The 287,771-nt window shown below is 40.2% G+C and overlaps 12 protein-coding genes, 4 long non-coding RNA genes and 1 other non-coding gene across 34 annotated transcripts in view; 6 read left to right on the top strand and 11 right to left on the bottom strand.

Moving 5' to 3' along the window:
- The window catches only part of CYTH3 (cytohesin 3), a 49,484-nt gene extending 18,651 nt beyond the window's left edge, over positions 1-30,833 (bottom strand). Inside the window, exons 1-4 of one of the 3 annotated variants that reach the window (XM_061367716.1) lie at positions 30,652-30,833; positions 3,727-3,809; positions 3,103-3,167; positions 2,607-2,673 (exon numbers count right to left, since the gene is read on the bottom strand). In XM_061367716.1, the coding sequence (XP_061223700.1) occupies positions 2,607-2,673; positions 3,103-3,167; positions 3,727-3,809; positions 30,652-30,682 (246 nt within the window). In that variant the 5' untranslated portion in view covers positions 30,683-30,833. Of the gene's footprint in view, positions 1-2,606; positions 2,674-3,102; positions 3,168-3,726; positions 3,844-13,712; positions 13,846-30,651 lie in introns of those variants that run through there. The other 2 variants (XM_061367703.1, XM_061367711.1) reach the window with 2 other exon arrangements.
- Positions 30,834-31,110: 277 nt separating this feature from the next.
- LOC133220002 (uncharacterized) lies at positions 31,111-34,407 on the top strand. 2 transcript variants are annotated; one of them, XR_009727620.1, is made up of 4 exons: positions 31,111-31,455; positions 31,667-31,791; positions 33,815-33,897; positions 34,025-34,407. It is a non-coding gene; the product is annotated as an uncharacterized LOC133220002 (long non-coding RNA). The 2 variants fall into 2 exon arrangements; XR_009727618.1 differs by having other exon boundaries at positions 31,111-31,791.
- Positions 34,408-42,442: 8,035 nt separating this feature from the next.
- On the top strand, positions 42,443-44,764 carry LOC133219976 (uncharacterized). Its single transcript, XR_009727597.1, has 2 exons — positions 42,443-42,991; positions 43,462-44,764. It is a non-coding gene; the product is annotated as an uncharacterized LOC133219976 (long non-coding RNA).
- A 3,835-nt stretch (positions 44,765-48,599) lies between these two features.
- Positions 48,600-54,183, bottom strand: LOC133219972 (small integral membrane protein 10-like protein 2A). Its single transcript, XM_061367680.1, has 2 exons — positions 53,911-54,183; positions 48,600-52,469 (listed from the first exon to the last, which is right to left on the bottom strand). Exons 1-2 carry the CDS (start codon positions 54,094-54,096, stop codon positions 52,449-52,451), a joined length of 207 nt encoding a protein of 68 aa, XP_061223664.1. The 5' UTR covers positions 54,097-54,183; the 3' UTR covers positions 48,600-52,448.
- A 9,077-nt stretch (positions 54,184-63,260) lies between these two features.
- On the top strand, positions 63,261-80,373 carry RAC1 (Rac family small GTPase 1). 2 transcript variants are annotated; one of them, XM_061367659.1, is made up of 7 exons: positions 63,261-63,545; positions 72,297-72,368; positions 73,762-73,879; positions 76,172-76,228; positions 77,722-77,784; positions 78,455-78,614; positions 78,762-80,373. In XM_061367659.1, exons 1-7 carry the CDS (start codon positions 63,511-63,513, stop codon positions 78,890-78,892), a joined length of 636 nt encoding a protein of 211 aa, XP_061223643.1. In that variant the 5' UTR covers positions 63,261-63,510; the 3' UTR covers positions 78,893-80,373. The 2 variants fall into 2 exon arrangements, with proteins under 2 accessions (XP_061223643.1, XP_061223652.1); XM_061367668.1 differs by lacking the exon at positions 76,172-76,228 and having other exon boundaries at positions 63,269-63,545.
- On the bottom strand, positions 64,207-78,720 carry LOC133219978 (uncharacterized). The gene is made up of 2 exons (XR_009727608.1): positions 78,666-78,720; positions 64,207-64,721 (listed from the first exon to the last, which is right to left on the bottom strand). It is a non-coding gene; the product is annotated as an uncharacterized LOC133219978 (long non-coding RNA).
- A 1,177-nt stretch (positions 80,374-81,550) lies between the features above and the next one.
- On the bottom strand, positions 81,551-94,745 carry DAGLB (diacylglycerol lipase beta). Of its 2 annotated transcripts, XM_061367639.1 has the most exons (15): positions 94,607-94,745; positions 93,867-94,018; positions 91,613-91,787; positions 90,703-90,964; positions 89,429-89,554; positions 88,326-88,453; positions 87,261-87,387; positions 86,801-86,884; positions 86,284-86,361; positions 85,809-85,889; positions 85,586-85,713; positions 85,031-85,099; positions 84,862-84,934; positions 83,629-83,882; positions 81,556-82,172 (listed from the first exon to the last, which is right to left on the bottom strand). In XM_061367639.1, exons 1-15 carry the CDS (start codon positions 94,699-94,701, stop codon positions 81,980-81,982), a joined length of 2,025 nt encoding a protein of 674 aa, XP_061223623.1. In that variant the 5' UTR covers positions 94,702-94,745; the 3' UTR covers positions 81,556-81,979. The 2 variants fall into 2 exon arrangements, with proteins under 2 accessions (XP_061223633.1, XP_061223623.1); XM_061367649.1 differs by lacking the exon at positions 85,031-85,099 and having other exon boundaries at positions 81,551-82,172.
- Positions 94,746-95,801: 1,056 nt separating this feature from the next.
- KDELR2 (KDEL endoplasmic reticulum protein retention receptor 2) lies at positions 95,802-109,240 on the bottom strand. The gene is made up of 5 exons (XM_061367626.1): positions 109,018-109,240; positions 102,200-102,300; positions 99,137-99,295; positions 97,821-98,073; positions 95,802-97,042 (listed from the first exon to the last, which is right to left on the bottom strand). The coding sequence occupies exons 1-5, from the start codon at positions 109,106-109,108 to the stop codon at positions 97,008-97,010; spliced, it is 639 nt and encodes a 212-aa protein (XP_061223610.1). The 5' UTR covers positions 109,109-109,240; the 3' UTR covers positions 95,802-97,007.
- A 9,553-nt stretch (positions 109,241-118,793) lies between these two features.
- On the bottom strand, positions 118,794-157,105 carry OTOA (otoancorin). Its single transcript, XM_061367610.1, is given in 28 exon segments — positions 118,794-118,855; positions 118,858-119,083; positions 120,936-121,033; positions 122,031-122,167; positions 122,559-122,701; positions 124,125-124,280; positions 128,311-128,498; positions 132,078-132,207; positions 134,400-134,493; positions 136,258-136,448; positions 137,817-137,952; positions 139,735-139,808; positions 140,300-140,417; positions 140,786-140,841; positions 141,453-141,593; positions 141,905-142,072; positions 142,601-142,816; positions 143,202-143,325; positions 145,838-145,977; positions 146,428-146,534; positions 149,334-149,437; positions 149,656-149,891; positions 150,966-151,097; positions 152,534-152,621; positions 153,521-153,548; positions 153,642-153,672; positions 153,765-153,793; positions 154,083-157,105. Coding segments are annotated over 28 exon segments (3,432 nt in total). The 5' UTR covers positions 154,162-157,105.
- Positions 136,173-138,637, top strand: LOC133219941 (uncharacterized). Its single transcript, XR_009727578.1, has 3 exons — positions 136,173-136,198; positions 136,292-136,387; positions 138,286-138,637. It is a non-coding gene; the product is annotated as an uncharacterized LOC133219941 (long non-coding RNA).
- Positions 157,106-159,150: 2,045 nt separating the features above from the next.
- Positions 159,151-179,338, bottom strand: METTL9 (methyltransferase 9, His-X-His N1(pi)-histidine). 2 transcript variants are annotated; one of them, XM_061367599.1, is made up of 5 exons: positions 178,884-179,338; positions 174,383-174,573; positions 171,815-172,024; positions 170,497-170,681; positions 159,151-159,876 (listed from the first exon to the last, which is right to left on the bottom strand). In XM_061367599.1, the coding sequence occupies exons 1-5, from the start codon at positions 179,055-179,057 to the stop codon at positions 159,674-159,676; spliced, it is 963 nt and encodes a 320-aa protein (XP_061223583.1). In that variant the 5' UTR covers positions 179,058-179,338; the 3' UTR covers positions 159,151-159,673. The 2 variants fall into 2 exon arrangements, with proteins under 2 accessions (XP_061223583.1, XP_061223574.1); XM_061367590.1 differs by having other exon boundaries at positions 159,151-159,879; positions 178,884-179,335.
- On the top strand, positions 160,639-167,617 carry IGSF6 (immunoglobulin superfamily member 6). Of its 3 annotated transcripts, XM_061367563.1 has the most exons (6): positions 160,639-160,771; positions 162,324-162,674; positions 163,485-163,597; positions 164,733-164,789; positions 165,407-165,490; positions 166,628-167,616. In XM_061367563.1, exons 1-6 carry the CDS (start codon positions 160,684-160,686, stop codon positions 166,664-166,666), a joined length of 732 nt encoding a protein of 243 aa, XP_061223547.1. In that variant the 5' UTR covers positions 160,639-160,683; the 3' UTR covers positions 166,667-167,616. The 3 variants fall into 3 exon arrangements, with proteins under 3 accessions (XP_061223547.1, XP_061223550.1, XP_061223561.1); XM_061367566.1 differs by lacking the exon at positions 164,733-164,789 and having other exon boundaries at positions 166,628-167,617; XM_061367577.1 differs by lacking the exons at positions 164,733-164,789; positions 165,407-165,490 and having other exon boundaries at positions 166,628-167,617.
- Positions 179,339-183,792: 4,454 nt separating the features above from the next.
- Positions 183,793-200,803, bottom strand: LOC133219875 (transmembrane protein 180-like). 8 transcript variants are annotated; one of them, XM_061367475.1, is made up of 6 exons: positions 200,104-200,803; positions 198,606-199,340; positions 195,556-195,710; positions 194,193-194,276; positions 193,054-193,197; positions 183,793-185,599 (listed from the first exon to the last, which is right to left on the bottom strand). In XM_061367475.1, exons 1-6 carry the CDS (start codon positions 200,254-200,256, stop codon positions 185,470-185,472), a joined length of 1,401 nt encoding a protein of 466 aa, XP_061223459.1. In that variant the 5' UTR covers positions 200,257-200,803; the 3' UTR covers positions 183,793-185,469. The 8 variants fall into 8 exon arrangements, with proteins under 8 accessions (XP_061223459.1, XP_061223487.1, XP_061223465.1 ...); XM_061367481.1 differs by having other exon boundaries at positions 185,466-187,018; XM_061367493.1 differs by having other exon boundaries at positions 185,466-185,988.
- Positions 200,804-203,919: 3,116 nt separating this feature from the next.
- On the top strand, positions 203,920-218,710 carry CDR2 (cerebellar degeneration related protein 2). The gene is made up of 5 exons (XM_061367554.1): positions 203,920-204,298; positions 209,562-209,674; positions 213,820-213,968; positions 214,209-214,373; positions 215,594-218,710. Exons 1-5 carry the CDS (start codon positions 204,220-204,222, stop codon positions 216,459-216,461), a joined length of 1,374 nt encoding a protein of 457 aa, XP_061223538.1. The 5' UTR covers positions 203,920-204,219; the 3' UTR covers positions 216,462-218,710.
- A 717-nt stretch (positions 218,711-219,427) lies between these two features.
- POLR3E (RNA polymerase III subunit E) lies at positions 219,428-251,353 on the bottom strand. 2 transcript variants are annotated; one of them, XM_061367454.1, is made up of 21 exons: positions 251,239-251,351; positions 246,854-246,934; positions 245,705-245,755; positions 243,317-243,394; positions 241,737-241,852; positions 241,331-241,413; positions 240,497-240,604; positions 239,979-240,028; positions 238,575-238,694; positions 237,921-238,006; positions 236,861-236,905; positions 236,685-236,776; positions 235,788-235,908; positions 234,100-234,181; positions 231,675-231,734; positions 230,558-230,715; positions 230,214-230,278; positions 228,172-228,665; positions 223,388-223,465; positions 222,380-222,505; positions 219,428-220,285 (listed from the first exon to the last, which is right to left on the bottom strand). In XM_061367454.1, the coding sequence occupies exons 2-21, from the start codon at positions 246,887-246,889 to the stop codon at positions 220,229-220,231; spliced, it is 2,106 nt and encodes a 701-aa protein (XP_061223438.1). In that variant the 5' UTR covers positions 246,890-246,934; positions 251,239-251,351; the 3' UTR covers positions 219,428-220,228. The 2 variants fall into 2 exon arrangements, with proteins under 2 accessions (XP_061223438.1, XP_061223446.1); XM_061367462.1 differs by lacking the exon at positions 219,428-220,285 and having other exon boundaries at positions 223,388-223,479; positions 251,239-251,353.
- An 89-nt stretch (positions 251,354-251,442) lies between these two features.
- Positions 251,443-251,524, bottom strand: TRNAL-AAG (transfer RNA leucine (anticodon AAG)). The gene has a single exon. It is a non-coding gene; the product is annotated as a tRNA-Leu (tRNA).
- A 5,004-nt stretch (positions 251,525-256,528) lies between these two features.
- Positions 256,529-286,724, bottom strand: EEF2K (eukaryotic elongation factor 2 kinase). 2 transcript variants are annotated; one of them, XM_061367430.1, is made up of 18 exons: positions 286,662-286,724; positions 279,138-279,459; positions 275,075-275,175; positions 273,452-273,512; positions 272,577-272,614; positions 270,136-270,307; positions 268,164-268,313; positions 266,521-266,653; positions 265,529-265,656; positions 264,736-264,937; positions 264,391-264,458; positions 263,578-263,655; positions 262,716-262,778; positions 261,670-261,804; positions 260,288-260,476; positions 259,799-259,923; positions 258,378-258,556; positions 256,529-257,748 (listed from the first exon to the last, which is right to left on the bottom strand). In XM_061367430.1, exons 2-18 carry the CDS (start codon positions 279,378-279,380, stop codon positions 257,639-257,641), a joined length of 2,175 nt encoding a protein of 724 aa, XP_061223414.1. In that variant the 5' UTR covers positions 279,381-279,459; positions 286,662-286,724; the 3' UTR covers positions 256,529-257,638. The 2 variants fall into 2 exon arrangements, with proteins under 2 accessions (XP_061223414.1, XP_061223424.1); XM_061367440.1 differs by lacking the exons at positions 279,138-279,459; positions 286,662-286,724 and adding exons at positions 276,892-277,019; positions 277,059-277,630.
- Between the last annotated feature and the right edge of the window lie 1,047 nt (positions 286,725-287,771).

The raw sequence follows: 287,771 nt of genomic DNA, 5'->3' as shown, positions 1-287,771 counted from the left end.
TAGAGCATATTATTAATGCTTAGATTGACTAAAGTAGTTTTAAAAATGTTGTACAAGTTACTGGAATGGATATGACTAGAAGCATGAAAAATAAAAATTCTGTGCACAGAAGCACTTTAACATACTATCCTCCCCAAGAAATTAAAAAAAAAAACCAACAAAAAAATCAACATAATCTTCCATTTTCTGGATTTTATTTTTTTTTTAATTCTCAAGATGTTAAAGAACTAGAAGTCAAATAGACAGGGAAAGGAATCTGTCTGGGAGAACAACTCCAGCGTCTGGAATAAATGGTAAAATAGGCCAGCCAAACCCCCATCAACTCCTACGCTTTCGCCTTGATGCAGATTTTCTTTCTGTAGACAGACAGGAGACTGAAGACAGCTGCACTAGTTCGATCTCCCCACACAAAATTGATGGCTACAGAAATACTCAACATTCACCACAAATATTACATTGCTTTTTCAAAGGCAGATTTCAATTAAATCTGCTTTGAATTTTATAGGTTTTACAGTAACTTGATTGCAAATTTTGGAGTTATTTAAACCCTACTTTTGTCACAGGGATTCCAGTTTCTGGGCCCAACGCAGGAAGCACTGATTTCCAGTGCTGCGAATTTCAAGCACAGCTTTATGTCCTCTGTGCAGGGATTCCTGAAATGTTTTACAAACTTTACCATTACAGCCCTTCCTGCACTTGGCTAACCAAATTCAAACAGCAAGGTATGTGATATTACATCACATAACTGTATTAAGCACAGCAATGTCGACTGAGGGTCTTCTGGGTGTGGGGAAGAGGGAGAATTTCTCTACTTACACACCAGAACACGTAAAGGTCCTCAAATAAAAGTGGTAAAAGAAAATTGCCTCACTATGCTCCTGCTAATTGAAAACATTGGACCTCTGTTGTTTGGTTTTAAAGACAACTTGGAGGATTCAGTGCATGTATTATTACCCCAGTTCTTTCACATTCGTAACTCTGGAGACCATCTTCCCTTCCTTTATGAATGAAAAACACCCTTTTCACAATGACCCCAAGTTAATTCTCTCAATACTACAAGGACATACATTTTGGCTGCCTGTAATTTAAAGGAGCAGCTGCAAACAAGATGATCTAGCTTTACAGCAGCCAGCTACTGCAGGCCACCACTGATTCACAGACATTATTAAGTCGTAGACTTACTACTGTAAGTTTACTACATTTAGATTATGTTACAGTAGTAATGTGGCCACAGCATCTATTTATAGAAATAATTTCACCCAGCAAGCACAGTAACAAAAATAGTTTACACTGGAATGAAAGCATCTGACATCATCCTGTGACTTTGTCACAAACTTCTAGGACATGAAAGAGCTGGAGAACAACAGCAAACTATCAGTATATTTGGGGGTATTCTGCCCTCAACAGAATAGAAGTTAGACAGTCACCAAATGGAAAAGAAAAACACAAGACATGGTCAGTAGCTTGAAAAACAGTTTCATATCTCAAAGAACTTGAGTGTTTCTGGTAAATTGAAAACAGCCTGAAAAATAGCAGCCATCCCTGTACAGAACATTACAGAAAAGCCACCAAAATGTAAATGAATTCAATACAATTTGGAAGAAAGCATGTCAAGAACTAACACAGAAAAACAAATGCTAAACAATTTCCAAGACCTCAAAGAAGCCTCTTCACAAATTCAAAATGGAATCTTAACCACAAACAAAACAAAACAGTAAAACAAAACAAGGAAAATGTAAAATGAAAAGTAAAGACAAGGCTAAAGGTCAGGTATATCAAAGCACCTCTTTTAAATCTATCAGGAGAGGTCTGTAAGAGAATGTCCCTGAATTTTCCTGAAAATTAACAACTATTTATGAAAAGTAGGGGTACTCCAGAGAAATTAACTATTTCTTGGCTAAATGCACAGCAGACTTCTTCAAACTGGTAACCAAATTTCTACCTGCAGGTGTTTGTACAAGTCATATAGGTACGCCTATGTATTTATAGAAACAGATATTCATACATGCCTTTTCCACAAACAGAATTCAGATATGCAAATATAAAAGCCTGGATGAGAACAAATTAAAAAACCTGTGAAAGGTATTCTGGAAGAAAAAGAAAAAAAAAGAGGGCATAAAAAATAAAAAAAAAAAGTGTGGCCTCACCAATAGCCAAACGTCAAAATACCTTTAGAATGATATTTGACATATCAATATAGAACACCTCTATCAGGTGCTAGTAATCTTTCTGCAAGCCAGCTCAATCAATACTGGCATATTTGATTGTTGATAAATGGTCTCCATTTTCAAAAAAGGTTTACTTAAGTGAAAAAAAGCACACAACTGGCAAATGACTAGATGACTGCTTCTAATTTAACCCTCTGCTCAGTGTGTTACAGGATATACAAGTAAGGCCTATGAACTTACATTAGCAGAAACGTTTTCTCAAGAAAACTCTATTTATTATAGATCGTATTACAAGCAGGAACTTGATTCCCGAAAAATAAAAAAAACCCCAAACCCCAAAACCAAAACCACCAAAAAAACCCCACAAAACAAAACAAAACACCTCCACAAAACCACAACAAAACAAACAAAACCAAACCCAAACCAAACATTCTCTACCTTCTTAGGGTCCATGTTAAATTTCTTCCTTCCCATGGCTATTTGCTTATTTCTTTGAGCAGTTTTGCTACACATGGAGAAAAAGAAGAAACAATAAGCAGTTATCAGTTGCTCTTTTACAAAAAAAAAAAACAACTTTTGGGTGAGCTTATTTGAACTGTATTTTGGTTACCTTGTATTTTCTATTACAAACGGGAGACATTCACGTTTTATAAAGCAGAAAATTATGTTGCTATTTTCAATTCCTTCAAGTAATTGCAACTTGAGAGAACTGTATGATTATCAATCAGAAATATTTCATGTTCTATCCAACATATTCTCTATCCAAATGAATGGCACACCCAAACAGGATAAAGTCAGGCTTTAGAGACTTTATAGCAGACCGAATAAAGGTGATCCAATGTTTACTTAGTGTGACAAAGCTATTTTCTTTTGCAATTCCTGGAAGACCTGTTCCAAGGTTTTCCTGAATCATGTCCATGTTACCATTACTTACCTTTCTTCTACACTAGTCAGATTATCAATTTCTGTCATAACCTCAGCAATTTCAAATTTTAATCTCTGTCAAAAGAAGGAAGAACAATATGTTAATCTACATTAAGACACTCTTTGAAATCATCTATCTTACATTAATATGATCAATTAGGTTTTATTTTCTAATAATTGCCAGTCACCTGAAGAAAAGTGATGAATTTTGTGGCTTCCTTAGATATTTAGCTTAGAGATTTTACCACAACTGATTTGGCTGTTAAACATGGATCTGAACTCCCAGTGTGTGCTCATGGCTGAGCATTGAGAACAAATCAATTTCAGTGTAAGATTTCTTTATGCAGATTTTTCACTTACTTATACCCTGTATGCAAATCTGCTTTTTCTCAACTACAGTTCTTGACTACATAGATCAATTGTATACAGATGATACATACTACATTAAATACAAAAGTTATCTTTTTCAAAAGCACACAAATGATGCATAAATCCTATACATTGATAGAATTTAGCTTAAGCCATTTATATGCTTTTAAAACCATCATCTGGAATTCATACCTAGGTATGTAGTTTACTGTAACTTAACCTACTGAAGCAGCCCTATAGGGATCTTTACAGATAAATCAATTACCTCAATATCATCAATCAATTCTTTTTTCCTGCGACGAATATTTAAAAGCTCTTCTCTTTCTTCTATGGAGAGGTCATCAGGCACTGGAATAAAGCAAAATGTAGAGTCTTTTAGCATTTGCAAATATGAGAGATGATCCCACATGAAAACAGAACAAATGATTTCTGCACAGTCCTCATTTCCAAACCACCTCTGTTCTGGAAAGTTTTCGCCAAACTTGCAGTGCTACACAGGCATTCATCTCTCAGTACACTTCAGACTTAAAACTTCTTTGTTCTTTGCAGCAGGTTAAAACGTAAACAGGGGAAGTTTAGACTGGATATAAGGAAGAAATTCTTTACTGTAAGGGTGGTGAGGCATTGGAATGGGTTGCCCAGGGAAGTTGTGAATGCTCCATCCCTGGCAGTGTATAAGGCCAGGCTGGACAGAGCCTTGAGTGCCATGGCTTAGTGGGAGGTGTCCCTGCCAACGGCAGGGGGGTTGGAACTAGATGATCTTAAGTTCCTCTCCAACCCTAACTATTCCAAATATACGTCATCACAGAAGACTGAATAAACCCAATTAAGAAAAGTAAGTTTACATGAAACATCAGGGCATGTGGGTTTGGTGGTTTTTTTAAGCTGTGATCATTTTCAGGGTGGATGGAGGGGGAAAACCACACACAAACAAAAATAAAGAAAAAAACAACAACAAAAAACAACAAAAACTCAACAAAAAAAAACAAACAAAAAAACCCACCCAAACCAACCAACCAACCAAACAAAAAAAAACAAACACCTACACCAACAACCCTAATTTATTGGAATTCTACTTTATAAAATCCTAAGTAAGGTAACTGAACGAATGACTATGGACAGAATCTATCGTTAAAATGGCACAAAGGAAACTGTGGGAAAATTTGTCTCTACACCTTAATTGTTATATTCAAGTCTGATTCATTCCAATTATCTCTATAACAAACCAAAATTTATGTAAATTAAATGATTCAAAAGACATGATTAACTTTCATGGTCAAAAGCTAAAGAATAGCTAAAGCTCTATACAAGAGGTGTATCCTGGTGCTGACTTCAGACAACATCATAATTTTAGCAGTACCCCTTCATTTGCTGGCTTTGAAGGGCAGAGAAGCAGGTAAGTACAATACTACTAACATTCTTAACAGTAAATCCTTTCCACCCGTAGGATATACATATAAACACACAGAATCAATCATTTAATACAGTGCTTCTTAAACTTGTGGTTTTTGTTTAACATTGTTTAAGTCAGTCTGAAGTATTTAAGTCCATTTTAGGTCTCTCCTTGGATGCGCTAAAACAAATGTTATATAAATGCTGATGAAAATTTATTGCTACTGAAGGTGCAAACACATTTCTCTACACCCCTATGGCCATCACTCACTCTAGCATCAGCCCTTTATCCTGCAGGCTCTGCCTGACAACCAGCAAATGTGAAAAGTTATTTACACAAACCCTCTGCTTTTCTTGAGCCATTAGGCTTTCCCTAACAAGAAATTTCTTTGGACAGAGATTACGCCTGCTCACTTGTACAGCAGTAGATATTACCCGCAAATATTCACCTCCTTTGCGATGATCCTATAACAGCAGTTTTAACACTACCCACTTTTGGTGGAAATAGCTACTTAATTATAGATCAGCGTCTCCTTTTTTCCCTCAGTAAGATGGAATGACAAAAATAATTATTAAGATATTTAAGGAGCTCTGTCCCAGCAGCAACACACAACAAATACTGTCACTTGGGATGGCTAAAGCTGTTTCTGTCATACACATCACAGACTGTAGCAACAGGATCACTAGCAAAGGTTTGGCTTGATAGAAGATTTTTAAAGCCACATTTGAAACACAGTCTTTGTTCAAATGTTAATAATGAAATATATTGGTTATTTTCAATATCCAGTGGTTAAGCTCCTTTCCTTTCATGATTCAAATCATAACATAAAATCCAAATGGCAACATGCCTTGTTAGACATGAAGTAATTATGGCAAATGATCTCATTTAACTACTCCAGATACAAACATGATTAAATTACTTCCAGTTTAGGAAATAATAGTCTTCTGTTGAACAAATACCAGGTTTCAATATGTTTACATTCTTTTTCTCTTCATCTCATCAGAAATCCACCCAATCCACCCTTTCCTAAAAAGTTCTTTGATGCAAATACTGGTAAGATTCTTTTCACGTCAAACCTTATAAACACACATGCCTACATCACATCTTTGTCTACGTGTATACTTTAAGACTTTAAAACTCAGGAATTTTTTTTTACTACATGAACACTATGTACATACACAGACCACAAATACTCCAACTAATTAACTAAGGACTGACTAAAACAAAAAATTACTGCTGTTATCCAATGTTGATTATTAAAAAGGCAAACTGTGTATAATCAGTCACTCTCTTAGCTGGGAAGTATGCTGAAGTGTACTTAAAAGCATTTCTGAAGTCTTACTTCAGTAGATGAAATTAGATTAAAATTTTGCAGTCCTAGCATTAGTAAAAGCTTTTAATTTTTCAACTTTTTGCCACAGCAGATGTTCTGGTGACTTTCACCTTTGCTGGCAGCTGGAAATACTAATCAGAACCCAAACAGAAAATAATCTTTAAGGATTAAAGAGAATTAACAGGCGGTACTTGATTTTTCTTCAAGCTGAGGTATCAAATCTCTGGATTAGCTGCTATCACAAATCCTTGACACTCAGAACACGTTTGGAATATCTAGAACAAGTGAAATTGCTGTCACAATTCATGTTGATTTCATACAGTTTTCTATGCTCAGGCAGCCCACCAAAGAAAAGAAACCAAACACCTCAATCCTTTCCCTCCAGCACCCAAAGACTATCTGTTGTGGTTTTTTCCTTTGCTCTGATCACAGCCACAGCAGAGACACAACCCTCACAGTATAATTAATGATGCTGTTAGACAAGAAGGAAATAAACTAAATGGAGTCAGACTGCCTTTTGCATTAGGAAATAACATCAAGTATTTATCTGCCAGATGCAAGACAAGGAAAGTCTGCTGGAAAAGAAAGTTCTGCACTTGGAGAGCACTTAGAAGACAGTATTAAAGACAAAACTGCATAACAATGCAACATCTTTAAATAATGGTACTAATGCCTGGTATCCCTGATAAGAATAAAAGAACCAGGATGCAACTGAGTAGGGGTTACAATACTGTTCAGCTTCCAGAAACTACTGATATACTCAATATTTTACTTTCACTCACACTCCCAGCACAGAGAAGGGATGACTGACTTGACAGGATGATTCCTAAGTGCATCATGCTATCCTCACCATAAACTGGCATGTGTGCAAGACCCTGAAGATGTCTGCCTTATTCTCATCCCTCTATTGGTTGTGCTTCACCACTCCCTTCTTCAGTGCTGCTGTTCATGCTAGTGAGAAATCATCAGTGGAAAAATGAATTCACCAGGAAAAAAAATGGTTCTTAAACAGATTGTATGTGGCATTACAGCAACTTCAGAGACTGAACTTCTGAACTTCTCCAGGAGGCTACATGACTTTGTCTATTGTCCCTGTTTTGATTCTCTGCCTTAAACCAAAATTTAACAATATTTGTCTATTTCAATAAAGGTTTTTGAAATAGTAATATTGGAGGATGTGCCTACCTTAAGTGAAAGAAAGAGTGGCAGATACTCAACTGCAGCTAAAACCAAACAAATACAAAACAACCCCCACACTAACACAAAAGGGCACCCAACATTAATTAAATCTTTTCCTTACAACTAAGAAGTGAGGATCTACTCTTTCTCATGTCAACTGTTCTTTGCTTTTTATTGGTCCCTAATGAAAATCTATAAAATATAAAAAAAAAAAAAAACTACAGTCCACTTCTAAATAGATAAAACGTTTCCTCAGTGACAGGCTCAAATAGCAATCAGTTCTTCTGACTTGAGCATGAGATATCTTATGCAACCTGCAACACAGGGACCACAATGAGAGCCTGAGAATAATTTTCTTTAGAAAGCAAACCTGTAAAGCTGTGGTACCCAGGTGTTCTTAGAAAACGGAATAAGCACTTTTAATAGCTACAGTCTGAAAGAAAAATACTCATTTTATTGAATCAAAAAATTGAAAACCACAGTTAAGATGTTTTGTGTCAAAGCTGATATTAGAGTCATGGCAAGCAAATGGGAGATGGAAAATGGCCAATGAATAACAACAGCACATTAAAACATCTTTACAGTCCTAAGCAAATACAGCAGATACATGACAAGTGATGCCCTGCCCTGGCAGGGCACCTTCCATAAGCCACCTTTATGACCTCAGCAGCTTGAACACTTCTGCTTTTTCTAACCTTGTGTTCATGTAATCCCCCATGCAGAAGAGCTCATAGAACATGTATGTCGTGTTTGTGTTGCAAGACAAATTTTCTAGGTATCCTCTCTGAGTCATTTCAAGTTTTTTTGTCTTCCACCAATCTAAACACAAAGTAGACAGGATGGGAGAAGTTAACATGAACATTTAAATACTGAAAAAGAACAAGAGCAATTCAGTATAGTGAACAAACTGCAGCTGCAGTATGCTTTCATGCTATCTTCTAATCTTTAAATAAAGACAATGTTCTAATCTAACTCACTTGTGTGAAAACCGTTGAGTTTACAGGGAGTGTGTTTCCTTTCCCTAAAACTTCAGAGTTTTAGCTGCTACTAAATTGAAAGTCAATATACCTAATGATATTTTATTTAAGAGGAACAAAGTTGTTGAAAATACAAATTATATTCTTGGCCAAGCAGTGTTGCTACTCCTCCTCCTCCTCCCAACAGAAAAAAAAAACCCAAAGGAAAAAAAAATTAATACATACCAACTTGGCCTATCTCTCTTCAATTACTGTAACTGACCTAGACATAAATGAATTTCCTGTAAACTAATACTTTCCATGCAGGTTTGTTTACTCCAAATGAGTTAGAAAAAAAACCAACCAAAACCCAACTGTAGCTTGCCACAGAAATCAGTGTACTGCCCTGCAGTTGTGATGTCCCTTTAAACAATTAAACATGTTAAACAATTTTCCACTGCTGACAACCCAAGTACAGTATCCAAACAAGAGCATCAGCCCACAGCTCTGACATTTACAAAGATACAAGAAGCTTTTTTGAACAAGCAGGCACCAAAAAAAAAAAAAAAAAGTATTTTCCAGACTGAGAAAGAACTGCAACAGACCAACTTGCAAAGAAAGTCGCACAGGTTAGTAAAAATTAGGAACACACATAATAAGGGACAAAAATCTAATAATTTCCAAGTCCTTATCCCATATACATTAATCATTTTCAGCAGTGAAAATTAAATCCTTTCCACCTCTTTAATGGTATTACATGGACCAAAACCCCTGCCTTTTTTATTTTTTCTTACTTACTAGCCTTTGGATCAGTAGTCACCAGTCAGGGTGTAAAGAAAAGCCACTTCACTCCACCACTTCAGATGACTTCAGAATTCAGTCTCCCAGAAGGACACAGTAAAATAACCCACAGCCAGCAGAAAGCAGTCATCTACAATATCTAATGATAGACAAAATACTAATTCTGTAACTCCACTTATGAAGCAACACAACTCCCTAACTCCTATTGCTCAATTAACTTTCTGGTTTCATACAGATAAATATTTTCCTTCTTGAATGTCAGCCCCAAATAGATGGTCTTAAGTATTCCCATTCCAAGCAAAGATCAATTTGACTGAATTTAATTTTGCTGCATTTGAAATATCTTGCAAGTGTAAAGATATTTACACATTGCAAGGCTGAAAACTAACCAAACCTATCTTCACCCATACACAGAATGGGTAGACATGTTTCTTCTGGCCTGTAAAATAATACACATTCATCTCAGAACAAATCTGATTGTCTCAGGACGTTTTTCTCAAAGGATATTCTCAGGCTATTCCCTCTTCCTTTCCCCCTACACGCTCCCTTTTTTTTCAACTTAATTATAGGAACATTTTCCAGCTTTCAGATGAGATGTATAAACAAAGCTGTGACCACTTGTGGCTATTAAAAATTCCACAGAAGTTTTTGTAGGAGGACACCCTCTTGAACGGATTTATTTCACAGTGCAAAATCAAACTAGCTGCATTAAATCCAATCAGTAAAACTAGCTGCATACGATTGCTTCCTTCTTTTAACTACCTTTCTGCACTCATCTTTGCTACTTAGTCACTGCTGATCATGTTCTAACATAGAAGCAACCACACTTCCATTAAGAGGAGAAATAATCCTCTACACAGACAGCATCTTTTCACATACAGAAAAAGAGCAGTCAGTGGTATGAGGAATTTATGGCTGAGTCCATGGCTCACAGAGTTATTATCAGAGTTTTCAGTCACAAGGGACACTGTGGGCAGAAAACACATTAGTGCCCAAACCCAGAAGAGAACCTCAGACTCGCATCCATCGTTGTCATTGTTTAGCTGCTGGAAATCACACCATCACAAGACAGTCCTGCAAGTATTTTTCCACTCTAGGATAAGGACACACTTATAGCAATATATAACAGGCAAGTTATTGTTCAGATATTGTCCTTTCAGGCTTCTAATAATATGGCTGGGGAGGATCCCTAACAGTATTAATCCTATTACTACATGAAAATATGTTTTCAGGAATTTAGGGGAAACTGTTTCCCTGTGACATAACCCAGTAAATCTTTAGGGGTTTTTTTTTTTTTTTTTACTTCTACTATAAAGCAGGTTTAATGATATCAGTGATTCACACCCAGGTGTTCTTGAAAGAACAAACAAAAGCATAAAAAAATTGGAAATATGGAATACCTTTTTACTCTATTAAAAAAAAAAAAAAGAGACAGCAGGGTAACTGCATTGCCAAGTGTGAAATAATATCTTGTGGAAAAAAAAAACAGCATTTATTATAATCCACAAGAATTACTTCAAATAAGGCAAGATTGTTTCTGTCCTCGTCAGAAATAGTTATATATAATTTAATTAGTGCCAAGATGCCTAGTCAAGCAGAAAGTAGGCAGTTCCAAAATTGAATGAAATCAGGGTCCAGGTAACAACTGGTCTCGAGGAAAAAAAGAGAAAAAAAAAATATCCCATACACATTCTACCAAAACCCATTTAGTTTCAGCTGTCACACACAGAAGAGTGCTGCCTTGCCAGGCAAAGCTTGCCATTGCTCCAAATGTGTTTCTGTCTATAAAGTACAAACCACAGTAAACGCATTTCTTGAACTTGACGGACCAGGATTTTGCAGCAAACAACTGAGGCACACGTACCTTTACAAACTGCATGTAGATAACATGAGCAACAACAGCTGTGAAGCAGAAGAAGAGGGTATAAAGGCTTTTCACAGCTCTCGCATGAGCTGCTAACCCTTGCTGCTAGCTATTAGTTGCCCTTCTTAATGGCACTGAAGCACAGATAGGTACCTTACAACAACTTTCAAATCTTTACATCTTTACCTTGCTACATAGATTTGCCAATAGAAAGAGCTGGAGAGACACCCACCTTGATTTTTAGCTCCTAATTACACCATTGACACAGATACTTGCCATTTGAAAGCAGTGTGTGTTTAAGTTATTGAGTATTTCTTTTTTACTGTCCACGCTGTTATTTTTATGAACAAGCAGTACTGAAGACCACTATTACATTATATTTACCTCCTTTACATCTTATATTCAATAATTTATCTTATTTCATCATTCTGGTGTATTTCCATTAGGAAACTAAGTGTTTTGAAGCAACAAAGTAAAAGAACCACCTATAAGCACATAAAGGCACATCACTTGAGGAGAAAGAAGAAAAACCACATGCGGACCAGCTCTGAGCAAGATTCCACAGCTAGCAAGTTTGTACTGGTTCCTGTATGTTCCTGCATCACTTTGCTACTTGCTAGTCCTGGATATAGAATCCTGCCTGGATCCCTTTTTTTCTGGGTTTGTTTTTTCTCCATTTAGCAGGCCAAATGGTTTCACTGAAGGACCACAGAATCGCCCAAGCCAACACAACAGAATATCCTGGCAGCAGGAAGTACAGGGGACAGCAACTCCCTCGATGTCAGCCAGCACTAAAACCAGCTTAGCTCAGCCCCAAACCCCCACCCTTACAGGCTGTATTCTCTAAATCCTAAAAGTAGTTCAACCTGATATTAAAAATAGATATGTGCGGATTTCCCTTTAGAAGCATTTTTCTTTTGAAGTCACTCTGTTCTTTCTTCAAGATCAGAAGATGCTTCTAGGCCAACTTTTCTGTCTAAAATATGTAAATACAAATTACTGAATATGAAAAGAAAGCAGAGTTTAACTTAGCATTCTAAGTCTCCTACCCAAATACATTAATACTTTCATTAATAATATAAAGCGTTAAAATATGCATGCCCATGCATATTTAAGAAGTGTAGAAAAAAAAAATCATGGGAAGGAAACCAGGGTTCCCCTGCCCCCCCAGCATTACATATGAGATAAAAGGAACAGATCACCATGCCAAGTATGCACAGCATGGCTAAGTGACATATTAAGATATGACATATTTAATTGAAACCCTTCATTCATTACAGTGCAAAGGGCAGCAAAAGAGCAGTGGATTTTGCTTGCTTGCAGCGGGAAGGGAAAATTCTGAAAAATTAAAAAGTGCAGCTGCTTTCCAAGAGTAAGATCTTTTAAGCCAGCAGCATGTGCCTTTTAATTTGTATTATTTTCCTCCTCAATAAAAGTGCAGTGTATTACTACATAGATTTATACAAAGAATGGGATGGAAAGGGACTGGATGGATCCATGACTGGTTTCTACGACAGCACAGTTCAGTTCTTGATGGAGCCGAGCATACAGGCAATGCTTACAGCAATTAGAAACCACTTTAAAACTTTCTTAACCAACTGCAAAATTACAAACTTCAGGTAATCAAGCTTTAGCAGATTTCCATTAAGTCTTCCATAGACTCACATTAAGCTGTATAATATCAAGCCATTATCTAGTTGAAACCCAGATCTGAAAATTAGCAAAAATATCCACCTTTGTGAGTTATACAACATTCCCTTTTCATGTAAAATAGGAAATGGTTAACACTGGACTACCTCCAGTCCACCAACACCACTGAAGTTGCTCTCCTCTAACAGAACAAAAGTAGTCCTGTATGCACTCTAAAGCTGACCAGCATGGAAGAGCTATCAGCACACTGCTGGTGGAAAACAGGTCAAAAAAGTGAAACTCATATGGACAGAGAAGCTGAACTGCTTGAACTATTGTTACTACTGACCAGGATTTGGCTCTGTGTTCACTTCAGAGGGTTTGGGATGATTTCTAGCAACTTTGCTGAGTACGAGGCAACAATTAAACTACCGACAGGAGAGCAAATCCCCCTCCATTGACTCCTTTTCCTTGTCAACTAGGTCAGGACACTCACTCTCCCCACCAATCTGAGGGATATGTGTGGATGAAAAGGAAAGCAGTGATACTGTATCTCCTGCTGGCACACAACTCCCACTAGTCCTTATGAACAACTGGACTAACCACAGATGTCCTGCTGCCAATCTGGACTGCTTTCAGCTCCAGGATCCAAGCATCTGGACCAAGAATGGGACAACTCCTGAAAGCAGAGATCATTTCAACTCTCCGAAAAGGAAGAGGCAAACAAGAACATGCTGTTCCCCTCAGCTTTTGAAATGCTATGAGAAGAAAATAAAATCAAATTATAGCAATGTGTTTCAGCTTTGCCCTCACAAAATGGCTCAATTTCCCACAGTACCCCAGTTTCTGGGAAGAGGAAATGGTTGGCTGGCCAGCACCTACATTTTTTCCTAGGATAGACCCTGGAAAAAAATACTTGAAAAGCAAACACACCAGAGTAGTAGCAGACATTCCTGTCAGATCCATTTCAAGTAGCAGCATGGAAAATTTACAGGAATGTCACTGAGCAGCTGCAGGGGGGGGTCCCAGAGCTCAGCCCCTGCAACTGCCCGCCAGCAGTACCCTCAAAGATCCAGACACAGCTCATCAGACCTACCGTGTTCCCAGCATAACAGTTGGGGTTCAGACAGTCTTTCTGTTACAGTTTTCCAGTAACATCTACTCTTGGCAAGAAGGGAGCTGCTCGCTGTACTTTGCTCATTAGTGGAGTGCATTAGCCAGTTACGCAGGATTGCTGGCAGTTTCTAAAGCACACAAATCCAATTTTCAGAAAAAGCAAGGCAAAGTTCATCTTTTCCTTTCCATCACCCCTGCCTGACACAGCCCCGGAGTTATATTTCAGAAGCAGTATTTATTGCAGAAGCTTTCTATTTATTCGTTTTCCAAGATATGCACAATGAAAGCAGTGGAGCAACTGCTGGACTTGAAAGACTGCCTCCAAAAGGCAGGTACAGAGTGCCATACAGGACTGCTCACTCATCAAATAACTGCTCAAGTAGCAATTACTTTCCCCCTAAACCAGACAAATTCCAGGATGTACAACATTGTGCACAATGTGAGGCCTAATGTCACGTTAAGCTTTTAACAATCCTGCAGTCTCCTCCAAAAAAGTAACCCTGATACCTGCTATGGAAAACACTGAGCTGCAGTACATGGAGGGAAATGCACTATAGGTGGTACAGTATTTTCTTCTTGGCCATCTTAGGCTTGAATTGCTCCAGCTTCTTGCTATTACATCAACAGCCCCATTGGCCATGTGCCCTGTGGCCTACAATGGCACTAAGAGAAGTCAGGAATTTTTTCATAGATCTGTTAGTGAAGGAATCGTAAGACTTAGTATAAGATGGTAAAGCATTTTCAGATTACTCAGAAAAGAGTACAACTAACTGTTGTGAACTGTCAGGTTGCTATCACACCATGAAACAATTAGGTTGACAGGTCACTAATCCAGACATAAAAGCTTTTTATCTGGTCCACTGACAAGAAGTTTGCTGGATGGATCCACTTACTGTAACATCAAACCCCTGGTCTCCCGTTCTTTGCTTGGCAAAAGACCATCAGCAGTTCATACCAAATCTGGCTCACCGTACTTCCAAAATAGAGCACATTCAGCAAATGCTAGAATCCTTGTAAGTACAGACATAAGTTCATATTACAGACAGGTCTTTTCATACTCCAAGCAGATCTTCCGGCATTGTGATCAAAACCTCACTTAAATAAATACATTCTTCCTATTTAAATTTTCCCTAACAGTTTCAGCCAGGTCTGCTGCCTTTCTAAGCTGTTGTTTTCTGCCCGATACTGGCAAAATCACCGCATTCCTTCCAGAGGTCAGTGAAAAATAATCTGAACATTTTACTTTCAAATAATTTAATCATTTTAAGCTAAGTACTTAACAAGAAAAAAAAAAATACCCCAACAATTTCAAAGACCATAGCAGTTTAGTTTATTACTCTCGATGTCTCTGATTAAGAGCATATAAAATTCATAATTTTCCCTGAAAATGAATAGAGATTTAAAAACTTCAAGCAACTAACTGGCATTCAACCCTCAACCTCTTTTTAAATCCATCAGCTCCTGCTGCTCCTATTAATAAACATTCTTTCTCAGATTTCCACTTCATCCTGCCATGCTCAAATAGGAAACATTTTTGTTGACTGGAAAACAATTGAATGGGACCAAATGCTTTAGTTCTGCTATCCCACAACATGACACAGAAGGTAACAATAAAAGATACCACTTCCTAAATTAATAAAACCTACAGAAAGTAATTGGCTTTTACCCACAGATACCAGCTTCATAGTCAATGTGATTAAATGTAGCCTCTTCTAAGCATATTTCCAGAGAGGTAAGTCTCTTATTCAGAGTACTGCTCCACCTGGCATGAGCTTTAACTATACAAACTTTGTGTGAGGTTGAAAATATCTGACTCGTATTAACACACTTGCAATCAAATTTGCTTCAGGGCAACCAGAAACACCAAGTTGTAACTTCTGTTAAGCAGTCTGTAGCAACAGTGTCTGCAATTCTGACAACACAGCTCATGCAATAAGTAGTGAGAAAACATGCTAATGCAGTTTACAGTTTCTTCCATATTTCACAAACATGGACAACACAGCAATGAGTACATAATACCTGCACAATACCATTCACAAATAAACTCTTCATTGTTTTAAGTATTTCTGTCCACTAGGAAAAACAGTTGGTAATAAAAGTAATGACATTATTAAGCATAGATTTTTGTCACCAACAATCCTGACAGCATACATCTAAGACAGGCCAACCTACAGTCCACTTCAAGATTCTACACAAACTGTTTCTCCAAGGTTCCTCACTTACAGCACCTGTCCTACCATCTCTTCAATGTCTTAATAAATTTGACCTCAAAACTTTGCTGAAATATTTGAAATTCAATCAGAACACCCAAGTACCATACCAACTGAAGCTGCAAATGTTCAGCCAGTATCTCTACATGTCCAGAAAGTTCTGAAAGGTTGTATTTTGATCCTTTAAAGAAAAAAGGCCAACAATAATCACTGCTCTACAAGTTTTTAATCAGGTTGTTAGATGTCATTAGGTATGACAAATATTTTATCATGAAAGATTACAAAGGTTAAGACAAGTGAAAGCAACTAATTTTTATTTTTCCTGAATTCTTCCACAGTTGTACCTTAAACAAACAACAACAAAAAAAACCAACTCATAGAATGGTTTGGGTTGGAAGAGACCTTGAAGATCATTCAGTTTCAACCTCCTGCCACAGGCAGGGACACCTTCCACTAGACCAGGTTGCTCCACACCCCTTCCAAGCTGGCCTTGAACACTGCCAGGGAAGGGGCAACTACAGCTTCTCTGAAGAACCTGTGCCAAGGCCTCACCACCCTCAAAATGAATAATTTTTTCCTAATATCCAATCTAAATCTCCCCTTTGTCAGTTTAAAGTCATTCCCCTTTGTCCTAGCACTACCTGTCCTTGTAAAAAGTCCCTCTTCAGATTTCTTTTAGCCCCTTTAGGCACTGGAAGCTGCTCTAAGGTCTCCCCAGAGCCTTCTCTTCTTCAGGCTGAGGTCCAGCCTTCTCAGCCTGTCTTCACAGGAGAGGTGCTCCAGTCCTCTCAGCATCTTTCTGGCCTTATTACATCTTATCACACACCAAAGGACCTCAAAGTATAATTATTTCAAACTACCAGTGGAAGTCCACCCATCCTGCATTATTCCAGCTAAGAAGTTATGAACAGAAAATCTTACCATAAATTTTCCATTTTAAACAGAAAATGGCCAGACTGGTCACTGATGCAACCTAAAAAATATTTTCTACTGATTTAATGATGCTGTATATGCTTTCACTAAACACTACAACACGCAGCTCTGCATGGCACACATAATGTGCTCATACTAAATAGACTGACGTAGTTTCCATGAGAATTATTAGCAATGGAAAAACGACAACTTAGACAGACCCACAGAATATAATCACAACATTGTTCATTAATGCCTGCCACCACTGTTATCTCTATTCCAGAAAGTCTCAAGAGGAAGCTAGATATAGTAGCAGAAACTGATGGACTTTCAGCTGCAAGGGGGTGGGAGGGAAAGGAAGCAGACTGATTAGTTGAATAGATTTATTGTATGCCATATTCTGCGTTAAAACCCTGTATCTACTATAACATAAATTCTTTTGAGTCATTTGACTGTTCACAATTCAAATACAGGAAAACGCTATCAGGCTAACATGTGTTTGTTCAGCAGGAAACCCTTTCTTCAAAATGTAAAATGAAGTACTGAAAAGCCAAAACGTTGCTAGAATTGTCATACTGTTATTCCCCAAATATGAGGACCTTCTGATGTTCTCCCATCACATTAGAAAAACATATAAATCCACATGAGCTACAGAGAAAAATACAATGCAGTAACAGTTGAAATGCAGTGTTGTGTCTTTCAAAGATGAAAGACATTATCATACCACTTTCTTCAATTCAGGTGGCAGATTTTATTCTCAGGCCACAAATATTTTCTGACCTTATTTATAATACATCATGAATATAGACAAAACATCTCAAAGCAAATCTGTAAGCAAAGTTTCTTATTCTAGCTGCTGTATTTCAATGGTCTTTGACGTTGGCAGAGTCTACATACAACTAGTTTAGCAAAATGCACTGTAAGTTGACCTGCACTTCAAGAAAACAATTAAACCAGAAGAGATTCCTTTAGGCTCTTCACAATTCAAATAAAGATTGTGATCCTGAAAAACTTGGAGAAAATAATTTTGATTACCATTCTTGCAAATCAAGGATAAAATTAAGTAGCAGGGCTTATTTAATCACTGCAATGTTAAAAAAAAAAAAAAGAAAAAAAAAGAGAGAAAGCAAATTATTTGCCTTGTAATAATTTTAAATACAAAGAAGATAAACTACAAGAGTCTCTGGAAAACAATCTGACTGAAGTTCAAATATAGCCACCACATACATCACCCGATGCAGTAACAGAACAAAGTAAGTGTCATCATTTGCTTAAACAGAAAAAGGAATATATGCCAATTAAAAAAAAAAAAGCTGCAGATTTACAAAACACACTGAACAGTGTGAATTCAGTCACCATGCAAATAGTATCAACTGTTATTGTCACTCATCCATAGACTGCAGCAGTCCTGCCACCGAAACAAAATCCTCATTCTTACAATCGGTATCAGTGACCACGCTGAAGAGCTCCAAAATCAATTTTACACTGCTATGTGGACATCACAGATATTTTTGCATTGCAATAGATTTTTGTTGGAAGTGTTTCACCTTCAAAGCACAAGTGTTTTGTCCACATTTTACTTCCCCTTTGATGGCACAGAGCAGTTCCTACTAGCTCAGGAAGGAAAATAAACTGTTGTTGCTGTTATCTTCTAGCACTGTGGGGCAAAACGCCAGGCTGTCCAGCAGTCAACAGACCAACCACAGATCCTGCTCCTTTTTTATTCCCTCCCAATAAAAGAATTGCTATTGACAACCAATTAAGGCACATGGAAAGGAATGCACTAATACTATCCAGGATTATGGTCGAGACAGTAGTTAGACCGTAGTAGAATTCACTAGTAATGGAAATAACTCCTTGTATTTCAAGCTAGCTCTTCCAGTCAATTAGGACTTACAATTTGTATACTATTGTTAAGCTTATTAAATTAGACTAGCATAATTACAAACTGATTGAGCAACAACATCCAAAATTAAAGACTCAGTAATAGTACAAGAATTCTGAAATACAGGTAGCCACTTGGACTCCATCAGCATGTTAAGTTCAGAAGGAAAATTTGGAAAGGAAGAAGATACCTAAAGGACAGTGCATTTCTACACCAGCATCCCTAGTCACAAATAACTAGGAAACAAGATGACTGGCTACAATTATACAGAAACTTCAGAAATATGACCTTTCTAACAATGAGGAAAAACAACTGCTTTGAAAGAAAAAAGGATGCATTATTTTGATCATCATGAAGTATTCTCACCGTTCCATATACCTGCTATATTGCTCACTTATTTCATTTAATCTCAAACCAAGGCACTCTCTACAGAGTTGGAAGCACCAAATACACCAAACTCTCCAGGGAAATACTAGGCTTCTCCCTTCCTTACATACTCAAACTTTGCAAAACAAAAATGAGCAAAACACAGCATAAATCAAATTAGCTTGATATACTCACACTCTGGCATTACATAGTATAACATTACTTAAAAAGAGTAAAGAATTCTGTTTTAACTAAAACCTCATCCTGCAAACAAGAAACTGGTATCTTCTTCCATAAGTAACCTAAAAGAACAGCCACCTTCCCGCTCCAACCAGCTAACTTCATTTCTGTTTAAAAAATAAACCAAGAACTCTGAGATGACTTAAAGTCTACAGCAAAATCTGAAGGCATTTTAAGTATTTCAGGATGGGATTTATGGCAGAGTTCTGAAATGGATACTCCTAGTTCCTGTTGCTTTTACTGGAATATTTTTATAGAGAGTCACTTTTTTCCCACCCTACCCTTTTCCTTTACTGAATTTCCACACAATAACTCAGCTTCAACCATCACCGGACATCTGAACAACAATAAAAAAAGCTACAGCTGGATCCTGTATTACTCCCAGCTGCACAGGATCTTTGGCTGCCTTCAGAAAATAGGAGAGCCAATAGAAAAACAGTAGGATAACTTCTTTTAGCAGCTTACCTTTGAATAAATTGGTTTTCCATATGCTACTACAACAAGCTATTTTACTTCTTGATGCAAAGAGTAAGTTACTCTTACTATTTTTTACCCCTTTTCTAAAAAAAAAAAAAAATTGAAAAGAAAAAAAAAGAATCCTTCCTCAAAAACCTTTACTATAAAATGCCACAAAATAATCAGTTCCATATGGTCTTTCAAGTCTAACATACCACAGTGGTTGTATCTGCCAAGTCCACCCACTCACAGGCTCCATAAACTTGAGTATTATTTGTATTTAATTTGGATTACTAATTTCACCCAACCTTTCCCCTTTGTAACGCATTATGTTTTCAGGCCTACAACACAGGTAGAAGGTACAAAAGGGAAGTTTTCAGCAAGAGAACAGTAACAACTTACACTGTCTTTACCCTGAATATTAGAAGTCACATTGGAAGGACTTAAACTAGTCTTCTTTTAATGTTTGCTCTTTTAAAATATCACCTAATCTTCTAAAACATCCATGTGATACTGTGTCATTTATTGGTACAAGACCAAGACTAAACATTGCAGTCTTTCCAACTTACATCGTACAAAATGAGAATGAAGAGAGTTACACGTATTTTGATTTAAAACAACAACAAAAAATAATCATTGGGGGTTGGGAACCTTCCTCCCAGATATTTAAAACAAGAAAGTTACTATATTTAATGCACAAAAATCCACTTCCTATAGCCAAAAAATAATCAACTCCATATGCACCATTTATCTGTCCTTGCTAAAACATCTACAACAAACTGAAATGTCACAAGCTGCCTAGAAAGGCTGACCTCATGTAATACATAGGAGATAGTCTCAAAGCCCTGTCTGAGATTCCCAGATTACAGAATTAATCAGCAACACCTACACAAGGAACAAACTAGACACATACATGAAACCTTCTAGTATCTCCCTTCTGTGACTGCAAACATTTTCATTGACACAACAGCCATTTCTCTATACTTTGCTTCTAGCCTTGGGTACCAGTTCAACTTCCACTTAGGAAACAGCATTTATACAAACTGCAGTTCAGGAATAGCAGCACGACTGATAAGAGATGGTGGGAAAACAAGCACAGATATTCTCCTTGTCCCTAGATAAATGTTGGATGCTGCCTAAAAATGTTGCAAGTACATGATATGACAATTTTAATAAATGAAAGAGTGGTACACTAGGTCAAAACTGACTTGTGGAAGAGCAAGTTAGATAAAAATACAGCCATGTTGAAAAGTTACTTTTCAGACCATAAACGTATACTTCCATAACAGAGACGACCCATTTAGGCATTTATGTGACTGATACCACATGCAGAATGAGTTTTCTCCAATTAACATAGAATTACCATAGAATCATAGAATAGTTAGAGTTAGAAAGGACCTGAAGATCATCTAGTTCCAAACACCCTGCCATGGGCAGGGATGCCTCACACTGGACAATGTCACCCAAGGCTCTGTCCAACCTGCCATTGAACACTGCCAGGGATGGAGAATTTAACACTTCTTTTGGCAACTTGTTCCAGTGACTCATCAACCTCACAGTAAAGAAATTCTTCTTTATATCTATCTTCCTTATAGCTAACCTAACAATTTTAAATGCAAGTTTTAAAATGCAAGACTAAACCAAAGATTACTTCAACCTGATAAAGGCTCGTGAAGGTATGCTACTGAAATATTAAGTGTTTGTTTTGGGTGAATCCCAAGCAGAATCCTTTCAGTTAAAAAAAAATAAATAAAAAAATAAAAAAAAGACTTTTAAAAATTAGAACCAAAAGTAAGAAAATAGTAAAGGGAGAACAACAAAACAATATATAGATGCACATTCGCCTACCCCATGAAATAAAGTCCGTATATCTATTATAATGGCTCGTCAGCCTGCACAGTTTGTACACAGTAGCTCCTGTGAGGGGCAATCAGAAACAGGTGAGCACTTTATAGGTACAAGAAAGGGGTTAGGCTCATTTGGTCTTCGCAAGAAGGACTTGGAGCATTCCTATGAAGGACCAAGGCCCTGGCTTGTACACATTAGGAGTTTCATTGTCAGAGAACGCATTAACTTGAAAGTTCTCCCCAGCAGAGTTTCCCCTCAACAGCGCCACCATCTCTTCTTGCAGCCACTTTAACCTCAACTTTCTGGGAAAACTGCTCCACATCCTCTAGCTGGCCAGTTACGAGATACTGAAATAAAAAAATGCAGCAGCTTTACAAATTCAAAAACTGCACTTGCAAGTGGTCAAAGTTGTACTCTGACAGAGTACACAGCCTGGTGGGAAAATTCCTCCTTTGTGTATTAGAATGACTAGGCAGGAAGTTCATTAATCCAAACTTGCATGAGCAAGAAAAAAAAACCTATTTGGGAATCTGACTACTGAATGTTAAGAAATACTGCTTCAAGTAACCATAAATCTTTATAACGTCCAATGCAATTACAAATGTCCCTTTTGACAACTAGCCGTCTCTTGTATTAAGGCAAAAGGATCTGTTTATGTCCGAATTTAACCCTACAGACAACACTGTTCATGAACCAAACAAGGATCTTAAGGAACATGATTATCTACAGTACATGAAAGCAAAAATGTAACAGCAAATAAAGACTCTTGAATACTTCAAATTAAACAAGAAAACAACCTGGTATTTTGCAATATGAATCAGATAGTAAAAAATAAAAATAGATAAAACCCACACCACACATCTCCATGTGAGAAGTTATTAACAAGGCTGTTGTATAAAAACGCAGAGGTGACTCATTAAATGATTACATCTCACAGTTCCTCTCAGATAAAACAGTAAGCGGCAGTTCCCTTACTTGCAGATGCCAATTTTTTTAGCCTTTTTTTGTGCATGCATGTGTATGAGAATGAGAGCGAGTACAACAGAGACTGGACATATTTCTTTTCCTACCCATCCACTCCTCCTTCCAAAGTACGCCTAGGGTAGTACCCAATTTCAATATAATTTGACTGAGGAGTAGGTATTTCTACAAGCTGCGTGAGAATCTGTAGCTGGGCAGAAAAGCCACTAAAATTAATTCCCAGTTATTGTTCAACCCTCTTCATACCCTGAGTGGCAGATTTGCGGTTAATCATTCTCACACAGCTTTTTTGTTTTGTTAAGAAACTCAAGGCGTTTCATCTAAAAAAATCAACAACTTTCTCCTTTTGTATTAAGGACCCGCATCTGCAAAGAACAGCGGCAGTTCCTTAAAATCCAAGTGAGCCCTTGGATGGGATAGCAAAAGGCAGAGCTGAATTCAGATTTCACTTTCACAAATGAACTGATCTTTTATTCTTCTGAAGAATTTTCTTATGGAATTCAGAAGAATTATTGGAATTAATAGTCTTCCAGCAAAATCTATCATTGCTGGTACAATTTCCATTGGGTTGCTAAATAACAGTATCACCTTGCATATAACAACATAAGGTAACTATTTCTTTTTATTCTAAACAGAACATCTGAAAATGAGGCTAATTAGTAAAACCACACCAAGAAGCCCAACCTGCTGAAAAATTAGATAAAAAATCTTCAGTACTCCATATCCTAGATAAGATTCTGATTCAGATTTCACAAGGTTCTAGCACACATTTCCTGTTAACTCCTTAAGACTGAGTATGTCAAACACTTTTTTCCTATGAAATAGTAGATAATGTTTGTATTTGCCTTTTAACATGTCATCTCTATTGCTAAATCTATGCACTTTTATCATGCCCATGTATAAGCAGATATGAGAAGTTCAATGTAATTGTGGAGGCAGCTATGCATCACTTTCTTTTCCTTAAATAAGACTCAGTATTGCTAAATAATGGGTTTAAAGAACCTCAGAAAGTAATGAAATAAATGTGATACAGATGTTCACAAAAAGAAAAAGAGAACAAGAATGTTTTTACTTCATAGCAACCAAATAGGTCAAGCCATTTCCTTCTCCAGGCAAATCTCAGAGGACCACAAAATACATGGTTTTCTAGTGGATTTTGTGTCTATCCCACTAAGAGGAAACACTGCTGTCCAAAAAATTTGCAATACTAAGTTTTCCCATGAAATTGCTGGAATTAAAAGAAGGAAGTCATATGCAATTAAAAACAATTTGCTAGATGTTAAATTTATACAAATGGCATAATTAAATACGCATTATTATCTAAGTCACGTACCTTTCCTCTACAATATTTTGCTTCAAAAGAATGGACAGAGAAGGAGTAGAAATTTTTCCTTTCTGCCTTCTAATTCCATAAATTGACAGGTTTTTCTAATAAACCAGATGCCAAGTACTTATTTTTATCCTCTGTGAATGAACATGCCCAAACTTTTCACTAAGTGCAATTCTTCCGTACATGCTTAAGTACTCATGAACTATAAGGAGAAAAAATGAAGCAGACGTCATTAATTAGCACTTTACTTTAGAAAGGAGGGAAAAATTCATATAGATTCACTCAGTTGTCACAAAACACTATCCTGCATGCTGGTGATAGCGGAATAGACTCCACAACTTCGTTAAAGTTGTAAAGTAGGCATGCTTTATTCAGCTGAAGACGCACGGGGGATTGGTCCTCCAAAAGTCATGCGTGCCCCAGTGTTGTTTCCCTCTACATTTATAAGGTTGCACCATACGCCTATACATATCCATGTCCTAGAAGGTCCTTTGTGCCTGCGCAGTGCCCCCTCTGGTCATGGGTAGGGGTCTTCAAGATGAAGTAAATGAGTCTTCCTCTTCTTGAACTTTTCACCTTTTAGTCTTCACGTATGGCCTTCGGGTTTGGTCCCAGCCATCAACCATCTGCTTCTCCCCCTTAACAGTAGATTCAGGGGTCTGCTTTTCCCTATCAATAGGTGCTTATCAGTAGAATCAGGTGTCTGCTTTTCCTTGTCAATAGAACCAGGTGTCTGCTTTTCCTTATCAATAGCTAGTGCTTTTGTTCTGCTTAGTAGGCATGATAGGTACAGACAATACCTTTGCTTAAGCAATCGAATTCCTCCAACCCCCCTGTACAACCCCCCTGTACATTGGTCAACCCTCTGCATCACTGGCTAGTCCAATGCAGAAGCCTATAGAAAATGTCACGTCATCCCATAACCATATTTAGTCTGTATGTGTGTTCAAACAGGAAAATGAATATTGCATAGGAGAATGTTACTTATTTCATAAGTTTGAGATTGCGAAAGTGTTCCATTTACTGCCAGTTTTATTGTAACTTTCCTTGAGACTATTTTTTGAGAAATAATAAATTAGAACATTTCTCTTTACTTGTCAATAGCCACTTGGGATGTCAGCATCCACAGACATAAAAAAAAAACCAAAAAAACAACAAAACACAGGAAGTGGGTGGAAACAACATTAAGAGCTCTGGTTTGGACTCATTAAACTTAAGATGACAATTACGCAATCTTAAGATGTCAAACAAGCCAACATGTCAGCTGGGACAGATGGTACTGGATCCAGAGCACACAGTATATGCTGCGAGTCATCAGTTTAAGTATGAGAGTTCCATTTTTATTTGCAAAGTTGATTATCCAGAAACAAGATACAGAGAAGAAGAGAGCATAAAACCAAGCACAGGTTCCTGTAAATCTTCACAAAAAAAAAAAAAAGTTGGAAGCAGACAGATTATCTTCCAAATGAAAAAGAATTAACAAGATAGGAAAGGAACAAGGAGAGAACAGTCAAAGAAGCCAAAAAAGAGCAAGATTTCAAAAAGAAAAGTATAGTAAACAGTACTAGAGGCAGCTGGCAGGACAAAGAGGAAGAGAATGTACTGAGTACAAGGGGTCAGGACAAGTGTGGAAAGGACCCAAGATGAACCTGGAAAAGATACTCTTCAGACAGTGACTACAAGCAGCTCTTTCAATGACTTTCAACATGAAAAGAAAATGGAGTGGTAGTGGTAGTTCAAAAAGTAAATGGGGCCAAAGACAGGCTGTGAAAAGAAACAACCTAAAGCATGTTTGCACTTGGAGGGCAAAGAAGGGATAAAAGATAGAAGCAGGTAAGATGCAGCTACAGTATAAGCAAAACAGTTTAAAGCTTTTAAAAAGTTTCTGTTGTACTAGGAAGAGAGATTTAAAGGACAAAAAAAATGGCAAGCAGAAGAAACCAGAGGAAAGCCATAACGTGTTTCATTCGTCTTCCCTTCAAAAAGTGTTCAAAATCCTATAAAGAAAGGAGGGGAGGCAAAAAATATGATGAGACTGATAAATTTTATGTGAACTGCAGACTACCCTGAAAACAGCATGTTGCTTCATTATCTGCAGTCACTCAACTGGTAAAAGCTCTTACAACCTCAGTGATCTTAAAAGATTGCAATATCCACTTGGTAACAGTAGCACATGGGGAGTCTACTTTCACATGGCTATTACTATTATTCCTAGACATTATTCTGCAAAGTGCACTCTCTACCTGTGAGTAAATCCTACAGCTGTCTTTCTGTAACAGAGATGTTATGTTATAGCAGCAATGCTCCCCTAAACCCATGGCATACTTACATTGCTGAGCCCAAGTCACCAAATACCATTATATAAGAAAACATCAAGTTTGGCGACTGGCAACCTCTGGAAATTGTATCAGCAAAAATTTCATGTTTTCTTCCACGTCAAGCTAAAAATACTGAACATCAGGCAAAAAAAAACCCTTAATGTGTTAGTGTCATTAACAAGCCCATTTTCTGATTTCACCAGAACAACTAATATTCACAATATAATTATTAATATTTTATTATGGCATTTTTTTATTAACATGATAACAGATTAAATTGCTTGGGAACTAAAGGTTGAGATACTAGTGAGCTGACGGGTAATCTATACTAATACGAGATTAGTTTAGCATGAAGAAGTATTTATTTAGCAATAAGAAGCAGCATGAAGCTCTACTGTCTGATAGAAGTTATATTTATGGCATTTAATTTTTTGTGATCCTACTCTGTATCTGCTATTTTTCCTTCCTTAGAATCAATCTATGTGGCTAGTCTAACACTCAGGTGCATTTTTATATTCTTGGCATCTCCCTAGAGTGATATTTAGAACTACAAGCCCTCCACTGAATACTTCTTGGCACAACTTTTTAAAACTACCAGTACAAGTTACCCACTTTGATGAGCAGAGAGTGAAACATATTTAACATTCTTCTGTGTTAAAATACATTTCTTATTAGTTTCTTTTATTATAAACAAACTATGCAGATTTAGTCTTAAATGCAGAGCAAATGTCTGTAACCATAAGGAAGCCACATGCACTCTTCTATCTTTAACATCTACTTTTGAAAGATAACTGCAGTGTGAAAAGAACAGAAAAGATCAGGCTGCTCATATCTAAAAGTGAGATATTTTATTTTAAATCAATTTTTAAACTTTCTTTCCAGGGAAAACTCTGGGGGTGTGTTACATTTAACAGCTTTACCTATAAATGGATAAATGCTTTGTCCTGCAAAGGAGCAGAAATCATCTTGCTAATTCGGTTTGGCAGCAAATCTATTCTTCTGAGTCCTCTGCAAGACGATCTGGTCTCTCGGCCTAGTTCCTCATGAACGTCTGTCTATATAACAGAATCAGCGCTCTACCTGGCACCATCCCTGGCAAGTACAGCCAACTACTAACAGAGCTTGGCAATTGAACTGCTCTCTTCCCCAAAAAAAGCTTCAAAATTCAAAAATAAAGTACAGAGCTTGGGGCACAGTAGGGAAACCTCAATACCACAATTAGTACTGTAATTTGGCCTATTTGTCAAGTAGAAGCAGGATTTTAACTTTTTGGCATGTCTGTTTAGAACCCTTCATAGAGACAGCTTAAAACAAACATATATATGAAGCTGGTAAGCACTCAATCTTACAGTCTTTTCCAAGAGGGATGGCACAGAGTTGAATTTGGGAGACTACAAACCTACTGCATAACAAGACTCAAATTCAGAAAAACAAAGAGAAGTACTATCCTGTGCTTCCAGCACTGTTTTTTGATGCTATACAGAAGATCACTTACTGTTTAGCAGTACACAGCCAAAGCACCTGCTGCCAACAGCACTGTTCAAAATGAGGATCATAGTGCAGTGGTATCCCCACATAACAGTAAGCATGCAAGAAAAGCCTCAGTCAAATCACAAAAGATGTGGGTTTAAGCCAAGTGAGGAGAGGGAGGAAAAATTTCCTGGCTTAAGCAAACCACAGAGATATTTTAATCAGAACACAAAAGAAGGTTGAGACACACACCAACTGACTTGGATCATATCACATCAATAATCCATGCACAGAGCCTCTGCTGAAATCAATGGGAGGCTTGTACGTAAGTGGATTGTATAATATAAACACATGCCCCTATTTAGGGCTCCACATACAAAAGAGAAAGAGCTGCTAAGAACAATTCTCTTAATTAACATTTCTTTTCCATCAAGTGATTCTAAAATAATAAATCCTTTACACAGCTCTGTTTTCATTCACAGTTTTTATCACTGTGGTAGAACAACTGACCCCATTTGACAAACACAGGAACTGAAGCATAGGACACAAATTAAACTGAAGAGCAGTGGCAGCACACAAGTGAGCTGGGAATAGCAGTTTACCTTCTGAATCACAGTTTAATGTCCTAGATATTTAGATGCTTATCTAGTTCAAGTCTCTAATTAGGGTGATTTTCTGTGCAGTCCTCAAATAATTTTGCATACTTCCTAAAGTACTTGTGCACAGAGATATGCTTATCTCCAAGTTTCCCACTCAGTAACATCTGATTTGAGGATTGCAAATGTCCTGCAGAGGTTCAAAACACTGTACTGCCCTAGTCAGACTCCTAGCCCATGAGCCTCACTACTCAGCAGCAATAAGGGATTTTAAAATTGACTGTCAAATCCACATTTTCTACATGCTCCCTATTGTTAGAAAATAAATCAATAAAAAACAGAACAGCAAACTCTCAATTCAAAATACCAATTCATTAGCTGGAAATGACCTAACTAATGCTGATGTTCCAAATTGACAGTGGTCCAGAAGAAAAAGCCAGACTGGATCCCTACTCAAGAAAAAAAAAAGAATACTCAACAACACTACAATGTAAAACACCAAATACAATGACTGCAAAAAAATTTCCAGTCTTACTAGTCCATAGTTGTCTTACAATGAAGTCAAGTAGGGAGAAACATAAACTGTACTGTAATTTGACCCCACAGAAGCAACATGTGTATTAATGAGATATGAGGTTATAAATAATACTTACACACTGCGTAAAAATCCAGCTTCACCTATAGAACCAGCCTTCAGCTAAATATAAACCGTCTCCTCCCGAGGTCCTGGGTGTTCTCCCTCCCATGAAAATCCAACTTTGAAATGCTTAACACCTTATCAAAGATTGATTCAGCAATAAGTCCACCTTCTAGTTTACATCTCACATGTGATTAAGTTCTATATTACACAGGGTTAGTGCCAACAAGCATGTTCATCTCCCTTAACTACAGATGCAAGTCCATAATACTATGAAAATAACATATTTTGAGTTGAATGAGCTTTCTGCTCTTTACAATTACAGTATTTAACTGTTTTGAATAATAACTTTTCAGGACTGTCTTGTTTTGTCTTTTCAGATTTCTTTTAAGAGTTAAGTCTATCACTGACAAAATGAGCAGAAATGCTGCTGAGAAATGGCCACTCTTCCAGACAACTGCTTGAAGAATGATTTTTCTGATTCATCATAGCTTTTTTTTTTTCAAGTTGTCAAAACAAACACCACACCCACTTGATTTCCGAGTTCTGGGTAATTATATTTAGAATTAGCAAGCACCGTGCAACTATTAATCATACAAGGTTAAGCCCTTACTTTACCTATTCAGAAATCAGCCGGTGCATTCAAACGCAGTCTGTTTAGCATTTGTTTAAGATACGGCCTCATCACTTCACTGCACCACCGCCACAGTCACAGAGAATATAGGGCAGTCCACTCAAGTCAATCCCTCTGCCCCAAGGCAGGATCAGCTAACTCCTCAGCCACCACAGCCACCATTATCGCTGACGATACACAAGAACTGGTTATTTCGGGCAGCAGCTTTACACACGTACTCACAAAACACATTATAAATTAAAGGAGGGAAGGGTGTTGCACGTCTGTAGCGCCTTAACTGGGACGGGCTCAAGCCGGTCTCCGAAAGATAAAAACGAAGAATAGAAACTCCCCCAAGACGCGAGTCAGATTTTCTAAAAGTAGTATCTGGCAACATGAACGCCTCTGCAAACAGTTCACCTTGTTTAAACTGGATGAACCACTCCGTGATTATCACCGAGCCTCCATTAAGATGACACACACAAACAGAGCCTTAGCAGAGCTTAATTACTCTGTTCGCTGTTCGCACACTGCAAGACACACACTTTCTTTCTCGTCTTTTCCCCCCCTTCCCCTCTCCCAGCAGACGAGCAACTGCCCGCACGAGAACGGCGATGCCCCGGGGCTGTCACTGCGGCGGGGGCAAAGGGAACCCCTGCCCGGCCCGGTCACCCCCTTTGTACCCGAACCCCGCCGAGCCAGAGCAAAGCTGCCTCTCCCCCCCACCTCCGCCTGACCCTTCCCGGCAGCGGGGGCGCCCGCCGCGGGGCACAGAGCCCCCATTGTGCCCGCCGGCGACAGGGCCAGCCCCGCCACGACCCTCCCCCGCTCTTGGGAGCTGCTCGGTGCTCGCTGTTAAGTTCCTCAGCGCCGGGCAGGACAAGGACACAACAACGGCGGGCAGCTCCGTGCAGAGGGAAGGGCGCGGCGAGTGTCACGGCCTCGGGCAGGCGACCAGCGACCCCTCTTCTCAGGAGCGGGGCGCCTCGGTCGCCTTCCCCGCTCCCGCCTTGGCCAGGTGAGAGGCAGCGTCTCCCGGCACAACCCCTCCACTCACCGCAGCCACCTCCACCGCCCTCTTCGTCCATGTTGAGGCCGCAAGGAGCGCGCTCCGCAACGGCCGCGGCTGAGAGAGGCCCGGAGCTCGCGCCACTCGCTCAGGGCCCGCGCCTCAGCACTCGCCGCCTCGCAGGCGCCTCTCCTCCTCCTCCGCCACCGCCGCCGCGCTGCTCTGCGCCCTCCCTCTCCGCCCAGTCCTGCCTCAGCCCCAGCGGCACCCGCCGCCTCGGCCCAGCCGCCCGCCCCTCTCATGTGACCCGCGGAGGAGCGAGGGGGGGAAAGGCAGGCCCGGCCGGCCTGCACGGCCGCTTCCGCCGCTACAGGGTCGCTGGCCACCGCTGCGCTGCCTCCTCCCCTCAGGGGGCGGCAGCTCCCTGGCCGTGCCCTGCGGCGGAGCGGGACCCGGGGGCGGGGGTTGCCTCCCTTTCGCCTTCCTGCAGCTCGTTTTCGTTGCTCCCCCCCGGCAGGTTTCGCATGGTGCGGCCTGGCAGCTTTGGGGCGCCTGAGCCGACTTCCCCGTGGACTCTGGGGGCGGGCAGGGGGCGAGGGCAGCGGGAGGAGCCTGGCCTGCGGGGCAGCGGCTGGCTAGCAGCCTGAGGGCAATAGCGGGAGGGGCTGAGGAGACCAGTCGAGTCAGTTGGGTTTCGTGTTGGTTGGGGTTGTCTCTTGGGGTCTGCGGTGGCCAGAAAATGTCTGCAGAGCTGCTGGCTTTTTTAGAGGGGTCTAAAGGGGGCAAAGAGCAGAGGGTAACAGGAAGGCGAGGGTCGAGCTGGCTTGAAGCCGTGTCGTGAACTGGGATAAGGTGGGTCGAGTCTCTAATCTGAGGCGTATGATTTTTCTGCATGTTTTCTTACAGTTACTGCTTTCTCCTTGTTCTTGGGTCTGGTCTGGTAGTGGAGGGGTGCTGGATGCATCCGCTGCAACAGGGGTCATGAAGAGCCTTGTGTAGAGGCTACTTCCCCATGTGTGGCACAGGGGTTTGCATTGGTTTGTGTTACCTGTGTTGGTAACAGAAAGGATTTGTCTGCTTACTGCCCTAGGAGTCAAAGGATGTGAGATTTCTTAAGTTCTCAGTAAAGATCGTCAGTGAGATATCATGGGAGTCCGGATATCAGCAGCCTCCAAAGTCTGTGTGAAGGTAAGCAGAAGTGTGCTGGCACAGGCCACTCTTCCTTCCTTCCTTCCTTATTTCTTCGGCAGCACCCGTCTTTTTTTTTTTTTTAACCTTTGGTGTCAAAATCTTACTCAGAAAGGAAGCTGTGAGGGGAAAGGGTCAGCCAACAGGAAAATATCGGGTTTTTCATTTTGCTTTTGTGGGCTGGCATGGGGCAGAGCATGGTCTAGGAATCTGTGTCGGAAGCGCTCACCTCTTGACACTGCTGCTAATAGGTGGTTATTACAGCCCATTTTGCTGAGAGCTGAGGTTGCGCTCTGGCTGCTGCTCTGGTGATAAAGCGTTTTACCTCATCTAGAAACCATAAATATCACAAACTTTTGAAATACTCCTCTGTATTTCCTATGTTAAATATTGTTATAAGTTTAGTAAGTGTATAAAAATATTATTACATAAAACAGAAGCATTACCTAGGTAAGGGATTTATTTTGAAATACGTGTCTATAAAGTGCAATTATGGGATGTTTTTAAAATAAGTCTGAATGCAGATGAACTGACAGTGGACTCTGAATATTTTTGCACACTGAGAAAACTTACTTTACATTAAAGGGCAATCTGGTTCATGAGAAAAATTCTGATTTCATAATTGGTCACAGATTGTTTGCTTTCATTTCATATGTTGTTTTCCACCTTTATATAAAATATATTCTTTTCTTTTGTTGTTTTTGTCAGTATCTTTTTTTTTTTCCTTCTTTCCTATATTTCAGTATAACTTAATATACTTTTGTTGGACAGAAAATTCTAGTGCAAAATGAAAGATAGCCCGATCACTAAGTTTAGTAGAAGAGAAGGGTGAGCTGCTGGTAACAGTCCACCTCGCCCTAAGTCAGTTTAAAATTCCTGTTGACTTCATGGAAGCAGTAAGTGGTTATAAAATTCCCCAAATTAATAGCAAAGATTTTATGTAAACTTCGTGGTAAAATCAGACAATTCTAAACTTGTGAGATAAGCAAATGTTCCTTATTATAACTGCATACTAACTTGATGGCACAGTTAAAATTATCAATATTTTGCATTATTGAAAATGTAGCTGACTTTGTAACTTTGAAATGTATGTCATTAAATACTCTCTCAAGGAAAGTCTCTGCTTTACAGTCCCATTTTAGTAGGAGGATTTATTAATGATACATAGTACAAAAGAGTATTGACATTACAGTGTCTTCTCAAGGCTGTATGTCTCTGAAATGATGGCAGATGTCCCTTAAAGCTGGAAATCTTCATACATATTGTGTATATTATGAAGATACTTTTGCATGGGCCTGATCTGCAAGTGTTCTAATTAAAACTATTAATTCTGAGTACAAGGTGCTTACTGGTCAAAGCTGTTTAATCTTCAAGTGAGGTGTGCAATAGAAACTTTGAAGATCAAACCTGTTACCTTCTTGTCTCATTTTCCCGTATATAAAACAGGTCTCATGTCTGGCTATAAACCTAACTAGGTCAGGAATAGATTTTTTGAAAATGCACAACATCAACTAAAGAATTACAGTCATATTTCTACATCATAGCTATAGTAGTTCTACCATAGCAGAACTATATAGTTTTGGATAATTCACGAGTAACAATGGCATTGTCATTAAATACTGGGTAGCTCCTTACCAACAAAGATGACAGGCAGCAAGACAGGTTACAGTCTCAGCAAACTTTAGGATACACTCCAATAAACTGTTTCCTACTCGTGAATAATTCTCTTACATCTACTCTCTTTTCTGAAACTTTGATCGTTCTTCTGTTTTGAAATACATATGAATTTTATTTTTCTCTATATATGAATAAGGGTTTCAATCAGCAGTTTCCTAAAGATTGCTTGGTCTTGTTTTGTTTTTCTTTCTTGCAGTCCATTCTGTAGTCATAGATCTATATTTACTACAAGTATGCTTTGCCAGTTTTGTATCCACAAATCTAACCTTCTATATTGGAAGAACTTCATAGTTTGTCATTCGTGCAAATAATAGTCTAATAGCTGGTCTGTTTAAATTATGTCTAGGAGAAAACTGGGCTTTCTCCAAAACCTGCTGTTGGCAAGGTTGGTCCTTTAATGATAAATGTGGTTATTTGCTGAATTTTCAGGTAATACACTTTGTATTTTATTGCATTTTATTTTACTTTTCCCTTTCCCTCTCTTTGGATAGTTTAGTATCTGTTTTGGTTCAGCTTCCACTAAGCAGTAATTTATCATGTCATTTTTCATTTTCAGGGGTTAGGAGATTATCTGTTATGACATTTGTCCTTACACAGAGAGCCAGTGAAGACAATTGAATCCCTTACATCACATTATCACATTTGTATGGTCTGAAAGGCTCATTGGATATTAAGCTATTTCTATGGATTTTTTGAACCAGATTCCAAACAATACTGGCTGAAAATGAAAATTACTCTTTACCCTTCCTTTTTCTTCTTTTTTTTAATAATCAAAGAATTCAAGAGTAGGAAAGGTTACCAAGTCCTTTCCTCAGCAAGAGTGGACTCCCTTTTTTCTGGATTGCTCTTTATTTGTTAATGGAAATTTGGGGTGGGGGGGAGAATCATCTTCATTGTTCATCTTTAGTTTACTTGTAGAAATAAAAAAGCCTAGTCTTACTTTGTTAAGTTTCCTCTTTCAGAAATGTAAATGTTTCAGTGATGTAAAATTCCATTGTATGATGATAGATTTCATAAATCAAAAGGATGAGCTGTGATGTTCATTACATGACTAGTGATTGGAAAGTAGATACTAACATTGTATTCAAAGACCAGAAATACAATTCTGAATTTTTTATTAATCCAGAAGGAAGTAAAGTAACTGCCATTGTGCCATCAAACCAGATGTCAGTATCCAATACAGGGAGATGGAGTAATGCACCTTACTGTCAGAAGGAGGAAAGAATCTTTGACATCTTATTTGAGGAGGTAGTCATCCTCCATGCATATATTCCCATTTCATGCAGTCAAAACATCACTAATTTGGAAGTCTGTTTTATTGACACTTTTGTTAGATTTGGCAAGAAGTTATGCTTAAGGAGAACAGTTAATCTCAAATACATGAACATCTGTACAGTCTTAAGGATACATTCTTAAAGAATATAGATCTATCTTAAAGAATAGATGTATATCTCAAGGAATATAGATACATCTTAAAGAATACAGATGCGGTGCAATGTTTTGTAAGCTAGAATTTTGTGGTTTTCTTATTACGATTTTACTGCTTGCTCACTTAGATGCTCATGTTTGTAGAAAAATGGTGCAAGCATTACATTTCCTAAGACAGTATCTTCTTGTTAGCCAGAATCACTGTCATCGATACTAGGCCATTGTATTAGAGAATACTTCTGTTTATTTTTTAAGAAGCAATGCCTAATATTTTCCAGGCAGGAAGGTCTTAGTCCATCATTATGTCTTTTCTTCATCCCTATGTTTTAATTTTTAATTTATCAGTACTTGAAAGCCTGGTATTCTTAAGCCCCTAAGGCAAACTCTGACTTCCTCTGTCTGGCAGACGGGTTTTAGCCATGTATTGTTTATTAAAATGTTTATGCTGTCACACATACTCTATTTGTCTCAGCTGGAAAAATCCTGTTTGCTGGTTGTCTTAACGGTTTCAAAAGTATTTGCACTTTCCATTTAATCCAAGAAAAAATTATATGCAGGTATTTTATATTGTTGTCGGAGACATCAAAGCTGAAGCTTAGCAAGTCAAACACCTTTTATGAATGGTGCTTTTCGTATGCATAGGAAGCTCATTCCCTTAAAATAGTCAAACCCCCCCAAAGTTAAAGATGCCCCTCTTTTAAGAATTTTGCATGAGTTTTTCTCCAGATGAACTTCTAAATCATATCCTGAATTTTATTTGCAAGCTTATTTCAAATTCTAATTCCTGACTTATTTTGAGGTTGTTGGGGTTTTTAAGACTTCTAAATGAGCTCTATCTATTCCTAATATTAAATACTACTGGTTTTGGAAGTCAGTGCTTATTTCCATTGTGTAACACTGATAGGGCCACTAATAAGTCATTGAGTAATGAACAGCAGAATGCCCCACTGAGAAAAACCAAATGCATTAAAAATTGTGGAGGTCCACCAACTCTGTAATGCTTATGATCTGAAACATACTTTGCATTAGAACTTGTTTTACCTGTATTAATTATGCATACACAGTACTAGGCAAAACCAGGATTCTTTCTAGCATGAAAGCTGTGCCTAAAATAACAGAAAAGGAGGACTTGGATTCAAACAACATAAGCTGAAAAAGATCATGAGTGGAATTTTGCATGATGCTTGAGAGAGTTTTTCTATCTCAGGAAAATGATAGAACTTGATACAAAGTAATTCTCAAGGGAGGGTGCCCTGATTAACGCCAGATTCTGTTCCCACCCTGAGAAGTAGCCACAGTCTGTGAATTCACCTCTGTTGGCTAACTCCAGCTTGGCATGGTTATGTATTACCATTTACCATTATATGTATTACCATAATACATTTACCATTACCATTAAATGTATTACCACTTACCACTTCCCAGTCTCAGCAAGACCTGGGTATTTGAAATTCCTCATTCATCCTATACTGGGAACTGTAGCAGGGCTGCAAACCATAACACAAGTCCTGCTCTAGCTGCATGCATATATAGCAGAAGTTGAAGGATTATTGTAGAAGTGCTAATAGCAGGGGAGGCCTCTACAGTTCCCTCCTCCTCTCTGCCCAGAGAAGAACTCTTAAACAATTCCACAGCGTATGAGGGCTGGCATCCCATGGTACATGTGACAGCCAAGTGACAAGCTGGACGTGACATACAGTGTTAGAAGGGTTAGACCAGGTGCTCTTGTTGATTCACCAGTGAGCATCTGAAATGCAATTGCATATCTCCACATGAGCTGGCTCAGATCTTGCTGCTGGCTACTCAGCAGTGCACAAATCTGGGTTTAATAAATATGGAACCATAAAATTAGACAGGAGCAGGAACAGGTGACTAATGATTGTGACTTTCAATGCCCTCTCATCTATTCATGCGACCATTTGTGAAGCCATGCTGTAAATCAGATTACTCAGTCCAGCTTTTAAAAGTTCTGCCTAAACCGGTCATTTTTAACCAGAATTATTCCATTGATTAAGTTAAAGCTCTGGTACCACGAACAATTGCATTGGCACAATTACAGCATTGGTAGACTGGGACACGCAGATGGTGTGGAAAGAAGGAGGGCAAGCTGCTGGATAGTTATCTTGCCAGTGTGGGCAATATCCCTGTATAATTCTAACCACTGACTCACCATCAATTTCAATTTCTGACCCCTGATGCTCAGCCTTTCTCAAACTATGCCTATAGTCAAACTTACATGCTTGTTAATGTCTCATCTGTAGTGCTAAAACACCTAATGGTAATAAATTGATCATGATCAAATTCCTGTCAAGATTAGCCAGCTATGAGTTACAGTGTTTAGACAAAGCTTTATCCTAGCTTTATACCTGCAACATGAAGACAAATCTTACCAACTCTAATGTGAAATCATCAGGAGTAAACCTATATCCACTCCCTGTTTTGTGAGGGTTTGGGGTTTTAAGTAACTCTATAATGGTGGGTTGAGTTTGTACGAAGAATTTTGTGCCATGTTACCATCCAAGACCTAAATTTATTCTACCATGAAATACAGCAGTTGTATACTGGTGAGAATATGCCTTCAGCTTCTCTTGTAGGTTACTTTTGAATACATAGCTCCTGTTGAGTTCAGACGAAAAGGGGAGGCGATTCTTTGTTAAAAGACATTGTGTCACATTTTAAATTCTTATTGTCTCTAACAAAGAAAGGATCCTATTTATTTCAACTGCTGCAATTAGAAAGAAACATGAGGCAGAAAAACATCACTTAAATCCTTCCCCTTTTATGGCTACACATACTATTTTACTCCTTTCATATCCTCATGGATGTAAGTATAATCCCCTACATTTCTCTACCAAAACAAAAAGCTCTTGGTATTTTCTTGAGATAATTGAAATGTACTTTCAATTTAAAAAGCAGATCTTCACCTTAATTGTCTTTCTCCTGCTGTGTTTCCCCTTATAGTCTTAAAGACAGAAAAACTGTCTCTAAGCACGCGAATATGTTAAGCAAGAGAGAGGCAAAGTTAAAACTTGGCAAGCACTAAAACAAAGAAATTTTCCAAGGAAATGGAGGAGACAGGTCAAATTAATTCCTTATGTAACTCCATTTACCTCAGTGCAGTTACATGAAGGATTAACTTGGTACCTTATGCCTCTGTGGTCAGAAAAGGATTTCTGTGATCTTAATCAGCAAGTATAAAATAATCATTCTTAAGAAACAAAATTGTAATTTAAGTATGATAGAACTGTCCTTGCTATTTTTAGACCATTAATATAGTTGTAAAAGAACAATAGGTCTACAGAACAATGACAAAAATGTCTTCATAAAAAGATTAATACATAATGATTTGCAGCTTACATCCTTAGTAAGTTTTTTGTGGGAAAGAGGAATTCATAAGAGACTGCTAAAATGGGCAGTGACATCAGCGACAGCTTCTTTTTCTTGTAAGTTCCAAAAGCTTTTCTCCAGTTTGCTGAATCAACTTCAAGTTTTTTCCTCTGATCTCGTTCTCCTCCCTGACCACTCCTAATTCAGTGCACCTTTTCCTTAATTTTCTCTGGGTCCAGCTGCATATACAGGGATCTCTCTAGCTTCTCCCTGCTGAGTTTTCTAGGTTTTTTTTCTCAGGCAGAAATATTCAACCTCTTGAGACAAATAAAAGAGAGATGTTTGGATTCCACCGTAATTTCTTTTTAGATTTTAAATTTCAATATGCTTAAATTTAAGATGCTTTAAAATAACATTTTTTCACTGTGAGAACCCAGCCTCCATGTGTCAATCTGTAGTACTCAAATATAGCTGTATGCAGAGATAATTTCCATTTTGATGTTGTTACGAAACATCAACCCCTGCCTCCTCACCCCACTCCCAAATTCACAAAATGCTTTTATATCAATATGTTAAGATCTTTTAATACTGTAATATAAAAGCATCCATATAGTATATTATTTCAATGAAATTGAAGTAAGCAGTGTGACTTTTTTATCTTTGCCAACTTGCAACTATCAGTTTTAATACTGAGGAAAGGATCTGTGTATACATGCGTATAAAAGATGTGAAAATACAAAGGTATTTATTTAAAACAGACAAAACCAGGAAGATGATAGAATATCAGAAGGAAGTGACCTCCGATATAAAAACTTTTGCTTTGTATAGCAGAATTTATCACTGAAAGCTAAGGTTGGCAAATTGCCATGCTTGGGTAAAGCAAGAAATGTAATGTAAAATAAAAAAAAATGACTTAGTGTACAAAATACAATGGAAGCATTTGAAACACTAATGTCCTAGAAAGTAATTTAGTTAAATGTTTATGTGTATCTTTAAAAGCTTCATTATATTTTCAAATAGCAGAAATCTCAGTTGTACAGATGCATGCTGTCCTCTTCTGAATCAGGTGTGCTATTCAGCAGGCTGTAGGAAATTTCCAAATACCCATAATTAAGCAAAGATGGTGGAGATAATTTTGAAATCAAAACTATTAAAGCATATTTTATATAAAAATGATTCACATACTGCACAATTTTAATTCACAAAGCTACTCAAGTAAGTGTGGATTGCTCGGTATTTAAATAGAATTATCCATTTCCTTTGTTTGTGGGGAAAAATTGAAAGCCTTAGGAAACAGAGTACATTTACATCTGACAGACTTTTCACATAAAAGTTTTTGAAACCTGCTGTTGACTGAGAGCACTGAAAAAGCATGAGAATGTGGGATATTTAGTTCAGTTATTGTACCAGCTGAGAAAGAATGAATGAATTCTTACCTGTAAGGATTATTCCTCCTCTCTGGCCTGGTAAGACCTGCATTCTGGTATTCCTGCTAGAAGAAAAACCATTTCAGTAGAAGATGGATAATGAGCACAGCCAAATTCTCACGATTAACGAAATCATGCCCTTGCTCTTTATTCCCATCTGTAAAAGTTTTCCAGAACTCAGCGTGTATGGAAAACTCCAAACCTGAAAAACAAGATGGCTGATAACTACAATTAAACAAACAGATAATTTTTTCAACATCTTCATCACATTTGCAAGATAAGTAGACTGTTATCTGAGTACTATCTATATTCTTAAATAATGTCTCCTTCTCTCACAGTAAAAACCTTTTCCAACTTGTTGACAAGAGTGTTTGTCTCCTCCACAGATTAAATCATTATAGAATCATAGAACAGTTAAGGTTGGAAAAGACCTTAAGGTTATCTAGTTCTAGCTCCCCTGCCATGGGCAGGAACGCCTTCATGAAGTATTTATAGGCATTTCTTATATTTCAATTTTTTTGTGTCCTGTCTGCTTCTACAGAATTTCTAGATTTGCTCTTCATGAAGAACAGGATCCTGACAGTTCTTTTTCTAGCTGCTGCTTTTTCCTCAAACAGTCTGGACTTTCTGCATGATTGGTACAAAGCTCTCCTTTCTATAAACGTGGTATTTAGTTCTGTTTTAGTAAAGCTGAGATATACAGAGAGTTAAGAGAGAAATTCTTCATGTTCTTCAGCTAAAATAACGAGAGCCTGTCTTGAAACTTCTAGAAAGGAGAGAATATTGTCTTTATTAAATTATGAAACTGCAAGTAATGACAGATAAATACAGATAAAGCAGTCATCTTAGAAATCCTAACTGGTAATCAATTAAGATGTTATTCTAGAATGCTCATCTTAGGCAATGGGAACAAGTAAAGCGGTATGTTTATCACACTGGGATTTTGATTGATTCTATTAATTCTAGAATCATAGAACAGAAAAGAAAGGTATGCTTTTACCATGCTTAATGTAGCACTTGGGGATGTGTTTTCATTCTTTGCTACCAGACTTTTTATCATCTATGGAAAACACTTAAGCAGAAAGTTATTCTAAGCAAGCAAAGATATTCATGCATGTGTGTATATATATATGTACATATTTATATGTGGTTATATACAGGCAGTCAGAAAACTACAATTTCATATTTTATGCTAATGAAATGGTCTTTTATCTCTAGATCACAGGATTAGATGTATGCAAGGAGTATTCTTAGCTAAAGACTCTCTGAATGAAGGCTGCTATAAAGCTGGTGTGGATATACTGCATTGGTTTCAGTCAGCTTTGCACAGGGGCAAAACTGTCCTATCACATTCAGTAACTGGTTAAATAATGAGAAATCTTTTTTTATTTCCTTACAGAGCCCATTAGCAAAAAATTTAGATGCAGACTCCACCTCTGAGTTTGGAGTCTGCCTGATTAAAATAATTTCTCCTCCCTTTCTGATAACAACCCGCAATTGTTTAACACTCCTGTAGTACTTCTTTAATAAAGCCACTGATAATAACAGCAAATTTACCAAAAGGTTAATGTAAAATTTTCCCTGAATTACTGAATTTACTGTTACTTGGGGTGTCTTCTCTTATAAGTGGAAATTGCAAAGAGGCACCCTATTAGTTCCCTGGCAATGTGTATGTCAGTCACAACACCCTTTAGAAAAACGGGGAGAAATTGGCTGTGGATTCTTCTGTACAATAACAAGAAATTATTACAACATAACAATGTTTGTCAGATTAATTTGAAAGCAGAATGTGTTATGATTTAAACTGTGAAAATGAATTCTGAAAATACTTCTTTATGTCCTTTTCTTCTAAGAGCCTAATTTCTTGGAAGGACTTCCTAATCAGTGTAATCTGGTGTGACTTCATTAACTCATCATTTCAAGTAGATAGTCTAATATTTTTTTCTTGATCAGTAGTAGTAGATAAAAATACTAAACTTCTATTTCTTTAACTGCAGCACCAATGTCAAGCATGTGAAGTTAAACACAGTAATACAAAAGCCAGCATACTGCAGGTGAACAGTGTGTACTCCAGAAACTAAAAAAAAGGAAGCTTAAATCTCCAGGACAAACCAGTTACACTTACTTTGCAGAAAAATCTGTAACCACCTTCTTAACAATGACTTTGTGCAGTTCATTTGAAAATATCTAAGAATAAAAAGCAATACTGACTAAAGCTATGTAAAAATCCTCAGCAAAAGCTGTTATCAACTTAATCATTCAAAAAAAGTAACAAATTTATCCTTTTACAAGCTGCATTCCTGGGAGTTTTCTGTGGTTTAGAAGACCATCCAGTATGCTGTAACTTTGGACATTGTGTGGTTTATTTTTATAGTTCTCAGTTAGTAAATGCTGACTCTTTGTTTCAAAATAATACACTTAAGATTTTAAGATTGTTTTTTTGATGAGTACAATATTTGGAAATTATGCAATGAATTTCAAAGCACTTCAGGAACATGATATTGTCTCTGAATTGCTGCAAAGATTCACATTGACTCTACTATCAGTAGGCCTGGACTTTTAACTTGGCCTAAATTTAAGGATATTCCCATAAACACACGAGTCCAGACCTTGTAGTTTGGTTCATATGCAGATATCCTCATGCTTACAGAGCTCTGATTAAGTCAGCAAGGCTAGACATCAGCACTGATCTTGTGTGATTGGATTACTGGGTTGAAGCTGCAATTTGTCCTACTGAAACCACTTCGTTACTTACACAGTTAAATCCTACTGTCAGATTTCTTATTGATTACACTTTCTGAATAAAAAAAAAAAAGGAAACCCCAAAACCCCACAGAAACCTTGCTTGCTTTCTCCACCTTTTCAATGGACTAGTACACTGTCTGGTTCTGCCTTACCAAGTTTACGTAGGACTGGAAGGACAACAACTCTGGCGAAAAATAGTAAAAGTATTATTTTCCTTTTCTGTGAAACAGATGTAAAATACTTGTGATTCTTTATTTCCTGTGAGCCCATTTCCAGGCCTTATTTAATGCCACCACTTTGTGGGATCAGAGATATTTGACAGAGTTCCTATTATAAAGGAAAATCAGATCCTGTTTATGTTGCTTCTTGTCTCAAGCTGTAATTCACATCTTCTCATGTTTCTGGCAAAATGATTTATCAAAATTAAACCAGAATATGTTCAAAGCACTTTTCTTTTTTACTTGGTTGGTCGGTCTTTTTTATGTTGGGTTGAGAAGAGTCAGCTTGGGTATGTCACTGTCTATCACAGCTAGAATATCTGCTAGGAAGCAGAAGTGCAGTTCCCTCTGAGGCAGATCAACTGCTGGATTTAACATGTGAGTAACAAAAATCTACCAGGGGTATTTTCACTGATAAAAGCATTCTTTTATAGTAACTATAGTAACAATAGCAATAAAGAAAATGGAATCAAACCTTTGGACAGTGCTGTTTCAATAAGGGCCTTCAGAAAAAGCACTTTCTATGTGAGGAAAGAGAAACTGCTAAATAGTCCGTTCAGGAACAGCAACAATGCCTAATGGATACTTTATGAAAATATATTAGAATTAACTGTAAAGTAGCAAAGATTGAGGAACTGTCTGTAACAAAACATCCAGTGATGAAAATCTCAACAGCCTTCTAGGCTGCTGGTATTGGCAAGTAGTTCAGCTAAACAAAAGGAAATCAGAAGTTACAGTTACAAACTGAACCAGTGATTATGAACCAGTGAGAAAATGTGAGGAAGATCTCTGAAAATGATGTTTGACAGTGACAACAGAGACCAGACAGCTTTTATTTTGACCAACAGATTGTTGGGAAAACAAACTGTAGAGCAAAGTGAAGTACTTGAAACAGGCTCCACTCTGTACAGATGTTCTCACTCAGAAAGCAGCTAGAGGGACCGGAAGATAAACGAAGGCTGTCCAACTTTGAAAAAGGTCTGGATTTTCATTCTGTCTTAATAAGTAAATACAGTTTTTGTGGTAGTCCGATTTTCAGCCTGATAGAAAATTCAACAGCTACAGACATGACCTAAAATGACAGATAACTGAAAATGTACAAGCAAGACCTTAGAAAGGTGCTATACAATATCATAAAAATATTTTTTGTTTTAATCTTAAATGCTTTTATGTCAAAGGAGGGGAGCAAAGACCAGAAATTGGAAACGTTGTTAGTATTCTAACTCTGGAGCAGGTCATACATGCTTGCAGGCAGCGTGCAATACTTGGAATGCAAGGCTAAGATCTGAAAGGCAATTCAGGAACCCCTCCTGCAGAAAACATTTTTTATTATTGTTATAGAAAGCAAGACAGGATTACTGAGCTCAGAAGGGTTATTTGTGGATAACTTCCAGCTGAAGTGATAAAGGGCTCCAGCCACTAGCCAAAAAATAAAAAAGAGCATCAAAAACATTCTGCTTGTCATTGCTGCTGGCTTTTTGTTCAATGAGGTGAGCATTTGTCTTGTGTTGGTTTTGGTCCTCTGCCCTTGGCGATACTTTTAACAATGAATAATACTTGAAAGAATTCCAAAATGTGTGGGCTTTTTCTTTTTCCCTTTGAACTTTGAGCTTAAAGATAAATAAAGGAGTAATTTGGTATGTCTAGAAAATATTTGTGATAACAAATAGATGTAGTGGTCCCTAATGGTCAGGAAACTAACAACGTGCTTTTTACAAGCACACCACAGCCCTTGATAACAAGAACCCCACCTAATATTTTATTTTTTAATTGAAGGTGAAGCACTGTACCTACTTTTAAAAAATCATCTCCTTAGAAAATGTGAAATGTGATCATCTTCAGCAGAACCTTTGATATTTGTGTTTAGCTAGAGGATTTTTTTGTTTTTTTAACTTTTAAGCTGCTCTTTTATCTGCCAGAAAAGGCAAGATCTAAGAAACACACTGAAGAGGAGATGTTTGTGATGCTAAAAGGTTCCTCTGGCAGTCTCAGACTTGCATAGAGGAAATTTGGGCTCCTGTACAGATGAGCTGCTCTCATAGAATCCAGTAGTATGAGATAAACAGTCTACCACAAAGTCATAGGCCACCACCTTGAATCTGACTTCAAAGTACTTCAGATCCTAAGCAGAAGAAATTTGGATATGCACGTCATAGGCTGTCTATTCCTGACTTTACAGAAGTATACTGAGTTCCTTGAAGCTCCCCATGTACTGCAGGCATCATGTCCATTTATATAAATACACATAAAACGACTGATAAACCATCTGAAAGTGATGACAACATGAGTGATTAAGACTACATCACATCACTGTCAGAGTAGGGTGGCTGGAACATCATGGGCAGCCAAAGAGATTAGAAACCATTACTTCAGTATGTACCCTGCAAATTCCAGAAGCGATGAGGAATCTAAAGTGAGAATCTACAGCAGAGAGAGCACTGATAGCACTTTCTTAACTGTGAATGTCTAACCACATGCTGAAACTTCACAGACCTTACTGGATGATTACACTCTTTTTTCCTCCTGCCCTTCCCCCCCCCTTCTTTTTTTCCTTTCAAATGCTTGTTCTGAGGGAAAGATGCTCTCAGTATTCATCATTAGGAAATGTAGACATGTTCATTTTGTACTCAAGGTATCTATCAGTCTTCAGGATTGTCAATACCACTTCTTTTCAGAATAAATCCAGCACATACCAATAATATACTTCCTCAAAATATAACACAGCATCAAGGGATGCTGAGATCAAACACAAACTATAAGTTCATTATGTCTTTTGAGTCTAAAATCCAAAAGTCACCTGACAGCAATTTTCAGAAGAAAAATCTGAAAAGTGAGGGGTTTCAGTTTTGTTTTTAGTATAGTTTTTTTAATGCTCATCATTAAGCAGAGGATACATGTATATTCCATTCCTTTAATTTGAATATTTTATTCAGCAAAACCAAGGTCTGGCATATCTGTTAATACTAAGGTAGTTTTAAACCTGAAGAGAAACACCCAGGATGTTACCCTCACCTAAGAGAGTTGCAATTCTATGTATTTAGCATGGCTTGCTTTCCCCTTCTAAAGTGAAACTCTGTTACAAGATCAGAGATAGTTAGGAAATACCTTGGAATTAGATTGAATGTGTCTGGATTAAGGTGCGTAACTAAAAAACATGCAAGAAGAATGCCTATGAAGAATCCTGGGGGCTAACATGATTAAGCTAGCCTAGATGATGCATGTCCAAGGCCAAGCAAAAGACATTTAGCCCTTTTATTCTCACCCAGGTTTTAAATTTGGTTGGTATTCAGTAAACACACATCTCCCAAATTGCATCCCTGAAAAAGCCACTCACTGACATCATATTGTCAGAAACATGATCTTTTTAAGTAGAATCTAGAATTTATAAACTGAAAAAATTGAATGAGAAGCAGCAAAACTAGCTCTGTTGTTGACCACAGACAAAAGATCATTTTTAAAAATACTTTTATTTCTGTTTTTAAATAGCTTGATAAAACTCATCAATTGGTACTCAAGAGTTCAACTGTAAACAGTTACATTACCACTGTGTATAGATTTTGCACATTAATCTATTTGCAGCGACAATCCATAAGACAAGTCAAAGTCAGCATATTTATAAACTGAAATGCACTGTGCTAAGAAAAAACAATGCCTTTAACTGAAAATATATAAAAGACTGATGTTTGACTCCCTCCTGTGGTGTAAGCGAGCAGCATCACCATTAACAGCTTCTGGAAGCTTAGGTAGCTCTCTGTATTATTCAAAAGTCTGTATTCACCTCATTAGAACAGATTTCAAGTTTACTATGGAAACTCCTCTCACAAGTTAAAAAGTGTTACAGTAAATTTCTAAAATACATACAAAGTTGTAAACATCTTTCTCTGGAACAAACAAAAATGGTTTGTGCCAGCCTCCTCCCATCTCCCACACTGCGATAAAAAAAAAAAAAAAAAACAGGGCCAAAAACCAAGGCCATAGACTAAAATTGTTGTGCATGGGTAACATCATAGCTTACAGGAAGAATTAAGGGTCAGCATTTAAAATTAGTGTTAGTCACCAGCAGGTAGCAAAACCCATTTTCAGGGAAGTTCATGGAACACTCAAAGTGATGAATCAGGCACTAAGCATTAGATTTACCTACTTTTAAGAACAAAAGCTTAACTTACATCTAGGTATTTTTATATTGGATAATACGCAGATTTGACTACAGACAGAAACTTAACACCAATACTGTCACAAGTTTGGGGTTTAACCATTTTTTGCTATGGGGTTTATACAAATCTTCCACAAAGAAAGAAAAAGAAAGATTTGTGAAACAGACTATAATATTGAGATCACATAAATAAACTTCATCTTTTCAAGGCAGATATTCTTTCTGGATGTCCCTCTGGCCATTTTCTGATTTGTTAGCTTTTAAATTTAGTTCATTGTGAACAATGAAATAACCATCTGCTTGGTCTGGATCTTTTATCACCAGTTCCAGAAAGACTAAGATAATTGAGATTTTGGAATGCAATACAGGACTAATTTCAAAGTACACAACAGCAGGATTTACTTAGTGCAGGGTGGTAAAGGATAGCATTATTCTACAACTTCTGTATTATTCTTGTTTTCACAGTAGCAGCAGATTGATATCTATGTTCTAGTGTATTTGAGCTGATCATAAATATTAGTATTTTCAGATGCAGCAAGTTGTTTATCTGACATCGAATACTATTGAATGCAGCTTTTCCTTGAGGACTGGAGGCTTTGCAATTTGAGATGTCAAAAGTGGATTAATCACAAACATTTAAAAAAAAACCCAATAGTTTATTTTTATCAGTTATTGACTGTGCATCACAGAAACAAGTGGCATAACACATTTTATTCTATGCACTCTTAGAAAAATAAAGTTTCAAAATACTAAGAATGTTTGTGAATTTTTTAGAAAGATACACCAATAATTAAAAAACGAGGAGTATTGAAGCTAGTGTAACTTGTTTAAGCTTTGACCTCAATGTATTTGATAAGCCCCAAATTCTAGCTGCAGTTTTCAGCTGACAGAGGTACTACAAATTCAAATTAAATATTAGATTTTAATCAAAGAAGCAGTTTGGAAGGGAAAAAGCAGAAATGTCACATTGACCACCTATTGCTCGGCCCGATGTACCACTTTTCATACACCCTAATGACGGACTACAGGTACTTACATCTCTATGTGATTTCTGTCAATTTGTTATGCATAATTAATTACAGGGAAGTCTTTCTGCAATGGAATAGCGTAGCAATATATGCTTATGCTGAGAAATTATGGGGGAGGAAGAGAAGGAAAATACACATAAGAACAGACCATAAGACAAAATGAATAACTTGACAGTAAGATGGTATATTAGGAGAGTCCGATGTGCTTGCTTCTTCCAAAAATTCAGTGTGCATGCCTAAAATGAGGGGCAAGGGAGGAGCAAATGAGAAAGAAAGCAAACTTTGGCCAAGTTTAAGAAAGTGCAGTTTTTACAGTCCTTAAAAACCAAACAAAACAACAAAAATACCCCCCAAAAACCCAAACAACAAAAACCCAACACTGAAAAAGCAAAAGGCTAACAACTGTCTACAGATAAAACTGTCTCATACTGCATGACAATGCACACTATAATTTCTAAGATTGCACTAGCTAATATCACACCAAGTACACCACCATCTCTACTTCATTTTGCATTGTAATGTCAGAAAGTAAAAAAGCATTTGCATAAGCATTCCAACACCATACTCTGATAAAACACTTTTTATCTACATGCAGAGCTCTGTGTGCACACATTTAAAAGTATATTTTCTTTTTCAAAGCAGTACACCATATAGTAAGTTGTCACACAAGTGTACATTTATGGGAAACTACTAGGCAATTCTCTAAATACTGGATATTTTCTTACTTAATTTGTTTTCTAATGCCAGAAATAGAACACTGCTATGCAGTGCAGGAAAAATCTGGACACTGATACATATTTTAGAAAGTATGAGTTGTTTAGTAGAGCCCTAACATTTTGCTTAGAAATACCTCTTTCCAACACCAACAGTAGAGCAAGACAAGAGGGGAACTGGAAATACGAAGGCAACTCCCGGTTCAGTATAAAGGTCCTTTACCCCTCCTAAAAATGTTATTCTTCTGTACTGTAACAATCATCCAAGACAGTCTAACAGCACACTTCCTCAGAAAGCTTTCCACATCTCACTAATTGAAGCTATGACGGTCCATACAAACTGGTTCTTAACTGAGACACCTTCCATCTTTTGAGATGAGTTAATATTAAAACACTTTTAGGAAGAGAACAGTGGCCTAAACCATACAGCATTTGACTTATGTATAGTTTCAAAGGACTGCCATCCTGCTGGTTCACTATTCTCCCCCCAGACAGTAAAACCCATTTGAGTGCTGTCACCACCAGTCCAACAGCTCTATTAGTGCAAGAACAGTGCTTTCAATTTATGGCCTCCCAAAGCTTAAAGTGCAGTATATTATCTGAGATTTTAACCTACCAAACTATACTTGAATTTCAGACGGAATGTTCAAGTTAGAAAGTTACCTTTTAGGTTTTAAGCAATAAAATTCAAGGCAAAGTACATAAACTATCTTAAAATGGATTAAATCCACTCACCTAAGGCGTATTCTTTATAACTTATGTTTAATATACATACAATACATCCAAAAAAATATCAATCATTTTGCTTAGCTGTACTGTATCTGTATTAAAGTAGCCCTGTAGTAAGTGATTAAAGGCCACTCAAAGCAAATTTGGCTTAAAACAGAATTGTATTAGTTGGACTGTGATAACGCAATGGTTCAACGTTCCAAGATCCTCTCCTGCACAGCTTGTCATTGATAGAGACAACCCTTCACACCCTGCTGTACATGTGTTTAAGTTCTAATTTACATGTAGTTTTGTTCCAGCCGCCCCTTTAAAATCAGCACAAAGAATAGGGGTATTAAATGCTGGATTCATGCTTTCACACCTTTAGCTACTCCTCTTGCCTGTTAATCTGACAATATCACCACCAAGTTTATGTACAGTAGAGCACAGAATCTTCCAGGCCAAACCATTCAGCTGAACAAATAAGGTCTTCGGTAACAATTACAGGTACAGCCATGCTAGTCAGTTATTTATATAGCACAGCACTCAGTTGTGGATCCAGGACTGTGTTTATATGCAACTTAAAAAAAGCTGACTATATGGGAAAATGATATTTCTTTACCTGTATAGCTAGTTCTAGAGATCAGGATGCAATTGCACAATGTTTTCTTTATCAATCAACCCATAGTAAACAGGCTCCAACCCCTCACCACCTTCATTTCTCTACTGTCAGCTCTGCCAAGTGTTTTTTTGTTATCTGTTGTATGCAGACAACAGCTTAACACTGTAAGTCAAATAAGCCAGACTTTTGGACGAATGTCTTTGTTTCTGGGGTTTCAGATCCACATTGCTTCAGCAATCCTGATCTACAAACACTCATGTTAATAGCACTGCAAGGATGATAAGTTGCAGCAGTGGAGATAGGAGTGAATAGTATGAACGGCTTGACTAATAGGAAACTTGCTGTCAAAATAATTACTTACAATATGTAATCCATTATTATTTTGAGGTTTTTGGTAATTTTGCAACAGGTAATGATGAAGTTAAGTCTAGAAGTTAAACAATTAATAAGAGTATACACCAGGGAAAAAGTTACTTTTAAATTAAGATAAATGGCTTCTTATCTCTTCTAACATCCAGATGAAAAGCCAACTGATGGTGACAATTAAAACATAACATATCATTTAACATAAGAAGTAGCATACCTTACTTTCAGGACTCAAAAAATTCCAACATTTCTCTTCATAACACTCATAACCATCATCTCTTCTTCATCATCAAGGACTCAGTGTGCAAACACCACATTAGAAACCCTACTGGCTTTCCAGGTGAATTCAGTTCAAAATAAATGCAACATCACTTACTCTCTTTCCAAAAGGAAGGAAACAAGCTAGCTAGCAAAAAGGATACTTGGTGTGTGAATCACTGGCATGACTTTACCCTGCATTAAGTCCTTACTTTTAACTCAGGAGTGAAGAGTGAGCTGAAAATGCATCCTAACCATATCAAACCCTCCCTCTTTAGGTAAGCCCACCTACACCAACTCTTTTATTGAGAATTTTGGAAACAGAGTTCAAACTCTGACCTACTGCACAATGAACTTCTCCAACTACATGCTGGTGGAAGCCTATTCCCGCAATTCCTTTTCACAAGCTGCTCTATTGATTCCAACATTCTTTCTCCATTCTTTGCCAAACCCCGTTGTCGGAAGTTTGTCCCAAAGCCAAAGTCAACAGGCCCAGAAATTATTACTGTGCTTCAGTGATAACAATCACTTTTTCAAGGAAAGAAAACATTCTTTTAAAAAGTTGTTTATAGCATCTATTGTCACGCAATAAAACTCATGAGATAGTTTAAATTAGAGCAGTACCATCCTTGAAAAGGAACACTGATGAGAATTATACTGTGTTGGAGATCACCACACCCCCCCCCAACAGCTTTCCAGTTTAAAGTATTTTAAGGACTGGTACATTAGTTAGTGCTGGATTCAGAGAAGGAATTTAATTCTACCAGAAACAGTTTCAGTCAAAATGGTTGTAAATAGCAGCCAGAATACTCTGCTAATACAAACCCTAAAGAAAACAAAGGATCTGTGGTAAACAATCAGATTGGGTTCTAGTCTAGTGTTAATGGCAGACCTGCAGAAGTCACAAAGAGTTTTGAGATTAACAAGTTCTTTCCACTCAGATGCAGATATTCCTTACCAAAAAAAAAAAAGTCCCTATTTTTGCAACAGCCAGTTTTACTAGCAATTACACAATATAATTTTTACTTTAGATACTTCTCACTGAAACTCACTGTAACCTTGTCTCCGTTAGTTTTCTATTAATGTTAAAAATAGTAACTATTAAAATCTAGTACTTTTTTACCTTCACTACTGCATACCGGAGACCTGCTAGTGCAAAAGCTAGCACCCAAATTACTAGCTGTACGATGTGAATATTGTTAGTCACATATTGTATATTTGAAAGCATTTGCTTGTATCCAAGTATTTGCTCTGAAGATACAAGGTTTAAGTAACAAAGGAAAAAACACAGTTTCTCGTTGTTTAGAAGTCCCATAACATATTCATTCAGTGGGGCAAGTTGGATAGAACAGAGATCAGGAATTCCACCAAGACCGAACTCTTTAAGAAATCCAAGCTGCAATTCATTATCTTTGCTACTGCTTATTTCTAATTCCAGAAACTGCACATTTTTATTAGACTGCAAATTTCCCAGCCAGAAGTGTGCAAAACATACAAAGTTCTCTCCTGGACAGCATGACCCGAAGTCTCCAGCAAAACTACAGGCTTCCTCAAACCAGCCTGGTACTGAAATATTGTTACTATCGAGGCTGTCTTTCCCAGAAGAAAAAAACAGATGAAATGAATCCTTCCAAGGAGCAGCTGCACTTGAGTTCCTCCCTGCTGATTCACTCCGACCTAGAGGCATTTCCTTGCCAGTAGAAAGCAGAGGTATAGTGTTGAAGAGAGAACAATTCCTGGTGTTAAAATAAAGTAACAACTGTAAACTGCTACTGGGATTTTGAGAACTGTTCAACATGGAATGCACAAGTGTCAGGTGAAGCGCTGCCTTGTGATGACCTCGGCCATTGTAATGAACTCGTTTCTGGTGTAAGTCTTCTTTCTTCATAGTCCTAGAGAAGACGAGCACAGCTTTGCTGTCTCACGACAGGCTGAACTTGGAAGAGTGTGACTGTCTCTAGTTGCAAGCAGCACACAAAGTCACAAGTCAGTGGATCTCAATATGGACCTAAAGAGAAAGAATGCAGGAAGTTATTACACCAATATCCCAGTTTTTTTGGTGCCCAGTACGTGGAAAAATAATAATTAAAAAAAAATTAATATAAAGAAAATAGCAGCTACAAAGTAACAGTAGCTCAAACAGGAGTCTTCCTACATGCTGCTTGGGCACATCCAGAGGGCTGGGAAGCATACCCAAATACAAACTTTATTCTGTAGTTTCAGTTTTATCTGCTACAAACTCTCTTTTGGTGACAGGCATCCAAGTGAGTCAGCAAATGAGCAGCTGGAGAGATTCGCTCTGTAACAGTAGCACTTTACTCCACCAGCAGAAAGGCAGACTGTAACTGATTAGAGGGGTAACATTAAAGGCCAGTATTAAAACAATCTTTTTGCAAGCTGCAGTCAGACACACAACACTGGAACCAAACAAGACACCATGCACAGCTTCCCAAAAGAACTGGTCAGACTGGCTGTACCGGCACAGTCAGAGGGTATTAGCTCGATTGTAGACAAATGCCAAGCCAATGTCCTTACAGGAGAACTACTAGGTACCAGATAGCAAGCAAAGGCTTGTTCAGCCATCCAGGTTATTAAGCTACGTGTACAACTCAGCAGCCTGGCTCCATTTCAAGCTTCAGCACTGTAGGACGAGTCCCAGAAATAAAAATATGAGACGCCCCATTTTGACCTCTTCCCATTTCAACTTACCTTTTAAAAGGCACAAACTGCAACCAGACTTGTCTTTCAGCACTTGGCCACTGGCCACATGTCAAAGCTTTCATTACAGCTGCGTTTATGAGGAGAAATAAAGTGTCCAGTCTTTGGCTGGAACAGCTGTTTGCTGTGACAGCCCATAGTCTGGTTCTGTTGCCAGTTAAAAAGTAAAGCTTTTCATTTCATCATGAAACCAATGAAACTTTAAACCCTACAAAGAGCATGAGCTCCTAATGCCTTTAGGTCAAAGCTGGTTTAGGGAGTTCGATGTCTTGTAGGGAAAGGCTTTAAGGCAGGAGACACAAATTAAATCTGAACTGTCACTTCCAAGCAATTATATTATTATTTAAATCTACCTCTATTTCTTCCCTGCCACAATTGTTCTTGGCTTAAAAACAAACAAGCTGATGAAGGAAATTATTTTCTTTGCTCCTTACAGGGTGTCAGGGATGTGCCATCGAGGTGCACACTCACAGGTTACTGCCGGTCTGCAAGTTAACGCTGAGTTCGCAACACGAGCGAACTCGAATGCTGCCCGTTTGGTGCTGGCGCCCGGAGCAGGCAATGTAGTGGGACACTCGCACATACACCGCCCGCCCAGGTGAGGAGACACGTCCCACGGCACCTGGCCGTTAGCCCGGGGAAGCGACAGCGGCCGCCGGGGGGGGGCCGCTGCCGGAGGCGGCACCGCCAGTTGAGGCCCGGGATCGAGCCCTCCCGCAGCCCCCGCCCACCTGCAGCCGCACGTTGAGCATCATGGAGGCGACGATGTAGAGGTAGGGGAAGTTGATGCGGAGCTTCCAGGCCAGGTCGAAGAAGATGAGCAGGGTCCTGGTCAGCCCCTTGCAGAACACCCCGTAAGACCGGGCCGCGGCCGACTGGGAGAGCCTTGCAGCCAGGGCCGACAAAACCGCCGCCATATACCCCCTCCCGCGGCCGCGCCGCCCGGGCCCCGTGGCCCCCTGCCCGCGCGCGGCGCTAGCTGTCGCTAGTGGGGCGGAGCCCTGTGACGTCATGCCGTGCGTACCCGCCGCACCGGGGCAGACGCGCTGACGCCCCGCCCTCTGCGCATGCCCAGAGGGGAAGGGGGGGGGCAGCAGGCTGCGGTCTCTGGAGGGTGGGGAGCACCCTGGGGCGGGGCGGGGCGGGGCGCGGGAAGGGGCCGCTCCCATCAGGGCTCTCAGCGGCGCGGCGCGGCGCGGCCCCGGGTGGTTGTTCAGCTGTGGGGCCAGGGCCTGCAGTGTTGCAATCGCCCGTGGAAAGCCGTTGTGAGAGTCCTGAGCTCCGCTTCCAGTTGAGGTAGCACCTCAAAGCGGGAGGGGACGCCCGATGGCTTGACCCGGGTGTGTGCTATAACCTGAACAAGAAAACAATGGGCCATCGATACTAATAAGGATTTCTGGGTTTGGGAGGAGGTTTGTAATGTTTTTTACAAAGGCTAAAGTGAGTTTAAAATACACTGGTCAAGTACAGATTACATGTAGAGTTTCATCGCCCTCCCTCTTCCCCAAACTGTTCTATACAGTTTCCATTCAACCAACTTTTAATAAATAAAATAAAGCAGAAAAAGAAATACGTTGCTCTAAACTCTTTGTAAAATTCCATCTCACTGCCACAAAATCAAGCAGGGGCACAGAGAAAGAATAATTCCAGAACAAAACTGGGAACCTGCCCAGCTTTTTTCTGTGATCCTTTTGCCTATAATACATTAGTAGCATAATAGAGTGGAAAATCCTGGAAAACCCTGTGTGTGTCTGGAAACTGTAAATAGTTTAGTTAAGGAAACTACAGGCACTACCTTGTGTTCTTGGGAATGGGACTATTTTAAGGATAGAGGGTGTTTCCAGAACTTGCCCCTGCCTGGTGTCAGAAGGGGTAAAGCATGTTTTTACATGGCAGAACCAGCCAGTGAAGCTATCCCTGATAAAGTTTTTAACCCCACCAAGTCTCTGAACAGACTTGAAGGAACACATCTGGATCTCAGGCCTCCAGATAGCTCCTTAGCATGAAAATCTCTGATCTACTTCCTTCAGACTCAGTTCTCCAGATATTGCAGGTCATTGCTGCAAGGTCAAGTAGGGCTGACTGAATTTCAGGCTGTGGACTTAAATGTTCTCTTGTAGCTAAGATTGTCCTACTGATTCTTACAAAACAAAGCACCAACCATCTGTTCAGATTAAAAAGGTTTCAAAAAGAGAAGTATCTCCAGACCTGGTTTCTCAAGAACTTGTCCATCTTCCACAGGGTGTTCTAGAAGAAGCAAAACTCTTCAGACTCCTCTTCAGCCACAAGACTTCTGTCAGTTCTTCTAATCACAGATGAAAGATCCTCCCTGACAGCTGGATTGATCTGTCCATGATTTCCCATCTTCCATGTGCCTGGGTGTCTTAGGCGTACCTGTACTATTCCAAAGAGGACAGATAACACGTCCAAAGAGGACAGATAACATGACAAAGATAACATGTCAGAGGACATGTTATCTGCACTGTTTTCATTATGGAGAACTTGAAATAACAGCTCTCACTGTCCCCATGAGTTCATTCAAAAGTATCCTTTGGGTTAATGTTACAGCAAGTTACAGGGAAAAAAAAAAGGCAGCCAGAAGCTATTAATATTTTCCATAAACTCCTAATTGCGCAGTGTCCTAACATCTGTCACAGTTTCCCAAAAACAGCTATAGTGCTGCCAGTGGAAAAGGAAGGTACACCACAGTCGTTTTACCACTGTGTGGTGTCCCCATCCTCCCTTCTACATCAGCTCAGCACATCTGGTTTGTGAAGACAGTAGAGATCTTTTTCCTCCTCATCTTAAGTTTTTAATAACCCTGTTAGTACTGGACGCACAGGAACTGAGGTGTGTCCAGGCCCTACACTGGAATTCCAAGGTAATTCAAATTCCCTATTTGGAAATTCCCTATTTTGGAGCTCCCAAGGTAATTCAATATTCCCTATTCAAATTCCCAGATTCAGTTCCCTCCCTCTGTGAGTACTGAGACCATCTCCTCAACAGCTAAGCACAAATGCCATTTAGCTGCCTCAGGACATTTAGCAGCTTTCCATGATTAAATTGGAGTGCAATGTGATACGCAAAGGTTACATCAGGAAGCTGATTAACTTGTATCAGTAGATGTCTGCCAGAGGCTCATCAGTTCTGGCTCATGTTGCACATTGAAACAGATGTGACACAGTATCAATTTTAAAATCTTCATAACCATGAATTACTTTTTACACTTGAATAGGCAATATAATTAATAAATTAGGTCATAATAACGGGTTAGCTTTGGTATTGATTTGGATCTAATTATTTAATTAAACAGTGAGATTGATAAAACACTCTTTAGCTTTCCAACAAAGAAAGTAAAGGATAATGCAACTGAATACCAATTGAAAAGATACACCAGATTTTATCACATCCAGATCTGGGAATTAGCTAATTATTTTGACAATGCAAACCTCAAAAACATCCCACACTTCCTCCTTTGGTGGTAAATCAATTTACAATTTAGCCAGAAGTTGGAGAAGTTCAAAACTACTGACATGCCTTTTGTGCCTGATCGCTGCAGAGATCATTTTCCATCACTTTAATGCCATCATCCCATTTTTGCTTCCTAACCCTGACTTGTTTGTTGCATCAGACAAGCACATCCTCATCTTTTCAAGTGTTTTCATGTTTTATCTTATTTTACCTAAAATTTCTTCTCAGGCATTCAAATATTCCTCTACTCAAAGAAAAAAAATATTAATAAAAAATGAGTCAACATTGCTGAGTTGTTACATTTTAAAATGTCTTTGTAAGCTTTTTCAACACATATCCATTATATTTCAAAGTAGTTCCTTGGAGATTTATGCAGAGTCCTCTGTTCCCCTTCAGGGCTCTTACCATACTTCCAAAAGAATAAAAAATTGGGCCCTTGATGTGCCTACCACATAGACCACTATTATCTAATTTTGCTTCCCTGTCTGCTCTTCACTTGGGATAGATTTATTTTGGGAAGGGACCTCTCTTTGCTCTGGAGCGTGACACAGAACAATTCTTATACTTGCAATCAGGTCTCCAGGGCTCTCTGTAAGAACTAATGACAACACAGACAAACTATGAGCATTTTGTATTTAAATGAGACAGAGCTTGGGATTATTTATCCTTACACCTCTTTTTCTGGTGCCTTTTTATATTCATTGCTATGTTTGCAAAAAATGATTGATAAAATGAGATCGTAATAGTAACTTGAAAAAGGGGAAAAGCCAAATACTTTAAAAATAAAACATTTTGTTCCCTTCAGTTCCTATGATCTTCTGTACTTTTTTTGACTTGAAGATCAGTTTAAAAAAAGCCAGATGGTTCCTAACAAGCCCCTTCTTGTGAGGGGGTTTTTTAGGACTGCAAGGAAACTTGTCACTAGCTATAGCAGGCTGTCTGCTGATGCCACGCTTGCCTTCCCCAGCAGTGATCTGCCTTGGCATTCTGGAATCCCAGGCACCCTCCAGAGAATTTATTGTCCCTGTTAACAAAAGTGTTCAGTTTACTCTTGGTTTGGGATGATGTCAAGCTTAGAGCCTCCTCTCTCCAAAATCTTTCAGAAAATTAAGTATATGACATACTTTTGATTCTAACAACAAGGTTTCAGCAAGTTACAGGTAGATACGTGGAAGGCTATTGACAATATGAACAACTCTTGCATAAGCTATTGAACACAGGTTGCACTGAGAAGCGTTGGTACCATTACACAGGCCATATCAAAAAGACACAAGACCTCACTGGAACCAGTATTTTTTTGTCAGTTTAATAAAGGCAGGATCTAACATTAAATCAAAGTACCAAGCTGCCAAAAGTAAGCAGATATAACAGTCACCCAACTGCATCTCTTGGTAAAACAGAAATAGGTGATTGACCAATGTCACCACTAACCTAGACTGTTTTGCAAATAGGACATCTCTATATTTAAGAAATGGAGAATAAATCAAACATCTTGTTTTGGGAACTCTTTCACAGAAATAGCAGCTTATCAGTATACAGTCAGTTGGGGGGGAAGTAATCGGTGCTAAACTATTTTGTACTAATTTATGATATTTAGTCCTCTTACAAGTTATTCAGAATTTCTACAATAGATCCAGTGAGAAACTGATTCCAGAATATATCACTTTTTGACAATTGTCTTATTTCTGTAACAGATGGACCTTTCTTTGCCGAATGCTGTGCTACATGAGAAGCCACTGATTTATATGATTCTATAAATTTAATTTCTGGGTTTGATCTAACATGATTTTTGAAGCTGTCTGGTTATTGGCTTGCAGCATGACAGCAAGAAGTAGGCTCCACAACACTCTCTCTGTCCCCAGGAAAACTGACCACAAAAGACTTGGTTCTTTTAGGCCCCAGCTCTCTTAAAGTCCATAAGCATGTATGCAAGCCTGGAGCAAAAGAAACACTAAATCTTTCTAAGCAAACCAAGTGGCCAGGTCAAAGCTTGTAGCCTTCCATCTTTACTTATGTGAAAAATGATTGGACAGAGGAAGGCAGTAAAACTAGTGATGTTGAATAGGCTTATCTAATGGTCAAACCTTTCTCCTTTGTCTTAGTATTTGAAGGCTCAATTTCTTTGAAATGTTTGATATCAAGAGATGTGGAAGTTGAAAGGAACTTGCAGCTTACACATCTGTGTAAATCTGTGTACTTCAGCAATGCCTCACCTCAAGGCATGATGTGATCCTTACAATTATTAAAAGTCTTATTCCCATATTTCTGCTGAGGGAGTTACAGCAGTAAAAAACTGAAGTGACTCAGAGAAGTCTCAGGTCCTTGTTTATAAATATATAATGATGTCTCTATTCCAAAAATCTTACAGCCATATAGAGGGATTACTGTACATAGTCCCGCTGCCTTCAACAACGGCTCTCACTGTAGTAAGCACTGTCTGTTACTGCTTGCTAAACCTGAGGGTAGACATAAGTGAATGGAAAGCCTTATGCAGTTTTTATGACTGAAATTCTTGACAGAGATACTTCTCAGAAGCTACCTAAATAAAATACAGGACTTGTTTCTGTTGTATATGTATGCCTGCTGAACCACCCATGCTAATATCACATGAATGTGCTGCATTTATTTTACAATGATTTATTATTAGTGTAGAGATTTATGTACTAACATTTTATGTTTCTGCTCCTTTAATCTGTTCTCTCTGATGCAGCAATGCTGATATTTAGAAGTTGTGGTTCCCTTTTTATTGCTGCCTTTGGTTCCTCTAAAGCAGACAGGGCACTAAATTTGAACAGCACACATATCACATGGCAGTACAGGAGTATTTTTTCAACACTCAGGAAACTCATCATACCAGAAATGTCTGCCAGGAATATCCAGAAACTACAGACCGTTGCTTGTGTCTATAATATTTTCTAACATAAATTTTATGTCACAGTATCTCCCCAGCTTTAGTGAAGATACTCTGAATTTCCTCCACAGCAATTGTGTCACTTTCCTAATTAAAACTATGGGCTTTATCAGCTTGATAAAGACATGTAACTAAAGAATTGAAAGATCATTAAGGGAAAAACTTCAGAATCTCGGGCAACTGAGTGTTGGGTGTGAACCTTTGTGCCAGCTACTATCCAAACAGCTTGAATAAGTAATACTTATTTAAAAGTGGGAAGGCATAGGGGTCAGTGAGAGACAGGCCACAAAGGCAGGTAACACATGGATGGAACTAGAGGCCACAAAAGAGTTTTGGATGCCTAGTGTTGTGCATTAAGATTTCTTTCTACCGTCACTATATCCCTATTACTACATCATTAATCACCTGACTTTCACCACCAACTCAAATTAGGATAAGATCAAGCATTAAGTAAAATTTTAAAGGCAATTCTTTTACCTATTTTAAGATGAAAAGCATCTGGAAACCTTGTTTTTCTCCAGTAAAGAAATCTCTCTTCAGTTGTTCAGGGTCTTTTTGCTTCTGATTCTAATACAAATACCTGATGAGAGAAGAGTGCAATATGCTGAAAACCATAATTTGCCCTCCCACACTTTGTGATGCACCTTTGCTTCCTTTAAAATTGGCTCTTGCACTTCAGTCCAACCCCTAGTTTGAAGTGGCTGTCAATTATTTGCCCCTAAAAAAGACTTTTTTTCCCCCATGAAACAGACTTTTACTTTTGACCTAGATATTGTAGCATGGTGTTTCCTGAAGGCAACTGAACTGACTGGTGTCAGCAGGAAGTGTCATTTAGGAGTAGGAGAATACACCTATGAATCACTCTTTGGTGTTCTGTTTGTTTCAGTGACATGCTTCCCTGTATATACAGTGTGTATACGGGTCCTTCTCTACTTCTCTGTGGCTTCATTAATGAGCTAACATGTTAAAGAACACAGTAATAGTCTGGGATGAAAGATACTGTAACTGTGCAAATAATTATTGTCTCTGTAATGCTGATAGTCTGTGTCATGGTGAGCAGAAGTTTCCAGTATTGCATCAGCATGATTACCCTGCCACTCCCCATCCACAAAGAAGAATAATCCTCCTTCAGTGCCAGCACATACACAATACACAGACAGTATCCAAAACCATTTTAAATAATGATTTCCTCTTGATTTCTAAGAAAAAGACTGTTGACAACAATTGTAAGGGATGAGAGAAGATGAAGTATTAGATTGTGGAACAATATTAGGACTGATCTAAGCCTCAGCTTTATAATTCATGATCTTATCAGAATTCTGGAAAGATTATAATTGGTTATTGTTACTGCCATTCATTATTTTATTTTTACATACTCCACTGTATAGTGCATATTGTAACTATATACAACTCAGCATTGCAGTTATGTCTATCAAACTAATATTTTTCCTATTGTTTATTACAAACTTCTCACTCCTTTGCCCTATCTTTCATATTGTTCTCTAAGTTTCTTCTCTAATGTTTCAGTATGTTCTCTGTGTTGATCTCTCCCCTCATTCTCATTGAAAAAAAACGCAACCTGCAACGAGTGTTAAGCATTTGCAGCACCATATTAGCATTTAAAAACAAATACACTACATACTAGTGAAACAAAAAAGATGCAAAAATAAAGTAAAATGTAGCTGAAATATAGTGAAGTTTAATGACAGAATAATTAATACAGCATGTCTTCTAAGGAGCGTACACACAAGTAACAATTTGTCTTCCAGGGCAAATAAGGAAAGTTACCTTAAGAGAGATATCAACTAGGATTTCATATGGAAAATTTTGAACAGTTCCTTTGTATCACATATGAGGAAATAAATATTTACAAACGTGTGGGGAAAAAATGGCATTAAGCTGTTACCATCATCATCTATCCAAACTCTAATGTTGTTTTTAATGACTAACAATAAATATCTAGGTATTTTCTGATGTCGGTAATTTATACCCAGTTGGGTATAGGGTTGTAAATTTAAAGCATACTCAAAGCATACCCTGTGTTTTAACCAATTGATCCCAACAGAGTAGGATAGAGGAGCACTAAAAAGAACATATTAAGAGATATTGCTTGTCTCCTGACAGGATCATGAAAGCAATTTGTGCTAATGTTTTTTCTCTATTACAGCCTTCATCCTTGTCTTTGTACACTATTTTGTAATAATATTATAAATTTGTTAAACCTCTTTCTAATATAAAACCCTCTGATCATCCATCTGTTTTATACTGGATGAAAAAGAACCAGTGGAGGAATAAGCAGGTGGTGGGAAAATAAGAAGCAGTTTTACACTTCCCTTTAATCTTCCCATGTTCTGTGTCTCCCCAGGACCACAACATAAATTAAGACAGTCTTCACGTCTGCTCTATTTCTGTGCAGTATCTCAAAGGCCCAAAAAGCTGCTGTAGCAGCCAGGAACAGCATGAGCACTTTGATACTGCCCACCTCTCTTCCACAGCTCCTGGCTGCTCTGTAGAGAACAGTTGCCAGGTCACTGGCAGCAGCTGAGTCTTGGCTTTAAGGGTATTTAGCTTGAATGACAAGTCATTTCAGCTTCCATCTGTATGAGGTAACATGGACATAGAAGTGCTGCAAAAATAGCCTTTCACAGCGATAGTTATGATGTGTTCCTCACTTATGTAAAATTATCTTTGTGCAGCAGAAGAAAAATAGAAAACAGTAAATACCACGGAATGCTCTGTTCAGTGATGAGGTTGCTTTGTGTGGCACCAGAATAATTCAGAAATGTTCTGAAATTAATAGGAGATCAAATCTCTAGAAAACCACCCATGATGGTGCACTGCATTGATTTCACTGAATGCATTCAGTGAATTAAAGGACTGATTAGATCATTGGACCTGCTCTGCTTGACTTTTACTTATTAATGAAAATAACTGTTTTGCTTAAGGAAAAAGGAAACCTCTGTGTAGCCTGAGAGTCTCTGGGCTGCCCCAACTTACTGATCACAGTGCGTAAGACTGTGCTCTGAAGACTGGGAATTGATCTGGTCTCAAACTTGCCAACAGTTATCTGATGTCCTAACACACTAGGAGGAGGTAGGGTAGCATGTGGATCCCTCGATGAGGGAGATGTTCTGGCTCCACAGTGCTGGCATGATGAAGGGCACCGTCCCATAGCGGGTGGCTGGATGAGGAAAATGGCAGCAACCCACTGCAGCACTTCAGGAGCATTGTGGGTTGCCTCTGGTAACTTGAGTTTCATCCGCACAGTACATCTGCAGGGCAAACGTTAATTTCACGTTAACATGCTTCACAAGATGAAGAATGAGATTGCTGCATGGTGTCCTGACAGCGGACGGTTGCAAGGTTTGTGCAAGACTCTTGTCAGGAGCAAGACAGGATCCTTGTTTCTCAGCGCATGCCCTCGCATTTCAGCAGGGCTCTCAATGATTAAACAAAAACCAAGGGATCACCCTTGGGGCTTCCCTGGTCTGAGACCAAGGCAGCCAGGGGAAAGGCACCTCACTCCCTTGACCGGGCGGGTACCACAAGCACGGCAGCTGCTTCTGCTCGGCGGTGAGCGGGGCCGAGCGCAGCCGAACGCGCCCGAAGCCCTCCGGCGTGACGGAGAAACCCGAGCGCTGCCGAAGCGGCCCGAAGCGCGCTCGGCGCCGTGCGCTGACTGACCGAAGAGGCCCGAAGCGGCAGCGCCGAAGCGGCCCTCGTGAGGGCGGGACCGCGGGGCCGAGCGCAGCCCGGCCGGATGTGAGTGAGTGGAGCGGCCGCTTCCTGTTCCCCGCAACCCGCCCTCTCCGCCTTGGGTGGTGGCCGCTGCTCGTCCCCGCTCCCAGGCACAGGGCGGAGGCGGCCGCGACCTGGTGCGGAGACCGCCGCCGGCTCGCTTCTTGTGCGGCCTTCCCCGTTCAGCAGTAGGACCCGCGGCGCAGGCCCGATGCAGGCCATTAAGTGTGTGGTGGTGGGCGACGGGTAAGTCTGAGGCGATCCCTCGGCCGGGCCCTCGCGGCGAGGAGCTCTCCCAGCTCCGCGGGGAAAGGGGAGAGTGTCCGCCCGTGGGGCGGGGAGCGCCGCGGGCTGCATGGGCCCCGCCGCAAGTTGTGGGCGCCCCCGCTGCGCGGCCCTTGCGCGGCCCCACCACCCTGAGGGGTGCGGGGCTCCACGGGGCTGGGGGTGTCCGCGCCGAGGCGGGGTGCGGTGGGTGTGGGGTGGCGGCCGCGGCTTCCTGCTGGTGGCGGGGGAGGGGAGGGAAGCGTGGGGCAAGGCGGTGACTGCTGCGAGCAAATGGTGGCTGCCTTCCGCGGGAGCGAGAACCGAGGCTGCCGCGGGGGTGTCCATGAGCGGGGGGTGGCTCCGGTGCTGGCTTCCTCCTCGAGCCCCGGATTGTGGCTGGGTTGCAGATTAATTCATGTTCGTGCTGACAGAAGTGGCTTTCGCCGGCCGTGATGCGGGAGGGGTGCACTAAGGGGTGCGCCCGTTCCCCATCTCACCCAGGAACTGCCCCTTGCGTCTGGTGATCTTCATATCACTAGAAATACCGAAGTAATCAAAGGGTATTAAAAAAAGATACCATGCCTTTAATGATATGAGAAATTTAATACTGATCTGAAATATATTTTGTGAAAGTAGAAAACTTATTCCTGCTTATAGCTTGACTTTTGATATCTGATTCTTGCAGTAAAACCAAGTGAAATGTGCCAGACTCTAAGCAGATCATAAATACTTGTGAGCAGCGACTGTTGTTCTGCAGGCGTGCATCTAGTTCTGTAAAGTTCCTACCTAAAGAAGACTGATAAATCATGTAGAATACAAGTAATTCGCAGTATACTTGTCTGTAAAGAACTTCTACAGCTTTTGAATATGGTGTTACTTGTAAGTGAAACCACTTGATGCTTTTTAGAATCAAGTTAACTCTTAACTTTAACTGTTGGATTTCAGTGTGAGGATTACTGGAATTGTGGGGAGTCTGTGTGTTTGCTACTTTTGAATAGTCTCCATGATGCTGTTCCCATCAACTTGGAGGGATTTGTTCTCTTACTGGGTGTCAGAGCTCAGGGGAACATCATAGGCCAGCTGGAAAACAAAACTTCTCTTATGCACAGGGTTTTTTCTTCCCTTAGGAGAAACAAAAATCCCAGTTCCAGTTTCCTTCGGAGAAACAAACAAACAAACAAAAAAGTGTAGGCTGAGCATAATTGGTATCACAGAAAACTTCTGTAGATGGTGAAGTGTAGCTAAATGATCTTGCCCCACTGTCTGTAATTTCATGTTGTGGGCTCATCTTCAGTTTATTTGCCTGGATTTTTTTCTTGTTGCTATACTTTTTAAGTTGTAGAAACCCTGAAAAGGTGGCTAAGTATGGTTGAGAGATAAATTTACTCTGTGTGACAAATTTGTTTTGACTTGCTGTGTAAGATTTTGAGCAATATGGACATGAAAGTGGTATCCTGACAAATGAAGACTGTTCACAGTAATACAGTTCTTTGATGCTAGGTGGGACAACCGTGGACTGTTCATTTGGTTATATTGATTTTGAACCCAACACATTGGCTTTTCTATTGTATATTTTTTAATTCAGCTTATCTATGTTGTCCATGACAATGCTGTAAATAAATGCAGTGCAACATGTTTGGGTGGGGAAAAAAGTTCAGTCTACTTACTTTACTGGATTTGAGAACTCAGCAGAGAAAAACTGTATAATATTCAGTAATTCATTCAACAATACAGTTCTTTTGGTCATTTCCTTTGTAAACCATCCCACTTTGTAATGTGTTTATTGTTCTTTGTCTTGGAAGTGAAAGTGGTGTAATTCTACCTGAGTTCTGTACATGTGTGAACAAGATACAGTAGTTTGTTTTCCTTCTTCCTTAGTTAGAAACAAGTATTTCTTTGGGTTTCATTCAAGTAATATTGCTCATTTTTGGTAGCTTTGTATCATTCTCCATTCAGTTTTTTTAATATATGTATTTTTTAAATATTTAACTATTTGTGCTTCCCTGTGTTGCTGCTGCTTCAAAACCTCAAGCATTACACGTATTCTAGGAAATGTGTAATGTTTGCCTTAGATAAGGCTAAGGCTTTATGTTTCTGTGAAACAATGTGAGTTAAAGATTTGCTTATGTGATATGAAACTTAGGTATTGTTTTATGTAGCCTCCCCAAAGGTCTGCTGGGAGCAAAGTAAACAAACCTGTAGAAGTACCTGTGTGATTCTAAGTTAGTAAGCGAGTGGGCTGATTCTCATAAGTAACTCATGTTTGTTCTTAGACCTTTGTCTAGTACCTGTTTAGACAACTAATTTAACTAGCAAAACCTGGCATATATGCTAGTTGTGCTATCAAATTTGCCCTTGTTTTTTTCCCTCTGTGAGGCTTGTTTGATGGAAAATAAATGGCAACTGTTGCTTCTTGATGAGACAGAGCAGTAGGAATGTGCAGGACAGATGAAGAGCTCTCCACTTAAATAACTGCAGGAGTTGCTGTTGATTGATACTTGAGAAAAGCATTGGTGTAAGTTATTTTTAGCAGCTTTTGTTTTCACTCTATAAAGGCAGCTGTTAAGTGGTATGAAATCTCCACTGATGTCATGTAGGGGAAGTTAGGGGAAGTTCTGTGTTTTGGAGGAGTGATTACTAGATGCTACAGGATTTGTCATATTTCATGCTCTTTTGTAGGCATTTTTTAACTGTAGAAATACTGTAAGAACAAGAGCAGTCCCTGCTTGGAATTCTGCTTAATTGGAGGCTTTATTCGCTAGAGCAATGCAGTGTTTGTATAAGATGCGGAATACTTGAGGTCCCTCCCATGCAGTATGTAGCATCGTGGTGACCTAAAATTTAGTATCTTGTGTTAATGACCTTTTAAAGTTTAAAAAATATAGTAGTGTTGCAGGTACTGACCAGCATATTTGGGAGAGGGTGTGTCACAGCGAGTAAAACGGCTTATCTGGCAGAGCCGGATGTAACTAAACCTGCTCTAGTAAAAATATGGAACCTTGTATCTCAGGATGGTCCTAGAGAAACTTCAGCTACTGTTTTAATGTTTTGAGTGAAAACCTGTACTGCTGTGCATCATGTCTGCTAGGGAGGTAGTTCATGTGGATCAAAGAAAGAAATGATGTAATCAAAGTTTTTTATGAAGGCTGCCACCTGTTTGCAGATACCAGCATTTCTGGAATTAAACCACAAGTACTTCAGCTGGCCTCCATTACCATGGCTGCAAATGAGAACTAAATTCTCACAATTAGTTTTTAGTTGCAGGAAAGCTCTCAACCATCTGTGCAACTCTGATGCCTTTAGAGTGAAAGAAATGCTGGTGCAGGTCCTCCAATGGCATTTTCAGTGCGTCACATACCATGGCTCCAAGTGGCTCTAACACAGCGGGGAAACTTCATAAAGCTTGTTAGTGTCAGTAAGGCCAGGAAAGAGATGACATGTTTTGTTTTCAGGAATTAATACATGTGTGGTTATATAAATACATTGATTCCTGGATGGGACCCAGAAGCAATAAGGGGCTCGGTGCTGCCTTTTGTAAGTCTTTCACTTATTGTTAAGTCGTTAAAATGCCGGATTTCTGTAAGCCATATTTTTAATTACAGTCAAATGTTACTGGTTTCATTTATGTAATAGTGGGTGGACAGAGCTATGATTAAGTAATTGTTAGAAATCTTGTTATGACTAATCTTGGTTTGGTGTTATTTTTGCTTCTTAGTCTCAGCCTTTATGTACGAGGATTTATATTTTGCCAAACAGTTTGATTTCTGTATTAAAGCAACTCTCTCCAAAGAGAAGTCTCAAAAGTTGATAAAGTACGTAGAGGAGGTACTTTATAAATAAAGGTAGGCAGTACTGTTTATTTTTAAGACTGGTGACCATAATGATATGATTTGTAGGGCAGGGAGCCAAAAGGCAAGGAAAGCAGGAAACCTGGATGGAGCAAGTCTGAAACAGGGTTGTAGAACGTGTTTTTTCTTGTTTAAATGACTCTGGCTGATTAGTGCTGCAGAAACACACTGCAGCCACTTCTAAGCTTGGAATGAAATCTCTTGCCACCTCCTTCCTGTGCTGTTTTGATTAGCCAGAGCAGACTCACCAGTTTCAATGCAAGATGAGCAAAGGAGCCAGGGTGCGGAGAAGATTATCCACTGCTGAAAATGTAGAGTTTGACATTTATTTGTTGTAAGCTGAAATTATCTGTAATGAACCTACTGGAAAATAAAGCATCAGACAAAACAGATTCTAGAAGCATGAGAGCACTTAGCCTTTCACCTCCAGAGATTTCCCAAAGTAGCCAGCTTTTGCTCCTCTTAGTATTTTGAAGGGTTTCATGTTTGTCCTTTGTAAGCTGGAGCAGCAGATCCTGCTTTATAGCGTTGTGAGTGCAATTCAGTAATATATTCAAACTGATCTAACTGATAGCTCAGGGAGCTTTCCTGAAGTTCTTGTCCTGGCTTGTCACAGAGTCAGTGAATGCCAGTGCAAGAGATAAGATGGGATCCCTTCTGACAGCTGTTAAATGAGCTGCATTGTCATACTGCTACCTGATGCTTTCCCACAGAAGTTTTTGAAGGGTAAATACCTTTTCTACTTCTGAGCACAAGTACATCTGTGGAGTAATAGGGGAAGTTGGAGACCACCCCCCAGATCTTCAGTTATGTTACAGTATTAAAGAAACTTTAGGGTAAAATGTAGCTGCTAATTCTGGGGTGGAACGTGGTAAACGGGCACCAAATCTACCCTACGACAGTTCCCCAGGCACGCCTGTGACCTTAGCTTATGCCAAGATAGAATCATAGAATAGAATCATAGAATAGTTAGGGTTGGAAAGGACCTTAAGATCATCTACTTCCAACCCCCCTGCCATGGGCAGGGACACCTCACACTAAACCATGCCACAGAAGGCCTTGTCCAACCTGGCCTTGAACACTGCCAGGGATGGAGCATTCACAACTTCCCTGGGCAACCCATTCCAGTGCCTCACCACCCTAATAGTAAAGAATTTTTTCCTTATAACCAATCTAAACTTCCCATGTTTAAGTTTTAACCCATTACCCCTTGTCCTATCACTACAGTCCCTAATGAAGAGTCCCTCCCCAGCATCCCTATAGGCCCCCTTCAGATACTGGAAGGCTGCTATGAGGTCTCCACGGAGCCTGCTCTTTTCCAGGCTGAACAGCCCCAACTTTCTCAGCCTGTCTTCATACAGGAGGTGCTCCAGTCCCCTGATCATCCTCGTGGTCCTCCCCTGGACTTGTTCCAACAGTTCCATGTCCTTTTTATGCTGAGGACACCAGAACGGCACACAATACTCCAAGTGAGATCTCACAAGAGCAGAGTATAGGGGCAGGAGCACCTCCTTCGACCTGGTCGAAGTGAGTGAACTCACCATGGCGTGGGGATGTGAAGAGACCATGTACTGATAAACTGACTAACAGGAATTGTAAAGTGAGAGTGTCACACCAAAATACGTATGACTAGAGCCACTCAAGCTCCATAGATACATACTCAGGCACCACAGGTGTTTAGTTAAAGCTCCATAGGCATATATTTAAACTCAAAATCATATTTTGTTAAAATTCCATAGTTATTTAGTAATGAAATTGAAATTTCTATTACTGTGAAAGAGCCTGAAGAGATACAAGGGCCTCTTAAAGTGTCAGGAGACCTGAGAAATGGCAGTGATTTATGATGAGAACTGATAGCTATGGTAGGCAGACTGAGAAAAGCCAGACTGAGGGAAAACAGAATTGCGGAAAATAAGACTGAGGAAAAATGAGACTGAGAAACTTGTAATCAAGAAGGACTATTCTTGAGATCTGCTGTATTCTGACAACACCTGGGCAATTGTCAAAATATGTTATTCATGAGTGAGAAAAACATTATTGGGTATCCTGTGGTGAACTATCTTCATTGTAATATTATCTTAGTACTAAAAATCACACCCACAGGTCAAAAGACCCCTGCCTGGGTTAGGAGACCCTGCATAAACATGTGTAGTTAAGCATTTAGTTATGTGATCCTTTATACAAGTTAGTTGATCAGTTGGTAAAAGATGGGAGTGTTACGGGAAGTTATTATTCCAACTAGATCCTATAAATCTGTGAAATTGGAGGGGGGGAATGAGAGGGAAGACTCCATCATCACTGGTGGGATCATTGACAGGCTGAACCCTTCTTTTCTCCCCCATAGGGTCACCTGTTGGTTGGTCTATACTCATTTCATGATCAATTTTTAGCTGGCTTTATATATTATTTTCACAGTTGTTCTCACAGTATTTTATATTGTCACTCGTAATCTTCAAACCTTAGAGCTATCGCAGAATTATATAATAAAAAAATCTTAGTTAAGATCTATTTTGTGTTTCTTGAGACTTAAATTGACTTACAGTTGGCTTAAAAACTTAGAAAATGTTAACTTGGTGGGTGAACCTGCTGCTGCATACCCTGAATAGGACAGTTGAATCCCCCTCCGACACAGTGTGCTGTCCTGTGGAGTGCCTCCAGAGGGCTCTGATGGGCTGATGGGGCTTAAGGGTCTCTTTCCTGTGGCAGTAACAGACCTGTCACAGGTGAAGGGGTGAAGTCTTCTCCCTTATGGGGAGGAGCGTGTGTGTGTGTGTGTGTGTGTGTGTGTGTGTGTGTGTGTGTGTGTGTGTAAACGGCTTACTGGGGTAAAGACCCCCTTAAAGTGACACCATCTCAAGCCTGTTATTACAGGAAAATGTTCAGAGGTTGTACGTACCAAGGACAGAATTAAATGCCCCCTTTTTGTTATTGTTATTGTTACAGCTTGGTAAAAGAGAATGCATGTTGAAAGGACAAAACAGTAATCTGTGCAAGGAGCTGGCATCTTCCTTCCATAGACGCAGGACTGAAAAGTAGCATGGAAACTGCAGGGTATGATCAGAGAGTTGCAGCAGATGGGATGTTGTGCTGGCTGTCAGCTCAGGAGCATAAAATGAAAACTAAAAAATAGACAGGTAGGATAAAATCCTAGATAATTTTGCACATTGAAGCAACTCTCATAGCTCAGGCATTTAAGGTAATATTGTCAGGTGATGCTAATAACTTCTTGGGCTAATGCAGTATGGAACTGCATAAAGTTCAGTGGAGAGACTTGTTACAGATTGAGCTACAACATAAGCAGTAATACACTTACAGTTGTGACAAAGCTCAGATTTCCTTAACCTGCCTTAAACTGTGAGTCACTGGCTATGGCTGGCTGGCTGATAATGCTGAGTGTTACATCCTTTTAAATAAAATTTTGATATTTGAAGGGGCAGTCCCCATGCTTCCAAAGCAGGAGGAGAAATAGAAATGCAGTGATTTAAGTGGAAGATACACAGTAAAATTCAGATATGACTGCCTTGGAGCATTTGCAGCTGGAGAGCCAGCAAGCCCTTGACAAAAAGTTTGTGAGTTTTTGTTTTGTTTTGTTTTGTTTTTTCTTCTGCAGAAGCTAAAGGATAATAGGATAATTTTAGCAATAGCATTTGGTATTTGGTTCTTGGGTTGGGTTTGTTTGGGTGTTCTTTTTGTTTGGTGTTTTTTATGTTAACTGTAGCTCTAGACTAAAACTTTAATGAGTTCCTTCAGGTTGTGAAATACACAGTTCAGGAGGCTCATGAGTCAAGCGTAATACTAATGGCAAGATTGTATGTGCAAGTACAGTCAGGTTTCAGAGTTAACTGGCTTTGAGCAAATCGTTGTAGTGATAAACCATCTGCAAGACAAGGCAGTTTTCCTTGCATGGGAGCTTGAAGGGAGTGCTGGGAAGGATGCAAGTCTGGCTGGGCATTAGCGCTTTTGAGGGGCTAGATGCACACGCATGTCTGGAATCTCTCATTCTGTTGAAGGATTGTGCCTTCGAAGTGAGAAGGCAGCATGGGAGCCAGTCTGCAGCATCAGAAGCACTCTTTGCAGTCTATTTTAAAAAAAAGAAATACGGTTCAATTTCAAGTTTTCCAATCCTTTAATTGAAACTGTAACAAAAACCCAATGGTGTCATTAATTTAATGTTTGACTCTAGATAAGATGTGGGGAGGAGGGTGGAGAGGGAAGGAGCTGGCTGCCAGGGTTTTGAAAGAAACCTTGAACAGAACCTTGCCCTACCCCCCATTTGAGGCTGTTCAGAATTAGAGCAGTGGGGAAAGGTTCAGTATTCCAAGTTTTCCAATATTGGAATGTATCTATAAATCAGTTTATGAAATGTTTGAATAGTTGATGAATAGATGTGGGGAGTCATTCAGGTACTCAGAAGTAATAATGTGTTGAGGAACTCTACTTTTCAAGCTTTTTCAGACTTAATGTGAAAGCATACCATTTCCTGGGAAAAATAGTGGGTTTGGAATTGTGTAAAGGATATCTGGAAATACTTCTCAGGTTTGTTTTCAATGTCAGGGGTTTGGAGTAAGGTGGTCTTGATGCATATTCACTCATGTGTGTAGCAGATGTTAGTAGTCTTAATATTTGTAGGATTTTTTTGCCTAAAGATTGAAAAAAAAGATGGTAATTTACCATTTCACAAAGTGGGTTTTATATGAGGTGTGTTTTCACTACTGGTAATCTTAAGGCTACAGTTTGACTGTTCTCCTGTACAAAAGTGACTACTGACACTCAGTTGTTCCTTAGCTGACTGGATGTAATTAGTCTTTTTCCTTAAAAGGAATATTATTTCTCATTATTCAAGATGAACTTGTTTTACATGTGAACTTTCTCTTTTTTACAGTGCTGTAGGTAAAACATGCCTACTCATCAGTTACACAACCAATGCATTTCCTGGAGAATATATACCCACTGTGTAAGTACTAACAAAACCCTAAGAACTCATTTATGTCACATTCTCTGTGCTTACTGCCAGCCCAGATTCCTTATTTGAATTGTTTGAATTGGCTGCAAACACCCCTCAGTTTCATCTTAAATGTTTAACTGAGTATCTAGGTGTGTGCTGTAAGGAGCAGCACTTTGAGCTTTTACTGCTCAGCACAGTCATACCAGGGCTGCTTCATGTCCTGTCAGTTTTGTCTCCATCTGCCCTCTAGCCCTAGTTTATTAGGGACTAACATTTTATCAGATGCTGTTCTCTTTTAAACTAACATGTTATTTCTGTCTTTAGTGTCATCCATAATAAGTAGTCCCAAGACTGTGCAACTTGTAAAATGTATCATAGCCAGAAGTAGTTGGTTTACATGACTAATTTTTTTCCGTTTGTTCCTTCTACTTTCTGTGCTTCTGCCAGTCCTGTGCTGAGCCAGCCACAGCTCTAGAGTTCCACAGGCAAGATTGTGGGGTCTCATTTATTTTGGTGCTTCCCCTTTTCTTGCAAGTAATTAGTCAGTAGCAGTATTAGTGTAGTTCTGTTTTCGAGGGCCTGTGTGGAGGAGGTGTTTTATACACGAGCAGCTTCTTCGACCTTTTCAGATGTCTCTCTGTTTTATCTGGCTATATTGTTCTCTCTGAGTATGGATTCGTTTTTCAGACAACAGAATACATTCTAATGAGATTTACAGATGATGTTTTTACCCTTCCAAGGAGGTTTTGTCTTGATTATTCCCATTTCCTTCTTTTTTTCTTTTTTTTTTTTTTGTCAGATTCAGATTTTTTCATTACAGTATGCTTGTGTTCCCAGTGAGCTTAGTTTAGCCTCAACAAGTCATTAAGACCTTTGTACTCACAGTGGCAATGAGATAAAAATGGTGCCTCTACTGGCCCCTGGTTATTAACTTTGATATTTCATTGGAGGGGGTTTTGGTTAGCAGCACTACCAAGTGTTTTGTTGTGCTTTTTCTTTTCTTACCTACTGTTGTTAGAAAGGATTCCTTGGTTGTTGCAAATCTATCTTTTACAAAATGAGACAGATTAACTTGCTGTCTGTTCCACGAAGACTGGAAGGTACGTGCTGAGTATACCATCTGCTTTCCTGCGCTTACTGAGATTAACACTTCCTTTGGAAGAGCAATGAAAATGATGACTTCTGCTCGGACTCGACCAAGTCTGTTCTGCACATCTTTTTCTTCCATTACTCAGTACCAGGCTCAGTATTTAAAGAATAACTTTACTGTTTCTGGGGAGCAGAAGGATGCAATAAAAACGTTCCCTTTCCTAGTGCTCTCAATTAGGACTCTGTAGGGAAAAAGTGCATGGTGCCCTGTGTAATGCAAGCAAATGCAGCTAACTGTTCCTTTATTTTTCAGTTTTGACAACTACTCTGCTAATGTAATGGTCGATGGAAAACCAGTGAATCTAGGTTTGTGGGATACAGCTGGTCAAGAGGACTATGACAGGCTACGTCCACTCTCCTATCCGCAAACAGTAAGAACTACAGTGTGAAACTAGAAACAATCTATACAGCTTTGTCTAACCTAAAGGTTTTCTCTTTTTGAACATTAGGGAAAAGTTACCACTTCTGGAGATGTATTTTTTAGTAACAGTGACTTGCTGCAAGCTATCTTCAATCTTTGTACAGTTGTACAAATGTTAACATTTGCATGCTTGTGTATTTGCGTGCACCAATACTTGTCGGCTTTTGCATAGTTGCAGCCTCAGACTCAGCTAGAATGCTTGATTTAAACCAGGAAAAAAACAAAAAAAACCCCAAACCAAGCCCCAGAAAAAAAATGAAAACCCCTCAGTGAATAGTCTCATCAGTTAGTCCATTGATTTTAAGGTTAGCATGCCTGCCAAAAGCAGGGTTTGTTTTTGTTTTTAGGCACATGTTTGGCTGCAACCTGACACTGTCACTGCTAAGCACTTGGTATTGTTAGTCTGTGAAGATGTTCTAAATGTGAGAGGCAGAATGAATGAAGATATTACTGGGATTGACAGCGACTGCATCGGAGCTTTCAAATGTACTGAAGACCATGGCTATTTTATTACTTACTGTAGCTTGTGCTATAACATCAATACAAATGTGCTTCTGTCTTCCATGCTTGCAACTGGTTAAGTCCTGTCTGCATGCTGCATCATTCCGTGTATAAGGAAAATGCTGAAGTAATCTTCTCTTTGCTTTTCAGTGCAACTCCAGCTACAGTTAATGTGTGCAGAACCTGGTTTTCCTAGTCTCTTTAGAGCAGTTACTTTTATATGGTGGAGCTGTGCTGTAAGAAAGGTGGTAATTTTCAGGGGGTTTGGCATTGATTATTGTTGTTGCTGTCAAATATATATTCAATGCTAATAGTGTAAAAAAGCAGAATTGCTCCAGTTACTCTACAGAATAACTGAGTAACTGCTCTCTTGAATAATGTGACTCTGATTTAAGAAACTGGTGCTTTTTTGGTTTGGGATTTTTTTTTAATTTTTTTTTAAGGAAACTGTCTTAATTCACAATTTTCTTTAACTCACTGATCACTAACTCTCACAATTAGGCTTTCCCCTCCATTACAATACCCAGGATAGATGTGAACTTGCCAGTTGTAGGCAGTGCTAGTAGAAATGCCAGAAGTATCTGCCTTTCCTAGGAAGTGAGACAATGGAAAGCTGTTTTTCTCTAATACCTAGATCTTTACAGGATATCTAAAATACGTCTCAGCATAGAGAAAGTTATGATGAAAAATCAGAAAGTAGTGTGAGAAAGCAGAGCTGTTTCTGCTGTATGACAGAGACGGAATGCTTGTGCCTGTCTTCAGCCTCCTAAAATAACGGTGATACACTGATACACTGCAGAAGAATTCCATGTCAATCTAAGCATACTTTTGGGGAGAAAAAAAAATAAATCTCTGCAAGCATGGGTAACTGTTAAGTAAAGGTCTGAAGTACTTCCAGTTATTTGGATTGTTTCTTACAGTAGAAAATGAAACAGGGTGGTAAGTCTTGGAACTCCTTATGAAGCAGCCTTCAGATGTTTGCCTTGTGCAATATGCAAGAATCATCATCACTTAAAGGACAGAACCTCCAAAATACTAACAAAAAGTACAGGGAAGCAGAGCAGTAGAGCTGATGAAGCCTGACTTTTTTTAAGATCTGTGTTCAGCCTCCTTCTTCCTTCAGTGTGCTACTTAAAACCCACCCCTCACATTTTGGTGGCCCTCTATTTCCCTGTATCTGCACCTGAGCTATGTTCTGGGTGAGGTGAAAGCAGGTTTTGCTGGGGACTTGGCCAGTGTGCGTATCTCCATTAGCCTCCTGTCAGTTCAGCAGCTGTCGACTTCACAGTAAGGACTTTGCTGTAGTGGAGATGTTAATTTGGGTCTTTTTCCTTTATTATTATTTTGTTTCCTCCCTTAAAATATTCAGGAGTTTAATACCTTCTCCTGATTGTATTTGAAATCTACCGCTATTTCAAAATATTTGGGCAAGGAAGTTGGAACAGAAAAGGTGGCTTCCTTGGGAGACCAAACCTAAAAGCAAATTAAGTTAGGAGGATGCCTTTTGTGAGAGGTTTCCTCTTGCGAGTGTCCTCTCGCAATGAAGACAGACATTTACAGGTTTGTGGGGAAGTCTGGTGGCCTGTTCTGAATGGAGGCAGTTGGTTGTGCTGAATCACAGGGCAGTGTCTCCCTTGGGAAGAAAAGCCGTTTTGTGAGTATTTGTGAGGACAAATTGCTGACTGAGAACATTTCCCCTTAAATCCATTTTAGGAGTAACTTTATCTCCTACTGTTATTAGGTTGGAGGAACCAATGGTAAGAATCTATCTTCCAGTCTGACAGATCAACCTATTGCCGTATGTAAAACTTTAAATAAACTTCAGTTCCAAGTTCTGTCATCTTGTCTTGCTTATGATAGTGATAAATTGGCCCCTATTTTTTAAACAACTACTTTTCTTGGAACTATTGCATTGCTGCAACTGAGAAATCCATTACCAAATCTCTCTATATGAGTTGCTAAGACAAAACCTTTACTTGGAAATAAATAGCTTTTCTTCCTGCTTAAGATTGATAGTGTGCAAGACACAAGAAATCATGACTACACTGAAGCTAGTAAAAGAGAGTCTGCATAATGTGCAGAACTTTAGTCACCACAAACCTGCAGATTGGAACACAGAAGTAGTGGCCATAGTATCACGTTATTTGATGTTGTTTCTTTCTTCTTCTGGGATGCTGCTACGGAAACTTGTTGGGGTGATGCATGAACAACCGGGTTGCAAGTGCTTAGCAGTGCAGATGTCAGCTGCTGACCTAACAAAATGCCTTGAAATGCAGCACAATCAACTAACATTCTGAAATGCCTGATTCTGTAACACATTTGATGCCGGGATAAGTGTGGATGCAGAGGTAGGTTGGGGAAAGTTGGGTTTGTTTGAGAGATGCTGATTGAGTTTGGGATCATTCAGCAAGATTACAGTCTTCAGCTTAGAGAAAATGAATTTTGTGGTTATTCTGAATGCTTCCAGACAACAGTGTATATGAAGCTCATTGATTTTTGAAGGGGGTTGGTATAAATGTGCTCTAAAATGTTTTTACCAGGTCTTACGATCTTTCTTTTGCCTTCAGTTGAAAAGTGAGATGTGCAAGATCCCTAACTTCTGAACCCACTTCTGAAGTTTTCAATGCTCTTAATCCTAATCTTGTTATAGAGAAATTCTGAGATCTTTTTATATTGGCAGACAGTAGAAGTGACAGTTGTGCAAGACTCTTCTGATTTGGACACAGAAATAACAATTGTAAAAGTTACTGTATGACTCTGTTATTCCATACAGTATACTTTGCCCTTGCAATCAAAGACTTTAGAGTAGTGTATTAATAGTATATTAATATTTAAAAAGGGGCTGTCAAGGGTTAGCTCACTTAGAGGCCTGCAGAGAGTATCCAACCCCAAGTTAGAATGCAGTCTTTACTCTTCCTGTGTTTGTGTGGTTTTGGTTTTTTTTTTATGAATGTCAGTGAAGGAGTAGGGACATTTAGGGGGGAAAAGAAGCTTGCAGTGCAATGCTCCTAGAGTTGTAGTTGCTGGCTCCTGCAATAGCTGATTGTAAACTTGACTACAGTGTATTTGTTGTTGGTTTTCCCCCTCTTTGTGTCTGCTTGTAGCTGCCTGGGAGTGGATTTCCCACTGGGACAGCTGCCTCCAACTGTTACGTGCAAGTGTACTATTGACCTTGCTTTTTGCAAGTCTGGTGCAGCTGACAGGGTGGTACAGGTGTGGCTCTACTGGCCTTTTCATGAACTTTTACAATAGTTGCTCTGATGTGCTAACTTCTATCAACTTGTTTTGTAGGATGTCTTCTTAATCTGCTTTTCCCTTGTGAGTCCTGCTTCCTTTGAAAATGTCCGTGCTAAGGTGAGTAGAAGCTGGTGTTTTATTTAAGTGTTCAGCATACTGCTCACTTTGCAGCAGTGGCTGGAAAATAGGAAGTGATTTTTTTTTGGCAGGCAAAGTTTGTGAACTACAGTCTGAAGTCAGAAATTGCATTTGCCCAAGTCAGCCATGGTAGTTCAGGGCATATGAAATGCTATAAATTTTTCTCTGATACAGTGATAGAATAATAGTAGTTTAAGAGTGCTCAGTTGATGAGGTGCTGAGATCACAAACAGGAACTTCCCTTTTAATGCAATTTACAGAAAAATACTAAAAACCAAATGCATATAATGAGGGTGATAACCACTTGTGTGCTGCTGCTGTTGCAGTCTGTTCATGTCTGTGGACAACTCAGCTGTATGGCATTGGGGAAATCTCACAAAGGACAGGTTGTCTCTATGGGTGAGGGAAGTGCAGATCAGGGCTCTCTTGGTGTGTGGAGAAAATTCAGCCGTTGGTAGGGTGAGCTTTTAAAGTATATGGAAATACCCACTGGCTTCATTAGAAGTGTTTTGCAATTGTCTGCTCTTTTCTGATACTGCTGTGATGAGGTGTCACATTCCCCCTTTCCTCTTTGACTCTGGAAAGCGTCATGAAGGGCTGAAAGCCCTTGGGGGAATCTGCCCCTCCAACCCACGCTGTTTCTTTGCAGTGGTATCCTGAGGTGCGGCACCATTGTCCCAACACTCCCATCATTTTAGTGGGCACCAAACTTGATCTCCGGGATGATAAGGACACTATTGAAAAACTGAAGGAGAAGAAGCTGACTCCCATCACCTACCCACAGGGCCTTGCAATGGCAAAAGAGATCGGTAGGATGGCAGTGGGGTTGTTGTTGAGCTGTTGGTTTATGTTAGATGTACCTAAAAAATAAGTGCCTGGCTTTTGTTGCAGTTAGCTTGCAGCAGTGCTGCTCTGACTGGGAAAGCTGCTTTGTAACAGCCTTTCTGCTTCCACAGGTGCAGTGAAATACCTCGAATGCTCAGCACTTACGCAGCGAGGCCTCAAGACAGTGTTTGATGAAGCCATCCGAGCAGTTCTGTGCCCCCCTCCTGTAAAGAAGAGGAAGAGAAAATGTCTGCTGCTGTAAACATTACCCTCCCCCACCCCACTCCAAACCCTGTGCTTTGCTCAGAACAATGGAGCATTCACACTCAATGCCAAGTTTTTCTGTTACAAATTAGTTCTTTTCCACAAATTCTTGAACCAATCAACAATTTCACAGTTTCCTTTTGTTTCAAGAATGACAGTTACCTTCTAAAAGCAAACTCCTGAAAAGACAAACATATGTAAAGCCTTATTTTTAAAATCCTATTCTTGCTCAATTAAGTGTTGCCAAACTATCTGCTGAACTAAGTTGCGTTGTTGTGCTACGAACACTAAGCACTAAACTGTTTTTTAAAGATTCTTGAAGATGACTCTAATTTCTGGTAGGAAACGCAAAAACACTTTCTAGTTTTTCACAGTAAGTAGCAGTACCGGGTCATTAGTGAAACACTGCACTCGAATGTGGCTATTACTAAATGGTTCCTCAACCCACAGTCATTGCGCAGCGTCATAGATCAGCCCCAAGTTGCTGGCAATGACTGACACCCGTGAGTCACAGTGTAAAATGCTTTATTGTGGGTAAGGGCTTGGTTGCAATCTAGTTCTTGCTGCTGTGATCTAAAGAATAAATAACTATTCGTACTGAAGTGTATCTAGTCCTTTTGACAGCTTTGTGTTGTGATGGATAAAGGAAATAGTGGGTTGGATCAAATGATAGTGCCAGACAGTATTTCGATGCCGTACAGCTGACTTACACTACACTGCCAGGATAGTTGAAACTGAACTGACTCTTAGTGCAGGTTAACAGCGGGGCCTGCTGTCCCAGAGGTGCAGCAGTGGAAGAGAGGTTGGTGTTCACAGGTAAATTCCGTTGAATTTCAAGTAGGGCATTTGTTTAGGTACAACTCTGAACCAGTCATTCCCACAACTGTTGTGTAGTAAATGCTTTTCTTGTAGGATCTCTTCTTACTGAGCAATATAACTTGTATTTTAAAACCTTTCTGATGATACACATTTGCTTCTTTTTTTTTCTTTGTAGAGTAGAATGTTGAAGCATATCCTCCTTATTTTCCTGTTATTTCTGACCCAGTAAGTTATATGCTTTCTGAGGAGCTTTTACTCTGTTAACTAGGTGTAAAAATCATGTGAAGCAGCTTTACACATTTTAGTAATTTTTGTATTTTAAACCTCTATAAACTACGAACTTTCTCACCTATCCCTCTTTGCAAGCTCTCCCCACCACTGTAATGTTACTAATGCAGACAAGTGTTCTTTATGTCACTACATGTACGTGTGCAGCATAGGCTGAGTAATGGTAACCTGGGTCTGTGAGGTTCTGTAAACTAGTGCTCATGTTCTGTACATTCTAAGCAGGCAGGAATATGATGTTGAACTACACCCTTTCAACCACTAAAGCAAAATTTACAAGTAAAAGTTGCAAAATTGTGAAGTTTTTACATTGATCTTTTGCTAATGCAATTAGCAGTATGTTTTGCATGTATGACTTAATAAATCCTTGAATCACATGTGTGGTAATGTTTTGGGTTTCTCAGCAAGTGTTCTCGTTCTTACACCACCCTGTTTCAGGGTTGTTTCTCTGCTGGCACCAGCAGGCTGGTGCAGTGCTCCACACTGGTGGTGTGAGGGGTGCCCTGATGTGAAGAACCACACTTAAATACAGCACTCGGCATCATTTCTTTGGAGGCCGTGCATTATCAGTCGAGGTGTTAGTGATGCCTGTATCTGCTTGCTCAGTGTTTTAAAGCTGCTGCCACCCAGCGGAAAAAACACCCATTTGACCATGTTGCATACAAAGAAGAGTGCTTTTCCTCTAAAACTGTGACTTGCTTTCAACAGTTGGTAAAATGATGGCTCCGTTTGTGCTTAAAAGCCTCGCATTTTACCCTTTTAAAGTTACAGCTGTGCTGTTGCATGTCAGGGCAGGAGCCTGCTGTGCTCCTGCTCACTCCAGGGGCACTGGGGGTGACTGCAGTACCCTGCTTGAGGAGGAATCATGTGCTTGGCCTTCACTGGTGGTGGTGCCTTACCTTGTTACACAGCCTCTAGCTTTCTGGACAGCTCTAACCTAGTAACTCGCATCTCACACCAGCATACCTGAATGTAATAACACATGTTTTTAGAGTGCATTTTATTTAGTCTCCGTATCAAGTATCACAGCAAGAACAGCCACAGTTTTCTCAAACACATTATATTAATTTTTTTCTTTTAAATAAGAACTGCTGAGCCTTAAAAAAGGGTTAAAATGGTTGCACGCTTAGAAACAAGGAATCCACTTAAAATTAGTATAACTGGTTATATATTTTTGGCAGAATTGGGATTAGTGCTCTCAGTAGTCAGAGCTAGTGACTAAGATGAATAAAGGGTTTTTTAAATCTTCTCATTCTCTAGGGGTTTAAAATCAATAAAAGTAGTTACGTGGCTCAACAAATACAAACAACAGAAAAAAGAATATTGCACACATATGTCCAAAGCAGCATTTAACCACTACACCCCCTGCCCCTGGGTGCTACCACAATCAGTAAGGAAAATAGTGCAATCAATGAGAACCACCCAGTGGGGCTGCCTGTCCCACCACAACCTGTGCACCCAGACCTGCCCACTTACCCCCTGCCAGTCGCTGCACTGGGGCAGCTGCTCGTGTCCTGTGGGGCTGCTGTCACTGAGCTCCCTCCATACTGTACCTCCAGGCTCTGCACAGGCTGGTCCTGGGCAGTGGCAGGATGTGACTGAAGCAGAACTGGATTTTTTACCATTTTTAGGGTCTGGCAGGGCTCTGCGCTCACCCACAGGCTGAGCTTGCCTGCACACACGCTTGCTCTGGTGGCGTACTCAGCTGGCACCTTGGCTCTTGTGCTCCAGCATCCACAGGCTCAGCTGGGACATGTCAGACCATCATGGTTTGTAAAAGCTCAACCTTCAGCGCAAGTGCAGACTGCTTTAACCAGCCTCCTGCCATGCAAGGTTGCTGCACAGCCAAGGGCATGAAGACCCTTGTTTATTTTATGCAATGTGAGAGAAAAGTTCTGAAATCCACACGGGTATGAAAGTGGAATGGTCCCTGAATACCTGAAGCCTGCAGTGAAAAGCCCCTCACCTTGGTGAGCTATGGCTACACCACATTGGTGTTACATTCTTGTGCCTGACAAGAAATACATGATCTGTGTTCCTGAGACAAACTGTTCAGTGCTTTGAGCACAACATCTGGCATGTGGTCTGTTATCATCTTGGGACTTATTAAAATGCTGCTGAAGACTGCTTCGTTTGACCATCTCGCCGTGTATTTAATATCTGAAGAGCACCACCTAAAACAAAACACACCACAAATAAAACAGCTCACCCTGCTGGATCTGGTGCTGGTGCCAGGCCTGGAACTGACAACCTCAAGGCTTCTGCCCTTGCCTGGGGAGGAACCAGAATCTTTTCCCAAAGAGCCACCATTCAGCCCTCCAGCATGCAGCTGGAAATGCTGCCCTTACCTGTCCTGAAGGCAGAACACCACCAAATTACAGTGTTTTAAACAGGGAAAGAACTGAGGAGATCATCCCACCCGCAGAAACACAGGCTACAGCCTAAGCAAAGGGTGTGAGTGGTTAAGCACTGCACAGCCACATAATTAATGCCAAATGTGGGGAGTAAGTCACAGATGCATCAGTAGGAGACTGAACACTGGATTTAATGCATCACATATGATGTGTTTAGGATTTTATTTTACAGAACAATACATGATAGGGCTCTTGTGTGCTAGTCCAATTGAGAAAAAAACATGACCAACTGCTGTGCTGTGGAATAAATAAAGGATAGGAAATGAACTCAAAGTAAATCAGAAGAGCAGCCATGGAGGAAACCTGCCAGGTCACAGGTGTTAGGGTATAGAACTTGTAAAACCAGTACTAAAATTGTTCAACAGCAAAGATATGAAACAACATAAATAAAATCCTAATCTACTGAAAGGGAGGAAGAAAAGGTGGGTTTCTTCTCCAGCCCTTTTCTCTTTTTTCCCTTTGGTAGGATGGTTTTGTGCAACTGAACAGATGCTCTTATTTCTGTTTCAGAGTGAAACAGGAGAGGATATAGAGTGCAGTCTAGCTTGTGGGCTGGTTCAGACTGCTTTGTCTAAAAAAAACCTAACATCAACAAATCTCGAATAAACCTGCTAAACTTACCACTGCCCCAATATCACAATCCTCACCCTCCCAGCAGTTTCAGCTTTCTTGCTTTGTCCCATTTTCCTGCATCCACAAAAAAGCAGACAAGAACAGGAAAGCAGAGGCTGCATGGGCAACACTGGTTACTGTGGGGCTGGACTGCTCCTACCTGGCAGGGCCAGTATTATGGGCAGTATTTCGCCGCCTCCTCATCACCAGTATTCCAGTGACTACTCAGCAACAAGGTATTTTGTGATCACTTCATTATTACTAGGACATAAGACTGCAAGATCTGCAGCCTGGAACAGGAACTGCAGCATGCTAAAGCTGAGCTGAACAGTCTGTTTAAAATCACCACCTGAGCATGTGCAATATACGGGCAAAGAAAAGCACATGGGCCCAAAGAGGAACAGTTTCCAGGGCTTGAAGTGAAATTGAAAGCAGCAGGGAGGCACAGAATGAAAACTGAAAGGATGGCTAATGACTGATAACCAAAGATGGGTACTGGAGATGCAGATGAGACGCAGAGCTGGAAACATGTACTTTGAAAGTGAGAAGCAGCTTTAAGTAGATTTCAGGCAAACAGGACAGTGGTATTTGTTACTCTACTTACCTCCTAGAGCTGGATTCTTCTACAATATGGATAATCTTGCCAGGAAGATACAGACGAGGATACTGTGGTGGTGAATTGACGTGTGGTTCATCCTCAAGGGTGTTGTATGAAGGTGACCGATGAACCATTAAGCTCTCCTCAGCTAGAAGTGGCTGGGTGAGGGCATCTTGGTTTCTACCATCCAGTTCAGTTGGGAAGTTATCCGGGTCTCCTCCAAAGACTTCATACCAACACCCACGCAGCAAGATCTGGTACTGAATTCAGACAGAAACAGTCAAATTGAGGTTTGGCAACTCTTTAACTAACTTAACTCCAGTTAGGCGCTTGCATGTACGTCACCTGAAACTACAGTCAGATTAAAAATGACTGCATGCACATGCTCCCCTAACTTTCCAACTGATAAAACCTTCTTACTGGATTTTCCCCACAGTAGTATCTACTTCAGCAATAGCTAACCCGAGCCACCAGTAACACGACCGAAAACATGACATTCTTCATTGAATTACTCAGTATGGATTCAGCTCTGCAGATGTAAGTTTTCTTGTACCTACAACTTCTAACTGTCCGTTATCTTACTCTGTATTTACATCACCCAGGTCCGTTACATGACTCCTCATCGTGGGATTATATGGACATCCCCTGGGTACAGCAGGTTTAGCTTTAGATGTTCAGAAGTGGCAGTTTTGAATCTTTAAGCCACTCCTCTATATCTCGACTATCACCTGCCTCACACAACAATGGTTCAGCACCTTCAAGACTCTGTTTCTTACTAACAGCAAAAAGAAGAGGTAAGCAATTAATACTGTGACAGAGATATTTGCTTTCCAAATGAATTTTCTGAAGGTAAAATTTAGGTAAACCCACTACTGATACTAAATGGTTATTACAGTAAATAATCTTACTTATTTTGAATCATTTTAGCTGGTTTGTTTTTTTCTCCCCATTTTCATTTTTTTAGGTTTCCTTATCAACAGAACTAGCGAACGGGTAATTTTGGGCCTTGGAAGTTGTGCACAGATATCTTCCAGGTCTTGCTGAATCTTAATCTCCGACAAGACAGCTTTATAGGATAACAGACTAAGACGAATGTCACTGAATTAAGAAACAAACACTTCTGTTCCAAACCCTCATCATTAAGATAAAAAATACACACACCAACTGTCACTTCATTAAAGGTGGGGCTGAACCGAGGTAGCAATTCCCCTGACTTCAATCAGAACTACATTTAGTTACCTTGGGTCTGTTGCAGTTTGCCACAATTCTCACTATTCGCCTCTTTAAATCCTCCATGTTGGGCATACTTAACCTGTTTAAACACAGAGAACAAGATAAAGACAAGCCTGCCATCCTCTTAAATCTAACACATGCCTGAAAGGGCAATTTAAAAGCATTTCCATCTCACCTTGCCACAAGATCCTTTCCAACAATGACTGAAACAATGAAGCACTTTGTGTAATCTGCAAGTGATTTGCTTTAACAAAAAAGAGACACATTTTAGATACACTAAAGGTATGCACAGTTCAGTTTTATGATGATAAATTATAATTCAATAAAAAACACAATATGAAGCAACAGCAGCGGCATCTGCAGCCAGTTCTTCAGTACGCTTTCAGATCTACCCACTACAGATGACAGAGTAACTTCAGTGCTGATTATAATGGTATGTGTAGATGTTACAGGTGAAGGTAGATGAGTCAGGTGATCATTTTATTTCCCAAACTTTTAATTTAAACTCTAATGATACTACCTGATAGTACACAAAATTCACTAGATACATTTCACTCTGCAATACTCCCCCAAGAACTCAACTGTAACTCAGGATGGAGCAAATCCAGTTCTACTGGAGGCTATACAAATAAATTCTGAACAGAGAGAGTTATCATCTAATGGATTTGTCAACTACCTTGAAAACATTTTTACATCTGAGACACAGAACCAAGTCATGTAAGTCTCTTACCTTAACAGTCCTCCTGGGGGAGAAAAGGCATAACACCTTAATGTTGGGAAAGAGTTCCTGAGCATGATCGCCAGTATAGAAGCTGTTCCACCACCCAAACTGTGACCAACTATCACAAGTTTATATTCCTATAGACAGAGAGAGAAGACTGAAGTACAGACAGACACAGAAAAAGCTACGTGTAATTTTTGTGTCAAACCAAATTATTTAGAAGATAACTTACCGGAGCAATTGTGAAAGCCTGGTTTAAAATTCCATCATTTATTAGCTTCTGATAGATGTAGTTTGCAGCTTGAGTTATTCCCTACAAGACAGCATTCAAAGTTAGACAGATATATCTAATCTGAAGTGTTGAGACATATATATTTCAAATACAACACCATCACAGAGCAACTTTCCTTTTGCAAAGCTGATCTGCTCTTTCTCATGCTCCTGACAAAGGTCTAGTTACAACCATGATCTTATATGTAATGGCTAAAAAAGTTTTTAGAACATTTAATAAGGACATGGAGTCTGACAAGAGGATCACAAGTTCTACCTTGCAGTTCCAGGGCAGTATGTGATGCCACAACCAAGTCACTGAAATGATTTTGCAATTCAGCTCACAAGATTATTCCTGTGTTTAACTAAAGGATCCCAGGTGCTCACAGATTCCTTACTGCTGAGATGATCTATCCATAGCCACAGACTGCACACACCTTATGCACAAAGCCATTCTCTAGAACATCCTCCAGTGTCAAGTCTTCACAATCTGCTGACAGATCAGTGAGAATGTCCTGCAAACAAGACAGCTTTCATCAGACCTCACTGCAGGGCTTCATGGCTCATGCTCTGCTTGCCAGCACTGTCACAGGGACATCAACAGCCTGACTTACATATGTGTAAGCAACAGAACACAGTCCACCATAAAGCACCACCCAAGCAAATACAGCCACCACAGTCCTAATTTCAGCAATTATTTCCAAGCTGCAAATACAAGCATTACAAATGCACCTCTGCTTACAGAGGAATTACCACCACCCACCCTTCACACTCTCTTCCAGTGGCACAGGAACATTACCCATCCAAGGACAGGAGGGCTTACAATTTAAGCCTGGAAGACTCACACCTGTGAGTGAGTTATTCTTAAATGTGCCAGTGTAAGACAATTTCCTTGTGTTACTGGGAGTTCACCTATTTCTATAAAGCTGATTATTTCTACCACGTGGATGATACCTCAAAAGACAAGGTTCCTCTCACTGCAACCACAATAGCTTCTTTTTTGTGATCCAAAGCAACAAAAAATGGAATCTCATAGATCTGGAGAGGAATAAATGTAATAATTAAAGACACAAAGTTTTTGTAAGAGTAAGCATTTGTTCTCACCTTCTGAAAGCTCTCTTTCTGAGCTCTCCATTGTGTTATGGAAAGAAGCTGAATTACTTTCTTATTGTGTTACCTTAAGTGCCTTTTTTGCAATACTGACACTGATTTATGTCAATGATTTTGTGGCTGCTCCTTTAGATTAGTAAAACAAACAAACCCAAAACCAGAACCAAAATTTTCAGGGCCTGTTTTCATTTGGCTTTGATTCTCACACCTTATAAATGCTAAAGGCAAACTAGAACCTTCACCCATTGCTTTCCCTGAATTAATCACTAAGTGTTTTTGCTGAATGCCTGTGCAGACTGTTTACCTTGTTATGAAAACTGATATGAATGAAGTCTCTGTACTGCAGTCCTGTTATTCTTAGGATGGATCCAAAGTGAAAGTTATGACGATCACTGCCAGTTATATCAGAATCTGTTGTTCTATTTCTGCAACTAACAAACACACGGAAGAGAAAAACTTTCATGCTCCAATTTTTTATGCTTCCTTTCAAGGAATCAAACTTAGTTACTTTTGCAAAAAGATTTCTGCCAGGAATCAAAAGCTCTTTTTGGTTTGGTTTTGCAGTAATACCATTAGCCTGATACAAGATGTTACATCTGCCAACCAACCTGGTTTTGCCTGAGCAGCATGCCACACATTTTAAGTTCAAGGACTGGCAAACACACCACTGCTACAAGACTATCAGCAGAGCAAACAACGTAATAAGAAAAGAATTCTTAAGACTACAGGCCAATGACAGAAAATACAAACAACCAAAAAGGAAATTCAAAACAAGTTCTGTACATCAGGCTTATCTCTTGTATCCATCTTACTATGTGGTGATTTTTTTCAAAATCATTTATAATTTAGGATGTTGTATTTCTATTTCACATTTCTAATTAACAGAATCATGGTTACAGTCACAGTTGTCAGTGGTCACTTAAATATACAGTAATCCTACACAGCACTACACATACTTCAATATGACTATAACCTTTTTTTTGAGTAAAGGAGGCAAGGGGAATAAAATGGAGGCTGGAGGACATGCGACTCCTGCTAATGCCTTCAAGACAGGGAGAACTGTTGATACACTTTTATTTCTATACATACATGTATGTCCAAAAAAGCAGCTCTAAAAAGCTGCATTTTAAAACATGTTTGGTTTAATTCCGATTAAAAAAATAAGCTAACCTTTTTCTGAGGGTGGAAAGATGCTTGAATTTTGTTTCTATGGAATCTGTGAAAGATAACTCTACCAGTCAAGCTCATGTACTCCCAAGAGCAATATGATTTAATGCCACAAAAATACTGCTATTGAAACTATTTTATTTCTGCTAATGCTAGCTAAATAAAAGGAGACTACGTGTTTTAAGTTCTTGATCAAACCTACCAGTCACCATTGAGCTTACAGAGTGCAGTAAATGGGTTGGTGTATACGTAGTAGGGCCAGCCATAAGCAGCTGCAGCAAACAGCATATAGTGAGCAGCATTCTCCAGTTCAGCATCCAAATCATCTGCCTGAAAGGACACAGGGAAAGAAAAGGAAAGAGAGAGAGAAAGAAAGGTGTGTCAGGCAGCCCCAGAATAAAACTGGAACACAGACTAATGGAAATGAAGCCCAGTGAAATACACACTATCCAAATGGAAAACCTCGAGGTCAAAGAGGAACTAAAAATAGCCACTCATATTCCAGGAAAAAGTCTGTGTTTGTTTACATGGCTATAGAGCTCAGGAATCTTGAAATGCTCCCATTAAATCTGTTTCTTCCAGTACTTACACACTGATAAGCTCAATACTGAAAACGATATTCACTCCAAGTGTTACTTAAGGATGTCAAAAGATCAACCAAAGAGTCTGTGGCAGATCTCTTTGGCAAAGACTTTTACAGCATGATCCCATCATGCTGGCTGGATTCAAAGGGAAGTTGGCAGTAATGCACTGCTTTAAGTAGAATTATATACTTCTATGAAACACAGGCCAAAAGAGGGTAAAATAACTTACAAAGGCATTTTACTGTAGAAGACTAGCAAAAATCAATTAGCAAACTGCAACCCATCATCTGCAAACATTTTGAAGATGCTTTCGTTCCTTACTTTGTCTTGTTATTTGCAGCAAGCATAATTTAAACAGACCATAATACTAAAAGACTAGCTTTTCAGTTCTATGCAAATAGTACTAAATATGAAATTTTCTCTGTTCCCTTTCTCTCTTGGCTCTTCAACAATGATCACATGTCCTAAACAGTTCTTTTTTGCTGTTATTTCCCCATTAGTTATGCAAAAGCAGACAAGTATTTTGCTTGCATACTCATCAAGATGTTTTCACTGCATTTATTAATAATTTAAATTGTGAATTTTTACAGTAGTGTTTAATTTTCTTAAAAAAAAAAACAAACCCAAAACATAAAAACCCTTGCACCAAGAACTGCGTTTCAATTTGACCTGGCACCATCTCCTAGAGTAATTACCAGAGGCTGCAAAAACCCTATCTTACCACAAGAGATGATGGAGAATGACACAGGACTTCTTCAGGCTCTTTTGGGCAACTTTCCATTTTATCCTGCTCTTGGTGGAGCAGAGTCAAACCAGCTGCTATGTCACTTGGCACCAGATCAGTGTCCTGTACAAAGAAATGAAAGAGCGCTTAAAACCATCCCATACCTCAGCATGGCAAAACCACCTCACAGGAAAATGCACATGGAATTGTATTTCTTCAGTTTATAAATGAATACAATTTACTCAGAGACAACGTCCACTGAAAACACAAGTCAGAGCAGCATCCAATCTCCCACCCCTTCTGTACATACTGGATATTTTATTCAGTAAGACTGAGTACTTCTACTCATGATTTTCATTACTTAACAAAATACCAAATAAAAGGTATTTTTTTCAGCTGAGGACATGCTCAGCCATATAGCAAGTGTTACTGATCACTGTTCTACATCACTGTGTAGAACACTGTGTAGAACTGATCACCCTGTGTGAAAAGTCCTCTACACTGAGAACAACTGAGAAGGATTTTACACAGGAGAAGGCTGAAGGGGTTTATCTTGAACTATCTGGGGCAGACATCTCTCAACAGTACTCACACCCTTTACCCTCTAAGCCACTGAGTAGGCTATTGCTATAATCCACATGCCCAAGTACTGCTTAATAAATAAGAACTACTAGTCTTGAAATCATGGACAGATTTCAAAGTCAGCACTGAACTACGACTGCCCAAGCAGTAAATGACATGAATGTGAGCTGAATCAACATGATGCAGACTCCAATTTGGCAGATGCTGTTGCAAAAGGCAGCTTCCTGCATGTGCACACTGTAGTCTGGCACGTGCTCAAAGTGGCTTAGAATGGGAAGACTGCCAAAACATACTGCGGGGCTCATTCTTTAACGGTCAGAAAGTAGTCAGATTATTTGTCATAAATACGACTCATTACTCATAATCAATAGGAAAAATGCCTGGATCTTCACAAATTGAGGAAAATAAACTCACACCCTTGTTCTCCTGACTAGATAGATACCTAAGAAGAAAGAATACTCTTTTCCCACAGCCCTTCATGCTTGCAAAGGGAGAGAACCTTTGTTAAAGGGAGGGGAAAATCGGTGTTGGATACACTGCATGAGAATCACCTTTAATTTTGAAACTGACATATTCAAAACCTGATTTGAAGGCACAGGGACCTCTGGCAGACCAAAAGCACATGTGTGTTGCAAGGTCTGCAAATTCAGTTAGTCAAAAGAGAACGTAAATAAAGCTTTCCATCTTACCGAAAAGTAGGTACGGAAGAGCTCTGCGATACTTGTAAAAGCCACTCGATGGTCATCATCTTGCACAATGCAGCAGCACAGTAACCTGATTCTTTTTTCCCAGACCCTGGTGGCAGTGTTCTTCACATTGTACAGCAACTGTCCTGACTGACTGCTCTCCAGGTTCCGACTGACACTACTGGTGAGGTAAAATGTCTTCTTCCCCCCAAGCGGATCAAAGACGATTACAACTCCAATGATTGTAAAGATGATGATAACCCAGCTGCAAAACAGAAGAAAGTGGGATAAAAAGGCTGTGAAACCAGATACTGACAAGAAAACACAACTGTAGTTCTTGACAGACAGAAAACTAATTTGGGTATGAAATATTGTATGAACACCATCTGCTACTGTCTTAAGGGTGCATGCTTTGTTATCAGGCTTTCGATCCACCAGGCACATGAACAAGGCTGTCAGTTTATTTCACACAGGGCACCAAACTCAAAACCACAGCCCTGTGCTTTGGAAATAGCAACTCAGAGGTGTGAAGGCTCCATTTTTCACTACCAGTGAAGTGATCTAGCTACTACCCTCTTCACATTTATCCAGTTTTCTACATTCCCATCTATCCCTCTTGCTCTTTCTGATCTTCACCTCCTTTCCTTTACCCTTGAGAGAGCTCATGCTCTCTCAAGGCAAGTAGCTAAAGCTGGTTTAGGGAAGGGTACCAACTCATTCTAGCTGTCCAGATTTAAAAATTCTTCTCCTTTTACAATGAAAACTCTTCTATGAGAAACCACAATAATTTACAAGATATCAAAGTCTCCCACTGCTGGAAAAGCCTTTGATAAACATGTACAAAACCCACATTAGCAGTATTTTCCATTACATATACCCTATCAAGCTTGGATCTGGGGGAAGGAACCTTTACCTTGCAATAACTGTCCCCATGATGACATTTATCACAGTCTTCTCACACTGCACACTGCTGTCTGACACCCATACAGCTCCTACAACAGCCCAGATGAATTCAGGAAAATAGAGAAGTAGGCGAGTATAAAGTAGCTTGGGAAGTGATTTTCTTGGGCCTGGATTAGAAATTGTTCCTGAAATCACAGGGAAAATTTAAAACAAAACCTACTTATGACCACATCTTAAGTACACAAAATCCTACCTGAATATCTGAGCTTTCCAGAAAGTAAGAAATTTAACTGAAAATACAAAGTATTTTCATAGTCAATGCAAAGTTATTACTGAAGCTGAGAAAAGAAAAACAACGTGTTTATCTATGTGGTTCTTTCGATCTCCTCTACTACTGCCTAAAACTTACTCTCTAGGCAGAACCAGTTCTGCAGCAAATGTGAGGCAGCAGTGCTGTGCCCAGCATACACCAAAGTGGCATGCTTGGAGTGCTTGCTCATGTACAGTTCCTTTTGACTTCTGGTGTCTGCTTTTATTACTATTCTATTTAGCTTTCAGGCGCCTGAGTATTTCACTTTCAGATGCTGTTTTGCTGGGCCACAATATACTTCTGTCAGGTCACTAAATAAGAAATTAATTTACATTTTTATTTAGCAGAATGAAAGTAGGACCATTACCAGCAGAAATACTTTTTAGACTGTTTTCTGTATCAGCAGCTTACTAATAACCTCTTCATTGTAATCTCTTAGGCAATAAGAAAAGGAGTAATTTTTGGACAGCTCAACTCCTTAAGCCACTTTGTTGATCACAGGGTAAAGAGATGGTGGGTATGTGTGCTCATGTGTAGGTAGGATAATTTGTAAAGGCTTAAGTCAGAGCAGAACAAAAGCAACCAATTGTAAAGATGTGGTTCACATCCAGTGACAAAGCTGTTTAAAAATCCCTTGATCCAGTGGTAACTTATTCCCATTCCCAGATTGTTGCCTGTAACGCAGCAGCATGGTTGCTTACAGAGACACAATCAGACAGAACTGTCATTCCTGAAAACAACTTCTTTCTTTTCCCAGCACCACAAACCAGTGTATGAGTTCTCCAGTCAGGTTCACCACTTCCATCACTAATGCCCACATCAGTGCAATACAAGGGGTCATGCAAGAACCACTGCTCCCAAACCTCCACATTATAACCAGACCAAGACATCTCACCATTAGTTTTCTTGGAAATTCAGCCTCAGAATTCTTCCATGTCTTAGTTCTAATGGCCTTGTAGCTGTACATATATAGAAAATGAGGCTCTTTTCTCACTGCTGTTTACAGTTACTTCTCCCACCTCCTCAACTCTGATATAAATATAAGTATCATAGCTTGGCTAATTCTCCTCTCCCTCCTCTGGAAACTGTAGGAAAACCAGTGGTTAGATTCAAGACCAGGATTATCATCCACATCTCTGTTCTGTCATGGTTTCTCTTCATGCTTCTTCCTACTTAAATAATTTAAATACTTTTATTTCCAGTGTGTTGTGAGAACCAATATATTAGAAATTGTGGGGTTTTGTCTGTTACTGCAGAAACCACACACGTATTTTGAATTAATCTCACATTACTTTGATAATGAGCTGCCTCACCAGGAAAAAAAAGCTCCCTTCCATTTTTTAGCTCAAAATGAACCATTTCTACAAATGACTAAAGTTGCACTGCGTTCCTTACTCTTCACTTACTTGAAGTGAATGTTTAGACATTCACTTCAAGCTGTAAGTTGTATTCTATTTAACAGTACTTACTGAGTTACTTGTACTGTGACATTCACACAGATTCCTTTCCTATGTGTGTTTTCCCCCAGGCTTCACTGCAGCTACTGATCTTTAACAAGTCATGACAATATCTGCCTATGCAAGGCAAAGCTAACATGACATTTTGGATGAGAAAATTATTTAGGATAATTTCCCCTGAATTCCTGTTGGAGAGGCTGAACGGTGTTCTGTCTGAGGTCATGTATTAATGGTGAATGCAAAGGAAGGTTTCAAGGTGCTTTGATGGCAGTGAATGTATCACCATTAACTGCACTAACCTGTTGTGTCCACTTACGTTAGATTCCTGACTAACAGAAGCAAAACTATTACAGCAAATACACTGATACTGACAGTTTCTCAAGTTTGACTACCATTAAAGCACTTGAATTTCATTTTTAATGTCAACCACAGATTAAAAAAGCTTATGTGCTACAATCCTACTAGATTAATATAAACTATTATTATTAACTATTTACCTTGCATACTGACATATACGAGAGCAGATAACGCACATATTATAGCAGCCAGGAGAACGAGGAGGACTAGCAAGTAGCTGTGCAGCAATCCTCCCCCGGGACAGTTAAATCGCCCCTTGTGAACCGCATAAAGAGCAAGAATTCCAATCCACCTACAGGAAACGGAGATAACAGAGTTATAGTTGGAACACTGCACAGCGATCACCTGATAAAGTCTTCCTCTTGATGACAGCATCCCACAGATTAACAGAAAGACAGCTGTTATATTAGGAATCTGTCGGGATGAAAGGCCTAAAGGGATGATGCTCAGTAGCAATCACAACTGAGCAGAAGTCTCTGCAGACCGAGAAACAGACTCTCTGTGGTGTGCTACTCACCGCAGCAGGTGCCAGAGAACCTGGGCTGATCTGGACAAAGGAAAGAGTCGCCGTATTAACTCTGGCAGGACGAAACCACGTTCACACCAGTCACGGCTTAAACACAACCCAGCAGTTTCGGTTCCGCGCACAGCACACACGCGGTAACGCCACGCTGGGCCGTTACGTCAGCCCAGGGGCTCTACCCCCAGCCGCCGCGTCCTCCGCGCCGACCCACGCCGCAGGTGACAGAGACAAAGCTGCAGCTGAGGGCCCAGCGCCGCCACCACCGGGCCTCAGGCGGAGGAGCCTGCAGCAGGGAAGCAGCCACCGAGGCTGCCCCGGCCCCGCGGGCGGAGGTAGCGGCCGCGCGTTCCGCCTTACCACAGCAGCCTGACGAAGAGCTCGAAGGCCCCCGGGAGGACGAAGTCGTCGCTGCCGATGGCCCAGCGCCTGCCGAACACCACCAGCCCCGGCATCCCGCCGCCGCGTCAGGGGCACCCGAGCACCTGAACCGGCCCCTCGCCCGCGGCCCGCAATGCCCGGTCCCCCCGCAGGCCACACCGCCCCCTCGGGGCAAGCGCGACTTCACGAGCGAGCGACGTCATGACGCACCACGCGGCGCCCCACGTTGACCGGCGGACGTATCCCACCTCAAACTCGATTGGGCCAGGCCTCGCATGCGCTCTGGGAGGACCCGCCTTTCCCACCGCCAGCCCCGCCCCCGGCGCATGTGCAGAGCGCCAGGAGGGCCCGGCCGAGCCCGGCGCTGCGGAGCCAAGAGGTGGAAGGGGCGGGAGCAGGAGTGTTAGGCGGTGAGGGATTAACCCCGTGCCGAGCTCCGACACACCCGCAGGCTGCACCTCCACCACTGCGGGGCGCAAGCACCACAGCCCCTGCAGGGGGGAGGCCACGGAGCTGGACGGCCTTAGAGGCCCTGCTGCCTTCTCCCTCAAGCTCCTTCCTCACAGTGGTGAGCACGTACGCAGCGGTGAGGACAGCACAGCCGAATTGAAGTACAAAGACAACAGTGTGGAAGAAAATAACCTACCGTGATCCTGAAGGGTTCTCTCACACTAACAGGCACTTATCTTGTATAGCCCTCTGGCTACAGCTCAGATCAGGCTCTTGTATTTCATCACAGGGACAGACCTTGGTTTCAAGCAACTCCAGACAGCAATGAGACATAGGTATCTCCAAGCTACAAAGGAACTGCAGCACACATTGGCACACACACTCTACAAATAAAAACCACTATTCAAATGTGGGGTTAGGATAACCATCACTAATTACAGGGATAATTATGGTAAACAAGTTACAGAAGATAAATGATTGAAAAATAAAACCAACCACAAAAAATATCCACTTCACTTGCACCAGGCTGAAGCTTAAGCTATTTCAAAACAGTGACCATCACTTCATCCCAACACAATGCCCCTCACAGCCTTAAAGAATTTGTATTTCAGTATAGCAAACAATGACATTAAGCAGCTCATCCTTGCTGCAACTTCTCATCTTAGTCCAATAGGAAACTTTAATTCACAGATATATGTACATAAAAAAAAAGGACTCCAAAATATTTTCACCATTTCATAAAGTGTTTATTGAGGATGGTAACACAGGATAAATCATGCAACAGCTCAGTAAAAAAAGGGAATCATTTAAAGGATAAAGAATGGAAACTGGTGCTGCTGATTTTGAGAAGTTTATAAAAAAAATTATTAATTGTCCAAAAGTGACATGAAAAACCACATGAAGCTGAACATGGAAGTTGCTTATAAAGCACTCATTAAAAAGAAAATGTAGATACTGTTTAAAATGATCACCTACAGATTACTGTAATCAGCAACTTACACGTCTCCCATTTGTATAGCTGTAATGGTGTAGCCGGGCTGCACGTCTCAGATATTTAACCTTCTGTTCCTGAACAAACAGCACAGTCACACACATTTGCCAGTAAGCAACACAACCCCATCTCTTATCCTTCATGACCTGTGCTGCCGAGTGCATTCATTATTGGGATTGCCTTCCCAAAGATCATGGCGAAACAGGAACGGGTCCATACCTGTGGTCTCCAGAGATTTCCTTACTGCCCTCTTGCCATCAGCCTGTTTCAGGAGGGGAACAACTAGAAAATTTGGACTGCTCCCCTTCTGGCACCAACATTTATTTTAAATAAGGAACCCCATGTCAGCAGATGGCACAAAGACTGGGCACCAGCACATCACATCAACATCGGTGGTTTCAGATTTAGAGTTGACATATATTCACCTTTTGGAAAAAAATAAATATAGTGGAATGAAAACTGAATCAAAGGGAAAGAACAAACAACTACCATCCATCAAGGATGCACACCCCTGTGCAATGGAGACAAAAAAAAATAAACCCCCAGTCATTTCAAAGAAATTCTTGAAAATTAAAAAAGAAAAAAAAAAAAAAGAAAAAAAAAGTTTGCACTTGTTCCTGGTCATAAACTATCTCACAAAAATCTCACTTTTGGAACTATTCCAATTGAAACCATACACTGAATTTATTAATACAGTATAAGTTTCTTTATGTAAAAAATCTTTATACATAGTAATAAAAAAGATAAAGGCAAGATGCATCAAACAGAAATCTGCTGGTTGTTTTTCCTCCGTTCTTACAGAGCCGCTGATGACTACCTGCACTAGAAAGAGCTGTGTTTCTGACTTTCTGTCTCAAGCATCTTCGCCTTTGCTTGTGATAAGGATTGTTCTGTCCAAGCATCCAAAAGGACAGATGCTGGTGATGTTGTTTTTGGCACTTACGCTGGCAAACTGAGCTTCTTTCCCTTGAGTACTGTAAGGAAAAGTAGGAAAGGAAAGAGTTAGCAAACCAAAGATGTGATCTAGGAGAAGCACACAATATGAAAGCTTCAAAGGGAGCAAAACCTGTCACACAGAGTCACTTCATTACAAATTGGGTACACTGCAGACAGTCCTCCCAAGCTTACCTCTCCCTCTTCAATACCTACTGGCAAAATATTCTAATCCTGCCCTCTTGTGGCACCCTGAATTGCCATTCTGCATCCCCAGAGCACATAATAGCCTATGACCCTGGTTTCTTAAGAGTTAACTGAAGTAACACAGTCCCATACAGTTTTGCAGTTGTATGACGGGAGTTGGAATGCAAATAAGGGCAGGATACTTAACACATCTAGCAGAAATGACTGCTTCTACACCTAAAGAGAAACATCCAAGCCCTTTCAAGCTCTTTAAGGTATTTAAAACCCCAAGCAAGGATTCTGTAAGTGTGGAAATCTGCACAAAATGGGAAATGTCCCTGGAGAAGGATGAGGATTATGCTTATTGATGGAACGTAACAGCAACATGCATTTAGCCATACTTAAACTTGTCAATTAAGGTCATCAGACCATTTGTACATTTATATTCTATCCATATTCACATACAGCCCTTGGAAATGCTCCACACTAGCAGAAAGTGTAGTTATGAAGGAGATTTCAGCAGTAATTTTCACACAGAATTACCATCCTAGTAATGTCAATAGATCAGATCTCTAGAAACATGTTAACTGCTACATTCCGCAACCTGAAGCTAGACGTTACTGCACTACTTACCTTTTGTAACATACAAATAGAAGAAGTCACAGTAAAGAACGGTCTGGACCACACCAGCAACAACAGCTATGAGGTCAAAAAATCCCTCAAAATAGTAGCGCCAAATCCAGTTGACTAAGTACAAGGCACGGTACAGACCCAAGAAGAAAAGATAGTGAGTAGTGATGGTCTCTGCTTCTCCAGTTTTGCTGATCATAAAAAGTTGAGGGAGAATAGCAACCGATTCAAGATAGATGGAGAAGGTCCACAGTATCTGAAAAGAAAACAAAACCAAGCCACAGGTATATTCAACTGTCTCACTGATAACAGAAGCACAGAAGATACTTGACTTGGCTCTTCACCCTCTTAACAGTATTACAAACAGGTACAGTATTCTTGCAAACTCTCCTTCCTGGTACAAGAAAAACTAAGTGAAAGCTTCATAATCAACCTTGGTATGGTACTAGGGAACAGCTCTCTTGGCAGGCAACACTCTCCAAACCAGCTGTCTAGCACGCTGGCAGGTATCGGTTTACTCAGGAGGAAACCTATGTGCATCCATCAGTTCAGGATTCACAGTACCATCAAATATAGCTTGCAGAGCTGGTGCTGTGAAATGCCACAGGGAAGATAATGAAGTTCTGCCCCCACCCCCACCATGTTCTTCTAACTTTTTTAATCTACTGGTTTAAAGAACAAGTTAATACAGAACAAAATTTAAAATAATGCCTCCAAGTGTTGCAATTAAAATGCCTTTAGTTCCCAGTAAAATCACTTAAATCTAATATATATAAAAATGCAGCTCAGTCCACTTAAAATAAGCATCTGAAGTTATTCTCTATTCTGTGGGGAAAATTACCTGTTTGAACTCTAGAATTACATTTTTGATGTAATTTTTCTGACAGGAAAACACATAACTGCATTTCAAATACACACAATTCTAATACTCCAGATTATTTCAATTCTACAAAATTTAAGTGTAATACTTCCTTTTGTTTTCACCAAATGGCATCAACTATCCATAAACTGCAGCCTTGGGAGTTTCTTTACCAAACAACAAAAGAAGGATACTTTTGTATTAATATAACCATCAGTGCACTAGGAAAAAGACAGTTTTCTGTTTAATGAAATGATCAGTGTTGGTAATAATGCTAGTCACCTGAAGTGCCTTAAATCTTCATGGAAACCCACACTGTAAAGATGCATTAAGGTAACAGGAGTAGCCTGAACCTACTTCATGTAGGCATCTTTTAAGCATTCCTCAATCAGCCTAAAAATGTTAATGTTCTAAATTCTTCAGAGAAAACTCTATAACCTCCCACCCACAATCAACTTACCTCCAGAGGAGAGAAGTCATGATTGACAAGAAATGAGAGTCCACCAACAGGAACTATCAGAAACTCCACTCTGAATGTGTCATGATTTCCATCATAGGTGGCCTTAAACTTCATGTAGATCAGATACACAGTGGCATACGAGCAAGCAATGTAGATAAGCTAAAGAGCAAGGAAAGAAAAAACAAAATCCACAGAGGTTCTAGGATTAGATCAAATAAAGCCATTCCCAGGCACTAAGAGGACTAAACACTGTCTTCTTTGGTTTGTTGTACTGCTTGTTTACATGCTTTTGCAGTTCCAGGCTATGTGGTGATATTTAACTTTTCTCAGCAGAGTAATAATTCAAAACCAATGATTCTGGGTTCTCCTGATGTTGTTGCTTTAAAATCATCAGCCTGCCTCTGGCTGAAGTGACTGTCCAAAGCTTCTTTAAAGACCCTTTCCTGAGTAGACAGAACTAAGGAACTGACTGGAGAAGGAATACCTATTACTGCAGGGGAAGCACTGCCCAAACCTTTATGTTAAAAATATGCATGTGCATACATGCAATAATGAAAAAAGGGGTATTTTGACCCCTTTCTTTTGACTCCCATTCAAAAAGCTGGGGAGTGGTGTGGCTCCTGTGTGGTAAACAAAAACCCATTCAGCAAGCCACATTTAGATTCAGACATTTAATATATCACAAATTAGCTGATTTGATCTAGACCTTTTAACATCTCTAAAATCTGAAGAGGGGCAAATGGACACTGTTCTCCATCAAACAGCAGGTCACAAAACCTGCAAAACTAACAGACTGCTAGAAGCATCAAACCAGAATTCAGTTTCTGTTTCAGCTGTTGTCTGATGTTATTTTTAACTGTTATGGTACAGCAGACTTCATAGTTATCCTTCATGGAACAGCCAAATAGCCTTATTTTACAGATGAGAAAATACGATTAGAGAAAATACATGGCTTTCTGAAGGTCAAGGTGTCATCATCAGGACAGAGCTCATCCTGGAGACAATATAGTACAGTAGACCAGACAAACAGTTTAGTTCCTGCCTGTTTCATCACAAAGATCAAATGCTCCAAACCATTCATTACATTAAATATAGGTTCTTTACAAGTGAAAAATAAAAGAATAAAACCTCCTCAGTTTGTAGATGCTACTGATCACTTAAAGCACTGCTCACAGATATAGAATGCTACATTAAGAAACTCAGAATCCAATGACTCTTTACTATGCTAGTACCCTGGCTGACTGAAGATAAAGGACCATAGAACAGGAAATCAGATACAGGGAACCCCTACTATAGATGTAAACTAATCATAATTCATATGGGCAGAGACGACACTAATAAAGCTTGAATGAACCCCAACTTTTTACTGAAGAGAGCTCTTCCTAAGAATTACAGCATGGTTTGGGACTCTCAAAAAGTTATCACTTGTAAAGATACTGTAACAAAAGAATGGTAGGAAAAGAAGTGCAGAGTGCACCAGCAAAAATGTATCAATTCAGATACAGGTACCTTGAAAAAGAAACTGTAACATACGGACCACTACAAATCACAAAACTTAGCCTGCAGGCCGTTAAAAAGGCCAGTGCTAACCAGGGTATTTCTGTATATATTCCTGGAACACATCACAGCCAAACAAATACAGCAAGTTGGCACCTGTAGTTCAATATTTCTCTAAAAAACCTGAATAAAATCCTACAGAAACTAACAAATTTTCTTGCTGCAAATTACAGCATTTTCCTCAAATTAGAAAGTACATCTAGCTGTTCTCTGGGTAAACCTGTTTGTGTGGTAGTTCCTGTTTTCTACAACTCTGCAATGTTATATATTCCTAAATATATGTGAATAGAACAAGAAGCTGCATTGGCTTTGTTCTGGCGCTACAATAACAGTCTAAAAACTAACAGTCTCTCTAAACAGAGATCTTTGAAACTGTAATAGAGGCTTCCATTTTGCCAGTTAATGCTGGATTTGAACAGAGGACCACTCTTTCATTACTGGAAAGACTCAGTTTAGCATGAAGTTGAGTACCACAAGTATAAGTTCCCATACTCATTCCTTTTCTGGATGGGAAGGCTGCAGAAAAAAGACATGGTCATGACCCTGAATCACAACCAGTAAATAAACTGCAAAAACTCCAGGCTGTTCCTTTGGTGCACCCAACCCATTTTCAACATTCTCAGATTACTGGGGAAATACGTTTGTGGTTTAAGATAATTAATCCACAGTTCTTCATCTAAACTGTTAATATTAAAACTTAAGCATACATATTTAACTTGTTAGAAGACAACAGCATGTTTAAGATCTAAAAGTTTATTATACAGCATTATTTCCCTGACTCTTCAGTACATTTTGCATTACTGAGTATCTAGTCTTTGCTCTTTGCAAAGTATGCTATGCTCTGAATTAAACTGGAGGAACACCAGAAAAATCCAAGAGTAAGGGAACCAGATTAAAGAGGTGTCTGCTTTGGTACCACAAATGCACCAGTCTGTACTGGTGCAACTAATACACTACACCCTCCCAGTCAACGGCTTTATTTTCTTGTACTCAGCATCAGAAATTGCAGGAATAAATAAAACCAACTCTGGGCTCACTAACATTCAGTGGGCAAGTGAACAGGGTATAATCTGATGGAAGCTACATTCCTAAAAGTGTGCTCCTGACAACTCTTGATCAGCCTCTGACCAGACACTAGCTGCAATTCTGGCAATGCATCTGCAATACCGATTCACCTTGTAGCGGATAAAAAGAGATTTATTTAATCTCTAACATCTCAATTGAGAAACTGAATTTATTTGAACCCTTTTTCCAAAAGTTTTTATGTTCAATAACAGAAATGGCATTTGTTCAAAATGTCACAGTCCCTATACAGTCTTTTAAAATTGCACGTAGCGGACAGAAAAAGTAGAGGTTTTACTTTGTCTTCCCCATTCTTTATCCCAAGCCCATCTAGAACTTGCTCTGTAATAACTACGCAGTGGGCTATCTAAAGTCTGTTATTTGTGAAATTATGCAATTTGCATGCAACATTACTAGCTTTTCTAACTCTTCAGTATACTCTACCTTCATAGATGTGTTATACAATGAAATGAATGAAGTGAAGAGGTCCAGATAACGGGTAGTGAAGACCAGTGCAAACAGAAGCTGGCTTTTCCCAGAAATACCTAAAGTGATAAAGGAAATAATTAATTATTCAAAAAGTGATGATGTGCTTCAAAACCCTTGATGCCCAGGATGAGAAAGGCTATATCCTTATTTCTAAACGCATTGATTACAAAACTAGGATAAAATCCAGGCTTCCAAGCTGTAGAAATGGAACTGTTAAGTTCTTATCTCTTGGCAGTGTGAATGTAAGTTACCTTATACTGAAAGAGGTGCTAGCACTACACAAGGTTTAGAATTTACAGTAGATAGCTTGCAGGTAATATTTCTGGAGATTACATTACCTATTCTGCATTATCACTGGGCACTATGCAGCAAGGCTGCATTAGCTTGCAATTCTCAAGAGTGCTGTCACACACCTCAGTACATTCCCCAGATGCTGAATAGCTGGAAATGTGCAAGAGCAACACATACTAAAGATGCAGTGATAATCAGAAAGTATGCTAGCGCCAATTACTTGATTTTAAAGAAATAAATCTATTTTAATACGTAAGGCAAGTCAATTCAGAAGCTTAGCTGACCACACAGTGGGGAAAAAAATACTATCAGTCAAACCCAGATGTTACCATGTACTATTACAAAACAAAAAATGAATAGTGAGCTAAAATGACAGACATCTCCAAAGCAACTTTCGGTTTTAAGCAGAGGCCCACAAGTCAAAACATCTGTTTGTACTTAACTTCAGCCATTACAGCAGTTAGAAGCATAAAAGCTTTGCACAGTCACAAAAAGCAGCTGAAAACCCAGGCGAATCGATCCATAACACTGATGTGGTGGTGCCTCACAGCAGGGGGACAAACAACCTAGCTTGTGCCTCTATCTTGTTACTCCAATTATTCTCGGTTTCAGTCATCCAGGTTGAAAATATTTGAATCTGTTCAGCTAGGCATGCAGATATTGTTCAAAAAACAAGAGGGGGAAATATTTCGTGAGAGAGGGTTATGATGCAAGGCTGAAAATCCTTGTCCCTTTATACAGGTATTTTTGAGAGTGGCTTTTATTAACAGTGCCATAAAACAATTAGCAAAAAGGCTCTCTGCCATGGTTGTTGAACTCCTTTTTCACCCCAACTTAAGAAACACTGAATAAGCTGCCCAGAGGAAGGGACTTCATGTTTATACATAAAGTACAGGAATGGCTGAAGCAAAAACAACTTTTTAATTGAGGTTTTGTCTCCAATTTTCATATGTGAATGGTCTGCACAGTAAGCCTGATGTACTACCTCCAAACCACGCAACTGCCCATAAGCAACTGAAGTACAGGAAACAGCAAATGCCTCAGAACCTATAGTTATAGCCTAAAATTGTCAAACAGAAGTTGTAAGTATTAAATAAAACCAACAACAAAACACCCACAAACCACTTCCCAACGTTTAGGAAAAATAAAAATTAAAAAACAAAGACATTTCTAGAACCAGAACTACCAGCAAAGACAGCTGAAGCAGCACTCCCCACTGCATCCCAGCTGTGCTTGCTGACATTACAGCTCCTGACAGTGCCCTGCTCTCACACCAATAAAACCTCTCAGCAAGTAACCAACAGTCCTAAGGCCAAAACCTACAGGACAAAGAAATCCACCGGACAGATTACAGTACAGCATCACGCATCAGCATATAGTTAAATTATATGTTAAATTACATCTATTATAAGTAAAAATCATATAGTTAAAATATATGTTATATACTTTAGCATGCTATTTTCTTTGAGTAAATAGCAGAAAAAATATAAGATACATTAATTATTGATTATGGCTATAAATATGGATCTGGATGTACTCTCAATACACACAGCATACCCGACAAATTCCTCTAAGCCACTGCCAGCCTTGCCTCTCCGCCAACCCAAAAGTTGTGGATTTTATTACAGTTTTCAGTATTTTCAGTGAACTTTCAAATGTTCCTGAAACACATTCTCAAGCCAAGTTTCAAATAATTTTCAAGTTAAGAAGGCTAGACTAGGAGAGGTTCAAATTTTAAACTAAAGACCTACGGAGAGACAGGCAAACTGGGAGAAAGCAACATGTGTACCACTAGCAAAAAAACAGGGGGAGGGAACAGGTAAACACTCTGCTTTATGATTTATGGAACTTTAAGCATTACATTAGCATACACGTCACAGTGATGACTTTGGCTCATGGCTTGCAACTGCATTATACAGAGACCACACTGATGTTATTCTCATCCTTCTCCCTTTCCTTTTACTCCCACAAACATAGTCCTTGAGCTAAACAAACACATTTTTATTTCTTCTTCTCAAGCTCTGAGCTTACATGTTGAAAAGCCAAACCTCTCAGTTCTCACACATGGGAAAAACTCCTTCAACTTCTGCACCTTGGCTTGGCTAAAAGCAACAGCCTGAAACTTGAATTCAAAAGCTCAGCTGGTTTCCCCAGCGAGGGAGGACAGCAGAGCTGAAATTGTGCTACTTTCTCATCAACTTCGTTTTGCTATTGTGAGCTAGGGAAAGAGCAACAGGCAGCAGCAGAGGCATTCAGTCAGCCTGGCTCACAGCCAGTACTGTGCACACTACTTACTAACTATGAACTGCATATCATAGTATGTGCATATCACAACCATAAAATCCAGAAACAAAAGTTTTCCTAAGGAAAGCCAGTCCATACTTTGTCATGGAAACATGGGACTTTTTGAATAATTTAACTTAAAAAAAAAAAAAAAAAAGTAGCTTTGTTCAATATGCAGTCCACATCAGCCACAGAACCACAACTTCTTTGGTTTTAATAAAATACTAACATCAAAAATCCTGTAATTTCAGTTAAGCCCCAAACCTTTTTTTTGTGTGTGTTTTCTAAACACAAATTTGTCAATTAGAAAGGCAAAATTTTCCTTCAAAGAGACAGAAGATTCCAAACCTACCTATAGCAGCATTTTTGGAGAAAATACAGACAAATTGGCAGCAGCCTATTCAAGGTACTATATAAAGTCTTCAACACAGCCTATGATCTGGCCTATCACAAACAAAACTATGAGACAGCTATACTACTAGGCAAAAGCATTACATATTTACTATATATGCTATTGTCTGAGTATTCAGCACCCAATTTGACAGCCTTGCAACTTGCAGCTCACATTTAACACTTGCTTTAACATTTGACAACTGACTGAGAAAAGCAAATCAATTTTCAGGCTGTAATTCACACTGCAAACAATCTAATTTCACTTGGAATGGATCAGAAAATACAGTCTGAACATGACGATGTGTGAAAGCACAAGATTCTTCAAGTCTCATGAATTTCCTAATTAGGACATGAAGTCAATAATGGAGTTACCTGCTACATTCTCCACGGCTCCTAGTAATTACTTCTGAGCTGTTATTTGGAGTGGCAAACATTTTTCCAAATTCTAAATTTGGAAACAGAAATAAGCAGTCATACAAAAAAATTGTTTCCCTGCCAGCTCTGAAATCACAACTTGATTTGCTTTCCCCTTGTTCTTTTTTTAACATATCGACCAAATTAGGGAAAAAAATAGTTAAGTTTGTCAAACACTGAAAACACAGACTGCTTCATATCGCAGATTTTTCTGGCCTCACCTATTTTCCTTGCTTAGAGGAGTCACTTCTTAGGAAAGAAAATGGGGGCTGGTGTCTTCAGAAAACAGCAGGTTGCAGCAGAGGTACAAAGGGTCTCCCTCTCATTTCCAGCTGCTTTTACAGGCCTCTGAGCTCCTCTTGGAACAAAGGCCTCAAACACAGATGCAACCAGACGAGAGGAGTCAGCACCATGTGGTTTGCCAGCTCTTCATGGATCACAGCCTGCAGTTTAGCAATCTGTTGGAAGCCTTTATTTATGCTCTAAGCTTCCACTGCTTCAGAAGTGCACAGTTAAAGTAGAAGCTGGTTTGTCCATGTTTCCTTAATCCCCAGAAACCATGAGGTATAAATTTATTTAATTTATAAACTGTTCCAATATCCATGCAATGTAAAGGGATCACAGAAAGCCCTCTAATAGGAGGCATTTGGCAGCTGCTCAACATTAACTGGTAACTATTTAGGGCTTATTGTTGCATAAAATCTATTTTATGAAAATATGTATTTACAAAATCTTTATTGGTAGAAACCACAAGTGATAAAAACCACAAGGAACAGGACAGAGCCCTAAAACTCAAATCCCATTCTCCTTTGAGGTGTTCTTCTTCTAGACAAACTTGTTAGGTCTCTTAGGAATAACATGGATCCGGATTTACTCTTAAAGACTCCGGCACACACCAAAAAACCAATCCCAGACAAACACACTCCTGCCTCTTTTTTTTTTTTTTTTTTTCCAGGAAAATGAATGAATGAGACGTTTTCTACTGAAAGAGCCCATGCACGTATGTTTGTATTCATGGGTTCTGGCTAATTTGGCAAAGGGAGTTCAGGTTGCTATGTAATAGAGGCCCATTTACTTTGATGTGCTGAAAAAAGCAGTCCGAAGAAAATGACTGGTCCAAATCTACTTTCTTATTAAAAAATCTCTAGTAACAGAGACCCTCAATCACAGCTGACTTAAGGAAAACATCAGATCACTTTTAAAACAGAAAGATGGGACTATGTTACACTGTATGATACTGTGTAAATAAGCCCCTGTCCAAAGGTCACTTAATCTCATGGCCACTAAAGAATCTCTTAGCTAAAGCCCTATTTGAAATTCAGCCTTTTACTAGAATTTCTCATTTCCCTTCCTTAGGCAGCAAGAGATACTTAGTTTTTAGATCACTAACTCTGTTGATTGTAATTTTGACTATGTATCTCAAGTAAAGTGGAGGGCAAAATTCCACAGAAGAGTTGAGGAAGGCCAGGTCCAAGCAGCTCCACCAGAACTTGAGCCTGCAAAGTTCATTAAGAAGGAGCTCTCGCACTCCATAACCTCAGAAACAGCAGCTCTGCACTACCACTGCAAAGCTGGAGCTCTTTTGCAACGTTAACAAAAATTTTTACTTTGTATTAAAGCTAAAGCTATTCATTTACTATTTTTTCTTTTGCACTATCAAGTGATTAACAGAAAGTGACCTGACATGAAAATATACAGCACCTGTACTTCCTCTTACCTGTAGTGCAAATCTCTTTCACTTCCCCATTCTCAGTTCTCTCAGGTTGCAGCTTATACTAATTCTTCACGCTTTTAAGATTTTACAGATACATCTGTTCAGCAGTGTTAATTCGGTATTTGAACAGCATTTCACACCAATACATGGCAAATCGATTTCAAGAATAATGACTCTTACTAATGAAGGAGAAGCTCATTTCTTCAAAGCCAAGCTCACAGTCACACCCCAGTCCACTGCAAAAACGGCATTTTCAGGGTCAGTGGCCTGATTCACTTATCACACAGAGCACCGAAATATCCATTTTTAAATACAGTAACTCACAGTTTTCTGATAGAAAACCACCTATGCTGCAGTCAGAACTGCCTGCAATTCCCTCCAACCACCACACCGTACATACACTAGAAGCGAAAACCACATCACACGGACCTGGAGCAAGCAGGTACAGAAGCCAGGAGAAAGAACAGGAGTTCCTCACCTGGGCGGACTGGCGGAGGAGCCGCGGGAGGGGAGCTTCCTCCCGGCAACCGGCCCGGAGGGCGGCCGGGACCCAGCTCCCTCCCCGCCACACCTCTGCCGCTGCTGCCACGTCAGACCAGGCCGGGATCTCGACTGAGAGCCTGCTCCTTCCAGCCTGGAGCCTCTCTCCTACAGCCCCCCGCTGCAGCCGGTGATACGTGCCAGGAAACACCCCAGAAGCCTTAAACAACCGCATGAATCCCAGTTTAACTCTCACCGCAGCGAGAGCTGGAAACAAAAGGGAAGAAGAGGGCGCGTTAGCAGCGAACGCAAACCAGTGCACGAAGGGGAGAGGACGAGGAAAACTTCAGGATCTGCAAACTGCAAGTCAGCTGCTCCCAACGCTGCACCAAAACCAGCCTTCACGCACCGGAGCGGCGCTTAAAGCTGCCGAGCAAGCAAGCAGACGGAAGGCGAGAAAATCAGCTCCGTCTCCCTTCGCTATAGCTGCCGGCGCGGGGAGCGGAGGCAGGCGAGGCAGGCAGGGAGGCAGGCGGGCTGCCCGCCCCGCGGGGGATGCATTCCTCTTCCCTCCCCCCAACCTGCCTCCCCATTCATTCGCTCGCCGCCGGGTAGTTACATAAGGAAGAAGCGACCCTCCCGGGCACAGCCGAGATGGCGGTGCCCAGGGTTTAAAGTACAAATAACAGCAACCGCTAAACCTGTAACAGCATCACAGCCCCACCAGTGCACCCCCACACCGGAGGGGAGAATGCGGCTCTCCCTCCCTCCCCCCGGCGGCCCACCAGCTTTCCTCACCCGTGGCTCGAACGGGGGACGGGTTAGGACGGAGGGCGGTCAGAACGAGAGCTGAAGCCCCCTCTGCCCTGCGAAAATCCTTTTATCACATACCCGGAACCAATTCTACCCTACGGCCTGGGAACCGTCAGGAGGGAAACGCTCCCACCCCCCAGCCCTCCTCTCCCCGTTTTACCACAGCCGCTTAGCCAGACAAGTAGGACAGGCGGGACCCAGCCCCCCACCGCCCCCCAGCCCCTCCGGTGCCGTCCCTAAAGGGCGGCAGAGGCGATCGGAGCACACACACACACCCCCTCCGCCCCGGCGAGGCGGCGACGATCGCACCCAGCCCCCAGCGAGGCTCCCTTCAGGCACCGCGGCCCGGAGCTGCCCGGCCCGCCCCGCGGCCTGCCACACTCACCCGCGCAGGAGCGGCTTTTCCATATCTTGAGCAGCAGGATGATGATGGCCGCCAGGTGGGACAGATCCCCGGTGAGGCGGAAGATGTTCATGGTGGCGGCAGAGGCGGCAGCGCAGCCCGGAGCCGGGGAGCGAAGATGGCGTGCTCAGCGGGCACCGAGCGACGTGGCCCGGGGACGTGGCCAGACAGCCGCCGCGCCCGGTGCACCCTGGGAAACGGGAGGGGCGGCCCCGGCGGCGGAGGGGCGGGGTCGCTCCTCACCGCGGTGCGGAGGGGTAGGGCTCGAAGCTGGCGCTGTCCCGCCCGACCGGGACACGGACACACAGAGAGCCGCTGACTTCCCGCAGACCCCTTCCCGGGGCTGCGAGGTAGCAGCCCGGCCCCGCTGGGCCCGGTGTCTGCGCGGCTTGTTTCCCTGTCGGTCTCGAGTCCTTGGTGCAGGTCATAGAATCATAGAGTCAGGTAGGCTGGAAAAGACGGTTAGGATCATCAAGTCCAACTGTTCCCCAGCACTGCCAAGTTCACTCCTAAACCATGTCACTAAGGGCCTTATCTACACGATTTGTGAACTCTTCCAGGGACAGTGACTCCACCAGTGCCCTGGCAGCCTGTTCCAATGCCTAATCATCCTTTTAGTGAAGAAATTGTTCTTAATATCCAGTCTCAACCTGCCCTGGTGCAGCTTTGAGGCTGTTTCCTCTTATCCCATTGCTTGTTACTTGGGAGAAAAGTGACAACGACCCCCACCTCACTACAACCTCCTTTCAGGTAGCTGCAGAGAGCTATAAGGTGGTCCCTTAGCCTTTTCGAGACTGAACACCAGTTCCCTCAGTCATTCCACATCAGACTTGTGCCCCAGACCCTCCACCAGCTTCACTGCCCTTTTCTGGACCCACTCCAGTATCGCATCTCATCTCATGAGTCCTGCATGGAGCAGGGAGTGGGCCTCGGCCTTTTTTTTTACCTCCAACTCTTTTAGAAGTCCGTTTAGGTAAATGAACTGGAGCTGCTTTGTTAACTGGCAGTGAGCAGAGTGCATCCCTGTGGCTGGGAGCAGCTCCTGCTCCAGCGGCAGCTCCTGGCTCTGGCAGAGACCTGTCAGTGAATGGGAAGAAAGGGCTGCATAACCCAGCTGAGCAGCCGGTATTTAACAGTTGTTGTCATGTTTGGTGACAACGAGCTATTGACTTGATTCGTGGTTAGTAGCCCCCGAGAGTACGCACATCTTCCATGGGATAACATAGCCATTATTCCTTGAAGCGGTAAGGCTTTGGAAGTTACAGTGACGCCTGTTTGAAGCCCTCAATCTCTATACCTGAAGAGCATCACTCTCATCGTTGTCCAGCATGCAGCTCAAAGAGGTTATCTGCTCTTGAGCAGCATTCCAGTAACTCCCAGTGTTCTCTTAGGAAAAAAAAAAAAAACCACCAAACAACAAAACAAAACAAACCCAAAACAAACGATCAAACCAGCAACAAAGCAAGCTGGGAATAGCCCTCAGGAACAGGATTTCCAGTGACTGTGGAAAGCAGGTAAGAGGTGATCCCAGCTGAACAGTGGGGCTTTGCTTTTTTATAGTGTTTCAGAAAGGGTAAGTTGTTTCTTAAAAATGTCTTGGTTTACATCATTTCATGCCCTGTTTGAGGAAATAGTGTAAGGAATTTACTGTTAGAGAACAATGAGTACAGAATCATGTACAGAGAATTTCCCACAGCAGAAAGTTATGTATTGTTTGAAGATTTATGAAAAGGATCCTAACTGCAATTTGTCATTTTCTTGTCTAAAATGTAGCATAAACACTGACATCTTTAAAGGGCTCCCTGAAAGAAAAGTGATTAGTACCCTCTGCTTGAGTTTATTTTTTTTAGTAAGTACTCACAGTGTGACAAAAGCAAACTTACTTATTTTCAGAGATTAGGAATCAAAGCCTGTCCTCTTAAATCACTGTGTTTGTAAACTGTACGTGTAAGTACAGCAATACAACTCCTTCACATAGTATCTCTTATCTTACACTTACAATGCCTTAAGATGCTACATGTCACATTCAGAAAGTTTAATAAATTTGCACTCTAATTACTACTTACTTTAAACAGATATTAAATAACTTTCACCATCAGCTAATGTGTGATGTAGTTACCAGTAAAGCTACCTATTTGAGGATGCATGTTAGGAATCCAAATTCAGTGCTTGGAGAATTTGTACTGAAGATGATAGTGTTTGACAGAACTCCCCAGGTCCATGGTACAGACTGCAACAGTGGAGAGGAAGTGCAAATATGTAGTACAACCTCTGTAGCTGCACTACTGTGGCACTTCCATTGCTATATCCAAGTGTAACAGAAAGGTCTGAAACCACAGTTTATGTCTTAAGAGTACTGGCTGAACTAGCCAGAGTAGCTGTTTGACACAGGCTTGATTGAAATATGTACATTTACTATGTTAGATGTAAACACTTCTAAAAGGATGAATGCTGAAATAAAAGTAGCTAATAAAAACACTGACAGATGCATATCTGGAATCTGTTTTAATAGATACATTAAAGGCAGAGAGCTGACATCCTTTCTCTCTCACCTCCTCTCTCAGTTCATGCAGGATTTATTCAAACTTGTGATCTAAGTTGTTTTCTGACATCTGATTACATATTGAAACATGGCAGGTCCCAGTTACAGATGACCTAGGGCTTGCAGATCAAACCAGCACATGATTTTAACTATAGCCATGACTATTCTTTGCTAAATCAATATAGTTCTTGTCTATACAACAGTTACAAATTATCAGGGAAAGGAGTATCAGAAAATATTATCCTGCTGTATTTCTGACAGTATTTTACATTATTTTTGTATTTCTCCTCTGAATTTACTCCTGGTCTCTCTTCTTTTCTCCATGTTCTCCGAAGAGACCACAGATACTAAGTGAGATGCCGTTAAAAATTTAAAACATTTTAATTAATACCAGCTAAAACATTAGATGGTAAATGTTAGACTGTTGCTAGCAAAGCAAGAAATCCAGCAATCATAATTCCTTCTTTTAATACTCCAATGTATAGTCACTTGGATTGTAAGCTTTGAACATGCCTTGTTCTCCTGCGTCATAAGGGCAAGAAAATCCTCTTATTAATCTGGATTGGAAAAGCAGACTGATGCTGAAAAGAAAGGGGCAGGAAGAGGCAGATGGACATTGGCTGCTTGCTACTCATTGCATGAAAAAAGTAATACATTTCTGGACTATATATTTGTGGGTACAATTAAAGAACCAGATGTGAATTTTGCTAAAATATCCTACGGTAAAAAAATGCTACAGGTCCTGATCCCAAACAAGGTCAGGTGGGCTGTACACATTAGTCTCTTAATTTCTGTGTTTAGGGACTGAGGAGGTAGGTGTGAAAATGAAGTCCAATAATGAATCAGATACTTTACTAAAATATGAAGTTCTGGATACCTGGATGGTATACAGATTTAGTCTGTTCTCTGCAAAGCTTGTCATTTATCTACACTTCTAAAAGCATGCTCTATAACAATGCACAAAATACTGTTTCTCAGGAGCAGTTTCAGATGTTCTGGAATACTGATAAAAGAAATCTAACTTACATTGGAGTTTGTGTTCATTTTTCATAGACCAGCCTTTTCTATCCAGTTTTCCTCCTGCCTTACTGGAAAGGGAAGTCAGATTCCTCATCTGAACAGTGGTGAAGTAAGCAGTGCACAAAGCTTTCCCACATCACATGACAAGGAAAGAATATTTCACTAACCAGGACTATAAGGGAGTAAAATAAGGTTCTTAGCCCTCCTTAGGCCCATGCCTACAGATCTTGCTTAAAAAAACCAAAACAGCAAATAAACAACAAACCCACACACTTACCAAAAACATTTTCACTGAGATAAACAGATCACATTGCTTGAAGTTGTGTATCAGCTGAGAACACCACCCTTCTTGGATGGGGGGAGAGAAGAAGAGATTATTTGAAGTTTTCTTTCTACTTCTGTCCAAGGAAGACGGTCTCTCACAAGGGAACAAGGTACCACAGTTTAATGAGGTCTCACTCCTCAACTTATATGCTGTAATTGTCTGTCTGCACACTCAGAAGCAGTGTGTGGTTTCTATAACCACAACATAGGAAGAGCCAGAACACCAGCAAGTGCACTACAGCCAATGCTACGGGATTACCTGCTCATGTGACAAATTCCAGTTGACTATTCAATTCCTTACTCATTTTTGAATGTCATCACGGTTAGTCAGACCTCTCCCAGTTTCCCAGGTGCATTTCTCCCACTATCCCTGGCAGGCGTGTCTCACCTCTGCTTCCCCATGGGGGACCTGTAATGGGAATGGGACTGTAACAAGGTCCTAGTCTATACGACAGGGCTGCCATCTGTGTTATGGGAAAATAAATCAGGTGGTGGTGATCCTAAGATAGGCGCAGCAGTCAAGTGATAAGCTAAATCTGCTATAATGCAGTACATAATTGCCTCTGGCATATTTGAGCAGTTTATGCAGAGGCATAAGGGGCTTCTTAAATTGAAAAAGGATGTCTTTTTTTTTTTTTAAAGCAGTATCTTTAGAGCCTGACACTGATAAGAGTTGGTTAGCTCTGATGTGACAGATTGAGATCACTGGGAGTCAAACATTTCATGTATTGTACAAAACCCGACAACAGCCATAATGCCAGCTTTAACAAGGACAGTTTTCAGATACTGTGGATGGGCAGTTTTTTTCTTATCTTCAGGGATTTAAAGATACCACAGACGCAGCATTTCCTCAGTACCAGGTGGCAGGGGTGTTTTCTGTGTTGGTGATCTACAGCTAGTAGCCCCTTTCCCTTTTTGAAACACAATTCTCTATATAAAGGTGTCAGGCATTGAAATAATAAGCCAACAAAATATTCTTTCCCATCTGTTAACCCTTAAAGAATCCTACATTCAATGAAATTAATTAAATGAAATACCTCCTCCTACATACTGTTGGACAAGACCACCTTCCACATGATTACCACACTCAGAAGAGCTGGACTACACCAGAGTTATGTCAGACAATCGACAGCCAGATGTATATCCTGCAGTACATACGGCAGTGCCTAGCAACCATCAGGGTAGTCACAAGTGGAGAGAAGAGCTGCAATTCTCACAATACCCAGAGAAGAAAATGGTTGCCATGCTATATATTGAACAGCAGATTTATGCATTAATCTGATTTTTTTTGCCATTCTCAAATATAAATGTTAGAACTAAAAAGATACTGGAAAAATCAAGCTTGGTTTAGACAAATGTTACCCACATTGACATAATAAAGAACAACATATTTTTAAGGATCAAAGAAATCTTTACACAACAGTTCTCTGTAATATATTCTTCCCCAAAATCTTTTTAGCATGAAGAAGGACTGTGAGACATTTTTCCCATTAATGCATTCCAGTAAAAGTGATCACATTCATTTTGTATGTACTACACATATGCACAGATCTGTATGACTAGTGGTATCCTGTGGCATGGATGCCTGCATTAACTGTGCTTTGTTTCACAAGAGTGAAAAGTAAAGTTTCCATTTCAGTTTTCTCTTAGCTACTGGAAGTGAACAGATAGCAGATTACATATATGGGTTACATACCATGTACACTAGCACTCTCCATCTCTTTCTCTCCTTTCCATCTATTCTTCCCAGAAATTCAGTTTCAACAGTTTTGAGGGAGGTATCTCATGAATCACAGTTTTTGTAGAATGGATTTTTCCATCAGTGACCTTTACAAGAGCTACATTGGCAAAAGTGTAATTGCTTTTCTACAATACTCACCATCCAAGATGCTCACACCGTCTAACAAACCAAACAGGATTTGTAATCTCACCATGAAATAAGTACATTAAGTGGGTGCTGAACGTTTACCCTACCTACAGCACTCTTGTAAGAAACAGACACATATTTGGCCAAATGTAAATGCAATGCCAAAATTATTAACATAATAATTAATTTAATAAAATAAATAATCAAGGAGTTCAACTATTTAAAAGTACTTGTGCTTGAAAGAAATCACAGCACAGATGGCACCAAACAAAGAGTTCACTCCTGCTCCAATTAAAAGCTAAACTCTGACTCACATAATTGCTGACGGAATCACTCCCAGGTACATTGACAGAAGAAGTTAATTTTCAGCTCATACAGATTTTTTAAGTGCTTGGTATAGCTAAGTCATGTATCCGACTTAAACAGCTCAACTGGAAATGCTGATTGTATCCTTGACTGAAAATATTCTCCTGCATCTTCATGGAAGGGCACAAAGAATTCAGAATTCAAGTCACACAATTTCTAGAAATCAAACAACTTCTTGGTACTTTCACATCCAAATGAGACAGAACTTTTTTATATGAAAAAAACAGCTAAATCTTTATAACAGATTTGTTCCACTGAAGCAGTTTTTTGTTTTAGTAGTCATTTTATTCTCTGGGATTAATGTAACTTTTTTTCTCTTCTTTTAAAATAAATGCTGCAATCTACTGTTTATATGCAGTAAAGGAAACAGTGGGAAGAACTGGAATCTTATTGTTAGCATTAGATAAAAAGGTTCAAGGCAGTTTGCAGGAATATTAGTTCTTTGCTCATAAAATGCCAAACTAGAGCACATAGTACTACCTGTAACATCATGTCACACTTGCCAGGGTTAGTTATAGGCACAGGCAGTTCCTAGAGCAGCAGGTTGCTGAAGAGGGAGAGGGATCAGGAGGGTGTGAAATACGGCCACGCTCTCACTGCCTACTTTGCCAATAACAACACCCTGAAAATTAGGCTGCCTCCTGCTGCTGCAGGAATTAGAGTATATGGGACTGTGGTGGGAGCTGTTACTCCCCAACAGCAGCAACAGCTAAGTTCACCCTCTCCCTAGCAGTGGCAAGCCTCTTCCCTCTGCCTCTCCCTCTCAGCCCCACTCCTACTGCTTTCCCACCTGTAGTAAAATTTCAATTCTTTCAGTGCTGAGAGCTAGAAGTAATGTTTGCCATAAAGAGATACAAATAAGTATTTGAAAGGCGTTTACTAGAGCACAGCCCTAAATGAAAGAGCTAAACTTTTAAGTTTATGCATTGCCTTTCTTAGTCTAGAAAAATATGGAGACTTTTGCAATGGCAAAATGGAGAACTGTACCATGCTTTCTTGGTATTACATCAAGTTGAACAACATCAGAAAGTATGTTCACATGCAGGGGGGGTTTAATGTTTTCTCTACTGTTTAAAATACTGAGGTGTTGCATGAGAAACATTAGACACATAAGCCATATGTTGATAAAACACATAAGAATATTTGTGGTTTATGATAAATTAGATAGTATAGAACTTGTGGAAAGCACTGGATTGACAGTCCTAGTAGTATGTAGACCCAGTGAACAGTTTTCCCTTATTATTCCCAGGTGTATGCTTCAACCCCACCTGAAGTGGAGGGAGCTTATGATGAACATAAGCATATTTCCATGGTGCATTCTGTTGCATGAAATAGTATTGCCAATGCCCTCTGTGTTGAATACATACACCCATGAGGAACTGCATTTCGTACAGGTGCTTATATTATAAGAGCACATCATCACTTCTTACCTCAGCAGGATTAAAACCATCAGGCCATAGATAAAGTTATTTTATCTCAGCAGCAGTAATTTTTAGTATGGTTTCTCCTAGGTCACACAGAAGGATAGCCTCTGTCCAGGGGAAAGTATGCTCAAAACTACGAGAAGAAAATGCAATGGGAGGATACAATAGTGTGAGCAAATTAGCCAATATAAAAAGCACTGGGTACAATACACCACCTTCCAAATAACAATCACCTGCTACCTGTCCCCTAGATAGTTTAGGCTCCTACCTAACACATAAGCATATCTTTTACCCATTGTCTCATGAGACAGATAAGCCATTTTCAGTTTTGAAATTTGTCTGAAGTATTTGGAGGGATATTGTGTTACTTGTTAATCCTAAAGATAGAGAAAGGGAATACTTCATGATGGCAGAGGAAGGTGCTGCTTTTAAGAAATTAAGCACTCTGCACTCAGGAATCTCAGAGCTTCTTGATCTACTATTCATGCTGAGCTGCAACTCTTTAGCATCTCCTTTGTAAGCTCCAGGACACTGAAAATCAAAAAGCAAAGAAAATTAAGTCATTTAACATAGTTTGATTTGCAGTCTTAAAGACTAAGTAGAACATTCCAGCATTTAGCCTGCTTAAATGGAATTTATACCTTAAGCCCAGGGCTGTCATTAAATTTTAGTCTGTTAAAATGGTAAAATCCAATAAAAGTTAATGGCAACATTCTTTTAACTGGAGATTATCAAAGTGGTTGTGGAGTAACATCTTAGACTGGAACAGGCACAATAGAGATTAATACCAACAATATATTCCAAATAACAATGCAGTAATGGAGTGGTGTTACATGGAATTTTAAGTAAACTTTTGTTAATGTTTGCCTTACAGTAAAGATAAAGGGCTTTCCCCTTGATTAGATTCAAAGATAGTCTAACAGAGGTACAAGACACCTTTGTAATACAGAAAAAATATTCAAATTTGTTGTCTCTGTACTTAAAGCAGGAAGAAGGTCCTACAGTCCTTCTCCCTGTGTTGTTCCCTGTTTCTGTTATAAAGCTACTTCTTATTGAAAATATAACTTACCTCAAGCTTAACAAATACGGATTCAGAAAGGCAGATGTAGTGTAATCACAGCATACAACCAGATGCCGAAGCCACTCAAACAAGGAGCATCTGAAAAGCAGAAAGCATTACATCTTAGTGTCACTAGTACAGTCTTACCTACATGACCCCAAAGAGGTGCAGCAAATTCCAATATCTGAATCCTAACTACATTCAGCTGCTCAAAAGATGACACTGGTCAGAATACTCACTTCCAGTTTAACATACACAGCTCTGAAGAGCAGCTTTACCTAGGGGTGGTACTCACTAGAGGTAGGAAAATGAACAAGAAGCTCAAGAACTCAGGTGATCTTTACCCAGAAAACTCCTCACTTTGGCATATCTACAGAGGGACAGGTCAAACATGAGGGACCTAGACTTTCTGGGGAAGGTCTGCTCTAATTTCCAGCAAGGGCATCTTAGCAATTCAGTCCCCCTTACTCCTCTTTTAGCACTTCAACATTCCTCTCTCTTCTTCAACAGCTTATGTCTCACTGGTATCACTGGAAGCAACAATATTTGCTGTCTGATAGTGATAAATTCTCAGTGTTGGCTTGACTGAATCCAAACTCTCACTCATTGTAAAGCATCCACTAACACATTTGCCAGCACAACTTGTCTGGTATAAAGTGCAATATGGAGAAGTAAGAACCACTAAACATGTTAAACCACTAAAATATAGGTACTAATAAGCTTTAATTCCAAATAGGATGGGAACAGCAGGAAAAACTGCTCAAGAGGTCCTACAGTGTTGATAAATATACTAATCCAACCCAGTGCTACCTCCTTTCAGCTTTGCAAAACAAGGTTCTGCTGTAGGTAATGGTTGTGATCTGAAGGTCCAGAGATGGAGAGCCCTACCTTAAATTTAGCCAAAAATATCGGAAAGAAGGGGAGGGAAAAGCTCACTGTTTCAGACTGCATTTTACACAAACTAGTACTTAGCATAGTGTAACACTACTAGCAACATATAGCTGCTAATGCCTTCTAACTGTCATCCTCCATTATCTTTTGTTGTGGGTAAATCCAACAACATACTTTGTTTGTCTTGGTCAAACAAGTGTTTTGAGGCATGAGATTTAAGGTGTGAGTTAAATAGTTGATTAGGAAACTCAGTGTAACCCACTTTCAAAATACAGGTGTGATCCTGGTGGATGATGCAGGACTAAACACCCCACTGCTGTGTGCCCTTCCCCTCTCTGCAGAAGGGAGTAAATATACTCACCACTTGGAGCTGCGGTTTGCACCTCCTGGGTAGTGCTTGCAGTGTTCTGTGTCTCTGGGGTGCTTGTCCTGGCTCCATCCAGTGCCAGCTGAAGGCTTTGGAGCTGTGATGTATTCAGATGCTCACGCTGTGACCTGGTAACCATGGCGGCATTTTCAGGGCCCAGGTTTGCTATTTGTTCTGGGGACAATGCCTAGGAGAAATAAAAGCCAGGCTGTCAATTACAGAAAGCAGGTAAGGAATCAGAAGTCAGCATTGCCTTGCATTTAGAACAAGAGGAAGTAGCTTTCAACATTGTGTTGCTATAAAAAAAAAACCTCAATAGAGCTTAAAACCCCCCTCTGCATTCATTTACTGACCATTCATCTGGCTCTCACCCTTCTCTTTGTTGCTGGGATCTGCCAGTTTGAAAAAGCTTTCTATGCCAACACTATATTGAACACTTCTTCAATATATTGCTGGAGTTTAATTTTCCAGCCATTTATTTTCTGATCTGTTCAAACACCGATGACACTGTGTATTCTCTTGTTTTTGTCATTTATTCTCTCTTACATCTGCTCCCAGGCAACCTCATTTGAACCTATATTTGACCTTTGATTATAGCTAGCAGTAAAACTATGAGATGAAAAAAACCCGTGCTTTAATTCCATTATTCAATTTTCTCATTTAGATTGAAAATCTTTCAAATTTGGTCATATTAAAACTTGAGTTTAAAAATGAAAGATGGCAATCATAATCTTACAGTTATTATCTTATATCACATAAAAATTAACCAGTTTGTAAAGCCTGCATGTATTGGGTGTGCTGGATTGCTTTGATTCTAGTTAACATTCTGCAGTCACAAGAATTTTAGCCCTCCTACACAGCAAGCCTACTTTGCTGCAGTAATTCTGTATCCAGGTTCTACTTTAGAAAGATTAAATTCCCCTTCCAAGTAGGTCAGACAATAGAGCAAACCCTTCCTGATTTTTGTCTGCCAAATGATGTGTTTTTTCAAACTGAATAAACACATGTAGATGCCTATGGGTCCAGAAATTCTGAACTGAGCCTCTTCTTAACTCAATGTCCATAACGCTTCATAAATCAGAAACTGAATAATGTATTCAGCCATAAAATGAAGTTACACAAAGTTGTGTAAAATCAAATTCTGCTTTGAATGTTTCAAATTCTGAAAACTTCTTCCAGGAAGGTGCCCTGTTATTCATTAAGCACATTTTGTTGCATTGTTACCATTCTTACTAACAAAACGTGATATTTGAAGGAAATTCTACAAGATGCCATAGATCTTCAGTTTTGTCTGTTTTTCAAAGAAACAGTTGCACAAAGGACAATTCAGGCTCATCTAAACTGTCAGTGGTACTGTGCAAAATAGTTAGTGTTCAAGGGCTTTTTTCTCTTTTATGGAAGCTGACACAATTCACTATCTGCTTAGCTCATCTATCCATAAGTACATTGCTTGTCTGAGCATCTGAAAGAGACCAGCATAGGCAGAATATTAATCTTGTCACTAGGTCAAATGAAGTCTGGGGCAGAGATCTCAAGATCCATATTCTTATTTCTGGTCCATGTTCAGATGTAATTGGGTGAAATTCTTTTCTATCTGTATCTGCTGAAAATCTGGTTTTTAGAGCTAACCTGGGATAATGTTGCCAAATTTTAGGATAATAGAAAAGCTCTTACATAGTCAGCAGAGAGTAGCTGTGATAAGGTCCTTGCTAATGTTAATAAACAGAGAAGAAAACTCATATTTGAATATAGGGTGGGAAGAAAGAGTCCGTTCCCTGCTTTCCAACCCTAGATCTTTGCTTTTTCCTTGGGATGTATTCTGAAGAATAAATAAAGCTTATCTAGCGTATTTTATGGGCATCACAAATACAGATGATATAGCTGAAAGTTAATGTTTCAGATCCTTGACTGCCTCTCACTTAACACACCATAGAAAAATTCTTGCTGAAACCCAAAACCAAACTATAAATCAGTGCTGCAGTTTATTTATACTAAAAATGATAGAAATTTGGTTACATCTTCAGTAACCAAGCTCTTACTTGGAAAATTTCAGGAGGTATAAGTCTTATTGCCATGGGCTGGAAATATGGCATCAAATTTTTCTCAAAAGCTTTTAATTCATCCTCATTCAAACCACCTAAAAAACCAAACCAGAATAGGAACACAACTCAGTTAATGCTCTTTTTATTATTTTTAGGAAAATACAAATTTTAAGCATTCATACAAAACATCTAATAAATGGTTTACTTCAGTGTGTTAAGGAGAGAGATACTGGTTCTTTTTTTTTGTCTTTCTTTCATTATATTCCAACATTATAAATCATCTGACTTTAACCATTGGAATGTACGCTACAGTATGGAATGTACTCTACCTGAGTTACTTTTGGAAACGACAGAGTGATAAAAATCAATAAAATCATAAGCAGCATTATTAAGGAATGCTTATTCACAGCCTCTTCTGATACAAGATAGGGTTGTGTAAGCATGCAATAGGAATTACTTCTTCACTCATTAGGTACTTACAGTGTGAAATCATTGCTGCAGGCATCAGGGATGCTAAAATTTATGAGTTCAGTGTGCAGTTAAGTGATTACAGGGAAAAAAAATCCATTAACAAAATTGTGTGGGATCTCTGGCTCAGGAAGTCTCAGAGACTGTAAGGACACTCTGGAGAAGTATCACTCCAGGCTGACAACCCTGCTGCTCTTTCGCTCTTCCCCAGGCAGCCCATTCTTTCCACTGTTGGAGGCAGGATGCTCGGTCAGCTAGAGCACTGCTCTGACCAAACACAGCCACTCCTGTGGCAGTGTGGTTGACAAACAGTGAGTGGGTTTGAAAACCTGATTGGTTTCACCCTCCTTGATTTACCCATTCCAGCTTACAGGACCCAAATGACTTCAAGGGTATGCTCCCCAAAGTTGGTTTGAGAGGACTGAGAGAACATTATGGACTGAGATAACACAACTTTTCCTTAGTGTTAATGAAATTGCTGAATGTCCATCCCTGCAGGTAACTGCTCTATAGAAGAAATGCCTTTTTCCAGCCTAGAAAAAAGCCCTGCTCTGTGAACCTGTCTCTTTATGCTTCATAACAATGCTTCAGAACCATCACCATCTGGAGTCTGATTTCTGTTACCTGCTATTGTACCAATTTCCTGCAAAACAGATCTGTTCCAGCTGGTAGCAGTACCAAACACAGATTCTGCCATCTCCTTAAACTGCCTCAGAACAGGGGTGCTACAAAACAACAGGCCAATTCTTGCAACAGCAGCACTGTAAAAGGCAACAAAGTTAATGTTAGATGCTGCAATTACATAAATATGCCTGGAATATACTTAGTCTACTGTAAGAGGTCTCTAAACCCATTTTCCACTCAAAACATATGTACACAAATTGCGTGTGAATGTTTGACGCTTTGAGCAAAAACCTGGATTTCTCAATGCAATACTTAAATGGTGAGATATCAATGGCAGAGGAAACCTAAAATAGAATATATTTTAAGTATCTAGTGTACACCTTCTGTAATAGCTATTACCTTTCTAAAAGCATTTAAAATGTAAAATATCATCCTTTAGGCTCTGGAAATCTTGAAGGAAAAAAATGCACAATAAATGTTATCAACAGAGATACTAATGAATATTTCATTAAGTATTAAATACATTACCTGAATTCAGCAGGCTTTATGGACATGATTTCTGTGGAGTTCAAAGCACAGAGAATAGCTCCTAATCCAACTAAATCAAAGCTTTTTAGGGTACTGATTGTCTGACCAGAGTCTTCTAGAAAACCTTGCAAAATAGATCTTGCCTACAAAAAGCAGTAAAATATTATGCATGAACAGAGTAAATATAATTGAAGGCTTTGTTACTAAAGCTCAAAATCTTACCAGAAGCCATGTACCGTATGTAATCCTGAGGCTCCCTGATATAATTAATTGGAACTTTGCCATATTCAAGAGCAGCACTGTCACAATCTGTATGTGACTCTTAAACAAAGCACTGTTACACAACCACTTCCCAAGTGCAAGTGATTTGAAAGCACTTTGTACCTCTGCTTGTGACCCAGGTCACAAGCAAACACTTCACCAGAAGAAAGAGGCACTCAGTTACCAACAGAACTGCCCAATTCATTTAAATTGCTGTAAGAAAACAAATTACTGAAGGGGCTCAATATGAAATTTTTAGTTTTTCCTAATCCTCAGGTTGTCTTATCTAAGTGCTACCTATAGGTGATGACCTGTGTTTGGGCAGTTTTCAGAAATGAATGGGGTATTGGTACTAAAATGCTTCTGCAAGCCTAAGTCATTTAGGACAGTGCTCATTCTAAACTAACCGTTTAAAAACTATGTGTCTAGCTTAAGCCTGTCGCCAAGGCATCCTCCAAAGTCAGCAAAAGGAATAAGCATATTCCAAGATTTCCTAATCCGCAATGCTGAGCCTCAAATGACTATCTTAAACTAGCTGCCTAACGTCTAGACAACTGAAGTTAGGTAGGATGAGCCTCTTAACCAGCTGTTCTTACTGACAGCAGGAAACCTCAAAAGCCAATTAATATGGTATAAATCGCACCCCTCCCCCCCAAGTGCTTCTTTCTGATGGTGCTCTTCAGAACGAGAATCTATTACATGGATGCGTGATATTTTGCCAAAGCTGCCTGCCACCATGCAGCATCTGTGCAACTGAGGAGCCCTGATGGTATGGGTCCCAAAGTCAGAAATATGCTGCCAACTGCATATACAATAAAAGGTTTTAACTCTTTTTATCAAAGTCCCATTGACATAATTAGTAATTATTCAAATAAAGGAAGATGTGAGGGGTATATTTGCTAATAACTTAGGCTTCTATGGCAGTGGACGCTGGGCCTGGGGAAACACTACCTCTTCAGTGATTACTCTTACGAAGGGTTAGTGTCTCCTAGCAGTAGTATCTATTCTAGGGCTAGGGTGAGATGAGCTGCTGACCTCTTTCTACTATTTAGTGGGCAAGTGCTAAAGAATACACTCGTCACCATCACAATTGAAAGTGACTGATGTCCTCTGGGTCATCTCACCAGGGAAGCCAGCAGCCAGGCAGACATCAGTGCTGACCTACCTGCCCACTTTCACTGGGGTCACAGCTGCAGAAAAGCAGCAGGGAGTAGTGTGGATTGCTATATCTGTTTCTAGGACTTCACTCCCAATGAGTGTGAATCCAGGGCCTTTCACCAGGAGTACCTTCAGTAACATACTTACCTGGGTAAGAGTCCATCCTGTTTGCTGACTAAGTACAGAAATGGTGTCAATAGAATGCAAATCCAGCTCTTCAATTTCATGTTCAGTGAGTGCCATAGCAATGCGGCCCAGGGAAACAATATGGTAACTCTTCCAGTCCGGCAGCAATCCCCAGACCTTTAGAAGAGGTTCATTAATGTCTAATAGATCATTATGTATCTTCCTCTGTATACACCATTCTCAACCCCCTTGATTTATAAAGTCCCAATACCAGCAGTATGCCTCTTTGCACACCAAAGGCAGAGCTTGTGTACTGTGAAGGTTTTTGAGGTTCTACACTAATAATGGTTAGTTTATCTAAAAATGCTGTAATTTGTACAGCTTGAACTTGTTGGTAAGTCAGCACGGGGACTCCTGGAAGTGTTGCTGTAGGAGAAAGTACTACTAAACCCAATGAAAATGCAAGTCTGTGCTGAGATCCACACTGCTACACCACTACCATGAAAGCAGCACCTGGACAACCCAGGCTTCCACAGTAGCTGCAATTACTCTGGTGGAGTGACCTTTAATTGCCTTTGTAACCAGTTATTCTGGCTCAGGCATTGACCAGAAAAGCCGAAATCAAAGTAGAGAATCAGGTAATACAGACAAACAGCCAATTACTAAAGTTCTGATTTCTAGCTTGCGTGCATGCAATATAAAAAAAAAAAAAATAATTTAAATGTGTTTTTACATATTGATACAGTTAAATCTGTAAAGCTCTGTAAAAACAAAGAAATAAGCAGGAGCTCTTCTAAACCAGTACCAATGTATCTAAACTGACAAGTTCCAGTGGTTTTAACCTTATCTGTGATATCTATCGTTACAGCAATTCAAAAGCTCTCACAGATCAACTCTAAGAAAACTTTGATTTCAGGAAAAGGTCTGTCAGAATAAGGAACAAGTCCTTCAAGAGTTGAATTTGCAGAGGGTAGAACTGCCAATTACGTTTAGTTGGAAATGACAGAACACAGTGATCAATGGTCAGTACCTCTTAGGATATGGCCAATTGTCTTTACAGAAGAAAGACACAGGGTTTTAGCTGGAGGAAGTGACTTGCACAAGACAGGTATTACATAAAGGTCCCTGTAAAGGTTTCCTGTATTCCAGCAATTTTACCTTACGTCAGTCAAAAAAACATGACAGTTTTCTAGTACATGACTGTGCTGCTAACTCAACACAGAAAAATGAAACTAAAAGCCCAGTCCTAGGCTTAGTTGATCATCCATGCTCTCTGATTTGTGGAAATATTTATTCCATTTTCAGGATAGCTACAATAGAGCATTAAAAAAAAAAAAAAAAGGAAAGGCCAAAGCTAGTATGGACTTGCTGAAGGAGAACCTCTATGGCGGCCTACTAAATAGTGTTTGCACCTTCAGATACATACGAAACTGCACAACCTGCATAAAATAAAGGGTTGGATATCTGGAATAAGATACTCCTTACACAGAGCTGCAGACTATCTGCTGTTCACATCAACGTGCATATTCGACACAGAGCAGCCTCAGGACTGCCGAGGTACTTTTCTCAACTATGACCCTCGGATTAAGGATTTGTTTAGAAGATGTTTTGCTGGGCCTGAGTTTCCACCAGATCTTTTTCGCTGGTTTTACGATGTCATAAAGAACAGAAAAAGAGTCTAAGCCTGGGAAATTTCAATCTTTTCCAAAGAAAATACATAGTAAAAAGCATTAGCCCAATTTTAAAGCTCTTTATTCTCCAGCTTAAGAGATACATGAAACACATGCAGTTATAAATGTCATGTGTCTATTTCTTGATCTAGGTCATAAACTACAGAATTTGAAGTACTTCATAAATAGTATTATCTGACAGCACTGGATGAAATCTCAGATATAATGATATAAATAACACAACACATGAAACTGAAACAGTCCTTTGTCCTCATTCACCTAGAGACTGCAGATCTATACATCTGTTACTATCACAGAGCTTGGAGACTTTCCACTTATGAGTGAGCTAAGCTTCTTACTTTCATTAGAGACAATCTGATAACTAGACTTTTTGAATTAGTTTGGAACAATGAGCAGTACACAGTTTCTTTTAGGGAAATTCAATCGATTTAGGAGAAATTAAAGCTGGCTTAATCAAATCTTTAATCAAAGATGCCCTTTAGTTAATAACATAACAACATCACGTGCACATAATTACAAAGAGCTTTCCCTGTACTGTCTGATTTCTCATGCTTGACTTTCACTGTAACAGCCTGTTGCACTTTACCAACTAACATATAGGAAGTCTGTCTTTGTCTAGTAGCAATCTGTCCTCAAACACTCATATAGACAGAGTATACTTTCATGCTGTGCACTACAGTTCTGTGTATCTTTGAATTGCATATAGCTGGGATATGAGTGTATTAAACTTGTTGGCAATTTCTCTACAGCAAGTATCGCTCTGTAGGTGCATGATTATGTTGCACTGCTGTAAAATGTTTAAGTTCCCACTATCTTGGAAAGCACTGGCTTTATTTTCTTCTAGGATTGTATTCTTTTTCCCTCCCTTTTCCAACCCACATGTCTCCATGCTGACAGAAGGAAGATGTCTTGGGAAGAATGCATTTCATGCACTGGGCTGTTGCCCTGCTGCAACAAGGCAGCAGAGAGAATTGCAGGGAATCACCATCTGCCTTTGGGAATCTGGTTAGTGCTACTTCTCTTTGAACAGTTGCAGTACAGGAGTTTTAGAAGTGAAGCTTCATTGCTAAAAACTGCACTGTTGGTCTTCTCTACCCAAAAGTCATGATCAGCTCCCCTATTTTGGCTGCAGCTGGTGGCTTAAAGAGATGCTGCCCAGGCCCACCTTGTCCCCTGCTCTGCTTTCCTCCAGAGGTCACAGCCTCAGATCTCCAAGCATCTGCACTTGTCCTACTCACAACCAACTGCACTTGTAGATGCTTCCTAACCTCATTCTGTCAGAATGATCAGATGGAGCCTAAAAATGACTTTTAAAATGTTGGATCATTTTGACAGAACAGGATTACAAAGCAGCTAGCCATGCAGAGATGGAAACAGAGCAGGTAACTTCCAGCAGATGCTGGTGACAGGAAGCTGAAGATCAGCTGGGGATGATAACCTCTTCACCTCTGGGTTTTCTGCAACCAAAACAACTTGTTTTACTGCACCCTAAGGCTTTTCCTTGCTGAAACACAAGTATGTTTGGGTTCCCTGGCAGTGCAGGCAACCACAAAGCAGCAAGAGGTCACCCCCAGGGAGAAGTGCAACACCAACAACAGGGATGGAGCAAGGTCTCACTTCTCTCCCAGCCCACAGCTGGCCAAGGCAGCACTGCTCAGAGCCCAGACACCTTGCTGATGCTCTGCGCCAGATGCAGGGTGGTGAACTGCACCCTCCTCTCCCCTGAGTACTCTGGCACAGATCCTTCACTGCAGTGCCAGATGAGGAGAGGCTGCAGTATAGGCATCACATACAGAATGAAGCCAGGGCAAGTACCTCTCTGAGGAGCTCAAGAGGAGCTGCATTGCTGCACTCTGAAAGAAAGAGGTGCCAGCAGTGCTGCAGGAATGGTGGTGAGAGCTGAGACTACAGCCTTGTTCCTCTCCATGAATTTACAACCTGGCAAATACAGAGGTCTTCTTTCTGCTCTGTTTCTTTAACTTGCACTCACCAGTGACATCTTACTAAAGACATACTAAATGCACATGTGTTTTTTTCCTCCCTACAATTTCCCACTGATGGCTTTGTCCCTGACTGTGACAAGGAGGTAGAACAAGCTTTATTCACCTAATAACAGTATCTCTCAGTCAGTTTGGTTTTACACCACTGTAAACTATATTTAACATTGATGTAGATAGTTTAATGTGCCAAATTTAATTCTCAGCAGACCAATCAACAGCCTATAGTACTGCTTGCTGATTTTTCATTTATGAAAGAAAAGTGAGAAGCAAACAGCTGAAAAGAAATTAAAAGCACTTACGTTTTTCAGCTGCCAATAGCTCAGAGCTACTTGCTTGTTGACTCTAAAGCAAGGGCAATATTCTTCTATCACCATCTCATATTATTTTTCCAATAAACAATAGATATTCTTGCAGCAGTAGTGACATTGCCATAGCACAGTTATTTTAGAACTGCATAGTTCAATAACAGCAAATCAAATTATAGATTTAATTTTCCTTCACAGGCAGTATAGTTACCTGCTTGGCTTTTTCCTTCAAGGCAATAAGCTGAGAACTGTTAAAACCAGAGACAGTCCCAAGAAGTTCCACGTTTTTGTCAAAAGTCCCTGCGTCCATGCATTTCAGTTCCTGAACTGACCAAAAGACATTTGCTTCTGCTAATTTAATGATTTCATCTGAAGAAGGAGCTCTGGTTCCCAGGCAATCTGGAAAAACAGTCAAAATAGCAAGAGTTTTCTTCAAGGAGACGGAAAAAAGGAAATCAAAGCAATATATAGAGATTCAGGAAGGTGACAGTTTGTGAATTAACTGCAGCTGATGTGATATTGATAAATTAATTATCTTGAAATTAAATAAGTTCTTTAAATAGTTACATTGTTAAATATTAACACTGTTAAATATTTACATTGTCCTAGATATAAAACTAGAATTTGGCTAACTTGGAAGAAATTGGTTATATTCTTTGTCCTCCAAAGGTAGTGCATGCTGGAAAAGAAAACAAGAGCAGACATATTTCAGAACAGTTACAATACAGGATGACACAATAAAATTAAAATCTGGATGTGTGCAATAAGAACAACCAGTATCTTGCAAGTTTCTTTCAAGTCTAATTCCCTAAAGGCATCAAAACCCAGGCAAGAGCTTATTCTGAGGTAAAACCATTGTTCTCTGGGAGCCTCACTTTAAGTAAGAATGAAATGCAAATCTTTGGGATGACCTTGGTGGAAGTCTCCGTACAGCTCTGTCACTGTTCACAGAAAAATGTTGCAGCTGAATAAACCTCACATTCAAACAGCACATACGTGATTTCAGTTGAACAGGAAAAATAACGGACATGAGAAGTCCTTTTACTCTGAAATACCCTGACAAAGATGTATGTCTTGCAAGACTTGCCTGACATTTAAACAAGGTGAAGACAGAAGCTGGATGTGTCAGAGAAGCATGGTGCTTGTTCTTTATGTCAAGCATGTTGTTAAACTGTCAGGATCTAGAGAGGGCTGTTCACTTACAACAGAACTGTATAGACAGCAAAACTCCATTGAAAAAAATCTTATTTATGGTCAGGTTCTGGTGCTATGCATGATCAAATGAGACAGCTTCCATTCTGTGTTTTAACAAATCCTGGTCTCTGTCGGCATAATCTACCTCTAATATTGATGGAAAGCAGAAATTAGAAACCTAATGTAGTGGCTTACTGCTCTCTCTCCTGTCACTAATTTAGGAAAACCTTATTAAATAATTACCTAAGCCAAATAATCCCTACATGTCTTTGGATACAGTTGTTACCAGTAAAAAGCAAGAATTTCACAGATGCTGCGCCTGAGCTAAGCTCCCTCAGATAGACAAATTAAAGTGAGGATGCACAAAGTAGATTTGCACTTTGAAAGGAGGCAGAGGAGGGATTTATTTGCATCAAAGGAAGCTGCAGGAGTGGGTAGAACACAGAAAGGATTGAATCTGTTGAGCAAACGAAAATGTTGTTCAGCTTCCACTGTACCAGCTGACATTCTGCTCTCCCTTTACACCACCCTCTTGTGAAGCTGCATTGTTTCACTTTCCCCTGCTGCAAAAGGTCAGCTTTTATCATGTAAATACTACCCATCAAGACACAATGCAGTTCCCTTCCCCAAGTCAAGTAAACCTAATATTTTGTGTTCTTACAAAAAAACACATTGATTTTATTATTTGTAACACACCAGATACACTGGTGCGATTACAGAAGGAAATACTAATTAGACTCCTGGCTTTGCTTCCTGTATCTGATGCTACTTCACTCTTCCTTTTGCTATATAATTGCATTTAGTTTGATGAAGAACATATACTATATGTAACACAGTATAATATCTCAGTGCTTGAAGTAAGTAACTTGAATTCTTTTTCCAGCATTGCCACTGCTTTCCAGTAGAACATCAGACACGATTTCTGCGTTTTACCTCCTATTTTCCATTTTGCCCTAAGCACTACCTTTTTTTTCTTGATGCAGACGTAGATGTAATAACTCTGACACTGCTTATTGTTACTGTTACTAACATTAGCTTACAATGGGACTGCAAGAAATGTAAAATAGGAGGTTGGTACCATGAAGAGCATCAGTGTTATTCCAGAGCCATTTTCATAATACCCAATTTTTTAGTGAGTTACAGCCATATCATAATATGAGATAAAGAGCCAAATCAGCCATAAAATTTAATTCCTTATTGAAACCACTGTGTGAGTTGTGTGGAGTTGATGTTTGGTAACAGAACTTCAGTAACACACTTGAACTGTGGAAATATTTCTTAGACTAGCATGAAAAGTCCTTTAATTTTTTATCTTCCAGATTCCCCCCTCGGGTGAGCTCATGCACCCGAAGTGAATGACAAGTCCTCATAGCCCTGGAGCCAAGTTACCCTTTGACAAAGATCATTAGCTTGACTGGCAGGTTTATATTGGTCCTTACAAGGCAGATGAGAGTGCTCTGCAACTGGGCTGTACCTGAGTTAGCGTGCTTAGAGAAGTGTTTGGGATTCATGTTGTTGTGATCTCGGCCTAATAAAGCCCATGCAAAGACACAAACATATAGAATTGCCTGATGCTGAACCTCTATAGTCCTGTGTCCCATGTTTAAAGAAACATGATTGGTGATCTGATGGTTTACTTGTTAAAGGAAGAGTGAATTTCATTCAGACAGATGGGCTAACACTGCTATTCCACCAGATAGATTCTGCACTTTTTAGAGCATGTTAGTTGTGTAATGACTTCCCTGATCAACAGAGGTCATGGGGTTTTTTCAGGCTATGTAAAACTACAACTCTGTAGAACACCCTCTGTCTCTCTCTGTATACAAATACAGCAGTATCAGGAGCAAAAATTCATCCCCAGAGATACACAGTTATCGTTATACAAGCAGATGGATTTTCATGGTGCCTCAAGGGCTTGCTGAGAGCTTGGACCTGTATTGTCTTGGGCAGAGAACCAATGGGAAAACTTTCAGACATAAACACAAACAGTAACAAACTCCTTGAAATTGTTGGGGTCTAAATTCCCATTAGTGCTTTCCAAAGCCTCCCCCCCCAGCAGGGCTGTTACCCATGGCATAGGATGGCATAGCTTAAAAATTCTGCCTGGGTGAATTTCAAGAGAAAGAATAAAGTTATTGTAGTAACAGAATATAGTCAAAGAATGTACCTTATACAAAGAAAATGATCCATTTGTTACCAGAGATAATATCACTAACAGATTAGTTTGGTTGCCAATTAAAACACCTTTTAGATTATAACAAACTGTCCATTTTGACAGACAAAATACAGTGCCATCAATGCGGATTTAAGAACAGGCAAGTCAACATATGCCCATGTCTGGCAAAAGATTAACTATGCGCAATCTTTTGGCACAATGGTAACTTATCACCTTCATAGGTTTTTAATTCAAGGATTTTCACTTCGATTACACAGGAAAGTAAAAATAAGCAAATCCTTCTAACTCAAATAATTAATCTTTCTCCTTTGTGCAGTCAGATAAATTCCAGAAGATGCTTAACTGTGCAATCCTGTAATGAAATTAAGTGTTTCAGCAATTGGTCAATGTATCAGACAACCATGGGCAAGAGAACAAAGACTACCTGGTTTTGCTGTAAGTCTGAACCTCTAAGTTATTTGAGGCTTTGCTTTTTGTTGTTTGGCTTCTCAGAATGTATTTGATGATAAAGTGAAACAAAAAAAGTCTGTTTGAACTGCACCAGCACAGCCCAAAACAGCATCATTGTAAATCTGTAACTTTGCACAGATACCATGTGAAATACTGACCAGGTGTGGTGACAGATGATTTGATGTTGGCAGTGGCATTAGACACAGATTCAAATACAGTTGATAGAAGCTCTTCAGCTGAAGAAATTGGTCCATTTGTCTTTGCTATTTGTAAAATGATATCTGGGAACTTCAAAAGAAAAGAAAGAATAAGTAAGACTTTTCCCTTTAAAAACCAGTTTGCAGAGAAAGATTGTGCAGACCTCCTTCCTATATGTACAGATGTTTAGAAAAGGAGAGTAAATTTGTTGCTACTCCAAAGGTCAACAGCTTACATCTGAGGGAAAAAAAAAGAATAAATGAAGCAAATTCTGAATGATTCTCCCTCTTGTATGCCCTCTCAGCTTCTGGCAACACCTGAGCACTGTCTGATTGCAGTCTCTGTCCAGACCCTCCCGTAACAGTGAGTTCCACCATTTCAGTGTGTGTAGTACAGAAAGTATTTTGTCTTAGATTTCTCAGACAAGTATAAGAATTGAGGATAGGGACCCAATTAAATTAAGATAAATAATTTCAACCTATTCGTGTGTTTTAGGCTTTTTTGACTTCTCCACTGTGCTAGACAACTTCCTTTCAGTGGAAGAGTCCTGTTCTATTTGGTCAATTACAAGCATTATCTTCTGAGGAATATTTGCTGATTGTGTTCGCATATTACTTTTGAAGAATTAATTCCTCATTCCAGAATAGTTTAGTCCTATACATAAAAATTACAAGATTAGAATAACTAAAGAGGGCAAAGAAACTACAAAGTGCAATGCTAAGGCTCAGTTATTGTTATGTATGCTACACTGGCCCTAGGGCAAAGGGCCACATGAGTAAATGCTAATTTGATCAGTATGACCTCATTAATAGGATAAGAAACACAACTTTCATGGTTGGAAGGTAGGAGAAGAGAGGAAACAACACTGCAAGGTATAAAGTACTAAAAATGTTTGAGTCTCTGTCACTATAAATGCACTGGGTTTTTTTCCTACATGACAAATATATAACTATTATTGTATACATGAATATAAAATGCCAACCTCATAAAGTTCAACTAAGCCAAGTGCAAGGTCCTACACCTGGGTCAGGGCAATCCCAGGCACAGCTACAGGCTGGGTGGAGAAGAGATTCAGAGCAGCCCTGCAGAGAAGGACCTGGGGGTGTTGACTGATGAGAAACTTAACATGAGCCAGCTTCAGTGTGCACCTGCAGCCTCCTGGGCTGCATCAAAAGGAGCATGACCAGCAGGTCGAAGAAGGTGATCCTGCCCCTTTACTCTGCTCTTGTGAGACCTCGCTTGGAGTACTGTGTGCAGTTCTGGTGTCCTCAACATAAGAAGGACATGGAACTGTTGGAACAAGTCCAGAGGAGGGCCACGAGGATGATCAGGGGGCTGGAGCACCTCCCATATGAAGACAGACTGAGAAAGTTGGAGCTGTTAAGCCTGGAGAAGAGAAGGCTGTGTGGAGACCTCATAGGAGCCTTCCCGTATCTGAAGGGGGCCCACAAGGATGCTGGGGAGGGACTCTTTGTAGTGATAGAACAAGGAGTAATAGGTTCAAACATGAACAGGGGAAGTTTAGGTGAGATAAAAGGAAGAAGTTCTTTACTGTGAGGCACTGGAATGGGTCGCACAAGGAAGTTGTGAATGCTCCATCCCTGATTGTTCAAGGTCAGGTTAGACAGAGCCTTGGGTGACGTGATTTAGTGTGAGGTGTCCCTGCCCATGGCAGGGGGGTTGAAACTAGATGATCTTAAGGTCCTTTCCAACCCAAACTATTTTATGATTCTATAATTGGTTATACTACCATTACTTTGAAGAAGAAATTTTGATGGAGTCGAGAATGTGCGAAAGCAATACACACAGTTCCTTGCCAAGAGAATTATTTACCTAGTTTAGCATTCAGGTCACACAGACTGCATTATGACCTTATTTCTCTCCACAACTACTTGATAGTTTGTAGGAGGTTGTAGTGAAGTGGGTGTCAGTCTCTTCTCCCAAGTAACAAGTGACAAGAGGTAAAAGCCTCAAGTTGCAGCAGGGGAGGTTTAGGTTAGACATTCAGAAAAATTTCTTCACCAAAAGGGTTTTAAAGCATTGGAACAGGCTGCCCAGAGAAGTGGTTAAGTCACCAGCTATGGAGGTACTTAAAAGACGTGTAGATGTGGCACTGAGGGACATGGTTTAGCGGTGAACTTTGGTGAACTCGGCAGTACTACATTAATGGTTGGACTCAATGATCTTAAAGGTCTTTTCCAACCTAAATGATTCCATGACATTCATAAATCAAAATTCTAGCATTATCTTTTACAAATTTAAGAAGTATATTAAAAACATACCTTTTCAGCAAGGATGTTTAATTCCCCTTTTGATAGCAGAGCTATGAATGGTCCAACATCTAATGTTGTTTCCGCTGTCCAGTTGTTTGGGAAACTGAAGAAATATTTTGGAAAATTATATCAATGAATAATATTTTCAATCAAAATTATACTAAAATTTCACAGGGTTTTTTTATACTGTATCATATAGGAAACACAGACATTCTATGCCAATTGCTTATTAGCAACAGACTGCCTTTTGTCATATCTCTGATAAACAGAGCATTAGTGGCGTTAGCAGAATTCTCAACATATCCAGATAAAGCCTTCAAATACTGTGGTAACGGAGCTCTCCCTCTCCCTCAATAGTCACAGTATTCTCAGCATTTCTGAAGGAGAGGTCTGTGAACACCAAGGAGAAGCGGACAGTTTTCCCCTCATTCTGAAAAGATTGAGTTCACTGAACAACTCAGGAAAGTAACTCAGTGTGGCACCAATCTGCTGCCAATGCTGCCTTTTTAAAACTGAGGGAGAAAACCATGAAACACAGGTGATGGAACAGAGGATTTAAATCATACTTTATTAGCTCTGTATTTTTACTGTCTGTTATCTGCAATGTCAGGAGTTATGGAAGGCAGATCTAACACCTTGGAGAGCCACATCTAATGACACCTATGCCGTTTCTGTATAAGATCAATTGTATGATAGATACCATAGCTCTTAAAAGAACATGCTAATTTTTTTTTTGTAGTAATTTCAGGTCTTAAAATCAAGTTCAGGTTCCATTCTGAGTGTTGATGGGTGTTTTAAAATGTAGGTACCTTAGCACCATGCAGGTTTGGCCTGTTTGCTTGATACAAATCTGACAGAAGTTAACCAACCCAGTTGGTGGTTGACTTTAGAAAGCACTTAGATAAATAATTTTCAGCCTAAAAGAGCCTGAAGAAGGTGGTAGTAACAAATCTGTTGGTGGTACATGATCTCACAGAAAACTTTCTTTGGTTTGTTGCTCTACTGTGAGGATGTTTGACTAGACAAGTAATAAACTAAACTAAACTATTTAGCACAGTAAATTATGATTCAATAAAATGGATCTGTATCAAGATTAATGCAGGGGTGGGATCTGGTGGAAAATGTAGCTATTCCATTACTGGAAAAAATGCTGACTAGAAGAAAGCTGAATGAGCAACTAAAATTAGGTGAATCAAGTGACAGTCATTAAGGCTGATGGGTGGTTAGAAACTATACATTCAGTCTTTTCAAATACAAGATATTTCTAAAAGACAATGCAAGAGAGAAACAGTACATTCTTGCCAGACAGGGGATGGCTTTGTTTTTTGCAGGACTGATACAGCAGTGTTCCAATCAGCCTCCAAAATCTGACTCACTAATGATACCTAACATGCTGTCTGCTTTGTTGCTTCAGGTGGTTGAACTTTATATCCTTCTGCTTCTTTAGCTCTTTCCCACTGACACAGGTGCTTGCAGTCATCTTAATTTCTCTTCTCACACCAGCATACTGAGTATCTCACCTCAGTTTTTCCATTCTTTGCATTCCTGCACCATTCTTTGTCTGTAACACCCTTTCTCTTGCCATATCAGAGACTCTCTTTGCCTGACCCTCCTCAAACATTACACTTTCTCTCCTTTTCCTCTGGGAATTAAGTCATGCAGGGTGTCCCTGGGGTGTATTTTGTTCCACAGTTATGTTACACACAAGAACAGAAATGTCCTTCTAGTGGAAAGAGACCCCAAGCTCAGTCAGTGACAGAAGTTCTTTGTGTTGTTTTCATTGCAGTTCTATCTGGACAAAGAAAATGGTTGGTATTTGCATGGCTTAGCCATCAGCATAAGCAAGGTGGTATATTTAATACCTTACCCATATAACTCAAGTAGTTTGTATTTAATTTCAGTCTTCTGCTCGTGGCTGAGCTGTTGGCAGAGCTTGAAGGGATGAAGGGCTGTTGCCATTGCCTTCAGGGACATTCTGCCATGTAGAAAGGCTGGAGGTAAGTGGCAGATTAAATTTCCAAGTAGGTCAACATCATATTCATCAGCAATAGAGCCGTTCTGAAACAAGAAGCATTTACCTTGTTGGTAGAGCTAATCTTAGCTCTGTATCACTCAACTCCATCACAACACATTTAAGCTCCATGACCCTTTAAGGAACAAAGACAACAGTTTGCATTGGCAACTTAATTACAATTTCTGCCGAGACTGCTTTATACTTCTTGCTTTTACCAATGCAACTGGTGATACTTAATAAGTACTTAGAGCTTTCAGTGTATTCTTTATCCCATATTGAAGCACACATAAAAAAAAAAATGAAACTAAATCTCCTGCCACAGTCTATCCAGGTGACTATCTGCAGACATGGTGCAGTTCTGCCTGGCAGCAGAGCCCTCACATGGCCCCTTATGACAAAAGAAAGAGAAGTTCTTGCTGTCAGGTGGCTTAACTCTGAGGGGTTTCTATAGCAGCTGTGAAAGCTCTAGGGATTATATGGCTGGTTAGTATGTATAAGGATGCAAATATTCACAACTACATCAAAAAATAGTTTCTCCTAAAAACTAGTGACTGCTGAACTTCCCAGAGAGCAGAATTCACAGAATCCCCTTGTACCATCTTCTCTTCCATGGAGCTTCCCATGCACAGCTCTACAGGACTAGCACTGCTTGGAGCAAGAGGGAACAGCTCCAGATGCAAACGGGTCAGCTCCAGGGTGTCCCAGCCTTTTCACTGTGGTCAGCAATGACATTTCATGAGAGTACTTTGTAAGATCCTTTGAGTCAAGGAAAATTGTTAAGGAAGCTACAAAAAGGTTTCTTTAGGCAGGGAATAACAACACAAACTATACATGAGAAAAACATAATACACATATATAATAAAACATAATACAGACTACAGATGGGCAAGTCAAGAATTTATGTAAATGGTGACTGACATTACTGCATGAAATGCAGTGCAATAACGTGTGCAAACAGAACCGCAGAAGGGAGTTTGGACCTCTGGAGGTCACCAGGTCCACGCCTCCTGCTCAAAGGTCAGCTACAGTAGGTTGCTTGGGCCCTTGGCACTAAGAGTTCCTCTGAGCTCAGCAACAGTCTAAAATGCTCTTGCTTGTGACAATGAAGAAATTAGCATGCCTTGCTATTACCTTGTGGGTTCTCAGATACCACCAGCTATGGTTTCACTGCACAAACACAGAACAGGAAAGCCTGTGTTTCAGGTTGCTCTCTGTATACAGGAGATCATGAGCATGTGCATGCAGGCTGGAGAGTTGAAGTAGGCAGAATAACTCTGTGAAGCACCACGTAACACTAAACAGAAAGAAAACTAATCAATCGCTCTCACTTAGTTTGGAACTGTCAGTGGCTCAGTACGGATTACTTATTTTGCAACTCCCCTCCACTGATGACCCCTCCTAGCCATACCTACCAAGCACTCCTGTACTTTTTGTAGGACAGCATTCTTTTTGTGAAGGCTTGGATTCAAAAGACTCATCTCAGTCTTCCCCAGACTTGCAACAAAAGGGACACACAAGGGGCCTGAAACATACTCCAGGTACTCAATCCTGCAGAAAGAATTCAAATTATCTCATAATATAAACCTGATCTTCATACACCCATAACCACACCCATAAAATCTGCGATGATGGAGAAATCATACTTGAAAAACTGGACTTGAAATACTATAAATGGGCCAGACCCAAAAAGTTGAAATTAATCCACACCTTACTTTAACTTACATCTTCTTCCAGCTCATGAGCACATGTGCCTCACTTCAAAAAAATGCTGAGGGTTGTAAATAGCTGCAAGTGGATGAAAGTGCTCTGAGATGCTTTAACACCATGTGAAACGAGACTGTCTGCAATTCTTAAACTTTTTTCCATTCCTCTTTTTATTAGGAATAATTCTCTGATGAATGAAGATCTGGTGGGTGGACTAAGGACAGCAAGTCATTTTAGACTAGGCTTCCTTTTTATCAAAGTCCAAGAGGCCTGCCAAATTAACAAAATGATGCTCTTTACCATCTAGAGTGGCCAGCAGCCTTTGTAAATAAAGCTATATCGTGGAGCTTCACAAGTCCACCATTACCAGGGTTGGTAGGCAAGAGTACCAGTTGACTTTTGATGGCCCTGAACAAGCAACATGCAACTGTTGGCCAAATAACTTGCTGCTGCAGCTTATAGAAAGCCTTGTATTAAAGTCTTTCTATTATTATTTTACTATTTTTAAAAGAATAATGCCTTTCCAAACAGAATGCTTTTCTTTCCTCACTTTTTTTTAGTTAAAATTATTCCAGGAAAAGAACAGTTCTCATTCCCTTTTATCCCTTTAAGCTTGTAGGTAGGTAGGTAGGAAGGAAGGGAGGAAGGGAGAAAGAAAGGGAGAAAGGGAGAAAAGGAGAATGAGAGAAAGGGAGAACGAGAGAAAGGGAGAACGAGAGAAAGAGAGAACGAAGGAACGAACGAAAGAAAGAAAGAAAGAAAGAAAAGAAAGAAAGAAAGAAAGAAAAGAAAGAAAAAGAAAGAAAGAAAGAAAGAAAGAAAAGAAAGAAAGAAAAAGAAAGAAAGAAAGAAAGAAAAGGGGAATTAACAAGTTGTACAATTCAGGAATTCGTATCAAGGTACAATTATTTTTTTTCTTAAGGAAAAAAGCTGTCACTGAATATTACTTGGCTATTTACATAAAGCAAAGTTTTGCTAACTTACAAAAATGCCTTTAAACACACTGAAATGATTTTAAACATATGAAGCAATATGCTTGGGCAGAGCCCAATGTCTTTGTTGTAAGATACTCTCAAAAAAATCCCTGAACAAATAAGCAAACCAAGTCTCACAACCTAGGGGAAAAAAAAAATAAAAAACCCCCACCCAAAACCCCAACACAAAATCCAAAGAAAACAAAAGCCAGCATAAGCTGTATTTATGTTACTTTTGTAATTCTAAACAAGTATGTTCAAAAAAGCCCAGCAAATGAGCCCCTTTCTTTTAGCGGACATCAGCAACAGTATAAGCAGCAGCATTACAAGCTTTTTAATCTTCACTGCTGCCACATCACTGCACCATGATTTAGTCTGGGCACAGAGAGCTTCAGGGGGGTCTGATTTCAAGGATGCAAAGGAATCCACAACTGTGACAAAAATGGGCTATAGTAAAAGACACCAAGTATTACCAACTTGCATTTGAGACAGATTTCAGCTACAATCAGTGACCACTTTTTATAAGCTACCATTTATTTGAATCATCAGTTTTCTTAGGGCTGAAGAGATTATTTTAAAAGTGCTCAGAAGGACTAGTCTGAATGTGGTGCCACAGATGAAGTAACTTAAGATGTAGTAAGATGTAACTCACGGAAGCACCAGTAAGAGGAATGGAGGAGTAGATATATTGGAGACTTTCCAAAACTTCCATGCCAAACAATTAATCTAAGAGCAACAAAACATTAATATCTTGAACATGTGGAAATATGGAGAAAGAAGGAAATTATGGTTTATTACAGTTTATAATTTAGCATATATAAAACTGCATATTATCTTCAAAGAGCATTTTTCTTTGGCTTTTTTATAGTAGTCTAGAGTTTTCTTTTTGTAAACATCAGAGATGAAACATCCTGTATTTGGGTGCATGAGAGCATTTATATGTTTTCAAAATCTACATATATTTCCAAACAGATTACTCATGAATTGGCAAGTATGATGACTGTAGGAATTTCTTACAATTTGTAACAAGTGAAGTCATCGAAACAAAGTATAAGAACAGACAAATTCACATATAAAAGATTTAAATGAAATATGTTAACAGACAAGCTCACACATACAAGACTAAAAAAAAAAAAGTATTAACTGAATTCTAATTTACCTACAGCTTGGCTATTAGATAGTATGCTTATGTACACAAAGTCTTCCTTTGGTTTTACCTGATATGGAGAAAGTAGATGAAGATTCATTTCAAAGAATTTAAAAGTGTTTAAAAAAATGTCTGTGCCCATACTTTCAATGTGTTGACAAGTTACTCCTTTCACAAGCTGTCCTGTGCTGATAGGAAAAGCAAAGTTCAGTCTTTTGAATGTTTAAGCAGGATCTAGTCCTTACTTCCCACAGCAATGTCCTAAAACACAGTTTCTTGACTGCCTCTCTTTCCTGTTTCTTGTAACTGAAAGGCTATTGAAAGTAAAGCCATAATCAAATTGAAAACATATTGACTGAGCTTTACACCAAAACCTCTGCAATCCTGATTTTGGATTTGGAGACCCTTTTTAATGAGGAAGGTGAATTACCTTGTCGCATCAAGGAATGAATAAACATAAGATAGTACAAAATAACCACATACTGTTTACCTCAAAAATGCTCCCATAGCAGAACTAGACTTAAAACGCCATTTCAAGATAGACTGTCATCCTTACCTTAGAAGATCAACAGGGTAGTTTTTCTTAGACAGTAATTCATACAGATATAAAGCCTGAAATAAAACCCACCATATTTAAAGTTAAGCTTAGGTACTCCAGTTGTAAGATACAATAACTAATGCAAGGTTTTTGCATGCTTAACTCTCTTATATAGTCTAAAGATATTTCTATGGTCCAGCTTGGCCAACCAAAATGTTTGTCACCCAGTGCTGAATTTCTTCTTCACAAGACAGGACATTGCTGACTGGCATTATAAGATGGTGTCCATGGCACACAAACACTGAATAATTTAGGTTTGAAGTGACCTCTGGAGATCATTTGGTTCAACCTTTCATCTTTCTGGACAGTCAAAGGGCTGACTGTACACGCAAATGTCTAGTATAGAGTACTGGAAAGAGAAAATGCATGTGGCAGAATCTTGAAGACATTTAAACTCAGCATATTAATCCTTTCCTTTCCATAGCATTGTCTCATAATTGCTGCTTAGGTTTTAAATGACCTCTGGTTGTTTACATCAAGATAGATAGATATATATATATATAGATATATATATAGGACAGTTCCTTCCTTTTCCCAATGTCCTTGAACACATATGTGTTACAACACTTCTATTCTTCTATCATACTAAACTGCATTGAAATGGGAACTGCATAATCATTTTTACCTGGCTTCTTCTTAGTTCTTTTTCTTTCATCATTGAAGAATTATACCCAGTCTGCTTCCATAAAGCAGGAAGAGATATTTCTTTAAAGAAAGCTCCTGGTATATCTTTGACTGATGAAGAAAAATCTCCTGATGCAGCTATCTAAAAAGAATAACAGATAATACATGGCATTTCAGAACGGATGCTTAGACTTACAGGATTTGTCCTTTCTATTCTGTGTAATATTTCTCTTAAGAGGATAAAAGTAAAACATGCTAGAATTAAAAACATCATGGAACTAAGCAAGAGAGAGCCTTCAAAATATATTTGGTGTTCAGAAAAATACATTAGAAATATTAACCATTGAGCTAAAACACGTATCTTGGTGACAACATTTTAAATCATGCCCTGCGTTTCTAATTATTGTGCTCATGTGCACTGAGAACCTGCTGCACTGTCAAGTTTATAATCACCTTCCTGAGGATCCCTTGTTGCTGTGCAGGTGATAAGTCAGGTAAGTATTGGGATGTTGTGCCTCGAATAATGTGAGAAAGCTCTTTGGGGTTCATGCTGTAGAATGACTGGGTACTGATACCAGTTACCAATGCGCCCATTTGACTAACATTATAAAATGATAAAACCTGCAGAGATAAGAACACAAACAAAGTTTTCTGGCTAGTGAACAGCAGATAGATATATTTTAAAGCAAAAGTTAATAAATCAAAACTATTATTGTTGAATGCTTGAAACATTTCTTGCCTGAGGATGCACTTTTCTTATATTTCTTCCAATTCAGACAAATCTGTCCAGGGAACAAACACAACAATTTTCCCAGACAGTCCTTTTTTTGACATTTCAGAGAGGACCCTGACTCCTTCCATCACAGCATATTTGAATATATAGCTTGGGATCTCTGCTCATGCAAATTCTGCTTAGGGTAGTGACGGAGACAAAACACTATATACAACTGCCAAATACAAATAGTAATTCTCTCTGTTACTAGAGAATTACTCTGGCAGGTACACTCTTGGATGTTTTAATTTAATTTGATTTAAACAAATTTTTCACACCACTAACAGTACTAAACTTTTCAAGATCTACAGTTACTGTTGAGAAAAAGCCATTTCACTTTCAAAAATAAAAGGTAGGAAAGCTGTTATCAGAGGTACCTTTTCATAAGAGAGATATTTACTGGATAAAATCATAACTTGGCTTTTTGTCCACCCAGATACTTGGTTTAATGTTGCAATAGCATTATGCACCGCTTCAGGTGACAAAGATTCCAGCTGACTTGAAGTTAGTCCAACTACAGCATCTGACAGAGATCCAAGGATATCATTCAATGTCTGGTTTTGCATGGCAATGTCCAGGAGTTGAGATTTGAGCTAAAGCAAGCAAATAAACAAACAAAAAAGCAGATGGGGAATAAAAGATTTTCAAGAACCAATTTCTGTTATCACCCAAACATTTAAACAGAGGTTCTGGAATAGGCATTGGCAACCATTTAGTGACCACACTTCATAAAAATTAAAAATAGAACCACAGTTATGAAAGGAATATGGAACAGGAGGAAACAGAATGAAAAAAAAGAATGAGCAGTGTTTAAAAAAAGGAAGGACTTTTATTCTTTGCAGTATATGCTCAAGAACTATTTCTACTTATCTTTGACATGCCAGTAATTTTTCACTCTTTTCCTTCTATATTCAAGAATAAAGTCCCTTCTCCCCTCTTTTCAAGATTAGATTAGGCAAGAAGAAGTACAGTACACACCTTCTGAACCTCGGCCTGAAAACCTCTCAGTTGATTACACTTAATCATTTGATGAAGTAGAGCCCGGGCCACAGCTGCATCCGTCTGTTCCATGTCATCATAAAAGCAAACCAATAAACCTAGCCTATATAGAAGAAATACTTCAGCTAACTTCTGACATAAAAGGTGTCACTCTCAGGAAACTGAAATACAGTGTGGTACACCCTACTTGTGCTCAAAACTTGAGTCATTTCTGTTTGTCGTCAGTGCGTTAAACTGCAATCCTTAAAACTCCACATAGCCTGAAACTGGGAGACATATGCACTGTATTCAGCTGAACTCTACCTAAAATTACTTGTGCTGTCAAAAATTTAAGTTTCCTAGTTCTGGAGTCCATGGCTGGATTTTTCCAGCTAATGCTTCCCCTTCCCTTGGCAGAATTTGCAGTGTAATCTCCACTTTGAAAGGGATGGAGGGCTATTTAGTAAGTCACTAGAAGTGGCTTGGTGAGTTCTTACCTGGATTGATGGGATGTTTTGAACTCCAAATCCTGCTTGGATTTCACATGCAACATAACTCATTCATGTGTCAGAGTTGCAGCTAGAGCATTAGAGAGCCCCTAGCACTTCATGTTTAAACAAAGCCTGCTGCGTTAAACATCAAAAATATGACTGGCCAGTGCAACTGGCCAGTGCACGAAGACCTGTCCAATTCAACACTGGTTTGGAGAATCTGCACTGAGGGTCACTGTCTCAGTTGTGCTAGCACAGCAGTTTGCAAGGCAGCATTATGAACTAGATGTGGAGCTTGTTTTCCTTCACAGTATCAGTGCTGTATTATTTAAGTTAGCATTTCCATTATCCTCTGTAATACACAACCACAGCCATACTTGGTGGAGAGAAGTAGTCATGCCACCAAGGGTAAGCATCTACTGTAGGTGACCTTCCGACTTAGGCCTGCTGCTTATTTACTGCCATTACCTGCACCCCTGCAAAGAAAGAGGTCTGAAGTGTGTATCTCTTTCTCTGGACTTAAAATTTCATAGTGATGGTGATGAATTCATTTGTAGGAAGCCTAAATCAATCCCTATGTCCCTGAAAAATCTTAGCCTTTGCTTTCAGAATTTACTCAGAACTAGAACCTATAAAGACATGGCCAAAGCCCAGCTTTCCTGCTGTGGTCTCTGTTCTTTAGCAGTTCAGTAATGCAGGTATAGGCAGAGTCTAGGCAATAATGTCCAGATGTGAACTAAATCAACAGTGGACAATGCTGCAGCACTATCACAAGCTAAGTAAAATTCTGCAGAAAGGCTTAGCTTTTAGTTCCTTTAGTCCCTCAACAACAACCTGCTCAGCAATATAATAAAACACTGCTTCAGCAGCCCATCAGAATTCATGCGACATCATCAAACTAACATACAAATCAAAAAAAAATCTATAACAGCATTTTTATAAGAAATAATTACCTTCTGATGCACTATTGCATAGCCTCCAAGAGCTCTTCATCTCCTCTGGGACTAGCAGCAATGAATAATACTACTTCTTTAAAGTAAAAGTGCATTTAAATCATCAGTATGGTTAAAATGAGTAATATAAAATAAGTGTGTTGTAAAAATGGAATATATTAAGGATTATGGAGCACGACATTTCTCTCATCTGTGAGAACGTGGCACCTCTTGTGAGTGGTAGAATGATCTTTAAGATTTCTGACATTGGAATTTAGAGTGTGGGCATAATTCTTCTCTCGCTCACACCTCCGACAACCAGCAGTATTTCATGGAAGTGCGTGAATTACATTGCAATAATGATAGGAGCTCTGAAGCCATAAAGCATATTCTCCATTAGTTTAAAACTCCAAGGTATCCCCCAAGGAGACTACAAATAACTTCACAGACAGTGGTGTCTTGGGACTAAATACATTCCCCTGATAGAACAGCATAAATGCAAATGTGGAGTACAGCACTTCCTCACAGATAGCTCACACTCACTGCGTATTTATGAGTAAGAGCAGTTTATTTTGGGGTTTTGTTATTGTTAAAATAAGTTCAGTGCTGATTTGACAGCCCTGAAAATCCAGTTTCCTGCTTAGACACATAACAGTTACATTCATTTAAACATGGCTCATCTCTACCCTTCAGGACAGGCTTTAGATCTCTTCACTTTGCAACCTTTCTGGTGACACCCATCTAATTTAAAATGCACCTGCAGTCCTGGCTGGCATGAACTAAGATTTCCTCCTTCAATCTTAACTGTAACATGATTTCCACAAAACACCTCCATCTTCTGTGATTCAAACAGCCAAGTGAACTCACATCCCTCCATCCCAAATTATTTTATTGCTGTACTGTATAATGTGATGGAACTCTGATTGGGTCCTCCAGATACTGCTGTTGTCCTCCTATGAATACTACAGACAACTCCTCACTGTGAAGCAGGAGACAAAGCATTAGCTAATTAGGCACACTGCCAAATTTTCATAAAGCAGCAATTCTTCACTGTTGCTAAACAGGGTTGGATTTCAGCCTAGATTTTTCTGCTGGAAGGAAAAAGCTATGCCACATCAACAGTTTCATCATCTACTTATTGCTCCTCTCTCTCCTCCTTACTTATTCATTGTCTCCATACAGAGCCATAAAAGAAAAGGAAAAGCAATCTTGCCTGTAGATAGTTGAAGTGTTTCTCATATCAAATCCTGATGAGTTTATTCTTTCCAGGAAGCCTTGTGCGAGCTCTGGTGTGATATCATACACTGTGTCCAACTGCTTTGTTGCATTGTCATAGCTTATGAATAGTCTTATCTTACCAGTACAAACAAAATTATGAGTCAGGATTATGAAAAAAGTACATCCAATAAAATGTTTGACACACTAAATTAATTGTCTTCATTCATGTAACAGAGAAAGGAAGAAGCTACATTTGGATAATGCAGTATTTTTGAAAGCAAAGCTGAGTGAGAAAGTCTCTGTCAAACTGTCAAATTACGTGCAGGTCTTCATCACTAGTCCCTCTGTATCTCTCAGTACAAGTCACAGAAGCCTGATCCAGATAAATAATTACATATTAATGATAGGCACTTTCAAATTCCAGAAATGGAAGAATATTTGCGTGGCAATGAATTTGGATTCTCTTTATATTTAAATAACTAAATTATATAAACTTTTCTCATGCTTAAATTTACACCAGTGTTCATACTGTTTGTAGCTGACATCACTTGACAATGATATAACCAACCATGTTTTATTACTTACTTCATTGAGACTAATTTTCAGAATTTCTTCCAGTGGGAGATGGACCATGTATCTTCCCAAAATCCATAAGCTTTCTGCACTGACCCAAGAAGTTGATTCATTGAACTCTGTTTCATACAAATAAATACTCACTACAATGTTAAGAAAGTAATTATTTTTCAAATACATTGTACCCAATATATTATTATTGGTAAATAATAAAAAGAAATCTGCAAATCAGAAAACTCCTCAGCAGAGTCAGGTTCCCTTCATTAGCTAGATTTTAGCACCACATTTTTAGAAGCCCTTACATTTTTGAATTTAAATTAAATACTGGTTCCAATGTCTCAAATTTTCTCCTATGAAAGCCATTAAGGGTTTATGTTGTCAAAGTACAAAACGGATAAAGTATGGGGCAGAAAAAATGAAACCACTAGTATTAAATATGGAGCAGCATTTTTAAAATTCCATTTTTCTAAACAATATATCAATTAAGAACACCAGGAAGGCATGATAAGTTGAAACACTTTATACATCTTATGTATTATTACTGATGATCCCACTTATTTCATCAATAGGCAATAGCAGTAATGGAGAAAATGAAAAATCATTCATACACCTATATGGAAATAGGTTGGCAGAAAATACAGAATACCACATAACAGTTAAAAAATGTCATTCATTCAGTAATATTCTCTCAAGGACTGAAAATGAAATAAAGATCCAAATAACCCTGAGAAAAAAGTATATGTGGACTAGGTGGGCACTCTGAGCCACAAAGACAATGTTTTCTCCAAGGTGTCAGAATCGGGATGGCTCAGCATGTGACACCTCTGAACACATTCCTTAGCAGTGCTGATACAACTCTGCTAAAATAAAAATCGGTGCACTTTGAAGAGTTCTGGTATTAAATGGCTACAAAAACCAGCCTATAAATATCAGAAGCTGAAAGACCCCATTTAGAAAGTGATTTTTTTTTTTTTTAAACACAGATCTAAGTAAGTGTCTTAGCTGAGACAAGATGATGCTCCCAACAGACCTGGCATGCCTCCAGTTTTAAATGCAATTACCTCCCATTACCAGGAACATTAAGAGAGTTGAAAGGTATGATAGAAAAGTTAAGCAAAACTAGCACAGTTTAAGGATGTTAACTGTGGCCTTTAGTAGAACAAACCTACAGTTACCAACCACAGTTAACAGCCATCCCTGTTTTTTAATGAATTTTATAATTACTTTTTAATTTTAAAATTAATTTTAATTAATTTTAAAATAAGGTACAAAATTCAACAGTTACTGTCTCCTGGTTTTGCAAGGCTACTAGCATGCTTCACCTCTGAACACCCCTGTAGGTTTAATATACAAAAAGCGGTAACTGAGTGACAAAACAGTTTCTTAAAAGGTTTGACTCTTAAGACACGTCATCTCCTGCCAGCCCAGTGATCCAGCTGCAGAGACTGCCTGGCACAGTGGGGAGATGCAGCATGATGGGGAAGCCCTCTGCATTCTGCACAACAGAGACAGGGTGATGAGCCCTCTGCCTCCAAAACCAGCAAAAATGCCTGGAAGGTAGCCCTGTAAGCACCAGAAATATGAGGCTTCTTTCAAGTTTCTTTTCTGATGAACTACAGAGAGGAAGATGCTGCTTGTGCAGAGGGCTGATTGCCTTCCCATGTGATCCCAGTGGTATCCATGTAAAAAGTTAAAGTGAATGAATCAGACTATTGCAGGTCTCCTCTGCTGTCCTGCACTCTGTGCTGAGTGGTGTGCAGACACACTCGAGTGAGCTTTAAACTTGCCAACCTGGATGCTGGTAGCAGTCCAGCTGTGCCTGCTCAGGGCTGATGAGTTCTGCAGCTCATACAACCACAACCAGCTGGCAATCACACAGTTCCTTCAGGAGAGTATTCACTCTATCTGCACTGCTTTGCATTTGAAGCAGCAATAAAGGCGTAAGAAAGGCATGGTAACTCTCAGTCCCTCCTGAGCTGGGTGACCTTTTACAGATGAAGGTTTCACTAATGTTTCAGACACAACCCAATATGTCCAGTGCTGTGGGGATTTCCCAGGACTGCTGAGGCAAGTTCTGCATCTTTGCTTCCCCAGTAATGAACTGGCAATGATACCATCTCCTAGCAGCATCAGAAAGTTCCTCTCTGTGACTTAATGGGTTACTCTGCTATTTTGAAACAGCAAAAACCCCAGGAACCAAATTTAGCTGTACTGAGGGAAGCAGGCATTTTGCGTTTGATTTCCAGGGAAAGAGGAAGAGCATACACATCTAAAAGTCTAAAATAGTCCCACAACAGCACTGCTGGGATGTTCAGTGAAACCCAAGTACTGGCTCTTACACATTAGTGCTGCTGCTGCATAACAGCCCCCTCATGGAGCCTGTCTTGCGCTGTTCCAGCTGTGGCACATTTGTTTAAGACACATTAACAAGGCAAACAGATGTGGTAAAATGCATAAGATCAGAATTAATTAACTTTGTCTTCATCTCATCCCTTTTCTGAATGAGTCAGTACCATGTGCAATACAACTTTCACAACATCCTGCATTTGTCGTATTTTAAACAGTGCATTGGCTAATGTATTCTGAGACAGATCTAATTTTCTACTCTAAATCAGAGTTCAGAAGTGAACAACACAGCTGTGCAGAGTACCTGACAACTGTATCCTGTTTAAGTCTTAGAAAAAGGACCTGAGTAGAGAGACTTTATGTATAGCTCTGTGCACAAGAGATGAAGAGCAAGTATCTTTAGAGAACTATTTGCTGTGAATACCAAATACATTGTTTACTATATTCAGGACAGCTACTCTTATACAGGCCTGTGTTAAATTTGAGAAACCATTCAATACAATGGATAGGTCTTTTGCTGACTTTTTTTCTCTTATGACAAGAAAGTAGAAAACACTTTGTACATAACATACCACTCATGTTATAGGACTTTTGTAGAATCTGCTTCATCCAGCCATACAGAGCTTTCTGCGTATTTGCTGAGGTTTTGTCATAGAGGTCCTTGAATACTGCTGATCTAAGTGATACAAGGGCGTGTTAGTTCAGTAATGAGTTAACTATCTAGGGTTTTTTTTAATCACAAACACGGGCAAATGCTTTTAGAAACAGCCACACATAAGCAGAAATCAGTATCTGGACAATAAACTAAGACCATATAGTAACCTCTTTTTAAAAGTATATATAGCCAGCAAATACTACATAGTTTTAATTGTGTCTGGAAAATAAATGGCTTACAAGTTTCTGAAAGCATCCTCTGGCAGAATGTTTGGGAGGTTCCCAATGACATCAGGTTGGAGATAGTTCACGACGGACACACGCAAAACCTGGCTTAGGATATCCACACAGTCTAGAGCACTCAGAGCCAGAAAGCATTTATCCAGTGTTATAAGGAACAAGGTCCTGTTTACTCCTGGGCTTTGAAATATTCTCTCTCTATTTCTGTCCCAATCAAGAATAGTATTTCCCATTTCCTGCAAGCAACAAAGGGTTAATAGAACAACTCTATGATTAATTCAGTATATTGTTCATTTTGAGGCCTGACAGAAAGCATTCTATAAAAAATATGGTGCTGTTCTCATGAAAAATACTGTTTAGTGCATTCCTTCAAATAATTTGTTTCTGGCATTGACCAGACAGCAGCTTGAATCTTTTGACAAAATCAAAATGAAAAACATAAAAATAATCCAAATGGCTGAAGTTATAGTGTGTGCTCTCACAAAAGAATGAGTTACTTGGAAAATGAAAGAATGTCAGAATTGAATGAGTATTATCTCATTATTATTTTTGTTTGAATAATTATTATGCTTAGTAATATGTTTCATAATAATACTAATTTGATTATGTTGAACACTGGATTATACATTGTTTGTTCTGGGCAGTCACCTTGTGCCTGGCGAAACACACTACAGGTCTCCCAGATTAATCTCCACCCTCAGTGATACCCATGCTGGAGGCCCTTCCTCCTAGCAGAGAAGATTCCAAGTGCTCTCACACACCAGGCTGTGATCCCACCAATGCAGTGAGATTCCATCTGCAGGGTTAATCGTCCCTGGGTGACACTCACGGATTTTGAGCGAGACTTTCAAGATGGGTCACACAGGGACACATCACAAAGGCAATGAATCATGTTATACTGCCTCTCCTCCAAACTGTCTAACAATTTGCTTGCATGCTCACATAACTAATTAATAAGATAAATAATTTCATCTTCTTTAGTCATTACTGCTCTCTTTCTAGCCACTGAAGAGAAGCAGATACTCCCTGAGAACAACTGGTCCTACCTACTGTAGATACTATTTTAAGGTAAATCATTCCCTGAAGATGTGTTTCTCTCCACTGATTGCAGAGAAAATCCATATATCCAACTGGGACTTGGCATCAGACTTTTAAACAACAAGAATTAAGTAAGTCCAGCCTTAGGAGTGAGGCCCCTGGAATCTAATCCAAGCCGACTCAGCAACTGCAATACCCCAAGTCTGGCCCTGGCCCATTTATTTGAACCATTGACAGCAGCTTTTCTTTTCCATAAGTGCAGAGTAACTTACAAGATGGTCCTTTCTGCTGTTGAAGAGATACTTCATTGCAGTTTGGAACTGCTGCTGATCAAGCTGTTGAAGTTCAGACAGTAGCTGCCTAGGCTGGTATAAAAGGTTCTTCAGGTAACTTTCTATGGACATCTGAAGTATAGAAAAATATGCATAATACACATAAAACTCATACTAGGGGGCATCTTTTACTCCCTTAAAATCTCTGCTTAAGGAGGGTTAAGCGTTTAGCTCCTGTATTGGCTGTGTTGTCAACAACTAGAACAACTATAAACACAAGCAGTAAACAAAATAAATGTAATTCTGAAAGACAGTAGTTTTAAAATCCTATTCTTAGACTGAGCCAAGTGGCATGAGTAAGTCCTCTAAAGTGAACCATTTAACACAGATGCCTCAGGTTCTCACTTCATAAATCAAGAATAGTAATACTTTCCTGCTTTACACAGCAGGGCTGTGAAAATGAAACGTTTAAAGAGCTAAAAAAAATAATTAAAAAAAATAATCATACAGTTCTTACTTAAAAAAGGAAGGAAATGTGCAATTAGATGAAAGGAAAAGTCTATACCAGGCTGTAAGGCAAAAATTCTCTCACATCAAATTGCATTACCAGGTAACAACCTCATTCCTGTTTTGAATATTTAAGCAGAATTCTAACACTGGAACAGAAAACACTGGAAGGCTCATTAGCATCAGACTGGAGTAAAATCCCTTCTAATTCCTGACAGAATTATTTCATTTGGAATTTGAGTTGAAACTGTTCTTTGTTGGTTTTTCTTAGCTTGCATTGCAACCAACAAATATTAACACAGATAGGTACCTGCTGCGTGCTTAGAGCATTAAACTGTTAATAAACGTAATCAAATGGGAAGAAGGCATGGTAATCTCATGTAGCTTTGGCTGAGCTGTGACAGTGAAATGGAACTTGGGAAATGGGTCAAGTGCTGTGGAGCTACACGGCAGTGGGCTTCTGGGAATGCCTTAGGCTCAGAGAGCACACATTTGACACCTTTATCAGGGCATGTGTGTGCCCATGTAGGGAGGATGGAGGGGTTCAGGCTTTGATTAGCAGGCTACAGCTCCACTTAAACCAGCTCATAGCTAATTATAATGGCCAGGGATGAAGAACAATGACTGTTTCCTACATCACTTCCACACTGACAATTTACAGAAACAGATCAGAGGAGCTTTAAAAGGTTTTGTAGGATGTTCTGGAGCCTCTCATTCCACCCACAGCAGCGCAAACTACCTCCACAGTCAAAATCTGGGAGAAACCTGCCATTCTGGGGAGAAGAGCACGTATATACACTCATTTACAATTTAGAAACAATAGCTGAATCTGAAAATTCCTAACATCTGCTTTCTATCAGAGGAAAAGCAAAAAATCTTACTATTACTTCTGCCTTGCATACCCCTGCAATCTTAGCAGAAAAAGACAACCAAAGCCCCTGTTCCTATTTCATACTTATCTGCTACACTGTAGATCTGTTAGTTACCTCTATTACTGATAAGGTAATTTTGGCTACAGAGATAGGTTGCTTTTTTAAATAACATTTTTAAATGGCACAAACCTGTAGGCTGCTAAGAGTGAACATAACTTCCTGCGCATGAAAATATGCCATGACTTTTGTAAGCATATCTGCTGTCCAGACATTAGAACTGTAACAGAAAACAGGACCAAAAATACCAGCAAAGTAACATAACATGTAAAATAGCAGATCACAATACAAAACAAAAAAACCCCCACTACTACTAATACAATAATGACATGAGTATTTAGCTTTCTGGCCTAACTATACTAATAGTCAACTGATTTAATGCAAAGAAAACACACAGAAGGGAATGAGGTTATTTTATCTACCGCCACAACCACCCACAAAGATCTCTACATTCCAATGTGCTGCCATTAGTACCATCTCCAGACATGAGACAAGTTGTGCTGTGGCTAGTCCGGAGCTATAGGTGTGCTTCCTGGCACCCATTATACCTCTTCTGATCTGCTTCTAGAAAGAAAGTACGGTGACTAATGTCTGCTTCCTTTTCCTCAGCAGAGTCATTAATTTCAGCGTGTCTTCTTTACACAGCCATTGATTTTCTCAAAGAATGTAGGAGTAGAAATTGCTTTTGAGGCTTATAGTGCTCTTTCAAATTCAGACAAAATTAGCAAACAATTCAAAAGTCACCAGGAGCTGGAAGTGGGAGAAATGGGGGATGGAGTGGGACTGAAAGAGGGAGGTGGACAGAAAGCTTGAACTGCATCTGATTTTCTTAAGAAGTCATTCTGAAACATATGAACAAAGTTAATTGTCACAACATTTGAAAACTGTAGCTAGTGTTTATTCTCAGTCTCATTCTGTGTATGTTTTTTGCTTCATCATGAAAACCATCTTTTTCCCTTGTTAAGAGGAAATAGTCCTTGCAGGAGATCTAAACCAAAGTAATCATACGTGCCAATTTTATTCTATCCATAGTGTTTCAGTTTGAATGTAAATGAAACAGATCATACCTGAAGTGCAAGATAATACCAAAAGATCAAGATGGTGAGAATAATACATTACCTTTGAAAATGAAGTATATCAAGGAGTGCTGCACATGAAAAATGGAACATAAAAAGTTATGGTGAGATACTGAGTTTTAATTCCTTTTAGAAGTATAAGTGGGAACAATTTTGTATATTACCATTCAGATATTTCCCAGTTATTACTTCCTCCTAAGAAAAAAAACCATAAATATATGTAATAAATTATTATTTATAGATTATAATATAAAATGTTAGTAGAGAGATCAAATAAAAATACTAACCACAGCTTTGTGTAATAATGGAGGCAAATCTGTAAAAGATTATCCTGTTACTGCAGTGATCAAAACTATATATATACATTTAATTTATTTATAAGTATTGAATGCAGTTTTGACCAAAGGTATTTACATAAAAACAGTGGAAAAAAAAGGGCAACATAATAAGCAATCTTGGTTAAATTCTTTGCTGACAGAGCTCCACAAAGTCAAGAGAGCAGAGAATACTGTCCTAGTTACTAAATAGTACTGCATCTATTTTACTACACATAGCTTTTTCCATCCACATGAAATACATCCCTCACACAGGAGATCTGGTCTTACCTTCAGTGTTTCGACTGTGTATAATCTCAGCATGATTCACTGACATCAATAAGAAACATATCTTCAAAAGTCTGGACATTTCTTCTAGTGCTTATTAAAATCAGAAGATATTTAAATTGAAAAGGAAAACATAAAGAACAGTCAAAAGGCAATATTCACACAAAACTTTCATAGCTATAAACCAGAGACAGACTAAGCTATGGAGTATAGATAGAGATCAGAATGATCTGAAAGTGCTTGCTCCCAAGTTTTTAATTTACGTCTTTTCCCAAGATAGAGATACATTTCATGCAAATACAAGTCTGTCAAGTGTGCACGTGCAAACAGATTTATTTCCCTTTTACCAAGCTGCTCTTTTAATTTCCTTCCTAGAGGCACTGTTTACTTACTAACCCACTTTACACTTCATATGACTTAAATGCAGTTTTGTTAAAGTGAACAAATCCTTTTAAATTCAGATAAAATAAAGAAATTGGGGGAGTGAAAAAAGAAATAGTAAACAAGCTCCAAACAAACCCTAAGCTTTCTCTAGCTTGTTAAGTTGCTTGCACAATTACTGCAGACCAGGTCTGGGACCCTCCATTTGCAGGTCTCTGAACTCAAATGGCTGGAGGGTCCAGCCCTCTTGCTCACCGCATGGCATTGCAGGGCGCTCCAGGCATGGAAGGTGAACGAGTGCTCCTCTTCCCTACTGCTGCCACTCTATAAAGAGGGCAATATCCTTATGCCCTTCTGAAGCAAAGGGAAAGTGACACATATGGGAAAGTTGGAGTTCAAGACCATGCCACTTTATTTAGATGGATAAAAGCTCTACTCACAAACATACGATAAACTTTTCACCATCAGTTAGGACATAGTTTCTATGGAAATACATGTTTTAGTAGTTCTTGCTATCACTGCTATAAAGATCATTGAAAGATAAATTAGCTGGAAGAGCAGTAACGGGATACCTGGAGCTCTTCATCAAGGTGTGTCTGATTCTCATCAGAAAAGACTGATAGTCTCACAGTTGTCCTACATGAAATGAATTTGTCGCTTTCAGTCTAGTTCCTGAAGGATAAGAATGCAGATTGCAATAACGCAATGGGATGGAAAGGAAGCAGAGACTGAACAGATCTTGCTGCAGGTATTTCTGCAGCCACATGCCCTCCACAGCGCCGAGGACCACAAGCTGCTTCAATCCACACTGCACTAAGTTTACTGCAGAGAGGATCTTCTGTTTCTGCACCCTCAGCCTGGCCCTCTGCCCAGCCATGAGACTGGTGACTGTGAGGTATTAGATGATGCCCTGCTCTGCAGATTGCAGCTTCTTACACTGGGATTAGTCCCCAGTTTTAATAAATTACATGGAGATCCCTGTTGGCCAACTGCACTCTGACACTGAGATGACTTTGTTAGGGTTCTCTCCCTTTCCTTTAAGAGTATATCTGAACAGACCTAATTTCTGCATTTCCTTTTGCTGTTGAATTTGGATCCATTCTCTTTTTTAATTAAAAGTTCTCTGCCACAGCTTGAGTTACAGATCTGAACATCTGATAAACATGAACGCCTTTTACGGATTGTTTAATCTCATGTTTCAGCAAGGTACTTTTTTGTGAAAACGCCTTTTAACAGCCTCTAGCAATACTTCAGTCTAGCACAAATACTTAACTTCAGTCTTTAAACAGGAGTGACTCAAACTGACAGATGGGGAAAAATTTAAACATTAAGACTTCAAGAAGCTATCACCTCTGTCCTGTTCTTGCACACACTGAAACCCTTTTAAGCCATTCTTTTGGGAGCACCACAGTACGTGTCTCATTCAGAAGTATCTGGTTTCCCGGACAATGAACTTTCTTGTGTTTGTTTCTGCCTTTGCCCTGTTAATTTTGCAGTAAGGTTTGATTACTTCGCATAGGTTAAACTATGCTACAAATGTCAATCTTGATTTGGTTATTCTAATTCATTCACTTTGATCAGGGAGTATATTTTACTTAAAGCATGCTAAATTAACATATAAGGAGATTAAATGCTAAGAAAGTGCTTTTTTATCCTGACTAACTTCAGTGAACAACTGGCAGGTGCAGAAGAAGTCTGCTGTAGAATAGCCCTGCTTGGTAATGCAATCTGCGGGATGAAACAGTTCCTCTGGCAGTGAAACAAGTCTGTTTGCTGAAGTTCACTGCAGCTTTTAGACAAGCCCAAATCACGCTGTGGGGATCTCTTGCAGATTACATCCAGTATTTCCCCAGAGATAGCTCCTTGCACCATGGCAGCACATGCTATGATCAGATCTCTGAGATGTCACCTTTGCAGGACTCTCCAGTTATGAGGAGCTCCCAGACCGCCTTCTCCTCTTGCTCCCTGAACAGCTGCTCTGCCATGTAAAGAAATCCTAGACATTTTATCACTTACTCCAATGTAGCTGCTGCCTTATCTGAGGCTTGATAACCAGAAAGCTAACCTCATAACCAGAAGTCTTGCTGATAAGTCCTTGCACAGCCAATGCCCATCCTCCCCCTTGCAGCCAAGCTACCAGCACCTCTGGAAAAAAGCACTATACGCAGTGATGGAACCCTCAAGGGGTTCAGGCTGGAAAGTGCTAGAGGGAAATAAAACCCAGGTAGAAGAGAAAAGTGAGCTGGTGGGTACCTGGGGAGAGCCAGGACCCCACAGCACTTCACCTACCTGTGCTGTGCGCACCTCCTTCCCTGCGCCGGCAGTGCAATGAGCTGGGCGGCTCCAGCCAGACCCCGAGAGCAGGGGGCAGGGACTGGGCCAGCACCGCCTCGCAGCCTCAGGTATCTGCATGGCAGCACCCAACCTTCCGCCAGACTGGAGGGGGAAGCCTCTGCTGGGGTGCTCAGAGGCAGGCAGAAGAGGAGGCTTCCCTTCCTGAGACAGAGAGCTCAATAAGCTGGGGGGCGGAGGGGAGGGGAACACAGGGTCAGGCTGGTGCTTTCCAGCATCCTGTTCCTCCCATCTCCTACCCCAGGCATGGGTAAGTGGCCCTGGGCTCCTCGGAGTGGAATACAAACTGACTGTACCTGGGATCACCCAGCGAAAGGGGGCTGCGGTTTCTGTGAATGAAGTTGTTCCAACTTTGTGCTGAAAGTTTCTGACTAAATCATGCCTTTGCACAGCATCTTTTTCCTGCGATGCAACACACCCAGTGCCACCTTTACAGAACAGATAGTTTTGTTAATCTCCAGGGTAAAATATGGCACATTGGTGAGACCACCAAAGTGCAAATTGTACCATCACCCACAGCAGGACAGCGACAAGGCGGTTTCCCCAAGCCTGGGAGTAATAAATTTGAACATTGAATTTGCAACAAATATTTGTTCCCTTGGATGATATGTTGAAGTATTTCAGGCAATTTACCTGACTACTGGATGCAAGAGTTTCTTTGCATGGGCTATATGACATTAATTGCACACAAATGTACTTTCAAGGCCTGGAAAGAAAAAGAAGCCCCTTCTTTGAGGCACAGTACACCCTTTCCTTTGCAAGGAACTCTGATTTTATAAGTACAGGTGTAGGTACAGTTCCTTAAGGCTACTCTGTACATTCAGCAGAACTAAGCAGGTTTCCAACCCTGCTGAATTTAAGCTTACTTTGTCCATAGCTTTTCCCTATTATTGCTCATGTTTTAATAAACGTTTTAATTCTCCATCTCGAGTGTAAGAATGCTGGTTTAAATAGAGGGAACAAAAATTCACAATTAAATCATCATTTAAAAAATACCAAACCATACCAGAAAACAAATTATTACTTACATAGCACCTTCTCACCCAAAACCTCTTAAAGCTATTACGTACCAAAGTCCTAAGTGGCAGGACTGAAAGATATTGGATGTGAAACACAGTCTCTCGTGTGATTTTCAACCTGTGGGATTAAAACACTGAAGTACCTTTGAAGAAGTCTGTCTTAATATGTATTTGCCACATGTTTAATTCATTACACATTCAGAAACATTTTCCAACTACTGATGAGTATAAATGAAGATAACAAAAGACAAAATGAACAGATTCATTCCAGAGCATACATAGCTCACTTTTCCGACAGACAAGTCTGATTGTGCCAAAACTCAAAAGTACATAATAATACTGAGAATAATACTGAGCCTGAATTACTGTTGAAAAAAGCCCCGCCAGTCAACTCCCTCACCCCATACTACAGAATACTTACTACTCCACAAGGATGACTGAGAACAAAAGGCTATTAAATTAGCAAGAGAAATCACTAGCCATACGGGAAAGGCAGTCCAAGGTAAACCTAAAAGGACATGCTGAACAATCCTACCTGGCATAAGATCACCAATCATTATAACCACCCCCCACCCCCCCCCCCTCAAAATGACAAATCAAACATAACACACAATGTTTTTAGGCTCCAAAAGCAATAGGTCAGTCAGTTCTTACTTTACTTACCAGCTGATACACAAGCTGAGGTTTCTCTGCTCTCACAATCTACATCCTGAGCAACACAAGATGTACACCTGCTGGTTCTGTACTACTTAATGATGCTGCTTGCTCTTTTAGAGGAAGGTTATATCCCAGCTGCCAGAAATCAGCTATTTCAAACAAACTTCTAAAAACACTTTAAAAAGAAATGGCATTTATTTATTGCCCCTGAAAATAATGTCCCAAGCTAGCAAAACCTTCACCATCAGGTCCCTGTAATCTCATCCTCAGACGCAGTTTGACCTGTAATATTTGCTAGAAACTGCCTGCAAGTTTTTTAAGCTGAAAACTTCTGGGAACAACTTGCTTAGAAAGTTTGTTATTGAAACCATCAGTTTAAAGTGCAATTTTGGCAAGTTCTACCATCACCTCTTCAGCTGGAAAATAGCATATGCAAAAGCAATGAGGATTTATGAGACTTTGAGAGCAACACAAAGGAAATCCATCCAAAATTATGCATATTTTGTGGACTACTACTCTTTTAAACAGTATTTAAATGTTGTTTAAAAAAACTCCACACGGTTATGCTGCTACTGAAAGCTTGATTCTCAACAGAAAGAGCAGCTGCTGCAGAGAAGTGTGGCCATGGTTACAAAAATGAACACAAAAGTTGATGCAAAAAGTAATCTCAAAAAAAGTTTATTAGCATGATTAAAAACACGGGAAGAACGACAGTAAGAAAGGAAGTAACTCAGCATGGAAGAATATCCATTTCAACAGTTTGTATTCACCAAAGCTTCAACTGAACGGGTAATTTTATTGCCAGATTTCACTTGACTTCTTTAACAACAGTTCACATTGTATCAGTTTCATCATTAGCAGAACTATTGCTTTAGTTTGGATCTGACCCCTGCTGCAGGTATGCATAAAAAAATATCCCTCATTACTGCTGGATTGCAGAATGCATTGTTGATTTAAGAGCTGGTAAAAAAAGACAATCTCAACTTAAGAGTCTGTTTAAAAAACAACTTTTCTCCTAATCACGCTACAAAGAAATACATTAGTATTTTGGCCTTTAAACCTCTCACATGGTATTTATTTAGCACGGCAATCCCGAATTCCCTCCCTTTAAGTAACCGTAAATCAAACTCCTCTTTCAGAGGCTGCTTCTTGGGTTAAGGTTCTGGAGATTTACTTCATACGCGCTTACACTGGCTTGAGGACGAAGACAGCATCATCTAGCACATAGTAGTCATTATACATATCACCTTCACATAGGTATGGCAGTCTGGTGAAAGCCTCTATGGCAAAACCAGCTTTACTGAAAACTTCTGGCAGGCTATTCACCTGTTCTTCCCAAGTGTGCCCTTTGATTTCCAGAACTTCTGAGGGTTTTTCCCACTTGCCACCTACTGAGAAAACAAAACAGGTTTAAATTATACAGAATTTATTGTGCGATTTTTTTTTTCTCACACAGATTGCAGTATTCCATTCCACTTCTAACTAGAGGTTGATAAGCCATTTGTGGAGCTGTTGCAAGATCAGTTCCAAGTTTTGCCTATTGTTCAGAAGCAGCTCCTTTTTAAGATTACCTTTGTTACATTTTTAACTAGCAATTCCAATACTGGCTGAAAAGAAGCTTCCGCTAGTAAGGCTGGTGTTCAGCAGACATGGTCAGGCTTGTTAATGAAGATGTTTTCCAGAATGTTACAAAATTCTGTCTTTATGTCCACTGCCTGGCCAAAGCTATCTTCACATAGTTACAGTAAACAGAGCCAGCTAGTTGAAAATGATGATTTGCTGTGAAGCTTCCATCTGTAGACCACCACATTATAATGGCTGGCTACAGAATCTTTGTTCCTCCAGTGGCCATCTACTAGCTGAGATGGTAAAGACTGCTTGGGGTGACATGAAATTACAAAGTCAAGCATTTGTAGCATGCTGGAAAACATGCTGTCATTTGTTATAACCAATAAAATAATCGGAAGGATTATAGGTACAGCTCTCAGAAGTCCAAAATTTAAAACTGTTCACTCATTTTCCAAGTAATGCCACACACAAATAACAAATGTTTTCTGGTTTGGTCTGTACCTTTAACTAGTTCACTAAATGCAACAGTAAACACCCTTCTAAACAGGAAGTTCTAAATCTTGTGATTCAGATGGTTCTGCAACTCCAAATGTTTCCTAAGTTCCTCTTCCTTCAAGCAGAATTTTATGTCCAGAGAGGTAGAAGAAATGGCATCTTTCAACAAATTAAAAAACGTGCTCATGCTGGCGTTACATTGGATTCTGCATGGAGCTGGTAAGAATTATTTTTTTTTTAACTTCTTGTATTTTTCCATGTAACAACAGTTAGTCAAGATTGAAAAATTTTATGACTTGCAAATAGCTATGAAATAAGAGCAGTGTGAGAATCAAGCTGGTTTCTGCTATCTTCATAAAAGTGCCAAATTAAACTGTTAGCTTTTACTTCCAAAAACCTGAAATGCACCTGTAACCTAAGATTTCTGGGGCAAATCCTGCTGTGCTTCCCTGCAAAGAACTTTGTAGCAGCAGTATGTCAGCATTACAGTGCAGCTGTGCTTGTTCCAGAGGAGCTCAGCAGACACTATCTACATGAACTGCAGCCATGGAGTTCTGCCCTGCAAAGCCACTGAGACCCCCCAGAGTAACATGGAAAAAGAGCAGGGGATCAACGACAGAAGCACAAGCTACTGCCTTTCACCACACAGGGCGCAAGTACACCAACAACTCATATTACTACAATTTCAGATTGCCGTAGCTGCTATCGAACGGTTCTGATGGTGATCTGACACAGAAGTAGTTTCAGTTTATTCCTGTAGAAGTCACAGACACTGAATCTGCTTGGATCTGGTCCATAAAACACATAGTGAGAAAAATTATAAAGGGACAATGCTGACAAGGTACCATGGACAGGATTATAAATTGTGTATCAGTAGTAGATTAAGAGACTTCAGTTTATTTTTATTCTTAGCTTGTTATTTTCTAGGAAGTAGAAAAGGATGTTGTTAAGCAACTACCTTCATTTTCACTGCAGTAATCTCAATTCCATGGTTTGAGTAAAATTAAATAGACTAAACCAATATTTAAATTATGGGTTTCAAGGACTTAGAAAAAAATCTCCCAGACCAGTCATATTAAACTTCACATTTCAATTCCTTTATTAGAATTCTGTTCTCTGATTAACCTTCCTGTTTTCTCTGCACACATTCTTAAATGTCAGAACTAACAAGCAATATTATTATCCTTAGAAACCAAGAGTCAATATGTGTGACAAAGTGAAAGAATGTCTAGGAACTATTATAAATTCTAATCAATGTTATGAAAATGCTAAATTATAAATGACTGCATCTATGACATTTCCACTGCCTGCCACTGGCTCTCTCACTTGACTTGGAACAGAACAGTAGAGAGAGAAAACCTTGCAGAACTACTGCACTGAGCATCCCCCCACCACCCATCAACCCCGAAAACACAACTAAATCTGAGGTGGGGAACTACACAAGGAATTCTTTTGGTCTTCTCTAGGGCCAAAGGAGACACTCACGGTATTTCAGAAAGATGATTCTTCTCTACACTTTGTCAGAAAAAGAGAAAGCTAAGCACATTACCACCAAGGTAAAGCTGTTAAATGAACATATGGGCAAGCTGCAGGGATTACCTAAAATAAAAGTTTGCTGGAAACAACCTTAAAACTTTCAAGTTCGAAACACAGTTGGTTTTCCTTCTTTCCTCCCCCTTTTCTCGAATGAGCCAGAAGTCTCTTACCTTCTTTTTAGACTGTGCCTTGCTTTTTAACTGTCCCTCACATTAACATTGTTTATTCTCAACAGGTGCTACAGATACCTGCCAAGTCACTGTAACACAACCCAAATTTCAGGAAGCTGACTACTCCATGCACACTGTGTTCCTAAGATGCACTTTCTCAGCTTCTGGATGTTCCTCGTTTCCACCTCAAGTTCTGTGGTTTCGCTTTTTAACTAAAAAGCATGAGGACTTGTGTACTCCAGGATGCATAGATCAGCAGAAGTACAAAGTGCATTTATCTGAAAATAACATTTTACTCCAAATCAGTAACCTGACTGTAGATGACAATGCTGTCTATATCTGTGGAGTAGCATTTTCAGATTCAAGTTCACCCCATTCTAAACAAACAGGAGATGGTACAGAACTAACGAAAGCAGGTCAGTTGATCATTCCTTCTTAATGAAGCATTTTAAAAGAAATACATTAGCTTTCCTAAATATTCTCTTTATTTACATTTTCAAGAATGGCATTTAAGATGGAAATACCAACAAAACTGTTAGTAGTATAACTGTATTAAAATATTAACAGCAAAACCATGGAGTGATTCTAAGAATTTTAACCTTGTTTGCTAATTAGCCTGTTGTCATACAATGCAAATAACTCCTGAATTCTATAAAAAAAAAAAAAAAAAAGAAGTTTTGCACTTGTATTACCCAACAATACTCTACATCCTCCTAGGTAAAGATTTTAATGGCTATCAGAAAGGAACTACAAGAGAAAAATGAGAAGTAAAGAAACTGACACTTAGTGGAAATACATGCAACAGAGTACAGGGTCTCAGAACTGGGAATTCACTGTGCCAGCTTAAGAAAAAAGGCTTAGTTCTGAGCTTTTGCATCATCTGCCTTCTAGTTAAGAAAGTGATGAGACCTTCTTTCCTTTAATCGCATTTCTGAACAAATACCTGTAAGCTTTATTCAGATACCCAGAAAACTGGGTTCTATTCTCTGTCTACCCCACAGGAAGAGTTCATAATAAAAATAGCAAGCCTCCACTGTCCTTGCAAACATTCAGGGAAACAAAAGTGATCACACCAAGTATTTTAGACTGAAAATGAACTTGACAAATATTGAGTGGTGTAAGGAGCGTTTAATTCCTTAGAGGAAGGGTGATGAAATGCAGAATATGAAGAAAATTATGTGTATCAGAAGACCTGTCCTTTATTCTAACACTCACTTTTAATAAAGGAGCAGAGAATCAGCACAGCAACAGAAGAGTTGGCTTCATCTTCATGATCATCACCTCATCCTTACTGTTTCTATACAGTGCTACCGTATTCACATTCTTTTTAGTCTACAAGGTAGGAAAGTGATTTTTCTAATTTTGTTCATTTTGTAAAACAAAGCAGTTTCATCATCTCCATTAGGAGAATAAGAAGACATTCCTAGATTCCATAACTTTCATGATTAAGTTTCAAAGAGGCAGTTGGTTGAAGTTCATATGCTTCACAGCTCTGCAAACTCTTGTGTGGCACATACTTGTACTCTCACTAGCAACCACAGTTTTCTTTTTCAGTAAAGTGTCTAAAAGAAAAGGTATCCTGAAGTTAAGATTATCCTCAGAGTATTAATCAGGAAGTTGGAGATTACCTGTTGAGGCTCACTCAAAAAGCAAAACTAGAAACTACCACTGTAAGTCATCAACTCTCTTGATTAGTTTCCAGTAAAATGATTTAATGTCAAAGTATTCATGACTGCAGACTGACTTCATTTGTGTAATGAAATTCTATTCACACATCATACATCATATTCATACATCATACGTGGAAGAGAGACCGTGGTAAAATTTAAAACACAGAGACTTTAAAGAAGTTTTACGCTTATAGGAAACAAATGCATCAGAATGCACCTGGTTAAAAGTTACACAGTTATTGCTGTAGGGATTGTTTGGTGGGGTTTTTTTTAAGCTAGAGGAAAATTTGTGTTTAGTTAAAATAAACACCCAAAACTGCAACTGGAATCTTTACATAATAATGAGACTTTGACATGAGAATAAGGACTTCACAGTTCTAAGTGGTATGATATGCTAAAATGGTTCTTTGCTGCAGTGATCTTTGTCTAAGCATAAAGGCAGGGCAGTCTCTTTTAATTTTGTGGTTTTTTTAATTAGGTGAAGTAGTATAGTGGGAAACATTAACTAAGCCTTTTTCAGGGGCAAACTTTCTGTGGTGCTACTGGTTTACTTTTGAGAACTAGGCAGTGTTTCAGGCAGGTTCCACTGTACTCAAAGCAAAATTACTTGCAGTGTCTACTACCAGAAGCTGAAAAAGGCCTTACATGGCTGAAAAGGTCTCTGATTTTCCAATGGTACAAGCTGATCTAAGGACTTTTCTCTACAAACCATCTGACACTGTAAAAGAGCAACACCTTTAATTATTCTGCTACCTTAGCAGTTGGCATCTCACATTTTAATTGTTCTTTATTATCTCTCTCTAGTTAAAACCAAAGCTGCTAAAGAAAAGCAGGAACGAAGACCAAAGAACAGAGAACTGTGTATGTTATCAGTTCATTTGCTTTGCCTGTGATTCAGAGCTTTTTTATTCCCCCCTGCCTTTTTTAAGTATATTGGGCATCCATTTTGTGATTATTTGGTTAAAGAAACATTCAGAGCTGTTAAGGCTTTACTTCAGATATGTAAAAAACCAGTAAACAAATTTACATTTCACTAATTTTAACTAATTTATGTTTAACAAGTTGGATGCGGGATGTCAATTTATGTAAAGGCCACCTCTAGTACACAGCTTCCTTTAGCTTTTAAGTAAATTTTGTTTAACCTTCTGAAAGTAACACGTTTTGCTATTAATTGTTTAAATGCTGCATTCAGGTAATCCCTAAGAATTTAAAACAAATCTATTTAGAACCTCCATCACCATGTATCCTTGAATAAAAAGTAGAAGCCTTACATTTAAATATCCATTAAAGAAGTCATGTATGTCAAGAGATGAACTATTAATGTAATAACCCTTCTGTCAAACTGTAAGTTCTTAAAGTGTTATTTAGTAAGATTCCCAAAGACACATACAGGGGAAAAATCAGAGTTATAAAAGGTACAAAAAGATGCTTCCTCAACCATATATAGCACTGACCTCAAGTGTTTGAATAACTTGCAGAAAATCACCAGTGGACGAAAAATTTTTCAAGCAATTGCCCAGGAACTTCAAAACCAGAGATATATGGAGCATTGCCGACAGCCTGTGAGTATCTATATACCAATACTGACATTTATGGAGAAATAGAGGAACCGGTACTTTTTAAGAGTGTATTATTTCCATATCCTCTGGAAATGGACTTTTAAAAGTTGATAAAGGTATTTAAAAAAAAAGGTATTCTGCACTACAAAGACATTATAGAGCATTCTAAATGATGATACATATATATTTTTGTAGATATATATGATAGCATATACTTTATAGAACATATGTGTGTACATTTAAAAATGAAGCTTCCATAAATCTGTATTTGTCAAGAAGAGGTCTCAACAAGTGCCTCTGGACTTTTGGTGAAATGCATAGAGCTATTAAGAGCCCATTTTTGAAAAATGGTAGCTAGACAGGAACATTACAGAGCTGTTATAAAAGCTCTGCAACATTCTTCCCCATACTTCTCCTTCCTTCGACATCCACAGCCTAAACTAAATATTCAACATCACTGGGTAAAGCCCCACAACTTCTTTCAGCATTCCAAATTCATGCCAATGAATTATATAATACCAATGTCTTATATAATGACCGTAACTGTGAACATGCCATGTTAAGTTACAAAATTGTGCACATGCCATGTTGAATTACAAAAAACAAAACCCAACTTTAGAAGTCACATGCATTTGCAAACAAATGGCTTCAAAATCATGCTTTGAAAATGTTGCTTCTCTTGAGAAACTGTATAAATTCTTTCCTATTCTGACCATAGGCTGCACTACTTCAAGAAGAAACCAAAAGAAACATATAAGAAATGCATGCTTCTCCTCCATGTGTTTTTACTTCATTATTTCCACCCGGCCCCAATTGTTTCTTTCTGTTATTACCCCTTTAAAGACTTCAAGTCCCTGCTGACATGACCTGGCCCTTGGTTTGAGCATCAGATATGAACACGGTGAAAATAAGGGATATATTTTACTGCCTCTGTGCTCCCTGTAGATTAGGAAAAGCCAAGAGGAAGAGAAATATGCTTTGAATCCCACAGATGTCACATGACCAAAACCTATAGGATAGAGGGGAGGAGTTTACTGAAACAATGAAGGAATGGAGTTTGCTTGAAAAAGGAAATTTTGCATTATTTAAAAAGTAAAAAGTTCACAGCAATAACAAAATACTTCTCCATTTTTCCCTTAGGAAGATTTGGAAGATGACACTGTTTATCAGAACAGATGAGCCTGTGCTGCTGTTCAGATTTCTTCAGTATTTCTCACACAGATGAAGAAGGGATACATGAAGAAGTTAATCTTCTTCACATACTTTCTTTGCTTTAAAAACAGAGGAGACAGGAGACCTTGCAGGGCAGTGTTCTTGACAAGTATTTTCTAAATAGGTCACCAAACCCAAGTGCATTGTGCATTTATGTTACATTTTACTTCCATTTTCCATTCTTTAAGAACTATTGGAAAAGACTCCATAAGATAACTGCTGACCTTCCTAAGTTTCCTTTTTCAGTTTAGATTTAATTCTGTGCATTTTTTTCTTTTTACATAAGTTTACATTTATTCCTTTTATGTTAACTAAGCATTTGTGAAAGATGTATAATTGACAGCAACAGCAAATAAACTTGTTTCACATGTGAAATTTTGATTTTAGCCATGTTAATGTGATAGTTATCAACATAAGAGATATACAAAACTACAAAACAAGTTACTGAGTCTTAACAATAGCTTAAACAGAGCAAAACCTCTGTATTCTGTAGGTAGGCAATCAGAAATAACAGACAATATAAATGCTTGCAGTATCATAGTAGAGCTCAATTGGAACAGGAGCTTCTTCCCAAGCTATTTAGGAAAGTAGCAGTCATAGTGAGAAGGCTGCTCCTGCAATATTAAAAATCACTTGCTAGACAGACAACCCTCATCTTTGACTCCTACCAGGCAAAGTCAGGACTACCTGGAACACAAAGTTTTGCCTTTACATGACTGTTCAACATGGAGGCAAGCATGAACACAGAAGTATACTAGCTAGCCAAGGTAGTACATTGAGCATATTTTTTTTAAAGCTACCTCTTCTTTTAGCAGTTACTATGTAGCCAATCCACAAATTCAGCACTTTAACAAGCGATATCTTAGTATCAGGCATTCTCCCTACCTAAGAACAGTTGCATCAAAAGATGCAAGATAAAAATCACCATTTAAATAAAGCAAAGCTTTGTTTAACAGATGAAATGGCATTTCTCACTTCAGTGAGATGAGCACTGACAACTGAGACAAAGCAAGGGTCCACCTAGCACAGTACTGTTTACAGTTCAATTTAGTAGTGAGGAAGGTGGAAAATCCACCTTTGTCTTCTTATCCCTGTCAATCAATCACAAGGAATTAATGTTTTCAACAGGAAAACTGCACAATCACAGACAGCTAGTGTTTACCACTTCTGAAGTATGGAGCCTCTGACATTTTTATTTTACGGAAATTTCAACCAGTCTAGTCACATACTGTCTAATAATGCCTTTACAGAAATATGGTGTCTGTATTAGGAAATAAAATGGATTTTTTATGACCCTATGGGACACCTATTAAAAATATAAAGTTATATTTAATAAATGTTCTTATGTGACTAGCCTAACACCTTACGATTCATCTGGCTTACTTACCAAATCTAGGTATGTGCAAAATTGCGTTATTTTTTGTTATGTTGAAAATAAAACTCCATAAAACCACAGAATTTATGATTAAGCTACTTTGTCTGGACTCTAGGTGTCACTGTAACTCCAGAAACAGCACAGAAATGTATTTCAATCTCCTCCTCCACCTTGCTTTGTTCTCTTAAACCAAGTTCTATGTTATTCACACAGTTTCCACAACCAGCCTCCCATTACATTACATGCAATAACCCAAGTATCTTGTTTTGAACAAAATTGTGTCTCCATTTTTAGGAACTGACCTATACACTGAGCAAACACCTTACCTGCTTCATCTCTTCTCTATTTGTTTCCCATCTAAAATTCAGAAGTTTCTCCAGGCAAGTCCAAACTGGTTTTTAATTAGCTCCTACAAGAACTTACTTGAGCCATTAAATGTTCTCCTTTTTGAATGTTGCAATTATATATGTATGTTAAATATAAGCCATATGTACACATCTAGTACTTTTTAAAATGCATCATCTCTTAGAACAGCTAAATCACAGAATCATAGAATAGTTAGGGTTGGAAAGGACCTTGAGATCATCTAGTTCCAACCCCCCCTGCCAAGGGCAGGGACACCTCACACTAAACCATGCCACCCAAGGCTTCAAAATAATGAAATTCTAAAATCAATTTATTATCATGAAGACGAGCAGTTCATTATTTCTCTAGGCTACAGTTAAACAGATAAGTAGGAAAGCTTCAGTGAAATGAGAGTAGCTTTTGTGTGTGTTAATTTGCATTGTCTAAAGTTTATATGGGGTCTATATCCGTAATAGTGATAAACAATAACCAAGTAAGTTTTTAAGTTTCAGAACATATTAAGGAAACAAAGCTGCATTAAGGAAATTGACTAATCTCCTATAAGCCCCCACCACTTTTTTATGACTTAGGTTTACAAGACTTCTTACAACAGATTTCAAATTTCAACAAGTAAGAATGACTGAGTTCAAGAATCACAGAGTAGATTTCTAGTCCCTTGGGATTTATAAATATAAATGGTTGTTCTCCTCCGAGTACCTTGTGGGAGATTAATGATGAGCAATATAAGTGGACTTCAGAGTAGTTTCTTCCTTAATTCATCTACCGCCTGTTGAACCAGAAGTTGCATGTGGTCTGTCACATGGTTACCGAACAACATGCAGAAAAGTAGATGTCAAGTGCAATAGCGATTGCAAAACACAATGGCACATAGTTTTGAAGGTACACAAACTAAAAGCCACTCAAATTATTTCCCAATTTCTGCTTCCAGTATGCCAACAAAAACTAGAAAGACACTGCTGTTATTATTTGGAACTTTAAGGAATTTTTAGAAGAGGAAGCTGTATTGTTTTGCATTATAGGAACAATAATTTGTAATGAAATACACTTGAAATACTGTACAGACACATAAGTCAACCTCTCCCATCTCATTTAAGACATGCTACTTCTCACAATAGTTACAAAATTTTTTGCTCAAACACTGCATTTTAAGCAATTCTTCACCTGAGGGAATTTTTTTATACTTAACATTAATTTTTGTTACATTTCATCACATCGATTGCCAGAATGTTCAGGCTGTCAGCTGTGTATTTGCTGGAGCTACATGCTTATCCACAGACAAGTCTTAATACTTGAGGACAGCCAGTATCCCAATGATGACTGCTGAACACCAGCCTCCTCGAATTCAAACCAACTTTAGGGTGCCTCAACATGAATCCACAATCATAGGCATGTAAAAAAAGTTTCCACTCTCTTTTGAAGTTTAATCATAGGGACAGATTAACCCCAAAATCTGTCATGTATTTCTTCAAAATGCAACTAGGGGAAATAATGGGGGGGTTAGCACTGAATTTTAAATTTCAGTTACCGATACAACATAAACAGTGCCTCATACTTTGTATCAGTAGGGGTCTGTATTCTACTTTGAGAGCTCATGCTGGAAAGTAAACATTATCTCCCTGTGCATTTTTAGCTGCAGCTCATCTGAAACAGTTTGACCTGAACTGCTCCATCTAACATTATGGGCAGTTCTGATGGCTTTGCTCAAGTGGTCACTAGAGGCAACTGGGGTGACCTATATGACAGCAGCAGAAGGCTCTAATCAGAGATCTGTTTTCCCATGTTGCTCCAACACAGCTCAAAGGTGGCAACCTGCAGAACAGGATATGTGACTTCAATATTTGAGCTTTTTGTTGGTGTCAACAATGTATGTTTGGGAATTAAGAAAATAGCTTACATCATATGCCATATTTACCTATGATTTACTTCTGAATGTGCACTGTACAAGTTATTTGTAAAAATCAAATACAAACATGCCAATTAAGCATTTAATTTGGGATACAGTAACCTACAAATGTTTTCTTTACCTGCCTAAATAGCTATTAATCTGTGTACTTACCATTTTCCACATATGGGTGAAATGGCAGAACTAATGCTAGAATGACTCTGCCTCTAGTTGGCTCCAGTACACTTCTAATATCTTTTAATACAGTCAGTGGTTGATCACAGCGATCCAGCAAATTCAAACAGCTGATGACATCATACTGAAATCCTGTGTTTTGCCACTCATTTATACCAAGCACTCTACAAGGAGAAAGAGATACAGTCTGTTAAACACAAGCTGAGTTCAAAGAGAGACACTGAAGATAAAAATTCCCTATCAATGTGTTTACAGTGAAGGTAAGGTCAGCCACCTAGGCAATAAGAAGAGGCAGATGCGATGCTTCTGGTCTTTCAGAAAAGAAAACTAAATCAACAATCAAAAGTGGGCATGGCTATATATACAGCCACAAGAACCTGTGTATTGCCTTACAACCACCAGGCAATAAAGGAAACGAAACCCAAAACCCCAGCTATTAGAATTAAAAAAAAAAAAAAAAAAAATAAGTGTTGTCCTAGAATAAAACTGACAATAACTTCTCAAGAAACAACAAAAGTTGAAATATGATGAATGGCGTACCGCAGTCTATCTACTCTGCTTTGCCAGTGTGAAAACCCAGACTGGAAATTAGTCATTATGTTTCCTCTCAAAAGACAGGTTGAAGAAAAGAAATCCAGTTCCTTCATTCTTTGGGTTGAAGTCTAGGGATAAAGTGTCTGAAATACTAGCCATTACTCAACAAAACTGGATCTGCTGCCTGCAAGAACCTGCAGGAGCTCTGATGAATGCATGAACAAAGTTCTGAAACTGCCAAGGGTTTAGTTACTAAATGTTATTCCATCTAACAGCAGGAGCTAAGCAGAGCAAGAATAAAAGGATCTTTACACAGACGTCTACATTTTAGGACTAGATAGACAGAGATTACTGAGGTATCCCTATTATCAAAACTAGTTTGCTTTCTCTGCAGTACCTGTCTTCCTCTTCCAATTCTGGAGTGTTCACTTTGGCTGTCTGCCTGATTTTGTTGTTCCCGACTCCCTCAATTAAAGCAATTTATGCAAGCTATGAAGAAAGAGAATTCAAAATGGTTGCTGCCTATTTTCTCTTAGAATCACAGTCTTAAGTAATTGCAGGGAACTTCTGTGTAACAAAAGCACTGGTAAGAAGGAACATCAGATGTGTTTGTTTTCCTGCTTTTGTACAGGTTAAACTTTTCTACAAGGATTAAGCAACACAGGAATTGACTGAAAATAGTGAACATTCATTAAATACTACAAATAGATTACTCTGCTGTAATGTCCAATAAAAAGGATGTAGGAAGCATTCAGTACAATACCTGTATTTCTTCTTCTGAAGCTGCCATATCATTGTTTCAGACAATTCAGTGGCATAGATTTCTTCAAAATGAGGACTCATGACTTTAGTGACTTCTCCATCTCCAGCCCCTAAATCAAGAAGCCTGTGGGATTTCCATTCTGGATTTATTTTAAGCAGTCTTTGAAATTGTTCTGGAGAAAACACAAACATTGAGCCCCTTCCCAGCAGCCTGAAATGTAAAAACAAGAAATGACCCATTTTGTAGGAACTTTAACAGGAAGAACGATGAAGTAATTTAGAATGTGCTTTGGCAGCAACCAGCTACATACATAGTAGTAGGCAAGGTCACTGCTCAGATAATTCTCAATCCAGTTCAACTTGCCTTGCACTTGTCAGAGATCAAACACACAGCCACATGCAGTTACAGTAGTTAACACTTCAGAAGGAATTTGATTAGGTGAGGAAGAGTTCACGGGGTGCAGCTCAAAAAAATGATCACATTGGAAAAAAGGAAAAAAAAGGAGGGGAGAAAGTGGAAAAGAAAGGCTGGAGCTTATTTGTCATGTTTGTGAATTTGGATCTCTGCCACCTACCTTAGGAAAATAATAATAATAATAATAAATGAAATAACAGAGGAAATAAAATGGCTGCAACACAGAAGTGGGCACAATGAATGAGGAATAGGATATGGAACTAGGAGAGTAGCCAGGAAACAGATTTAAAGAAGGGATGGCGCTAACGCTGCTGGGGTACCAAAAGGGATTGTTTTTTTTTTTTTAATTGTATGTTACAATGGCTTTTGCTGCTGTCTGCAGATCCTGCATTCAACATGAAGAGCTGTGGAATAGAAAATGGGGAACTCATTAAGGAATTGGGTAGAGGTGACAGTTGGATTCCTTATGGATCAAGTCAATGACATACCCGCCTGTAACTGTTTGAAGACTACACAGTGACAGATTTCAGCTGTCATAACAGAATTCAGAAGATGAAACAGTTAGGAGAATAAGCAGAGGAAAAAGAACTGGTCAGTAATAGTCTGAAAGTAGATAAATACCTTGAATAGCAGGTTAAACAAAGATAACAAACAGAAATCTTTTCTGTCCAAGGGGGAAAAAATGGTAAAGAAAGATAAAAATAATCAGACAATAAAAATATGTGAAAAGGAGGTGGCCAAGGAAAGATTGACTGTACTGAAGCACAAAGAAACAAACAAACAAAAAAGGATAGAGTATACAAAGTCATGCAGAAGAAACTAAAGCAGGATAATAAATGTATAAAAGTAAACAGAACACAGACAATTTAAATAGAGCCCCCTTGCAGTACACTTGAGTCAGTCCACACTGGTAATTGGCTCATAGCTATTATTCCTAACAGCACGATGAGGTGGTATTCAAAGCACTGGAGGGCCTTTGAAAGAAAGAAGAAAAAAAGAAAAAGAAAAAAAAGAGGAAGAGAAAGGAAGAAGAGGAGACCAAAGAAACCTTTATATAAAGCTACAAGTAACTAAGAACACCATAGGGAAGCTCATCAAGTTATCTGGTTAGAAAATAAGGGAAAAGATTATTTTTCTAGCCTTGATAGGCAGCTACTATACTCAGGCTGTACAGAAGCATGTAGTAGATGCAGAGATGGGGATGGTGGAAAAATCAGGTAGATGTAACAAAATGCATTCTTCATAAGGTCAGAACTGACAAGCTGTTAAAAATATGTCTGAACGGGGTGACATGAGCAAAACAAGGCACTGGCTCTTTTGGAAAAAATACTGAAGTCCCTGCAATCTGCTACCATCCACTGCAGCCACACAAGAGGGGGAAGCAGTAAGACCACGAAAATAGTGTTTTATAAATTCTTTCCCTGCATTCCTAATGTTTCACCAGTCAAACATGCTGTGTCAGAAGTTACCTCTTCAAGTACAGCTAACAGGCAAATGGAGGTGAAATTAAGTTTTACAGAGTAAGACAGAACTCTGTTCCAAATTCATGTTACCAGCCAACTTCATAGAATCATAGAATAGTTAGGGTTGGAAAGGACCTTAAGGTCATCTAGTTCTAACCCCCATGCCACAGACAGGGACACCACACACTGAACCATGTCACACTTCCGCACTATTTAGTGATCTGTCCATGTGTGCAGTGGGTGTGAACACAATCTATGCTAGAAATAGTTTTAGATACAGTACAGAACTGAGTACAGCCAGCTTCAACAAGGACAATCACAACAATAACTGATACAGATATGGCTGTAGGTAAAGGGCAAGGTTGGGGCAGGGAGAAAACAGAGGAAAGAGACACAAAGAGAACACTCTTATTCAGAAGGAAATTAATATAATTGTTATAAAATACAATTAGAGTTCTCCAACTGTCTCTTATTAATTGCAATTACCTCCTCTGTCCTCCCATACAGGAAATGGTGTTCTTCAGTTAAGAGGGCTGGGCACAAAGAGCACAGTAGGGCATTTCAGATCTGTTAGACTAGCAAAGGGAAAACTACAAATTTAAAAGCTGACAGACCAAGGGGTATGGCTGAACACTTGAAAACTCTAGATCCAAACTGTATTTATTTTACCTAAGATTGACTTTTCACTTACCCATTGATAGATGTTCTAGACATAAAGAGGCTAAAAATTGAGGACACAAAAGAGTGATAGAGCTGAATAAACAGCCAGCCTGATTTCTCAATGCTGTTGTTTAAGAAGATTTGTGTTCCTTGGTCAAGGTAACTCTGGACAAAAATAGGCTGAAGGGATTCAGACAACTGTTCTGTGTTGCAGACATACCACTAGAGAAAGAAATAAAGGATCATTAAAAAATTCAGCAACATAAAGCCAGAAATACTTAAAACAAACTGAATACAGAAAACGCTGTTATCAATTTCTGTAAACATAAAAATTGCGGTTTTCCTACAGACTTTTCAACAAGCTTAAGGATTAATTTCACTTAGATTTGAACTGTAATCAAGTAAGGACCAATTGCTAAGAAATAATACTTTTAATTTTTGTCTTAATTATTACCCTGCACTTAGAGGAATTCTACAAAGTAAATTCCCCAGGAAGCAAATGCAGGTCCTCTATGCAACAGCACCACACTAAGTGGGATAACATTATTTTTGATCTTCCCATTCATTCTCACCTTTTCCCTAGGCATCCCCTGAAACCCAATCAGCAAGTGCTTTTGCAGTATTTTTCCAGGAAAGGAGATAAAGAATCCAATCAATACTTTTGACCAGAGCTTGCCTATGTGCTGAACTATGTTTCTTCACCTACCACTACCAAAGGGCAGGTCATTATGTCTATGATCTGCTGCCTCCCAGCATCTCTACTAAAAAACAGGAGCAGGATCCCGCATCTAGGAATTCATCAGTACCAGCTGAAAGGCACTTCTACACTTCATATTGGTAAAATCTAAAGCCCAAGGTAGAATAGGTCAATGATTTTCTATTTGGGAAAGTAATAAAACGTAAAATATTCTATTTTACTATCCCCATGTAAGGCACACCTGAAATCCTTTAAAAGCTGTTTTACATTACTTGAATGCAGAAAAAAGCCCTGTGCAAACGAAGGCAAACATAAATCCTGAAATTTCAGGACTCTCATGGCCACCTTCTGCACCTCCAGCAAATACCTGTAATGCTGCAGCATTCTGGAATGTCCGCACTGACAATAAACTTCAAAAGGTTATTCACTGCTAGGGTGCAATGCCAAGCTAAAAACCCCTCCACTCAATATGCAGAAGTTACAAAAAATAGTTTTTAATGTAATTTTAATTCAGAAGGTTGCTCTTATTTTTCGCTCTCCTACACTTATGAAGTTATTGTCAGCCCTGCTACAAGAATCTCTAATGTCATTGTGTCTGTCTTCTAATATCAAGCGTTATTCCCCCAGCTAACACTATCTTATCTTCCCCCTTACTTCTTGCAATAATGTTCCTTAATCTGGCTGCATATGTTTATTGTGCAGGTAGGAGTTATAAGTATCTTAAAGAGAGACAGAGAGTTTTTACAGACTCTTGTAAAAATGCATGTGGAAGGACAGCAAATGGTCAGCTGGGGTAACTCCCCAATGTTTTAACATCTAAGATTGCATCTATAGCCGTATAATGCAGAAGGTGTGCTCATATCCTGATTCCTTTGCATCTGTTGTACCTTGTTGGGAGGGGAACAGTCACTTAGTGCATGTTTACACAGTGTTCAGCACAATAAGACTTCCAGGCTCTACTGTAAAAGAAATAATAATGGGACAAGATTTTTATTCCAGTATCCTGCTGCTTCACAATAATAGTGCCAGCAAGCAGAGAGGAGCAGACAGCTGCACCAAGATCATTATGCCAGATTCATAAACAGGGGTTCCATCAAACACTGACCCAAAGCACCAAGGGATGTCAAGAGCCTCCAGCCAAGGAGCAAATATAAGCCCACTCAGGTTTATTTTGAAAACCACTTGTGTAATGGGCACATCTCCAGCAGAATCAGGCTCTTAGCTGTATTTTCAAACCACTTGCAGGCAGCAGAAGTACGTGATTCTTTCCTCTAAAAACACAGTTCTTGAGCAAGTTTGTGCCACATGATGGAGCATGGCACAGAGAGCCCCGAGACTGCCAATTTACCAGTTTAGGCCTTTTCTCACTGCAGCACAGTGCTAGTTAAATGAATCAGCATACTCGAGTGATTCCCAAAAGGAAACCCTAGTTAAGTCACAAAAAAACACTAAAGCAGCAGCCTGTGTACTTAGTCCATCCATCTTCAGAAGCCAATTTCAGGAGCCTGGCAGAAGTGAACAAACCCAAGGAGCAGGCTGGCCTGTGTGTCTGGTTCATTTATCCAGACTGGACATGTCTAGAGCAGCTCAGATGCCTTTTTCCATGTGTTGCCATCTTCAATCGAGAAAAAAAGTATCCAATTATCGAAGCTTTGGGAAACACAGGATTTGTTCCATAAGCAATATGATGGCATATACACTGTACCTGAGCTCATACACCTTGGCTCTGCACTGAACTGTCACCTGTAGTTCCAGCATCTGGCCATGGAAATCAACAGTCCTACAATTCTTGTCTTTAAGACTCCTAAATATTGATATATATTGACATAACTATCGGCAAAATGATGATGGTAACAATTGTGAGAAGACAAATTTGTTTCCAGAAATGAGGCATTGTCCATACACCTCCTCTAATTTCTTCCACATGGTTAATCTTGCCAATAACGTCTTCTGGCAACTACCTAGATAACACTAGTAAATAATAGAAATTATAGCAAATTATAGAAGGGGGAAAAAAACAACCACCAAACAACAAAACCAAGCAAAACAAACCAAAGGCAACACAGGATAAAACCAATCCAAACTTCAAATGACAAAACTGGTGAAAAACACCTTAATTCTGGAATCACTTTCTCAGAACAGAAAGTACTTTTGTTTTCCTTCATGTGGAATACATGAAGACGCCTTTTCAGGACACAAGTTCCATGATAGGAATCAACTTCTTGCAGCACAACAGCAGAAAAACTACAGCACAAAAATCTGAAAAGATATGTTAAAACTTTTTTTTATAGTAAAAATTTTTAATTATTGACACCTCTTGCCTGGTATTAGTGAAATGAAGAAAATGTTCTTTTAGATAACCTACGTAAAACTAATGAAGTCAGTAAAACTGCAGTCAAAGCACCTGGGGCCTCAACATGCAATCCTTACTTATGAGTAACCCCACAAACTCTGTAACCATAAATCTTATTAAACTTCCTAAATAATCCATACTTTGTTTAAAATCTAGATCCAATAAATGAGAAATTGAAATTATTCAATGCAGACCATCTACCAGCAAATGACATAATCATCTCCGTAACACATTTCCTTGGCTGACTTTGCCTTTCTAGTATAGTTTTTCACAACACAAAAGACTTTCAGATTTTCTTTGTTCACCAGAAGGAAGTTTTTTTCTGTAAACCTGAATTCTGCTTCTCTTCGTACACACGCACTGAGTGATCCAAACTGCAGACCATATTCATTAAACCCCGATAATACCTCCACTCCGTAGCAAGATTCTGGGTGTCAGTGCCCACCCAGAGCACTAAAGACTCTTCAGTAACAGGTGAGCTTGAAGAATTACAGTACATAATTATGTTTTACCTTAGCAGTCTTCAAGTATTTACACTACATCATCTTCATTAGCTCAGCTCTGTATATTTTACTTAGAATAAGTTAGTATATTCCTTCAACACTAAGAGGTTTTTATTAGCCATTCTGAATTCCTGCCAGATTTTCAGCAGCATTTTGGTAAAATACAGTGCAGATCCGAACATATTCCAAATGCAATTATATCACATAGCCATTGCACTGCAAGGGTATAGCCCCTCATTTTCCACAAAGTACTGATACACGTGCCTGTGCTGCCCAAGTATAGCGCTAACCTTTTATTGCAGTCATCACATTGCAAACTCATTTCCAGCTTGCCATCTACTACTGTTCCAAGACCTCCGCGAGCTTCACAGTTTCCCAGTTGCTCACTTTTTCCTATTTTCCTCTAGTATTCATTAAAAGTGTCTCTGTTATTGCAAACCCACCCCATTCAACACCACCTGCAAACTTCATTCAAATGCACTCACAAAGCCCACCTGGCAGACTGTTTACATCTCTCAGGGGCAGCCCTGACATCCAACCCGCCGCCTCACCAGAGTAAGGGGATGCAGCGCTGGCTTCCCACACCGCCGGGCTCCGAAGAACCCCCGTGGCGAGCACCCCAGCGCACGGCAGCTCCAGCACCTCGCCTCTCCTCACAGCAGGCTCCAGGACGCATTTCACACGTCAACTTTCTCACCGGCAGGACCGAGCTGTTCCCTCTCTTTGTCTGGCGCTGCCCGGCCCGGTGCCCCCTCAGCCTGCCCGAGGGTATCCCTCTCCTCCCGCGGCGGCTGGTACCTCAGGACGCCCCGGAGAACGACGACTCCCCCCACGCCCCCCGCCCGCTGTCCCCAGCGGAGCTCCCCGGGAGGGTGGGGGGAGGCCGCCGTGCCCGCCCGGGAGCCCCCCTCCCAGCCCCACCGGGAATGGGGAGAGGGGGAGACGCGGGAAGAGAAGGACAACTGCCCTAGGGCTGTACCTGGTGGTTCTCTCTGGCTCCCGGGGCTGGGTGGCTGTGGCTGCCCATCATATTCACGTAGATGGACCTGGATAAAGGGCTCCTCAGGTACCTGGCAGGGCCAGCCCACATCTTCCTCCTCAGCACCCACAGGAACAGGGTGTAGCAGCCCAGCCAAATCAGCCACAGTCTCATCGGGGAAGGGGCGCGGAATCACCCGCTGCCACCGCCTCCCCTTTCCATAGCAGCGGCGGCGCCGGCAGCACACAGCCAGCCCGGCTCGGCTCCGCTCCGGGGCCCGCACACACGCTCAGGCCGGAACGCGCTGTGCCGCGGCAGAGGGGGCCAGCCGGACGCCTTCGCTGCGACACGCCGCGGCCTGGCGCGCACCCGCTCCCTCCCTTTCTCTCGCCAATCACAGTGCGGGCGCGGTCGTGGCGCGCTGCGTTCAACCCGGAGCGGGGCAGGCTCCGTGCAGCCCGTCCGTACCGCCCCTTCCCGCAGCTCTTTCCCCATGCACCGGTCACCGGCGGCGGCCGACCCGCTCCCCCTCCCACAGGGCTCAAACCGCCTCCCTCAGGAGTGCACGTTCTTGGCACCGCCCTGTCACCCGGTGCTGCGCGTGCGCAGAGCGGCTTTGGCGGGGGGCGAGTGGGGGGAGGTAGCTGAGGAGGAGCGGAACGGGCCTTAACCGGGACCCGTACGCTGCCGAGGTGCTGCCGAGGTACTGCCGTGAGGCGCCCCTTTAATGAGAACCAACCGTTAATTACGGTTCAGACCTCGGGGCTGAGTTCAGTTCTTGGCCGCCATAGCAGTAAATGCTGAAAGATGGAAGCGGGGCTTCGCGCAAAGCTGTGCTTGGTTTCCCTCAGCTCCAGGTTCTTCCTGTACAGAGGAATGTGAGGTCGTTAAGCATGGAGGTGATGAGATTCCTTAAAAGAAACCCCAAACCACAAGCATTTAAAGATAAATCATGTCATTACAGGGTTTGCTCTTCAAAAGGAACTTGTGTTTTCAGATGGAAGACCACAACTGCTTGATACACAAAATTGTGTCCTCAGACTTCTCAGGTTTTCCTCTAAATAACCATTTAGAAGTGGTTCAGAGTAAACTTTATGCTCGCATGGAACTTGTGCAACAACATTTTGTTTTACAAAGCTGTTTTCACAAAACTCACAGCCTGGTCCTAGCAGCACAAGCACAGGTCAGTGCAGTAGGATCCAGGAATTTTTTTCTGGACACTGGGATGTGAATGTAGAGGGAGAAGAAGTCATTGTGTAGGCAAGAGAACAAGAACTTGACAGACTCCTGTGCCCTCTTCCTGTGCATGAGGATGCAGTGAGGCATGGTGGAGACCAGTGGATAAAAATGCATCCTTGATGCAACTGGGACCCTATGGAGAAAGCGGGACAGGTCAATATGGTAAACATGTTTTGGCTTTTCACACTGCAGCAGGTGCCTTTGCTAGAACAAAAGCCATAGTCACTGTGAGTTTGGGTGAGGCACCACTGTTCTCACTTACGCTCTCAAAAACATAAGTTGTTTGTGGTAATAGCATAGAAAGTGAGGAAATTGGTATACAATTGAAACTGCAAGAAAATCCAGACAAAATCTATCTCATTAATCAAATTCCAGCAGAGTACAGCATCAGGGCTATCATCTCTAATCCCTAAAAATGTTTCTTAACAACCATGAGCAATTGGTATCTTTCCTTTTGATCAGATTTCAAATGCTGGGCTTGAGCCCTTTAATTTCCTGGTAAGGATGACACTGTAAGCCAGACCACCATGGGAGCATAGAATCAACTATGTTGGAAAAGACCTTTAAGATCAGCAAGTCCAACCATTACCCAGGACTGCCAAGACCACCACTAAACCATGTGGTTTCTACCTGGAAGATCCTCTGATCAAGCACTAATCGCATCCAACCTTGGATGTGATTACCCTGGGAAATCAGCAATAACAGAATATTGCCAGAGGATTTTTCTGTTTAGTTTATTTTCCCTGATGTTTAACCTCCTTGAGGAAAGTTTCTGACATAAGACCTTGAGACAGTTTTCCACATGAAGATTTTTTCTCTCCACTAGCTAGATAGGCTAAGATGTCATTTTAGCCTGTTTCTTTTTATTTGGTTTGGGATTTCTCTGCTTTCGATATATGTTCCTGTTTGTAAAGACAGATTAGGGTTTTTTTCCCCCTCCAGGAATAAAACAACTTTGTAATCAAAATCCAAACTGACAAAAGCTAAATTTGCTGCTTTTTAAATAGACATCTGTGCACAGTGTGTAAACCAATAAATAAAATTGCTTCAGGTTAGTTACATGTTGTTCACAGGGAAACACAGCTTAATTTTATCACGTGTAAAATACAGCTAAAGAATTAAACACCAAATAAATTAAGAAATATGCTAGCTTTTGTCTTTGCATTGTAATTATACAACCAGGGTATGTTTTAATGAGATTTTCCAAAGTTCCTACCCAGTGTTGCATTTGTCATGACTATTCTGCTATGGTAGCTGTATACGAAGCATATTTTTCTCTTGACAGGCTATAAAGAGAACACCATGCATATTTAGGTAATAGATTTTATGTATTGTCATCTGCATACAGGCTGGTGGAACTGTAGCCAGTTGCTGTACAATCTCAGAAAACTGTGAGCATATGCGTATGTCATTCAAAGCAATCGGTGTGCTGGGAGAGTATTTACAGGAAAAAAAGGTATCACTTTGGTTCTACTTTCTCTGCAACTATTTAGTTACTGTTTCTTTTTTGTCTTGATGGAAAATTCCTTGATCAATTGAATGCCTAAAGTCCAAAAAGGTCCCAAACATACCCAAAGGTTTTAATATACCATTTGGGTTGTGGTGATCTCAAGGAGTCTGGTCTTCTGGAGCAGGACTCACAGTGACAGGGCTGGCTACACAGCCTCACGTATTCTAAGATGTAAATCTGCAATTTTCCTGATCGAGTTCAGCAATAGAACAACTTTCCCATCTATTATTTAAACAATAGTAAGAAAGTGATTATGAAAAAGGTCTTTAAGATAAAGAAACGTAGACAGCTATCTAAAATCCTCTCCCACAAGGGTAATCCAGGAAACCCAGTTGTGGGTCTGTTCAGTTCTCTAAGAAAACTCCCCCCAAGTCTATTGAATGTTCCTTTACAAAAGCAGCTAGAATTCTTTTGACTGCATGTACTACCAAGCTTTTGCCTGAGCTGGCTTAATTTTATAAGAAAAAGTGCAGAAGTATTGTGGAAATGTGGCTTATCTTAACTGTTCCTTCCCTTCCTGCTTGTCTTTCCTGACAGCACCCATTAGGCTGCACAACCATATTCAAATGTAAACATCCTACTAGCCATGTCAACATAGTATATTCATGAATTACTGAGCTGTTCCAAGATCACAGTACAGCACGAGACTGGGAAGGTCATTTTGCATAAAACAGAACAGAGGCCTGCAAGCTCCACAAAAATAAAACTAGGTTTTCCTTACTTAAATGTTTTTATTGTCATTTATTCAGTGTTTTCACTCTATCACTAGTCATATACTGTATTAGTACTATATTAGACTAGCATTCTACAGTGTCTATTAGATAACATCCTTTTGAATCTAGAAGACACTTTTACCTATAGATTTTCAATTAGAAAAAAAATAAATTGGTGTATTAAGATCCAAACTCTCAGAATTTATACAGAAACTCCAAGAATGGGATTTAAACATCAAATTTCTAATTCTCTGAAGTTATAACGGCATTTCATATTTTATATTATACACATTTAAATCCTCTTTATCAGTTATGAGACTATTTTAGACACTCTTAAATTATCAAGATTAAATTGGGGCATTTTTCCAGCAGCAGGACTTCAAACTCAGATACTGTTAGCTAATAAGGAGAGAAAGCAGACAAACCAGCTGTTGCTGGACACTGAACTTTTGCCTTTGATCATCCCATTACTTGATTCATGGCCAAAAACAATCATGTAGGTTTAGCAGAGGATAACAAAGTTTAGTGGGTGATGGAGAAATGGAGAGTAAGTGACATCAATCATAACATACTGCCAACCTTCTATTCTTGTAATAAGACTACTGCCGGAATTTAAAGCTGTTTTCCAGTCCTCTTCTGGATTGACTATTGGTGTGATGAAAGACACATTTTTCCTGCCTTTATAGCAAGAGAAATAGGACAGACAAATGGGAGAATAAGGGACAATAAATTTGAAAAATTATTAATATTTTACATATTAAATAATTTGTTCTGTATTTCTCAGATTTGTTTTCTGAACTAGTTTATTCCACACAGTTAGTTAATCTCTCATATCTTAAGGCTGTCTTGCTTAGAAATCTTCCACTATTTTCTCTTCCTTAAAGATGCAGCAGTTTATAGAGGCTATTCAAACTGTGCCTGCAGTCATACCACCCCTTACTCCTCTCTTGTTTCAGCAAATAAAATGGTAGCTTTGCCAAACATTTTTAACAAAAAAAAATAGTCATTCTGATAATTTCAAAGAATTCTTGATATAATTTTGACTCTTCATACCACTTACTAGTTTTCCTGTCGTATAGCACAACACTGTCCCAGTTGTACACTATGTTCTAATAACTTAATATTAGAACTAAGTAATAAAAAGTCATTTAAGAAACCCCATTTGTGGAACAGTATCATTTTCACCTACCAAAATATATATTCTATGAGGATCGGATGAACATAGGAAATTCAGGAAACACAGAAAGAGTAAGGAAAAAGAAAACTATTTTAAGTTATTTATTACCATTTATTACCATCATCATTTTAAAGGAATTATCAGGGAGAGGACTGTTTCATAGAATGAATCAAAGATTCCTTGGGCTTTTGCTCCTCCTGCTTTTCAAGCACAAAATTCATACATAGAGTGCAGTAGGTCTTTTAAAATTCAGAATCTAAGCACACAATCTATGTCTATCTGCTCTCGTTATTTCTGTAAATATTCTTTAGATTTGTAAATACAAGTGATGCTAAAATGTGTACATGTACATGCACATACAATGCAAATGAATAAAGGTATCTGTGACAAGACAGAGATAAAAAAACGATAATGCAACTTAAAATGCCATCACACTTCTGCCTTCTTACATTTTAACGTAAATTTTCATATTCCTATCAAAGTGTTCATTTGGAATATCTAAATATTTAAAAATGCTATCCCACTTTTTCACTCATCACCTTGAAAGCATTTTGCACTTCAAAAAAGTCAAGGAAACAACTTTTTTTCTATGCTGCAAATGTAAAAACAGAGGCACAAAATACTTTTTTTCAACACCGGTATTTCCAGTCTCAGACCTCTTCATTAAATTATATTGGTGTCTTCCAAAATGCACTCTTACACTGACTTTTATTCAAGCTACCTATCACAATAAGTGTAAAGCCTTAGAAATAAACTGGCTCAGCACTTCAAAATCAGGATACGTACAATGCACCTTGTACTTTCAAGTGACTTGCACTCTGTAAGAAAGGTGCTTCTAAAACTGTTTACCCAGGCAAGATAAAGAACAAAAATGAAATTATTATTTTATACTTAGCTATCTTTCATTACAAAGTTACATGCTGAATATTCTGGAGGAAAAAACATAATAACTTATCATTACAGTCTGTGTGAAATAAAAAAGAGGATTCAATGTTCCTGAAATTCTGTCAAGATAGACTTTTGTAAAAATCATAGGATCCATTTAAAAGCATAATTGAAAAGATGTTATCAGTAGTTAATCAGAAATTAATTAACTTCAACTGTTAGCACACCAAGTGAGTTTGCCAGTGTCACACTATTAAGCAGGTAGAGTTTGATTCAGTATGCGTATGCTTAGAGTTTTCCAGCTAACTGAACACCACTATATCCACACACTAATGTTTTCCTTACCACAATGACATTCGGTATGAAGTACTAACAATATGGTACCTTCAAAATAATCTTCCCATTTAAACCCAGAAAACTGCATCTGCCTACCACAACTAGAGACACTCGGAAAGCCAGTGAAGATGTATGGAGCTTTTTCTGAACAGCATTTTCATCTTTTTCTTCTTTAGCCTTACACAGACTTTTATGGGGTAGTTAACTACTCTTGGCTCTTCCTGTGGTAGTTGTCGGATTTGCCTTGACACTGGTAAGGTACACACCATCTAAATTTTTCTCTTCATCTCTTTGCCATCCATGAGAGGTATCCACCAGGCTCTTCCAGATAAACTTTAGAGATCTGCCATTCTATCAGTATGGCAGAATTAATCCACCATCTTGCAGGAAGCTGAAGAAAATGCAGTTCTCTTGAATTCCAGGTGCTGGGCTGGGATTCCTTTAACTGATATCCATTCTTCAAAGGAGTTAACAGTGACCAGTATATACCAGAAACGGCTTTATCTAGCAATTAAGGATAAATCCCATTAAAGAAAAACAACTGAAGTAGAAAAATCATTGCAGGCTCAGCAGTAAGGCTTAGTGTGATCTGTGTTATAGTCTTCATAGGCTGAAGAATGCATCTTCACTGAAATGGCTCAAAATGATCTAATAGTCCATTTAATGCAATTTTGTTTTTTCACATTTAGAACATACTGTCTGATTTACTGACCAACTGTTACAAATTTAACGTACAGCTGTTACATGACTATTCTGGATTGAAAAGGGAGCCCATGCCAGGATCTGGATGACTGCAATGCAGAGTGGAACCAGGCAGATCAAATAGAACATGGCATCATGAAGACCTAAAAACAAGCTGGTGAAGAAGATGGAAACATAGCTTTCAAGGTGAAGAAGATTAAATTTGATGGTCAATTCACAACAAAAGGACTCACGTTATATACATGTACACACGTTACTGTGTACAATCAACCCTAAAACCAAATATCGCAGATATCAAATGCACTTTGATTATATTTTCTAATTCTACACACAAATATGCATTTTATGTTGTTCGCTCCTTTCATAATAGCTAGGAGGAAATGATATACTAAGCACACAGAGTTAATTTCAATACACTGTAGGCAACCTATGAAATCCTGTTCACTAGTATACATCTGTATTATGTAATACAGAAATCAATTTAAGCAATATAATCCAATTATAGAACAGAGCACCTGAAAAGCTTTAGGAGGACTGAAAAATCTGGAAGAGAAATAAAAGCAGAAAATGGAAGTAAACATTTTAATATGAAATTATTTTATTTAAGTTAAAATCTGTGCTCCTGGCTATCCACATAGTGTGTTGTTATAGTTGCTGAGTGCTAGATGGAAGTTTTGATTAATGCATAGAATTCAGGTATGGTGTAAAGGGCTATGTGAAATAGTAAGCACTCTTTTATTTTGTTTAAAATAAATTATTACAGATAATAAAAGCCATAAAAGGAATACATGTGAAGTTAACATTCATTCTCATTTATTCACATGGATGCATACTACCTCTTCACATAAATCTTCTCTAAGGAATAAGAGATAAAAACATCAACACATACGAATAAGAAAAGCAAAGTACTGGACTTAAATGAGTTCCCTTTTATGAACAGTATGGTTTCTGACAGCTTTAAGCATATATTTAGGCATTTATCTAGTAGCTAAAATCATTATCTACCAGCTGGCATTCTGTTAATTATTGGATTCTAATTACTAAATATCAGGAAAGTCAACTCAAGCTGAGAAACAGCCCCTAAATGAACTTTCTCTCCATGAGGCAGTTTATATTATTTTCTTTATCATTAAGGGATGAGATAGGAGACTCACAGAACAGCTATGGATGTGATCCAAAAAAATTGAGATCTGGGAAAAAAACCTGAGCAGGCCTTTGAATAAAACCTAAGTTTCTCAGAATCATAAAAGAATCAACTCATAGATCACTATATTTAACAGAAAAAATGCTTGTAACCTCCATCATAGGCCAGATTTATTCCTTAGTACATATACACACTCATACAATGATCATGGTTGATGTCAAGTCATGTATATGCTAATGCTACGTAAGGAAACAAAAAAAAAAGCACAGGCTCACAAGGGAATTACTAAATCACTTGGGCAACTACATATAAGACTGGAAGTGTTTGCTAGCAGGTCACTGGTGCATAGCCAATGCTTATTGGCAGTAACAATAATTTACCATTTGGATGTTGTTTACTGGCCTATATTCAATTGCATGTTCAGTCCACCTACAAGTGAACAAGCGCCTACATCATGCACACCACATCTGCCAGTAGTTAACTGTATGAGCAGTGTCAACAGGGAGGCCACCAACAAATTACGTACCTAGCTAAAGATGAAACAGGACTAAGACACAGTTAACAGGATGTTGGGGTTGTACTTAGCCTGTTCTGCACGCTAAAGAGCAGTTTTCGTTAATAAAATTATTTCATTTACATATGGACTTCAGGAAGGACGAAACAAAGAAATAACATCTGCGAAATCACTCGCACCGGTGCAATCCTGATTTGGTTTCACTGCAACAATATTGGTTTAAGAAAACAATATTATCCATTGTGCTGTAAAAGCCTAATTTACTGCAGGAATTATGAAAAATATCTTTGGTACACAGAACAAGGAATGGGAAAATATTTCATTAAGGAACTGGGATAAATCAAGAGCAGAGCTCAGATTTCATTATAGTAACAGCTGAACCAGTAACTTCAGAAATTTCCATGTCTACATTTTTTTGCACACACAGGAATAAAACATAAAATCTTTCATAAACAGCCCTAATAACACTCTGAATAGAATGTCATGTACTCCAGTAATTCAGTATGAAAGTATTAACAGTTGAAAGTGCCTCCAATAAATAATGAAGAGTTGCTGTCAAATTACTGAGTTCTGAAGAATGAATTTGAAAAGCACACTTTCACGAGAAATTAGTTGCAATTGTAGGGGCTCTCCAGAAGAGGGAGATTTTAAACTAGGTATCTTTTCCATAGCCAAAACCAAACTCCCCAAGCCATATGGGCGGGTAATGCTTTGCTAGATAATGGACAAAAAGAAAAAAAAAAATCCCAACAATTTGCAGATTTTTTTTGGATTTGGGTCCCAATAGGACTACTCAATTCTGCAAGCTACTGCTCAAATTTTAGGGATATTTAAAAATACTCATTAAACTAGCTTCCACTACAACGTGGTTACCTGATGTATAGTGACCAAATTCCCTAAGAATGTGGTATAATGTGTATATTACTGTATACAGAACCATGTGTAACACACATGGGAATGTGTGCAATATATTGGCCAACCTCATGTGTGAATAAGGTTACACCAAAGAGGAAGACAACTTCTGGAAGAGATACACACTATTCATAGCAGAAGTCACACTTCAGAATTATGATACCAGATGTGAAACCAAGGAAGAAGATATCACTGTGACTAAGAAACCACAGTGAGACAGAAAAAAATACTGGTAAGTAAGGACCTGATGATGTGAATGATCAGTTCAAAGGCTTTGGTACAGAGGAAGACAGTCCAGGTCTGTGGAATGCCTGGCTTAATCTGGTACTGGAATCACTGTTCAGCAATAATCATTTTCTCACTTCTGATGAATCTTAACAATCCACCTGGCAGTGTTATAATACCTCACGGATAAAAACCAAAGGGGACCAAATTTTCCTTTCTTCTGGAATCTTACTCTTTGTATAAAATTTCTTCACTGTCTTAACAGTTTGGGTGTGCTGCAGGGTACGACTGTAAGAGAGGCACCAAGACAATGATGAACTACTGTCTCAAAAGGTCTTTTGGGGTAAGACTTTCACTCATAACTTGCCAGTTGCCCTAATAAGCTGCTTGGGAATATGGTCTTTATTGAAGCAGAAAACACAGATGTGTGAATTGCTCAACAGCATGTTAGCAACAGAAGACAGGCAAAGATTAAAACCCAGCAACTTCTAGTTAGTTGGTACTCTTAATGGAATTCTGGTGCTCTAATGAAGCAATAATGAAATATCTTTATCATGGGGGATGTCACGGAGCCACCACACAGCTGAAGAACAATAATGAGGTCACTGGAATGATGAAGAAGTGTAGATGAGGTCGTGTCATCTTACAGACTTTTTGCTGGAGGCATAAGAATCAGAAGATATATGACTGGTCTCAGCAGACAGCTTTTGATAGACATATTTATCTTTTTTTCATACAGGGAAAGATGAGCACCAAAGAGCATATTTATGAAGGCAACTTCTAAAGGCAGTATGCTATTAATAAAATGCTATAAAATGTGTAAGATAAATGAAGTAGGGGAGAAAAAGACAAACCCTTCCCTTGGAAGCTGTGACCTTTTTCTTTTGATATGCAAGTAGAAGGCATTCAGAAAGTTTCTGAGCTCCAGCATTCCATATGGTCTTGAGTAAGCAATACATCAATAAAGGAGTAATGAAGAAATTAAATGACAATATTACACAAAAATAAGTGTGAATAATGATGTTCTATCATTTTCAACAGTAAACTCGTTGCTGGAAAATGTGTTTTACTACAGCAAAAGCCTGGAAAGTTGCTGAGAATACAAAATCACACTTTTCTCCACTCACTCCACAGAACATTAATATATAAAACATACAACATCCCCCAAGCTAAACACAGATAATAAGATATGTCTTATTAAGATTATTTTGCTTTGTAAGAGCATCTGTGAAATAACTGTGAAAAAAACCCTAATGTGACAGGCAGGATCTGTATGTAGAAAGCAACTGCTTATCTGTAACATATTCATATTTTCACTATTATTAAATACTCGAACTTTGTTCACAGATTTAGACCCATGGAATGATTGAGGTTGGAAGGGACCTTTGGAGGTCGTCTGCTCCAAACCCCTGTTCAAGCAGGGCCACATAAAGCCAGCTGCCCTGTGTCTAGACAGCTTTCGAATATTTCTAAGAATGGAGAGTCCACAACCTCCCTGAATAACCTGTTCCACTGCTCAGTTGCCCTCACAATAAAACAGCATTACCTGATGTTCAGAGGGAATCTCCTGTTTTTCAGTTTATGCCCACTGATCTGGTCCTGTCACTGGGCACCACTGGAAAAAGCCTAAAACCAACCTCCTTGCACCCTCCCTTAAAATATTTGTACACATTAAGAAGATCTCCCTCATGACTCTTCAGCAAACTGAACAGTCCCAATTATCTCAGCCTTTCCTTATAGATACTCCAGTCCCTTAATAACCTGTGGTCCTTTGCTGGGTTCCCTCCAGTATGTCCATGTTTCCCTTGTACTGTAGAGGCTGCATTTGGACACAGTGCTCCAGATGTGGCCTCATCAGTGCTGAGCAGATGGGAACTTTGACCTGCTGGCTATACTTTGTCTAAGGCAGCCCAAGATAATACTGTTCTCTGCCTTTACCACACGAACACATTGCTGGCTCATGTTCAGTGTGGTGTTCACCAGGGGCCCCAAATCCTTTTCTGCCAAGCTGCCTTCCAGCTTGGTGGTCCCATCATATACTGGTGCCTGGGCCTGTTCCTCCCCAGGTGCAGGATTTGCATTTCTCTTTGTTGAACCATGAGAATCCTGTCAAGCCATTCCTTCAGCCTCTCAAGATCCCTCTGGATGGCAGCATGACCTCTGATGTATCAGCCACACCTCCCAGTTTTGTGTCATCAATAAACTTCCTGAGGGTACATCCTGCTCAATCATCCATATCATTAGTAAAGATGTTAAACAGGACTGGACCCGATATAGACCCTGAGGATACATCACTAGTGTAACTACTAGTTACTGGCCTGCAACTAGACCTCATACCCCTGATAACCCTCTGCACCTGGCCATTCAGCCAGTTTTCAACCTATCTCACTGTCTGTTCATCCAACCTGTGTATCAAATGCTTTTTTATGAGGATCTTATGGGAGACAGTTTCAAAGGTCTTACTGAAGACCAAGTAGACAATATCTACCACTTCTACCTCATTTATCAGGTCAGTCATTTAATTCTAGAAGTTTATCAAGTTGGCCAATTATGACTTCCCCTTGGTGAAGCCATGCTGACTACTACTGATGATTTTATTGACCTAATGTGCCTGCAAATGGTTTCCAGGCTTAGCTGCTCCCTCATTGTTGCTATGGTTTAACTTTCCACATTAAGAATTTTAATTGTATATTAAGAAAAATTAAGTAATTTAGATTCAGCAAATAGCTTATGGTTTTGGACTGCACCTTCTCTCTCCTCCCAGTAAACAACATTGCTGGAAACTCTTTAAGACTTATTTATTTGGGGCCCAAACATTTTGTTAATGCAGAATAAAGGTTCTCTGTGCCATCTTCACAATTCATTAACACTATACCTAATTAAGTAAATGCTTCCCAGAACACTTAATAGATGCTGCCAGCTTTGGAAAGGGAGGAAGGACAGTGGAGCTGAGATTGTATTTGAATGGATGAGAACACTTCATTGTATGTAATTCACATGTGTGATTTTTTTTTTTTTCCCAAACAGTATGAGCATATTTTAAGCAACCTCCTGTATTCAGTTTCTTTTTGACCCCAACCAGCTTTGTCCTGAGGCAAGTGTATTCTAGCTATCTGCCTATGGCTGAAATCTGAGATAGATCTGATAGGGTTTTAACATGTGTAAGTAAGTTTAGCTCAGTCAATGGTCTGTGTACATTGCCATGGGCAAACTGGCTCCCTAGAAACAACCCTGAGTAGTCTGGTCTTTGTGGACTGTATGCCCACACAATAGTCCAATTGCAAAGCAAAGGCCATGCACATTCACACATATATACATACAGAAAACATGTGCACACTGCTTCAGATTTAAGAAATTGTTTTCGAAGGGATGGGCAAAAGAAATATAATTCAGGTGCTCCTTGATTAACTGATCTCAGCTTTGTGCCTTTATGCTGTTTGTTGCCCTAGTTAAATATATCAAATTTCAGCATGACTCAAGTGAAAATACATGTTTAGAGGCTAAGCATTTAAAGTATTTCAGCTCTCTATATAAGAAATATATTGTTGCTATAGTCCAGAGTCTACTTACTGGGAAAAAAAAAAAAAAAAAGATTTGTAATTACTGTGATTTAAAATCCATCCACAAAGGTATCATTTATCGGATTGAAATGGATCAGAACTGCAGGTTTTATGTTTTAAGCCTGATTTTCTCTCAATCATCAAGATTAATATATTCAGCCCTCATATCCACATCCAGTTCAACTTATGACTCTTCTGCAAAAGAAAAGATCACCCATCTTATTTGACATTATAATGAGGTTCATGTCCTCTTCACATCTTCTCACTGGCTGGCTATCAACAGAATGCATTAAAATAAAATCAACTGTTCTCACACACAGTCTCAAAGTAAAGCCTTCTTTGCTTGTGTCAGGATGCTTTTCTGAAGACCACCTGTTGTCTTTTCATGCCATGTTTTCACTCAGAGATTTCTTTAGAACATTCCTCAAATACGACACATTCTCCCAGCCTCAGGTGACACATGCCCAGTCTTTTCTCCTTCAAGAGCTCCCTCCACAAAAGTTCACTTACAATTGTCTTCTGTGTATTTCTTAAGGCTGTTCACTCAAGCAAATCCTTATCAAGACTGATTTTTGCCTTTCAGCCCTGACGTCAGTCATTCCTTATGTTGCCACTTCCTCTTGCTGGTCATAAATAAACAGCCTTTGACCCTTTCAGTGTACTGATTCCCTCTTTATTTGTTTTTTTATAAAAGCCCATGCATTTCCAATGTGCTAACTAGCAACCTGTGTATTAAGGTCTCCAGGGACTGCAATGAAATCATTAGCATTAGAATGGTAAGTAGTATCAAAGCCAAAATTATACTCCTACTTGAGGGAAATTCCCTTCCTCCAATGATTATACTGCTTTCTCTCAGACAAAAATGTATCTTAAATGCAACACTGTTAGAATTATGTATTTATGGAAGTAGGTTTATGAGATAAACAAAACACAAAAGCCAGGACAACATCTATCTTGAGGTGATCTCAAAGATTTCTTTTATTTTTTGCAATAGAATAGGAAGTGGTCAACTAATGAAATGTACCCTTTGTGTTTCAAAATCAGGTAGATGCCCTCATGTGTATTGTTTAGGAAATGATTTCTTTAAAAACTATTTCTATTCCTACACAGATAAAAAAATAACAGGAAAATATTTTTAAAGCAGTCATGCTTTTGAAGTTCATGCAGTTCATGCAAACTAATTGCAGATTAATTTGCTTTTTAGATTATTTCATGTTAATTTCTATAATTTAAAGTATCCCTTTTGAACTCACCTTGGATCTGATTGAGCAACTTCATTATTCAGGTTCTCATATCCAAACTGATTTAGTATTGTAACCACAAGCATTGGAGCCAAAGATTGGGCAGGCTTTGTAAATAAAGCATTGGTGCCAAAAACCATAGAGGAAAGTGGTGATCTAAAATAGTTAGGAAAAAAAAAACAACAAATGAATGCACAACACAAACTTGTTAGTATATTAATTACAACAGTGATTTTTAAACTCCTTTTAATATGCAGATGATAACTGTTATGATACTTGGCTTTATATAGTTCTCCCATTATAGCAAACAGATCAGTTATCATAATGAAATTTAAATTTATTTGGAAATGGAAGGTAATAAACCTCTGGTGTATATATACAGCATGGCCCCAATTCTGAAATGACTTGCACTCGAATTCAACTTTGTGCACATAGAGTAATAACTGAAGTGAAGTTAGACTGAACAGTGCATGGAGAATTAATTACTTCAGAATTTACATGCGTGTGGCCAGAAAAGGAGGCATTTTTTTATTAATGAAAGCAACAGCTCTCACCTTTAGGGGCAAGTCCTTTCATACAGTTACCAGGACTGAATCTGCACTTAAATAAACATTGATGGAAACAACAGGAAGTTACCTGCACTTTGGTAAAAATCCAGAAGATCCATGAGTTGTAATACACTACATCACAGAAGGTTTTATCAATTTTTATTTCAGAGAGATAACAGCAACCAGTTAGACTTTGAAATTTACACTTGAAGTAGCACAGGCAGAGCTTTATAAGCACCTTTTCCATGTTAGAAAGGCCTTATTCAGAAAATTTTGTAAATTGCAATACATGTATATGGTTACAGAATAATTCAATTTAAGCTAACAAAAATAGAAACAAAAAATTTAAGGACTTGGCTTATACTATGTATAATTAAAACTAGAAATTACTTAATAATCTGTTGCAATGACTCTACTGAATTAACTGCAGGAAACTTGAATAAAGTTCATATCTTTATTTATGCTAAGTTGCTCGTACAAAAACTACTTCTGTGTCAAGGATCCAAGACCATTTACTGTATTTACTTTGACATGATCCAACTTATGAAAGAGTAACATGGCAAGGAGATAGCATATTTACAGAAAAAGTTCTGATGGACATACCTCCGCTTGTGCTTTATTAAATCTGCATCAACAATATCTGCCAAAGGCAAATTGAACAAACTAAATGAAGCTTGCACAATTACCCTAAAAAGGACAAAATATTTAAGATGATCACAGTTCTTATATACACTTCCATAATGAAATCGTAACTGACATTCTAACATACATACCCCAATACCAACCTTTCTACAAACAGAGACTTTCTTTAAAACTAGGTGATTTATCTGTTTAAACAGCAGTTCTGAAAGCATTATTAGATCTGTTCTTAACTGAGAATTACAAAGCAATATGCAAACCTAGGTTTTTTTCTCTTTTCTCTTTTTTTTCCCAGACACTGGTGCAAAAGGTCATAAATATTTACTTGGGGTTATAGTAAATGTCATTAAAATGACATGGAGAAGAGAAGCACCTGAGAGGAAAGAGTGACTGAAAATTTCTTCTTGAAATCTGAAAAGGACATGAGCATTACTGGAAAGACAAACTTCCAAGTGGGAGAATTAGAACAATAAAAAGATTTTATATGCATTCCTATATATTTACTTACATTGTATTCATATATGCATACGTGTGTACATATATGCCTTTAAACACACACACACAAAACCAACTCTTAAACTGTGAAGAGAAACCATAAACTCAAATATTGAGGTGCCTATGTCTTAGTATATTTTGGGTGTGATTAGCTTTTATTTAGAAGAGGCTTTGAACAATTAGCACTTTAAACATAGAGTCTTTAGGTACCTTAAAGGTTTTGTTTTTCCTGGGGAAATCAACATATATCTTCACCATTTAAAGTATGCAGGTAATGAGATTCAATTTATTGTTCACACCATTCAGTGTTAACAGTAGCCCATGACTGAAATACTGAAAATGAGAATTAAAACAGGGAAAAGAAGAAAAAAAGAAGATGAAGAAAAGGATGGTAGGAAAGAACATGTAGAACATGTAGAAAGAAAGCATTAAAATAGAAAAGTAAAAAATAAACCACTGTAACAATATTCTGATACAAACAGGTCTTTATTTTAAAATAAGAATTTCTCTGCTGAGATCTCCTCTGTCTACGTGGATGAGAAGAGATTCTGCTTCCCTTGAATCTCATGTTATAGCAGGTCAGTGGCTGGAAGCATGGGGCTGCAAACCTTAATCACTGTTCATACTTCAGGCTTTTTTTTTTTTTTAACCAGAAATTAAAAGCTGAAGCAGAAAAAAAAATGAAAGCTGAAAAAATTGTAACTGGAGTTTCAACATTTTTAACAAGAGAAACAGAACAGAAAGAAAACCACAAAAGCAGTGGCAAAATCTTCATGCACTCTGTTAGAATTATTTAAGCTGTATCTATGAAAAGGGAAGTGTATTCACTTACATGTTTGTCATGAGATAAAATGCCAACAGATAATAGTGTTCTGATCCTAGAATAAACATGACAGCAGCAGCTACTCCTTCAAAGTAGAAGGAAAACAAGATGATTCTGTAATAACCAAACTTCTTCAGTGAAGCATGACTGAGAAGAACAAGGCACTGAAAAGAGAATATATACACACATATGATTAAAAGATAGAGTACAGTATCTCAGCATTAGGAGAGCTATAAAGCACAGACCAGATGTAATTTATTACTAACCATTAAGGAAAAAACCCAAACAACAAACCAAACCAAAGCACAAACCAACCCTTTGTGAAAAGTTCAATCCAAGTAAAAACTAGGAACTGAAAAAGAGAACTATCTACTGGCTCGTTATGTGTTACCTCTACCAGGTAAGAAGGATTTTTCACTCAAAACCAGCCATCTGAGAACTACAATATCCTGAGGAAGACACTGTTTCCCACATTGCCTAACTATTATTTAATGCTTAATCCCTTAAATAGTTAAATTTGCAGTAATATTAACTGTAAACCAAGCATTTGCCATTTTAACTGCTGGTCAAAAATATGTTCAATAACTGTGTTTCTCATCAATATTACTACTTTCATTGGCATTTGTAGAAATTAAGCATGACTTTTAGTTTGATAAAGACAGCTGATGTAAGCAAGTTAGAGACTTTACTAGGAAGTAGAGAAAGGCAGATACCAGTGGATAGCACATATGGCTACGTTTTAATTCTGCCAAGCATAGCAAGCAGATGAGAAGCCAGTGAAGGCTAATCTCATGAAAATGGTATTAAGTGCTGGTTATAGTATAAACAAAGAGTAAGCTCTTCCCTGTTGTTCCTCACTTTACACTTTAAATAGGACATTTCATAATGCATTATGTTCTTTTTATTATACAAGTCTCTGTGATCATCTATATGCATGCAGTCCTCATCACTATCATAAAAAATACAGACTCACATATACATTTTCTCCTCCCTCTGTGTTAGAGATGAATAGTGTAATATTAAAATGAAGAACAGGAAAGAATTCTCTTTGTACATTTTTTTACGCATTTAAATGCTTTAACATAATAAATAAAACCAGGATGCTACAGTCAAAGATTACTGTGGCAAATACTATCATAAAGAAGTTCAAGTTTTCTACTTAAACCAATGATCAGGGAGGTAAAAAAAGTCTGGAAAGTTGGTATAAGAAAAAAAATCTGGTTTTAAGGAACTTAAACATCCTCCTCCCCTGGCTGTTTTCAGGCATTTTACAGAAAAGTGCCTACACTAGAAATGGTACAGGATTATTTAATGCCTGTTTATTGTAAAAACCATGACCTTGTCTCCCTGTAATTGAGAAATAACCCTGTCTCAGGAAGTACTTATGACTTTGAAAATTCCTTAATACCTGCATGTTTCCAAGACTGCGTATTTCTAAGCAAACTAACTTAATGATGCAAATTTAGATTGTTTGCCTGTGTTTCAGCAACAAAGTTTCCTTGTAGGCAGACTTTATTCTCCACAACCACTACTAAAAGGAACCAGAGACAGAAGTACAGGCCACTGAAGCACAAATTCCTAAGAAGGGGCTTTAGTTTACAGGGGCTGGGTGCTTTTCCAGTAAGTAAAGTTCAGGATGTAGACACAGGAGAATTCTCTTATATCTTGAGGTCAAAGGGACAAAACTTGAGGAAAATAAGGTCATAGTGAACACTCTATGGTTCAGTGACATAGACAAGAGACTCTGGGGAGCAGAGAGAGGTGTGTTTTCTGAAAGACAGTTGGTTTCACACTCTCACACTGATTTTATCAACAAAAGTGATTGCTATATATCGAGTGTAAAAATATTTAAGCTTTCCTAACATCTGTAGCTTCTGATTTATTTCCAAAGTTCATCAGCTAGTTGTTTGAGTTACAAAAAAAAAAAAAAAGGTAAAAGACCCAAACCTGTGGTAAGGATAAAAGTTGAAATTGCAGATATTTAGGAGTGATGGAACAAAGAAGATATGCTTAGGATTTGTATGTTATATATGCAAAAGCTAAAACAGTAACTGAAGTTGAGCTGTGAATTCCAGTTGCATTTGCATGCATCTTCTTTTACATATTACTTACTGAAACCCACTATCGTTTAACAAATGTAACAGCCCGATTGTCAGAAATTCTGAGCAGCATGACACCTATGAGAAAAGTCAGGTATTCAGCTTTGAAAGTTTTAAAAGATGCAGTGAAAGAAGCTAGAAGGGAATGAACAGGAGAATTTTTTGCTCCACTTCAGACAAGTAAGTTTACATTCTGAGGGACTTATTTTTGCTGCTTTTCTTGATCTCACACATTACTTGTTAGGGTTCTCTTTTCCAGTTCATTACTCCTCATCCCATCCCTGACTGAGGTTTTGAAAGTGCGTCCCTCTCTACCAAGTAAATATAGCTGACCAAGACAGAAGACAACGAAATAAATGGGAATGTATTATTCTCCAAGAGCAGCTGTTTGGAGTTTTGTTTGGTTCTCATGACTGAGATGCCACATATTTCAACAATGCTTTCAATAGCTAGTAATTTTTTCTGGTGTTTTGTGCAGTTTATCTCAGAAACTTGCTGAAGAAGAGATTATTTTTTAATCCTGTATTAAAAATCAAAAACAAAGAGAAAAGAACCCAGAATTCTAGAGATCTTGCTTTTAGAAGCTTTTTATCTTGACGATGTTTTTCATTCCTTTATACTTGGGCATTATAAACCCTGTGGGATCCAAAACATTCACTCCTTGCATGCTTAAATCTTACGTTCTTGTAAACATACACTCTACCAGCCTGCCTGCTTGTTCTCACTACCCTACCCTTACATTTAGGTAGCCTGCACATACGGAAACTTTCTTCTTTTAGAGCATTGGTGACCTAGACTTGTCTCTCAGTATGGCTAACGGTTTATAGTTTATTAATAAATTAATAATGGCTTATTAGACAGCATGTTTCCAACACAGCGTAAATGGATACCTTAAAATAATAAAAACTAGTAAAACACCATGTTTTCATATTTTGGAATAAAAAAGGTGTAATTGCCTACCTGAGGACAAATAAAGCCTGCTCCATACATGATGCTTCTTAATGAGGAAGAGAGGACATCCTTAGGAATAAGATTATCTGCAAAGATCATCATAAAATTGTTGCAGAAGGCTATGTGGAAGACTTGGAAGAAGTTCATTGCTACAAAAAGTAGGAAGTTTTTCTCTGTCATTATCTGTTTGGTCAATGAAATTACTGAGGACCAGGAGAGAGTTCCATCACCATTTTCCAGATTAGCATTCTCCATACAGATTTCTCTCTGCTCGTACTGACTAGTACTGTATTTGCCTGTGTAACACATACAGGCTGTTGCTAATGCTGCAACCAAAACAGTGAAAGCCTGAAAATAGGCAAAATTTTCCATATTATCTGATATGAGACCACAAAAGAGAATGCTTGTTGAGCCAAGTAATGTTGCTACTTGGTTGTATTTAATAAGCTGAAGCCTACTTTCATGTCGTGTTGAAATCTCTGCAAAGAGCGCACACTGCGCTAGAAGCACAAACGTCAGCAAACCGTCAAAAGCACATAATGCAATGATGAGGTGAAGACCACTTTGCCAGTCCCCTTCTTCATAATGTTTCCAAGGAAACCAAGGAAGCAAAAAGGCTAATGCATATAAAGGAGCTCCATATAAGATTGAGAACTGGCGTCTTGAGCAGCATGTGAATGTGGAGTTATCTTGAATATACCCAAAAAGAGGATCATTAATGGCATTCCATATCATAAATACAACCTGGCACAAACAAGCAAGAAACACAACAGGATTTATTATTAGTGTGATTTTTCTGCAGAGATTATACAAATACAAAAGCAACACACACCACATTTATTTAAAATAAATCTCTGTTGAAAGAATAAAGATGAAAGCTCAGGTCAAAACAGTCCCCAGAACTAATTCTTAAGTGTATTTAGATTCATAGTAATTTTGAAAAACAAGATGAAAAAGTAGGCAGGTGCCCAACTACACATGAAATAAACCCCTGTCTCTAAGACTTCACTCTTTCAAAAGCTTATTTATTTCAGCTTTCATCTTGCAAAGCCCAAATATTACTCTCACAGTAAGTAATTCAAAACATGAGCTGGCCCATTACTTTCAGGAGACCATTTACGATAAGGGTTGCTCATACAGATAATGACTTGCAGAGTAAAGGCAGTATTCAAGTACTTAAACAGTCCATAGGAAAGCACTAATGTCACACACATTGATGGAGCTGAGGTACAAAATTAGTTTACAAAATTACTTCAAGTTATCAAAGGCAAAAATCTTTTCATCAGTTAAAGTCTGGAGATTCTTAGTCTAAAGACTGTAAACGATGTGCTTTACATGCACCTTCACTTGCTTATAGATTAACTAAATGTAAAAGTAATTTATTGTATAACTATTTGCTCTGCATCCAAAAGTTAATTTGTAAGTAACAAAAACCCAATCTTACTGTGTTGTGATAACACACACACAAAGCACAACATGGTAATCAGAATACTCCATGGTACCATACCTGTGCTTGATGAAATGCTGCTTCTGAAATCTTGTATCGGTTTAGGAAAAGCTTAACATAGTAGAAGTTAAAGATACTGTTCATCATTCCAGCACCTAATGTAGTCATGGAATACGCCAGCGCATTAGGATGGATTCCCAAAACAAACTTCATCGTCAATTCTCTTCTTCCTCAAGTTACAAAAAAGAATTACAACAGTTGATAGTATAATTTTCCAAATTAAATGACATGGGAAATTTGCTTTTTCAGACATGTGGAAATGGATTCCTAGGGGGAAATTTCCCCATTCTTATTTCCTTTTTTTTTTAAATAAGAAACACTTTGCTGACTTAGAAGACACTGAGCCCAAAACTGAATAGATGGAAATACTAAGAAGTCAGTGATATTTCTAAGTATGACCAGTGCTTAAAACTCAATGGGAAAGTAGACAAAAATGTAAAAGAATCCCTTCCTAACTGGTGCACAGACTCAATAGAAAAATCTACTATTGCTGACACTAATCTTGGTGTAGAGTTCAAATGATTGCGTAATTTTAGATCTGTCTTGTTAGCTACATAGTTTTAAAATTATGGACTGTGTAGGAACGAAGTGGCTCAATTCATCCCCTTATGTATTCCATTGCTATGAATGTCAAATGCAGCATGCACTTAGATGAGTCTTTCTTTCAAAACAAATAGCAAGTTTTGTCCTTGTATTTTTAAATGTTAATTGTAAACAAGCTATGGAAACAACCTTAACCTAATAAATTAATGAGATATGAATGGAAACCATAAACTTTTAAGAGTTTAAACATTTTGATTTGCTTTGCATGTAAATCAAATCTAGCAAGTAAAACGTGTATAGCATTCTAAGCCTGTCCAAATAAGAAAGATTCAGCCCAAGAATATAGAGTTCTTTAATATATCAAGCAAATCTTCAGCCAACAATTTTTTAAGGTGCTAACCTTTTCCATCTATCTAGCAATTCACTCAAGCATATTTGGAATAAACTATTCTGTGAAAATAGCTAGTTCCAGGAAACCTCTACCTTTTATAGTTCAGTAATGATTATGTAAAGGTAGTCATTGACCACGTTTGATTCTATAAGCCCAATATACAAATACTTCTCCCAGGTATCTGGTTTTAACTGAGGTTTGATTCATCTGTGCACCTGTTTGAAGGAAGCTGTTATTAATTTAGAGATATTTCAGGTTCAAACTGAGGCCTTACTACACACTCTAACTCCAGAGCTTTACAACCTACTTTTTGTCAATAGCCCACACTTTGCTCCTCTGCATGTTAACAAATTTATCCTAAATGAAATTTTCAAAATCCGTCAAAACACCTACTTTGAATACCTGCTTGTTCAGCTCAAAAAGCAGATCTATAACCAACTCCCCAAACACCTCACAAAAATGACCATGGAAGAAACAGGAAATGAAAACCAAGGCTGTTTCCAGCATTCCTGTGGCTTACAAAGTGGCTGAAGCCAGGCTGCTGCAAGGGAAGATGGTAAAATCCTAATCACCAGGCAAGGGCCAGGCAAAAGCCACAAGTCAGGTAGGGACTGAACAAGTGTCTGTTCTGGCGTGTGACAGAACAGCGGGTTTTCCACCCCTGATGCAGCAAATAAACTCTTGAAGAGCAAATAAAACGTGGATGCATCTTTGCATATATATTTAAGATACTCCAACATGAAACAAGAGGTAACACAGAGGAGGTAACTTCACACTACAGGTAAAAAAAGCCCAAAACAACAAAAAAACCAAACCAAAAATCAAGCTGATAACTTGATTCAAAGCATTTCTAAAGCCAATTTATTTGTAAGAATATAACTGAATTTTTAGGCACTTGAGGATGATTGTAATGTGTATTTTCAAGCTGTAGAGAAAATTCCATTTTCAAGTGATGAAATTTTGCCTTTGTATTTGTAGGAAGTTTGGTTTTGTAAATTTTTACTGAGAAACCTATAGTGAAGATAAAGCTGCTGAAAAGATGCTCATTTGAAATTTTATATTTTAAAGTAAGTTTGATGTTACTAACTGTGAAAGTCATTACAGTAAGTGTGTTACTGACCAAGTGTCGCTTAGGCATGTTTAAGCCTCCACAAATGTACTTAATGATTTTGGAAAGGTAGATCATCTCTTGCTTCTCCCTGGAAATCCTTGCTTAAGTCTTCAAATGGAGAACGAGGAGCTCTCCTTTTCCTCCAGTTCCAGGAGCACCAAGAATAAAGTGCTTCACATTAAAACACTGCCAGCAAACTAACAGTAATTTCTCAAATCATGTTTGACTCAATTCCTTCCTACACACACATGAAAAAAAAAAGAAATCCCCTGAGCTTCAGAATATTTGAAAGTAAAAAAAAATAATTGAAATTTCTTCAATACAAACCTTTTAACAATGCACAAACAGGTCTCTGGTGTTATGACTAACTGTAATACGTAGGATCTGACACAACTCTTTACACTAATTGGTACAGCTGGCCCTGTAACTTGTGTATGAAATAAGTTCAATTAGAAGTTGAGGTACCACACTTCCTTCCCCAAAGATGCACTCTTTAATGGTACAACAATGAAATCACTCATGACTACCCCTCTCTCTCTTCTTAATTGTCAGCCTTTATATCGAGTAGGTTAGAGCACAGGTGCTGACATTTTGTGACTCACAGAAGGCAGATCAGTCTAGTGGTTACAACCGTGTTAGTACAGCTGAGCCAAAAGAACAGACTGTTTAAACCAGTGAGACACTGCATGACATTACTTGCGTTTCTCCCAGGGCTAGATGACAATCGCTAGAAGAAATTAGAGCATGAGTCTAAGGAAAAGTGGGTTCCCAAGTAATAGCAGATTTTGACTGAAGCACACTAGCTGACATCATGGTCTGCTGGGCTGGATCCCACCCTGCAGCACAATGCCCACAGTCCTGACAAACTGGTCGGACACAAGTATCTTCCTCGTCTTTCTACCATGACTTGAACCACATTAAGGCAGAACTAAGAATAAAGGCTTTCCTAGTCCCGAGCACTAACACTGCGGAGAAATGCTGCTGAAGCAGAGGGCGGATGCAAACACAAAGCACTTGGAGCAGGAGGGGAGGAGATGTTCGGATGCCGCCACCTTCCCAGCCCGAGATGCTGTGGCTGCCCAGCAGCGGCTCCTGGCAGGCACGGGGCTCCAGAAACTTGCAGGGCTGGAAGTCTGGAGATGCTCATCTGTTAAAACGGGTCAAATCAACCCAGCTTTCCCTCAGCAGCTCCACAGATACGGGACACAGCTCCTCCCCTCTCTGAGGGAAAGAAGCGGGAGCGAGCGGTGACCGCCCGAGCACCACGCGGGGATGGAGACGGCCGTTTCCAGCCGTGACAGCCGCTCCGCAGCTGCACGCCCCAGCGGGACCACACTCGGCTCTGCCCTCCCTTGCTGCGCTCGGGCGCCGAGGCTCCCCGGGGAGGTGGCGGGACCGCGGCCCGCACCTGGGCGTGACGCCGTTAAGGTAACAGCGGCGCGGGCCGAGCCCCTCCTCACACGCTCTTCCTCAACGCTCCCCGGGGGCTCCCGACACGGGGCGACCAAGGAGCCGCAACCGCCCTACGCCTGGCCGCGCTCCCCAGCCCTGGGCTGTGCCAGCTCTGCTCCAGCGCAGACCCACCGGCACATCTCACGGCAACCGCCTGCCGCCATTAACCCTTCAGTGTCCCAGCAACCACCGCCCACTTCGCCGCCACCAACCCACCTCCACCGACGGGAGGCAGCGCAGCCGGCTGCCGGGGCGGAGCTTAATTAGCCCAGACCAACCCTTCCCTCATTTTCATTGGCAAGTTGATAGGAGTTCTCTTTCTGATTGGTTTAGGCTCCTTTCGATCTGTCCGGCGGGCGGCTTCCCATTGGCTCCCCGCGGAGGAGGAGAGGGTGTTGTGTTTGAATCGCGAGGGGACGGTGGGCGGGTGGTTGTAGCTTGCCACGTTGCCGCCGGCAGCCTCGCGCAGCCCGACCAGAAGGGGGAGAGGTTCGGCAAAGTCCGGAAACGCTCGGCAATGGCCGGAGGCGGCTTTTAAGGAGAGGAGCGGCAACCGGCTTGCCCTGCCCCGCCGCCGCTCCGCGCGGGGAAACTCGCGGGCGTGAGCGTTGCGGCCGCGATGCTGACCGATAGCCTGGTGGAGGAATTCGAGATCCGCGAGGATGAGCCCTGGTACGACCAGCAGGACTTGCAGCAAGGTGAGCCGGGACCGGCGACTGGGAGCGGCCGGCTGGTGAGAGCAGGGCTGCGGCGAGGGGGGCGTGTGAGGAGGGAAGGAGCCATGGGGAGCTGCCGGCGGGGCGGCGGGGCGGAGGGCGTGTGAGGAAGGGAGCGGCGAGGAGAGGGGCAGGAACCGTCACAACGGCAGCGCGGAGCACGGGGGGCTCCGGGCGCGGCGGCGGGCGAAGCTCTGGGGGGCGAAGCTGCCGGCGAGGGTCGCGGGGCGGGAGCGGTGCTTGTGCCGGCCCGAGGCTGTGGGCTCCGGGAGCCCCGGGTCTGCTCACGGCCGCATGTCCTACCGCTGTGGGCGCGTAGGCAGAGGGGCCGCCGATGCCGGTGGAGATCGCGGCCGTCTTTGTTTGACGGGAGGGGCTGCTGCAGTAGAACCGTGCCCGGGCCCCCCTCCGCCCGCACGGCGGGGAGGGAATTGGCTCTCCGGAAAGTTGCACCTTGGGCAGGAGGTAAAGCAGCTGTCCAGGGCATCGCTCGGAATAGCGGGCGTTGGAAGCATCGGGCTGGGCTGCGATACTGCGCCCTGTCGAGCCTTTTTGTAAGGGTTTCGAGGCGATGAAGCTGTAAAGGTGGCTGTGCGCGGTTAGTGGCAGGTCCGTTATTGAAAACTTTGTACGTTTTCTTAAAATATACGAATAAATTCACTATGCGTCAGAATTACAGGTATGTAGGTCCTGTATGTCATTCTGTCAATAGGTTTTAAAACACTACATGCCATAGGTAAATGCTATTCTCGTTTCACAGATGAGGAGTACACCAAGTATAATTGCACTAAAACTCTCCTACAGACATGATATGGAAAGAATGTGCCATTTCCTTAAGAGCTGAGTGGCATTTCAGACTGGTATTTATGTAGTTCTACTTTTTGCTACTAATCCCGTGTTCTTTTTAAAAGGCCAGCTCAAAGCTGTGAAGTTGCTTCCTGTGAACCTGCTCCAGCCTTCTGCTCTTGGGTTTTACATTGAAGTACGTTATTTTTTGGGATTGTTAGGTGCTACTACATCATAAACAATGTAGAAAGACACTTTTGAAAGCTCTTCCTAAGCTAAGCAGTTTTCACACTGCCTTCAGGGATCTGACAGCAGAAACTTGTTTTTGAGGCTGGAGCAGGTCTGTAATTGTATGCTTTGACTATAAAATAGCTAATGTCTAAGAGCTCTGTTTAAGAACTCTTTGCTCGAAATAGATGTTTTCATAGATCTACAATACAAACCAATCGATTTAAATCGGATCCTGAAACCATCATTTGCTGTCAAAAGGAAGAGAGTTGAAAGTTTGAAGACCTGATTTAGCAATGTTTTTACTATGTCAGTGTTTATGGGGCAGAAGACCTAGAAGGAGATTTCACAAAGTAATAGCAACAGAGTTCTTGGCTTACTGGTGTTTCTTTAAATTAATCTTTTAATTAAAATGAGTGAAATAATCACCATTTTGCTTTCTGGTGTGAGCTTTTAAGAAACAGTATTCCATTTATGAGGTTAGTACATTTTGAGTGTTGGTTAATGTTCTTTCAACATTTGACCAGTCTTTTTTCTGGGGATTATCTTTTTATAAGCCTAAACAGAAGTGACTTACCAAAAGGGAAAGGAGGAAAATAAACTGATGGGCAAATTGAAATGCAAAGAATAAATTCCTTAGAGGAATTTTTTTTTAAACATTCTGTTATACTTTATTCCTTAAGTCTGAAAGACAGCTTTTCCAAAGACTAAGCAATACCAGTGTATGTAAACAGGGTAGTAAGACTGCTTATCGAGGTCTCTTGAAACTTGTCACAACCCAAACAATCAGTGCACGTTAAAAACCCGAGGAGTAGGTTTATGAGAAAACCTAGGTTGTAAAACACTAGGAAGCATCTTGAAACAAGCTTATAGTCCTTGTTGGAAAAACTTTGATGGTCTTTGTATGCACCAAAAGCTTTTGCCTTGACAATGGAGGTGGGCTTTTCTGGCATGCTGTTCATGAGAACAGAATGCTCATGGAATCCTTTCAAGGAAGGGAACAGGCATCCTTCTGCAACATCCATGTTTTGCTGCAGTATGCTGATTTTTGAAAAAGAATTGTTTGATATGACTGCTCTTTTTGCATCTTGCTGTTAAGCTGTTTAACAGAACTGAGGGTAGACTAAACATGGAGTAGGAAATAGGAAGCAAGTAGAAAAAGTAAGGGTTTGATTTTACAGTTAGGTAAACTTCAGCCACTCTCGTATATCCTACCCTTTGCTGTTGAAAAGAACAGGCTTAATTTTAGACTAAAAATTCTCTGAATCTTTTTGTCAGGTGGGTTATGAAAAAGTAGAAGAGAAGGATTTTGGTACTTTTATCTTTTTCTCAATTGTAGTAACACTGTCAGAAGAGATGGTTGCAAAATCCTGGTGAGGACTGTTTAACATCACAGACCTATCTCTGAAATCTTGTTTTTGGTTTAGAGATTTCTGAAGGAGTTTTTAAACATGAGTACAACTGATCAGATTTACTAAAATGAAGATCTGAAGATCTGCACGTACGCAATTTGCATTATTAAAAACCTTTCTGCTTACATCTTGGTGAAAAGGAAAAATGTGTGCCTGTGGTGGAACTTAGCTCTTCCTTTATGTAAATTTACAACAGCAAATGCAGTGTGCTTCTACTATTGTACAGTAACTCTGAGAAATGTAAATTACCTGTTTTCCCTCTGTAGCTGGAGAACATATATATTGCACATCTCCCTCTTAAAATTTGCTTGTTATAGGGCTTATAGGTACTTAACAATGTAGACAAACGAACACAAAGGAAGTGCTTATTTTAGAAGAGGTGAAATTGTTTCAGTTCTTGCTTTCTCTAGGGGTAGGAGTTGGGGTTTCATTGCATGTCCTGAGCTCTTCCATTTGTATTCTCCCACTCAGAAACAAATTGCCTTAATTACAAAATAGCATGCTTCTCCCATAGTAACTCATTTGTGCTTCTCCCATTCTAATGAACAGAATGGGTGTGTAAATACAATGTCACGAATTCCATTATTCATATTATATTCAAAGTACTGTGTGGTGTGTGCTACTTGATTTAGTAGATGAGGGGACATTTAAAAATGAAACCATCAACTCCTAAATATACTTAAACATCAAACAAAACTTTCACTTTGGGAAGGGAAATGGCAGCTAGTAATTCCATATGCATTACATCTTTACCATAATTCTAAAATCTCTCTAAAGCTCTTATTCTTCTCTATTAAAATAAAAGAATGGACTATTTAGTCTTTGCCTTGAATGATGCCAGTATTGTTGACCAGCTTTAAAGATTGTGCCTCCTAGTAAAGATTTGTATAGTATGAATACTCATGAATCAGTACTTCATTTCATATGGGGTGATAGATTCACTGGATCTGAAGACTGTATTATTCTGTAATGTGACAGAACAAACAGCTTGGTGTTTTACTAGGAGTTATGCTGTCCATGGCTAAACAATGCACAATCTCTGTATAAAAATGGGAAAAGTTTAAGCAGGATGCCTTGAGGTTTCCTTATCCAAATACTTTGAACTCTAGCTGTGGAATAGGCTGTGCTCCTTAACAAGTGATGTTATAATGAAAAAGCTATGTGAGGATAAACTCCTAAGTATAGATCAGTATGCCATGTGGCTCCTAGCCATACATCTTTTGAAACTGTGAAGAACTCCCAAGCAGTGTGATTTGTTTTAAATGGTTTTTGGTTTTTTTTTTTTTTTTTTTGGTGGCATTTATTCTAAGAATTTGACCTTAAGGTGGGAAACAATTCACTGTAGCTGTAAAGAATGTGTAGAGAATACCAGAGCTGTTGTTTGGCCAGAATTGGACATCGACAACTTAATAGACAAATGCTCCTACTCACTTGTCCTTGTAAGTCTGAATTTGGTCTTTGGCGTACATATGTAGATGGAGTAATCGTTTTGGCCAGGCTGCCAAACTGAAGGTTAGCACAAAACAATCTTGGAACAGTGTTCTATCTGCTACAATCTCTAGTTGATAAGATAAATGAAAAAGGCAGGAAAATTACACGTTAAAATAAGGGCACTTAAACCAAGTGAAAATGGAATTCCTTTTCTCATCTAGCTGCAACTACTGATGATGTAGTATATATCTCATGTATATTAAGTCTTCTTGAAGTGAATCTAACTTTTTCTTGAAGTTTCCTCTGTTTCTTTCCCATTAGTGATGCTAGTTCTATGTGAAAAATACCCAGATTGATTTGTACTCATAGAGAAGACAGCCTGGTTGTAGTCCAGGTGATCAGAAGGATGTGGAAAATTAGGGATTTTTGGAATTCTGTTGGATTCTTAACATGTAATACCCTGCAGAGAGTCATTACAATTTTAGCAGTATCACCAAGATTTATTTCTGTTGCATTATGTTGGCTTTTAAATTACATGTGTTTCTACACATGTAGGTAATAATGTAGGATATCTAGCACTACTGATGCTGTTGAACAAATATCAAACTTCCCTCTAGAAAGGAATTGAGTCCTCAGATGACTTATTTCTTAATTTGAAACACCCATAGTCACTGCACCCTGAAAATGACTGAAGTGAAATTCAGATTAAATGCTGGAGAACAACTGACATGTAAAATTAATGTTTTGAAGCACATGAAACAATTCTTGTCTCCTAGGTTTATGAGCTTGAAAAGCAGAATAGCTACATTTATTTATCAGTTTATGTCTTTTGATATTAATATTTCATAAGAAGCATCTGAAACTTTGATTTAGCACTTTGATCCTCTATGATCTGAGCAACTTGGTGAAGGGGTAAAGGTGGAAAACAGCAAAGTAAGCAAGAGTGCAGACAGCTGTGGCCTGGGTCTGGCCTGCGAAACATTTACAGGGTCTTTTATGTTTATTCTTCTAAAATATGAGTGCTATAAACATGGTGAAGTATAGTTAACTAACAGACACCTTGGGTAGTGATGCTGGTGCTGTACTAGGCAGATAGGGGGAAGTGAAGATGGCTTCATGTGTCTGACCTGTGGAAGAAGGACCAAGGGAGGGACTAAAGAAGCTTAATGAAATCGGAGTATCTTCTAGGTTTTAGGACTGACTTAGACTTGTATTATAGATGGTATATGAATGTTCCACTGAAGCTAACTTTCTTTTTGAATACTGGAAATAACATGGAGCAGTTATAATAGCAATAATAAAACACTAGATGTATTTTATTAAAATGCTTTAAAATTAGATGGTTTTTGGCACTATAACTTACATGCACATGTGATTTCTTTGTTTAGATCTTCACCTTGCTGCTGAGCTTGGTAAGACACTCCTGGACCGTAACACTGAACTAGAAGAATCTTTACAGCAAATGTATGCCACAAATCAAGAACAACTGCAGGAGATTGAGGTAAATATTTAAGGGATCCAAGTGTTAAAGCATCTAGACCTGCAACACAATAGCACATAAGTTTGGATCTGACTTTCTTGATGTCTGGTGGATACTTTAAGAAAAAATACTGAACAACCTTTAACCACTTCAGCTACTTTGAGAATTTGAGAGCCTGTGCTTTCAAATAACAGCTAGATGATAGTTGATCATAGCTGTACCCATTTTCTGATTACCAGAAGCTTTGTGTCTTTAAACTTAATGCTGAATTTGGCTTGTTTTAGTAACAAGTGACTAGCATTTTTCTTTTTGTACAGAAAAGTTACTTCAGTTATTCTGTTGCTAAACTTTGCTGATCTTTCCAAGTAAAATGCCATTAAATTATAAGATGATAAATAATTTAAATTAATATATGAAAATATTAGTGGTTACAGCATTTAAATGTAAAAGCTGATAAGTGCAGGAGAGAGACTTAAGTAAAGTTTGAGGATAGGTACTTCTGCTAAACAGAGCTGCGATAGATGGAGCCAGCTTATTTCAATTAAAAAAAATGAAACCCACACCCCTCATCCCTACCGCCCAAAACAAACCCAACAAAACAACTACAAAACCAAACACTGTAGTATCTAAATACAGGACATAATAGATATATTCTGTATTTTTCTGTGTTTTCCAGAGGGGGGAAATTTCATTACTACCTTTTCAAAACCACTCATCTTTGTGTTACTTGGTGGAAAAAAAATGGCCATTTTTGGCAATTAGCTTTTTTGCATCATGCAGGCCTAGCATTTATCAGCATAATGAGGTTTTTCCCCATCTATTACAGAGAAAATCATGGTCTCTAATTAAATTATTAAATATTCAGTACCTTGACTGACAGCATATTGGAAATGCAGTCAGTGTTTCAGTTTGGTTCTGGTACGAATCCCAGGGAACAGGCTGTGACTGGTATATAATGGATTTTTACAAATCCAAGTCCCTTTGTGCAAGCAGTACATGTGCAGTTACAGATGGGGTGTGGATTTTGTATAGCTGTAACTTCAACTTAAAACACTTATCAATTTGGTAATAGGTAACTTCAAGAATCCTGAGCTTAGTACTTATACATATATAGGTGTCTTTAGTCATGTTAACCCAAATGCAGTGTTTTTATTAGGTGATGCACAATATCTGGGTGCATGTTGTAGTGGGTTTGGGTTTTTTTTGTGGTGTTTTTTTGTCCCCCTAAGATACTTCTGGTTTGTACCTCATTCTTTGGCTCTTTATTATGTGCCAAACGTCATCTTTGTTATGCTATTCATTCTGTAGTACGATGGTTGGAATGGCTGCTATTTGTCTTAGTGCCACAGTGTTACAGAAAATGTATTTATTTATGCAGAGACTTAAAATAACTCATTGCCATGAATGGTTTTTATAGAAAGATTAATTCTTAAGATCTAGAGAGGACAAACACTTCAAGGTGTTAGCAAACACTCTTCTCCTTAAGGTTCAACACCTGGAGGAACAGCCATGTTTAAGGGAGTGTTTAACACAGTCACAACACACCTTTTGAAGTAACAGCATAACTTTGTGACAGATAACTAACTTGGGTCATTGAGTGTAGCTCATGAAATATAGAAAATATATTATTGCTAAGCTGTGTTCATTTATAGAAATAGCCCAGTGCCATTAAGGATAAAATATCCTGTTGGTTTAAGCAAGTTTGCTTCAGGTGTTTTGGTGGGTTACTGACTATGTAAGAGAGCTTCAGCACCAGGAAGTGGTCAGAAGTGTCCTTCCAGCAGTGGTCTATAGTTGGTGTGTTGCAAAGGAAAAAGCAAAATGAACCCCTTTCTTGAAATAACCAGAGAGAACCTCAAGATGGAGGAACTGAATATATCAGATTACTTGCACAAGGGATTGCTACAGGAATTCACCATAGGATAAAGTTAGCATATGCAAGGTGCAGTACGCTTTAGCTGGTAAAAGCAGTTCAGTCAGTTATTTTCATACCTAGTGTTCTGTCTTCTGTGGGAACATAGCTTACCCCACTGCTCAGGATACATGTGCAAGTGGCATAACCAGTCTCTATGCTTGATTTTTTTCCTTACTTGCAAGTGCTTGTCTCTGTAACCTAAAGGTGATCTTTCTTCTGTTCTGTAGCTACTCTGCTACATTTTTTGCGTGCTTTTTCAGTGCAGTGTATTGGTGTTAATCTTTGGGTTCCCCCCCCCCATTAATTCACATCTTATGGGTAGCAAAGTCTAGAACTAAGAAATCATTGTGAAATACAGTACTTGTCTGCACTGAAAAGGAAGGGTCAAAGGCTTTGAAATGCTTAAGATTACATCTAATACATTAAACACAACATTTTACAGCCTTGGATCTGACCTCTGTACTGCCACATGTACCACTAACTAATCACAGTAGATTTAATAAATGCTGGATTGAAAGGGCAACTTCATTCCTGTCTCAATCTGTTCTCAGTACTCAGACTTCAGAAATACTGACACTCCTTTTATCATGTGATAGAACAATGTCTCAACTGATGCTTCATGTTAGGTGCTTAGGTGCAGGGGAGGTGGAATAAATGTGAACTTCTAAAGTATTGATCACCGCTTCTATACTTTGTTCTTGTGGCCTCGTTATACCAAGCCAGCTTGACACCAACACTGAAGATATTGGAGACACAAGGTGGAGAAAATGGTGCTTCACTTCTAGTAAGCTAGAACTTCTGGAAAAGCCATTGTAACAAGTAGTAAAATCAGTTCTGGCACCAAAGCCACCAAAGGCTTCTGTGCTCAGCCATGCTTGTATTGATGAAGAAAGTCTGAAGATCTCCAGGGCCTTCTGAGAACAACCAGTAGGGAAAGTTAATCTGAAATGGGTCACATGGAGATTCTGCTGCTAATCCATATACTATTTTTGTGTAAATCCTCAGTCATGTGCACACAGGCTGCAAAAGGATCTAGCCAACTGCTATCATGTTGATCTTCTGCAAGTCTGTATGTAGTAGTTACTAGTCCTAGATTAACTCATTATCTGTTCTTAAATTGCCTAAAATGTAAACTCATCAATCTTCTAATGAGGTAACAGGTTAAGTCAAATATTAGAAGTTTTGAGTATGTAAAGAGAAGTAATTCTGCCTACAAGTCTGGATGCTCCAACTTGAACGTTACATTTCAGTAGGTAGCATGTAGTAATATAGAATATATTGCAAGAAATAAATTCTATGTAAGAACAAAGTACCTCAGATTTACAGGTTAGGGTTTTTTGTTCATGTTTACATCATGCAAATTCTTGTGTAGATTTCTAGAACTGGGTCAGTCCTGTCCTGGGTGGGACAATTTAAGACACTTGTATTAAAAGCTTTAAGTGATAGTTAACTGCTCTTAGACTGAGAATTCCAAGCTTTCTGACATTACTCAAGTAACTTAAGTCTGTTGCTCATTGTAAAACTAAAGAGGATTAAAACGAGTACTTCATGTGGAATTTTATTTTTTTTAGAAGGCAGGAGACCTTTGTTTGGGATTACAGTAACTGGAATAGTTCCCTGTGAGTAATTAAAGCTTGAATTCAGTAATTTGATTATACTTCCTGATGCATAGTAGCCTATATGTTTTAAGTGTGACCACAACCTAAATTCTCTTCTGCTGAACCTAATGCTACTTCAGACTGGAAAAACATAGGTTAGCTGGAAAGAAATTTAATTATGGATGGTGGTACCCAATATTTCAGATGTAATGCTGAGAAAATTGTTGGGTCAACACTGTTAGGAAATTTCTGTTGGAGCTCACTGCAACTTCTCTGGAAGGACTTGGAGGATAGTTCAGGGCTATGTTGAAGTCTGGATTCAAGGCTGTTATCAGTGAATACTGCAGTATGGACAAACCTAATCCAGAAGGCTCCAGGCCAAAGGCTAGCTACAGCAAGTCTAAACACAGCTGGCACAACCAAACCCAGCTATTTGGGATAAAAGGCTGGTTGATCCACTGGGGTTGATCTCCATGATAAAGGCAAGCTGAGTTACTGGTAGCTCTTTGCAGCTAAAGGTTTATCAAAGCAACCACTGGAATCTACATTTCTAAAACTTAGAAGTTTCCCTATGAATATGAATAGAATTGCAGAATAGTAGCTCTATCTCTGTGTTTCAAGTGTAAACTAATAACAGCAATACTGTCTTGCAGTACCTCACAAAGCAAGTGGAGCTCTTGCGTCAGATGAATGATCAGCATGCCAAAGTCTATGAGCAGCTGGATGTGACAGCAAGAGAGCTGGAAGACACTAATCAAAAACTAGTTGCAGACAGTAGAGCTTCCCAACAAAAGATACTAAGGTAAACTTTTACTAGATCCTTCCTAGATAATGTGAAAACGACCCCACTCCAAGTGTATTTTTGTGTAGTTATTGGGTGGTCATCTCTACCGGTGTTCTACAGTACTGTTAAATTGGAAGGATAGTGTTTTTTAAAGGTCTTTTAGGGCCAAAGAACAGCCTTCATAGAAGAAAGCACACTAAAAAGGGATGGAAATTCACATCTACTTGATTAAACACTCAAATGTCTTTCACCTTTTAGTTTGACAGAGACTATTGAATACCTGCAAACACACATAGATGACCTACAACAACAAGTAGAAGAACTGAAAAAGCCTGAGCGAGGCCGGATGAACCATGAGAGATCTGACCAGCCAAGATCAATGCATAGTTTCTCGTGTTTGAAGGAGCTGTATGATCTTCGCCAGTAAGACTTTTTACCTTGCATAGCAAAGATAATACTGAAATTATTTTAGGCAAAGCTCTAAAAACTAAGACACAAGCACAGGGGTGAAACAAGCTAGCAGAAAAACCTCTGATGTTCACAACTTACCAAAGCACCTGCATAGTCCTGCACTATGTGGTAGTGCCACTGATTCTGGCATACTTCTAGACCACATTAGTATTTGTGTGAGAGGAACTGCCTTAAGGGGTTCTCTCCCAAAGTCTCCAACCATATCAAATTGCAGCCCAGAAAGTTTATAGCAGTTTGCACCCTGCTTTGTTTTAATCAAAACCAGGCACATAATCTGAAAAACAAACATCCTACATGTAAAATATTTTCTGTAACTTACCTTTTCCTTGGGATGTCTGTGGATATTTTGTTTTCAAGGAAGGCAGGATTCCTGCAGTAGTCTACTTGAATTTAAACTGGTTAAAATGATGCTTAGGCTGGTAAAATGGTGCCTGAAGCTCTGGGCTGTGTTTCTAATTTGGAGCAGTTTTCCTGAGCTGAACGGCATTAGTATGCCCATGAGAACAACCACCTAGAGTAAAAGTTCAGACTAGCTTCAGTCCTAGAAGGTTCACTTACGAAATGAAAGGTAATTTCACCAGTGAAGGACTTCCAGTCCTTGGGCTTCAGCGCAACATGGAGGTAGGACTGCAGAATAAATCCATACATCCAAAAGGAAGTTATTTCTTGGTAATTTAAATAAGTGGATTCCTTCAAATTGACCAAGGCTTGTGGAAGTACCAGGCTACAGAATTGCCTTGTAAAATTTTGATGCTTGTTTCCACAATCAACAGTGACAAAAGTTACAAGAGTCGAGTGCTGCAGAAAAAAATCGGAGCATCAGAGTACTGCACGAAATGGAGGCAGTGTTTAAATAAACTTAAATTATAGGCCTAATTATTCAATAAACTTGTCTGTAACCTGAAACTGTTCCTAAGGTGCCATTCTGCTTAAGATGAGAGGCTTGATTTGATGGCATATCAGTATTTACAAACTCTGCTCTGATGATTAAATGGACAGATACGTTAGTAAAATGACTACTATGTGGACTTTGAGGTGTGTTAGCGCCTAGTTAAAACCTGTTAAAATCAGATTAGTTTAAATCTGTCATTAGTTACCCAGGACTGGAGGTCTTTAGGAGGCATAGTCAGCTGAACTTCCTACGTTTGATAGTGCTTATTTTGTTTCTGCAGGTATTTTGTTTACGACCATGTGTTTGCAGAAAAGATTACTTCAATGGATAATCAGCTAAGTCCTCTAGAAGAAGAAAATGAGAACTTAAAAAAGGCGGTTACAGTTCTGCAAGCCCAACTGAACCTAGAAAAAGAGAAGAGGGTAACAATGGAAGAGGAATATAGTCTTATGGTAAAAGAAAATTGTGACCTTGAACAGAGGCTTGCTGATATAGACTTGTATCGGGCTCGTGCAGAGGAGTTGGAAGTGGAAGTAGCTGAAATGCGACAAATACTTCAGTCTGAAAACACATTACATAAAACAGAGAAATTGGTGCCAGAATCCTTTTTCATTTCATTCAAGGAGCCTTTAGAAAGGGAGCTTGGTCAGAGCCCAGCAGATGATGGGCTTCTGAATGTATCAGAGTTCGAGAAAAAGGCACTGAAACGGAGCAGCAGTGAAACCTTCCTGAGCAGTGCTGCAGGGGGAGACATTCTAAGGGACCACGAAGAAACATGTATTAGAAGAGCTGAAGCTGTGAAGCAACGAGGAGTCTCTGTACTTAATGAAGTCGATGCTCAGTATAATGCTCTGAAAGTGAAGTATGAGGAACTTTTGAAGAGGTGTCAAATGGCTGAAGATTCTTTGAAAAACAAGGCTGTACAAACACCAAAGCAGTATTCCAAAGACCTAACTGTGGGGAATACCCAATATGATCTTCCAACTAGCAACCAAGAATTCACAAATGTGGAGTTAAGTGACTCTCCCACAAATGCTCTTCCTGAATATAAAGCACTCTTCAAGGAGATTTTTAGCTGTATCAAAAAAACAAAGGAAGAAATAGATGAACACAGAGCTAAGTACAAGTCCCTCTCCTCTCAGCCGTAACACTGAATATGCTGATGACCTGTTTTCTGTTGATGACTGATCTGTTAATCAAGAAGGGGAAAAACTTTACACTGATGTCAGAAGGCCCCTTATACAATGTATTTCTTGAGCACTCAAAATGAATGTTTTGAATTGGCTTGTAGGCCTGTAGTTAACAATCTAGTTAGTTAACAGCTAGTCTCCCTATACCTATGTAGCAATAGGTTAAATGTTGTTTAGCACTGTCACACAAACTAGTGGTTGTAAAGCAAGCAAACATCATAGCTTAATACTATACTACTACTTCATACTACACTTAATCTCTGGCCAGAGCAGTTAACTGACTCTAGTTTCCTTAGTCCACTTAAAAAGTAACAGGGCTAAGAAATCTGTACTCTCACAAGGAGCCAAACTAAAGCTTTCCTTTGGTTTACACTGATGATCTAGCCCTGTAACTATATCTCCATGGAGAATAAGTAAAACCAAAGCCCATGACCAGTGTCCTGGGTAGCCTCTCCTCAGTTCTTGAGAATGAAGGTAGCAGTCTAGCTGAGCTTGCTTTGGCAGGGAGGTGGAGAGCTGGCACAGCAGCCTCAACTGTGCTTGGTTTAAGCTAGTACAATGTTTTCACATGCACTAAGCTCTCCCCCAGTTAGTATAAATGTCTTCCTGTTAAGAAAAGATTTGATGTAAAGTTTGCGTGGCTTTTTAGGTATGGTTTCTTATGTAGGGCACTTTGTCTGAAGGCAAGATACTGTGAATTGATGATGTATGTTATTTGAGACCTACTGTTCTTTGGTGGAATGTCTGCAAAGTACATTTTTATGTGTATTTGGTAAGATAGAAAGTTGCAGTTTAGCTATTTAACTTTAGGAGTAGTATTGATGTAGTGGGATAGCTTTTAATCTTACATACCACAAACTCCAAGTGCTTGAAGGAGACAGGCCAGGTGAAAACTTATCACATTGTTTTGTCTCTTGCTACCAGCGTCAGCTTCTGTGGATAATTCCATGCTGCCTGGGGTGTGGGAGGATGGACACAACTCTGCCAGAACACATCCTGCTTAAAACAGGGGACCATGCTCTTGTTCTTCCTCCCCTTCTCCACTCCCTAATAATAATCTATATATACCGAAATTCTGAAAGCAAAGACCATGAAGTATGTTCTTTAAAACTGTTTCGAAGTCCTAAGAAAACAAAGGTTAAGATATTAAAAGGGGGAAGGCAAAACGAAAGGTGACATCCTTTTCCCTATTAAAGGTTCTTGGGATCAACTTTCTGCCTGAGTTGCTGTGATGCACCAAACCATTGACAAAGAATGTCAACCATTTCTCAGTGTTGGTTCAGCTGCTGCTGTTGCAGTTTGCCTTATGTTGTACCCTGCTGAACTTGTGGATAGCTGTCCTGCAGCTGCCATATTAAGACTTCGTTTTGTGTGAGTTTCTCTAAAACATGTACTGCATTTTGAGGATTATTTAAAAATGGGAATCTGACTCTTGTATTTTCAGAAATAATTCTCTCAAGCCACATGTGTAGCTAGTAATTATACCCATGTGTGCCAGTAGAGAACCAGCAAACTAGTTGCAGATGGCACCTGTGTTATCTAGTCTTGCATCTTTCCCACGTGGCTCAAATGGAGTTCCCATTACACTTGTATTTTTAAAAAGGTTATGTCGCATGGAAAAGGATAGGCCTATCTAGGATAGAAATCTGGGGAAACTGAAGTAGTTTTTCCTCAGTGTTGTGGTGTTCATCAGTGATGTTCAAAAAGGAGGGGAAAACCCAAAAAAGGCAGAAAAGCTGCTGTTTCTGCCACCAGGTTAAGTGTATTGTCACTGTTTCCTTAACATTTGGATCTGTATCACCTGGAGGTCTGCCCTGATTCAGGTATGGGGAAGCAGTAACCCTACATGAGAAAAGTATGGCATGTTACTCACAAACCCTTTACTGCTCCCTCCTCACTGCTTTAGGGGAAGGGGGACCCACACCTGCTGGACTAGAGGACAGCTAAAATTCACATTTTGGTGAAATGGGTGATCTCCCAGTGGGTTGTTACTGTTGGCTAATTTTGAATACTTTATATACACCATTATTATGCTTTAAAAATACCAAAAACGTCCTCAGCTTTCCACAGAACTACCTGACTCATGTGCAGGTGTAACTTCCCTTTGGCTACCTGTGCCGGTGCTTGGCTCTGGCTGTACTGTACTTTAACCTTAACTGTACATATTATGCAATAAAAAACTCCAAGGCTGGGCTCTGCTTTCATAACCTCTCTCAGACTTTGGCCTTCCTCAAGGGCAGCTTTGAGATGCAGCCACAGGTATTGCTCTGGCAACAGGGCTGTGCTGGGTGCATGCCACCAACTAAGACAAAAGCTGTAGAAGCTTCCTGAACTTAAAACACCTCCCTGATATATTGATGTAGTTAATAAAGTACACTAGCATATTAATTAAGGTAGAGTTTTAGCAGTTTAAAAATACTTTCCGTAGAAATGTGAAATGCTGTAAGTATGGTAACAATATTCTTAGCCAGTCTTACCTGGATTAACTACCTTAATCTGCTTATTTTAGTCAACAACTCAACTTGCCTTTTCAGAGCATAAGTAGATGAAATTAATAGAATCATCTCCTTGAGCTTCTCATGTGATGGAAAGTATTGCAAAGAACATCACCAGTAAAGTAACCATCTTGTACAGTGCTTGCACAGTAGGATATTCCTTAACCATATCGCAGGTAGGCTTCCATGACAAACCTGCAACAGAGAGTGGTTACCACATCCTGCACAACAGACCCTCAGCTCAACAGCTACCTCTGGCTACACCCTGCAGCCCATGGTGCAAGCGGAATGATGTAAAGCAGTTCACTATCTACTTCTAACCTCTACTGAAATAATTCCTAACCTTTCCTTCCTCTGTAAGCCTTCAGGCCACAAAAGGAGTGGGTGCACCTTTCATTTCTTCTTGGACAAATACAAGGCTGGGTAGAATTGACCTTTAAGATAAAATTTTATTTAAAAAATTACACAAAATAGAGGTTTTACATTGTTGCCCTGTGATGAACTACCGCTGGATGCCTTCCAGAGGGTGCACTCAGCTACTTACCTACTTACCTCACTGTGTTTGCACTCAGTAATTCAAAAAGTCCCCCAAACAAAACCTGCACCACTAAAAGCAATCCAGTAGTTCTGCATATCTCTAAATGCAGGTGCTTTTCCAAATGACTCATTGCACAGACAACAGGAAAGAACAGCCACTATGTAGTACAGAGCTCAAAGATTTTGCCCCCCCCCCCTCCCTGGCATTTCCATGAACATGACTGTCTTCTCTTTTTATATAGAGAGGGCTGCAAGGGCTGTTACAATGCTCAGCCTGAAGCATGAGCATCGAGGTATTTAACAAAAACTGGGATGTTTGTAAACAAATTTAATTTATTGGCATTACTTATAAAGTATTAGATCGTGATTTTTGCATCATGTCTGTGTCAGTATATGGTTTTATTTCTTTATAACGAAACAGAACGAGAATTGAAACACATTAGAAGTCCATGATTAATCAAGCTGCAGACAGGGTCCCATGTTGTTCTCCCAGTTGCTCTTGCACCTAGGTGGCCATGCAGACATGGGTGTGAGCATGTTGGGATGTCAGTGACTGTCTTGCCTGCAATGCCCGGGTCCCCCAAAGTAGGTCAGGTCCTGCCCCGCCCTCCCGAGGTCACGACATTACTCTGTGCCGCATGCTGCAGTTTCCTCTTTCGTCCTTGAGATCACTTGAAACCGCTACCACCGCTGTCAGGACTGCACCGTCCCCTTAAGATACCACATTCCACCGTAGCTCACACAGCAGTCCTGGGGAGACAGGGAAAGTGTGTAAGGTGCTGGGAGCCATGGTCTGGCTTTGGGACAACTTATGATAAATGTCTCCTGTCCAGTGCACAACAGCATGAATCAGAAGCAACAGGTTATCTCCACCCTAAGACCATATAGCTTAAATGAAGAGAGCAGACATGAGAGGGGGAAGGTTGAGAGGACACAAGGACAAACAATGCAGTGGCAGCAAGAAATCAGGCTGTCAGGGGGAGAAGATGGGGACTGTGCAGCAGCCAGCTTGGCAGAGAGTGAGGACAAAGGGCACTGAGGGATATGCAGGCTGAAGCTCAGGTGGAGAGGCTAAAGGGAGCAATGGAAAGGGCTGAAATGTAAAATCAGTCACTAGGTCTTAAGAAACAACTTTCTACAATAATGAATTGTTGCACCTCAGACCCGTGCTTTGGTATTCTAACCCCACATCTGCCGTGCTTACAGCAGGTAAGCACCACAGCAAAGGAGTTCACTAAGTGGGTTTTATTGTGGCTCATTTTCTTATTTCTTCTATTAGATAAGCATCAAGTCTCTCGAGTTCTAAGCTAATGCTGTCTCTTTTGCTCCCACCCTCCCATTTAGGTAATTCAACACAGGCTTAAGTATTGGTACCAGACCAATGCTGCAGAGCTTAAAGGGGAAAAGGTATCTTTTTTTTTGTGAAGCCTTGGGACTTGCACATTGCAAAAACAAATATAAAAATTAAGTGTGGAGGGTAGAAAGAGGGTTTGCAGACTTGATCTGCAGATGCGAGAATACAAACCCTGTCAGCCTGTTCCTCTGTGTATAAAAAAGGAGCACACACAGATGGAGAAATAGAAGTCAACAAATCCAATTACATTCAAAGAGGAATCCACTCTCTTGTGGCTTAAAGAAGCCAGAGAATCTTCCTGTTCCATTAAATCATACTTCTACATTTTATTTCAGAAATAAAGATAATTTCACATAGTTCTGTGACAAAAGTATTCGTGGCAAAGCAGCCAGCAGCCTGGCACAACACAAGGCTGGCTGCACAACCGTTTAGTGACTTACAGAGGAAGCTATTTTTTGTAGAAATAGGTTATCTCTTAAATAGCAACAGCACCATGAAAAACTAATGCCAGTATATTGTCTAGATGTTCCAGGAGAGCTGATATTTGAGCCCATCTAGTTGCTTGACAGATCTCCCCAGCACAGGCAAGCCACATGAAATACTCTTGAGCAGGCAGAAACACCTGAGCTTATTTTAATGCTAAGACAACCGGGCCCTTTCAAGCAAGACCAGTTTGCTTATTATCACAGCAACAGATCTGTAATTTTTCAAATATGCTATTATTCTGTTTGCAAATCCCAATGTAATAAAGAACTTAAGCACTCCTCTCATTGAAGTGGGTGACAGTAAGCAAAGGCCCAGCAACGATTAAAGTATTACTTCAGTTGGCAGCTTTCTACTTAGCCATCCTGCACTGCTTTTAAAGCATCTCAATTTTGGCCTGTATGGTCTGTATGTTATACCTTCAACTTCTTTTAGCAAGTAAATGGTGCATCTTCAAAGACAGAGATGAAAGGATTCAAATAAAATGTGTAAACTATTACTTAGCCTGCTTGTTTTGGCTAGGGTTTTGCTCTGTACACTGCTGCATGTCCTACTACAGGATGAAATGCATTTCCTTCTCAATATGTGGCACTTGTGCCCTTCAGCATTCATTTACCAGCACTCAGCTGGTAAACATGGAGCACTGTGCAGCACCCTGCCACCTCCTTCCTGTTTAACTCCACTCCATTGGAAAATAACTCGGAAGTATCACATTTACTACATTCTATCCTCTGCTGGTCCAAGATGACAAATAAAGATCTGTTGCAGTAATACAAAATAACATGTGGGCCAAAACCACTACTCCTTGGAGGGAAAGAAAGTAGAATGAGACAAGTGTATTTTTGAGAAAGCAAGCTGAAAACCAGGCTTTTTCCACACTCCAACACCAACTGTTCTATCATCCTTAGCATTTGTCAATCCAAGGTAGAAGATGATCCTTTGCTCAAACTGAGCATTAAAAATTCATGCATTAATTGGATCAAACCCACAACAGAACAAAAACATACCTTTAACACTCTATCCACCTCCTGCTTGTTTAGATCTTCCCCACATTCCTGACTCAGCTGATTCTGGATCACATTCCTGCGCACTCGATAATTTTTCGAAAAGATTTCAAGCAAAACTTGGCGATGCTTTAAAGGAAAATGTATCATAAATACAGAGAGAACAAACACCTACCCTAACCCATCCACCTATCACAACTATACAAAACATTCACTGAACTACATTAGTGGATTCTTGTTTCATAATCCTGAAACCGTCCCACATCCATCTGCTCTCCAGCAGTGCTCTAGCCTCTGAGGGCTCTACAGGGATCTCTCCATACCCCAGCCCACACTGTCCTGTGACCTGGCGCACCTCCAAAGGTACAAGAACATGATGAAGAAGGAGCTGCAACATATTCCTCTCAAATGCTTCTGGGAGTTCACATGGTCCACTCCAGCCAGGAGGCTGGATACTCCTTGACCCTTCTCTATAAGGATTTATTTAGATCATGGACACAGAAGTTACATCGTCCATCCACATTTTGTTAGGCACCTTCCCTTCCACTTCACTGACTCTGATAGCAATTAAAACTCAGGAGATGCTCACATATGCTGTAGTAATTTCCTATTACAAGTATAAACAGACACATCAGGTAACAACATCATCTCTGGTTAATGCTGCATTACCATCAGACAAAAAAAATTGGACCGGATCCTGGTGTGAGGCCTGGGTCAGTGAATATTTTCTCTTCACAGCTTCTAAATTACTTGTATTCCACTGAGCTAGTTGCTGACATGTATTGCCAACGTATTATGTTGTTCCTACCCACACCACCTTGCCTTGACACAGCAATGATCACCCTGTGAGCTAAGAGCTTCCTCTCAGCTAGAAATAGGTTGGTATTGGAAACTGGACACTTCAGCAAGAAAAGAGGAAAACTGCCGTACCAGTCCCAGAAACACAAATTCAAACAATGCCAAATGCTGAAACAACATATATTTGGGAATGTCACTTCTTTTTATCTTTACCTGATCATAAGTGTCACCAGCTTCCCAAAGTGCATAGACCTTTAATTCATCTGGTGAAGCAGCAGTCTGTGGAGGAAACTGAGAACAAGAGCCTGTTAAAAATAACCATCTATTTAATGAGTTCCACTTAATGATTCTATGATACAGTATCCCTGGACACTTATTACTGAATCAAAAATGTCATTGCCATGTAATGAGAACTGCTGAAACAACATAAGCTTCTCTCCCATTCCACATCAGAAGGGGCAACCTTGCTCTGGCAGCCCCCATGCCTCCTCAGGCATGGCCTGTCCTGCAGCTATGGGGCAGACACCTTCTCACAGGCCCAGTAACTTCAGCAGAGATATCATCTGTGTCAAACCTGCCCTGCTGGTGATCCTGAAGCACACACAGACCCCAAATTAATGAGGGCTAACTACGGCATAGGGAATGGGATGAGCATGCACCACGATGTGTGCCTTGATATACCCAAGCCATGTTTAACTCATGCTTCTGGTGGAGTAACCCACACCACTGCCATGTCTGGCACACAGACAGTCTTTTCAGAGCTTTAAAAGGAACTGCTGGGCACACTGGAATCCCATGGGTTTTGCAGGAGGACTGCTTCCCACTGGTGGAGGGTCAACTACCAGTACCAGAACAATCCCAGGGCCTGGACCTTAGCCAGTATCTCATGGCAAGACATCTAGATTTTTCCTGTCCACCAGCGTTTGCTTCCAGACCATCCAGAGCAGTGGTCAACTGAGAGTACCAAGTGCATTGCAGGGTCTTTCTAGAGGTTTTTACATTTACAGTGGCAGGTTTTAGAGATTCAGACTGCTTCACTAATCCCAAGTTGGTGTCACTGCGCTTCTGCTGCATTGGTCATCTGCTCTGGGGCAGACTACATGACTCCAGAAGACTGAACACTGGTGGACAGTGAATGAGATACTTGCTCATTTCAAGCCCCAAAACTGAAGTGTTTTGGTTTTTGCTTGTTTGTTCCCCCTCCAACTTGTGCCAAGCTACAGTGAAATACATTTGTTTTTTCTGATGCAGAGGCCTCACACCCCTCCACACAGGAAGGAACACGACTGCCTCCTCTGCATACCCCAAACCCCTGAAAAATAAAATACCATCCATTTGCCTTGGCATTTCCCCTTGGAGCAGTGACTAACAAACCATGCTGAATATGCTTTCATTCCTGGCACATCTCTCATCGGTCACTAACAATTTCCTCCTTGCTAATCATCCAGATGACCTAAAATCAATCATCAATGAAAAGCTCACAAGCCAGCCCTAATTCTTTCAGTATCCCTCAATCCTGGTTGCTGGGACAAACCAAGCCTTTTTTTCCCAGCCTCATACACCACACCAACAAACTTGTGCATCGCAGAGTGAAAGATAAGCCTTTCCTTTCATGTTCTGCCTCCAATCTTATTGCAAAGAGAAAGAGTTTTGTCCAGCAGGAACTGCCTGGTGGGATTAGCAGCTTTGGCTCTCCTGTTGGTCCAAATGGCTGGAATATAACAAGGTTTTATACTTGGTTTAGAGACAGGATTCAGGTTTATTTGGCTTCCAACACCTGACATGATTCTTTTCCTACTGTAAGGAAGTTTGCTTTTGGGGACAGTAGCTCTTGTAAGCTTCCAGCACAGATAAAATGGAATACTTCAGCTCCCCTTCAGAAAACAGATGCAGGAGGAAAGGCAGAGTGCAGGGCACCAGGAGCACTCAACTATGAGCTGCTTCATCTGAGAAAGTTATTGAGCACAGACCTGGAGTGCAAACTCCTGCTTCAGCCACACATCTAAAATGCAGCTGTGTTTATCTGTCCGTTTGGTGAGGAAACAGCTTCCAAACCAACACAATACTTATTTGGGAAGAAAACGCCACAGAATCTCCTCCTCCTGTCCAGCCTCACTCTGCAAACTGCAAACACTGCTGCCAACGGTGATCGACACAAACCTGCTGTCTCTCGCAATCACACATGTCCCACTCCTTGCTGCTGTCACACAGCCTGAGCACACAAGTGGCACATGCCAAAAGCAACTCTGAAGAGGCATGCCGTTCTGTCCAAACAGGTTTACTGTCCCATCCACTGTCCCTTTGCCATTTTATGTTCATTATCTTAATTACTCCAGTCTCACCCTGAAAAAGCTCTCCACTGCCTTAAAATCCTTCTCTAAAATACTTGCCCTATGCCCCTTCCTGCTCTAAGCCCCAGAGCGAGCGCAGGGCTTTTGGGAGACAAACTGCTGTCCCTGGTCCACAGGGCTGCCACATTCAAACGGAAGCTCTCAGGGAGGAGCCCTTGGCTTTGGGATGTGTCTCACTCAAGCACCGAGCACACACTAAAAATAGCCACTGTCAGGCAGCTAAACCAGACAGAGGTTGAGTCTGCCAGAAAAGACTTATCAGCTCGATTAATCCTAAAGGTAAACTGTGGAGCTTTCCTTGCCAGGAGCCTGGCATAGGCACTAGCCCACAAGGCTCCCTGTGAGCACAGGGCTGCATTTCTCTCCTGTTACCCTGGCCAGGCAGGATGCCGGCCAAGGTTGCATCATTTCCTGATGCCTCAAAAATATCCTCAAGATTTGGGCAGAACCTTGCCACCGCACTGACCATGGGAAGGAGCTGGCAGGAGCCAGTCACTCCCATGCACTCCACCAGGCTGCAGGAATGGGTGTAGGTACTCAGGAGCCAGATTCCTGCACAAACGTTTCCCATGGGGCTGGACACAGGCAAGCTCTGGACACACGCACACACAGACACCGTGAGTAGTGTCTGCTGAGGACGCCTCTACTCACTCTCTCTTGATGGCAGCAGCAGCCCCCTGCAGTTCGATGCATCTGCCCAGGATTCACTATTTCTCCACAAAGTGAGGACACTACAAAGCACAGCATCTTGCAGGTGACCCACAGCCTCATCTGCAGCTGGAGTGGCATCTCTTCTGGCTCCCCAGAAACACTATATATCTGCTTGAGTGCAGTCAGTCAGCTTCTTACTAAATGCAGGATTTTTACTGGTAAGGTTTCAATTCCCATTTTCAGCAACATGTGCTCTATAATAGGGCAGCGTAAAAGCCAAAAGTCTCTTCACCCCCCACAGAACATCATTTTAATTACCTCAGATCATTGATTTTTATCACCAAAGCACTTTCAATTACAGAAAACTAATGAGCAACTCTGCAATCCCACGCTGAACAACCCTGCAGGCTTTCCCTGAGCTCAGGCACCCTCACGACTTCTGATAAAACTGTCTAGGGGGACAGTCAAGAAAAACCCAAGCGTATGAGCCCATGCAAGGAGCAAAACCAGCCCAAGCACCTTTGCCAACTACACAGAGCATCACAGGGAGGCTTGGGGGTAATGATTTACATTGCAGATAACAGCACAGGCTTATACAGGCTCCTGCACCAGATCTCAAGTTTTGCAGTAAATTCTGTGTTGGCAGAACTAAAACCTAGAGCAGACGGCCAGCAAGAGACATTCCAGTGGCCACTTCTGTACCTCTGCAGATCTCCTGTGACAGGGTTTTCCAGACAGAAGGAAGTTTCCAACTACCTCCCTTCAGGATTTTATTTTGGTTAACTTTTGAAAGAAACTATCCCACTTTCACTCCTCACAGCCTTTAAGCCAAGAGTAGATGGCATCACTTCCAAAAATTCCAGAATTTTCAATGCAAACAAGTCCCAGTCTCAAGTAATAGGGCAGCAATGACCTCAGCTATTTACCATCAGCATGGCAAGTGCACACACTACACCCTGTACAAAGGAGAACCTAGCCAGCACTAGGAGGCAATTCCAGGCAAATGTTACTCCAGGACTTGGAAGCTGTCAGGAGAGAAAGCAGAAAGTACCGAAACCCATAGTCTCCCTCATGGCATTTCAAGTCTGTTACTCAGTTCCAAGGTGCCACAACACGTACTCTGCACATAACTGAACATGTTATTTCTGCACCCCCCTCAGTAGCAACCCTTACTCCTTAGCTGGGTATCAACTCCCATGCTCCAGACTCTCTCATCAGCCTGCCTGCTTCCTCCTATTTCCGCCTTGCCTGCTCTTTCAAGTAGTTCACACGTCTCTTCCTCTCTCCCCAAGGCAGCTGACTCCCAAGCTCTTTCTGGTTGCAACCCAATCAGCACTGCCAGATGTCTCGTAAAATTAATTTCCTTTTAGGCTCTTTCCCATGATGCCAAATTCCTTTTCCTTTCCTAAGCAATGGACTGTCACACAAACCTGCTCTGTCTCTCACAATCACACGTCATTTCCATAAAGACAAAGAAACAAAGACTCCTCTGCACAGCCTAGGAGGAAAAGGCCTGACCAAAGTAAACCTGCTACACAGAGAGTTTGTAGCTTCCCAGAGCAATCTGTTGGGTGCGCCTTGCTGCTCCCAGGCTGGCAATGCCATGTTTCCTCCCCCAGTTGTGTCCCTGTCCCTGAGAGGAGCTTGTGAAATTCCAGGAGACCCTGATAGGAATCTGGGACTGCCTTAGATCCTGTTAACAGGAGCGAGTTGGGACAGTGAGTCAGTGCAGCTCAACAGCTTGGACATGGAAACAGTGCCTTAAAGACAGTCCAGCTATGCAGCATACCACAGAGCTAAGAAAGCAGAGTGCAGGGCCTGCCAGAAGCAGGATGCCAGACAAACCTCCAGCAGCTTCAACATATCCAATATTGGACAGTTACTCAGAGCATTTCTGTCCTTCCAGTCCACCAGCACTGAACACATTTCTCAGCTCAGACATCTGACTGCCCCCCCCACCCCTCCAAATCATACCAAGCGAAAAAACATACTTACAGGCACCAAAATCTGTTTGCAGCCAGTGTCCAACACCATGTCCTGTAACATTTTGTCCGAAATGCCACTGAACAACATATGTCCTGGAGGCAGACTGGCTAAGTGAAGGTTAAATAACCGTTTAAGCTCACTCAGGGTGAGTACAAACTGTTTCTTAAATGTTGATGACACAAATGCCTTCAGTTCTTGGGCTACCCTGTCAATGCAGCCACCAGGCAAGTGTCCATTTAGAGAGTCCATGGAGTCCTCCCTATGGAGGCCATTGACGATGCCATTGTTCATGCCCTCATAAGCTGAGGTATCCATTGGCTCCTCATCACTCACAGGCTCCTCTTTAATGCGTATATTGGAAACATCCATCTTAGCTGAGGTATCATTTGATTTCATCTCTGCCTTTTGCTTCTGGAACTCCTTCTCCAGCTGCCCATAGTTCTGCTTGACTTTTGCTTTAGCCATGTTGACCCTTTGCTCCCCAGGAACCAGCAACGGATGACCTACTGAGAAACAAAAGATACCATAAATCTCACCATAACCAGAGTTCCATTCTTGCAGAATGTTGTTTGAAGAGCTCATAGTGAAATAAAATGAGGAAGCATCATGTGCTTGTGAAATCTATAGCATAAAACCAGTATGTTTATTCATTTTACTTTTGTTTTGGGTTTTTTTCTGTGGTTTGTTGGAGGGAGGGGGGAATGTTAAACATGTTGACAGTTGTAAGCCAGATGCTTGGAGAAGGGTATTCCAGTTAAAGAATCTGAAGCAAAGACAAAGTGCACTTATTCCATCACTAGGGCCTACGGAAGGCTGTTTACACATCTCCACTTGTGACCCAAATGCTTCCTTGCCTAACAGATTTCCTCTCTCTGTGTGTGTGTGTGTTTGAGAGTATCTAGTGGCTGGTGGGCCCTGCCTGAGCTACTGCCAGAGCCAGCATAAGGATGGTACAGTGAGGAGAGTGAAGGGGTTAACAGTGAATGCAAACACCCTTTTAGCATGAGGTGCCCACTGAGGTGCTCACTTTCATAGTGAGACTGTCTTCTGAGTATTATCACCCAGTGATAGGGAGAAAGGGACAGGAGAGAGTGCTTTTCCATGCTATTCTGTGCCTCTCCACCTGTGTCCTCTCCACACCCAGCTATCCAAAGGTGAAAGGAAGGGGCATGTGTGTTTGTGGCAGAGGAAACCAGTCTCAAAGCCAAAGGAAGGAGTGCTGTCTTTAAGGCAAAAGCATGCACAGCACACATACAGTTATCTTCTCTGCTGTAAGGCTCACTAATCCTCTCCAAATAACCCAACACCTAATCCTTCCAAGCAGATCAGACACAGGGTATTGAAATGGATTCATATGCTCATTTGTCAGTTCTGCTTACACTCTGCACTGGCTCCAGTGTCTGGCAATGAGCCCAGTGCCTAGTTAAAACTCTCTGGAATCTCAAGTTTTCACAATTTTAGGATTATGAGCAGCTACTTCAATATTCGCACTAGCATCAGTGATGGAGAAGGATGTCAAATAGACAGCTTCACACCTCCTTAAACCGCCTGCCAAACACATTCTTCATTAATTGCTCAGCCCTCAATCACACCACAGAGGGCACAGTGCAAACCAGAGGAAATGAAAAAAAGTGTCACCTCATGCACATCAGCTTGCAAACTGAGAGGTGAGAATTACGTGTGCACTTGCCCTGCCCTCTCTTCATGAGCTGTTTACACCCCTACACTATACAAGCTGCCTTAAATGAAGTGGTGGAAAACAGAACCAGCTGATCTTACACTACTAAATAGTGAGTCCCCGGTGCCAAGGATCCTCCCCGCTCTGCTGCAAGGATGCTACAGTAAGTTTGTGTTACCCCAACAACAGCGATGTTAGTACAGACCAAGCTCTGCTTCAAATAATCTAGAGGAAATCACAAGAAAGGAAAAATACCAAACAAAACAAGACTGGTCACCACCACGTTCAAAACCAGAGACGAACACCAAAACATCACCCAGGAATACAGAGGGATGAATGGGCTTCAGGATGATTCAAGCACAATTCCATTTACCTGATTGTGCCTCTTGATTCTTTGGTGTCAAGTGCTCCTTTAAGAGATTATAGACCTTTTCTAATCTGAAAGACAAAGATAAAATATACCAGCTTCAGTTTTGCTTGCATGCAGCCAGACCACCTTTAGCCATTAGCTAGAACACTTAAATTTCTCCAGGGAGACAAGGAACAGGAATTACTTGAGCTATGCAGTGCCACCCCCACCACACCATTGCCTGGTGATTGTGAGGGGAAAACCTTCACAGTAATGCAGATGAAAGTATCCATCAGTCTCTACAGAAACTTTGTACAAGATAGTTCTCTGCCTGTGGCATATTCCCCAAAATAAAACAAGTTATTTACTTAGCCTGAATGCCCATCCACAGCATATGTTGCCTCTGAACTATATCTGGATGCTTCTTAACAAAGTCTTCATCATAAGGGAGCATGAACTCCCAGCCTTTGTTTATTCTGGCCACAGACATGTGCTCTAGGAAGTCTTTCACGTCTTCTGGGCAGAGCTAAAAGAAAAAGCAAAAGCATACATAATAAGGAAGTCAATTTACACAAAACATATGCAGTTATGCTGATCTGGTATGTATGGGGCATCTCCATGAATATACACCCAGCTAGGTCAGAGATACTCATCCTTCTTTGCAGCACCAACACTTTCACACAATGCTAAAAGCACAGGACTTCAGAGAGCAGTGGTGATGAATCACCTGAGACTCAAATAGCTCCTGGCATGCTTTGTGAAGAAAAGGGAGTTTCCAAGCTGAGATGAAAAGATTCTATTGTGAAGAGAAGCATATTCTACAATATTAATCTTATTTTAGAGCTGCAGGTCAGACATGTTCCATCTACACATGAACAGCTTTTAAGCAGTGCTGGGTCTTACATTCCAAAAGTAGATGGTCTGTGCATAAACTGATTTGTGTTTTATAATGTTACTTTATTTTAAGGAAATTATGTGTTGTTCTCTTTTATATTTCTCATTAATTTGCCAGTTTTAACAAAATATTCAGGTGCCTGAGATGCTTTAAAGCTTTTATTCAATGCTAACAAGTGGCAATTGCCAACAGGAGTTGCTTTTTATAACACACCCAAAGAACAGCAGCTAGTATGGACTGCACAAGCACACATCTGTTTTGACGCACAATCAGGCAGCTTAATTCAAACAGTGTCCAGCTTTCCACTGAAACAGATGAGAGGACAAGATGCATTCCAGTGGCTCAGCTACAGGACCAGTCATATCCTGTGAAGTAGCGGTAACTGTGGGAGCTGCTTGAAACTTCTAAACAAAAGTATGCATTTATACCTGTTCCAAAGTGAAGTCATACCTGGAGAGCAACACTGCACGTCAGCAGTAATGCAGACACTATGAACCTGAGAGAAGGCTGCAGCATCCACTACCAACCTATAGACAAAGCCCAACACTCATCACCAGCTTCTGATTTAGGGAGAAAAAACCATTACTCACTTTTGTAACTGCTGCCACTTCCTTTCTCACAACCCAGCGGTCCCGTGTGAACTTCCACATCTAGGAAGGGAACAAAGGAGAAAAACCTAGCAACTGTATTCAGCAGTTGTCTTATTGAAGTTGTAGTAATAACTCTGTTCAATGATGTTACCAGAAAAATTGAAACCCCGTTCCTTTCAAGGATATGGAAGTAGGTGATTCTTGGCCAGGTAGCGGCAAAACACTTTCTGGCCTCTTCTGGCCTCAAATGGCCGTGAACACAGTATCAAAAGCTTTGAGAATCCATGGTTTGCCTTGGTGAACCCGTGACTACAAAAGCCAAAATACTACAAAATACAAAATGAAGAATTTCTTGAACTCAAACTTCAGTTAGTTTCCAAGAAACAAAAAAGGAAGATTCACTGGAGTGATGGTGGGACTCCAGAAGTCACACCTGAGGCTCAGCTTCTCACATAGTTAACCTAAATAAACTGTTCAGCCACTTCTGTCAATGTAGGGGCCTGTAGAGGCTGATGACTGTTGCCTTTCTGTAGCACACAGCCCCTTAGAAAATGCCTGTTCCTGTCTTCAGTGCACATCACATTGAGTTACAGTTATGCACGCTTGCCCCCAGCTAATGGAAAGCCAGGTGCTCTGGAAAGCAGCTCCTAAGTTCTAATATCCTGAAAGGCCGCTGCTGAGAGCAGGCTAAAAGGATACATGAGGACTTGGGCAGAACACTGAACATGACCTTGACTTCTTCCTGTCTCCATTTAAATAGACTGCAACCTCCTTTAGTCTTGTGAAGAATTCAAATCTCATTACTGTCAATTTCTTCCTGCCCTACGATGTCATCTCTGCATCCTTCTCTGATTCAGCTTCTCTCTGCCCATGAGCACACAAAATCACCATGCTCACTCTAGGGCACAGGGCACTTGTTTTAAAGCACAAGATGCTGCTGTCGTAAGGGAGCAGATCTATCAGTTCTCCTTGCATGCAACTCTGAGGTAGCCCTTTAACCTGAACTAGAGCCAATGGTACTAGTGTCATCAATTTATTTATGTGACAATCTGGGGAACAAACAGAAGCTTTTAGAAAAAGACACAAGTTACTCTTCCTCCTCCCCAAAGCACAGTGAGGACCAGGTGGACAGTGAAAGTCACCACTGGCCACATATGTCTTTTAGCATTATTACTTTACACAAATACATACAGATAAATAAAGTTCAGTTTTTAAGCTAGAGCACATTTTCTCCACAGATGCAACACAGCATTACATACTATGGCTGAGCCTTATGATCAAACATTTTACTTTGTCTGAAAGCCAGAAATATGTTTCTATTTTCCAGCATTTTAACTTTTTCCCTGTTTAGAACTAATCAGCAATTTACTTCGAGATCAATGCAGATCCATTTTTTCATGTAGTATATTTGGCATAATTCAAACAAAAATAATTTATCTTTACATCTTAATCACTAAACCACTGATGCTTACTTAACTTTGCATAATAATTTCTGGTACTTAGGACTTTACACATGACGTGTCAGCTAATCTACTGTGTCCTGAAGACTTATGTCACTGGGTCACACCTGAACCCAGGTCTCCATATGGCAGTGTCCTGCGCAGACATCAAGGCACAATCAAAAGTCAGCTTCAATCACCATCAGTTTTATCTTATACTAATACTGTAATTTCCTTAAAGTATCATACACAGCATGCTGCTATGCAAAACTACATCTCAGAAACAAACTGCAAACAAGGGGAACAGTCAGGTCTAACTGAAAGAAATCAGGGCAATGCACCTGTCAGCTTCTCTGATGGCGGAAGCCATAAACTGATTATGAACTTAGGAGCCACTTAGGAACTTAATTCTTTCCATAGTTAGCAAAAATAAACACAATGCAGAGGTTGTTTCTTTCTGCTGTGGTTACATGTGCTTACAAGACCTGTATTCATTTCACTTCCATGTGCAGCTACTGCTCACAAAAGGTGCCTGGAACAAAGTCCTTTCACTGATTAGCGGCTCTGGGGAATAAAGTCCTTTTTAAAGATCAATAGTGCATGCTCAGGGAGCACAAGGCTTACCCACACTGCCCTTGTGAGACCTCACAGTCCTGAGCCCAAGGAAACAGATCTGGGGAAACAAGTACTTTGTTATCCAGTCCTGGCTTTTCTGTAAGCCCTTCATTGTGGGGCTATGTGATAGGGGCTCTACAGCATGTATTAGGAATGGATGAATACTGTTAATGACAGATCTGAACCTGCCAACCAACAATAATGTCAATCTACACCAACACTCCCATGACAGGCTTCAGGATTAAAGCACAAATGATTTCTTTGGAGGAAACACCTTATTGCAGTAGAGCAGCAGTTCTGCAATGCCATGGTGTCTCAGGCAAACTTCATCTGTGTTTTCCTTTAAGGACAACAAACACTGTTATACTTACAACAAAATCTCTCCCTCTACAAAGCACTTCTGCAGGGACTCCACTATGTGGACTAGAAGTATCTTTTGGATAGAGGACATCACTGTTAATTAAAAAAGAAGGACACATTAGTTACTAGGTACTCCACAAAAACTGGTATTGGTGAAGATTAACGTAACAAACATGTCCTCCCTGTTATGCAGTTAAATTATACCTTTACCCAAAGCCTAGTTTTCATTAAAGGAATTAATACTGGTGTAATTACACCACTGCAATTACACTAGTGCAAAAAGGCTTACACCAGCTAAGCATAGCCTTGTGGCTAGCAGATGCGTGCAACACAGGTAAAAGCTCTGCTTTGTTCTTGCAAAGCCTATCCCCCTATGGGTTGGTGTAAACAATACCAGAGTGATCCTAAGAAATGCTTAGGCTAACCTAGTATGCAGCCTTGAAGGCAGCATTTAATCAAAATGCTGATGGATGGGCATAAGGAGTTTTTAATAAAGTCTTTCCCAGCAATCACAGGCTTAAGACAACAGTACTACAAAATGTCATGCTCAAATCTAACAGCCCCAAGACCAAGATTAACCTGTGTCCTTGTCTGCTTGCAAGACCAACTGGATGACATTTGTAAGCATGCTAACCAAAGTCTCAAGGCAGCCCAGGTTCATGATCTTGATCCTACCCAGGTCAAAGAAATGGGTCCCCTCTCCATCTAAAGCTCTGATGTGCACACGGGCTGCTCTGTGCCCAACCATTCCAAACACGCCACATCTACTAGAGATACATACATCCATCTCAGACTAGTAGGAAAGAATGAGCTGTAACGTAAAAGCAATCTGAATGCTAATATACAATCTTTTAACATGTTTCCAGCTTCCTTTTGGAATAGCTAGAGGAACAGCAGGGGTTGCTGTTAAAACCGTTCATGTTGCTAGTACAGGCTTGTATCACAACAGCTGAAACATCCTGCTAACAGACCCAGACTGCTAGGTGGTGCCACTCAAACACACAGAGCTATTCAAGAGATTGTAATTCTCTGCATGCAGTGCTCCACCCAGGTTAAAAAAAACAAACAAACCAACCCACAAACAAAAAAATTATACTGCACTTTACACTTCAATTCCCAGTGGGATACTTTATCCTAATAAACAGAAGGATGATACAGAATCCATTTCATATGGTACACTCAGAACTCCACGCTTGATTTATTAAGCGGGTAATGATTTCCAGAGGGTAGCTTTCAGCCGGCAAGAGCAGCACCCACTGATGAACACAAGGTGACTGCACAAATATCCTTCTTTAGCTGAATTTAGCTAAGAAATACTACAGCTGCCATTGAATTCATTTTCTGTGTTTATATTTTACACTAATCTCTGGAAGAATTCACAGCAGTCCTCTCACAAAAGAACACGAGCAAAACCACCAAAACCCTGACATAACTCAAATGGAAATACAGATTACATCACTGCCCAGCTATAATTTTAGCTAGGGTAGATATTAAGGTATTATCCTTTAATATCAATAATTTGAATTTTGAGTATCTGACTGTCCTAAAAAGCACCAAACATTAAATCAAGATTTTACCCTGCTGTGAGTTAAGAAAATGGCTACTTTGGAACACAAGGAAGATGAGTATATAAGATCCATTGTTCTGATCCTCTCCTAAAAGCAGAAAACCATGTCCCAGTAACAAAGACGAACCATACCTCTTCACCACCCAGTTTCCCTGGACCAGCATTGCCACCTGCTGTATACAGCGGAGAACTGCCGTAGAGTCAGTCCCAGAGCCTAGCAAACTCATCAGATTTGCAAATGGCATGACCTTCACTGAAAGGCAAAATACAAACTAGATTAAGGGTTTCTTCAATGCATATGATACAGACTTAGATTTATAAATCTAGGATTATTTATGCTGAAGTTCGTGGTCAAAGCTGCAACTTAGAAAAAACCCAAAACCTAAGTTCTACTAAGTTCCCCCTGCACTACAGCCGTCATTTGTTCTGAAAGTATCTGCTAGTGTTGAAAAGTTGATTGGCTTAAATGGTCCCAGTTGATTAGACGAACTGGTCCCAAATTAATGCATTAATAAAATAAGTAAATAAAAAAAAAAGCTATGCCTTTGGCTATACAGACACCTGACAAGACAGGAAGGTTCTGAGGCAAAGTTCTCAGCGTTTGCTCTCATCAGATAGTAAATCTGAAGAGACAAAGTAAAATTCCTAGATGACACTCATGAAGCGTATGTCACTGAAAACTCCACAGAAAATCCCAAAGTGCAGCTTGTTGTGTGAGCTTTCAACTTACAATTTACACTCAGATCCCACATTCCAGAAGTTACCTGCTGAAACAGATGTATCCACAAAGCTATCATCAGATCAGAAATTATTTTAAGACTAAATTGCCTCCAAACATACAGACGAGCAATCAGACCTGCTCTTCTGTGCACAGCAGGACTTCTTAAAGGAAAAGGCTCAGGATTTGGATTCTTCACAGAATCAAGACATCCAGACAGATTGTCTGGTTAGGTGGGAAGAGTGGCACTGCTAGAAAAGGTGAGGCAATTAAAAGTCACAAAGTGCAAATGTATTACAAAAGCTACAAACCATTCTTCATCAGGATCTTGATCTGATCAGCAAGGGGTAAAGTTCTCAGCTGGGCCATAGAAAGCACATTGCTTGGAGCCATTGGTTTGTCACTGCAGATAAACAAACAGATTTGCAGCCCATGAAAACAAGCATCCAACCAATATGGACTTTGAACATTCTGTACAAACACTTACCTCTCTTCCTCTACGCTTGGAGGCATCAGCATCATTAAATATTCACTAGGAGAAAAGAAAACACATCCTTAAAATGCTTGTCTTGGGACTTCCCCAGTTTAAATACAGTTATTTCTTGCTTAGAGCAATACTACCTGTGTGAATCTACAAAACAAACATTAGCCTGAAAAGAGAGCTTTCCCCTTTCCTCTCCCATCTTCCTCTGTAAATTCAGTACTAGTAAAAACTATTGACATTCATCTGACCAAAGAGAAAGCATTAAATAAATGCGAGTCAGAATCCTGACTTCTGACAGATGAGGTGTCCAAGCAGAGGAACTGCAAGAGTAAATACATCAAACACAGGTGCTCTGACAGAGCAAAATAAGAGGGGTCATGTGAGGTCCCACAGACAGAGAATCGGGCCAGCTACAGAAAGTCTTTTCCACTCATATAATTACCAGTGTCTGTAAGGAAAGAATCAGATTATAAAGACTTCTCAGAACACCTAGCACTGTTGCACTGACATGCTGAATGTTAAGAACAATACACCCAGACCATTAAACAGAGGGAGTCTGACACTTTACTACTACTTGGGCCATGGTTGTATCAGATTACAGTGAAGAATTAGTATTGACTGCATCATGGGAAGGTTCCTGTATAGCTGCAGTCACCAAGAAACAAAACCAAACACATTTCAAGTAGTTTCAGGTGTCTCTCACAAATCATGAAAATTATATAAGTTTTGCTAACACAGGAAGTTATTGGCTTCAGAATTTAAATTTGTTTTAACCAGAAGGAGCTTTTACTTTTCCCTTACAGTATTTGCAGTCTCAACAACACAGGGTTGTGATAACGTACAATCCCAAATGAAAACAGCCACTTTCAATCTCAGAGTACAGGGAAACAAAGAAAGCAACCTGAATAAGTCAAGGGCTAGTTTGCTTCTGTATTATTTAAACAATTTTTATCATGGCTACAGTCCTCACAGAACAGACTTTTAAAGAATACACCTGCTAACTACTCTGAAAATAACCCCAACAAATTACTGCAATTTCTGTAGGAAACCATCAAACCATTACCTGGGAGATTTAATTAATTCCGTGTTTTCAGCAAGGCCATGACCTTGACTAAATAAATACTGGCGCTCGTGTTCCGAACGGCTATCCTGGAGATACGGAAAGAACAAGAGTCACCACCACATACTGAAAACATAGAAAATGCCAGAGAGGTGGCTTCCTCATTCCAAACTGTGACTGCACTGTCAGTACTGTGCCACTTAAGCATCCACCTCACTAACTGATGTTTGCTTTCACTTTCTTGAAAGATGCTCTCATGATGTGGCAAGATTTCTGTTGCTGTGACTTCAAAATCTCCTGATGGACATGCATGTGGGTCAGACAAACAGGATTTCTGACACTCAACTGACTGGGTTCTTCACGTTTTTCCACAAATTCCAGTTCATAATACAAGACCTAAGTGATTCTTCAATTCAGCTCTCAGTTGTCTCTTGTCCAGCTCTCAGTTTTAAACCTTTTCCATTGTGGAGACTCCAAAGCATTCTCCAGTGGAGGAGATACAGAGCACTGCAGGGCCTGTTCAAGCCTACAGACATACTTTTGTTCATTATCTTTTGACAATTCCCTGATTCCCATGGGCCCAAACTTAGAAACAGCTCTACATTTGGCTGAGCCTTCTGGCCTAGGCAGCCTCTTCAGCAGCCAGAGTACACCTACCTTCAAGCCATAATAATGCAGATGAACCCAATGTTCTTCTGCTTGTCTCTTCTGCAGGAATTCGTAAGACTGAACACGCCGTTGACGAGCTTGTTCAGTCTCAGGGCGGGAGAATCGTACCTGGAAGATTTGGGCATCATTAAATACAACCCCAAAACTCACAAAACAAACACCTGCATTAGTTATTTGATACCTAAGTAACAGCAGCTAGGGGCCCTAGCTCAAATGAATCATCCACCACTGTCACAGTATCACACAGTATCACAGTATGCTAGAGATTAGAAGGGACCTCAAAAGATCATCTAGTCCAATCCCCCTGCTGGAGCAGGAACACCTAGGTAAGTTTACACAGGAATGTGTCCAGGCAGGTTTTGAATGTCTCCAGAGAAGAAGACTCCACAACCTCCCTGGGCAGCATGTTCCAGTGTTCTGTCACCCTCACTGAGAAGAAGTTTCTTCTCAAGTTTAAGTGGAACCTCTTGTGTTCCAGTTTGTACCCATTGCCCCTTGTCCTATCATTGTTTGCCACTGAGAAGAGCCTGGCTTCATCCTCGTGACAACTCCCCTTTATATATTTATATACACTAATAAGGTCACTCCTCAATCCCCTCTTCCACAAACTATAGAGACCCAGCTCACTCAATCTTCCCTCATAAGGGAGATGCTCCACTCCCTTAATCATCTTAGTTGCCCTGTGCTGGACTCTCTCCAGCAGGTCCCTGTCCTTCTTGAACTGAGGGGCCCAGAACTGGACACAATATTCCAGATGCGGTCTCATCAGGGCAGAGTAGAGGGGAAGGAGGACCTCTCTCGACCTACTAACCACCCCCCTTCTAATACACCCCAGGATGCCATTGGCCTTCTTGGCCACAAGGGCACAGTGTCGGCTCATGGTCATCCTGTCGTCCACTAGGAACCCCAGGTCCCTCTCCCCTACACTGCTCTCTAACAGGTCATTCCCCAACCTATACTGGAACCTGGGGTTGTTCCTGCCCTGATGCAGGACTCTACACTTTCCCTTGTTATATTTCATCAAGTTATTCCCTGCCCAACTCTCCAGCTTGTCCAGGTCTCGCTGGATGGCAGCACAGCCTTCCGGCATGTCAGCCACTCCTCCCAGCTTAGTGTCATCAGGAAACTTGCTGACAGTACACTCAATTCCCTCATCTAAATCACTGATGAATATATTAAATAATACTGGTCCCAGTACTGACCCTTGGGGCAGTCCACTAGATACAGTCTTTCTGCTTCTGCAACAAAGGCAAGCCTCTCTTGCTTCCCCCCTCCCTAGCCCAGAGTCACCAGGACTAGCTGGGATCTCCTGCCCTTTTATTTGGGTGTGAATTGCCATGCTAGCTTGTGAACTGTTGCCTGAACCACCATAAAAAGGAAGTCTGGACATACAGTAATTTGCTTAACATCATCTTCAGCTTCATCCTGGGATGAATCACCACCTGCCAAAAAATACATCAGAATAAACATACCACTGCAGTAAAAAAGCCAAACCAAATCTGTAACTGTTTGAGGGCCCATGCAGGAAGACAGTGCTATTAGGAACTACATAACCATGGGTTCAACCCCAGCTTGCCAAACTATGTAGTGCATAACAGCACCACACTGCTTCTGTGACAGGAGATACTGCTCCCACAAGTTTGCAGTGCAACATTTCAGTGGCAGTGTTGACACTCCCTACTGCTGCCTTTTGACACTACCCAACACCTCCTACCCCTTTGCCAATCCCCCACACTGTGCCCTCAAAAGCATATATACACCTACACTGAAAACAGTATCAGAGAAACAATCTGAAAAATGGCCCTATAACTGACGTTATAATAAACACCTTCAGAATATAATGGCCTCTATTAGTAGAGAGAACTTGTATTTCACCTCCCAAAAGAAAACACAGCTTGTGGAGCATTTACCTTCATTAGCAGCTTCTCTTTCACGGTGTTTTGCATCAGCTTTGTCCAGGTAGGTGAAGCTTGGCCTCAGCTGAAGAATTCCATGTAGTGGAGTCAGGTGAAGTTCACCTGCAAAACAGAATTAACTTTGGTTAAAACTGTTCGCTTTTTTTTTAACCCCCTGCACAAGGACAGCACTTTTCATCATCTCCCTATCTCTGTAGAGGCACAACTTCAATTGAACATAAATATTTCATACAGTAGAGCGTAAAAAGGAATTGTATGAAAAATTCATCCAGTGCTCAGGATTTCAAAGGAGTATGAAAGACCAAGACCTATTTCTGCTACTTTCCTTTCTGTGTTGAAACCAGATCTTGTAGAAAGCCACATTCTAGCTCAGATCTGACCTACAGTTCAGGAGACTCCTGGTAGAACAGTCATTACTGAAGACAATCTACATATTTTCACCTCAAACAATCATCAGATCAAAACTCTGGGATGGCATTAGGAGACGAGAGGGCAAAAAGTGTTGAACAGGAAAGTGACAGACACAATTAGATAGAGATAATCAGATAAATAACAATTTTAAACTTATGCTACAAATGTATATTATTTCAGGCCACCAAGCACTGTTAAGATCCTGGAGGCATCTACAAACCCAGTGTCCTTATGTAATATATACAACTTTGTTAGATGTTCTCAAGGACTCTGAGGATATTGATAAGGAAAGATTTTCCTTCCTTTAAAGACACATTAGTCAATTAAAACAGCTTGAAAATAAAAGGACAAACAGGCCTGACTTTACTCCTGAAATGACCGTGTTTCACTCTTGAGGGGAAAGCAAAAGAAACTCACCTTTTTTATACACAGCAGCTGCATAGCGGGAAACGTTACTGGCAGCTTGTGAAGAGCAGAAAGTCTGCTTGTCCATCAGCTTCCTGCAGACAGATGAACGCTGTGAGACTGTATTCCACAGACAATGTGGCATACAGATGTTGAAGGTCTGAAATCACCAATTCCCAAAATGGACTATCAACAACTGCAGCAAATACATATAAACTCCTCTTTCTGTTTGCAATTCAGAATTCATGAAGCACACAAAAAATGTAGTTATTTCCAAGAATGCTTGCTACATAACAGTGTCCAGAGCACCCCCCAAAACTGTCCAGCCCCTTGTTCTCACCTTTCCCTGAAGCTCTAGTGGCCATACATATGTCTATGCCCACGATAAAAAGGAAATGAAGACAAAGAGGACACCTACGAGGAATATGTACTTGTTTCATCTGTACACGTGCCATCTACATTGAGAGCAATCTGTTCTCCCTTGCTGCGACAGTAGTTAGGATTCAAAGTATCAATGGCCATTTCAAGTTCAACCTAAACAACAGGAAAGGAAAGACAGGTAATTACCAAAGCAGGATCCCAAACATGAATTAAATGTCAATCCCACACTTGCTAACATATCCATAGGTTTACAGCAAATTTAAATACATACGTGGTATCATTCAAATCCACAGGGCAATACAAAAAGTTAAGCCTATATATGGGGTTTTGTAAGATAGGGCCTTTTTAAAAACAAGCTGGAGATTTATCAACTCCCATAGAAATGAACGGGAGCAGAAAAATGAGTTCTTTATGCAGCCTTAAATTACACTTTCACTTTATTGGATACCTCCTACTACACTATCAGTCTACTTTACTGATCAAGTACAGATCAAGCGCATAAGCAATATCCTTTAAGCCTCCCCATCACTGAGAATTCATTCAGCTTCTCTCAAATTTATGGTATGTTTCCTTCTAGTTTGGGTACCAAGCAGTATAAAGTAACTATGTCTTCCTCAGAGGCAAAGGCCTCGATTCAGGTCAGTTTGGGGTTGCAGCTGACTTACAGTTATTCTTGATTTACATTGGCTGAAGCACAGAAACAAGCTCCAGGCTTTTAGTTACAGGAACAACTACTCCCCCCCTCAAGCTTTCAACTTCAGACAAATGTTCAAAAATAAGCATTTTCCTGCACAGCATTTCTATTTACATACTGTAACAATACAGTATATATTCTTCATCAGGATGCGCTGAATATCACAGCTATTGCCTCATTTTTTTCCCTTTACTTTAGTTGCAAACTGAAGTAGTTACAAGTCCCTGGATGAGACGGCAGCTTTCCAAGTCTCCAGGGGCTTACAATGCAAATGTTTGCTAATTTTAACAGCACACTTCCTGAACACAACATGCATCCTAACTCCAAGGTTCACATAAGCACTCTTCTAAACATTTCCCAAAATAAAAGATATCACAGACATCTATTTCTGCATTTTTAAAATAAGGCATTTTAAAATCAGCCACAGTTTTGGGATGCATTTGCAAGCAAGTGCAATCATTCTGGATTTGGCTGTATATTCACTACCTATACAACCTCACTGACTTCAAAAGGATTGCTGGTGATTCATGGTCAGACAAGAGAGAAATCAAGACCCACACTGACACTAAAAGAGTATGCCTCAAAACCTCAACTCTTTTCTGACTATTGTAAAGACCTTACAAATCAAGATGTATTCATACAAGCACCTACAGACTAAAACAGCACTAGGAACTATGTTTCCCTGTGTAATTCTATATTAAGACTGGCTTTTCCATCATGACTTTAATTCCTCTCTTTATAAACTGCTCTTATTCTAAACTCTACAGGCACAATGAAAGACTCCCCCATATCACCAAGCACAGAGATCTGGTCCTTCAAGTAGGTGCATAGTTGTAACAGCTTAACAGCACATTGTGCTTTTCCCAAGTATATTCTGCACAACATAGAAAAAAATTTATAGACTGGACTCAAATATGACCAACCTTTTGTTGCTTTGGCTTTATCTTTGCTGATAGATGCGTAACATCATCGTAGGTCATGGAAGCTGGACGAATAGGATACTGGAAAACAAACCCATTTCATAAGCCCCTCTTCATTTAAAGATCACAGAACTTCACAGAAATTCACCCAATCTTCCCTGTCCCTGCATCCCACTTGCCAGATGGATACAAGACATCAAGAAATTACTTGACTGATTTGTGAGTCATCAGGGTATTTGGGAGTATGACCTAGAAAGCCTGTTGCTTTCCCCTCAGCCCTGTTTTTATCACTACACAACCCCCTTCCTGTCCCTCAATAAACTGTAACACAGGAAAATGTGTTACATTAATCTCACATTAGTCCAGCTGAAAAAGGAAGTCTTAAAAGCAGTTAAAAACCTATCCTTCAGCATTAACTCTTAGGAGAGTTATTATCTAAAAGTAAAGTATCTGTGGGTTTGCTTACAGGATACAGGCCACATGTAGTCAGGACAGCAAACCGAGAATTAGCCACATGAGCCTCTCTTCTGAACCATCTGGGAATGCTCAGGGGACAGTGTGGTACCTGCACGAAATTTTCCAGCCACAGCAGCATCCTGCTCAGAGCTGCCATTTCTCCAAAACACCCACAGGCCCCATCACTCTCTCCTGACATAGAGAATCTGTGGGTAGGTGTCCCAGAGGCAAGGCTGCGTGGCCTGGTCCAATGTGTCTGCTTCTGCTGGCACATGCCATGCAGAGGATCTGGACAGGAGGCACTGGGCTTGCCAGTGGGCATCACTGGTTTATGCTGAACATTTCATCCAACAGCTTCAACATACTTCTCATTTTGCAGATGTGAAAAGCGAATCACAAGGATAAAATTATTAGAGAAATTAAGTGGCAGAATGGAAAACAGAGCTCTACCTTCCTAACACATTTCCATCTTCTACTTAACCACTAGTTGATTTTATCTCCACAGCATAAGGGGAATCTTCTGATGTCTCACACTAATTTATGAATACTGATGACGTTCTAAATAGGGCCAGTCCTAAAGAAACATGTTTAGTAAAGATGGCAAAAATCAGTGATGACAGAAGATGGCTGACAGACTGCAGATTTACCCAGACCATGATAAAAAGACATCATCTACTAAAAGCACTCCCCTAGGGTGGTTAAAGGGAGCAAATTAATGACAAGCCTGTGCCATAAATGACAACTTCTGTCTTGGAAATGATTTAATACTAAGTATTTTAATGGCTGAATGTCCAGGTGGAGACCAGCAACGAGCGGTGTCCCTCAGGGATCGGTGTTGGGACCGGTCTTGTTTAACCTCTTCGTCGCTGACATGGACAGTAGGATTGAGTGCGCCCTCAGCAAGTTTGCCGATGACACCAAGCTGTGTGGTTTGGTTAATACGCTGGACGGAAGGAATGCCATCCAGAGCAACCTTGACACGCTTGTGAGGTGGGCTGATGCCAACCTCATGAAGTTTAACCACAACAAGTGCAAGGTCCTACACCTGGGTCAGAGCACTCCCAGGCACAGCTACAGGTTGGGCAGAGAAGAGATTCAGAGCAGCCCTGCGGAGAAGGGCTTGGGGGTGCTGGTCGATGAGAAAGTGAACATGAGCCGGCTTCAGTGTGCGCTTGCAGCCCAGAAAGCCAACCGTATCCTGGGCTGCATCAAAAGGAACGTGACCAGCAGGTCGAAGGAGACGATCCTGCCCCTTTACTCTGCTCTTGTGAGACCTCACCTGGAGTATTGTGTGCAGTTCTGGTGTCCTCAACATAAAAAGGACGTGGAACTGTCCGAACAAGTCCAGAGGAGGGCCACAAGAATGATCAGGGGACTGGAGCACCTCTCATATGAAGATCGGCTGAGAAAGTTGGGGCTGTTCAGCCTGGAGAAGAGAAGGCTGCATGGAGACCTCATAGCAGCCTTCCAGTATCTGAAGGGGGCCTATAGGGATGCTGGGGATGGACTCTTCATTAGGGACTGTAGTGATAGGACAAGGGGTAATGGGTTAAAACTTAAACAGGGGAAGTTTAGATTGGCTATAAGGAGGAAATTTTTTCCTGTTAGGGTGGTGAGGCACTGGAATAGGTTGCCCAGGGAGGTTGTGAATGCTCCATCCCTTGCAGTGTTCAAGACCAGGTTGGACAAGGCCTAGGGTGAGATGGTTTAGCGTGAGGTGTCCCTGCCCATGGCGGGGGGGCTCGAACTTGATGATCTTAAGGTCCTTTCCAACCCTAACTATTCTATGATTCTATGATTTCAAAACTGACTGACACCCAAACAGGCTTGCTTATATCAAAGATCTTGGCAGGCTGAAGCAGTAAGGAAAGTTACTGATGTTTGTTTAAATTTATTTTAAACAAAGTATCACTGCGCACAAGTTAACTGAAATACCTGAAACAGATACAGTTTCTCCAGCAGACTTCTGGCCAGGAAAACGTCAATCTAAAAAGCAAACCAAACAACTTTCATCAGATGCCAGCTGTAATTGATAAAAGTACCATCCCTGGAGCTCAAGTGCTGACAGTTTTAACTACTGGCTTTTCATTACAAACTCTAACATAAAACACATTTATGACTCTCTTGTGAAAGGTCTTCTCTCTGCCGATTTCAACATGGAATTCTGCAGTTGGCTTTTTAAAAATAAAAAAATCCCCACTATGAGGAAGCAGCAGACAGTGCCTTTAGCTGTGTTGTGCCTCTCTAAGGAAACATGGCAAAGAAATCTGAAATGAAAGAGGAAAATGTTTTTTCCAAGGGGCTGAAGGGAATCTGTTATCACAATTATAGAATGATGAAGTTCTCTCTTTGGCAGTACGTCTGAAGAGTAACTTCAGTACTAGTATTTTGTCATAAAATCTTTCTAAATCAGGACAAAAGACAACCACTACCCAAATCTGATTCAGTATTAGCATTTTTCCACCAGCACAGAAAAATCCATGGATGTTTCATGAATATTCACATATGGAAGCTGCCATCTTAGATACCTTTAGATACACTCCTGACAATTCCTGCTCCTCATGGCTTTTTTCCTTCCTTGCACTTTTGGTATGTAAATTCAGACATAAAAGTGAACAGAAGACTGTGACCGTCCTTTGGGGCACAGAATTCCTTTACATTAGTCCAGAATCAGAACACAACTGCTTATTTTAACAGAAGGCATGAAACAGCTTCATATTTAACAGTATTAACTCATCAAAGTCATTCTGATCTTTTACAGCCCTCAGAGAATACAATAGAGTCATGGGAAACACAGTGGTAGAAGCAAGTTCCCCACCTGTTTTCCTCTTCTGACATGGAATGATTATGAAGGGTGAAAAACCTAAGCTGGATCTGTCAACATATATACCGCTATTTTGGCAAAACAGATACCATGGGCCATATACTTGGCCCACACAACGTATTTCCTTGCACAGAGCAAGCCATGGGTTGCAAGATAACCACTGACGCAGATGACACATTGTTTCAGCAATGTAAGAACACCAGGAATAACAAAGAAAAAGCACCTCCTGTACAAGCACTGCTGCCACATAGCACTTTTACCTCTTGTATAACTGGATCATCTTCTTTATTTGCCATGCTAAGATACAAAAAGCTTTTTCTTGGCTTATTCCTTGGCACAACCTGAAAGAAAACAGAAATGTCATACGAGTCAATACATCTGTGCCATGTACTACATGCCTAGAGTATTTGTTAACTTGGTTCCTTTCAGTGGCAACGTATTCAGTCTGGGTTTTGAGGGAATGTATGTGTTTGAATGATCAGGTCCCTAATACTTCACAATCTGGACTGCCACCAAATTTAAGAAACAAGTGTCTCAAAAATAGGTAAGTTCATGTAACTTTTCTGAAAGCCTGTTCTGTATGAAAGAAACCACTAAATCAGTGTTCTACAGAAGGAAAGACGAGCCTTTTATACCTGCAGAAAGTTTATCTTTTATGTACTGCATAACTGTAACACACCGGCAGCAGGTGATTTTCCAGCCAGCACATCTACAAGTGCATTGGCTGGTCAGTCAGCATGTATGAGCTCTGAAACTGCCACTGGAGTTGCCACTGTCCTTATGGACAGTGGCACACAGGTCAGTAGATTCCCTCCTCAGGAAAAATCCCTGAAAGAAGATAACAGAGAAAGCTCCCACTTAGAGGTGAGAGAAGAAAAAAACCTGTGCGAACCCTGTGCTTGGGACCAAACAATACTCCTATCTGTAAATACACTGACCTTGATTTCATCTACCTGTCATGTTGCAGCCTTGTCTCCTGACCTACCACGCTTCAGACCACACTGCTCTGAAATATGCTCCTCAGCCTCTCCTGAAGTCCTCTGAGATCATCAGAACAACAGATTTTACTTCATAACTAAACCAACTCCAAAGAAAATAAGACTCTTATATTAATTGGGTACTGGGTGCTCTAGAGCGAAGAGTCTTCATGTTCAATCCAGTGATGAGGTCAGTGTCATATCTGGTTCAGGTCTCTGAATAAAAAATGATCCTTCAGCTAAAGCAACAATAGTTTTCCCCTGCTGAAATCTAACAAAACTATCTACAAATTATTTGGGATGCCATTGCAACAATGTAAATCAGTTCAGATTATTTAAGACACTGTTACTCAGCCAGTACTGGTCGAGTTAGCCATACAAAAATTAAGACCTCTCACAAACCGATCAAGGAAAGTTTTAGCAACAAAGAATCAGGCAAAGAAACGAGATCTATGTTGAGGAACCTCCCCTCACTGCCTTCTACTCTCAATGACAGCTTGCTTCTTTGCTGAACCTCCCATAGAGAAAGAGGCAGCATCCAGGATGAGCTGGCAACAGAGAAGCTGGGAAAGAAAGCAGCCAGCATCCATGTTACATGCAAGATGGTGGTGGGTTTTTTATTGAAATACACAAGCCACCACAGTCTGAGCAGCTCAGGATATTTCAACAGACCTTCAGGCTTTTCAAAACATGATGTTAATATACATGCAGTTATCTAAGAAACCTTTCAGAGAGGCTGAATAGATATTCTGGGTATGAGTGTTATCAACATCACTACATGGGCAGATTTCCATTCAGGCAACACCTCTGGTTTATTTACATTGCTTTTGCCACTTCGCCTGGAAATATGATTCCATATTTTTCACTTACAGGTTTTCCACTACCAAAAAAGCACCCCTCCCTCCCAATACAGAACTGGAATTTTCCATTTCTTTATGCACAGCATATCCCTGGCTCTTCCCACCATACATCTGTATTTGGGAATTTACCCCTTCATAATACTTCAGACTCACATTTGAAATAATTCTGTAGAAATGCAAAACCTTCACAGTAAAAAGCCAGTGTCTTAAGCACAGACTGAGGCAGTTATTGTACAACTGTATGTGATACCTGACAGAGATCAGCGTTTCCTGCAGTCAGGCACTCAGTTCTTCCCAGAAATACATGCACGAGTAAGTTGCCTTGAAGAAATTAGATCTGCCAGTTCCAATTTTGCTTGCTCTGCTCATATCCCCTGGGTGGCCTTGTACAGCAGGCTCCTGTAAAGCCAGCTCGACAGCACCGCGTGAAGTGGAACAACTGCAGTTTTCATTCAGAACAAAGCTGATGACTGGAGGATGCCCAAGATGTGTGAGAACACGTGAACACCAGAAGGTGGGAGACTTGGGTCCAAACCCTCCTTCCTCACCCCCCTTGAGGGGACTGGGAACCACCCTTCCCTTCTGGACAGCCTGTGCCGAACATGTGCTAGCTTTTCCTCTCTCCTGAGAAAGCTATTCCACTTTCCAGAATAGAAATAAAGATTTCCTGGGCTAAGGAGAGAAAGGGAAACAGCCTGAAGGGCCTGGTCTCTGGTCTGTCATCTGCTTCAACAATTACAGACAAAATCTTTATGAATGCAGCTGTCAGTACTCAAGGAAAATGTTGCATTACAGAGATTACATTTTTTCTTATTCATGCAAGGATAAAGAATGACTACAGCTCCTTTTATTGGAGCCTGACAATGACAGCTCTATAAATAGGAAGGAGTGTGTCCCAGCAATATTTGTAATATCCATGCAACATGAAGGAATCTTCTGAATCAGAATGAAGCTTTCTACATCTATAGTGTATATGTATGTACATGGTGGAGTTCATTTCTACATTTGTCATACATAATACCATAAAATTGACAGAACAGAATTAAACACTAGAAGATAGCAAATACAGTTATCATCAGTTTTAAATTTCCCTCTGGCATAACTGTTTTCTTTTAAAAGGGACTTTCCTTTAAGGTGCAAATCAAAATAGACTGCAACTTATTAGTACGAATCATCATAATTTAGAACTGGTTGCAGGAAGGCAAATCTTTCTCCTGCAATGTGACCAACTATAGGACCAATGAAACCACTTATTAGCTGCCTGCAACATCATCAATTGAGAACCAATAAAGAAAAATATTGTGGTTAAAGAACTGCAAACATCAGTGATGCAGCAACTGAATCCTACCTCTAAGTTGGAGCTCAGAAGGGCATCTGAGTACTAGAGCTGTCTTTTTAAATGTTTACTACCACAGACTTTAATACAACTGTAAGAAGGAAAATTGCCAATCTGCATGTCTGCTGACACACACATATGTTTAGCCAGGCTTGCAAATAAATGCTCCAGCAAATTCAGGTCTCAGCATGACCCGAATTTGTCAGTAATAATGGACCCCCAAAGTCCCAACACTGAAACTTGAAACAGTCATTGTGTATAATTATGCAGTGCAGGAAAGGCCAGGAACTCCTGCTGCATCAGTGCCCTAAAGTACAGATAATGAACCAGCGAAGTAGGAAAAGTGCCATCTCCTGAATCACTACCGTCATTTCCTCTGGCACCTGGCCTTTCTTCTGTAGGCTTCTACAGCCCGGCCCTAGCAGCAATCCTCTAGCCCAAGGTGGCCCATGGCATACCGTAAAATGGAAGCTGCAAAAAAAGCTGAAGCACCTTCCAAACACTGATGATAATTACCATTTTGACCTAACTTTTGCTTAGCTCTCTCCCTGCTCTGCTTATCTGCAAGCAGCTTTGCACAGTCATCTTCTGGTAGTGAACCCCACGAGGGCTCCTCTGCACCAGGACCTTTCTTTGGAGGGGAAGTCGCTGAACATATCTTCAGGATTTGACATTGTGCATTAAGCATGAACCTCTCTTTAACACCTCAGCGTTTATGTACCCAAGTGCCAGGCCTGTTCTGCCAGGGGCAGGGATTTAAGCTGCTCACTGCTGCGTGGTAACTCTCGCAGGGGCAGCCCCTTCCGCGGTGCCAAGCCCCATCTTCCCTCCACGTCTGCGGCCCCGCGCACCTCAGCGCTCCCGCCGACCGCGGCTTCTTCATTTCTGCCAACCTGCGGGCCCGCCGCCCCCCCACCCGGCAGCAGAAGGGGGAGCGCAGGGAGGGAGAGCACGGCCGGCTGCCCAAACGCGCACCGAGCACGGGGTGAGGAAAAGGACCCCCGGCACAGCAGGGCAGCGCTACCAGCTCCGCAGAGCTGATGCTCAGCTGCATTTTTTGAGATGTGAGCTGCGCCCTTCCAAGGCGACAGGCGCAGAACTGCCGGTCTCGGGGGGACCGCCCCCGGCGCGACCGGTGCCGCCGCTCCACAGCCCCGGGAGATTCGGACAGTGAGGGGAGTCGACGAGCGGCGGCCTGGGACCGGACCCCCGCCCGCCTCCCTCAGGAGCCCCGCCACGGCGGCTCCACCCGGCGCCGGCTCCTGTGAGGGTCCCTCCCGCACTGAGGTGGCACCATGCCGCCGGTACTCGCCGCGGTGCCAAGCCCTCAGAGAGTCCGCTCTCCACAGCCCACTCCGGGCAAGTAAAGCCCACCTCAACCCAGGCCACGCTCCTCCCCCTTCACCCCCCTCAGGGTCCCCGTGGCTCGCGTGCCCCAGGGTTGGCGCAAAACCGGCGCCGCAGCCGCCTACCTAGCGTTGGGCCGGCAGAGGCAGCGGGGCGCCGGCTCCCCGGTGGCGGTGCGCGGCGCGGCAGGCAGCGCTCAGGCAGCAGCCATGTTGGCGTCACTCCGGCCGGCACGTGGGGACGCGGCCCTCCTCCTACCCACAATGCTCTCACGGGCGGCGCGGCCGCCAGGGGGCGCTAAATCTGGCGGCAAATAGAAAAAGATCCGCTGGCAGCGGTGGGATTCGAACCCACGCCCCCGAAGAGACTGGAGCCTTAATCCAGCGCCTTAGACCGCTCGGCCACGCTACCACCACATCACGCATTTTTTCGCCACCAGTTATACTCCAACAAAGCCTTTTCCCGCTCAGGAGGACAACCGAAGCAGCAGTTTTTGCCGCACACGGCTTCCACCTCAAAACTAAAACACGGAGGGTACTTCAACCCCTGTCTACAACCAGGTGTAACTGCAGCGGTGCGCTGCGATCGGGAACGGGCTGGGAGGGGGCAGCGCCCCGCTGGGAACCGGGGATGCGGCGCGGCTGAGGGCAGGGCTGGGCCGGGGCCGATCCGACCGCCCCACTGCCACGTGGATGCCAGGGCGCAGCGTTTGCGGTACGTGCGGGCACCGCCTGGGCACCCCCTCTGAACGCCTGAACAAATACTAAACCCGATGTATTTATTTTTTTTTTCTGCAAAGTTACAACTCGCTGAATTAGCAGAGGCAAAAATCAGCAGACGTCACCATTGACGTGGTGGTGTTTTATTTGCAGCACAGGGCCCAGCACAGCAGGCTGCTGTAGCAGCAGCAGTCAGTACAGCTGTTATGAAAAGGGGAGTGGAACACATCCCTCGCAGTGTTCGAGGCCAGGCTGGGCTGGTGCCGTGGTTTAAACCAAGACGGTAACTTTTTATTCCTCAAGAAAACTTATCGGACTTTCAGACAAAATGCAGACAGAGACTCCCAAGGGGCACCAGGCAGCTGAGGTCACAAAGCACAGAACTATAGCCTGGTTTGTGGTGGCAGGGACCTCAAAGAAGTTCCAACCCTCTGCCATGGGCAGGGACACCTTCCACTAGACCAGGGTGCTCCAAGCCCCTTCCAACCAGGCCTTGCACGCTGCCAGTGATGGGGCAGGCACAGCTTCCCTGGGCAACCTGTGCCAGGGCCTCAGCACCTTCAACATTTTAAGAGGCTGCAACTTTGCACAGTCTTGATAAAAATTTCATTCACCACCTACAAAAGCACTGATAAATAACAGCACACACACACACGTGTGAAGGGGATCCTTCTTCAGCTCTGATGCAGCTTCACACTCCCAGTTCACTGCCTTTTCAGAAGAATGCAGGGTTTTCTAAGAACAGAGGGAACTGACTCCTCTCACAGCCCTGGCTGCAGAAAAGCAGGAGAGGTTTGGGAGGAGCAGACCCCAATTGGCTTCACACAACAAATTTCTGTTCAGACAGAAAAGGTCAGGAAAGAGTCTGATTAAGCAGTCTTTAAGCTCTTGTCCAGGCAGCGTGGACATAGGGTACCATCTGCAGCACTGCACTTTCGATGGGAGGGAGATTATGCACGTGAGAAGCTGCATGGCACACATCTTAAAAGTGCTTTTCTTATTACAAAGGCTGCTCAGCCTCACAGGTCCTTTTGCCCAGGCAGTGAGAAGTACCAACACCCTCCCAGAGAAGTGATGGGTGCCATCCACGGATGCACTCAGCCTCTGTCCCGGAAATGTTTGTGCCTGGCCACAGAGACGCTTCTCCTCACTGCTGGAGGAAGCCTGTGCACCCGAGATTATTCAAGTCAGCCATGAGTGGCACTTACAGGGGTAAGAGCACAGTCTGCCCCTTGGGGCTGGCAGTTGGGTCACCAGAGTTCTCATTTTATCAGTGCAAAGTAAGATAATTACAGGACCTTTTCCAAATTAAAAACAGAGTGAACTTCTATCAGCCTCAATGTATTGCTTCTCTGGCACAGGAGTTAGCCAGAGAACAGCAAGGCGCCAACATCTGTATCAACTGGGTCCAGACCAAGAACCAGGCCTGATGGTTACAAACCCATGAGCTGTTCCCATAAGGTGTTCAGGTCCCCAGTAGTAGGAGGCACATGGGAGATGCCTGGAACTTAAACCTGCTCACAGCCTGACTCACCACCAGCAGCACTGGCCCTGAATCCAATCTGAGGTTCCAGTGAAATCCTCCCTTTTAAAATTAAGATGAGAAAGCCTGATGATTTCGCCTACCTAAACTACACCTGTGTCTGTCAGCAGTCATTCTGCTCTCAGAAGTGAAAGCATACCTGTGGGCAAGAGAGATTCGAATCAGTCCCATAAACCAATAATGACAAAACAGGCAATATCACTTTATGAGCTGTAAGTTCTGGCTGTCCCTATGCTGTCTGATGGATGTCATTCCACTTCCTTTGTTACACTTCCCAAACACTCCATCTCCCAGTTATAGCAGATATAGCTAAAGAAAAGTACCAAATGTCACCATTTTTCACCTTAGTGACGCTAGAGTAAGGAGGCCCTTTTTTTGTTAGGAGATTCTCCTATTTCAAAGTGCCTGTGCTACAGAACAGTTTCACATTGTTTAATCTATACAAGAAATTATACCTGTCTAAATAAAGCAATAAAAAAGCAACATTAAGAGCTCGATTTTTAACAGCTTAAAAGGGCCAGTATCAGACAGACAAGTTTATTCTTGAACAGAAAGGGGAATAGATCACAATGAAGATAACAGCAGGATATCAGATACTGTAGCTGTGACAAAAGCTCCCCCACCTTAAATCGTTAAGAGGCCAGGTATTTCTAGTCTTTTAGCAGGTCCAAAGAAAGACTGAAGGCACAAGGATGCCTCTACAGCAGTCCTGCAAATGAACGCTTCAGTCCTTATATCTGCCATATCACTTACAGACATGCATGTGTAATTGAATGCAAATAAAACAGCACATCAACCACTTAAGTTTTCTTGAGGAAAACAGATTTTTTCAGGTACACATCTAGTTATTGCCTCCAGTTAGTTACTTTTGACTGTTAAAAGCAAATGAAATCAGAGATGAAAAAATTAAAACTCCACAGAGGGTTTCTGGAAGCTTGCAATAGTAAGGTTGAATTTAGGCAGATTATAAAGGAAAACACAAAACCGACCCCCTGCATGCAGTAACTAAAACTCTACTGAGAAAAGTGACAAAAAGAACAGCTTTATTGACCAGCCAGAATGAAACCAAAGTCAATGAGAGGACTAAGTGATGCAGGTGATTTGGTATTTGCATGTCTGACATACAAACAAAGGCTTCCATCTCCCTTTCCTTACCCAGGCAGTTATTTCCACTGCCATCTGGAAACACTGAACCCAGGTAAGTTCCGGCAGGCTGAGCCCCAGATTTATTTTCACCTTTTTTAAAAATACAAGATTTTTATTTATTCATTGTGAATAGATTAAAAGTAAAGCATTATAGCAATATCATTCCAGGAGCCTGTCAAATATATAGTTTTTCTCTTCTAAAGAATGTCACAGAAGTTGTGCATATTTCTGTAAACATTTTCTATTTGCAAATTATCTGTCAATTCTGTTTATTGTACAGCTGAAAAATATGATACCACTTTAGGGCAGAAGGTAGTCTGAATCACTAAAAATGTATTTGCCACAAAGAATTAATCATCATAATCTTTCCACTGAGCTGTGTCCACATTTACATACCAGATCTACAGACAGCTGTCAGCAACTACTGAATTTAGCAAATTAAACTACATAAAAAAGTGCAAATAATTACATTCTATGCCCTTTATGCACACATTTTGGATGGGCATACTCAATCTCCCCTGTTCTCTACATGGTGGTTGTTGCTGTTACACATGCTTCCTTCTCAAGCAATATCTCAAAGACTTGCCAGCAACACCTCATGAGGAAAACAGATCTGTCTGAATTTTTTTATAATGTCTACACTGTATCAGTTCTGCACAAATCACTGACTATTCAGCTGTCTTCAGAGGGAAATGGCACCTTCACCTTTCATTAAGAGCTGGTATTTTCATGTTACAAGCTGAAGAGCAAAAAGGCCACATCCAAAAGAGGCTTTAGGCACCTAAAGCAGAACTTTAGCTAGGCACTTAGAACATCCATCTGACCTGAGATCCTACAAACTGAGGTTCTATTTCAACTTATTAGGTCAAAAAATCTAAGCCAAATTGAGATCCAGAAGTTAAACATTCCTCCATTAATGGGTGGAGATTTTCACCTTTAAATATAAAACAAAACCAAAATAGAAAGACCATATGCAAGAAAATGTGGCCATGTGTTGCAAGGCTACTCATAGCTGCAACTGGCAGGGGTTACAGCATCCACCCAGAAGTCCAACATCCAAGGATAACTTCTTCTCTCCTAGAAAGGATTCAGCTCTTCCCATCTCACTTACCACCAGGATATAGCCTCTTTCAGACATTAACATCATGCTTAAATATTGTTTAAATGACAATTCAAGATATGAGAAATAGAGAGAGGGACTTTTTACAAGGGCACGTAGTGATAGGACTTGGGGGAATGGAAGATTTAAACTGGAAGATGCTAGATTTAGATTAGACATTAGGAAGAAGTTTTTTACTATGAGGGTGGTGAGGCACTGGCACAAGTTCCCAGAAAAGCTGTGCCTGCCCCATCCCTGGCAGTTCAAGGCCAAGTTGGATGGGGCTTGGAGCAACCTGGTCTGGTGGAATCACAGAATTGATTTGATTGGAAAAGACCTTTAAGATCATCAAGTCCAAAGGTGTCCAAAGGAAGGTGGCCTGGCTGGTGGCAGGGGTTTGTAACTAGATGATCTCTAATGTCCCTTCTGACTGAGACCATTCTATGATTCTATGATCTGTTTGACAGAGAGAGTAAATGGGGAGTGCAACTTTGGAGCCCAATGACAGGCACTCGCGTAGGAAAGGACAAACTGATTTCTGTTCCTCCAATGGTTTCTACATTTTACAAGAAATTAATATTACTTGGCTATGCATGCAAGAAATCCCAATGAAATCAACTGCATCATCTAGCACCCTGCTTAGCTTAAGCATGCTTTTAAAAGCTTGGCTAAGTGAGGCTGATGAGCATTACTGGTCATTCAGCACTTCAGAGGGGCTGCTCCTTATTCATATCAATTTACACTGTCAGGAGGCTGTAAGGCCGAGAAGCTTCCATCTTAATCTCCTGCAAAATGAGTGTAAACCATGACCAAGAAATAGAACACCTTCGGTACTAACTGTGCAGATGGGACAACAGCTTTAGAATAAAACACTGGATTTGGAAGAAATTTATCTCTATAAACAATAATTCAATTACCACCATTTATTTGTCCTCCCATTACTGATTAGGGTTATGCAAACAGGACACAGAAAATCAAGTGTGTGGGGATAATACTGCTTTTTCTTTTTAACCAGCAATTTTCTCTAACTGGCATTTGAAACCATTCACAGATAAAACACTATTTAAAAGCTATTTGAAACAAATTATTTTCTATACATAAAAAGAGGTAAATCAACAGCCTCTAACCTTTTCAAAACTCCCTCTGGAAATGCTGGAAGGTATATTTCCACTTTAATTGAGATGATCTAGCTTCACTGAGAATTGAGATGTCACTGTAAACATAACTTCAAGTTATCCATATATTGCAGATCTTGGTACTTTACATCATTGGACAAATATCACAGAAGATCATCAGAATTTTATGTAACTAGGTTATTATTTGGTGCAAAATGTGAAAAAGAGAAAGGTAAATGATGAGCGTCACCTCATCAGGAGCATCAGCCATTTTCTGATTGTAAAAAATGCAATGTGGGTAGTGAATAAAACATATTCTACCCTGAATATCCTCACTACCAATCAGAAGCACCTTCCCTGCCCCTCCCCACACAGTAAGGATTCTACCTGGAATTCATTTCAAAAGAGTAACAGAAGTGCCCACAACGTCAGTGGAAAAGAGTGGGACTACTTATTAAAATGAGTAGTTGCATGCTTAAATTGAAAATTTACACTCACATGCAAATTTAGTGAGAGACACCAAAAATGAAGAAGAAATGTTGAGAATTTAGGAAAATGTTTTTTTTTTCTGTGTGTGAGGAGTAGAAGAAAAATGTAAACATACTGAGCATTTGCTGTGTAAAAATGACGTGTGAAACCTAAACAAAACAATCAGGCCCCTCAGTTCTAAAAGCTAAAAAAATACAAAAGGTCAAGTGTGCCTGTATTACAGCTTTCAAACACCAGGTACGCTATGGCACTGTATATACTCCTTACAGTTGGATTTTCCCTCTCAAAAATAAAAATTAGAAAACTAAAATACCAAAAAAGAAACTGGTAACACCACATAAAAATACATCTTTTTAGTTGCAAATGCAGCAAGTCTATAAAATAATTATATACAAGAACTGCTTAATTGTGGTGTTATTCTTCCATCATCGCCCAAGCCTCTTCTGCTTTTTGGTAGTACTGATTTGCCAGTTTGCCTTTCATGGCTTCCATTGCTGCTTCTGCTGCTTCAGTGTACAGCTCACCTAGAAGAGGAAATAGTATCAGCTGTGTTGACAGGGTAAAGAAATAACATCTCTTTATGCTGAAGCAATTAAAGGACAAAACCAGAAATTGAAGTCAAACTAAAGGGTTTGATGTATGGATCTATTTTAATAGCGTCAGTAGAGTTACATTAGCTGGAAATCTGGCCTTTCTTATATGAGTGGCTGCTGATGGCTCTTCAATGTATTTGGAAGGTCTGGAAATACAACTGGCCTGTAGGATCCCCCAAGATGACTCTAGGGCTTAGATACATGACACGCAGATTACACAACTACGCCGATGCTGTGTGGGGCCTGGGAGTCACGGGTGTAACTCAAAATACAAGCAGCAACCTGCAGTTCAGTGGCCTGACATAGAGTGAAGGTTGCTTGCTAGTGACTCAGTGTGTCACAGGTCTGGACCTGGCACCGCCTACTACTATCATCGGCAAGATCTCTTTCCAGCCTTGCATAACCCAGCATCATTACAGCTTCAGCCACACATCTGAGGATATTGATCCTCAATATGTTTTCTAACAGCTGAAACAGTTAATGTATTTTTGGGGTACATGCTGGGGGAAAAGGGAACAAAAAGCAAGATTACTGAGTACAGAAACAAAACAGGACCTCACCTGATCTCTGTGGATCCTTATTCAGGTGAAACCCTCCTGTCATTAACATCTCTGCTTCCCTGGCCAGGAGCAGATACCGGGGCTCATCCTGAGTGCCATCATATTCACCTCCCTCATCATAGTCAGTCATGTTCAGTGCAGCATTGTACCAGTACAGTGCCTCCTTCCAATCCTGTACTCTGAAGTTAAAAACACATTTTGAAGATGGGTACAGTAGGAAACAAATGTATTTTGCACTGGAGAGTCAGTGCTAGTTTTGCACTAGCTTCTCTGAGCCTTAAAGCTCTCAAAGAACACAAATATTTTCAAGCAGGTTCACTAACTGCACAGCAGCATGAGCTCACTATATCAAAACTAGGCTGGGGCCACTTTATGCAGTAATTACAGAGAAGAAAGTGTCAGACCAAAGTGCCTTGCTTGTCTGAGCTTCCTTACTAGTTGTATGGGTTTGGTCTGGCATTTGTATTTGTGAAGATAACTGATTTAGAAATAATCCGAAGTTGCAGAGAGTCTTGTTTCATAAATATTTTAAAAGCAGCAACTGAGAACGCTCAGTGCATTTCGGTGGGAAGTTTAATGTCATTTTAAATTTCACCACTGCTAAGAGTTTCACTGTTGTGCAAACCAGAACACTCTCATGTAAATAACAAAGATGTGTTACACTGCAAAAACAGGAAAATCATTATCATCACCTGGTATATTTGGTACTTAACAAAATTAATACATGTTCAGTTTTAGAAACTCACCTAAAATGCTAGAACAAAATAAATTATCAAACCAACATACTGCATAGCCTTTCAGCAAGTCACGATCTAGTTCTGAGTCACAATACTGCTCCTGTCAAGGTAGGAGTGCTGGGCAAATCAAGTGACTTAATGATGTAAAAGCATTTTCAAACTTCTTAAAACTTAGGATCATCCTTAATTAAAAGTAACATCCTCAGCATTAAGACCACGTTCCTCTGAGATTTCCATTCCTACTTCTATTACAAGCAGCAGTGAAAGACTCCAACTACGACAGATACTTCATTCATCTGACTGCGGCTTATCTATAGTCACTTTAAGGCTGCACCTATTTCTCCTGTCCCACAGCTTCTTTCACAGCAAAAAAAGTGGTTTCAAAAAATCATGAAGGAGGACACATGGCAGTTATACACACTTTTAACTTACTTTTAGGGTACTACATCTCCAAAAGAACGCCTGTGTTTGTGTTTTTTCCACTGATCCCAGGATTTTCAAGTTTGTTCAGTATTATTCACACCTGGGTAATTCAAGTTTGAAGTAACTCCAACACACTACTTCATAGCATTACTTTTGACATAACAGTTATTTATGTGAATGAAAGACACACAGCAAGTGCTTCTCTGATTGCCCTCCCCCCTCAGTGGAGTTTCCACCAAGTTACTCAGTCATGCACAGTACCTGTCTGAACCAAGATTTACACCTGTATCATATGCTCTTGCTACCAGAATCATGGAAGGTCGGTCTCCAGCTTCTGCTGCTCTCAGCAAGTACTCAAATCCTTTATTCCTGTTTTCCTTTGTGTCCTAGTAGAACAAACAAAACCTTTAAAATGCACGTTTCTAAGTTTCTCCACGTCAGTAATGGCTGTAAGTATTTAGTATGTCTGAGAAAGAGGCCCAGCCAAAAGAAACTGAAGCTGAATAGTAAAGATCACTTCAGAAACTTCCGAAAGGTATACAGTAATCTGCTGGCAAAAGCAGAAACAGGCAGCATTTTTTTGCTGCTTTGCCCAAGTCTTTAATTACAACATCATCTATTTTCTCTGAAGAGGCTACAAAATACCTAACTGTGGTTATTATTTTGTCTCTATTTCCTCCTATTGTTATAGTATTTCTACAATGGACCACAATTCTACATTTTGGCATTTTCTTTGATCCTTCTGTTTACCTCAAGAGTGACCTCAGAAAGAATGTGATGTGGCAGCTGAGCGCACATGAGTCCTAACCCAACAATGGCTTCCAGCTCCCCACAGTCTGCAGCATGCTCCAGGTGAAACAGGGCTGACTCCTGATCCCATTCCTTATCTTTCTCACAGAAACGCCCAGCTTCATGATAGCGAACCATGGCCAAATGAACCTAGAACACAATTGTGAAGGAGACACAAGTACTAAGTATAGACCCGATTCTTCAGGAGCCCTATGCCCACACTTAGGCACAAAAATACTTCTCCAAGGTGACTACTTAAACCTAATCATGTACCTCTGATTAAGCAGAGGACTAGTCTGATAACACAGGATTGGATCCTGATTTATGCCTGAACAGATTAAACAGGCAAAAAGTGATGATTACATGCAGTGCAGCTGCCTCTCCAGTTCTGTAAGTTTAGACACATGCAGCTTTATAAACCTGACTACCAAGAGTAGTGCCCTAAACAGCATACCAGCAGGTTGCCACACCAGAACACCAGATCTCAGGAGCATGGCCCAGCATATATCCTTGGGACTTGGGGACCTTTCAGAGGGAGTCATAGTTAAAGGCACCCAGCCTGCAACTGCCTAACACAACAGCAAGCAGGGCAAATGGCAGTGAATATAGGTCACAGGCTTTATGTACGGCAATGGCCACCACAAGAAAAGAATTGACCTGAAGCATAAGAAAAAAAAATATAAAAAAATCAAGGTTATCCAGGAAAATATCCTCATACCACTGAAGTAATTATTGTCACAGGGGAAGGATTTTATTCCAAACATACTATAGGATTTTGAGGGTTTTTTTATCTTTTCTCCTTAAGGAAAGACAGGTTTCTTCTCAAACCAAAAGGTCCGAGAACATCTGAGGCTCTCACAATGTTCACGAAGATCTACACTGTGTGCTTTGAGTGTGTGCTTAAGTCCATATATAAACTCAAACTTAATTCACATTTACATTTTCTGGGATAGTCTAGAGTAAAAAAAAAAAAAAAAAAAATAGTTGGTCCATGCTGCCATTTTTCAGAAGCCCAATCCTGCCTATTTGCAAGATATGTGGGTCATGCACATCATATCTGCCCAGTGTATCTTCTCTGCGTGATGCCTTGGGAAAGGCAGAAGAACCAATAGCAGGGTCTTTCCCAAAGGAACCCAGATGTTGTATGTCCAAAAGCAGATGGAATTCATGGGTTCCTAGGCTTAGATGTCCCTTATAAAAATATGATTAGGTGACAGAAAGCTACAGACATGTTATTTGCTTTCACCTGCACAAATAACTCATGCAGGGCAACACCTCCACATAAGTAATATATACAAGATACCTCTTTCCAGTTGGAAAGAAAATTACTAGACCCATCCCACCTTCCCAAGGATGGACTTCCCAATTTTCTTTTCAAGTTCTAGTGCATTGAGCCTCTGAATTTCTTGGGCAACACAGGATGGTCTGTGGATGTGGACTCTTCTAGAGTTGTACAGATTCAGTTTCTCCACACTGATCTGAAATAGGAATATACTGTTATTTTACTTATAATTAAAATTTCCATGCTATTCAAATGGATTACCATCCAGAAGTCAAAGCTACCATTAATGTTATTACTTACTAGTAAATACTCTAATTGAAGACATGGCTTTCAAAAGTCATGTTAGTAGCTGAAAAAATGGTTACTATTCTTCATTAAATAAACAGAGTAAAGCCCTCTGTTTCTAATCTCTACATCAATCATCTCCCATAAATCACAGCAGTGAAGCAAAGCACGATCTTTAAGTTCTGAATAAGAAAAAAAGGTACTTACAAAAACAAACACCCAAACCAGTCATACTGCAAACACTGAGTTTTATTCATGCACAAAACATTTAAACCCATAGGATTTAATAGAGTTATTTAAGTTTATAGCCACAGAAACTAACTATCACAGAAGCTGTTACTTTGTAAAACACACAAGAAGGCCTGGTTTTCCCTAGCTGAGTTAGAAATACATAACAGTAGCTCTCTCTACTGTATTTCAAAACACTGCATGCTTTTAAACAATCACCCAACCACATATGGGATACAGTTCCAAAAATAAAGTGCAGAAAGGAAATATAATCTAGGTAGGCAGAAATCACCCCCCCCCGAACTGTAATTATTTTTTTTAAGTGATAAATCTATGCATAATCACTAATTTATGCCAGGGATCAGTTACAGAGATGACAAATGGTTTGTAATGATACTTCTTTAAATGGAAAATAAAAAACAAAACAACAAAAGGAAACAACACAGAGTGGTAAGTTAATATTAATAAACATTATGTAGACGAAAAGGAAAGAAAAATGGTATCTGAATTAGTGATGTGAAGTCACATGGCAGTGGAGAAAAGGACAAGCACAGTGACAAACTTAAAGTCTATGAGTATTTCTGCATTATTTACCCTTGCAGAGCTTCCCAAACTGTCTTCATCAGATTCATGTCTTCGGTTGTTGTTTGAATGGCCCTACATTAATGTAAAGATTTGCATTGTTTTATTTGCAGCAACTGATGTGTGCCACTCACCCCTCTAGACTGTTCCTAGCCAGCAAAATTTATATTGACAATGACCAAAATAGCTTCCACTGAATCTTTTTCTCTCAGTGATATAATACCACAACATATAAAGAAGCATACGGAAATGGTGTGCATACGGTACACCCACTTTTCAATTCTGGAAACTGGGTATCCCATGACAAATACCTTCCTGCTTCAAAGGTGACAAATGGAGTGGTATCTTTGGAAGCAGCATTCTCTTTTCTATCTTCTAATTAAAGATGTGGTCAAGATCTTCAGGTCAAAAAAGCATTTACTTAAAAGTCTGTATTTTAAAGGAGTAACCGTTAACCCACAGGAATTCTAAAGTTGCATGTTATTAACTGACAGCAACATTAAGTTCTGTAATATCTCAAGCCATATAAAGTCACAGAAAGTAGAGAGCGTAGAAGAGTCTGAATACAGAACATATTTATGGATTCCATATGACGAGCAGCTGGCTACATTTCTCAAATGCAATACAGAACACTTAAAAAAACCCACAACAATATGCAATCAAATGGAACGTCTCCTTATCACAAATGGTCTTTTTCTTGTTAAAGTATTACTAACATTCTCCAGATAAGTAATCCCACAACATGTGGGAATTTCTTTACAAATTGTTTTGTTTTTCTACAAAGTTTAGATCAAGAAGGAATAAAAGATAAGATTCTTCTATGGAAACAATTCAAGTATGAACAGGCTCAGCTCTGCTAAACCCAGGTTCTTACCCTCTCTCTATGATCCAGATCTTCTAGCTCACTTCTCTTTTCACTGGGATATCCACTGTCTCCACCATTTTCACAATCCTACAGAAGAACAGAACAAAACATCACAGCATTAACATTACCCTTTGTAAGGATCTCAGCTTGACATTTCCCAGAGAAAACCTACTGCTGGTTCAATATGTTGGAAAGATATACTGGATGATTGTATGGTGCCCTACCTCTGACAGACAGAACAGGACTTCATAGTCCCGAAGGTACTGCCAATTCTGTGTTCTTAGAATCACACAAAAAAATCCAGGACTCACGTACTTTATCAAATCAAGATTCCACTTCATATAGATTTCAGTCTTCAGTGGCAGCCAGTTAAAAGATAAAACAGTAACTGAAAGTCCCTGGTACTAAGGCTCTAGTGTTGGAAAATTCCCATTGCAAACTTATTGCAGTCTCCTTAGTGAGGTTCTTTAATATCCCACAGTACCAGTATTTGCGGAGACCTGATCAGTGGGGATTCTGTTTAGCTTTGGCACAAGTGCCAAAAACACAACACACTGGCAGGGGAACAGACATTTTAATTATCTGTCAAAATACATCAGATGTAAATAAATACCTGGAGGGAAAAAAAAAATAATGAGTACTATTTTAAAATAACATGTTCTGCCTTTACTAGAAAGAGCAAATGCAGATAACGTGAGCTGCAGCATTGAAAACCAGCAGAGTGCCTTTATGTGCTCTAACTGAACAAAGTCTTCAGGCAGTTCTTTAAAGACACCTTCATTGAGGAACTGCAATTTCATTCTCTGTTGGACAGATACTCACCCTTTGGTTATCAAGCTGATCATAGTCTTTGTGAACAAGGTTATCTACTTCATTGAACACAGGCCAACCTAGAAAGAAAAATATTTGTTTCTTACTGTAAGGATAACATGCTTGAGGAGAAAACTGAACACTATCATTTTACCACAGTCTTTGCATAGAAGCATCTGTGCATTAATTATCTACACGAAAGTACTTTTGGTTTTATTTCTGCTCCAAGAGGAATGCCAGAGACAAGTATTCCAGACTAGATACCACATGTTGTTGTGTTTAAAACCAATAAAACAAAACAAGTCACTGTCATATGTCAGGACCACCCCAAGGAAATTATATATGAGGCTTACTCACAAAGCATGTCCATCTTTTGGCTGTGAGGGGTTGCTGAGGAAGGAGAGCAGGGCAGAGAGTCAAATGCTACATCGCTCATGCTTTCATCTCCAGAGTTCTCAGACAGGCGGAAGAGCAGAGGGGGTCGGCTACCAGAGAGTGTTCTCACCCGGCTGCTGCCACATTTTTCCTCTGTGCCACGGAGAATTGTTTGAGCGGATTCCTTGGCAAATTAACAAGAAAAATCCCATGAATGGTGCTTCTCTGTATTCTAAGCATGCTACGTAAGACAATGTGAATGCTTATTAGGAGTCCTCTACAAAAGAGGGTGTATAAATACGTACATTTATATGTAACTATTTGCTTTGACAAGTTCTACACCCTAACAAAATACCAAGTCCTGGCATTGTTACAGTTAGAGAGAGTTCTGTTTAGGACTGAATGTCATTCAAATTATTTCATCAAGTCCCACTCCCACTAATACCAGTTGAAACCAAGATCATTTGAAGATGAGCAGTTCTTTTCTTTCTGTTCTCTCCAAATTAGGTTTGCAAGATACCAAACTTTCTAATGATTTCTGCATTCAAAGATATACTTGGTCCTAAATTACGTGTTATAAGGTTCCCTATTAATTAAAACTACAGCGTTAATTCAGAGACAACTATGGATAAATCAGCTTTAAACTGCAATATTAGTGATTCACATGATTTTATCTGCCATGCAAATAGCACATTTCAGTTTTATCTACAGTGTTTTTAATGTCAGAATAAACCACTTATATTGCTTAGCTACACTTTTTGCTTCAAGCACTTACAAGCAATTTTCTATTACAATCCAAGGCATCTTTCTCTTTGGATGAAAGATCAAATGGTGCAAGCCCCATACTTTTGCAAATCTTGTTGCAGGAATGAGAATGGAAGAACAAGGCCATACCTCGAACACCTACAGCATTGAAAAGAAACAGAAGAGAAGAAAGGGTTTATTTAAAGTTTATACAACAGTTCACTTATTTAAAAGCTAGAAGTCCCAAAGCATTTTCTAAAAAGTCAAAAGAGAAAGAAAGTGCTTTGTAGCACACAGCTCAACATACTTCCATTTTATTTTAACACCTGTAAGAACTTTTCATTCTCTCTGAAGAGGGTTAAAAGAAGTTTGCAATATCTTCAAAAGCCATGTATGCACAGGACAAAGGGTGGTGAGGCACTGGAACAGGTTGCCCAAAGAAGTGGTGAATGTTCCATCCCTGGCAGCGTTCAAGGCCAGGCTGGACAGTGTCTTGGGCAACATGGTATAGTGCGAGGCGTCCCTGCCCCTGGCAGGGGAGCTGGAACTAGATGATCTTAAGGTTCTTTCCAACTCTAACCATTCTATGATTCTATGATGGTATAAAAAAAACTTAATTTGGGTGCATCATTGAAAAAGGTATCTAAATTAGATTCTGCTTATAAAACTTGCTATTTCCTACGAACAACTTCCTGTATGGACACCTCAGCTTTAAAAATATGCATATCTCTCCACAAAATTAAAGGCCATGATTAATACTCTCACATTGCAGGAAGGTAGTTAATGTAATTACTTGTTTTGCTTAAGAGTAGGCCAAGAGACATGAGCAAAGATCAACTCTTATTTTAAATCTGCCCTTGCATGACAGCTACCCTGTTCAGGCACTCCTTACAACAGACTTTCCCCAGCTGTTTGCAAGACCCTCAGAAATGTGCCTGCTCACTCAGCCATGTGGTGGCTACTGAGCAGACAGCTAGGAAAATAAGCATCCATGAGCATGTGAAACAGGATTATTGATTTTACCTAGGTTGCCGTCCCCAAAATCTGTACCACTCTCTGTATGGATCTGAGGGTCCGTGTAAAGATCTCCAACGCCCTGGATGTCAACAATAATGAGTTGGTGTCCCGAGCGCTCAAAGGTGAAGTGACTAAAGGCCTGGGAAGAACCATAGAAGACACCTGAGAAAACTCTCCTTTGATCTACTGAAAACAGCAACACCTATTGACCACTTACAAATGGGCAAAGAGGTCTGGTAACTGTATTAGTGAAATATAACTGGTATAAACATCATAATGCAAGCAATGAGATTAAAAGCATGTAGTAAATTGCTTCTCCAACCTGTGCCCACTTGGAGATGGGCTAAGAGAGTTAGGGTGAAAAGCAGCAGGGGAAACATGCAAGGGAGAGGAGATCACTGTATTCTTCCTTCCTGAGATTCTGTTTTCTGCTACAGTCTTCACCTTAAGTGGGGAGCTGCCTGGCAGAGTGAACAATAGTAGGCTCTGAAGCAAGCCGCAGAATATCTTCTGCATAAAATTCCTGGCTGTGCCTGTGGATCTCCAAGCTCTGCAGCCCTGGCATTCTGCTTCCTTCTGCCAACAAGCAAAGCTCTGCCACATTTTGAGAGGAAAAAACCCCAACAAACAACAAAGCACCAACAAACAAAACCAAAAAATCGTGCATCCCCGCATATTCTCCTTCCCTTACTATGCCCTCTCAGAGGTCCCCTGAACAGCTGATCTGGCTCCACATTTGTGTGTCAGATAATGAAATCCACATTTGTACTCTTTAAGTGCAGCATTTCAAGAATCAGGTATAAAAAGCCCTTCTCTTTGGCGCAAAGCTGAGACATTAGGAATCTTCTGGGAAGGCCTCCAAAAAAGCGCTGCCAAGACTGGAGGAGGTGACTGGTGGTGATAGACAAACATTTTAACTGCAGCAAGTCCCATGGAACATTTTGTTCCCAACCTGGGAAAGCATAGCACTGATTCAGTGTACAAAAGACAGGCCAGAACATAAACCCTCTGCTTACGTTAAGCATCACAACAAATACCCCTCAAGCCCCAGTAAAACACTCTTCTGCTATGGTGACCACTTTGCATTCATTTGCCAGTAAAGCTCTTTTATGAGATCCAAGAAACACTTGAAATCTGTACTTTTATTTCTATATGTAATCTCAGATTCACCTATTCAGAGATTGCAGCTGAAAAAAACCACCCAAAACAGATTCTGTGCGCAAATGGACTAGTTTATTTATTTATACAAGTTGGATATCTGCCACCTCCTTTTGTATATTACATGAGGCACCAGAAGACTATTTAGTACATAGTACATGGCAGGTCTCTCTCCCTGCCTTAATTTGAAGAGTTTGAAATACCTTGATTCCTGCAATTAGAAGTAGAGTCAAAGCACTTAATGTTTCCAGAGTGTTATCCATGTTCAACTCTACTAAAATCAACAGACACTGAAATGCAATGAAGCAGCACTTGCCACTTGAAAGAGCAGGCCCCAAATAAGGGGCAGACATACTGCAAAAAGAGAAAATAATTTGGCATTGTACTGGCAAGCCTGCAGTTTCCTTCCCTGGCAGCAAGGCAAGACCTCTAGATGGAGCCAAAAAATTCCCTGTAGCAGACTCTATGGCAAGCGTTAAACAAAGCCTTACTTGTGGGGTAAGACGAATATTGTCGTCTCGCACAAATCCAGAATTTGAGTTGTATTTTATGTATTTGCCCTCAATGTAATGTTCCAGGTGAAAAAGAGGCTTTCCAGGTCTGTTCTTCATTTCAATAATACACATCTGTACTATATCCACCTGGGGAGGGAAAAAAGATAAACAATGAGTAATAGAATACCGTGTTCAGATCAAAGTGTGTGTGAATCCGCCAGCTGTGAAAACTTTCCCAGTGAAAGAAGTTGAACAATTGCAAAGATCTGTCTGTTTATCAAGGGGGTGGGGAAGAGTCATGTGCTGCTTAGGGTTATTGGAGGGATTCCATAAATCAGAAAGAAGTCACTACAAAACAGCTCTGCAGAAGTTCTGCCACACATCCTTCTCAAAAACGCTTAGTAAGGTTGGCTTTCTATTTTATTTTTGTGGGTACTTTAAGAGTGTCCTGCAAAAAGTCTATGCCAAGAGAGTAGAACATATAGTAACTACTGCACAACTTCAATAAATCCCTTTTCAGAGATGGACTGAAGACATCTATCATTCAGCTATTGCTGTATCCTGCCTCACCTCCTTCCTGTCCCAGACACATTCCTAAAGGAGAAAGCATCACAACTCTCGTTTTGTTTACATCTTTTCCAATATGGCATTTAAAACTTCTAGATTTCTAGAGTCCTCTCTGTACACTCTACTCTGTACCTCACCTTGCTGTTACGAGATTGATAGTTACTAGCTAAACCTCATATGAGAGGCAATAAACATACTTCACAAAAACGCTCATTTTGGCTATTTAGTTGTTAAGGCCCCGATACTGAGGAATTCTTCTTGACCCAAGCATCTTGTTACATGCCACACTCCATCAGTGGCAGAGCCAAAAGCAGGTACCAAGATACCACAGTGCATGCTCAGCACCCTTCAAGCTGCCTTTTCCACTTACTTTAAGTCATAGTTACATTCAGACAGTCAGTACCAGCTGTGGATTAAAGGGACTTGACACTTGATTGATACACACCATGGACATACTCAACTAAGAGTGAGTATGGGAGTGGCAGTTACAGTCCTTCATCCCTGCACTTTAGTTTCTTGATTTTTAACAAGCTAATTTCTGCTGGAGATGCTTTTGTCCAGGATGCAATGGCAGCTTCGACCAGCAGCTATCCAGCCTATCACCATGGAAAAGGACAAAGCTATGTTGGCTGTACATAATGTTTAGCACGGACTCCAGGACCAGAAATACAGCCAATGAAGCAACAGAACCACCTCTCCCTGAATCCTATGTGTTCATGCACATTCCTAGCACAGAGGACGGGAATTTCTCTAGATCCAGTGAGCCTAGTCTGACATTTCACCCACATGAGAGTTTCATACATCTTCATGCTTTGCACTTAATACAATGTGCTCATATTGTTACCGAGACACCTGAAGGAATCAAAGCCACAGTATCTTCATTTTTTGTAAAATTTCTGATCACTCCTCAGAAATCTGTATTTGAATGGCTTCATTCATTCAGGTTTCCAGGTCTTCTTAAAAATCAATGCTACTTTAGGTGCTTATATAGGTTTACAAGATTTAAACATCTACATTCTTGGAGCACTAACAGTTAAATGCTTGCCAAGACTGCTGCTGGCAATAAATTCTGTGACATCTCTGGTTATCTCAAAAGCAGCTGGGCAAATATCTAAAAGAGCAATACAAGCACCATTTTATCTGATTCTTCAGTCAACAGCTGAGAATAGTCATACATTCACAAACACACAGCCCCCAATCCTGGAAATAAAAAGCAATTTCTGTATTTACTTCATTAAAAATCAGCTATCATTTAATGGAAAACACAGTAGGGCAGAAGAATCTGTCTAAACAATTACATTTAATGGAACGCAAACAAGTAATTCCCTCTAAATTCACTTGAAAACTAATTTAACAGGAGAGCAAGACTGTACCTTTTGCTTAGCAAGATCTTTGAATGTACCTGTTTTGGTGGCTTGTGCCGGTTGTACTCTTCTCCCCAGAGTTTTGCTTCCATCTGAAGTCGGACATCCTCAAAATACACATCCCTGCCCACACTCTCTATGTATTGCTTGGCAACATAGTTATAGGCACCTTTCCAGTTCTGCGTGTGTAAGAAGTTAGACAGCTTTTTCCTGAAAGACAAATCAATTGTTGGTGAAAGGAAACCACAGAGTTTTAATTCATTCTTTCCCATGTCTTTCCCTGCTTGGACAAAGCCAGACCCTCCAATCAGCATTGCCCTCAGTCATTTACCAGATATTCCAGCTGCAAAGTGCAGCACAGGTAGGGAGCAAGGGGAAAAGCAACATCCCATCTGAATGGCTGGGATGTTCCAGAGTGCCTGGTCAGTTTGACTGCAGCTACTTCTACTCTGAATTTCCTCCTTTTCTCATGTCCTTTCCCACCCTGCTCCCCTCAAACACGGAGTGTAAAGGGTTGGTGCCACCTCAATGTCCTGTTCTAGTGCCAACAATTATTTTCTGCAGAAATTAATGGGGAGTGACCTTTCAAACATGAACTTAGAGGAGAAAAATATCTTCTATGATAAGAGAAGTCTTGCTGCCTTCTCAACAAGCAGGGGTGACTACTCACTATCCCCCATGCTCCCAGAAGGAGAACTGAAGGGGGAGGAGGAGTATTAAGAGTATCTAGAGTAAGGCATGTCTGGCTACTAAGCAGTTCTCATGCACTGCTCAGTAACAAACCATGGTTCTCTTGGTGCCATGGCAAACTACATTTTGAGAAGCTGGTAACAGCGCTCAAACTCTCACCCTTCCCCTCCTTCCTTTCCTCTCTCCCTCCCAAGACGCTGGTGGAGAAGTACAGGGGACACTATAAAGACAAAGCAACTTCAGATTGCCTGTCCTCCAGCATGGATGGGGCAGTCGCTAGAACAGAGGCCCTGGAAAGAAGGAACAAGCAAGTGAGGAAAGAATTTAAGGGAGGACGTGAAATTTTTCCAGTTCTCTGCATAAAACAAGCCAGCTCACGTGCTCTTTCTAAAGCAAATACTCTCTGAAGTTCATTGAGCCAAGTGCAGCTAATGCTGTTGCTGTCATGACTAAAGACTTGCAGAGTTGCAAAAATTTAGAAGAGCTCCAGATGGGAAATATCAGAGCACCATGGAGAGCTATGGAAAAGCCAGCAGCAGGAAGCTGACATACGAGTTCTGCTTTCTTTGCACAAAAGGTTATGCCAAAGCTGCAAAGAAAAATTTTTGTTTATGGCACTACTCAAGATACCAAGAAAGGGGAATTTGGTAAATAACAAGAGTTAAAAGCAATGTCAGCAGACTAAGATTTGTTACTTCCTACACTTGATTCACTGCTGTTATCTATCTGGTTTTGCAAGAACAGAGCCTCCAGCACTAACTGATACTGAAACAATGACAAACTGGAAGACTGGTGGTTATTTTTCCTCTTTTTTGCTCAAGTAATAAACATCATGTTTCTGTCATTCAGGAGTTTCTCTCTTTCTGGACATGAAATCAGAAGTGAAATGCAGTTTCTCTGGATACCGCAACTGGAAAGACGGGGAACAACCTTAAACACACACATGAACGTTGTCCAGGAAACATTAATTTCCAGAGCCTGGAAATGCAGGGTACTCTTCCAGCATGAACTGATTTATAGCTATATAATGTTCATGCCTGCAACTATATTTGCTAACATGCTCTGAGGAAAGAAAAGCTCCTCCTCCCTTCCCCCCACACTTTACTCTTCTGGGGAGCATAACTGTTAAGAGTTCAAGCTGTGCCTTACTCAGAACAAGATTACTCTGCAACACGTGATCTTGAAGTAAATTCTGGAGGGATAACCTTCTTCACCAAGGGAGGCATTCTAAGTTGAGATTGCACCATCCAACTATTCCCTCCCCTTTTCTCTGCTTAACTATAAGCCTACAAGTTAGCCTTCAGGCTGCACACACCTCTGGCCTCATATCAAATTCAAACATATTTTAGCACACCAGGAACACAGAAATGAAGTAGCTGCTTCTGTACTTTTATGAGTATATTGCCTCCAAGAGATTGTGGAAACAGCATAAATTTATTAATTGTTAATTTTCAGGGTGATTATACTTGCTGGAATTGGATATGACTGCATGTTAGGTGTCCCAACTACAGTTCCACTACAGGCAACGGCTTGACTTTCCCAAACAAGCTCAGTGGATGCTGCATCATGCTTGCTTGTTCTTCCCTTAAAAGAACGTTCTGCTTTCTGAAGCCCACTCCCTATGATGCTGCTGGAGTCACACAAACAGGAATGAACCCATCAGCTATGCCTTTCAGAAACCTAATGGGCAGGCAAACTTTACAGTTTCCACCACACCTCAATGAAATTCCAGTCACCACAGAAGAAAATACTGCAGAGACCAACAAAGATAAAGCCAGCAGGTACTTACGTTCTGAAACACTCCCGCATTGCTCCACGACCAAAAGGCTAGAGAAAAAAACACAAATAGAGCATTGGCATTTCCACAGAGTTAATTTCTAACCAGTAAGACACACAACTGTGTTTTCCACTTTATATCCTGTAGAAAGCAGTTCTCAAAACAAGCTCTATATAATATCTAACTCCTCAAAGAAAAGTGAAACCCCACTAACAGCATAGGCAGGAATCTGGGGAAAAGACTACCTCATGGAAGAGACATGATATGTCCTTTGAAGAAGCTGTTTAAATTCTCTCTCCAGTTTGGAGTCAGCTCTGCTGTGCCTGCCTGGAGAAGCTAGCTTTGCAGACCTCACATTCTCTGTATTTAGGCTTCCATACAGGATGCGCCAAAAAGAGCATCACCTCTGTAGATGCCAGATCCTACATCAGTACCGAGGTGACTCCAACAGACCACCAGCTTCACAATTTAACTAGGAAACAACCAGTAGCCTTTACCCTCCCATACTGAAAATTCAATCAGTTTTCATCCTAAAAGCAGAAATTATCTGGATGCACACAAAATAGCAGGACTATTGTCAGGCAGCGAGATGAGGCCAGCAGGAAATGCAAGAGAGATGACTGGGAAAGGAACAAATGCCTCATGATGCTGACAGGGAAGGGCTGACTCTGTGTTCTACCCTACTCTGGGGAGAAAGTGTTTCAGTGTCCTCTGCTGGGACACCAAAACATAATGGCTAAGCCAAGGAAGAACAGAGGTAGGAGGAAAGGATGACATTAGGACTTAAAAACTTCTATATGAGGAAAACATCTCACTACCACCATTCAGAAACAGGAAGGAAATGACAAATTGACTGCTAATAAATATGAAGGACTGTGTGATCTTACTTGTGAAGCCATCTTGATGAGGACTTCATCTTCAACCCAGTCCCCAGTAACCGCATTGTATCTGCAAAATCAAGAGATGTGCCTCTTAGAAAAATGCAGAGAGAACCCAAATCCCCCCATCCTCAGTGCCTATCCCTCTTTATCTCCATCTGGCTGCTAAAAAGTGCTGCTGCCATTCCAACACAAAAACTTCCAGTCTTCCCACCACACTCCTGCCCTCATTACTTAGTATGGAAAAGAAGAAATACATATAGCTCTTTGAAAAGATACCAAACCCTACTGACAATGAACAGACTCCACTACAGAAGCTAAACTTTTGCAACACTGCAAATTAGACTTTATCTGCTTTGATGTTAAATCTCCTCTGTGATGCCTCAGCAGTACTCTGGGGACAGAAAGAGCCTTACCAAGCCCTACAAATTGAACAGGTTGTGCCCCCAAACCCTAAGCTTGCATAAACCTGGTTCTGGCTGGGGATCTGCTGCAGGACTGTGGAAGACGTGAGCAGAACTCAGCACCAGCTGTGGCTGTCAAAAGCATTGGGCCCAAGAACTGCCCACCACTGCACCAAGGGAGGAGTAAGTCTCTGCACAACCCTATGATAATACAAAGAGTATGACTGTGGTTTCTCCCCACACAGTAAAACCCAAATTGAGAGTCACAGCGGTTGACTCCCCAGAATGACTTTCCAGACTGATTCCCCCAACCTGTATCAAGTACTTCACACATGCAGACACCCCATATACCCCCTTTATATATTCTGTATCACCCCTGTTTGCAGCAGACAAAAGACATGAAATAATATCAGAGCCATTTTAATAGATTATTTGAGTAGCCCGAAACCAGTATTATCACTTATTTGTATTTTAAAATATGCAAACTATTTCAGGACTGTGTGGCTGACCAGGGACAGATACAGCCTATGGGGAAGAGGAGCACTGTGTGACAGTGTTATATGATTGGAAGGGAGGCCTTCCCAAACACTGACACTAAGTGGTAATTAACTGGCCTCTAACTCCTACCCTTTCCACCAGAAACCTGTGTCAGCAGGGTGAATGTTTTGGCAAAGCCTGTGCTAAAGCACTAAGCATAGTTTCAGGGCCAAACTCAGTTTCAGCACGTACACCATACTGAGCTATTCTGGGCTTTATAAGAACTTAAATTCCAGCCACATGCAGCAATACTGCATGGACAGGCAACAGTGAAACTGCTATTTTAGGAAAGGCACAGAGTGTTAGGTTGGGTTTTTTTCTAAACTATTTAAGCTAAGTATGCTGCTTTTTATTGGGATTCATTTCCTTATTAGACTAAGTTTTCAGCAATAATAAATCAACTAGAAAATACTTCTCAGCCTTGTTTCCTGTCTACATTGTGGCAAATCAGATATTACTTAGGTAGGAGAGTAAGACCGTGTGACACCGGTTTGCTGTAAGGTTTCTTTTTTTATGATGTGCAGTATCGACGTTTTCCTGGGAGATTCACTTGAGACGCACTTACTCTGAGTATTACCACAAGTTCTCCAGCCACATAATTACACATATTCTGCACTACACAAACACAGCCCTTGCATAAACCAGCACATTCTGTTTAACATCAGCACTAAAAGCAGAAAGACCCACAGACCTGTAACGAGTGGCATGCTCTGTCTCAATGTCCTCAAGATGAAATTCTGCCCACGGATCAGGCATGTGCTTAGCTTTCTCAATAGCATGTTTCCAGGCTTCCTGAAGAAGTTACAAACTGGCATGTTATTAATAATCAGCAGCAACTCACAACAAAAACATTTTCTACAACACATCAGGATCCCAATGCTACGGAGATGTGCAACCACATGAGCCCCCAAAGCACTACTCGGGGACCAAGTGGTACAGAAACCACTCCCATTTTATAGCTTCAAGTATAATGAAGCAGTTCAGAAATCCAAAGCATTGGGTTTCAGTTAAATTTGCACTGCAGTAAAGTTACTGTGAAGAGAATCTGATCTAGTATACACCAAATATAATTTGCAAATATCTCTAACATATACTACAAGCAGTGATAAGGTACATCTAGACGATATTAATTCACTTTTGCTGGTTTGATTTTTAACCTTATTGTAATTAACAGTACATGCTGTTGGGTAGAAGTGTATGTTACGCATATGTGTAAGCATAGAATGTCCATCAGCATCAGAACAATATGGACAAAGTTCTGTAAATCCCAAGGCCCCCAGACTGTGCTCAGCATAAGAAACAAGAAATGAGAATGCTGTAATATTGGGTTATTATAGCAATTCCAGACAAGTAGCTATTTCAATGTCTACCAAGTCAGCAGTAAATAATCAAAGTAGTTTTCTGGAATATAAATAGTCTTTCTCTACCAGCCAATTTAGGTCCTTTTCTGTTAACATCGTGATCTTCCTCTTTTTACATTGGACTGCTCCAAGAGAGCAGGAGATATGATCCTGTGATATGCCAAATGTCTTTTGCAAAGGTGAGCAGGAGAAAAGGCTACTCTGCACCTCTGCCAGTAAAGAAATACTGAGCTCTGACGTCTTATCACTGCCTCTGAGTTTTAAGTATGCAGAAACAATCTTTATTTAAATCTCATTCAAAACTTAAAAAGTACAGTATAAACTGGTGTCAGCAATTACATCAAGGAAGTTTTTGAAGCAACTGAACTTTTAAACTGTTCACTTATTTTTATTTCTGCTGTAATTTTGCATACCTTGCAAACAATTTAAATGTTCCCCTTTCTGACAATAAAGCCAGAAAATGAATACAACACTACAATAAAGTTTTAACAAAACATGCTGAGAAATATTTCCTATATGATCCATGAGAAAATGAAGTTGCCTCAGATCATGTGATGATTCACATTTCGTATGGACTTGGGAACTTCCATACTTGAACATATGTGAAAGAAATAGAGAAACAAGTAGAATTGCTTGGTCAATTATTTATGTCAAATCATTCTTGAGTAGTGTCCCTCTCCAAAGGTGATCTGAGTCCATGCTAGGGAATGATTTAAATAAATTAATTACTTCTCTTTGATCTTGTGAGGTGCTTTGTACAAAAGCTGTATTTTAATCTTCAAACAGAAGATGGACTTCATGGACATCGGGCTAACAGTGCAATTTTCTCCTGCTGTAAGGCATATGGCTGCCATACTAATTAGATGTCTTGCATTCATTTTTGTCCACAGTAGGAAATACTGTCCAGGAGCAACTACAGATACGCACTTTAAAAGTGATCTTTCAGGGTACAGAACAAAAGATGAGTATTATTTCATTTAACAGATACCTTTTTTAGTTTTGATTTGATGACTTTTATGGGCTGAGACAAGCAGTTCTCCCAGACAACAAAATAACAAACTAAAAAAGGACATAAAAAGAAAAGCAAGCCAAAAAACCTTAATGCATCTGTTAGATAGATACATGTTCACATTTCTTTTTAACCTACCCGACTATGGTCAACCACAGAGCCATGCTTAGAACGATGCTGTGTGTCATTCTAAAGGATGCATGAGAAACATAAAAGTAGGAAAACACAGGTGGTAAGACAAATGATTGACAAAGAACCTATGTTCTCTTCATTAATTAAAGCAAAATAAGGAAAAGTTCTTCAACTGAAAAGCCACTCTTCAATTTATATTCACATATTCATAGATTGTTCACATCTGGGAACAAACCTATCAAGGAAAGTTGAAAATGTTTTAATTTGAAACATCCTTTTTTCATTTTAATATGTTAAAAGGGTCTTGCCTATGAATGAATTAATTACTGAGTCCTGCTCAGAGGCAGAATTAGTAACAACTCTTGTATCTGTCTGCATCTCATTATCAGTGGTCCATATTTAGCTTTGGGGTCTAACAGGCAGACTGATCAGGTCACACTGTGGTGGTTTAAGTTGTTACCAGTCCTGGCTGCTTCACTGCGTTGGAAGTCACCATTTCTGCAGCTTAAGCAGCAGATGGAGCCTTGCTTGCTCCTCATCTCAACCCCATGCATCTTACCTGTGACAGGAGCTAAAATGCCCAACTAGATAAAAGCATGGGCACATATATTCTGCAAAAACAACATGGTATCTTAGGAAGGAGGAAATAACTGCAATATCTTAAGTCCTTATCAGTTTTACCTCAGGCCGCATGACTCAGAACTCACACTGCAAACCCAAAGGCAAGTGTTTAGTACATGCTTAAACACATATAAATGAAGACTAAGCTCCCTATCAGGTCTTAACTTGCTTAGCATAGGATATACTAAAATCTGTCCCCTTGTCTATGTCTAAACTTTTACTCTTCACCTTCCTTAGGGCCTTGGCAAAAATCTTACTGTAGACAGGGCAGATTCACTTTTAATGTGCTACTTAATACTAGCTGACTGAATCATAGAATGGCTTGAGGTGGAAGGGACCTAAAAGATCATCCAGTTAAAACCCCCTGCCACAGGCAGGACCACCTTCCACTAGACCAGGTTGCCCCAGTCCCCATCAAGCTGGCTGAAAACACTGCCAGGAATGGGGCAGCCACAGCTTCTCTGGGCAACCTGTGCCAGCGACTCACCACCCTCACAGGGAAGAATTTCTTCCTAATATCTAATCTAAATCTACTCTCAGTTTAAAACCTTGTCCTACCACTACCTGCCCTTGTAAACAGTAACAGTCCCTCTCCAAGCTTTCTTCTCAGGCCCTTTAGCCACTGGAAGCTGCCCTAAGGTCTCCATGGAGCCTTCTCTTCTTCAGGCTGAACAATCCCACCTCTCTCAGCCTGTCTTGATAGCAGAGGTCCTCCAGCCCTCTGAGCATCTTTGTGATCTCCTCTGGACTTGTTCCAGGTGTATGTTCTGAAATAAACCCTTTGGTATCTTTCCAGGAATAAAGCATGCATTAGGCATGACCAAGGTTTTACACTACCTACTAAATAAATGTTAATATTTACAAAAAGAAATGTGTTAATACAACACATTAAATCCTAGTCTAGACAAAATCTAAGAGACATGCTCCTTTATCACAAAGGGTGCATATTTGTAATATCTAACCTATAGAGTGAATGTCATTTGCATCCTTGAGGCTCCATTGCCTGGCCTGATCTGTGCAAATGGTGCCAAGTGGAACAGGACACTGCCACAGAAGCACCAGCTACAGCCCCTTTGACCTCTCTGCAATGCTTTGATTACTGTTAATTTCAAAAAGGGCAGCTGCTGCTTGAGTACACTGTCAGAAACTACTGCCAGTGTGACACTTCATGCCCATTATTAAAAGCTCCCTGGGCAGTGACTATAACCTAAAAATCTACCATTACAATTGTATATGTTCAAATAAAAATATTATGGATTATTATGTATTTTGAAAGCAGAGGCAATAAAGTATCTTCTGACAGGCCCCAATTCGGCTTACAACAAGTATAATCTTTCAAATCTCCCAATTAATGTATTGCTTTTTTAAATGGTTTGATCATAATGGCAGTTAATTGTTCACCTGGGTTCTGCTATCTTTGCAGATTAAGACTTCCCAGTGAACTAAAAGGGGCAGTAAGCAATTCAATGGCAGTGTCAGACTATTGGCTTAATGGAGTTAACTGCAAGTCTGGAAAAAACACCATTTTTTCATTGAAAAGTGTTAGTTGCAAGAGATGAAGCAGTTAAGAGAATCTCTCATGCCAACTGAGTAAAACCAAAACCTTCTCGAAAGCTGAAGCAAACACTTACCTTAAAGCTAAATGAGTTTCTAGAAGAGCTTGAACTGTATTGTTCAGTTTTTGCTAAGTTGCTATAATAATTGTCAACTTTGATACTGGCAGACTTGTTAGAAACTGGATCATCAGTTATTGGGCAGATAAAATAACTGTCTTCATCATCACTATCAGCATCAAGATAATTCCCAGAGTTGGCTGTAGTTGATCTGGCATTATCAATCCCTTCCATACGAAAAATAAGGTCCTCATCTGCCATGTTTGTGGGACGTCGGTTTAACTCCTGCAATGATTAAAACAACCACCATTCCAACGCACATGCAAATGAAGGGAAGAAGCTAGGTGGGAGAAAAACAACAAAAAGGTTGTTATTAAAAGAACAAATGATGCACAAAACTGATGTCAGAAAACTGTTGGCAGAAAAAACATCATTTGCATACGGCTCCATAAAAGCGATCCCCAAGTTCCCACATGTTGTTTTGAACACCTCAGTGCTAAATTTGGCTATCCAGAAGGCACTCACTTTTTAATGTGCTACACGATTGAGAAAAAGAAGATAACCAAGTACAGAACTATGAAATCTGAGGACTGCAAACACCACCTATTATTGCCTCTGGCTTGCAACACGTCCTCCTCTGAATGTTTTTATTCTTCCTTACCTAAAATGCTGAGTTTCACAACACTGGTCTTAGAAACCTGAGGGGGTTTTAACTCAAACCACAGTCAGGTTTTCAGATTTTTTCAGGATAAGTCTTTTCAAGGACATTGCATATAAATTAATATCCAGATGAGCCAAGAGTTATCACTAAGACAACATACAAAATTGTTCCACAACTGCTGAGATTTAAATTAGCTGTGTTCACTTCAAGCAAAGCACTTACTCTCCCTGGTTAATAGTTCATTTAGAAAGGGGATAGAAAGCTTGATTTTCTCACTGGTTATTTCAACTTTGTAGTAGCTTCTTGGATCCTAAGAGAACAGAATATGCAGGGTTTGGCTTCTCCTGGGTCCTAGCTCCAAAATAAACTAAGCAAACTGAAAGTGAACGCAAGTGTGAGGCAGACAGGTCAAGGATTTTCATTAAAATCTGCTCAGCTATTTCTAAGCTCAGAAGGTGACACTCGGTAAATATTTCACTGAGGCCTTCTAACACATTAACCAACATTAGAAGTGAACAATATGGTACATTTCATATGGGTACCAAAATTGCAGCTCTGCAAAGTCTCCCATTTTACCATAGTTTTTTCCAAATCAGTGACACCAGTTTTTGGGAGGCAGAGTACAGATACTGCACAGCCCAACTGCTGCAACAGGTATGTGTTATAAAAAAAGACAGGTGAATCATGAAATGCTTCTCTGTAGCTCAGGCTCCCTTTCCACACCACCAGGATTCTAGCTATCAAGGCAAATATGAACAGTGTCATGGTTTAATTCCAGCTGGCAACTAAGGACCACGCAGCTACTCACACACCCCAACAATGGTGGGATGGGAGGAGAATCAGAATAAAGGTAAAACCCATGGGTCGAGATAAGAACAGTTTAATAATTGGAAGAAAACAATAATATAATTGTAATGGAAAGGGAGACAACAAAAAGAGAGAGGAATAAAACCCAAGACAGACAGGCAATGCACAGTACAACTGCTCACCACCCACTGACTGATCTCCAGCCCGTCCCCAAGCAGCAATTACCACTCGTCACCCTGCAGCCAGCCCTCCAGTTGATATCCTGAGTATGCCATTCTATAATATGGAGTATTGGAATACCCCTTTGGCTAGTCTGCATCAATTGTCTTGGCTGTGCTCAGTCCCAGCTTCTCATGTACCTCTTCACTGTCAGAGCATGGGAAACTGAGAAATGTTCTAGTACTTAGCAACAACCGAAATATCAGTTTGTTATCAACATTATTCTCATACTAAATCCAAAACCACAGCACTGCAGCAGCCAGGAGGAAGAAAATTATCTCAGTCAAGACCATGACAACAGCCACAGTGGAGCAGGTCCATGATTCATGTGATACCAGGTGCTTCAAAGAGCAAAGAAACCTGCACAGAACAGTATCCCATCCCTACACACACATTCTTCTAATTGCTGATAGTTCATCTTTTCTGAAATCCTATTTTCATTAACTGCACTATCTCTGGGTTTCAGAGTCATTTCACGAAGTCTCTAACACCTGTCTTTGTCGAATCTAATGACTTTCTGTAATGACTTGAATACCCAATTGCGTCAAAAGCTCAGACCACACTAAAGAGAACACAGACCGAGGTGAAATGACCTTTCTGCCATATACTTTTGTTGATTGTTTCTTCTATACATACAACTGATTCCCCTATGACAATATCCTGCTCAGAGCTTTCCATGTCACTCTGCTGTTTCCCATTGCATTTTTAGTCAATGCTGACATCAATCAGTAAATATGATTACGACCAAGCTGACAGCAGTGAACAACCTGATTCATTAAAACCACCAGGAGAAACCAAGTCCTGGACAAGAACGTAGTGGGCATCACCACAAGCACTGCAGTGAACAGAGAGCAGGTCTGCAGAGGACACCTGTATTGAGGCTGATACCCTCACCATCCATCTCTTAGGGATTTACTTCAGACTAACTCTAGTCAGGTCTCAGGAAGTGGGTACTATCAGTGGCTACGCTGTGTTCTCCAGTCAAGATTCATGCACAAGGATTCCAGTTTGCAAGCACTGAGACAGCTTTCAATATGAATCAAGGTGCAATGAGCTGAGATGATCAGACTTGCTTCAGAAGTGCTTTTCTGATCAGAACAAAAAGCCAGCGTAGACTCACACACAGGAAGACTGGAAAGGGGCAGACACACAAAGGACTGGGCTACTGCTGGATATTACTGTATTTTCTTTTCCTTAAAAATAATAAAGCAGATTTACAAGCCACACCATGGCTCTTAAACCACTATCAGAGCTTACAGGTGTTTTACTTGAAGCAACCAGAAAACAGTAACAAACTTCTAGGCCCACTCAAATTAACGGAAATATTTTCTCTCCATTTTAGTTTTGATTATTCATATTGCTCTGCTGCATGAAAAACAGGAAGGGGTTAGATGAATGCAAAGTAATCATCCAAATCTTCAGGCTGATTTAGCCCAGTTTAAACAAATACTTGCTGGTAAGTCTGCCACAGTGGATTTTGGCTGTTCAGATGGGTCCTGTGAGTGTACTGATGTCAGGTCTGCCTGTTTTGTTCTTATTTAGAGGGCAGAAATAGACCACACAAAGCAGCAAACCATGATTTGTTTCACACAACTTATGGCTTAAAATCCTTTTGGTCCTGGAGCCCTAAAAGCAAAGATTTGAGCTTACAGAATATTGCACTTAATTTGTTAATTTAACAGAATCATAGAATAGTTAGGGTTGGAAAGGACCTTAAGATCATCAAGTTCCAACCCCCTGCCATGGGCAGGGACACCTCACACTAAACCATATCAACCAAGGCTTCATACAACCTGGTCTTGAACACTGCCAGGGATGGAGCATTCACAACCTCCCTGGGCAGCCTATTCCAGTGCCTCACCACCCTAACAGGAAAGAATTTCCTCCTTATAGCCAATCTAATCTTCCCCTGTTTAAGTTTTAACCCATTACCCCTTGTCCTATCACTACAGTCCCTAATGAAGAGTCCATCCCCAGCATCCCTATAGGCCCCCTTAAGATACTGGAAGGCTGCTACGAGGTCTCCATGCAGCCTTCTCTTCTCCAGGCTGAACAGCCCCAACTTGCTCAGCCAATCTTCATATGGGAGGTGCTCCAGTCCCCTTGTCATCCTTGTGGCCCTTCTCTGGACTTGTTCCAACAGTTCCATGTCCTTTTTATGTTGAGGACACCAGAACCGCACACAATACTCCAGGTGAAGTCTCACAAGAGCAGAGTGAAGGGGCAGAATTGTCTCCTTTGACCTGCTGGTCACGTTCCTTTTGATGCATCCCAGGATACAGTTGGCTTTCTGGGCTGCAAGCACACACTGAAGCTGGCTCATGTTCATTTTCTCACCAACCAACACCCCCAAGTCCTTCTCCGCAGGGCTGCTCTGAATCTCTTCTCTGCCCAGCCTGTAGCTGTGTCTGGGATTGCTCCGACCCAGGTGTAGGACCTTGCACTTGCCATGGTTAAACTTCATGAGGTTGGCATCAGCCCACCTCACAAGTGTGTCAAGGTCCCTCTGGATGGCATTCCTTCCCTCCAGCGTATCAATGGAACCATACAGCTTGGTGTCATCAGCAAACTTGCTGAGGGCGCACTCAATCCCACAATTTGTTCTCAGTATTATATATTACCCTTCTTTCCAACATCCATCTAATGGAAGAATCAGCTGTTTCACAAGCTAGAAAAATGAGATGTAGGAACAATCAAAGCCCTTGGAAGAGATGTAAGTCTACATATGTTGAAGATACCTGCAGCTACAAAACAGGATTAGGCGGAATTTCAAGATTTGGCCCTAATGCTGGCTGTGCAATTTAAAGTAACTTAACTTCAAAGTGTCCCATCAATTGCGTAGTTCTATAGCAACCTCAGCCAACCAGTTAAATCTGAGATTTTCACACAACTAGCCTAAAAAGACAACCATAAAACAAGGTTTTCAGCTTTGCTTCACTGTTATTCTTCAATCCAGTGCATACTGAACCTTCTTTGTCCATTGAACAGTACCACATAAATACACTCCTAGAGCAGTATTCACAGCTGCAGACTTACACCACAGCTACTGAGAAGATAGTCACCACAGAGACAGTGCCTTAATGTATGGCACCTTTCACTAGCAACATTATGCTGCTGGTTACTGCCTTTCTGACAGAGACAGCATTCCCAGAGCTCAGCAAGTAACAGAGGTAACGCCAGAACTCCTACATTAGGCAGCATCAGCTACAGTAAACCACTGCTGGAGGAAGTCTGAGCCAACTCATCTGACTTTGCACTGAAGCAGCTTTGGAGCATTCATATAATCAGCTCTTCTAGCAAAGACCACACACCAGCTGCTAATTCTGGAAAGAGGCAGTAGTGCACAACTGGAAGAGGAAAGGATTCTCAGCTGCACTACCATTTTTACTGTGATTATTTTACTGGAGTCTAACAAGTACTTGAGAACATTAACTTCTACTTAAAAACAGCAGGTGTAAAATGATGTTCAAGTATGGGACTAACTCCAGGATACACTGTAGTTCCTTAACCACAACTGCCATCCTGTACTTGTTTCCACTACTGCAGTCACACACACATAAGCAGATCCAACAGGTCCAAGGCACTCTGAGAAGCAGCAGCAGGAGGAATGCAGATTTATGGCAGCAGTGATTGCAAACATTCATGATTTCTGACTTGCTGTGTAAATGGAACATCACCACACAAATCCGTTTGTAAAGCTAATCATTACAGAGCTCTCAGTTTTTCTTGGAACCATACTTCTTTTAAAGGACTTGTGTTTACTTTGGAAGAGTTTTTACTAAAAACCTTCCTCACATAACATGCTCTTTAAATCAGAATCTGACAACCAAACTTTAACCTACACAAACACTGTGCTAAACCTCACAGTTTATTTCATAAAAGTAATATTAAAAAGCCCTAGCTGCATCCCAAGGCTTATAATCTCTGCTTTTGCATTATGGCATAAAGCTGTAACATCTAGGAATTCCTGTTACTATTGCTGCTATGTTTTAATCTCTTAATTTTTAGTATCTATTACAGCTTTCCAAGGATTTGGCAGCAAAGAGGAACTGCACTGAACCTAGCCTGCAGTACTGCATTATCACATACAACCTGTGATTCAAACTACCTTCTCCAACCCACTTTGAAAATTCATTCCTTTTTTTCTTTAATCAACCTTGTATTATGTGATCAAAAATGAAGATACTTTAAAATACTGTCACTTACTAAATCTGCTCAAGTCTTCATCAATTTTGGGAGTTTTCCAGTATTTTTCTTTCTCTTGCCTTTATATCCAACAACCACACCACCAGGAGGGGCAGGTGAGTTGTAAGGACAACCCACTATGTTGCCCAGCACACTGCCAATGCAAACATAGATAAACAGAGGGGGAAATTCACATCAGAACTGCTAAAACATGTCTTTCTTCTTGTAGGGTGTCTGTTGCTACAAAAATGCTGGGTTTGGTGGGACCCTTGAGCAAGGCCCCACAGCTGCCTCAGCATTGAAACCTGCCTGAATTCATCCCTAAGAGCCAAGTGATATGAATGCTCTAGCCAACAAAAGAAGGGACAACCAGAGCACTTCCAGCTACTTCTTAGCAGCTGTTTCAGCTCAGACATTACCCTCTGAGTCTCTTCAGAAGCATTAAAGCAAGAATGAGCCAGTTCTCCCCAGTATAATACTACATCCCTTTTGGTTGACCACCACATCAGCTAAAGCCATCTAGCAGGATACCTGTAACAGGCAGTTTTTTCTTCCAAAAAAGTGCTTTTCAGATTAACATTCTTTTAAAATACAGATCTAAAATTTAACCTAAGTAACTCTTTGGGCTGTGCATCCTAGTATTGTTACAATCTTTATGAACTACAGACACAAAGCTATGTTACATGGTCCATAACAACCCCACTAACAATGTTAAAAGTCCTACAGCATGTTACAGAACTGCTTGTTGTTTCCAAACACCAAACTGACTCTTGTAAACTGTTCTCATCTGCTCCACACACTGGCAAGAAAACAGGTTTAGTGAGTCAGGGTAAAAACTGCGATAAGAAACAAGATTAAAAACACAGAGATGTCTCAACTCACTGCCTTCCTTCGACACACAAACTTGGGGTTACCAAGTACAGATCTTCTAATGAGAAGCCTTTACTTCAGTTCCCTCCCAGCATGTCACTGCTGCAAGCATGATGGCACAGATCACATTCAGTTTGCCTGCAAGCACAGCTGGGATAACACACTGCGTTTAGCCCCAGTGCTGGGAGAGCAGCGATGCAAAATTCATGACAGAAACGGGAGAGTCCATCTGCACCAGCTCGGAGCACAAAGCATTGAGACTCAAAACCCTGTGCGAGGAAACACACTGAGGCTTCAAACACACAAATGGCTTTTAGAGCTGTGAGCACTTAAAGCACAGAAACGACCCTTCTCAATCAAGTCCACGCTTCTGCCAAACACACAAATACTACATCGATGGCAGCCAAAATGCGAGAATACCAAAGTAGAGAAAATGTACTTTCAATTTAACTTTAAAAAATCTTCCCTTTTCCATTAAAGGCCGTGTTATTTCCACACGGAACAATTAACTATCACCGAGTTTTTCCACTGTCCCGGACACATGCATGGATAAAACTGCTCTCTCCAGGCGTAAGCGCAGGAGTGTTGCCCAGTACAAATATACCAGGCTATTTTTAGGGCACTGCACAAGCTCAGGGCTTGGCCGCCGGCCTTTTACAGCCCGTAACCTCCAGGTTGTTCATTTCTGTAATCAAACCCGCACATTTCGCCCTTTCCCTCCACACTCTGAGCAGCCTGGCGACGGCTCCCGCGGGCCCGAACCCCCGCCAGCGCCGGCCCCGCACCGCGAAGGCACCTACCGGGTGATCGCAGCCCGGACTCACCGCCCCGGCAGTGCTGGGCGCTCCCGCTACAGCCGCCGCCCGGTTCTCGGCAGCGGGCGAGCAGCCAGCCCGTGGAACAGAAGGGAGAGGAAAGGAGGCGGGCACCGGGGCCGCCCTGTGAGGGGAGGAGAGGCAGGAAGAGGGGCCGCCCAGTGAGGGGGAGCAAGGCGAGAAGCGGAGCCACCCCTCACCTCAGAAACCGCGCGTCCGGAGCCGCTCGTGACTTCCCAGGCACTCTTCCTGTGAGAAAATCGATTAAAACTTGAGGCGAACCCCCCCGATCAGCACTGTTTGGTGTGCAAGAGAGGGAAATCCCGGGGCAGAGGGAGCAGAACGTGGAACGCCACGCGAAGCCATGTGTCCAGAGAGCTGCCCGCAGGAGCCGTGTCCGAGTTTTACTTTTCATTTCTATTTCCACCGGGTTTGGAGCTCAAAGGGGAATTGCCCGTGCCCGGGGCGCCCACGAGAACGGAGCACTGCACTGCACCGGCCCTGTGGGGAGGCGGAGCAGACGTGGGCAGTGACCATAGAGACTGGGGGGGGGAGGGGGGGGGCTCTGTGCGTTTCAGGTTGGCTTTTTCACCTTAATTCCATTGCAGTGCTCCGTTTCCCCATGAGAAATGGTAGAATCATGCACCAAATTTCAAGTTCAAAAGACCACATTCTCATTTTTCCTAAAATGCTGGCTTTCTGGGTTGAAAATGCCCATGTTTAGCTTTTCCTCAAGCTAGACTCTGGAAAATTTAAGCAAAACTCTTTATCCTTTCATGGGTTACATGGAAATGGATGTAGATGGGTTCCGGCTTAACTGTATTATGTCAGCCTGGAAAAAGTTTGCCACTTTTACTGTAGTTAAATCTCTTACTCATGTAAGTAACCCTCATTAGTGCCTTCCACCCTGAGCAGGGGTTACAAAACAGAGACTGGACGATGCAAGTATGTCCTTTGTGACAGACGAGTGATCTCTTGCAGCATCACAGACAAGAACGCACAACCCCTGTGCTTCAAAGAGGGAGGCAGCACAGAAACGCTGCTGCAATGCCAGTGCTGGGATCATCTTCAGGAAGAGGATTACCAGTGTTTAAT

This window comes from Neopsephotus bourkii, unplaced genomic scaffold (genome assembly GCF_033783945.1).
Source record: "Neopsephotus bourkii isolate Nb327-2 ecotype Australia unplaced genomic scaffold, CSIRO-AGI_Nbou_v1 NB_126, whole genome shotgun sequence".
Classification (NCBI taxonomy): Eukaryota; Metazoa; Chordata; class Aves; order Psittaciformes; family Psittacidae; genus Neopsephotus; species Neopsephotus bourkii.
Note: the sequence above shows the minus strand (reverse complement) of the source record. Positions and strands in the feature narration are given on the sequence as shown.

What these genes read in the sequence shown, in the direction of transcription:
- LOC133219972 (XM_061367680.1), bottom strand. Translation starts at nt 54,096, where the DNA reads ATGGCGGCGGTTTTGTCGGCCCTGGCTGCAAGGCTCTCCCAGTCGGCC. An exon ending in TGCTCAACGTGCGGCTGCAG is followed by an intron (nt 52,470 to 53,910) that starts GTGGGCGGGGGC and finishes CTTTCTCTTTAG; the next exon opens with GTCCATATTGAGATCCACTG.
- RAC1 (XM_061367659.1), top strand. Translation starts at nt 63,511, where the DNA reads ATGCAGGCCATTAAGTGTGTGGTGGTGGGCGACGG. An exon ending in TGTGTGGTGGTGGGCGACGG is followed by an intron (nt 63,546 to 72,296) that starts GTAAGTCTGAGG and finishes TCTTTTTTACAG; the next exon opens with TGCTGTAGGTAAAACATGCC. An exon ending in TGCAATGGCAAAAGAGATCG is followed by an intron (nt 78,615 to 78,761) that starts GTAGGATGGCAG and finishes CTGCTTCCACAG; the next exon opens with GTGCAGTGAAATACCTCGAA.
- DAGLB (XM_061367639.1), bottom strand. Translation starts at nt 94,701, where the DNA reads ATGCCGGGGCTGGTGGTGTTCGGCAGGCGCTGGGCCATCGGCAGCGAC. An exon ending in ATATCAGTTTTCATAACAAG is followed by an intron (nt 86,885 to 87,260) that starts GTAAACAGTCTG and finishes ATTCCTCTCCAG; the next exon opens with ATCTATGAGATTCCATTTTT. An exon ending in AGAATGGCTTTGTGCATAAG is followed by an intron (nt 85,890 to 86,283) that starts GTGTGTGCAGTC and finishes GCTGTCTTGTAG; the next exon opens with GGAATAACTCAAGCTGCAAA.
- KDELR2 (XM_061367626.1), bottom strand. Translation starts at nt 109,108, where the DNA reads ATGAACATCTTCCGCCTCACCGGGGATCTGTCCCACCTGGCGGCCATC. An exon ending in GAAAAGCCGCTCCTGCGCGG is followed by an intron (nt 102,301 to 109,017) that starts GTGAGTGTGGCA and finishes TTATCACTTTAG; the next exon opens with GTATTTCTGGGAAAAGCCAG. An exon ending in ATGACTTCTCTCCTCTGGAG is followed by an intron (nt 98,074 to 99,136) that starts GTAAGTTGATTG and finishes TTTTCTTTTCAG; the next exon opens with ATACTGTGGACCTTCTCCAT.
- IGSF6 (XM_061367563.1), top strand. Translation starts at nt 160,684, where the DNA reads ATGTCCAGAGAGGTAGAAGAAATGGCATCTTTCAACAAATTAAAAAAC. An exon ending in CATTCTTTTTAGTCTACAAG is followed by an intron (nt 163,598 to 164,732) that starts GTAGGAAAGTGA and finishes ATCTCTCTCTAG; the next exon opens with TTAAAACCAAAGCTGCTAAA. An exon ending in ACCAAAGAACAGAGAACTGT is followed by an intron (nt 164,790 to 165,406) that starts GTATGTTATCAG and finishes AATAACTTGCAG; the next exon opens with AAAATCACCAGTGGACGAAA.
- METTL9 (XM_061367590.1), bottom strand. Translation starts at nt 179,057, where the DNA reads ATGAGACTGTGGCTGATTTGGCTGGGCTGCTACACCCTGTTCCTGTGG. An exon ending in TCTAGAACATCTATCAATGG is followed by an intron (nt 172,025 to 174,382) that starts GTAAGTGAAAAG and finishes TTTACATTTCAG; the next exon opens with GCTGCTGGGAAGGGGCTCAA. An exon ending in TCACCCATATGTGGAAAATG is followed by an intron (nt 159,880 to 170,496) that starts GTAAGTACACAG and finishes TTGTTTTCTCAG; the next exon opens with TAGGTGGCAAGTGGGAAAAA.
- LOC133219875 (XM_061367475.1), bottom strand. Translation starts at nt 200,256, where the DNA reads ATGAAGTTTGTTTTGGGAATCCATCCTAATGCGCTGGCGTATTCCATG. An exon ending in CAGGCTTTATTTGTCCTCAG is followed by an intron (nt 195,711 to 198,605) that starts GTAGGCAATTAC and finishes TTCTCTTTTCAG; the next exon opens with TGCCTTGTTCTTCTCAGTCA. An exon ending in TTAATAAAGCACAAGCGGAG is followed by an intron (nt 193,198 to 194,192) that starts GTATGTCCATCA and finishes TAACTATTTTAG; the next exon opens with ATCACCACTTTCCTCTATGG.
- CDR2 (XM_061367554.1), top strand. Translation starts at nt 204,220, where the DNA reads ATGCTGACCGATAGCCTGGTGGAGGAATTCGAGATCCGCGAGGATGAG. An exon ending in AACAACTGCAGGAGATTGAG is followed by an intron (nt 209,675 to 213,819) that starts GTAAATATTTAA and finishes ACTGTCTTGCAG; the next exon opens with TACCTCACAAAGCAAGTGGA. An exon ending in TCCCAACAAAAGATACTAAG is followed by an intron (nt 213,969 to 214,208) that starts GTAAACTTTTAC and finishes TTCACCTTTTAG; the next exon opens with TTTGACAGAGACTATTGAAT.
- POLR3E (XM_061367454.1), bottom strand. Translation starts at nt 246,889, where the DNA reads ATGGCAAATAAAGAAGATGATCCAGTTATACAAGAG. An exon ending in GCAAACAGATTTTGGTGCCT is followed by an intron (nt 223,466 to 228,171) that starts GTAAGTATGTTT and finishes TCTTGTTCTCAG; the next exon opens with TTTCCTCCACAGACTGCTGC. An exon ending in AGGTGGATAGAGTGTTAAAG is followed by an intron (nt 220,286 to 222,379) that starts GTATGTTTTTGT and finishes CTGTCTCCCCAG; the next exon opens with GACTGCTGTGTGAGCTACGG.
- EEF2K (XM_061367430.1), bottom strand. Translation starts at nt 279,380, where the DNA reads ATGGCAGATGAGGACCTTATTTTTCGTATGGAAGGGATTGATAATGCC. An exon ending in GTTTGGGAAGCTCTGCAAGG is followed by an intron (nt 261,805 to 262,715) that starts GTAAATAATGCA and finishes TTCCTATTTCAG; the next exon opens with ATCAGTGTGGAGAAACTGAA. An exon ending in TAAGGATCCACAGAGATCAG is followed by an intron (nt 257,749 to 258,377) that starts GTGAGGTCCTGT and finishes TTCCTCTTCTAG; the next exon opens with GTGAGCTGTACACTGAAGCA.